The 288,358-nt window shown below is 38.2% G+C and overlaps 5 protein-coding genes and 1 long non-coding RNA gene across 12 annotated transcripts; 4 read left to right on the top strand and 2 right to left on the bottom strand.

The window, feature by feature from the left end:
- Positions 1-17,222: 17,222 nt before the first annotated feature.
- On the top strand, positions 17,223-20,232 carry LOC124168238. Its single transcript, XR_006866879.1, has 2 exons — positions 17,223-17,471; positions 18,308-20,232. It is a non-coding gene; the product is annotated as an uncharacterized LOC124168238 (long non-coding RNA).
- A 30,717-nt stretch (positions 20,233-50,949) lies between these two features.
- On the top strand, positions 50,950-192,565 carry LOC124167593. Of its 3 annotated transcripts, XM_046545572.1 has the most exons (11): positions 50,950-51,660; positions 150,392-150,511; positions 161,216-161,359; positions 166,881-167,165; positions 171,941-172,083; positions 174,020-174,321; positions 177,274-177,583; positions 179,309-179,474; positions 180,850-181,050; positions 191,557-191,704; positions 191,825-192,565. In XM_046545572.1, exons 1-10 carry the CDS (start codon positions 51,477-51,479, stop codon positions 191,682-191,684), a joined length of 1,983 nt encoding a protein of 660 aa, XP_046401528.1. In that variant the 5' UTR covers positions 50,950-51,476; the 3' UTR covers positions 191,685-191,704; positions 191,825-192,565. The 3 variants fall into 3 exon arrangements, with proteins under 3 accessions (XP_046401528.1, XP_046401529.1, XP_046401527.1); XM_046545573.1 differs by having other exon boundaries at positions 177,277-177,583; positions 191,557-192,565; XM_046545571.1 differs by having other exon boundaries at positions 191,557-192,565.
- Positions 192,566-227,153: 34,588 nt separating this feature from the next.
- Positions 227,154-243,283, bottom strand: LOC124167854 (microfibrillar-associated protein 1-like). Its single transcript, XM_046545900.1, has 7 exons — positions 242,422-243,283; positions 235,165-235,356; positions 234,774-235,037; positions 233,380-233,533; positions 232,070-232,276; positions 228,827-228,942; positions 227,154-227,319 (listed from the first exon to the last, which is right to left on the bottom strand). The coding sequence occupies exons 1-6, from the start codon at positions 243,001-243,003 to the stop codon at positions 228,854-228,856; spliced, it is 1,488 nt and encodes a 495-aa protein (XP_046401856.1). The 5' UTR covers positions 243,004-243,283; the 3' UTR covers positions 227,154-227,319; positions 228,827-228,853.
- LOC124167855 (cilia- and flagella-associated protein 36) lies at positions 238,653-255,542 on the top strand. Of its 4 annotated transcripts, none has more exons than XM_046545903.1 (8): positions 238,653-238,905; positions 248,426-248,490; positions 248,637-248,744; positions 248,818-249,014; positions 251,305-251,462; positions 251,581-251,714; positions 254,713-254,969; positions 255,311-255,542. In XM_046545903.1, exons 1-8 carry the CDS (start codon positions 238,890-238,892, stop codon positions 255,378-255,380), a joined length of 1,005 nt encoding a protein of 334 aa, XP_046401859.1. In that variant the 5' UTR covers positions 238,653-238,889; the 3' UTR covers positions 255,381-255,542. The 4 variants fall into 4 exon arrangements, 3 of the variants coding, with proteins under 3 accessions (XP_046401859.1, XP_046401857.1, XP_046401858.1); XM_046545901.1 differs by lacking the exon at positions 238,653-238,905 and adding an exon at positions 243,380-243,937; XR_006866776.1 differs by lacking the exon at positions 238,653-238,905 and adding an exon at positions 243,381-243,937 and having other exon boundaries at positions 254,713-255,073; positions 255,311-255,398.
- Positions 255,543-257,055: 1,513 nt separating this feature from the next.
- LOC124168423 (serine/threonine-protein phosphatase 4 regulatory subunit 3) lies at positions 257,056-279,453 on the bottom strand. Of its 2 annotated transcripts, none has more exons than XM_046546642.1 (17): positions 279,354-279,453; positions 278,144-278,340; positions 278,002-278,057; positions 277,799-277,897; positions 277,384-277,527; positions 275,498-275,702; positions 275,322-275,415; positions 275,060-275,240; positions 274,810-274,959; positions 273,963-274,124; positions 273,661-273,853; positions 272,247-272,447; positions 271,983-272,152; positions 271,755-271,903; positions 269,025-269,209; positions 267,692-267,846; positions 257,056-259,836 (listed from the first exon to the last, which is right to left on the bottom strand). In XM_046546642.1, the coding sequence occupies exons 2-17, from the start codon at positions 278,283-278,285 to the stop codon at positions 259,726-259,728; spliced, it is 2,397 nt and encodes a 798-aa protein (XP_046402598.1). In that variant the 5' UTR covers positions 278,286-278,340; positions 279,354-279,453; the 3' UTR covers positions 257,056-259,725. The 2 variants fall into 2 exon arrangements, with proteins under 2 accessions (XP_046402598.1, XP_046402599.1); XM_046546643.1 differs by having other exon boundaries at positions 269,025-269,194.
- Positions 279,454-281,707: 2,254 nt separating this feature from the next.
- Positions 281,708-283,996, top strand: LOC124168424 (ataxin-7-like protein 3). Its single transcript, XM_046546644.1, has 2 exons — positions 281,708-281,915; positions 282,166-283,996. Exons 1-2 carry the CDS (start codon positions 281,892-281,894, stop codon positions 283,438-283,440), a joined length of 1,299 nt encoding a protein of 432 aa, XP_046402600.1. The 5' UTR covers positions 281,708-281,891; the 3' UTR covers positions 283,441-283,996.
- The last annotated feature ends 4,362 nt before the right edge of the window (positions 283,997-288,358 follow it).

The following is a 288,358-nucleotide window of genomic DNA, read 5'->3' as shown; positions in this document are numbered from 1 at the left end:
GGTAATCTATTGATGAAGAACTATCTCTCCCGTCTCACCCTCGACGCGGGGCATTATGTAGATTAAGTGGAGATTATTACCGCTTACGTCTTTCAACATACATAGGATTGGTTTGATGTAGCTCTACACTACCTGTGACCCTCTCTTTTTTCACTTCGGCAATTTCCCTATTTTACAATCTTCACCACTCGTGCCATAATTCAAATCCGAAGTCTTCCCTTGCCGTTCTCCCCAAACACTTTTCCTTCGACGAATTTCCCAATCAGACTAGCATGACCAATGATTCGGCCGATCAAGCAGTGCCACCTCCTTCTCAATGATCACTGTAGGCATTCAATAATGTGCACACCACTCCTGATCAGACAATATTTCTTTGATTCATCTCCCTGCGCAATTGCTGTGACACAGGAAATCCAATCAAACGCATTAGTCTTGCGTGCATGACAATTCAGAGTTCATCATTTCCTTACTCTGCTGCAAATATTATTCTTATCTAATTTAATTTTTTATTTTTTCTCCATATGTGTGTAATATTTCTCACTGTGATCGCCCTTACATCCGCACATCTTCCACATATTTCGCAGTCCACGCTAATAAAATGGAAATTGATAGTACACAAAATGAAACACTAAATAGTTGCACTGGCCGTGCGAAATACAATTCGGAATATCTATGAGCATTGCCTGAAACAAAAATTTAAAAACTCGAGGAAAATCCGCAACAAAATTTGTAGTAAGACTGCATCTCCTCATATCATTTAATATGAGCAATTCCAAATAAACTTCTGGATGAAAATCAAACGATAAGTAGGACTTCTTAGCACCTAGAGCCCTCACTATTAAGATATAATTCAAGTGATGTAGGGTAGGAATTCGCTTGGAAAATTCTTAGCAAAAGGTAGCAGCATGCAATGTAAACCAAAACAGAGGCAAGAACCTTACCTTACCTTCCAAGCCTTGATTCTAAAATCAATTAAAATTAACATGAATCTGGTTTCCAATACTTCCCGTAAGAGACTAGAGAAAATGCAAGAAGTATCCATAGGCCTAGATTTGCTCGGGGGAAATGACACCGACCGTCCCCCTAGAATAAAGTCATAGTGGAGACAGCAGCGAGATGGAATATTAAGCAGGCAATCGCACGGACTAGATTAGTTGATCGTCGTCATATTTGTGGGAGTGACGCACGGCCTTTCCAATAACTGCTGTCTGGGACACCATTCCCTTGCCCCGATTGAAGTTGGCGTGGGAAGCGATCCTGGCGTCCTTATCGCACCGTGGTCCAGCGTCGTGTCGGGCGAATGACAACTGAGGCCGCTTGGCCCATTGAGGGTCCGACATGTGTGGTGATTCAGGAACGGAGGAGAGGTCATGGCAAAAAAAAGAGGAAGACTTGGATCCGCTTCCCACCAAACAGCAGACACTTATAACGTAGTACGCTTCCAAATGCGACACTTTCATTCCACACTCATATTACCTTCAGGAATCTTGTGACCTGAAAAATAATATACAGTAGATTCCGGTTAATTGGGACACATCGGGACTTGTGCACTTTGCCCTATTTAAGCGGCTGCCCCAATTAGGCGAACTATCTTGTATATGGGCATAAAGAAACGCTGAAATAATAGAAAGAAGGCTAAGGAATGTTGATAATGCAACATAATTTTATTAAACTATTAATTTGATTAATAAATCAGCGAGTTTAGTTAATTTGTAATCATTTTTAAGAATTATAACCATTTAGCCAAATATATTTTTCACAGCCTCGGGCGACGCTGAATGCTTACGGATAACATAACATGAAGAGCTTTCAAAATAGGGCAAGAATGGGAACATTTTGTGAAAAATAAGAGTAGATCAAAGGAGGAAAATATAAAAAAAATTGTATTCTGAAAACAAAAAGAATTTAATTTCGTCGCGAGCATGTCGCCGACTCATGGCCCGATAAAGCGGCATGCTGTCCCAATTAAGCGGAGAATACTCTGAGATATTCTTCTATTAGGTTCTGTACTTTAAGATCTGCCCCAATCAAGCGGTAGACCCATTAAACGGAATCTACTGTAATTTGTTTTTAAACCAGTCGTTTTAAACCAGAAATTTAAATACGCATGGAAATTTGCCAGAAATGTTTAATTTATTCGCATGCTCGAATTCCACGAAAATAAGTCAGAGACAACTCTTTTAATTCGCTGCTATTCAAAGGGTAGAGAATATTAAATCCATTTCAACAAAGGGGAGCCTCTAACATGCCGAAAAACCTTGCTGCAGACTATTAGAAAAAGGTTTGCCTAGGCTTTGAGCCATTTCCATTTTTGGCATATTTTAAAGAAGGGGTAAATATGATCAGTCATTTTGAAGGTATAGCCATAGAAGGGAGGCCATAGCGACGAAGAACAAGTGCAATATGTTTCCCGCCTACTGGAAGGAATATAATGAATCTCGACTTAAACAGTGAACCCCATAATTAACTTGAATATTGACGCAAAATTATTCTGAAATATTTAAGAATCCAAAATCTGATCCACTCTCACTCCCTCACTGCCATTGATTCAACGCAAAGGTTGGTAGAGCCACGGCTAAAGATCACTCCGAACTAAGCCACTATTGTGTGAATTCCACAAATTCAGTATAGATGGGCAACTTCCTTCCTCTCTCCCGCCACGAAATCAGAGAGTTTAAAGTTATGCTATTTGGTAGGGATGGTCGGATCGGATACCCCGGATCCATATATCCGCGGTTATTGCTCTTCATCGGATACATCGGATCCAAAGTCGCGGAAGACATCGGGTCTGGATCCGATATTTTAAATAATAGCTTCAGTGAAAGCGATAAGGGTGGAAAGAGTTCCGATTCTATCTTCGAATGCGCCGTCGCATGCGATTCTTGTCCTAATCACGAACCGTTTTGTTTGAAAGCTCTCGCAGAGGATACGTTGGAGAATTTCAGCTGCGGAAAATAAAAAAGGTAAAATACGAATGGAACATAGTGTGACTCTTTCCAAGAGATTGAACAATCATCGGGGGGATCCCAGCGTCAGGAATTTGAAAATGCATTTACATCCGAAAATATCCGATCCGAAAGATACGGCTCCGAAAATTAAGGATCTGATCCGAATCCGGATCCGAAAAAAAATACTGGATCCGTCCATCCCTAGTATTTGGAGGAGGCGACCGACATCTGAGATAATTTGCGCCATGAGTGAAGGGTAGGTAAGGAAGGGTGGAGAGAAACCCGGCGTCGGCATTAGCCTACTCTTAACGAAAGGCACCAAGGGGACCACGGCTTAACGTCCCATCCGACGAACGGAGTGTTGCGCTTGAAATGTCCTCCACACAACATTCAAACAGGGATCGGGCAGTCTCTGAAAAATCTCTGCCACCCCTGGGATTTGAACCCGAGACCACGGGGTGGGAACCCAACACTATAGCTACCACACCAACCCGATTCCAGTCACTTCGAGACATTGTGCATTTTTCATCGTTGTTGTTGAGGAAAACATTTCTCCAAACTCACATTTCATTGTCATTGAAAAAATCAACGTGTATCGCAAATGATAAGTTAAAACTAATATTGTCTTTCAACGTGAGTGTTTGATCAATTTGTATGATGTACAAAGTTTCCCCCTTGTCTTTGTGTTATAGTCTGTGGCCCCAAAATGACCAAGATAACTGAGCTAGCACACGATAGACGCCTTAAAAATATTCTAGTATAACTAAAATAAAAATAATAATAGAATAAATTTCACTCGTTTAACTTGGGGTAGAGATCGTAAGGTAACAGCAATATCCAATACCCAATCCAATCCAGCTACCCAATCATCTAATGCGATGGAAATGAATAAGGCACAAACAATGGGAAACCGGGCTATGAAAAAAAGTTATTAAGGTTTACTTGCTGGTGGAATATGTTTTTGATAACTGAAAACGGGTTGCCGGCGAAAATGCCACTATTAAATTGGTAACGCGTGGAACATTTCTCCCTTTAACTATACCGGGCATTGAATAAGTGGGTACATCAGGCCTACTTCACTCGTTGGCATGAAATCGTATCCCTGTATTAAATCGTACTCAATCCAAACATGTCTGATAATCGCCTCTGCAGAGAAAAAAAAACACATACGCTCTCTCCTGCTATTCGCAAGTCACGATTTGGCCAAATCCTCTCTGCGCATCTGCAAAGCGATTCCTCCGAACCATCCAGTCATCGCTCAAGCATTCACAAGCGACAAGCCTTCGGACAGAAATACACAAACAAACCAAGTTCGCCGAACCCCTGAGCTGCGAGGGAAAAAAATTCCGCGACTCTTGCCCGGAAAAGCAAAGCGAGGATCGGAATGGGAGGGGGGGTAAAGGGGGTATTTGCGTCCATAACTCACCCTTTTCATCGCTTCCCCGTTTCCATTGGCAACCGTCCCTCCGATACACACGACGCCAACCCTATCTCTCTCAACCAATCTTACCGATCCAACTAGCGCCTCTTAAACGATTCCCGAAATCTTATAAAGTTCACTGCTGCCTCAAAACCTCATTAACCAACTAGCTGCAAGTAATATTTTCCATAGCAAAAAGAGATTAAGCACCAACGGAATTTGGTGGTGCTTGCGAAAAGTGCCCATGTAACCTCAAGAATTGTTGACACTTTATGAAAAAATACAATGAGAATTTACTTTTTTAGACACCAATATAATGTTATTTTTATTTCACAATAAATGAATTGTTTTTTGTTATAATATTCAAATAAATTGGAGGAAGGATAGAAAAAATGTATTCACCTATGATTATCGATACTTAATACGTATTAGAGTGACTAGAGTGACCTTAATGAATGGGAACTCTACCTAAAAAAAGGAATAAAAATTAAAATATGAAAAGGAGACATGAGATTAGCCCAACATAGCAATTTTTAAAAATATCTCTCTCCCTTTTTTCCACCAACAGCTCGCAGAAAAATTATCATCGATTTTCGCAACAGTAAATACATATCAATACTTGTTGTTCTCTACGCGTATATCACTCGTAGTATTTCCTGCAACTGCAGATTCCAAGAAGCAAAAATGCATGAAATTCGTCATGATACTCGGCAGCATGTGTTTGTGTATTTGTTTGTTATAGTACTAAGAATTCATAAAAGTTCATGCGTATCGGAGGTCGAATGACGATATGAATGATTCTAAGCGATTCTTCATCGCCTGATAATGCGACTATCTCCTCCAATAGCTGCGAAAGCTATCTCCTCCAATAGCTGCCAAAGCTAGCTTGCCAGAGAGTAATACGCAAATGCTCCCGAAAACCTGCGATACATATTATAAAGGAATTGAATAATCAAAAGACAACATACTAATAAGGAAACTAGAGGTGGAGAAAGTTTCGCTTTTCTGATAAAAATTAAGCAAGGGTCGTTTGAAGTAACGAAGGTAAAAAACGGAAAAACTTTCAAGCAACCAGGAATTTATAAAAATTAGTGTACATGAATGCATGGTTATATGGTTGGAATGAGGAACTCTGAAAAAATAATATGGAATGAAGAACAATGCCGTGCAAGAAGTCACTTACTTCACGTGGTGGTCGATATACAAAAACCTTCTCCTGTAAAAAAAAACAACTTTGGATTCTTCCGCATTGATTTGCGACTGTTCAACTGAATTTAGTTGTTAACACGCAAACACAAAAAGTTTACCAGACGCTTATGAAGTATTTTCTTTTATTTCGTTAGGTGAGTTACTTGATTGCCTGAACTTGGTTGACAGGAATACTTCGTCTTCACGCCTGGTCCATACATCAACTTCAGTGGGTTATTATGCATGTATTTACAATCCTGCAGCTAAATTTATTTCTTCGAACACAACCAGAAGACGTTTTTGCAGGATCCAATGATTGTTTCCTCTGCAACCAATTTCTTGCCATGTGATTCAAGCCAACGAAAAACTAGGATTATATAAAGACGTACCCTTCGATTAATCCGACGTTAAACTTCCCTACAGCGGGTTTTATAAACATTTTAAACCCTCATACCTAGCTGGAATGCTATATCCTGACGTAAAACTAGAAAAAATACTTGCTTTTACGTCGGTAGCACTTTACAAACAGATTTTTATGCGCGTTTTGGCGATCTTATTTATGCGTTGGATTCCTGACTGAAATTTTAGTTTGTTTCCACAAGTAAAATCACTCATGAAAATTAAAACCGTGTATCCAAAAACAGCAGAAATATGTTCAGATAAATTTGAGATAAAACCACTTTTTTACACACCCTCAAAGGTACCATTGCCGTCACTTAAATATCACTAAAAGCAAGGAAGTAAGAATGTAAAATTCAATAAATGAAAAAATCGAAGCAACTCGAATTCTACCCACAAATATAAAGGTTACAAATTAAATCCGTTTATTACAAATTTCTACCAAAGGACTTGTGCCGTTGTCAAAATCATGGCACATATGCACTCCTACACACTTTCATTAAAATTCTTGATTTTTATAGACTTTGAAAAATAAAGAGACGGGTATTTTTCCGACCATCGATACGGCGATTGCTTCTCGAGCGATTCACAGCGAAATGTTGGCTGCCTTACACCTAAATCACTCAGTAATTTAAGGTTTCAAGGGAAAATATTCTTTCGTATTTCAGCAAAGCAAGTACAACTTAAAGAACAGTGTATGTTAGTTCACTCTAAAAAATGTTGGTTAATTATAAAATAATGCAAAATATATCCCAAGATACATTTTGGCTAAATAGTTAATTCGCATCGATAAAAATAAATTCAAAATAGTCTCCATAATATGACATTGCTATGGACTTCCGCACGTTCATAAACAAGTACGTGAACCTAACTTACCAATGATTCTCAAGGTAGTGATCTACTCGCTGCCATTTTGAAATTCAAGAAGCATCAACGAAGTTCGGAAAAATTCCATGAGTTGGCGGTATTTTATAAAACATGTTTCTCCGAGTTATATGGCCCGAAGTTTAAAGCAATACGCTGAGATCTCTTATGCTGGCCAGTTTCAAAGGTGTACCGCAAGAGATACATTAGCCAATAAAGGTTTAGCCCTTCATTGGGTAAGTTGATGACGTCTAGCACTCCTTCCAAGCTCTTCTCGGCTCTCCTTGTAACAGTTTCCCGTGGTTCTCTGTTGTCTTCACTCTAGTGAGAGATTCCTTTCTCCAGTGAGCGGTACTCCGTGAAGGAGTAAATTACCCGCAACTCGAAAAGTCGTCATGAGCTCATGAAAACTGAGTGTCAACTTTTCCGCTCTGTCATATTCAAATCATGAGAGAATCAGGAGGGTACTTTTGGTCGTCACTAATATTTCCAGCCGAACCGCGGAATTCTTTCAATAGGGTGGTTTCCTATTTTTTTTTATTGCCTAAATCGAAAGATTATTACTCCTAGAGTACGTATTTCACCCTTTAGATTTTTAAATGGCGATATCAATTTTTCGCGATTGAATGAAAATTGAAAATTTTCAAGCGCGCGAAAACGCGACGGCTAAGTGTGAATGCTGGGAAAAGCCCGTTTGACGTCATTCTGGTTCCCGCTGCCGCCAAGTGAGGTGACCTTGGGGCGAGGCTTGAGCGCTGATACGACGCAGGCTGCTAGTAGGTAGCTGAGTACCCTGCTAGCTGGTAGCGCTTGGCTTAAATATGGATTATTACTGCCTTATCAAACGAAGGAAACTTTCCGACCTTAGACAATTTTAATAAGTGATTATTAAGAGATGTTTCCCTGAGCTCTGTGCCCCATGCATGCATTGGTAATCTCAGGCGATGTAAAACTTCTATCCTCTCGTGTAGAAACTAGGTCCCTGTGACGTCACGCGGAGTGAAATCCCATGAGCGCCAATCTGGCCTTTTTCAAATGAGGGTAAAATTGCCCACTGCCATTCGTCTAAACCGGTATTTCTAAAACCAAATAATTTGTGTATTATGAATACACTAATGGTGGGTAACGAATCGCAATCAATGCCTTTCGATATCTTTGATGAAGGAAACTACCCTATTACCCGCAACTCGAAAAGACGTCATGAGCTCATGAAAACTGAGCGTCAACTTTTCTGCTCTGTCATTTTGAAATCATGAGAGAATCAGTAGGGTACTTTTGGTCGTTACTAATATTTCCAGCCAAACCGCGGAATTCTTTCAATTGATTGCGAGACGGATCTGAGTAATGGATCCCGTAATCGATCATTTCTTTTCCGGGGGGTCCAGACACCCCCCCCCCCCCCCGAAATATAAAAACAAAATCATTTTCCTTCATAAAAGAAAATAAAATCATGAATTAACAAAATATTTATTTTACAAATGAAGTTTTTTCGATTTTGAAAAGTGTTAAAATTAGTTTAAAACCCTCTACGTAAGTACCCTGTTTTTCAAAAATGCCCCCCCCCCCGGGTTTGGACCCTCCCCGAACGAAATTCCTGGCTACGCCACTGAATCTACCTAGGCGTCTAAATATTTTGTATTGCAGCTAATTCTAATCGCATATGAAGCACATATCGGAGTCTCAGCCACCCCATTTATTTGTTGGGAAGCCATGAGAAAACAAATTTTCTGTTTGTATTTCAAAAGTATTTTTTTCGCGAGGCAATTAAGTCCATCGCGTACCTCTTGCTAAAGGCCCACGTGATCTCAAAGGGTTTTCCCCCCGGCGGCAGAGCCACGATAAACTTGGCATGCCATTTGGTTGACGCGTTTCTTTTGTTTGGTTGCTGGTGCTCTCCACCTAAATATCTTCTCCCTACGCGCACCACCGAAGACTTCTTACCCCCCACAACATAACAACCTCCCAAAAATATTGATTCTCCGGCTTCAGAATCCAAAACTGCTATAACATCGCAATTTAAGTTACTGACAGCTTACTTATTTCAATCTTCCAAAATTGATATCCTCCACCACTACTATACTCCTACTAAGCAGGATATCGACAACAGTAAAAATGCAAAGTTTAAGCCTGATTTCAGGTTTGTTAGGCTTAACTTGTAGATATTACCAGATTATATATGTTTCCAAGGATTTATAACCAAACAATGGGATGTTCAACAACAGGTTATGAACATCAATAATTGTTCAAGCTAGTTACATAGGAGTATATCAGTAGAAAAAAATAAAATAATTGAAGAGATAAAAATTATTGTAATGAAGAAAATATAGTACATCTTAAAATTCAAATATTGACTAAACAGACCATGTATATAATATACGTAAATATGTTATTTTTACCGTTCACCTCGCTTTTTCCCGTATTCTATAAAATACTTGAACTACAAATTATTTAGATCTTCAAGTGCACGGAAAATAAAATAACTCATAGATATTGAGGAAATAAAATTTTATAGAAGTGGCGCCACTGACTTTGTTCGAAAACCTTTTTGACTCATATTCCATTAAAAGAATTGCATTGCGTATCCTATCCATTTACTTTGAATGGAGTATCCAAAGAGCCGCTGGGGAGATGGAGAAAATTGTCACTGTTTCAGCGGTACAGGAGTTCACAAAATCGGCTTCAAAGAAAAACATTGGACTGTATTGTGCAAAATTCGAAAAATATAAACAGTAACGTAAAAATATTTCTCGGATTTCCACCCTAGCCCCCTAAATTGCATTTAAGCGAGGGTCAGGGGTTCACCTAGAGGTCTCAAAAATTTTCAGGCCTTATTTTTGATCGGTCCAACAACTTTTTTTTCCATTGGGCCAGATGGATTTGAAAAAAAATCGATTTTTTCGAGGCACAGGAGTGTCAACAACAATATGCTCTCACTGGTTACGACCAACAAGAGACGTAAAAAAACAAAACAAATACGAAAAGTTTGATACACCTAATAGCAGGTAAGGGAGTATGGGAACACAAACATCTTGGCACCAACATTAACGAAATAATATTTTTTAAACGCATTTATGAGTTGCAAGGACAACTATTAATGCCCATAGTAAGCAGAAAATAACAATAATGAGAATAATATTTGGACGAGCCGGCGTTTTAAGTGGTAGCAATAAGCAGCTTCTGTTGCGTTCACAGCCTATTATCTTTTGCCGTTAGCTCCATTGCTTCGTCTGCCTCAACTCAGAAAAACTGCCTCCCGGAATCGTTGGTTCGCCGCCCCTCGTGGCTTTAGTCTGGCGCCTCATCCAACTGGCATTCGTCCAAGGGAATAAAAAGAGAGCGAGACATTATGGGTGTCACAAACGCACATACCTAGACAGCCGATTGGTCCTCGAGCCATCATTTTCACTTGATCACACGGTTGAGGCGCAGTTTCTTCTTTCACACTATATTGTTGGGATAATCCTCTACGTGAAGAGGCCAACCTCACATATTTCGTTGGAAAGAGACTCTAAAACCGCGAGAGGGCTTGATAATCGGGCACTTTTTAGTGTTAAATAAATAGAGAAGGTTTTCAACTGTTCAAATACGATCCACCAGGAAAGTTTAAAATCTCATAAAATGTGATTCGTGAACATATGGAATTATTTCTTCCTTTTTAACACATGATATTACAACGTTTTTCTCAGTCACCGTCTACTGGTCTCAAAATTAAATTGTTTTAACTCGCAAGTTGTATTGAAATTATATCTTTTTCATTAAAGTACATATATGTTGTTTTTACACTGTTTTACTCCGTGGATGTGAATTTTAAAAAGTCAATGCAAACCATTACTATTCGATCTTGACTTTTTTAAATGTAGTGTACAGAAATTAACGATTACTTAAGGAGAACACATTTTAGTACGCAATTTTTTTGTTATATCAATATAAACGTAAAGATTGCAAGTGAAATTCATTCAAAATAAATAAGGCAACTCAGTTTCGACCCTTCCTGAGAATAGACGGAATAGTATGTTACCTCTGAAAACCCAGGATATGCTTAGGTAACGAAATTAAAACAATTCTCTGATATAAAATCGATAATTGGATATTGGATAACGGTTAAAGTCGCATCGCCCCCCTTGAGGCACGTCCCTTCTTCGAGTGTTAGCCGGAAGGCGTGGCAGAAATGGGACAATAACAGTCTACAGCGACGGAGACTACTTCGAAATTTCCACACAAATGGGCTTGTTCCACAGAAAGCTCTTTTCGAGAGCAATGTATTCAGAACTACAGCGTCTCACTTAGGTTCCCTCCCGTTAGCTTGGAGCTAACAACCATTAGGGACGTACAATCAAAGCATCAATTCTAAAACTGATTCATAAAAATCTCACCATCCTGACTTCATGCTTGAATATGGAAGACGAGAATTATTACAAATAGTTTTTTTTTGTTAATAAATGAGCACACTCAAGGGAATTAATAGGTTTTGTATATAAAATGTTTGAACTATTGGAGTTTTTATTTCAAACCGCAAATGGTGAGAAATTAATTACCATGCTAGCACTGCTGTCATCATTTTACAGTTGCTGGAAAGGAGGAATTATAATCCCACGTACGTAAATACTTGTAACTTTGAAATTAGTGAACAGAAAAATATTAGACTCCTCTAATAAGCGCAGTCATAAATGATTTGAAATTTGAAAATTATTACTTGGTGGCATGGGTGTCACCCACACACATAGATGTTTAGGAAAGTCAATTATTTCCACATAAATGAAAGGAAAATCAGATACAATACGTAAGCATATTATTAGAGCCCTCTACTTTCAGGGTAACAAAAAGCACAATGTAAATTCGTCAAGCAACTTAAATTGTCACCCTACATAACAATTATGACAAATATTAGTATGTGAATCGCGGCATAAAATGCATAATACGTAAAAATTATCCCTCCAAAAGCTACCCCAGTGTGATCATAATTTGTTTATGATAAAATAATACCTCAAATTAAAAAATAGGGGAAAGTAGAGGAAAACACTTGGAATGTTGGAAAATTGAAAAAGTTCCAGCCTCAACTGACATTTAAAGAAGCTGCGAAAATTAAAATAGTAGGAGATGTAACCTAAAAGTCAGGGGAAGAGAGCTGGAAAAAAATCAGACGTTGGCTGCACGCAGCAGCTGAAGAAGTTCTTTGCAAAAGAAACAAAAGTCGTTATGAAAGTACCATGGATCACGCAGAAAGTCTCAGATCTCATTGATGAAAGAAGAAAGAACAAAAATGCGAAAACAGAGGAGGGGCAGAATAGAAACAAGAGAATAAAAAACGAGATATGTCGTAAGGCGAGGAAGGCTAGAGAAGCGTGGATGAAAAATATCTGTGAGGACGTTCAGAAAAATCTTTAAGATATTCCAGCTGAGCTGATTACGAATGCAGGAGAAAATACTTTGAACCAGCTCTACAAAATCTTTAGCGACATTTATTCAACAGGTGAGACACCAAATGAATTCTTGAGGAACATTATAATACCAATTCTCACGAGCAAAACAGCGGAGAAGTGTGAACATTTTAAAACCATAAGTCTGACAACAACTGAGTGGATGAGAATCATCGATAGAAGAATGGAAAGAAGATCAGAAGAGTATCTGGATGAGGACCAGTTCGGATTCAAATAAAAGCAAAGGCACAATAGAAGTATCATGGTCCATTAAGCTGCTCATAGAGAAGAGAATAGAAAATAAGCAGCCCACATTGGCTGCGCTTATGGACTAGGAGAACGCATTTGGCAACGTATATTAGAACACAACGCTTGGAATCGTTGAAGAAATTGGAGATCTTTAAAATGAGAGGAGATTAGTCCTCAGTTTATGCAAAAACTACGTAGCATATATAAAATCAGGATAAAGCTGTAAATACGCTAGAATCAGAAAAGTTGTGAGTCTAGGCTACATCACCCGTTATTTTCAACGTTTACATCAAGGAAGTCATAACTGAAATCAAAGAAAAGGCTTTGAGAAAAAAAATCCATGAAGAAAAAATTAGAATGCTACGATTTGTCGATGGTATATCTGTCGTAGCAGAGACAGAAAAGAATTGAAAAGGATCCTGGTTAATATGAGTAGGGTAACGGATAGATATCAGCTGAAAAATAAACGCAAAGAAAAATAAGATATTAGAATGCAGTAGAAGAGAAAAATTAAAGGCTGACATTAAAATAGGGAGACATAACGATTGATCAGGTGAATGAATCTTGTTACTTCGGATGCAAAGTAACTAGAGAAGAAATTAGCAAGAAAAAATTATCAGCAGAATAGCTCAGGCGAAGAGAGCATTCCACCAAAAGAAATATCTACTTGCTGCGGGAAATTTTAACGTATAAGTATGGAAACAATAGGGTAGTTTCCTTCATCAAAGAAACGAAAGGCATTGATTGCGATTCCTTACCCACCATTAGTGTATTCATAATATAAAAATTATTTGGTTTTCGAAATACCGGTTTAGACGAATGGCAATGGTTAATTTTTATCCTCATTTGAAAAAGGCCACATTGGCGCCCATGCGATACCACTCCACGTGACGCCACTAGGACCTAGTTTCTATACGAATAGATAGGAGTTTTACATCGTCTGAGATTACTAATGCATGCATGAGGCACAGAGCTCAGGGAAACATCTCTTAATAATCACCTATTAAAGCTGCCTAAGGTCGGAAAGTTTCCTTCGTTTGATAGGGTATTCATAATCCTAATTTAAGCCAAGCGCTACCTGCTGGCTGGTTACTCTGCTACCTGCTAGCATCCTGCGTCGTATCAGCGCTCAAAGCCTCGCCTCAAGGGCACCTCACTTGCGGCAGTGGGAACCAGAACGACGTCACACGGAGTTTTCCCATCATTCATACTTAGCCGTCGCGTTTTCGCGCGCTTGAAATTTTTCACTTTTCATTTAATCGGGAAAAATAGATATCGTCATTTAAAATTCAAAAAGCGTGAAATACGTACTCCAGGAGTAATAATCTTTCAATTTAGGCAATAAAAAAATAATAGGAAACCACCCTTTTAGCAAGAAAAAATTATCAACAGAATAGCTAAGGCGAGGAGAGCATTCCACCAGAAGAAATATGTACTTGCTGCGGGAAAATTAAACGCATAAGTATGGAAACAATTTATCAGAACATACATTTTAAGTATGCTTCTCTGCCTAAGGAAGTGAGGCATGGAAAATGAAAAATGAAGTGAGGAACTCAAAATATGATGTGACCGAAGAATGATGAGAATCAGATGAAACGACCGAGTCATGAGGAAGTCTTAAGAAGAGTAGGAGAGAAGAAACGCCGCATGAAAACCTTGACAAAAATTAGCTATTGCAGTTTCAAATCGGTAGAAATGTTAGAGAAATTCATGGGCGGTATGAGAATTTACAATTTTTTTCATTCAAATTGTTATCGCATGTTTTAATTCATTGCTAGCACTATACATCTATGTTGGTGTTTTGTAGCATTTTAAGTATTATGATGAGTAACGCATATTTGCTTGACATTTTGAAAGTTACTACATCTTCTGGCCAGTACTGCAAATAAAGCCTGAACATAGTTTTACTAAACCTTAAGAGCATGGCATTAGGCGCGCTAAGCAGGGAAACACAATGGTGGGACGGCATTTAGAAAGAAATTAAGGCGTCGCAAAAGAAAGTAGGCAATAAAACGTAACCGTCTGGGCACAAAAAGCTGTCATGAGTGCGAAGAAAAACAACCAATAAGAAAAGGTAACAAACGGCACCACAGGAGTCGTATCTATATGGAGGGTGAGTCTATGGAACATTATTTACACAGAAAAGAACCAAAGATATAAAAATAACACTGGCCATTCTCTATATCTAGTCCCTTGATCCACTTTCCTCCATCATTCTCAGCCGGTGGTGTTTCTGCCAACTCTACCTCGGAGCGAAGGAGAAGCTAACTATTCACCTCTTCTCCTCCAAAACATCAACCATTGAGAGATCACGTGAAGTGATGTTGGCTTCTCAAGATCCGTAAGGAGCTCATGAGAGTATCGTTATGTACGAGTTTCAAGAAAATGATAGTGAAGATCTGGAGTATAGTGTTTTACAGTGTGGAAACGTGGACAGTTACGAAGGAGGACGAGAGAAGACGCTTCGTTCGAGATGTCGGTGTGGTGAAGAATGGAGAAGGTGAAGTGAACAGAGAGGAGGAGGAACGAAAAAGTGCTGGACATGGTGGGTGAGGGACGCAGCTTCTTGATGAGATGCGGAGGATACAGAATGAATGTTTGGAACGAGTGATGAGCGGGGAGGGGATGTTGAAAATAGTGTTATATGGTAGAATGAGCATAGGAGTAGAAACAAAAGAATAAGATTTCAATAAAGAATGGAAGCAAGTAGGCCTTTATTTTATTTTTATTTTATTTTATTCTCAAATCACCGGATACAGCTCTTATTGGCCATTTTACACCGGGGTGTTCAACAAATGTAACAAGTAAACGTACACAAACAACCATGCCCTGGGCCGGGGAAACCTACCCATGCGGGACTCGAACCCGCGACCTCTGGTTTGGCAGGCGAGAACGTTACCCCGCTGCCACCGAGGCCTTATTGTGAACTTAAAATGAAAGTCCATGGCTGGGAGGTGAGCCTGCCTCAATACTTCTTAAATACTCCATGGAAAAATATCTTATTCGGTAGAATAGTTAAATGATACCTATTGAAAAAAGTCATACGGAAATTCCGGGCACCACTGGATAGCTTTCCATCAAGACATTGGGTGCTTTCCATTCATTGACTCACGTCGACACAAGTCGACTTGCGTCGCGGTTTCCGTGTTCCATTCTGTGTGTGTCTCCGACTGTTGTGACACAAGTCAACAAACGGTAACGCACAGGAATAGGAGAGTTATAAACAGTTACCGCGAGTCGACACAAGTCGACGCGTGAGTCGCATGAATGGAAAGCACCCATTGTTGTCGCCACGAGCGGCTCATTGAACGATTCAGATCAAAATGCTTTAGCTCTCCGAGTATGGTCATTTCCACTCGGAAATACAGAATAACCCCCAGGTGAGTTAGAGAATATCGCCGTACGCATTACGTGCATATACTCACCTTTTGAGGTTGTTTCAATTCGCAGTGGTGGCCCGGAATTCTTGCTTCAATTCCAGGGAAATTTTTAATGTGTCAATTACTGAGAAAACCACCTTACTTGAACCAAGAAAACTAACTTTAAACATGTTGATACATCAGAGAGGCCAAAATAATCGCACTCTTTTTTCTATTTGAAGAATTTATATAATTAATTTTTTTCTTCATATCTTGACCTCGTTTAATTCATGGTAAAATAGTTACCGGAGTGTATGTATGTGATGCAAAAAAGTTTTAGCCAACGTTTCAGTTAATTTTAAACTATCATCAGGGCTTAGCTTTGCACATATTTATTGATATCAATATTATTTATTGTACTATACTCCGAGAACTATTTTACCAAGAATTTATTTATTTCTATCCATCATTATCTCTAGGATTGAAATTAAGCGTATATTCTGGTTTGTAAAAGCTAATATCCCTGCGTTGAGATGCTTCAAACATGAATTTCACTTTTACGCAGTCACAGACGATTCCAAGATTTAAGGAAGGCATTAACCCAAATCCCGACAATATGAGTCTACTCCTGGAACTCGCATAACCATAGGAGCCCCTTTCATTCCTCAAGAAAATCGAAGAACACACCTATTACCATTTAACGAAGGCTGACGCCGTCAAAAGTCGTGCTTTCTGTGTGGAAATCAACTTACTTTAGACAAGGGACCAATTTTCTAGCCTTCAGAAGGTTATTTAGGCACGTTAAAGGATTATATGAACATTTTCAGGAATAATCCGAAGGAACTAAAAAGCTGATAACAAAAATAATACACGGATGACAAAGACGATAACTTAATGGTCTGCAAAATCTATAATTATTATCGAAACCCTAATACCCGCGGTTCGATTCCTGGTCCGACGAAGTTTTTAATTCGCATAAATTAATGAGAATTTGATCGTTACTCACAAAGCGATTTTTGAAAAATAAAATAAATATTGTAAATATTCACACCTAACTGTAATTAAATAACCAGTTTTTTGCAAAACTGTAGACATTTAGGGTAAAATTCAGGAAGCAGCTACCGGGAGGTCGGGTCACTTGGTGAATATTAACTGAGTAGAATAAACGTACAAAGCATCGTGACTAACATTTAAGGATACTGGGGGCCGTATTTTTAAACAATACTCTTATCGCCGGAGTGGGATGAGAAAGAGTTTTATCTCCACCTACTATTCGCAGTCAAGAACGTTCCTACAGCAACACCAAACTCTTCCTCTTCGAAGTAGTGGGTGTTGAGTTGATCGCTGAAATTCTCATATCTACGTCATGCTTTGTGTGACGTTTGCTGCCCACAGTTCATTGCGGCAAGAACGCATCAACAAAAAGAAGATCGCTTTTATTAATAAAACTGGAGGACAACAAGATGGACAGGCTTACAAGGGAAGAGACGAAGTTGTTGATTGGCGTCATAACTAGCGTCTGGAGGTGTTGGAAAGCAAGAAGACGGATGCATTATGGAAGGCGAAGAAGGCGAGAGCCTAGTTGAATGTGCAGGACGAATTTAATTCGAACGAATTTGTTCGGAAGGTAAGTATGTTTGTTTGGAAGTATGATGGTGATAAATGCATTGTCTGATAGTTGAAAAGATTTTTGTTTCAATGAACAATTAATTATGAAAAATGGTTGCTGACTGATCGCTAACTATTTATCAAAGTCATAATTTTAAAACTATCTATAAATTCGGAGACATTTTCATGAAGAGCCATTCTGCGATTGCGACTATCCATGCTCGGCATTTCGCGAGACAACTTGCTCATTTTCAACAAAAATCTAACATAACTCGTGTAAGTCTGTTGGTAACATCGACGTAGCTCATCTAGGTTCGTAGCTAGTTCATTGGTTTTGGGGTTTAAAAACCGGTGAAAAGCTATAACTTTTTTTTAGATTCTTTGCTGAAATCCTCATAAAGTGCACTTTGGTGGTAGATTGCAAAAAACCTTCGTGATTATGTCGCGGCCAGAGATTTTTCACGAAACGTATTTCCCTTCATTTCCAATACAAGATTAGACGTGATTCGCGCCATGCGATACAAGTAAATCTTATTTTCCTGCGCCGAAATCAAAAGCTTCACAACAATAATTCCAAGTTAATGGAATGTTAATGGAATTATTATTGTGAAGCTTTTGGTTTCGGCTTGTAGCGGCGGGGTAGGGGTAACAATTAAAACGACTCCGCAATGGTGGCGGAGTTGCTGTAATTGTTATTTAGTGGCAAAGTAAATAAATTCGTGAATATACGTAGTGTACGTGTAGCATTATCAATTGTGGCTGTAGTGATGGATATTTATTTTTGGTTTGGTTACAAGTCCAGTGATATATTTTGTCGTAAATCTCAATGTAACGGATAATTTTTCTATCTCACAGCGTACCGCCAAGCAATTGAGGAAGAGTTGCGATAATATCAAGATGAGGAAACGGGAAGAGCTGGCGAATGAAAGGCAGGAGATGATGAAGAGTGGTGGCGGACCAATGACACCCACCAGTAAGGAAGATTTGCCACCAGAGATGGAAATAGCCTCGCCGTCCGTCTCCTACTCTCCGGCGAATGCTGGGGACTCTGATGCGTTGGCGGTCCCTAGCGTTTCCCCGGTGGGTAGGGATGGGACCTTGGATTGTTTGCTTCCTCTCAACATTTCTGAGATATCAGGCAAGTTGATTAAAAAAACGGGTATGTTCCTATCATTATTAAAGGGAATTCCTTAGTGTTGCACTGAGATTATTATCAAGTAAAATATTATCATGTTGCATCTGTCAGTCAAAAAATATAAAATGTGTACAGTACCATGATTGTGCTTAAAGGAATACAACTTCGTTAAAGAGAAATTGACCTGCATCATACTAGCCTTTGTGTATTGTGTGGTTATTTTTCTGTGACCTTTATAAAATGTCATTGCATATCCAATATAATCATCATGGTTGAAGTTAAGTTGAGTTACTTGATGCTATTTCCAGGAATTATGTCACATGATTTTCATTAATCAACGTTATACTTTCTTATTTTTCCTCTGAGTTAAATGACCACCATCGAGAGGAAGCATACACTCCGAGGATGCAATCTGCAGGGACTTCTTGCAGTACAGAAAGGGCATAATTAATCAGGGAAGCGGCCATTGAGAAGGAGATGGAGGCTAGGCTGGGACTCATGGCATCTTACAATGAAAAGTAGGATGCCATCCAGCGGATCCGGAAGAGGGAAGCGGAGATTGCTTGTGCTATTAAGGAGCAGGAACTTGCCAATGCCAAGGCTGCTGGAAACATCATCCATATGGAGGAGGAATTTAAGAAGTGTATCCAAGGCATACAGCTTCAAACAGAGGAGGCGAAGTTGAAGCGTGTGGTATTTGTTATGATATATTTTGCTTGGTGTTGCTTGTGCTTTCATTTTAAAATTCTCCATTATCTTGATGTTTTTAAAGTCATTAGCAAATGATTATCTGACAAAGGTTATTCAGGGAAAATATATTCATTGCAATTACCTAATTTTAGGGATAATGAAAACAAAATAAATGTAGTTAGAAGTTTGATGCACGTTTCAGTTTGAGCCTCTGCAGAATAGGCAAATTAGTGATGGGAATTCAAACTTAAAATACTGGTACTAGCCTTAGGCTCAGTTTATGGAGGCTTTCAATTTTGAAACCCAGTGTGATAAAATTGAATCCATTCAATGCTCTCTGAAATGAATTATTACAAATGAAGATATTAAAAGCATGTGAATGATCATTGTGTTTGCATATGGATATTAAGGTATAATGCATGCTTTGAGAGACCTAATTATGCCTGTATTATTGCATGGAGTTTATATGTATCATATGCTTATATGCCACTTCTTTGCAAGCTTTCAGATACTCCTCTATGAATTCCTCCTCTTCCTTGACATTGGTCAGCTCCTGCTCCTGCTTCTCTCTCCTGGGCTGCTGGATACCTCGATGTCATGAAAGATGCCATAACTCTGCTGCCTGCTTCTATGCCTTAACCTGAACCATTTCCTGTGGTGATGGTGCCCTCTCTGTAACTGGAATGAGAACTTCTGCACCTGCATGGCTTTTCCCCGCCTTCATTACTCCTGCCTTTCATAAGCCATATCCCATCTCTTCCTCATCTAATTCTGCACATCCAACTAGCAATTTTGCCTTTTTTGCATTAGATTTTGCATCGTCTTCATGCTATCGGAAATGTGTTTTGTGATTTTAATTTCAGTGCCAGCCAACAACTTTGTTCTTCCTTAGTAAATTTCTCTTGTTTTTGTAAATGTGTTTAATTTTCATTTAATAAAGCTAAATTCAATTGAACCTGTATAATGTTATTTAGCTGCATTTCCCAATCCCTATATATGTATATCTTTCTTTCAATCTTTTCAGGTAAAATGATGACATAGGTAAAGGCAAGATGTAATGTAGTATGCATTCTTTTCATACAGTGAGTGGTCAACATCAAACGTGCAGTATGAGGTTCAAAATGAAGCAATTTTTTGGATAATTTTAACATGTTGGTGAAGGTAACACGAACTAATGGTTGGAAAAACTTTCGTTTAGCAAATTAAGTGAGTAATATTTATGTTAACGTGTAAGTTATTACTGCCTCCAGGTCAATCATTGCTGCTTTATCAATTTTATAGTTGCTTTCATGTAAAATTGTAAAAGACGTTTATTCATACCACCCATGAGTGAAAATAATTTAGTACTAATCAAGTAGTATGCTTGAACAATTCCACTAATTAGTCATTTCACTGCTTACTCAAGGCATTACTGCCTTTAAAGGATCAAAGTTTTTAAAAATTCCATTTTATATTTTAAGTAGTATCAGTCACATATATCAATCGTCACTGAATATGAAGGTTGATATAGTATGCCTGCGGACTTGATTCTCCTATGTACTAGTGTTCCATTGCTGACATAGAATTCCTTATTTACATTCTTGATTACTTGCTCCATGTTGTAAGATATTAATAGCCAATTCAGAATATGAATAACAGGGGTAGGCCTTCCATTACCTTACTCTGTAATTCCTTCCTTCTATCAGCCCTTCCATCAGACAGTCATGTTTCATTATCTGGCTGATTACCACTCCATTTTTTAATTAAAAGTGATTCTGCTAAGGTTAGTTCAAATATTTATAATTTTAAAATAGAACTGTTTAATTTTATTTATTTCTTGACATTACATTGCTAAAATCCAATTTTTTGGCATAATTATTATTATCACCCATGCATTATTAATGATTATTTATGCATACCATTGTATGTATGTCCCTACAAATATGAAATGGGTACTTTGAAAGGGCCTAACATAATGAGATAGGGTATTAAATTAGGAGAATGAAGTACCCGTGACAAGAGATAACTCTACCTATCTTCATGTCGTTAACTGTATTTATACATTGTAAGGGACATGCAAAGGAAGTGGGAGTCTTGGGCAGGAAAGGAAAATGAAGGAACTACCTATATGGATTTTCATTGGAATAATATAATTTTATTCAAGACTAAACAAGACCCATTACAATGGAACAGTACAGTATGGAGATGTGTTTCGGAAGAGCTTTATGTATCAGTTAGAAAAATACACTAAAGGGATAAGCAGAATCCCATTTATTAAGAAGTAGAATTACTCAGCAACCACGGTTTGCCTCAGCTTGATATTTTCAAACCATAATATGCCTTGAGATGAAGCTGCCAATTTCAACATAAGATACGTTGTGATAAACTTGGTAAATAAACATTTACATACCTTTACGTTTAATGAAAACCATATGATCTATTCCGGTTTCCGTACAATTAGCCTAACTCTCCCCCCGAACTCACAGTAGGAACATAGGTGCAGTCGATACCACCCAATACGTATACTCTAGGAAATCAACCTTTGTCATAAAAAGATGTCTTACATCTAGCAGTATTTTCCTCTGAAATTGGCAACTTATGTTTACATTTGTAACGAGGTATCAATGCCACCAGGTCATTACTGATGCTCTGTAACGGTTACCAAATATTTTGAACTCAATACCTTATAACACTTCCCCTCCAAATGGAAAATTTTCATTCATACAATTTCCAAACTAAGGAGAAATCATACCTTAATTATTCTCAACACCGTCCCCTGAGCAACTCCGGGTAGATCGCCACAAACGAGATTTAATACTGTGTTACATAATCAAAGCGATAATATAAATCTTGCGTAAAAATACCACATACCTGGAATGACCCGGAGGCATAAAACCTAAAGGCAATTAGCAGTTTTAACATATACGGAATCGTCAGAACACGATTGCTTAAATGTTCACTCCATTCAGAGGGTAAAATAACGTCTGTTACGGTTCATATTGTGAAGCGATACCTCTGGAGAAATTCCTTTCTGAATAGTAGTACTCAATGATATTCTACCTATCCCTTAAGTGTATTCGTCCAACATAAATATACGACTCTTTCAACACATACCTTGAAAATTCAGCATCCATTTCATAACAACGGTTGTTTACTTACAGACAACGCTTTTTTCGTTCTTTTTATACGTTTCCTCATAACAGGCATATATTATGAAACAAATAAATATCATCACGTTAAAAAAGCGTAATTTTTATGGAATTTTGATCGCATACTGCAAAATGTGTCCGGAAAAAAATGACAAAATCCGGAGGTTAACAACGCATTCCGCCATATTAGGCCTTGAAACAGTTCCTACAATTTAGAAGGGTGGTCTGATCCATGCTCAAAATAGTAGGGAGAAATTCGGTAAGCTTGTAGATGGAGTTGATTCTACTAAGAAGGAGGTACGTTTAAAAAACGCTTGGAGGTTGATTTCCCCCTAGTAACGCGTCACACAGGAAGAGTCGTTCCTCTAGGAACGTCTTAAAATACGGCCCTGGGAGTCCAGCTAGTCAAAATAAAGGAAGATCTGATTCGTGATAATTTTCTTTCATCGATAAGTGCATGTGATTGCGCAAGCCTACAAGCGGTGATAAACATACCTCAGAATTCATTACTTTATCAGGTTCACCTTCAAACACTTTCTTAACCATTAAAATTATCACTGCATTTTGAACTATTTGAAGTTGTCTCTTGTCAAATATAAATGGTTCCACTGAATCACGGAGAGAATCTACTAATCGTAACGTCGATGATAAGACATGGTCCAGTAGAAATTATAGTGAATATAATTACACAGGTTTAAACGCATGAGTAGACAAAAGCCTGCATGCTAAAATTCTTAATGCCACATGAAACAATATATTTAATCTAAATACCATAAAAATTGCATAGTTTTTATTTTATATAAGCATTTTCGAAATGCTGATATTTTGCTGACCTTGATGTTGTAATTTATCATTTTTCCTTAAACGTTTCAGTAATATTTACCCTTCATTAAACTTAATTAATGGTATGAAAGGTGTCATTCAGAATTTTAAAATGAGAATTAAATGTAAACATAATATTTGATGTGTTTTATTATTTTAAACAATAACATTTTCCGTATTACTGTATCATTTAGACCGTTAATGAAGTACTTCTCATAAATCGTTCCTAAAAAGTTTACGAAATGTATGCCGATTAGGGATAGCTTACATAACAAGGTGATTAATTTTAGGAAAAAATTAACCTCCATTGAAACTGTTCGTCAATGTGAGAAGTTCGAAGTTATAACCCAAAATATTCTGATTTCAAGTTTGATAGATATGTGGCAAGGAGTAGGCCTAATCGGCGTGGTCCCCCCCCCCCTCTAAAACAGATTTTGCTGATAGATAGCTTGTCGAATTTGCTGGGCAGGGCGGCACGCAAAGTTTTCACACAAGACCAAGTAGAAATTGTTGTCAACTAAATGACTGAGAGGTTTTTAGCGTATGATAATACCTATCATGAAGACGCCGGGTCGTAGGCAGGCTTGTCTGGCGAAGGTTACTTCAAAGAGTGCATACAAGATGCAATTTTAAGCCAACAAGAAAATGATGCAACATCAAGAATAAATGTCATGCATTTCCTCCTTCAGCGTTTACCCATGCAATACGGATTAAATTGATTAATTCAGCAAAAGAGACGACAACAGTTTTCATTAGGATTATGGTCTTAATTCTTTTACCATGGAGACAGTGCTTCATCAAACAAAGTCACAAGACTCTCGTAAAAAGTTAAGCAATCATGTTTGCGTAAACTGCCGCGGCTGAATTCGTTTCAGAAAAAAATAATATAGGCCGAGGAGATAACAGCTCTTAATACGGCTTAATTAAAAGATATGAGAGATATTGTACGTTGACGACGTAAGTGATATAAGTAGACAGGAAGCCAAAGGTTTTAATGTCTTCGAGAAAAGGAATGAAAAACATGCATTTGTCGAGTTAAATTCTACGCCCATAACACGATCGTAAAAACGTAACTTGCTTTAAGCTCTTCGCAAGCTACCATCCAACGTCCCCGTGCCTTCACCACTAGATTTTTGGATGAGAAAAAACACTCACCTCATATTTCGCCACAATCGTAAACGTGGGAATATTACTCAATGAACTCGGCAATGATGACATTATTAGATTATGTCCGTGGAGTTCAGTCGACAGGTTTCTTAGGAAAGGAAAGATTTTGAGATAAAAATATTTCATCACCCCGTAGAAATTCTCAAAGCTCTTTTACTTGAGACTACAGCCTGAAAACTTTCTTCAGTGTTCTTAAACTTCACCATAACGATTATTATGATCTAGGAATGATGAACTCGAATATAAAATACACCAAAGGATGATTGTGATACTTGATTGCTTTGTGGGCTCTAGAACGGCGAAATTTAACCACCAGGATGAATAAACCAGGAGTGTTATGGCCGATATTAGATTATCAATATATTAAACACACAGTTAAAAACTACAAAATCTGTTACAAAGAATACAAACTAAATTTTGCTAGGCGAAAAAATAATTGCCATTGGAGATTCTAACAGGAATTTTTCACAGAAGTTTGAGGAGTTAGCATGGGAAAGGATATATCCACCTCGAGAACGAGATATAACAATAGACAAGAATTTCACTTGACATACCATCAGGGTATTGACGATGCAGCGTTCCAGGTTAAACATCACATCAGGTCGAGTTGCTGGGCCCTTGAATCATCAGATCCATCCATCTGAGGGATTCTTCGCACTCATATCGAGGTTAGATATATAACACTGAAAACGAAAATATGTAAGCAATTTAAGATTTATAATTATTAAGCAATAATATATATGAATAATGAGGAAATTCCTTTTTTAAAAAGTGTCGTAAATTTGTGGCTGACCATTACTTGGCACTTCCTTCGCGAAGTGTGGACCTTAACATTATTATAAATTTGAAAAAGCATTTGAAATTACCATAATAAGTATACGCATATTATGATATGATCCTGAACTTCGATAATAGTTAAGTTGGAAAACTCGCCCGGACCCAATAAGAGAGTGCATTAACTTTAAAATTTTATAAGCTAAGCATCATAGTCAGATTCTTGGAAGAGAGGATTCAACATCTACCGGCACCTTTCCCTTACTACCAATAATGGAAATTTCACGGAAAAATCCGAAAAGTACCATTTAAATTACGGCAATAACGACTTTTTACAACTAGTCATGATAACGGTTGGCTATCGAAGGGTATCTTTTGTCAACAATCACTTCATTTCTTAATCAGTGACATGAAAACATTAGCTTATCTCATTCACATTGATTTTGCGATTACTTCAATTCATAGAGGAGTTTCCATAAAGTGTGAAGAAGGACCCTAACTTTTGGATTCAAGATCATAATACAGTAGATTCCCGTTAATTGGGACATATCGGGACTTGTGCACTTTGCCCCAATTAAGAGGCTGCCCCAATTAGGCGAACTATCCTGTATATGGGCATAAAAAAACGTTGAAATGATAGAAAGAAGACTAAAGAATGTTTATAATGCAACATAAGTTTATTAAACTATTAATTTGATTGATAAGTCAGCGATTTTAGATCATTTATTATCATTTTTAAGAATTATAACAATTTAGTTAAAAATATTTCTTACCGCCTCGGGCGACGCTGAATGAATGACTTTTACTAAGTCCTATTAAAGAAAAGTCCTATCCTCTTGCAGACTATATAACAACAAAAGCTTTCAAAATAGGGCAACAATGGGAACATTTGTGAAAATGAAGAGTAGATCAAAGGAGGAAAATATAAAAAAATGGTATTGTGAAAAAAAAGCAAAAAAAATTAATTTCGTCGCGAGTACAGAGTCTATGTCGCCGACTCATGGCCCAATAAAGAGGCATGCTGTCCCAATAAAGCGGAAAATACTCTGGGATATTCCTCTATTGGGTTCTGTTCTTCAAGATCTGCCGCAATGAAGCGGCTGCTCCAAGTAACCGGTGGACCGATTAGACGGAATGTACTGTAGTAAGAGCACCCTTCTGATAATAACTGTAGCCTTTAGGGTCTTAACGACCGGTTACCCGCCATACCTGTACGAGAAAATCGTAAGAAAGACTGAAGTACATAATATACCTACCCGAAATCATACCATTGACCTCCACATTCCAAAACATCACACGCCTCATATGAACAAATCGTTCATAATAACGGCCTCACGAATATGGAACTCTCTCCCAGCCCAAATAAGAAGCACATATGGGTTTCTGAAAAATGCCCCCTTAACAACAAGTTGAATTTCTTCTGTTTATACTCATGTTTAGCCTAATTATTATTATTATTGTTATTGTTATTTTTATTGACACGAATGTGATTGAACGGTTAACTAAATTTAGAGTTGTGCTAAATCAGGGTTATCCTAATGTTATGGTTTCTTAAAAAAAAATTTTGTTTGACATGATTTTCATAACGAATTATCACCTTAAATTCTTGTAATTAGTCTGTTAAATCTAAGTGCGATTATTTATTTATTTTTTGAAATACTGTTTTGCTGAATTTTTTTCATGCTCTTGGCGATCTGCACTGGTTGAATTTGTCTGTAATTCTATTTATTTACTTATTTTCTTCTATTTATCTACCAATGCTGAAAATGTAGAAAGCTGTACATTTATTTTCTCATGTGCCCTAGTGCCCACGATAATAAACGAAATTACCATTATTATTATAATGGAACAGTTTTGAAAACCGTTTAATATGCGTTTAAAAAGGGACGTTATATAAATCAAGGTTCTGCGAAGGCCGGACTGGGCCCTCCTTCATGTGTAGTCTCCTAGGTCGCCGCAATGCCATCGGGAAACGGAAGAGATGGAGCACATCCGGCGATATGGACATTATCTGCGTGGTCACAACAGGCGCAGCGGCTGTGCGTGACCTATTCGCGGATTTCTCTTATTCACGCGCACGAATCCTGCACGGAAACGAACGGAAAGAAGCAAGGTGCTTAAAACGGGAGCTACGGCAAAAAGCGGCGTACCTCGTTGAAGCGGTGAATTCTTTTACCATACCAGTTCCAACATCATTCGAACTCAAAACCCTAATTAAGACCATGAAAAAATAATTTTCACTTTAATTCTTTACCGGCGAATTATTTGCGTGAAGTCTTCTCGGGATTTCCATCGGTTTAATTCTTTGTGTATCACCAACATTTCAGCGGAAGACTCGTCCATCGCTAGCAGAGCGATTGAATAAGCAATATGACGCATGGGACAATAGAGTAGTTTCCTTCCTCAAAGAAAGCGAAAGGCATTGATTACGATTCGTTACCCACCATTAGTGTATTCAAAACATACAAATTATTTGGTTTTAGAAATCCCGGTTTAGACGAATGGCAAAGGTCAATTTTATCCTCATTTGAAATAGGCCAGATTGGCGCCCATGCGATGCCACTCTACGTGACATCACAGGGACCTAGTTTCTATACGAGTAGATAGGAGTTTTACATCGTCTGAGATTACCAATGCATGCATGGGGCACAGAGCTCAGGGAAACATGGCTTAATAATCACCTATTAAAACTAGCTAAGGTCAAAAAGTTTTGTTCGTTTGATAAGGTATTAATAATCCTTATGTAAGCCAAGCGCTACCAGCTAGCAGGGTACTCTGCTACCTGCTAGAGTCCTGCGTCGTATCATCGCTCAAAGCCTCGCCCCAAAGTCACCTCGCTTGCGGCAGCGGGAACCAGAACGACGTCACGCGGAGTTTTCCCAGCATTCATACATAGCCGTCACGATTCCGCGCGCTTGAAAATTTTCACATTTCATTTAATCGCGAGAAATAGATATCGTAATTTAAAAATCTAAAAGCGTGAAATAAGTACTCCAGGAGTAATAATCTTTCGATTCAGGCAATAAAAAAATAATAGGAAACCACCCTATTAGTAAACCGAGAGATCAACTATTGAAGGTAAAAGAGCTCGTAGGACAAATGACCACTGGTGTCCACCAGAATTCATGCAAATAGGACCAAACCTACGTATAAGAGGCTGGTAGAACGATAATAATAATAATAATAAAGTCTTTATTCGGGCGATTTTGAGACTAAAAAGTCCCCTCTCCCACCTAACCCCTCGATAGCGTCAATGTAAACATATTAAGAAAATGGTAGATAAACGTTTACAATACACAATATTTACGATATTCACTATTGTGAAGTGTCGAAAAAGATAAACAAGTATGTGTGAAAATTTTGTGTAAAAAAGATTTCTGTTAGTGGGAAAAACCACGAGGATAAGGGTGTAACATCCTTCAGCGAAAAAACCCACTGCAGGAAAACGCCTACACAAGAATGGGGGCGTGAAAAACCTGCAAAAATCTACTGAGTGAAAGCTAATGTCATGTTACATGTAAAATCAACATTGTTAATGAGGTACAATGATACATATCACTTTGTCGTAGGCGCTGCTCAGTGTCGTGTATATAAAACAGCTAGTTATGAAGAGAAAAGTGCTTTGTGTAGCCTCCTCATAAAAGATGCCAATGATGATGAGTTCCTAGTTGAAAGGTTAAGATTTTTCCATTCACTACATGCAGTAACGGTAAATGATTTGTTGTAAATGATAGTTCGGTGATGAGATATAACAAGATTGTAAGCGATGGAATCCAGGCTAAAGGAGTATCGGAGGCATTTTACACTTGGACAGCCCATTTAATCGAGACACGGTGTATAACCTAAGCAATGCGAGAAATCCAATTTGAAAGGAATTAAACAAAGATGGAATTCCTCCTTTTTATCCAAATTATCTCCATTTTTCAGGTCAATTAACAGTAGCCAGAGTGTTGTGACTACTTATAATAGGGTAGTTTCCTTCATCAAAGAAAACGAAATGCATTGATTGCGATTCGTTACCCACCATTAGTGTACTCATAATATTAAAATTATTTGCTTTTAGAAATCCCAGTTTAGACGAATGGCAAGGGTAAACTTTATCCTCATTTGAAAAAGGCCAGATTGGCGCCCATGCGATGCCACTCCACGTGACGTCACAGGGACCTAGTTTCTATACGAGTATATAGGAGTTTTACATCGTCTGAGATTACCAATGTATGCATGAGGCACTGAGCTCAGGGAAACATGCCTTAATAATCACCTATTAAAACTGGCTAAGGTCGGAAAGTTTTCTTCGTTTGATAAGGTATTACTAAACCTTATTTAAGCCAAGCGCTTCCAGCTAGCAGGATACTCTGCTACCTACTAGCATCCTGCGTCGTATCAGCGCTCAAGCCTCGCCCCAAGGTCACCCCACACGCCGACAGCTGGAACCAGAAATACGTCACACGGCCTTTTCCCATCATTCCTACTTGGCCGTCGCGTTTTCGCGGGCTTGAAATTTTTCACTTTTCGTTTAATCGCGAAAAATATATATTGTCATTCGAAAATCCAAAAGCGTGAATTGCGTACTCCAGGAGTAATAATCTTTCGATTTAGGCAATAAGAAAATAATAGGAAACCACCCTATTACATTTCAACGTTTTTTGTCCATTCGAACTTATAGACTCCTTGATGACGAGTCATCCGTTGAATCATCGGTGATATACAACCAATTAAACCGTTGGAAAACTTAAGACTTCACGCAAGACAATGAAAGTTTTCGAAACTCTCCCTATGAACGAATAAATTAATTGCCCCAATCTATAACTCCATAACCATTAAAAATTCCTCAAATATAACAAGTATTTGTATCTCTTAACAAATGCATCTTTTAAACACCAAGTACTAATGGCATATTTTTTATTTGCTGGAAAGTAGGTCGAAAATAAAATTTAATTTAAGTATTTAGTTCCTTGACAGCGTTTCGAAAAGTTTGCTTCCCCTAGCCTTTATTGTTGCTTTTCCCAGTTTCTGCAGCATTAACCGCTTATCCATTAACATTGTTAACAGATCAGTCACTTTGCAACTAGCAATGCAATGTTGAATAGTGACAGAAAAAAATTGACTACAGCTAAATATGGCAAATATGAGGCGTTTTTTTCTCAGAAATCATCACGAGATAAACGGTTATAAATATTGCCCCAGTCAAAAATATCTTAAATTAGTACTCCACGCCAAAAATAGCAATAATTTACGAATGCATTTCCCATAAAAAAGTTTTTTTTATCTACTACGCACACGTACCAACAGCGTTCATTTTTTTGGGTTTTATGGGTGATATGACGAAGCGAGAATGAACACGCCAATCATAGAAGAAGAGAGAGATTCTATTTCTTCAGGCAATGGAATTAGACTTTTTGCTCGAAAAATCTTCATTGCTCGTAGGCAGAGAACATATGCATCGCAAAATCCACCTACGCAATTATAGGCATCTAGCCTATTGTGGGAGTATATGGTTTAGTTATCACTAGAAATAAATCTTTAAGCCAATTAGCAACCCACATTTAACTTAATCGTATTCCAAGCAATAAAATTCCGCCCCAATACCCTAAGCCGGCGCTGAGAACAACTTTCACGAGAATTAGACACACATTCTCACACATTCCACTTCAACCATTTATGCACTTAGAAGATTCTCCTCGCATTTGTGAGCACGTTTCATGACTTATAAACCCAGATCCTATGACGAATATCAAGACCGGAGAGACACTTTATCACGGATATGAAATCAGTTATGAGCCACTGGTAGTCTGGGATAGAGTAAAATATTCCTGCCCAGGCGATAACATTAATCATCGCAGTAATGAACAAAAAAATTAATCAAAATTGGAACTCACTGGTTCCGTAGGATACTGAATGAGATTTCTGTCAGCGTTAAGAGGACGCAACACTCCGCAAAATCAGTAATGTTTGCTGTATGGGCAAAAAATCACTTTATTATAAGGAAAGTTATTTTATTGTTGAAATAAAAATTTCGCTTAAGATTTTAGGGACTGGTTCGTTTCCCGGGGTCATACATCTGTTTAATCCTAAATGTTTCTTGCAAAATAATCCTCATGAAGTAGAAATCACTGACTGGAATAATAGTTTTAAAGTAATTTGCTGAATGAAATATATAGGGATGATAGAAACTTATCTACAAACACAAATTGTCCCAATTAGATGATGTTCAATGTAACGTGTACATGCATCTATCTTTTCCATCTATCTTCTATCTTTCTATAAATAAAAAAAGATGTCAGGTGTTGTCTGTCCGCTATGCATTCCCATACGGCTGCAACTAGTATTATTACGTAGGTGAATGCTCCTAAAGCTGCAAAGTGCTACCTCTGGTTGTGTCCGACGCGTGCTTTGCGACGTTTTCTCATTGCCGTTTGATACGTCTCACCATTAGTCGGTAACTACTTGGAGTACTGCTTCGACTCGAATTAGTTATCAGCGTCGCCGTAACCCCTAAATAAGTATAAAAGCGAGACATTTCATGGTTGTGCTCAAGGTATCAAGATAGAGGCGACGAAATTCGAAGTCGTTTGATGGGCCTGGGTAGCTTATCTGCTTATATGCTTTTATCTTGTTGGATACTAATTGGCATTACAGTTTGATCCTATGCCACTGCTGTTTCTCTATGAGGTATTTTTAAATTCTTAGTCTTGACGTTTCATTTTAGGTAGTCATACCTAAGCTTCTCTGGTTGGACATCCTGCCGGAATACGCTCTTTCATCCTGACGCGCCCAAAAGGAAAACCTTACTCAAAGGATCTAAACTTAACTATTAATCCCCTGGGTGCAAACCTTTTTGCTGGGGTATGCTTTCACACGACGCATGCGTATGCAATACAGCGAGCGTGTGGGATCCGGTGCAGAAAGACTTAATCCGCGAACTGAATAAAATACAAAGGAAGGCTGCGCATTTCGTCAAAAACTGCTACGGACGTACAGACAGTGTTACCCAGATGTTAAGCGAATTAGGCTGAGAGCCGCTGGAGACTCGGAGGCTGCGCGCTAGGCTTAGATTGCTTGAACAATTGAGAATGGATATCTTTAAGAGCGACACAGAGAACATAATATTAAAGCCACACTATATTTCCAGGTCCGATTGAAGCGATAAATTAAGAGAGATGTTTTGCCGAACGGATAGATATGGGAATTCGTTTTTCCCCCGAGCCATAAAGTACTTTAATATATGCTAGGCGTAATATTTTTTGAGCATTTGCTATTTATATGTAACGGCTGGTGTCCTAACACCCCCTGCCACACGTCTTTTAGGCGGCTCGCGGGGTATTATATAGATGTAGACGTTTTGTGATCTGCACACGTACAGACGACACACACAATGATCAATGTTGTGGAGCGCAGTGGCGCAGTGAGGGGGGGGGGGGTTTGGGGGGATAACCCCCCCCCCCCCCTGAGTTCAGAAAATTTTTAAGTTTAATCAATTTCATCTAATTGGATTAATATTAGTTATAGAAAAGTGTAAATCTTAATAAAATATCCCTCAGGAGACCGTAAAAATCACCATTTTCAACCATTTATCTGAAAATTTTTCGAGGGGAGGGCCTCCAGACCTCCCGCTTACCCTGGCGGGTATCCCACACCCTCAGACACCCCGTTATGCTCCTAAAACCCCCCTTAGCCTTAATTCCTAGCTGCGCCCCTAGTGGAGCGTCATATAAGCTGATCCCATGTGTGGTGTATGGGGATAGTTTTTTTTCCAATTGCTTGCCGTTACATTAGTATACCGTCATCATACCTGGTTTGCTCTTCGATCTAAAAATTCTGCCATTTAACCATGAATCCCAGGTTTCCCTCTCCTCTGGGTTCTATCCTTCCTGAGCAACGCTAGGTGGCCGGCTAGTATACAAAAAAACCTTCCAATATAAAACCATCGCGGGCATTCTTTATGAATTGCTACCAAATATAACTACCTAAAAGGAAACATCATGACTACGAATTTAAAAAACCACATAGAGAAACAGCAGTGACATAGGACCAAACTGTAATGCCAATTAGTATCCAACAAGATATGTATAAGCATATAAGCAGATAAGCTGCCCAGGCCCATCAAACGACTTCGAATTTTGTCACCTCTACCTTGATATCTTGAGCACAACCATGAAATGTCTCGATTTTATACTTATTTAGGGGTTACGACGACACTAAAAACTAATTCGAGTTTGAGCAGTACGCCAAGTAGTCACCGACTTCACAAGGAGAGCTGCGAGTTTGAATATCTTGTTATGAAGTAATCATAGCATACCAATTTCATTCACCATATCCTCTGTCAATATATTCTTTCTCAGCGCTGACTTTACTCCACTTATGATTAATGAATTCATTGCTAAGACTTTCTAACAGGAAACTGATCTAATCGTTCAACACTTTACACCTAAAAATTTATGTAGATACTTCAATAAATTTCCATAGAGTGAAATACGATTTAGGACTAGAGCAAATGTTTACATCTGTTTCACACATAGCCATTACATACAGAGAGGTAGTATTTACATAACCTATAATTATATTATAGAACATCTAGAGGGCTTTGTCTCCATATATATTTTAAGCAGAACTAGCAAAAATTATGTAAGTACCATGATAACAACGATGTTATCAACAGCGGTTTCAACATGCTTGAAATATCGGTCCATGCTACAGTTCACCCCACTTGATAATATTATAGCATTCTACCGATTAAGGTACGTTTCCATGGATCATTTAAGAAGTATTCTGACAGTATTCCTTCCCTTCATGAACTTAATCTTCAATTCAGGATAAGGCCTTCATTCTACGTAAAAAAAATCCTATTCTCTTCCTTCCTCTTCCACGTTTACCCAATAATTATTCCCCTTAACATCGTTTTTTAACATCCCATCCCCGCTAAGTATTCACTCCATCCATAGCTTCTGTCTCCTCCGTACCTCATCTAAGAGCTGCCTCTCCTCACCCACCATGTCGAGCACTTCTTCGTTCCTCTCCGCCCACCACATCTTATCCATTCTTCGCCACACCCACATCTCGAACGCCTCCAGTCTTCTCTCGTCATCCATCCTAAGTGTAGTTCACCAGAATATGCCCTAAAATACATCTCGGTACTACACCTTACGGTGTATTTAAGTGCAACCTGCATTAACATTTGAGATTGTGTCAGACGAAACAATGACCATAAATGGCCAATTTTAATTTCCAAGGAACAGAACTAAAATTTAGGAGTACCTTGTTTCACTGAACATAGCGCGAGGAAAAAATGAATTACAAAGAAACGATGAAGCAAGGATTATAAGGCATGTGGTTAACATTTTGGACCCTCGATCCTTTTTCTATTTTATCGTGGACGACACTAATCTGACAATAGGTTAACAGTGGGCTGACACATTATGATTCTCTATACTAAGTCTCGATTTTCTAATTCCTACACAATAGAATTTACAACTACAGAAGTAATGCAATAAGATCACCCAATAGTTGTGCGAAAACTAGCAGTCTGGAGCACTCATTATATTAAAAAACATAATATTAAAAAAGTGTTTTCGTGGAACGAAATTAAAGCGCTAAAACAATAAAGCAGGGGCAAAGATTTTCTTTCGTTTTTTACCGATTCTCATCGTAGGTTTCCACTATTTCCCACTTAATAATCGTCATCAAATATGAAAAATCAATATTTTGATATTTTCTGCCTCTATTTTTCCTGTGGATGTTAAATAAGCCCTAAAAGATTTTGTGATGGCATATGGACACAAATCAGGGCAATTGAATCACGGGTACATATAATGATTAGATTCCATTTTATTTGATTATGCTCCACGCAATTCCATTATTTAATTAATGACCTTAAACAAATAATGTCATTTTCCTGGCGAACAAATAATCACGTTTCCCATGAAAAATATTTCAATTCCATTAAATTAGGCTTAAAACAGGAAAAAGCACTTTTCTCGCTTATAGAGCAGATGAATGTTTTTAAAAGTTTTCCAAAATTGGGCATGCATGTTTTTGAAGTTGCATTTTTTTAAGCATCATCATCTGATGCAATTTAAATTTCCATTACTAATTCATGAGGTATAAAATTTTAAGTTCTCTCGAAAATATAGTTCACAAAAATCCTCCTCAGATACCAAAGCAAATCCTGAAAAAAAAAACACGACCGAAAACGGCCTTCGGCACATAAGCTCATTTGCATCCCTTCCAAGGCGTATAAGATAAGCAAACGATCCTTAATTCTAAAGCAAATATGAGGACAGACAAATGCGTACCTACTACTTGTTTACAGCGTCGGCTCGTGAGATGAAAAGATGACCTCCGTGAAACGGAAATGAATATTACGTCAAATGCAATGTACAATAGTATAGTAAAGAACGATTACCATGAATATGAACAAAACATCAATGGCACAGGTATCACCACGTCCACCGTCGGTAGCTTCACTTATATTCACTGAGCTGTGAGCTATGAGCTATTAGATATAAGTATGCATACTTTCTCAAAATCATACGCCACATGAGACAGAAGATCCACTTTCAAAACGATACATTATAAACATTAATATCTTCAACAATATGATCATATTCAAACATATCAGTAATGTGAAACATTTTGAATTATTCTGCTGTGTCAACTATTTCATATGTTGCTGCGAATTTGAAAGGGGAATGACTTTAACTAATTGAAAATTCAAATGCAAACATAACATCATTGTACTGCATTACAGCTATGTGACTCAATAACTGCTACATATTTAAATAAAATTAAATATAAAAACAACACCAGTTTGACGTCGGCAGTATCGATTTCAAAATGAGCTTTGCATTCATCAAATCACATAACGTCACATGAAGCTAACAAGGCTGAATAATGCTTCAATTTTTAGGAAATACATTTTTTACGCTCATTCAAAAAGGAAAAATTGGTACTAATGAGTATCCTAGTGTACTGATGCAGCATTTGGTTCCTTTTTTATGATGCTTTAATACGTGTAATGCCGAAGGAAAAAGGTTTCATTTACAAACTAGAATAATGATAGTTATATTTCCCAAATATTATACAAATATCGTTTCCTGAGAGGCTCAAGTCTTCCAGAATCTTGCCTTTGCATTTGATTTTGTTTGTATATTAAATTCTTCCACATGCTGGGCGCAAATTGTACCTAGTTATGGTCTTACGAGTGCGAAGTAGCACCTCTAATTCGCGTTTTCGTTCGAGAACCCGCGCACACTGATGATTCTGTTGTAGGCGTAACTATTCGCATAAAATTTCAACGTCAGAATCCGTTTATTCGGTTTGAGGAAATATACTTCCGTTAGAAAATGCACCACTTCCTTCGCCATTCTAACGAAATTTTTGCATCCTTCTGCTCTTCTAATCGCCTCATTGACGGCTCATCGTTTGGCCTTTCAATGCTCACGCTATTAAAGTTACTGTTGTCACCTCGACAGAGTTCCTTGATTAGTACTTGAACTAGCAACAAAATTTTGAAGCATTATCCAGGCTAATTTTTTTCTGAGGCATTTTAAAAGAATGTTATTTTATATGAAAAAGCAACTAGATAGAAAAAATTGATTGTTTAGGGCGTAACTTGGTGAAAGGGATTCATTCAGTCAAAGGGATTCAAGGTGTTAATATCTTGACACCTGATGATGACGTCTAACGTTGAAACCATGGTCGTAAATTTGTGAATAAATATTAATGTGAAAGCACAAAGTTCTTCTTTTTAATTTTAACTAGATAGAAGTTTCTACGAATTCAAGACGAAGAGGAGCTTCCTCTGGAGCATATGAATTCCCTTTCTTGGAAATATAAACGCTGAGCTCGCTAGCGATGTTTATCATGGATCTCATAACCTTGATGAGAAATTCCGCTCCTTAATTTTCTTGCCGCCAGACTAATTGTGCCCGGTCCAATAAAAAATTGTCTCGCTCAAGGATCTCTGGGAGCTCCTTTTCACACGGCCCTGGAGATGCTAGCGATCGCATTCCACCCAGAGACCAGGAATTACTGCAGAGCCCGGATCCTGCTTCAGAGGAGAATTGGGAACGAAATGGAATTATGTCTAAAACAACCGCAGGCTCTGAGGCGAAGGTTGATAATAGACCCCGCTGGATTACGAGACGCTACGCAATAGACCACTTTGAGATATGCGCGTCGGGACCTATATTCAACACCCGTTAATTCCTTACGAAGCAAAGGTGGGTCTACAAAGATATAATTTGAGTCTTACGAAAAAGCATCAGGCAGTTAATTAATCATGTCTTTATTTCATTAATTTACACAATCCGTAGCATGCAATAAGCATCTTCTACAATAGAATGAAATTATAGGCACTCCAAAAGAGCTCTCTTTGGTGATATTGCCATCCGACACATATGTGAGCAAAGACAAACAAAAACATTTAAGCATTAAGGCAACTTTATGCGCAGAAAAGTGTTCATTTTCACAAAATATCCAAATCAGTGGGCAATAACAACAAAATAGAAATCATTAAAACTTTTCCTCGGGGCAGTAATCTCCCAAGGGTATTTGAAGCAATGACTGACCTAATCTTTTCCGGCCTTCGGACTTCCACCCTCGAGTTTGGGACAGGATTTCCTGGATCAACAAGAGGCTGTGGGAACTCTGTGTGAGCATTGGATCAGAGTTCGTGGATCTTCGGCCGGTGCTTAGATCGTGCCGGGCTCCCCTCAATTCGTCTGGGGTGCATTATTCCAAAGAGGCGTCGGAACGGGTGGCTCGTAGGATTTTTTAGCACTGTAGGTATTTTTTAGACTAGATGGTAGGTCATCTTGCGGGATTATCAATGATTTAATTAAACGTAGCCACCGAGGAAATCCGCAATGCGAAAGATACGAGGAAGTAAGCTTAAGAGCGGTAACGCCGAACAATAGCGTATTTATTCCCAAAACGCGTGCTCCAGAGAAAGAAAACATGTCAAATATTATTTGTACTGCCAATAATATTCACCCGCTGAGTACACCAAAGCTTGGAAAAGAACCAACCGAAACTCTTACTACAAAATATGACATTAGCCTTGTTGTAGTTAATTGCCGTAGCGTAAAAAACAAGCGCCGAAATCGAGCATATTTTTCAGGACGCAGACGTGGTCATGGGGACAGAGAGCTGGCTTACGGAAGACATAAGCGACAGCGAAGTTTTTCCTCCAGAATATAAAATTTACAGATGCGATCGACGCAATAGAACAGGTGGCGGAGTTTTTATAGCAGTTAAATCACATTTGCACAGCGCCGCCCACGAAATAATTGACAACGAAATAGAAAGCGTATCGTGTACAATTAAACAACGAAACAAAAGGAGTATTCATGTTTGCTCTTTTTATAGACCGCCGAACTCAGAAGTCGATATTATGTACCTTCTAGAAAATCAAATACCTGCATTTACTCAGAGAGACAGTAATAGTGTAATAGTAATCGGGGGAGATTTTAATCCTCCATCCATAAACAGGGATACTTACACTATAAAAACGAATTCAAGGAATAGAGAAATCAGCGAGGTATTACTCAACATACTTGCAAATCACTCTCTCGCCCAAGTAGTTGATGAACCTACGAGAGGAAATAAGACATTAGACCTTTTAGCAGTAAGCCATCCTAAGTTGATAAAACAACTCGATATTAATGACGGTATAAGCGATCACAGAGTAATCTTTGCAACGTTTAAAATTGATGTAGTGTCAGCCGTAAAACCAAAACGCAATATTTACTTATTTGATAAATGCAACTTCACAAAATTTGGCGAGATGCTTAATGACTACTACAAAAAATTTGGTAGCTACATCAAAGGACCAAAGCACAGATGTGACATGGAAACACTTCCTAGAAATTCTGCGCCAAGGAATCAACGAACATATTCCGCAAAAACTGAAATGTGATAATAAAGAACCTCGCTGGTACAATAACGATGTCAGAAGGGAACTTAGGAAACAGAGAAAACTATACAACTTGTACAGAAAATCCATTAAGTCACGTAATAAATCGAAGGAACTTGAAGCTAAAGAAAGTTACGCTGCACAACGCTCAATGACCAAGAAATCAATGCGAACTGCAATGCGAAAGTTTAAGAAAAAAGTACTCGGTGAATTACTCGAAGAAAATCCGAAATCCTTTTGGTCGTACGCGAGAGAGCTTCAGGGAAAACATTCAACCGTAGATTCGTTATTTGATAAAGTTGGTAAACTTGTCACCGAAAATATTTACAAAGCTAACACTTTAAATTCCCACTTCAAAAGTGTATACACTACTGACGATACTCAGTTCAATTTAGACATCCCATATACTGAGGAATCGATGGAAGAAATATCTATACAAAGTGATGGGATAACTAAACAACTACAATCGATTAAGAATAGTAAATCTCCGGGTCCGGAGGGAATACCCGCGCGTGTCCTCAAGGAGTTAGCTCCACAGATCGCACCTTACTTAGAGATCATATTCAAGAAGTCACTCTCCGAAGGGAAGTTACCGCCAGACTGGAAAATTGCAAGCGTTACACCCATATTCAAAAAGGGAAACAGACATGACCCAGGCAACTACCGTCTGATTTCATTAACATCGATTATAGGCAAGATACTTGAGCATATCGTCGTTAGCAATATCATGCCTTTCTTGGACAGACGTAACTTCCTCCATTACTGTCAGCACGGATTCCAAAAAGGTAGAGCATGCGAAACACAGCTCGCGCTCTTTCTTCACGACGTTATAAAATCTGGTGAATTGAAAAGACAAGTTGACGCACTATTTCTAGATTTTAAGAAAGCTTTCGACACTGTACCTCACAACAAACTTTTATACAAATTACAGTCATGCGGATTAAACGAGACAGTTTTAAACTGGATACGCGACTTTCTCAGAGATCGTAAACAAAAAGTTGTTCTTAACGGAATTAGCTCCGATGGTGAAAAAGTTACATCAGGTGTTCCACAAGGAAGCGTAATCGGCCCCCTGTTGTTCATTACATACATTAACGATCTCTGCTCCCGCATTAGCAGTAAAATACGTTTATTTGCTGACGACGCTGTCATCTATCGCGAAATTAGTGATCACTCTGACTATGAAATTCTATCATCTGACTTAAACAACGTTCATTTGCGGAGCCAAGAGTGGGGACTCGAACTTAATCTGAGCAAATACATGGCGGTACATTTCTTGCGGAATTCGTCCAACTCCAACCATGTTTATGCAGTGGATGGTATTAACATAAAGGCAACAGACGAAGTGAAGTACCTGGGAGTTACGATAACCTCGAACCTCACGTGGGGAACACGTATAAAGAATATTTGCGGCATAGCCCTGAAGAAATTAGGATTCGTCAAGCGTATTGTGGGAAGATTTTCGGATGAGAAAGTAAAAGAAAGGTGCTATTTCGCTCTCGTCCAACCGCACCTTGAATATGCAGCGAGCATATGGGATCCGGTGCAGAAAGACTTAATCCGCGAACTGAATAAAATTCAAAGGAAGTCTGCGCGTTTCGTCAAAAACTGCTACGGGCGTACAGACAGTGTTACCCAGATATTAAGCGAATTAGGCTGGGAGCCGTTGGAGACTCGGAGGCTGCGCGCTAGGCTTAGATTGCTTGAACAATTGAGAATGGATATCTTTCAGAGCGACACAGAGAGCATAATATTAGAGCCACACAATATTTCCTGGTCCGATAGAAGCGATAAATTAAGAGAGATATTTGCCGAACGGATAGATATGCGAATTCTTTTTTCCCTCGAACCATAAAGGACTTTAATAAACGCTAGTCCCAACCTCGTTAGAGCACTTCATTTTTTTTATAGCTGTAAACGGCTGGTGTCCTAACACCCCCTGCCATACGCCTTTTAGGCGGCTTGCGGCGTATTAAGTAGATGTAGTTTATAGACTCTTGCTATAGACAAGTACTATTGGCATACACCGAAAAAAATGAGACTTTGAAAGAGAGCCACGATACAAAATTTTAATCAAGGTATCAAACTACGATGTTTGCGGTGAATCTCCATCATTCAAGTATGAGAAAAATAACATTGATTGAGCGATCAGGTATAGAAATGACAATTTCGTGTTCAAGTGCCTGCACGAATACAAAAGCAGACCCGATGCTACTCAACCGATCGGTTTCAGATGAGATATCTCATGCCCATTGACTTTGACCGATATTCCCTATTGTTCCCTTCACCGAGTACACTGGATCCATTGTGGATGTGTAATTACGTAAATGAAAGGTGTTACAGAAAGGTTTCTCGGGTTTTCCACCGGTTGATGTCGTCCATGTCTCCCGACGTTTCGATCTGCGACTTGCTGATCATCCTCAGGGGATCTTCCGAATGCCGTTCTTCAAAAATTTTTCAGTATATATACACTCCATCCGAGTTCAGGTGTAACCTGATTGGTTCACGCTTGTTGAGGTTTTCCCGCCATTTTTGTCGTATATAATAGACTTCATTATTGGTCTCCAAGCATTGCTGATTTGGAAACCAGTGTCCCTGTTGAAGTTGTTGCGGTTGACGCGGATCTGAATGGCTTCCTTGACAAGGCGGTCCCAGTAGCCATGTGCTCGGCATAGCAGTTTCGTCTCCTTCCATTGTATGGCATGATCTTCATTGATGCTATGCTCCGCCACTGCAGACTTTTCCGGTTGGGCCAGCCGTAAGTACCTCTGATGTTCCTTCGTTCTGGTTTCAATAGTCCGACTGGTCTCTCCAATATATTTCTTTCCGCACTCGCATGGAATTTCGTAGACTCCTGGTGTCTTCAGTCCGAGGGGATCCTTTACTCTCACCAGTTGATCCCTGAGCTTTGGAGGTGGTAAATGAATTGTCTTAATATTGTATCTGCCTAGAATGCGTTGTATCTTTCCGGATATTGTGGAGACATAGGGAAGAAAGGCTTTCGCGGTCGGCTCTTCTTGCGGCTCTCTTATGCCGCCAATGGGCTTGTTAAAGGTCCTTTTTAGGGCCTCAGAAATCTGATGTTTGCTATAGCCATTTTTCCGAAACGTAATCTTCAGGTGCTTTATCTCATTCTGGATGCTCTCGTTATCGGGAATCTTCTTCGCTCTGTGCAATAGAGTAGACAGCACAGCTTGCTTCTGTGACGGGTGGTGATGACTCTGATTGTTAAGATATAGGTCGGTGTGAGTCGCTTTCCTGTATATGCTGTGTCCCAGGCTTCCATCTTTCTTTTTCTGGATTAGAATGTCGAGGAACGGGAGTTGGCCATTTGTCTCTTTTTCCATGGTGAATTTGATGCTCGGATGCCTTCGACCTATTTCTCATTCGATGGACAATTCTACGAGCAGACAGAGGGTGTAGCCATGGGTTCGCCGCTATCCCCAGCAATTTTCCAAGGAGTGTTTCACGTCCAGGCTATATTTAATGCCATGAATTGACATTTTTATGTGCTTGTCAATGAATACGATACATCTTTTTGGATGAGAAAAGGTTATGGAATCATAAAATTTATTGATCGAAGTAATTAGTCACTTGATGACGTTTAAGATGAAGGATGATCGGTTTTACAGGCAGTTTTTACGACAAATGCGATATATTTTTGATTGCTTACCTATTTTCAATGTAAATCCCTTGCGGTGAAGATTTTTCAGGTTTCTTACCTTCTTAGACCCTCCTCAGTTGTGAAGGACCTAATCTGGTTTGAAACCCGAAAATATTCACTACCATTGTTCGTCGAGAAAGTTCTTGAAATTACATAATGTTAATCTCTCTTCATTATTTATTTATGTAATTTACCTTTACAATATATATTTATGAACATTACAAAAAAATATGCTGTTGCCCTTCGTATACCTCTCATGTAGGTGAAAATACAATGATTTAATAATAAAAATAAAAATTGTTTATTTCTTAAGATATTGCAGATACAACTTAACTGAGAGGAAAAATTACACATTTAAAATAAGGATTATAGACATCCGTTGAGACAACTGTCTTGATTTCGGTTGCCGACTTGCTTTTCCAATGGAACAGGCTTACCTGCGATTGTAAATGCATTGGTTGGTAATTAAAATCTCTTGCATCCTTGAAAATAGCATTTTCCAATTGTAAAATCGAAAGAAAGTGTGAGAAGTATTTAAGAAGAATAACTTCAATCGACATAAATTGTCTAATTGTAAGACAAAATCCTATCTATCTATTTTACGATCTTGACTAAAAATGCGTAGCGCTCATTCTAGCAAATTGATAATGGCAAGAATTTTAAATTTTAATCAGTAAGCTGCCGATTTTGCTGATATCCGGAAGCGTCCGAGCTATGCCGTCACATCGATCACCAACGCATATATACCTTGTACTTTCTCTTCGTGTTGCGTGATTGTGGTACTATAAGTCTCCTGATCATTTCTCTGAGAGCTACTTTTGTTACACTAGTGGCCTATGTGCTTGAGTTTTCGTCATGATTTATTTTAAACCTGCATACTACCCCGTAGGCCACCTCAATGGGATTGTGTTGGTGGTTGTCAGGACACGACCCGTTGACAATTTAAAATGTAATACTGTAACGAAGTTCCTCCTAACATTTATAAAGGTCTTTCATTGTTTGTGGGCAAAAACCAATACCAATGCTTCTTCGTTCGGCATGATAGCCCTCTTTAAGTTATGGTTTCCGTCGGAGCTGGAAATATATCGGGGCTCTAATATGGAGTTTACCGTGTCGATTGGAAAGTTATGTCTTCTTAATAGGGTAGTTTCTTCCATCAAAGAAAACGAAATGCTTTGATTGCGATTTCTTACCCACCATTGGTGTTTTCATAATATACAAATTAGTTGGTTTTAGAAATCACAGTTTAGACGATTGGCAATGGTCAATTTTAACCTCATTTGAAAAAGGCCAGATTGGCGCCAATGCGATTCCACTCCACGTGACGACACAGAGACATAGTTTCTATACGAGTAGATAGGAGTTTTACATCGTCTGAAATTACCATGCATGCATGAGTCACAGAGCTCAGGGAAACATGTCTTAATAATCACCTATTAAAACTGGCTAAGGTCGGAAAGTTTTCTTCGTTTGATAAGGTATAAATAATCCTTATTTAAGCCAAGCGCTACCAGCTACCAGGGTACTCTGCTACCTGCTAGAATCCCACGTCGTATCAACGCTCAAAGCCTCGCCCCAAGGTCACCTCACTTGCGGCAGCGGGAACCAGAACGACTTCACACGGAGTTTTCCCATCATTCATACTTAGCCGTCGCGTTTTCGTGCGCTTGAAAATTTTCACTTTTTATTTAATCGCGAAAAATAGAATTCGTCATTTAAAAATCTAAAAGCGTGAAATGCGTACTCCAGGAGTAATAATCTTTCGAATGAGGCAACAAAGAAATAATAGGAAACCACCCTATTATCGAAATTTGAACCAAAAGGTCGATTACTCGAAAAAAATCGAAGGTTCTTTAAAAATAATTTCTACCAAAACATGTTTAGCCTCCAACCAAAAACCACTAAAAAGTAAAATTACACACTTGACGAATAGAAAAAATCTACTTAGAATACATGCTTTAATTGTTATTATTAAAAATTTACAAAACCATTCGGCTTCAATAATTTTTAAAATCATGGCTCTACCTTTCACTATAACAACTCGTTTGTTGATTTTAATTAAAATCGATTTTTACATCACCACTTGTAAGCTATAAGACGACAAAGACACTTACATTATAAAGGGATAAGTACACGAAAAAATGAAATTCAAGGGTAACACATCTAAAGATTAATTGCTCATTCCCGACGAGTCTTATTTTTTGCGACGTTTCACTTATTTAATGCTCGCGTTATCAATAATAATTTTTCCATACATAGTGCACCATTGTTAACATTAACTTCAATCACTAGAAAAAGTAGATTTGAGAAAATACCTGTATATGATTTTCAAAATATAGATACTAGATAATGTATTTAAGGGACTACTTTAATTATCTTAAAAAATTCCAGATGATAACATAAGCTTTCTCGTAAAAAGACCGACCAATGAGACCAATGAGTAAAACTCTACCTCACAAAATATTTCTAATGCCTTTATTACAAGTCACCGACACAGTTACTTAGTCGGAATATCGCCCAAAAATCATTACCTCATATGTAGTAACAATTTTTCTATGTTGAAATATACATGATCTTTGTTTTTTTTTAAATAAAGTCTTGAGAACGCTTTTTATTGGCTCGATCGGAAATCAGCTAAAACAATTCATATATTTAGAGTAATTCCATTGAAATTGCAGCAAACAGGTTAAAACAAATTTTCATTTTGATGAGAAACTGATATTGTGAGGAAAAATGACTTCCATCAGAATTTAAAACTGCATTTACAATTACATTGGATTCATTGGTACTGAATAAAAACGATAACGTATGTACAGAAAAGTTTACATTGGGGTTATTCCCACATTATTAATTACTGTCATCCAACCCCATTCTCCTATCTTCCTCGTGATTTATGTTTTTTTTATAATTAAGGGTTACATGAAGAAATTTTAGATACCTTTTTTAGATCGTCGATTTTATATAGTCAATGCGTACCCGTAGAACGCCAAACCCAGAAGAATCTGATCCCACCAACCCCCCATCCTGTTCTCTAAATCCAAAAAGCTATCAGACTTGGACTAGGACATCATTTGCAGGGCACTTTGAAATACACGCTTCCAATTTTAAAAAATGCCGAGTGTTTTGAGGGCTGAAAGAGGGAAATGCAAGGTACAAAACGTTGCTTCAGCGTTTCCACAGATCGGCTGTTGATTGCCAAGCATCGTATAACTAACAGTACGGATTACTCTAGCTCCAAAATTCTTGTTATTTTCTTCTGGCATTAGCAGATAGGCTAACACCTTGAAATGTTGAGTGTGTAAACGATAAACCTTAGAACATATTTGTACTACGTTGTCAGTGTTTGTACTCCTATCTCAAACATAAATTTTTCCCACAGTAAGTCTAATGAAGGAAACTTTTTACATAAGATGTACACATAAATGGTAACAAAAGTCTACTTTACTTAATCCGGAAAACTTGGAAATGATAGCGTTATTTTTAAACGGGTAATGCGACGGAAAATTGATCGAACTTATTTGTAAGCACCCTCTCATTTGATGTAATGTCTGTTTTTTTCCAGTGAACAATGGCAGTGAGGATTTCTCGTGTCTCACACTGGCAATAAGTAAGGTCCTCCATATCTCTTCCCGACGTTTCGACGTGCAACTCGCCCATCATCCCCATGGATTCAGGAATCCAAGATTGGGTTCCGCAACTCCTGAATAGGGTAGTTTCCTTCATCAAAGAAAACGAAAGGTATTGATTGCGATTCGCTACCCATCATTAGTGTATTCATAAGATACAAATTGTTTGGTTTTAGAAATCCCAGGTTAGACGACTGTTAATGGTCAATTTTAACCTCATTTGAAAAAGCCCAGATTGGCGACCATGCGATTCCACTCCACGTGACGTCACAGAGACCTAGTTTCTATACGAGTAGATAGGAGTTTTATATCGTCTGAGATTACCAATGCATGCATGAGGTACAGAACTCAGGGAAACATGTCTTAATAATCACCTATTAACACTGCCCAAGGTCGGAATCTTTTCTTCGTTTGATAGGGTATTAATAATCCTTATTTAAGCCAAGTGCTACCTGCTAGCAGGGTACTCTGCTACCTGCTAGCAGCCTGCATGGCAGCGGCGTATAAATCCTCGCCCCAAGGTCAACTCACACGGCGACAGCGGGAACCAGAATGACGTCACATGGGGTTTTCCCAGCATTCATACGCAGCCGTCGCGTTTTCGCGCGCTTGAAATTTTTCACTTTTCAAATAATCGCAAAAAATAGATATCGTCATTAAAAAATCTCAAAGCGTGAATTACGTACTCCAGGATTAATAATCTTTCGATTTAAGCAATAAAAAATAATAGGAAACCACCCCATTCCGAAGGAGACATGGAAGACCTTACCCGGTGTGAAACCCAAGAAATCTTCACTGCCATCCTCTCATTTATTCAATACATTTCACAAGTTATGAATCTTCTCATTACTCCACATCGGGTTTCATTAGGTGTCCTCCGCTAATAATTCTTGAATAATATTTTGAAGTAAATTTCCACTGCAATCAATAATAATGCGTGCTTTTTTTAGGTATTTGAGGTGGGGTATGAGGAGATGGTGAGGGGTGATCAGCCCGCCGCTGTCGTGTTCGAGGGAAAGTGGAGACGAGGAGAATGGAAACAAGATCACGAGGAGGCGATGAAGAAAGAGAAAGTGTCCGAAACATTCGGGAGTGGAGATTAGAGCCGCCATTTGGACCAGTGGAGAGACTGCAGTGTGTTCACAAGATGCATTCGAATCGTCCATTCTGATGGACGAGCTGAGCCTTGGCGAAATTGCTGTGAGCGGCAGATTCCACGAATCAAGGTGCAAGTGTGATTGATTCAAGACCGCAAAATTCCCCCCTTCTCTAATTTATTCCGGACAGGCTGTACCGCGCAGTGAACTTCCATACATCATAATAACTGTTTCAGTACAGCTGGTGTAAAACATATGTCCTGGACCGTTATTCCTGAATCCCTGCACAGCGCTGAAACTCATAACTAATAATTACCGCCATTCAAGTTATTTACCCGGGTCGTGAGTAACAATTCGGCTACAAACCTAACCATAAATGCTCTACTAACCAGTAATTTTATAATTGTGGTGGACTCGAATTTCGATTTGAGAAGGTATCACTCTCCAAAAGATATTCATTACATTATCGTAAAAATTTTATGTTTTATGTTTTCATTCACATCACTCACTCATCATTTCCTTCATTTTTCTCCAGTTCTCCCCCTTCACACAAATATTGAACGGAAAATAGGAACAGAATTTATATTCCTCCCCTGACGACCTAAACAAGTGCCATTCTCTTTTTATATTTACAAGCTTTTCCGCCCTCATCATTGTCCTCACATTCCATGTCCCTACATTCATTGCTGTCTTCTTCTTGGACTTTTTCTTCTCTCTTGAATGCTGCTGCTGATGTTGAGGATTATAAGCCTCTGCAAGAATGTCTCATGATCCGAACCTCGAGGACCTAGCCGACCTCGCTGCCATATACGACACGCGCTCTTAAGGGACGGGTCCCACAAGTCTATCCGAGGCTCATTCGATAAGCTCCATATTTTCAAGGAAGAAATAGTTGATAGGGTTTCCAACATCCATTCCAACTGTGGTTTTTGCGTGACACATTCTAGCGACTAGCTCCTACTCTTTGACCTATCTGGTATGGGTGGCCCTACCGGGAGTAATTGAGGATTAATCCCGCCAGTGCAGCTCTAAGTGTCATAGGAACGTCAAGCCTTTCTACCGCGACAAGGTTGTAGCCATGGGGATAGGAATTTCAATGAAAAGCTAAAAATTCCCTCTACCAACTCTACTTTAGAAAGTGATGTCACTACGATAAAAAATTTGGCGTGATGGTATGAAGATAAAAAAATTATTAAAAAGCAGCACATCAACAAGCTTAACTTAACGAGACATATATTCACATGCGCAGTATGAAGTGTACATTATAGGACAATGAATACCGATTTGGCAAAACGGAAGTTGTATGTCAACATAAAAACCACACTCCAAATGAAAAGCAGCCACATTCACATTCCAATTCCTTAGCAACAGGCCTTTTTTCTTTTGTCGTAAATTGAGGTCGAAGAACTATTGAATTTGAATTTGAAGATTGAATTATAATGGAGAAACGCTCGGTTAAACTTGCTGGTCTCAGTCTTAAATAAACAAACTCTTTGATCTTTCTGCCATAGAGCCCTGAATCACTTCACTAGTGACTGATGCCGCATATGAATTCGATCTTTTCCTAACAATATTTACGTAAATAAGGTGCAAAATATTTGTTTTGAACCACCTAATGGCAGTGGGTGGAATTCTAGCAATGGGATAAATGGTTCGCTCGCCAATTTTTTTTACCGATTCCGATAAAAAAGAGGTCGTTTCTTTTCCGTTCTTCGTTCCATCAACTACTTCTTGAGCTATTCCAAAAACCGACGGCCCTTTCCTAAATCAGTTGCTGACGTCACGCGTTCCGTCCGAGTAGGTCAACGCCTCTTCCATGCTCCACGGCCTCGTGAGGTCCGATTTGTTTACAGTCTAGTGAGCGGCTCAGCGACTGGTGGTTCTCCCTGAACGACTCAATGAACAGGAACTTTGATTGTGACGTCACCAACTCATTAAATGTGGGCGGAAACCTCCCGTATTTTTTTATTCAAAAGATATGAATGACTTAACCAATATACTGTTTTCGTCGCATCTAATAAATCCACTAAATCCATTTTAGGAATTGTTAAATCGTGCCTTAATGGAAGATCCCTATTGTGCAAAATAGATCCACCTTCCGCGAACCGCATCATAACAGAGGCACATAAACAGACGCTACTCTCAACAAGGGCCAACACTGACTACTCACTTCTTTGCTCCCCCCGTTTCTCTCTCGTAAACAAACACAAAAAGGCGCGCGCTGACTTGAATCTCTTGTGCACGAGGAGGGAAGGGGGGGCTCTCCTCTTGAAGGCTGTGCAGACGGGAGGGGAAGTGTGGCGCCCAGGGGGCGGGGGAGTGAGGGGAAGGGAGGGGAGGAGGGCTGATAGCGAGAGAGGGGAGGGAGAAGAACCAACTGGGAAGGATAGGAAGAAGCGAGTTCTTCACAGAGCGGGAGATACTTACCGAGACACTAGGTTGGCGGGAAGGCTATGGACTGCACGCGACACTCCGGTCGCTCTCCGCCCGAGAAAAATCACGTGGACTAGTCGCACAGAACGTCGCGTGTACAGACAAGTGAGATCCCAAGGTGCAACCGTCGGAGGGGGGGATTTTGGGTTGTTTCGTTCTCATTTTATTAATTGGCAATTAGACAGTCCAGAAAAAGGTGCTGATCGACTACGTAACTCGTTAGTCAATACTTCCTCGTTATCCCAATCTTGACACACAGAGTGAGGAAGGAAAAGACAACTTGATGATTGCATAAAAAGTGAAAAAGGAGAAAATAATCGTATCGTTTTGGTGTGAATGATAGGTTGTTATCGACACTTTTGAGTTCTGCGCCCGGAATCTCCAGTGATTTCTCTTCCTGCTCATGGAGTGAGGCCTAAGTGATAACTGTCAACTCGAGATATATTTTTTTCGAAGTTTGTTTTTGTTTGATTTTTTTTCTACTGCTACATAGCTGTTTTTTTTGTCTTCGAATGTGTGCCTTGCGCAGTGCTTGAATTTCTCCGTGTCTGTGCCCGAGTGGAGAGGAAAGCCACGTGCTCCCAGCGCGCGGCTAGCGATTTGCCGCGCTCCCGGGTGCCGTAGGGAGCAAGTGCCGCTCTCCTAGACGCCGTCGGGCGGACGGAAATAAACCACAGAGTGTGAGCATCCGCCGGACGGCCGTGTGCCCGACTACCCACGCAGAACGAGACCGAGGAAACCCATCCCGGAAGGGGTAGGAGGACACGCCTACTTCGCAGCAGAAAGAGGAGGAAAGAAACAGCAACCACTACCCCAGCGAGCACGTGTTGCTGCTCCCGCGAGCGCATAGCGATCGTCAACTTGTTGCGTGCGACGGATTCATTATTTTTTCATCTAAACGCCTTCTTTTTCTTAAAGTGGTCCCTGTCCTGTTGCGATAAAGTGGGAATTACGTTGGAACCCCCAATCAAGATAACCCAGTTGTGAGAGAAAAAAGTAGATTTTTTAAAAGAAATATATCTCTCGTAGTTTTTGTTTTTGAGAGGCGGCAAGTTTGAATGTTCTTTCGCAAGCCACACATTATAAAAAAGTGATTCCTCCCCTTTGATACGAGAGCGGTACTATCAACATGTCCATCCTAGGTGGCTAAAAAGTGAGGGGAAAATAAACATTTTTTTAGGAATAACATTCCAGGTTTTTTTTTGAGTGACGGATCAAAAGCGGCAAGTTTGAAAACATCGCCGCTAGGCCAGCGTTTTTAACGAGTGTTTCATCGCTTTACCTAAATGAGCGGCCCTTGCATCTTCACTCACAATAACTAAGCTTTGAGAAAAATATTTTTCTCAAAATTGTTCGTCATTTTTTTGTGACCGACAGAAAAAAGGCGGAAAGTTCCGTCGAAGAAACGCCAAATTAAAGTGATTTCTCCCCTACACCACAAGAGCGGCACTGTCTGCATCTCCACAGACGATAACCGAGCTATCGCGTGAAACTTTTTTTTGTTTATAAATTTCGCTCCTCAAATTTTTCGTGACGTGTTATTAAAGGCGGCAAGTTTGAAAGCGTGGTCGCGATGGTGACGGAGAAGGAGCGCAAGAAGGCTTCGGAAGCAGCCAAAGGGAGCGGCGCGGAAGAGGGAAAGGAGCTGATATCACATGCCTCGCACGGACCCCCGCCTCCAGCCACCGAAGTTCCGCCCCCGGACGGAGGGTGGGGCTGGGTGGTGGTCTTCGGATCATTCATGATACACATCATCGGTGAGTGGTCAAAAAAAAATTACGCCATCTCTTTCTCTCGCTGTCTTCCCTATAATTATGCTCAGTTGTTAAGTTAAAAAATGGGGTTTCTAGAGCAACTGAGCGGTATCTTTTGTTTTTTTTCTTTCTTCAACCAATCACCTTTCTTCGGAGAGTTGATTGTTTTCATACAATAAAAATACTAATAGCAGTCCACAAAATAACGCCGGAGACCGTGTCTTATATTATAAGTTAACTATTTGTAGGAGCAAACTGAGAGATTTAGTGGTGAAACATATAAACACTCATTACTTGGCTTGAATGCGAGACGCTGCTAAGTACTCTAGATGCCAAGGTATTTTCAGGGATGCCGACTTACAAAAATATTGGGGCCCAAACCGGATATCTTGCCCCGGGAAATTTTATAAGTAGTGGGTTTTACGTTTTTTAAGCATTTTAAAAGAGCCATATGATAAACATTAGAACCCTGATAACTCTAATCTCGATCTGGACACTCCGGGGAAAATTGACAAGCCTGACACATTTTTTCCTCACACCCATAACGAATTTTTGAGGGGGCTCGGGCCCCCTCAGACCCCATGGAGTCGGCGCCACTGGGTATTTGAGAAGTACTATCTGAGATACAAATGCTGCCTTCTCTTGAAGGAATCTTTCACCGAGATAATCGGTCTCCCAAGAGGCTATAGGCTCCAATCGTGCCTCAAAGGGTTATTCACTAGGGTATGGTAGGTGATTTCATAACAGGTTAAACTACGGAAAAAAAACTGCGTAATAAGTTTTTATTCTGCCAAGTGAAATTGTTCATGATACATTGGCTGCTACAGAAAACGGTAAATAAACTGAGTCAACAATTTCTGGCGTAGTAATTTGCTTGCAACAACGAAATAAACTGTTTTGACTGTTTACTTTCGCTTTCTATAAAAGTCAATGGAGCATGGAAAATAACCATCTAAATTCCTCCGAGGTATTTCACTAAACGCATTCCGCACAATAAGCCGCATTGGAGCAATTTATCACCACCTAGCTGAAGAACGTTTTCTACCCTTATAAGTCATCTCCTTATCAATTTCTTTTTATGTTAATAGTTAACGTAGTACATTAAATAATAGGATTCTTTACAGCGGTCTTTCAAGAATATTATCAATCTTCCGATGCAAGAATTAAAGAATAATGTCCTCTAACATGCTTTATAGGGCAATAACTACACACAAACTAAAAGATAACGACTACAAATATGAAAGTACTGCAAGAAAAGAGTGACCCTGTTCACAGTCAAGCGGAATTTATGGACACCATGGGTGAAGTTTGCCATAAGTAAATATTCGGATGTGTCGGGATTCGAACCCGGATCTCTCTATTGCCGGTCAAGCCATCGGGTTATCCGGGTTCGAATTCTTTAGCTAAATATTATTTCATTGCGTACTTCATCCTACATAAGACAACAAAAATGACCAAAACCTATCATTCTTTTCTATCAGGAGCTACTTTTTGAGCCCTTTAATTTTCTCCTTATTTTCCCTTTAAGAAGACGCACCACTCCAACCAAAACAGTCATTTTTCATTTTGTACAACATGTTTGAGACTTAATTAATCGTCTAGAATTTCCAAGATATGTTTAATAGTAGATTATCAAAATTTTTATGTACTTCAATTTACATATTTAACCTATCGTCAATGAAATATATTCATAATGGAGGTATAGCTAAATGTTGGAAGAGTTCTCCTATTTTGCTACCCTGAATTTTTACATTTAATAGCGTAAAGTGTAAAGCAAAAAAATTATCAAGAAGAATTAACAATCATGGCTGCGACGCACGATTACTTTAAAACTTGAGTTACAATCTAAAAAATTTCTAGATATACAAAGTACATATCAGAAAAAATTTGCTCGTATCTCAAATTAATCAATTTTACCTTAGTACCTTCTCATATATTATTGAGGGACAGGAAAATGCTGTCAACGATGAACTTTACGTGCGCTGAGCATTTCAAATTGATAACTCTATTTCTAATAGCGGAATTAGTTGCGAAAAAAGGCAAAATACGACCCGGTCGAGAGGGAATAATATGCCCTCATACGCAGTGATCCAAACACCCACGTGACCGAATTCTCTAGGTGTGGCCTTCGGGAACGGAATCGAGAGAGCGAAATCTCGTGCAAACAGAATATTGTCTTTTTTGGCGACCCGCCGTGAGCTGTTTACGTGACACTCTTGGCAGAGGAGAAACCTAACCGGAGAATCTTCTTTTCACTACAACCAACAGCAGAAAAAAATAAATAACGAAAACACAATAACAGGACTTCATCCTCCACGACGACACAGCGTTTGACATTCAAATTCGGCGCGCTCAGAACCGCCTGCAGAATAAATATGAGATATTTTCGTGAATGGATTGCGCAACACAAGATCTCGTTCCGCTGGCTGTCCTTGAATTTTTCTCCTTTTAGAAATGGATGGCCTAGCGCGCGACTGTGGAATTATATCGTGGGTGAAAGGGAACGGCCAATGGCGCCCGCGACCCAGAACCGGTCTACCGATAAAATTAGACCGACATTTTTGATTTTAAAAAAAATTGCATTCCATACCAGCCAACTGCGGCAGTCGGTCAAACTTGCTCAGTGAATGGTTTAATTAAGCTTGCGACCAAATAAACAAAGGCAGCACAAACAGGTGGAGACCACTTGGAACAATACTGCTTCCGCATTAAGCTCCACCCAGCATCTAAACATGATCACAATATTATTTTTTATACGCGCTCGTCAAGCGACCCATTCAATAATGCTCCTAAGTGATGGAAAAAATTATAGTTCAAACCAATGTTTACTGAATAATCTCATCTATTTTTGATCCAATTGAATAACCCAGTCAATCTTTGATCCAACATAAATCATGATTTGGAAGAAGGATTTTTAATAATAGACGAAAAATTAAATAAGAAAAAACGAAGAATGTGAAAAAGAAGAAGTAAGAGGACACCGATAGTAATAAACGAGTAACGAATTGCGAATTTTTGGACATAGCACGATGTTCAAGAACTGATTTTGTATAGTTATTCTAGTCTTGCTTCAATCAAATCTGAAGTAATTGTATTTCCATCACTTTAGGTTACTTCGTAAAAACTTAATCAAAGATGTGAAAAGTTTAAGAAAACAGTTAGCGAGTCGATTGCTCTCAAATAAACGATTAAATATGATTCCCTTTCATATTTTCAACATTATGAATACTGACTTTAATTCAAATCATCCAAACGACATCATTTTACCCGCATGTTCTATGTATTGAAAATTTTCTTCGCCTATTTTTATAGGATCATTTGCTTCGCTGCCTTTTCTGGCGGAGGGCAGTGGGTTTTTATCATTTAGGTAATCGATAGTAATCTGCAAACCTCTATCATCACTATCTTTCATATACTTGGTAAATTGTAATTGCATTTCTATTCTTGATATCTGTTTACCATTTCCGTGAAATCTCAGTGGAATCTTTCGCCTCGCTTGTCCTCATCTTAGATATCCGTACATGATGGCAGTAATGAAAACTTAGCATGTCGGTTTTAGCTTCTTTATATCCAGAATAAGTATCCTATATATAGTATCGAATATACTAATATTTGAATTTTATGGAATACTGCCAACGGTATTGCCACCATATGAACCAATTACCCACATATCTGATTTCCGTTCAGTCGTAACTTAAGCTACCGTTTTCGCATGTTATTGCCTCTTGATTTTGACTTAATTTCAAAATATGCCCTTAATAGTTACAGAAGTGACTATATTCTCATTTATTTCACGATGCCTGCACTTTAAAAATAATTGCATCATACAAATTTTTCTCAACGAAAGGTGAGAAGATAAATGAGAGAAAGTGAAAGTTACTTATAAATAACAATCAGTATTGCGTTAAAGGTCAAATGTGATCTTACTTGAATCAAGTAACTGATATCAATCATATTATGATTTCCAAAAATTTACTTCAGCGTGAAGTCGTTAAAAGCGTAGTTTTGTAGACAATCAAACACTCACCCATACTGCTCATAATTGGTGCTGCCAAGAACGAGAGTGTAAAACTAATTCATTCATTTGAAAATTACTCGAAGATAATGATTAATTGATTGGTAGATACAGTTTATTCGAGAGTAATCAACTTTCTCATCTCCAGGAGGATTATACCCGCATCACTTAGAGGTAACCTTCGACCAGGTTTTAGTAACACAGCTGACCTTCCCGGAAAAAAGCAAAGCCAGAGAATATTAAGTTTTAATTGACAAAGATACACCCAAATTAAAAAAATAAACCGTTATTTCATAGCTACTTCATACCATTTTTAACGCAATGACCGATGATTCGTTCACTTGGATTCGAAATTTGGCGCAGTGTTTCGACGCAGATTTTTTCGCTCTCAGAAAAATGTCTGTAATCAAGATAGTTCTTAACAGCATCCATGTTCCTATCACTACTTATGACATGTCTCTTTTGACGCCTTCATTTCCATTAAAATATCATTCCAGTACATGAAAAAGACGTTAGTATAATAGTCAAGTATTTTCAGAATGAGTAGATTCATAAAATACTGACATAAAAGTAAATAACTCGAATTAAAATGTTGCGTGAATCAAGTAAAATTGCCGAAAGAAAGCTTTGTTCGCCTGTGTCCAATCTGATAGCAAGGAAGCATAATGTTGGTTATTCACAGCGGAAAATATAAAGTTTCGGTAAATTAAATTTGAAGATAATTTTTTTTAATTAATGAGGCATCTATTTTTTTCAATCTCGTGGTCATCTCCAAAATTCTCGAACTTGTTGGCTCGTAAAAGACACCAAGAGACACCTAGTATATCTTACCGCTGTCTGCGTCCGATAAGCTACATCCGCAGACTCCGATAAAGCTTCTGAGACCTTTATGATTTCGAAGCTGAAGTTTCTTTTTTTTCGCCTGCCCCAATATTCGGTAGGTATGCTGCAAGTCCTCCGAAAATTCCGATGGAAGTGAATTGGGAAGCGGGCGTTGAACCCCCCTCCCAACATTGCCAGCCTCGAGAAAAGCAGCCTCGATAGATCCAATCATATTTCTGGGCGTCACCACATTGGCCCTTATCACCCGTGCACTAAATCTCACTCGGGACAGACGTGGGCCGACCAAAGATTTCTCAGACCACCTGATACAACAGGGTTGAAGCAGTGAGCCCCCACCATCGGCCAATCCGAAATGTTTTTCAGCTTTCAAACATTTTCTTTGCGCGTTTATCATTATTCCCTTGCGTTCTTATGGAGGTTGTTCCACAAGAAATACGTAGAAATCATTTCAATTAAAAATTTCAAAATATGCTCTCCTAACTGCAGCTTATCGACCGACAGACACGAACAAAAAAAGGCTTGCAGAGCCATATTTTCTGAAAATTACATTTGAAAATACACTACCAATTAAGCTTTTATGGTGACAATTCTCTGTACTCCTATTTGAGTCTGGGGCTTAATTCAGTCTCCTCAACTCATTACAGTTATCATCTTGAAATTGTGATGTTATCAAAACTCTATACATAAATGTGTATATGTATGTGTGTGTTCATTACTGTCTAAGTTAAAACTTATATCTTTGTGTTATTAGTATGGAATATTTTACATTTTTTGTATAAATATCTACTACTTGTTAGCCTAGCAATAATCCCCATAATGCCTTATTTTTGTCAAAATGCCTTTTATTAAGATGTAGAACATTTCCTGTATTTTCCATTTTTTGCTCTCATAGGTTTTACCTAGAGTATAATAAAAATATTCTATTCTATTCTAACATATGAATCTCAGTGCTATATGAAAGTAAAGTTCTGGCTATTTTCGCTCAAAGGACAAAATACCTCGGGCTCATATCTACACTCTTTCATAGAAAGGTAATAATTTCTACTGTAACCCTTTCTAACCAAGAGCTTATTCTTATATATCAATTTTCAAGATTTTTCATTTCGAAAACTTGAAAATTCACTCAGTTATAATATCGTGGCAGCTAAATATTTCGTCATTAAAATTTACACGACAAAATAATGGGTATTTTAGATATCTCCTAAACAGAGCTGAAAGTTTACCATTTTTGATGCTGCTTAGAAGCAACATTGGGTTATAAAGAGTTAAAGCCTTTCGAAAAAATGTAATTCATAAAACAAGTCTTGAAAACGACCATTATTTGAAAATCGAAATGTTGGGAACTCCAGCTGATAGAATATACTGATAGCGTCATCATTCGAAATGGCTTTTTTCTTTCGTTACTAGCGCTCAAAGCAGGATCTGGCTCACGCGCGATCACGATGTCGAATGCCATTCAACGCCCTCCCCTCTCCCGACCGAATCGCACTGAATGAAAGTGTTCCGCGAAATTTACGAGTGTCGAGAGAGTGAAAGTGAAGTTTGTAAACGTCGCCCCTTCTGGAGGCGCCCACGATGCTCGTGCTTCACCCACGAGATTTAAGAACAACGCGCACGTTACGAGGACGTCTCGACTCGGGACAAACCCGAGGAGGAGTTAAGGCCGTTTCAAACATAAATTCAACGAAAAATGAAATGAAATTTGCGAAAAAATATTACATGGGCTCCAGAGCGCCAATATAAAAGTATACTGGAAGCCATATGTCAGTCTGTAATGAAGAAATAGCAAACTGCCGCGAGCGAGATATTGAAGTTCTAAGCAATAAAATATGATTTTATGCTTTCCCGGCGAATAATGTGGGTAAACATTTCTCGGGATTCCCACCGGGTTAATGTTTTTATAACAGCCAACGTTTCAAGTACCGTCTCGGCACTCATCATCAGGGCTGAATATTGATTTATTTAATGTTTGGTTGCTAAGTCTCATTGTTGTAATAAATTTAGTTCAATAAAAACATATATTAAAATAATAATAATAAAATACGATGCCAATTCTTTTATCGCACCTATATTAAACAGTCTAATTTCCTTATGTGGCCTATTTATATAAATGAAGTCCTTTAACTGTAATTTCGGAATAATTTGGTCAACTGCATCAAGATTGGCTATCTCTGTGACTGTCGGTGGCGTTAGTTTTTGATTTTTGCATTCGCGCATTTTTTTCCAAGCAATAGTTCCTTTTTTTCTTGTTTTGTCCGGAGCTAGAAAATTCAGTGAAAGAGACTATTATATTATTCAGAATTTAGCCGACGTAATAAATCTGCATATGAAAATCAGTGAGCCTTATGAAGCCATATGGAACGTTGGCAAAACTTGATCCAAGGAATATGTGGACGAGGATAGTCTTTTTCTAAACGATACCCCGCGGTAGAGTTCATGTCATCTCATTTCTCGGCGTCCATGTTTTCTTTTATACCGTTATATCTTCTACAGTACATGTACAAATTCAATATATCACAAAATAAAACTGCATAAACAAACGAAGGCGACATTGCGCGACCAAGACGGACCACGCTATATCCCAATCGACCAAATCTTCCCAATTCATTCATTAAATTTGCCAACATTTCGCGCTATTTTTTTCTTCAACCACCGCCATTGGTCCGGTGATAAAGTAACCTCACGCTAACCGCTTCCTAAAGTTCATTTGTCGCTACATATTTTTTCATAAATAGTGTGGTTCACAATCATTTTTTTATTGCCTAAATCGAAAGATTATTACTCCTGAAGTACGTATTTCACGCTTTCAGATTTTTAAATAACGATATCTATTTTTCATAATTAAATGAAAAGTGAAACTTTTCAAGCGCGCGAAAACGCGACGGATAGTATGAATGCTGGGAAATCTCCGTGTGACGTCGTTCTGGTTCCCGCTGCCGCAAGTGAGGTGACCTTGGGGCGAGGCTTTGAGCGTTGATAGGACGCAGGATGCTAGCAGGTAGCAGAGTACCCTGCTAGCTGGTAGCGCTTGGCTTAAATAAGGATTATTAATACCCTATCAAACGAAGGAAACTTCCCGACCTTAGGCAGCTTTGATTATTAAGAGATGTTTCCCTGAGCTCTGTGCCTCATGCATGTATTGGTAATCTCAGACGATGTAAAACTCCTATCTACTCATATAGAAACTAGGTCCCTGTGACGTCACGTGGAGTGGCATCGCATGGGCGCCAATCTGGCCTTTTTCAAATGAGGATAAAAGTGACTATTGCCATTCGTCTAAACCGGTATTTCTAAAATCAAATGATTTGTACATTATGAATACACTAATGGTGGGTAAGGAATCGCAATCAATGCCTTTCATTTTCTTTGATGAAGGAAACTACCCTATTGACCTTTACTGGGGACTTTAAACACAGACCGATTTTTCGCAATCGCCCAAGGTCTCGTCGGTGCGGGCGTCAGCCGGCCGGCCGTCGCACACGACACAGTTTTGCGAGGCTCCTTCGTCGATGTTTTAGCGAGCAAGGAAAAGAGATCTGTAAAGGGACTGAGGAGGAGGGAAGAGGAATATATAGTGGGGGAGGAGAACAGTGGGTAAAGCTATGTTCACGCAGGGCGATAATCGCTGGATACCTACCCCTTTCATTTCCCTTATAACATTACTGTTTAATACGTGGATTTGTACGTGACTGCCCGTCCGTGTTGCCTATCCAATCACCCATTTGGATATAAATCAAGTTCTCAGACTTCACTTTGGGGAATCACATATCTAACGTACGGAAAAAAATCACTAAATGAGTAATGTTCCGAAAAAAAAACTTTTATTCTTCCGACCCACGGTTTCGACTAGAATATAGTTATTTTCAATCAAGTGATGATTATTATTATCAGCGTTTATAATGACTATATTCCCGACGAAATCCTGGGTCGGAACAATAAAAGCTTTTGTGGAGCATTACTCAGTGATTTTTCCGCACATTGTCCATTTGGATGCTAGCAAATTTTTCCAGCTAGATACGTAGGTCTTCACGTTTTCCCGGGGAATGTTGGCATTAATTCTTCTCGGGATTTCATCCGGGTAAGCTCAACGATCTCCATCGCTGCCAAAGTTTCGATGGAAAAGGAATCCACGTCGTTGGCGACGATGGAGATCGAAGTGATAACCCGGATGAAATCCCGAGACGAATTTTTCAGCTATAATTATGTGTTGCGCTATTGCTCCGTCCTATCTTAAGAATTATTACAGCGATAGCTTTGACGCATTTGATGACTTAAACGCCTATTTGAGAACTTCACTTGTTCCAACTAAATCCTAATTATTTAGTCACTAATTGGCTGCAAACCCTCATTATCCTACCAACACGCAGTTCAAGTTGTGTTCAACCACCGGTTGAAAGTTTCCTGGTAGACAGTGCAAGATTCATTATTTTCTACTGCCATTAGAGCTTGTATTTAAAGACGAAATAATTAATAAGGAAATTTTCAGGAAACTATTAGAGAGCACATGATTTACTTAAGAGAGCAAAAAAAAGAGGTTACGGCCCGAGGAAGATTAGGGACAGAAATTGAAAAAATTAGGCATTTCAGGGAAGAAAATTATAATTTCTTCTTCTTACAATAAAAAATTGAATTAAGCAGTATTGATCCAAGAATCAGTCCATTATAGGGAACTTGATAGACAACTCCGAATACATATATATGTCGCGATGAAATGAATTCGCTTATTTATGAATATATGCATTTTAAGTATCTATTCATTACAATTAGTTCCTCGCCCGATTCAACACCGTACACTGCGAGGTATTCTATAAATGTGAGTTACGCTGACAAGGAAGTGAATTCTATCTGGCGGTTGATGAATGACGACCTTAATGTTGGAAGTGTGAAGGAAACAGGAGAATATCAATTTTATGCGAAAGGTTAAATAAAGCGTAACCCGCCACACTTTCATAACTGAACATTCTTGGCATCTGCAGCAATGAACTCCTACAATTATCAAAGCCGACGTCGAAATTATTAAAAACACTGTACGGTTAATTATTGTTACGGTAAAATTTGGGTTAGAACATTTTACTAAACTTCATTCAGCTATGTGTATGTGTCATGAGTGAAATAGTAAAAAGAATATTCATCATTCACGAGAATTGATTTAAAATAAAATATATTATTTCATAGAATAAAAAGGCGTATATACCGTGCGGTTGAGATATGGTTGAATTCACGCTCCCCATAGTGGTGAAAAAGGGAGAGAGGCGTTAGCGAACAGAGCGCCTGCGGCGAAATGCGGAAGCAAAACAGACGATCCATTGTTGGCCGTATTATTTTCCCGCCCTTCATGATCGCCTGATTGACAAAGACCGCGGCCGCGTGGGTGTAGTTGTGGCTATACCGGTACACATATCGATCACAGTATCGAATGCTACGACTCGTTGGTCTGGCGGGAAAGTTCATCGGTAAAGTAGCGGTGGCGCCTGGGAGCGGGTCAGTGGTCGGGCCGCAGACGACGACACAGACGGAGTCTTTCTATTTATGCGTGTGGGACCGGTATCCTGCCGCTCGTAGTATAAATATCGCCGCCGTAGGTGTGACCGGGTTTCATGTCTCAATTCTCCCAGCCACCAATTCCACCTTATGACCAATAGGGTGGTTTCCTATTATTTTTTTATTGCCTAAATAGAAAGATTATTACTTCTGGAGCACGCATTTCCCGCTTTTAGATTTTTAAATGACGATATACATTTTTCGTGATTCAATGAAATGTGAAAATTTTCAAGCGCGCGAAAACGCGACGGCTAAGTATGAATGCTGAGAAAAGCCCGTATGACGTCATTCTGGTTCCCTCAGTCAACGTGTGAGGTGACCTTGGGGCGAGTATTTATGCGCCACTGCGATGCAGGCTGTAAGCAGGTAGCGCTTGGCTTAAATATGGATTATTACTACCTTATCAAACGAAGGAAACTTGTCGATCTTTGGCAGTTTTAACAAGTGATTATTACGACATGTTTCCTTGATCTCTGTGCCTCATGCATGCATTGGTTATCTTAGACGATGTAAAACTCCTATCTACTCGTATAGAAACTAGGTCACTGTGACGTCACGTGGAGTGGTTTCGCTGGGTCGCCGACCTGGCCTTTTTCAAATGATATTAAAATTGACCATTGCCATTCGTCTAAACTGGGTTTTCTAAAACCAAATAATTTGTATATTATGAAAACATAAATGGTGGGTAACGAATCGCAATCTTTCGTTTTCTTTGATGAAGGAAACTACCCTATTGTCACGCACGCTAAAAGACAAGTGGTTGGTAAAAAAAACAAAATCGATGGTCATTTACAATATCTGGCCATTTTTCACTTCATCCCCTAAAGTTACCCGCGATAACGGAGTCTAATACCAGGACATGGTATTTGGATGAGGCGATCGAGTGTTGAGGTCATTTGCGCCAGAGGGAAGAATGGAGGGAAACCCGGCGTCATCATGAACCTGCTCTTAATTAAAGTCGCCTAAGGGACCACGGCTTCACGTCCCATATGACGGACGAATTGCTGAACTTCAAAAGCCCTTAAAGCAGGGACAGTCTCTGAAATATCTACGCCACAACCGGAATTTGAACCCGGACCCGGAAGGTAGGAAGCCATAACTATAGCCACCACACCAACCCGATCCCCCGAAATACGGGTATTCTGCAATAAAAGAGCAATGGGAATACATAGAAGAGGCAGCCGATTGCTGAACAGAATTTCGTGATAAGGGTTGGTTAGTGCGAGAAAGCTCAGCTCAGTAACTGGAATGACAAATCTCAGGCATGCGAAGCAGTAGGGGAGTTTACTTCATCAAAGAAAACGAAAGGCATTGATTGCGATTCGTTACCCACCATGAGTGTGTTCATAATATATAAATTATTTGGTTTTAGAAATACCGGTTTAGACGAATGGCAATGGTCAATGTTATCCTCTTTTCAAAAAGACCAGATTGGCGCCCATGTGATTCCACTCCACGTGACGTCACAGGGACCTAGTTTCTATACGAGTAGATAGGAGTTTTCAATCGTCTGAGATTACCAATGCATGCATGAGGCACAGAGCTCAGGGAAACATGTCTTAATAATCACCTATTAAAACTGCCTAAGGCCAAAAAGTTTTCTTCGTTTGATAAGGTATTAATAACCCTTATTTAAGCCAAGCGCTACCAACTAGCAGGATACTCTGCTACCTTCTAGCATCCTGCGTCATATCAGCGCTCATAGCCTCGCCCCAAGGTCACCTCACTTGAGGCAGCGGGAACCAGAATGACGTCACACGGGGTTTTCCCAGCATTCATACTTAGGCGTCGCGTTTTCGCGCGCTTGAACATTTTCACTTTTCATTTAATCGCGAAAAATTGATATCGTCATGTAAAAATCTCAAAGCGTGAAAAACGTACTCCAGGAGTAATAATCTTATGATTTAGGCAATAAAAAATAATAAGAAACCACCCTATTCCATCACCTCGCTTGTTTTTTAAAAATGTCAGCAACTCGGGCAGCACAGATCTCTCTATTGATTCCTGTTTTCCATGCAATATTTGAACACGCAAGGATCAGCAATGAAAAGTTATGAATTCGGTACATACTCAGTATTTGACAATATCATCTCGAATATAAATTTCGCTATGCATCCACATGATGCTAATAATGCTAAAGATAAAGTACTTTAGATCGCGCCACAGTCAGCGTCGCAAGTGGTGTCTTTAAGAAACCCATTTAAATGAGCAAAAAGTAACAGTAAATTTAGTGATAGGCAGTAGAATCCTCCACTGCAATATTCGTCTCAAAGAGAATAAATAATTTATGTTTCACGGCTCACAGTAACTCAAGAATCCATTCACACATCAACTGTTTTTTTTAATAGTAATTGCCTTTATTTGCATATACAAACTTGGTCCTTTTAAGGCATATGGCTTGTCAGAAGGTTCCAGCTGTTCAATACAACATGTGTCATATTGAGAGCATAGCATTTATATTACAAGTTTCAACTTCAACTTTAGGGGCTTTTAAACAAACCTATGATAATTTAATATATTTTGTACATTCCAGATTAAAATAAAGAAATTACAAGTTTACAATATCACTTATTATCCAATCTTTCACTTTTCTTTTAATGTCGGCCAAAGATTTGAGATTACATAAAGCCTTTGGCATACAATTAAAGGTATGAGGTACAACATACTTCAGCAAAATTTCACCGTATTGTTATTATGTTATTATAAAGATAAGTTTTCAACAAAGGACTGTTGCGTTTGTCCATAGAATGTGTATCATTACATTTAATTTTGTGCTCATTTTTGAAATATTTCTCTACAATAATGAGCCAATTCAGCATTTTATTCACAGTTAATATATTATATTTAATACACAGTGATCAGCAATCTTCGTATGCAAAGAAGTATACTATTATTAAAAAGAAATGGATGACATCAACCAGTAAATGAAAAAGGATCTATGGCTTATAACGCGAGTAATAGGGAAGTGCACTAATTTTTTTTTATTGCTGAATTTGAAAGTTTAGCCTAAAAAAGAAACATTAGTATAGTCACTTTTATTTTCTGCATCTGGGGTATGCACTTTAAAACGTTTTGAAAGTCGGAAAATTTCATGTTGCGCTGAAACACAGTGCCTCCATCTTGATTGAGATGTGACGTCACAAGGCAGTAGTCACCAGTGGAGTATCGCTGTATTCCGTCGCCTTCTTTAGCGCGGCGAGAGTTTCCGGGAATCGGTGGAGTTTGCTTCCTAAAAATGTCGTCTAGTACCGAAAACATGAATTCAAAATAGAATTATAAATGATTTTTTGTTCCAAATTTCATCTCGACGTCGAAACAAAAGCCTGGAGAAGATATTCATTCCCGTGCCTTAAGCACAAGCTATACGGAATAAATGGTTCAAGGCTGCTCCTGACTCTTACCTATCGATGATATTCTGTTTTGAAGATCATTTTAAGGTATTGTAAGATCAAATTGATATTTATATTATAATAATTTAATTAATAGGTACCTCAGTCACATCAGAAAGTGTGTTGAGTCAAAATATAGCATCTTCCCCGTTGACCTACGTAATTTATTAACTGAAAGTAGTTTGGTTAAAGAATTATGGCGCGACTGTTTTTTTACACGACCGAGCAAAATGCGTACTTTGCCCATGATATGTGCATATATGATAACAAACGATTTTTGTTAAAGTTAATCTTTATTTGTTGAAATTAGTACATTTATAGGTGATACAGATATAAAGGTACACGGCAGGTCGCGCGGCGTAATTTGTACTCCACTGGTGACGGGTTCATCTTGCTGATCTAAAAAATTAGCTACAATACCTCGAACTTTGAAAACTCGCATTATAGGCAGTCAAAGTACATTGTAAGAATACACGAGACCATTATAGCCCAGAATGTACGTACAATGTCGAAATCCTTGGTTTTCAAAGATTGACGTATTTTATACGCCAGCGAGCCCGGTCCAGGGTTATCAACTTTTGTTTCATCCTATTTGTTAGTTGAAATTATATTTCAGAATGGTTCTTTTAGCACTGCTACTGAGGTAAACTGGTAGGTACTGAGTACAAGGTACTGAGGTATGTACTGAGTAAGTAAACTCCCTTTGGAGTATTGTGAATTACAAGTGTTCGAGATATATGGCATTTTATATTCGCTTTGTGTTCTTATTAATTATGCCTGTACGCATATTGTTGCTTGCCGCGAGCCTTTAATGGTATGTGCTCTTGCAAGAGTGGTTTTCATTTTTAATGTGGAAGTTGGTCAGTATAAGCAAAGAAAAAAGTAACATTTTAGCGCACACTAACCCTTGTAGTCATCGTATCTCGGCGTTTGTAATGACACTGCTAAAATACCTAAACACCATAATGACGATTAAAAAATTGTCTCATGTCAATGATTGCTGCAATTATAATTAATGATAAACTTGACGCCGTATGATCACAATGAAGGCAACAAAAAACTACGCCACATCGTAGACTTGAACCTCGGTCCTTCGGGTAACATCTTTCCTATGACTCGTGCACTCTACCACTAGTTTCAAATCATTTTATTTCCAGTTTTTTTTTTCCAAGGTAGTTCTCAGGTACATATTGTTCCTTACAATGTTTCAGTAATTCCCCCTTTTGGCAGTGAATTGAAATGAGTAACCTTTAATAAATATTATTGTAAACAATCAAAAAATAAATAAAAATAAAGTAGAATTGAAGTGATAAACAGTAAGGGGGAATTTTGTGACATTTCTTTCTATAAATATATATATTTTCCCTTGTTTTTCCTTTTCTTCTAAGCGGCCGTCTCTTCCAGCTTTCTGATTACCCAGGGCTGCAGGGTCGGTGGGGCTCCAGTGAAGTCCATTTTGCGGGCATATGCGATAAGACCGGGTCCCACCGCACCACCTGAGAGTCTCAGTTCAACAAATTTCGAAACACCATCCGACCCATTGGGAAAATGAGGATATTTTAAATTTATATACATAACTTGTAAAAAGTAACGCATGAAAATTAATTAATTACAGCTTACTAACGCCCTAATTGAAAAAGATGCAGCAAGGTACGCGGTCTCCCCTTGTTAGCCTTAACGTCTCGCATTTCCATGGAGCGTTGAACCTGTCCTCCTTATTCAAAAATTCAGTAACCATAAATACATCAAAGTTTGGTATACCATTTATAAATCGTTGGAATTTTCCTTCTCCCAACCAAGATTATCTTTTCTTGAACCCATCCTGGACAGCGAACCATTGCAACAACCAGCTAGCTCGGAAATAAGGCTAACATCCCATGATTCTAGTAGCGAAGGGCGAACGTTCCGGCCGGCGTGAATACATACGCAACGAATAAGTCTTGCAGCAAATGTCTGAAATAGGTTTATTAGTTTGACTCGGTTCTTACAAAAAAAGTTTTGGCATGATAAACGGCATTGTGCCAAAATATACCCAGCGAAAAATAAATGCCATCATGCATTTATTAAATATTCAATGTGCTATTCGTACTACTCTTTCCAAACTTGAAGTTGACACGTAAATGAATATTAATATATTACGCAATGATGAAGTCGTTTACTCAAAAGAGAAGCAGCCACATATATAATCTGAAGATATTTTATGACAGCAAAAAACGGATACCCTCAAATTCTGTAATTTTTCTATGCAATAATAGTGGTAGAACTAAACGGTGTAGAAGCTGCCTTCTGCTACTGCCTTGTGACGTCACGGCCAATATTCAACATGGACACCCGTTTTCGCGGCCTTTGAATTTTTCCATATTTCAGACGGTCATCTCGAATCAAGTATTCACTATTAGGATTTAAACTGTGGTTTTACGACATTATGTTATTCTGAACTCTAATTTAAAAAATGTGTTTGGTGCATTTGAAACACTAGTGCACTTCCCTATTTTAGAACGCGCACCAATTCCGTCGTAGTACCGGTATTTTTCGTGACCTCAGATCCTCGGACCCAAGGTTGATCACAAGCGCCACGTAACGTTTACAGCCGCTGCGCAGTGGACCATTTTGATGTGCGTCGGGACCTATATTCAACGTCCTTCCTCTGACCGCTGAAATCGTTGGAAAAGGAGGAATGCGTTGTTACTTGTACATTATGCTCTTAAATACTTTTCCTCCCGTACCGCCTGCTGTTATGTGCCAAGTAGAGCTGCCAGGTACGTGAAAGGTCGTTACGATAGTTTTGTCAGTGTAACTGACCTCTTAGACATACTCGGATGGGAATCTGTGTCGGACCGTAGATTGAAAAGTAGACTAAACCTTTTAGATAAATTCAAGAGCAGTGTCTTTTCTAACGAAGTCAACCATATCTTACGGACGCCAACATACAACAGAAGATCAGATCATATAAATAAAATAAGAGAGATAGACTGTAGAACAGACAGATTCAGAATGTCTTTTTTTTCCACGATCAATAAGAGATTATAACGGCACCGATAGAACTAATAAATAGATTAGATGACTTTTAGCGTAGCCTACTAACATATTTAAAACTTATTGCATGTTTATTAACTTTATTATTATTTCTAACAGCATATAGTAGTATAATTTTTTAGTATGCGTGACGTTTTTTGGACCGTGTGGTGTGCATGTGGGAGTCCAACTGCATGCTGCATGCTGGTGATTGATCACCCCCTGCCAAACACCCTAGAGGTGGCTCGCAGGGTATTATGTAGATGTAGATATGTATTCGCAAAATAAGACATTGCAATATCTCCACTAAATTTATTTACGCATGACTCGTTTCGTTGTTACAAGAACATTTTCAAGTTCATCCAATGTGCAGCCAAGTTCTTCTTCCTCAAATATGTCCTACTGCGAGGACCACTGCTTTAAAGAAGGACTAGCCAGCACATGGCGCTTTTGAAGATGTTGTGATAACAAGGAAACATACTATTATGTACTTTGAGCCGAATGGATAGGGAGAAGTACTCATTTCCATGATAGAGTTACCACCGTATCGAAAGCCTGAATCACACGATCATTTCCTTCCGTTGCGAAAAGTGATCACTAGAGCGATCGCTTTTCGCGACCGGAAAATTGATCGCTCGAGTGATCATTTTTCTGAATCACATGGTCCTTCCCGCCGTCGCCTTTCGCATCATTTCCGATATCACAGTTAGTTGTCATGGAACCCGCATCACGAAAATATATAGCGTATTTAAGTTTACCTATGTCGTTCCCACGATTGTCAAACGCTGCGCTGCAATCGCTCCATATGGGAATGCGTTCTGATTGGCTGATATGGGGTTTTAGTGACGGTTTCAGCGACGAAAAAAGCGACCGGACGAGTGATGAAAAATAGTGATGGGAAGCTTCATCATTAGAGTGATCGCGAAAAACAATTGCCGGCGACGATCATTTTCGAGTGATCACTGTAGTAATCGCGATAGTGATCACTCGAAAATGACAGATAAAATGATCGTGTGATTCAGGGTTAATGTAAGAGAATGCATCACTGATGGTCGACTGGGTGCGTTTTGTCTTTCATACTGACGCATTCTCGGAAGGAAGAAATGAAATAGCGCGCAAGGCCTTCTTGGCATTGGATCAACATTGAAATGGCTGAAAACATAGATCACGTGAAGGAATTGAAGGGGATGATAAGCTGACTACTGCGTTTGCGTTCGTGTTGCTGATTTTGATGGTGAATTTTATTCTAACTAAATTAAATAGACACCGATGAAGAAGGCGAACGATAAGAAATATTTAAAAATCCACTTATAAGTATTTACTTTGCCACCTGTTTCCATTTCCCATTTGGTTACTTTACAGTCATTGTGTACTATCTTGTATATATTTCCTCTGAAGCAATATTTTGTCTTTTTTTCGTGGTGCAATACCCGCTGAAAACTTTAGCTACCATTTTGAAATTTTCAGGCTGTGCAGAGTAGATCCTCACCATCATTTGCAGTCTTCCATTAAAGAAAGGGATTCTCGTACTTCCTCGGAGATAAGATTTTCATGTAAAATATACAAAATAATAAGTACAAAGCAACCTAAAAATTTCAAGGCTTTAGCGTGGATTTCAAATGAGAAATTCGCCACGAACATAAAGGACAAAATGCAGAAGGTCGACCATTTTTTTTATTACTAAGTAGAAGATATCTCGCAACTTTAAACCACGCTGAAGCATCATGTTTACTTGATGAATTATTCATGATTCATCCATTCTATTCCCATTCCCCATCAACTCTCAGACTGACTCAAAAGAACATGACTACACCACACAGTGGACGATGGTGACATGCCCGTTAAACTGTTTTAAAACTTCACTTCTGGTTTATCATCATATTTCCATCAAGTTAAATCCTATTATGCCTGCTTGTTTAAATTTTTCCTTCGTTATCGAATTAAAATTCCACCCCTGAATAAAAAGCACAAGGGGACTAGAGAAAACCACCCGTAAAATCATAATTGAAACTCACACTTACGGCCCTTTTTAATCCGATGTCAAAAAGGCCCTCATCACTAGGGTCTACACCTACATAATAACCTCCGAGCAACCAGTAGGGTGTTTGGCAGGGATGACAAATAACCAGTAAGCAGCTTGAAAGACATCCCACTATGCAAACCACACGTTCATAAAAATATAACACATAATTTTTAAAAAATGCGTCAACAATCATGCAAAGGGAAAACTTGCCAACTTTTGGTATTTCCTTTAGCAAATCCATACGATTTTAGAATCATGTATAAATAAAAACGAGTCATCCTAGCGAGTGACGCCGTTTTTTATATTAATCGAGACACCATTGCTATCCTTTATAGCACGAGGTACAATGACATTTTCAATCTCTCTGTTTTTCAGTTTATTACCTTTGTTGTCTACTCGTGATCACGTCCACCACCGTGCGATGGTTAAAGAAGGATATGCTTCTCGTCGTCTGAGAAAAAATCTCCTAATTTACTAAGTCAATTCAGTCTATACTTCGCTCAACGCTCATGTAAAGATTCCCATACTATGGGAAAGGGATTAGCACTGAGCGATCTATTAATACCCAATGTTTGCGCTGGAGTGCTTACGTTATCAATAATTATCACTGAAAAGTTAGGAAATAGATAGAAGACATCATATTGAATGAAAATTTAGCTATGTTTATCCACATAAAATATTTATTAGATCACTTCTAAAACTTAAACGCAATGCGTCATCCACCAGGTTTGGAACGCAGTGCGTTGAAACCATGGTAGTGATCTAATAAATATTTTACGTGGTAAAATATAGTTTAATTTTCATTCAATATTAATACATTCCATTAAGTGCCACCTCAAACCATTAACTTCAGAAGACATCATCTCGAACATAAATTTCGGTTGAAAGACCTCTTCGTGCTTAATTTCCCCCTGAAATACAGATCGCTGTGCGAAAGCCGACTTCCATCAATCAAGAGGATGGTGTCCTATTATTTTTTCATTGCCTAAATCGAAAGATTATTACTCCTGGAGTACGCATTTCACGCTCTTAGATTTGCGAATGACGATATCTATTTTTTTGCTATTAAACGAATAGTGAAAATTTTCAAGCGCGCGAAAACGCGACGGCTAAGTAGGAATGATGGGAAAACCCCGTGTGACGACATTCTGGTTCCCGCTGCCGCCCTGTGAGGTGACCTTGGGGCGAGGCTTGAGCGCTGATACGACGCAGGCTGCTAGCAGGTAGCTGAGTACCCTGCTAGCTGGCAGCGCTTAGCTAAAATAAGGATTATTAATACCTTATGAAACGAAGAAAACTTTCCGACCTTAGCCAGTTTTAATAGGTGATTATTAACACATGTTTCCCTGAGCTCTGTGCCTCATGCATGCATTGGTAATCTCAGACGACCTAAAACTCCTATATACTCATATAGTATCTGGGTCCCTGTGACGGCACGTGGAGTGGAATCGCATTGGCGCCAATCTGGCCTTTTTCAAATGAGGTTAAATTTGACCATTGCCATTCGTCTAAACTGGGATTTCTAAAACCAGGTACTTTATGTATTATGAATACACTTATGGTGGGTAAGGAATCGTAATCAATGCATTTCGTTTTCTTTGATGAAGGGAACTACCCTATTCAATTGCGCGGGTGTGACAGCACATTCACCAGCCGACTGAAGAACCATCTATACCTTAATTCGTCGGAATGTATTGTAAAAAATCGTAAAGGGATGCTTAATAGCGGAGATGAACTGCATGATATGTTCGGCGCTTCCCAGCGGCGCCAGAACAGGTCGTGACGTGTATTTGGGCTCGGTGCCAATCAGGAGAAAGCCCGGAATCTCAAGGACATCTTCGATTAAGGCATTCGGATTCCAATGAGATCCTTTGCTTCACCTGCACCTCCTTTGTCAACTTTACAAACACCTCATCCGAGGCTATCGCGTGCCCCAATAACGTGCTATGTCATAGTAGCACTCGAACAAATTCCGCGCATGGTTTCTCCTGATTCCAGGTAATTTTACTTACTGAAATTCCAGTTTGATAAAAAAAAGCAACCGACAGGTTTTCATTCGTGGAATTTTTCTAATCATGTTGGTAAAAATAAAAATACTTGTGTAGTAATGAACAACTCTTTTAATACCCTAGTGACACAGTCTGTTGGCCCAATGTTTTTTTGGTATGCATCGTTGGGAAAGCATTGGGGACGTTTTGGGCCAACACACTGTGTTACTAGGGTACGGTAGTTTCCTTCATCAAAGAAAACGGAATGCATTGATTGCGATTCGCTACCCACCATTAGTGTATTCATAATATACAAATAATTTGGTTTTAGAAATACCGGTTTAGACGAACGGCAATGGTCAATTTAAACCTCATTTGAAAAAGGCCAGATTGGCGCCCACTCCACGTGACGTCACAGGGACCTAGTTTCTATAGGAGTAGATAGGAGTTTTACATCGTCTGAGATTACCAATGCATGCATGAGGCACAGAGCTCAGGGAAACATTCTTAATAATCACCTATTAAAACTGGCTAAGGTCAGAATATTTTCTTCGTTTGATAAGGTATTAATAATCCTTATTAAAGCCAAGCGCTACCAGCTAGCAGGGTACTCTGCTATCTGCAAGCAGCCTGCGTCGTATCAGCGCTCAAGCCTCGCCTCAAGGTCACCTCACTTGCGGCAGCGGGAACCAGAATGACATCACACGGGGTTTTCCCAGCATTCATACTTAGCCGTCGCGTTTTCGCTTGCTTGAAATTTTTCACTTTTTATTTAATCGCGAAAAATAGACATCGTCATTTAAAAATCTAAGAGCGTGAAATGCGTACTCCAGGAGAAATAATCTTTCGATTAAGACAATAAAAAAATTATAGAAAACCACCCTATTCCGCGCGTGTTTCTCCTGATTCCAGCTAATTTTACTTACTGAAATTCCAGTTTGATAAAAAAAACAACCGACAGGTTTTCATTCTGAAATTTTTCTAATATTGTTAATAAAAGAAAAATATTTGTGCAGTAATGAACTACTTTTTATATTATGCACTCAAACGCCCAGGTTTCGACGGGTGACCATCATTTTAAATCTTGACTCGTCGCATTTTAAATCGCTATGCAGTATGGCCTATTAGGAGATAAGTCTTTTTCTCTTACTGTCATTAAGATTGACACATTGCTGAAGGTTTTCCCAATAAGTTGAATGAAACTTTAGCGGGTAAAAATTACCTTCGTGCCAAGGCTTCGTCAGCTCACTCTTGGGTATTGATTGGTTGAATAAAACTGGTTGAACTCGCCCTAGGTCGGAGGAGAAGGTACCTCCTAACTTGTTAATATTCGAAACTTGACTAAAAGACAGCACCAACGCGAAGGCCGACATTTATCGTGGGGAATTATCCCATATGCCCCAAAGAAAATTAAAATAATTGGATAGCTGTTGGATCAAACTAATCCTTCAATTTGTTAATTCAATGCTGGAGGTTAACTACGATGACGCGACGAAAAATGAACGGATCCCATGGACGTGGGCCCTGTAAGTCAGCCGTTACTCGCGATCTGTGGGTAGGTGACTTATTGAACTTCCAAACAATGCGCGTATTTGGCTAATAATAGTAAATAATTTTATTACTCCACACAAACTACATGACAATAGCAAAATTGAGTAATTTTAAGTAGCCGCGACGGATAACTTGTTTGAAGCTACCATCCAAAATAATAATACATTATGCTTTACATATAGTGTAGCTCATTTTGTGTTACCTTGATAATCTATACTAACAAAGCTTAGGTGCGTACATGAAAAAAACAACTGAAGTAGTTTTTATACTTCGTTTACATCAATATTTTATAACAATATTTCTTCTACACTCTCTTTAGTGAGAAGCCAAGAATGTGCATTTTGAAAAAAAAAATTAAAGACTTTGAAATAAAGCATTACTGGGGTAACAAATTAAAAACCTTTGAAAATACGTACAAAAAAAACATCTTTCAAACAAAGTCAAATTTGGTTGTGGTAAGGGCACACTTATTTTACGCAGGGTAAAGGGAGAAGGCAGGGACTGAAATATTTTAGAGTTGCCACTTGTAGCATAAAAACATCGTAGGACCTTATAAATATATATAGATGCCTCAACGGAAGGAAACGAATATGAAGAAAAAGTGGGAAGGATCTTTCAAATCTGTCCTTTTTCAAAATAATACGTACAGTTTTTTTGTAAAAAAAAACGGCAGGTTTCAAGGAGTTTAAAAATATGCGCCACCCCAACAAAAAATATGACTTCTCCCGATTTTGAGCCCAAATACGGAAATACCGAATAGTGAATACCGCCCCTGAGCTAGGTGCGAACAACATTTGTCATGGCCTCCATAAGCTGAGGTTGACAGCACAGTCAGCTGTCGGCATGTAATCTGCTTTCACCCAGTATGAGTCCCGGAAGGCTTTCTTCAAATTCAAGGTATTTCCTACTTCTGTTTGAAGCATTCACACAGATTTTCCAAATTAGTTTTTGGTTGATGTTACGGATTACTTTCATTCAGCATTATCCAATTAATATAAACGTATTGCTGAAAGTAAACCTTTTCTCTTACCTTTATTACTTTATATAAGTTCTTTAGCAAGATGTATCGTAATTTTACGAAATTAACTTCAAGAAATGTTGAATATTTATTATATCACATCAAAGTTGAAAATGGGTGCAACATCGAAAGGAATATATTTAAAATTCTTTCATAAAAACAAAATAAATAATTATCAAATACCATAATGCGTCTATGTATATAAATAAAGAAAAACTAATCCGTGCAAATAAAAGTTTGGATTCACTGTGGTAGACTTAAATAATTACTGCTTACTATGCCTTTATCTCGTCTGAAACTTTTAGGTCCTTCATTATCTATTTTTTTGAGTAGATAGAGGCAAATCCAGCAAAATTCATTGAAGCGTAGCAAATACAAACATGATTATTTTGAACATCCAATTTTTGGAATTTAATTCATTAACTGTGCATTTGCAAAACACGATACTTGATTTATTTTTCTTTTGATATCTGGTGTTACTGCTGTTTACGTATTTTCGAAAATTTTATTCATATCTTTTGGATTAAAACGTTATCTCACGATGGAAGCAGATCACTACAGATTTTAAGCATTCATTTGCCAAACAGAATGAGATGAAGTTTAAAGTGTTCATTCTGCGACCATTCTAACGTAGGGGGGCATGAGTCTTGCTGCGATAAGAGAGTACATTGTTCTGCTTCGCATTTCACAACTGTGAAAGTCGCTGGCGTTATCACACAGGAACTTAGTCAACGAAGCAGATAATGACCGCGATTGTACTTTAACTAAGAGTGAGCATTTGTGACGAGAAGGTCAGTGTTTTGTGATGCAATACAATGGGAATGTGGAAAAAGAATCAACTAATTGCGAACGACAAACTATATTCCAATACAATACGAAAGTTTAGTTAAACCAGTATCAAGTAATATCAATTTCAAATTATATTCCCAATATATTTGCACATTTTGCATATTTTTATTTTCATCGATATGATATAAATACCAACTACGATCACGAGGACAAATTTTATGGTGACAGATGCTATAGGATTTAACTTGGTGGAAACGAAATATTCATATTTGTGTCCGTGATGACAAAACAACGTCGTAGTTTTCAGACAATAAACTGACATGGCACATTAATCCGGCATGTGGTCATTTTCTCTTGAGTCAAGCTGAGAGATAGTAGGAAAAGGGAATAGAATGGATGAATCATGAATAATTCATCAAGTGAACATGATGCCTCAGTGTGGTCGTGGAGTTACAATATTTCATCACTGCCGCTGGACTTGATGTATTTTGTCATCCAGTATCGCAGCGAATTTCTCAATTTGAACTTAAGATATTGTTTTGAGATTTTTAGGTTTAATACTCGTAAATTAGATATTTGTTAAAAACATTCTCCTTCACAATTATAAAAACGTTTATATTTGCCGCATTGCTTGATGTATTTGGTCATTTCTTTATCGTAGCGAATTTCTCAAATTGAAATCAAAATATTGTTTTGAGATTTTTAGGTTATATACTAGTAGATTAGATATCTGTTAAAAACATTCTCTCTCTCAAATTTAAAAATTTTTATATTTACCAAAATATAATTTGGTAGGCATAAATATATGCTTCCCACTACAAAAGATATGTCTTCGTATTTATCAGGTCTTTCAAGTTATACTTCGTTCAAGGTCCGCTGTAGCTAAAAAAAAAAAAACATTACGCAAGATGAATTCAATGGGCAATGATGCATTTCTAAATACTCTAGTTCGCTTATAATGAGGTCACCGGTATCATCGACAATTGTAGAGTTGTATCCTTGGTTTTTCAAAGCTCTTATTTGATACCAATCGTTAAAAGATATCTAATCTTGAACTTAAGTGCAAAATTCAGATTTCAATTAGATAGGGAATCTGAAACTTTCATATCAAGCTTCAAGGTAATCAATACAAAAATAAATTTTCAAACTTTATCTTGCACGAAAATTACATGTGATACCACAAATTGATCACATGACTAAATAACAGTAAGGAAAATTAATCTACGAGTATTTTTATTTCACGATTCTAATTCCACATTCATTCACTTCATGAGATTCAATTTACCGCTCCAAAAATGTTACTATTACTCCTTGGCTTAAAAATAGCTTTACTTTAAAGGTAAATTATGTGAAAAGCACAAAGTTGTCCTAAAACCAATCAATCAAGAAAAATCAATTCAATAAAAATCCATTTCAAATCTAATTGTTGACCTCGTCCTTTATTGCTTTTGTTTTCAACAGTACACAGTACAACTGGCAAGGTTAGCGGCTGATCCAAAACTTCATGGGGACACACAACTTAATGTTAGACAGAGAGCGTATAGGATCTCGAATACAAAGCTGAATCGTAATTTCAAAGAGCAACCTAAAGAGCAGAATGGAGAGGAAATTATTACTTGCCACCTAGCCGTAATATATCACAAATTGATTTCTTCCTCTATACGTAGAAGCTCTATAACCTTTCTTAGGTATTAATTAATCCCAATGAAACTTATTGTTTTTCGTTGCAGGATAAATATGTAGTCAATGCCAATTCTGAAAACCTTGAATTCTACGGACGCGACTGAAATTTAGGGCTCCTAAGGGGCGTACGACTATATGCGCAAAAATGGTAAAACGATGAATTTAGAGCATTTGTTTGTAATTCTTCCGAAGCTCCATAGGATAATACAGGGTGTCCCCAAAAATGTAGCACAGTGGACCATTAACATAAATACAGTGTTATGAGAAACGACTGACTCACTAGCGCTTAGTGCGGGTACGCGGGTATTGGAACTACTCTACTTGCTGACGTTTGTCAGTGAACAAATGAAAACATAGTAAAATGCACAGCAGTCATTCAGTCAACCATTGTCCGTTGGATTGCCGAATAAAAAATATAGGGTGCCCTTTAAAAAAGACATGCCACTGTTCATATACTTGTAAATAACACAGTTACAAGGAAGGAAATCATGCTGATTAATGAAATATGATTTAATGCTTTCCCGGCGAATATGTGGGTAAATTTTTCTCGGGATTCCCACCGGGTTAATGTTTTAATATCGGCCAACGTTTCAAGTACCGTCTCGGCACTCATCTTCACGGTACTTGAAACGTTTGCCGATATTAAAACATTAACCCGGTGGGAATCCCGAGAAAAGTTTACCCACATGCTGATTAATGTCCCCCTGACGCCTAATGAACATTTGCTTGACACATTTTTGAATTTACAACTGGACAAAAAGTTGTTTCGGGTGGTCAAGATAAATGGGACACCCTGTATATTACTTTACTCATTTCTTTCCTGTTACTCATTTCCTGTAATATATTACTTTACTCATTTCTTTCCTGTTACTCATTTCCTGTAATATATTACTTTACTCATTTCTTTATACTACAACAAAGAATCCTTTAATATTGTTTAAACGTAAACGTTCAGCTTCTGCGGTCGAAAGAGTGAAGAAAAACACGCGAAAAACTATAAAAACGGCGAAAATGTCGTCTTCTTCGCCTCGTCACGGTCAAATACTTGATTTGGTGCTCTTAATTGCTATTTTTTAATGAGAAAATTACATCTTCGCATTAGAAATAGCTTTTTAAAATTAAATTTTACCCATACTTTGAATTTTAAATGGCCGAAAGGTAGATTGCAATTTCCGAGGAGTAGATGAAAATCGAAGTCACGTATGCTTTATGGAAAAATATTCCCTAACTTTTCCTATAAGGAAATTTTGATATTGTTCCTCTTACTTGAAGTAAACCGCAATGACGAAAATCGTCATTTTCGCAGTGTTCATTGCCGTGAGGTGCTTAAAGCTCAGCAACTTTTTCCCGCCGATAGTTAGACCTCCCTGTAATAGAGTTTCAGGGGCAGAGGTGAATTCGATTGTTTAAGGCGTAACTTTGTGAAAATGCATTGTAAACAAGTGAAAGGTTTGGTACATTTTTCACACAATCTATTTAAGACGACCGGTTTCGTCGCAGAGGCGACATCTTCAGGTACGGAAATCGTTATTTTTATATTTTCTTCTCAAGATTATCGCAGCTTCTTTTATCAATTTTGGTGGTGGTTCTCGGGTGTTGTTGTGTAGGTAACATTTTCACTCAACGTTTCACTACTCCTTCTGGGAGCGTTATCAAGAGAATGGAAATTCATAAACTTTGCCTGTGTTATCCCATTCCCTTGATAACGCTCCCAGTAGGAGGAGTGAAACGTTGAGTGAAAATGTTACCTACACAGCAATACTCGAGAACCACCACCAATATCTTTATTTTCATAGTTATTTTGTTGTTCATTTGGTTGCTATTACGCGTTGGTAGGGGAGGGTTGCGTTGGGGTTGGAAAATATTGGATTCCCTACCAACGCGTAATAGCAACCAAATAAACAACAAAATAACTATAAAAATAACGATTTCTGTACCTGAAGATGTCGCCTCTGCGACGAAACCGGTCGTCTTAAATAAATTGTGTGAATAAGTACCATAACTTTTAATTGTTTGAGAGAGGTGAATTTTGACACACCCGCTAAAGCATTATGGGAAAGAACTTCTCGCTGATCTAATTCGCGCTCCCCTAGGCGACACCTGTTGCAGGATTGAAAGCAAAGTCGGAAGTCATGGAGGGTGTAAAAGGGAGCTCTTTAAAACGCCTATATTTATACAGTCCGAGATACTTCAATACCGCATTAAAATACCAACATAGGCGCTGCGAACGTTCTGCCTCGACCTTTTAATGGAAGGAGAATATTCGTAAATTTGAATATCGAATCAATAATGATCGAAGTTCCAACAATATGTATTTCAAATTCGGCCGGTTTGAGACAGGTATCTTAAAATGAATGTAGTAACATGAAAAAAATAAAATAGAAGCAAAAAACAACTCTTACCTTGCAAAATGAATGCTTCTTTTTTCAGTTTTATGAACTTTTGGTTTTTAATTTGAGTGTACAAGTAAAAAAATTAATCGTTTTTTTACTCTCTTGAAAAGTTGCTTTTTTTGAGATACGTATTGTTAGAACTTAGCCATCGATATGTTACTTTTATGTTGTGATATTGTTGTTTCTCAGTTTACATATATCTAGACGTTTTACTAGTACTATTTACAGAAAATATATCGAAAACTAATCCCAATAACCGCCAGAGCAAAATAACATCTTTAGAAATTTCATTTATGATCACACTGCGATGTTTGAACGCTCCTCCTGCGTAATTCAATTATAGGGTTAAAGCAATCAGTATTCAATTACCTATATACCTCTGTGAGAGCAAATAGCAAGCCCTGCGTTACTAAACTTTGCCTGTGTCAATCACATTCCATAATAAATACCTTGACGGATATAAGGACTGTCTATTTTAGTTATTGCGTCAATCATCGTTAGACTGGTACATTTCGTGACACTATGTATATCACTTCATTATACGAAGGTAGCTATATTTTAACAGTGTAATAAATCTGCTGCGTGAATGACAGTGAATTGCAATGAGAAAGAAATCCATCCTTGATGGACCGCGAGGGCCTAACATTTAATACCATGAGCCTCGGTAAATTTCCATGAGAAGTCAGGAACCTGGATAGCGTACTGATCTGCGCAGTAGCTCGGAAAGCCAAATGTCCTTGGTTCGATTCCCAATCCAGGGGAATTTTTTTCTCTTGGCAATTCATGTGCAAGACTTGTTTGTACTCATCATATTCAGAGAATCGTTAAGAGCTTTTTCACAAAACATTGGAGAACATGCACCTCATGCGAGAATCAGAGAGCGGAAAAACACCGATAAAATGTGAGTAAAACCATGAATTTAACCAAAACGAAGTATCTATTTTTGATGGAAGGGTATAGCATAGTACTAGATTTTCAAAGCGCAACTTCTGCGCAAGAAGGTAGCTCTGGTTCCAAGACAGTCGGCTATATCGGAACCGCACACTAATAGCGGAACTGTTGCCATCTGAAAAACAATTATGACTGATTGAATCTTAATTTATTTTAATAAAAGTGGCCAAGTGGTAGATGTTTAGAATAACAGACAGCTGATGAAATCAACGGCCATAGTACTGACTGGGCCAAGGCAAACCTTAATTCAGCTTCTATAATGCTTTGACGGATATGAGGACGGTCTGATTCATTCATTGCGTCAATCATCGTTAGACTCGCACACTTGATGACGTTATTTATCATTGAAACATTTCAATCGAACTGCTTCGGGTTGCGTTCTCTTATCGACATATAAAAAATAGCTTTCTTGCATATTTTCATCTATTTTTGCTTCCCACTGCTGAATGAGATTTCTTGCATTCACCTCCCACGTGACTGAATAGAATAATTTGGTCACATTTCTCAGTGGCTAACAACAAATGTTCAGAAAATGACTATTAATTCAATTCGACTTTTTTCCGAGAGCATATCCTGAACACTAGTTACTCAGTAAATTTCGTTGCTTGTTTATTTCTTACCCACCATTTAATGTTGCCAGGATGAGGATTCATTGCATTTCTTCCTTTCGTTCATATTTTTTACCTCCAATGTCATTGATGTCCCTTCTTCGTGGCTAACTTGCGTGGTACTTTATTTTGCGTTTCTACGAATTGGCGAAAATAGCTGTGTTGGCGCTAAAGACAGCGTCCGTAGTTCGGAATAGTCAGCTTTGAAGACAGGTCCGCGAAAACACTGAGAGTCACAGAAGTAACCCCGGAAGAAATTGCTCTTCGCATATGTCTCGGAGCGACTCAACGAAGCAACTCTCAGACGGCGAGCTTCTATGGAGAGGGGTTAAACAAGCTGGTACGAAAAATGCTTAGAAATGAACGAAGAACATGTAAGTAAAGTAGGTTCGTAGCCAACTAAAAGTGCCAATAAAATGTGTTTCTCATTGAGTACATATTTTTCCTGTGACCAAACGGCCCGTGCTTTATGAATACGCCTCGTTACTGCAACTTCAGTGTCGTAAAAATATTCCAAGCCATGTTAGGCGAAAGTCAATTAAACAACTGCCTGGAACCAACGACTTATTTTAAAAGGCATCAACCTACCAATAATATAATGATAATATATGGCTTACTACAAGGATACAATGATAATTGTTTAAATAAATAATACATTTGATAGTTACATTTTCAAATAATAGTTTAACATAAGCGTAAAAAATAGCCATTTGTAATATATAATCAAAATAACAGTCGCAAAATTTAAAATTTTACAGTATAACCTAATTTCCGAGCTATATCATATTGTCATTTTATAAAATGGATGACTTAATTATAGATTTCCTTTATTAGCATGTACAAACTTGGTCCTTCTCAGCCATATGGCTTGACAGGATATCAAATGCAGAGTCTTCTGATTCAACGAATATATTTCTGTGTGATTTTATTAAAGCCGGATTCTGAATTTGGAAAGGTAGACTCTTTAATAGCCTTTTTTCCATACGGCAGATCCTCCATCCTCCAGATAACATCCTCCGGTATACGCCTGTTAAGGCGGCTTGCGGAGTATTATGGGTTTACAGATGTTGAAATATAACCAGTGGACCAAGATTGATGCGTGCTTTTAATAATTTTAGGACGGAGAAACTGAAAATTACGAGTCATTTCACTTCTTTAATAACAAAACCAACAGAAAAAATTATATGCAAAAACGCTCCTTCCAAAATCAGTATAAAATGCACTAAAAACTAAAAATAATAAGCTTTTCATCTGTCGGACACATACTTTATTCTCCTAGCGATAAAAATCATATTTTTTTAATTCTGAGTGCATTTACTGTTTTAGAAAAGAGACTGTTTTTTTATCTCATTTAATTTTAATTTTTTACTTTCAATTAGTTAATCATGCAATCGATTAAATTAAATATGCTAATGAATTTATCTGAATATTCATTTATAACTAACATCATCTATTGAGAAAATGTCTAACTATTTTTCCATATGGAAATTTAGTTAATTAATTTGAAGATAATGGAACAATATTTTAAACTATTATTGAGTATTAACATTAATTTCTCTGATTATTGAATATGGTTGTGTAATCAGAATCAAGCAAGTGTACAACATTTCAAACCGATCAAAGAATGAGACGTGGGTTAAAATTAATTACATTATTATTATTATTATTACTCCACACACAAATTACATGACAATAGCAAAATTGAGTAATTTTAGGTAGCCGCGAAGGATAACCTGTTTGAGGCTACCATCCAAAATAGCAATACATTATGCTTTTCATATACCTAGTGTATCATTTTGTGTTACCTTGATAATTTATACTAACAAAGCTTAAGTGCGCACATGAAAAAAACAGCTAACGTAGTTTTTATAATTCATTTACATCAATATTTTATAACAATATTTGTTCCACAATTTCTTTAGTGAGAAGCCAAGAACGTGCATTTTGCAAAAACTTTTTCTAAGACTTTGAAATAAAGCATAACTGGGGTAAAAAATTAAAAACCTTTGGTCCTACGTACAAAAAATATCTTTCAAACAAAGTCAAATTTGGTTGTGGTAAGGGCACACTTATTTTTATTCCATCGATAAAGCAGACAAACAGGCCAAGAATATCAAGAAAATGCGCGTAAGAAATATTTCCCTAAATGAGTGAATTCCGGGTCGTAGAGACGCATTATCTAACAGCGGATATAAAGGAAAGCGGTAAAGGAGGAAGCCACGGCTTGAGAAAGTGCAGCGTGAGAGCGCGTGCCTTAATGCGATCTGCGGCGGCGTGGCCTTCCACCCTCACGACAATTTTAGACGACGGCGTGGGAAGACCCGACATCACCTCGAAGTGCGAAGAGAGGGAACGCCACGACCGCTGCACTTACACCAAACAGCCCATTCCACGGAACTTGGTGAGCATCAATGAAGGGAAATTAAAGAGTTTATTCCATTTTTTATTGAGACCAGTGTCGACAGTGTCGATACCAGTGTCGATGTCGTGTTGTGTTGAGACCAATATCGATTATGTCGATATAATTCGAAAAAGAGATGGGGATTTACATCCGCTGTAAAGAAAAATGGCTTATAAGGTATGAGGAAGTAGAGTTTCTGTTAATAAAAGTGACATAAAAACGTTTTCAATAAAAGGTATATTGTATGTATGTAATTATGCGTTTATGTAAGGAAGTTTGTTACCCTTGTGTACATTTTTGAAATATCACAAGTGAATGCAATCGGCAAGATAAAAAATCACTGAATGCAAAGAAATAAATTTTCTTTTCATGTATGTTTGCACCAGACCTGTACAAAAAGTGTAGCCCCAAAAATATTAATAATAATATATTAGCCCCATTACAGTAGAACCTCGGATAACGGCCACAATCCGTTCCAGAATGCTGGTCGTTATCCGAAATGTTCGCTATCCGAAACAATTTTCCCCATAAGAAATAAAGGAAATACGAATAATTGGTTCCCAGCTCCTATTGACTCCCTGTTATATGAAAGTTACAGGCTTTATAGGTATGCTTTTTTTTAATGAGAATAGTTATAGTACATTACAAATGGATTTGAATATAAATATTAAAGAAATCATTTAAACATAAGGTAATGTCTCTGGAATCCACCAGCACGCTACGCGTCCGCGATGAGTGTGTGTAACTGGAAGACGATGCATTTATATATATTCGTAGCCGGCGACATTGTATTACTTTGCATCCATTTGGGATCGTACAGCACCGAACACAAATATGGCCGCTACACATCTGTTCGCTAACCGAGATTTTGTTCGCTATTCGAGGCAAATTTATGGTCGTCATCCTAATTGTTCGTTATCAGAGGCGTTTGCTAACCGAGGTTCTACTGTAATTAGTTATTCGAACGCAAACTCTATTTCACTTAATTTCGGCATTAATAGCACAGGCATTGGAAGAGATGACAGCCCTTGAGACCGAGTCAATACCAGCACTTTTAGTGCCTAAAAATGATGAATTATAACTTTCGACGAATGATTGTGAATTAAGTTACGTATTAAACAGGATACTGGGAACACCCGTCGTGGAATGTAACTGTGATTACCAAGGCACTTACAGTGGGCTGTGTCATAATGCTGGCACTTAATAATTCAAATGTCTGGCATATCTCCAAGTGTAAACGTTTTGAGTATTCTGCCACCACAGCGAAAAGGAAGGTGTAAATATATACTTGCTAGATCTGCAGTCTGGGTTACCTCCTGTTCATTATGTTTGCCCCCCAAACAGCACTTCACCTTATGAGGAAAACTCTTGCCTAAACATAACTAATAAAACCGCTCCTCTCAGAGTAAATTATTTATAGCTGCATGCTAGAGGACTATCCAATATCCTCATTTACTGTAACATTTTTTAAATGCTATCTTGCAACATTTTTCTATTAATTTATATGGTTTTTCCTTGCGCAGAGCGAGCAAACTCATAATGACGAATAGAGCCGTAACTAACCAAGTCACCATTTCAAAGTTTAACTGTAGCCATACCATAAAATTTGTTGGCCTTTCCATGTCGGTATGATAGGTATCCATTTCACATTTAGTGAATTCCTCCCTGGATAATATCTTAAGATGAAACATCTCTTGCTATTCACCGGTATCATATACTCATTCAAAATTCATGCTTAAAATATTCAGAATATATTGAGCACACATTTCTTAACGTTTCCCTTTACCAATAATATAAATAAATTACATCTGAGAATATTACTGAGAAAACGTTTTCCAATTTGAGATACATGCAAATGATGTCCAGGGTTTACCTTAATTTCAAAATGAAAGCATTTGTTCTATGCAATTAATGTGTCACCATAAAAGACTGGTCAACAAAATTTCATTATCCAGATCCGCGATGTCGTGTAGCATGACCTCCACAATCGAATACGTCTTCCGCAGAATGACGTGTTTTCAGCGTGGTCGGTCATGGCGCTCTGAGTGTTATCAGCGAATACACGGGAATGGCGTGTTCGCATCTGGCTTCCCATTCGAAAATGACGGATGTGATTCACTCACAATTGGAACACAGCATAACCTCAGTCATACATACGGAGCTGTGGAACCAAAGAAAAAAACGTCGTGCCGGTTAGAGCTCTCGTTTATTTAATTTCCCTTTAAAACGCGGCAAGCATATTGTATCCGCCCCAGAAAGATTTAATACGCGAACTACATGACATCAAAAGGAAACGGCACGTTCGTAACTGGTTGCTTCGAGCGAACTGAGAGTTCTACTCAGCTTTTACACGAATTCGTCAGGGATCAATTTCACACTCTGAGGGTTATATCAAGGCTCAGATTGATTGAGTAATTAAGAATAGAAACTTATAAAAGATGAGGAGTAGCACGGAGAACATAGTCTTAGAAAACGATTTAAGTTTTTCCTGATGAATACTTCTGACAAATATTTCTCGGGTTTGCATCCAGGTTAAAGCTTTTATGTAAGCCGACGTTTCGGAAGACGACTTGTCTTCCATCCTCAAGGCTGTGTTACTCTATCGAAGTTCAATTTCACACTGAACTGGAACAACCAATCCAATAGTCTTAGAACTCTCCCAACACCACATTTCAGGTCGATCAGACGCGAGCAACCTGCAGATGTCTTTGGCCGTACGGAGAGGCATAATAATCCATTATTCCCCCAACCAATAAAGGACTTTCTAACTTATGTTAAGCTATTCTCAGGCAACTCATAACGCGGGCAATAATTTTATGAATTCTCTCACCTAGATTAATGGCTACAGTGTCGGAGCGAGGGGGGGGGATAAACTTCCCACTGAGCTCGTCAGATAAACTTTTAAGTTTAATCCATTTTACTTAATTGGATTGATATTACTAATAGAAAAGTGTAAGTATTAATAAAATATCCCTCAGAAAGCCGTAAAACTCACCATTTATCTTAAAATTCCTCAATTTATTAATCTCGCGCCGACCGCTCATCCTATTCCATACCCCCACACACCCCGGTATTAGTTAACCGAAACCCCCAGCCTTAATTCTTAGCTGCGCCCCGGAATAGCTATGTCCTAACGCATACCTATTGAGCCAACTCGAATGGTATAAATCAAACTAAGAAACGAAGGCGGAGAACACCTATGTTTTATGCGTTGCGTAGGATCCTTTATTGCTGAATATCACAGAGAATGCGAATTATTATTATAGTATTCTACCTATTAAGGTAGGTTTCCATGGAGTACTCAAGAAGTGGTCTGGGAGCCTCCCTTTCCTTCCAGCACTGCCTTCTTTAATTCACTGTAAGGCCTAATCCCTTTAAATCTATCTAAAAATCCTATTCTTTTCCTTCCACTCCCTCGTTTCCCTAACATTCTACCCTCTAACCCCATTTTCAACATCCCCTCACCGCTAAGCACTAACTCCATCCATACCTTCTGTCTCCTGCGTATCTCATCTAAAAGCTGCCTCTCCTCGCCAACCATATCCAGCACTTCGTCGTTCCTTTTCCTCTCCGTCCATTTCACCCTCTCCATTCTTCTCCATACCCACATCTCGAATGCCTCCAATCTTCTCTCGTCTTCTTTCCTCAGTGTCCACGTTTCCGCACCGTAGAGAGCTACACTCCAGATCAAACTCTTCACTAACCTATGAGAATGCGAATACCAGCAGTTAAAAAATGAGTAAATACATTAAATCGATTCGATATTTTTTCATGGGCAAGATCAACAATTCATTGCCACCAGGATGATCCTTCCAAAATATAATTAATTTCTTGATTCGGAACAACTTCCACCTGCTCAACATCACCTCATGCTTCCCTTTCTCCAGAACCTGCAATCCCGTTGCATACGCACGTGTTGCGATTACTTCCACAGAAATCGCTTGGAAGGAATATTCAAAGTGGCCGTTTACTTCCTTTTAGACTGGTAGATCGCAATACATAAAGCCGGTCTGCCTTGCTGACGGCTAAGATCATGTCCTCCGGGAACAATTTGCTGTCGCAGGTGATTTAAAGGTTAACGCTTCGGCATTGAGAAGGACGACATATGAATCGAACGAGCCGCCGTGAACCGCTGACCGATAAATCCCCGTTCCCATTCAGAGATGGTCCAACTGCAGTGATAGCAGCAAGCGCGCCACGTCACGTGGTCTTCAAGATTACCATAGGTTAACGCCGCAAGGTCAACTCCACAGACATGCGATGCAATCAATAACGGCGCGACAAGTATTCAATGGGATAAGATACTTTTTCGGGAAGATCAATGAATTCCGAGAAGGCAAAGATACAAGTGAAACAAAATGATGCTTCGCGCTTTGAATAGGTAATATGTTAAGTTTTTTTATGTACGAAAAACAGTATGGGTTCCGTCATCATACACGCCGTAGCAGGCAGCCAATTTTGCCGAATTTAGTGTTCTTCCGTGGTCAATATTGCAGTGTGAAAAACGAGAAATGAAAAATTACGAAGATCTTTTTAAATATCGATGTTTCTTCTTCGTAAAGAAGCATTCAAATGTTATGTGCATAGAATAACAGAGACCTCAGACGAATCTGCCCAGACGTCTGCAGCGTAGTTTTTGGTCTATCTATCCGGGAGCCTTAATAGATTATCATTTACAAGACTACCTTATTAAAATAACTCCAACTTTATGACAATAAATTAAAAAACGCATTTTGATTTTTAAGTTAAGTCACCAGTATTTTTAAAAAAATATATTTTAACCAGCGATGGCAAATCTCTGATAAATTATTAAACCTCATGTGGGTAACTTTGGCCTCTGGATCGCCCTTTAGAGTTGCGATGAATGAAAGTCAATGACATGAAAATTTACCACCGTAGTAACGGCTAAAACATCAATAAATTAAAGTTTAAAACATCCGTCACTAATCTTTAAGAAACAACTGATAATAAATATAAGATATCATAGACCAAATAAGACTTCAACTATTAACACTCAGAGTAATTTAAAATTTTCAGATTTTTTGGCGTTACCGACACGGAAAAATTCCAAAGGTAAATTATTTACTGAGGATACCAAGTAAAATAATACAGTATACTGAAAAAAAATACTGAATAAGAATGCTTATTTGTTTCCGCAACTGGATAATCACTTAAAAAAGACGGCAATGTCATGCTTTTTTTCCTAAATAAATCAAAATAATCGTAAGTTAAGGATTCCAGACTCAAATGGGCATAAGGATATCAAATACGATTTCGTGGCAATGTTTTTTTTCATCGCCATCGGCTCAAATAACTTCTACAGCTGTCATCAATACGTGTGGTCCATTTGGGTTCCTATTTCTGAAGAAGCGATTTTCTAGAAGCTCTTCCAGTCCGAGTAACTTAATCTTTCCTATTAATCAATGTTACCCATATCTCTTTAACCCACCAAAGTGTTTTATTTCATTTCCCGTTGTAAGGAAAGGCCGATTCTGGAGAGGGAAAAAACGAGACATAGGAATACAGTTCTATGGTCAATGTGATGACAATGTGATACAATTTTATATTTACACTGTCTTCCAAAATATTTTCTTAGTGGTTTTTGTGCTTGGTATGCAAAATTTGCTGTGTACGTGTAACATGCGTTTTTGGAACGTAAATATAATTATTAAAATGTTTTTATTCTAACATAAAAAGAATACTCAACGACCTATTTCGTCCCTTATTTTGATGCAAAGTAGTTTAAAAACAGTACCGCGCATGATAGTGAAACGACCTGATACACAGACTCAGATGAACTCGAAAGGATAAAAAAGGATTTGTTTTGATTCCATAATAATAATTCCATAATAATATTTTTGTAACTTCTCAGAAAATAAGAAGGGCTAAAATAATAAACGAGAAAAACTAGTGTTTCCATATTCAGTCACACCCGACTCGTACGTGAATTATGCTAGAAAAGGAATTATGCTTTGCGTGAAGAATCTCGCATAAAATTTTTATCGGGTAAATTGCTCGATAAACACGACGCAAATTATTGTTGTATCTCACGAGCGACCTGGTTTTAAAACGAAGGGATTACTGCTCATAAAGACGGAAGCTCTTGGGGTGGCTTTAAACTTACCGATGAAATAGACCGCGCTGCAGCGAGTAAACACGTTGCTTCTTCCCGGACTCGAGTAGGTAAGTGCAAACTATGAAACGGGCTTTCTTCGTAAGTCAAGGAATAATCGACTGCTTTGAGGTGCTTTTCGTCAGTTTAGGTATTCATTTTCAAGAGCAAGGACAAACAGATGACGCAAGGCAAGGATATAGCACCAATGCACGAAAGAGACGGGAAGAATAATGAAGTACGACAGTGAATATAAAGACAGACGAGCAATCAGCGAGCCTTTAACAGTTAGCCCAAAATGTCCGTGGAGTGCTGAGCGAGTGAGGGGATTACATTACGTAAATGAAGTCTGAAGGCAGAATTATGTCGCCATTTAAGGCAATTTTAATCAGTTTTCAGAAACATCCGTGTAGCTGCGTGCTCTCAATATTTGCAAAAGAGCATTTGAACTTTCGAGGAATGGAGACAGGACATGAGTGTGACTATGGAGTGGAACGACCTACCTGAAGTCATTTTTAAGATCTTCCCTGCAAATGCGAAAATATTTAGTAAGGAGTGCTAATCACTTATTGATTAATTACAGTGTTTTAAAAGGGAGAGTGTGAAATTGGGTCAATGTTCATTTATTAGTTGTATTATGTTAGAATTAATGTATTTAATGGATTGTTTTAAATTGTTTTATTGGGATAATGTTAAATTCTTAGTTGTATGAGATTAGAATTAGTGTAGTATTTTTACCATGGGTGTCTATTCTGTTTCTAAACTTTGTATTAGATAGATAGGAACTTAGTATGTACACATTTGTTTTCATGTACATCTAATGCTGCCACCAGGCAATAGTCTACTTGCAGCAATGTATAATAATAATAAATAATACCAATCATTATCTCTGCCACAGGAGTAGTGCCTCATTCACTCCATCAAGGTCTTCAAACAATTAGACTGCCGAAAAACTTGTTTATTACAATACAAAAAGCAGCAATTTTAAATACTTGCCGGATTGTCAGAAAAATTTTCAACACAGAGTAAAAAGACGAGAGAACTTGGTGATGCCCGTACCTCGCCTAAAACGAGCAAAAATGCTGTGAAAATATATTTAAAATGATAATAATAATATTAGTATTATATTAGGGCGATTAGCGACCAACATTTCTGGAGTTACCCAAGCAAGCCAACAACTAGAGCTACCACGCGGAATTAATCAGAACCAGTTTGCGGCACATCGCATCGTTGAGAATACTGCCCTCGCAAGTCAACAAAAGGGACAGGAGCCGTTAAAGGACAATGAGGAAAACTTATCAAAATAATCTCATTTCCGCTTGGTCAGTCCTATATTTAGTGATAAATAACTTTTTTTAATTCATCCAAACTATCAACAAAAAATTTTCAGTGAACAAATTATCATTTGATCGCCTTTAAAATCTGACTGTATTTCAAACTTGAGAGCATAAATAAATCAGACACATAAATTGCCTTTTCTAATTTATGAAAGAAGAAAATATTGACAAATGTCTGCGTTCCTGTAATTACATGTGGATGAAATATGGATCCACAGTCGATTCTTCTCTTTAATAATTGAACGCATCAAACATCTAGGCCGTTCCTTGCCTTTTCAGTCGCATACTATTTCTTGTTTAAAACAACATTTCATTTTGAAATTTCCAAACTAGAGGAGACCACTATCAACTACTGGATGTATCTCAAATTTTAAAATATCACTTCGGTATTTTATCCTATCCAAAATTTTCAAATTAGAGAAACAGGTAAATGCGGATAGAGGTATTTTTTTATCGACTTGAAAAATTAAGGATGGCATCGGAAGTTTTAAGCATGGAGGAATTACTTAGAAGACGAAACACGAGCGAAAATGATGCTCAAACGAAAGAAGAAAAGAACTTTTGAGTGGCTTTTCCTCCGCTATGGAATTCATTTGAGGCCACACAAGTGACGCAAGGTGGGGAGATGGTAAAAATGCGCCAGACAGACTGCAGCATACGCAAGAATCGATCATTTGGCTGGCCCATCCTAATAGGGTGGTTTCCTATTATTTTTTTATTGCCTAAATCGAAAGATTATTACTCCTGGAGTACGTATTTCACGTTTTTAGATTTTTAAATGACGATATCTATTTTTCGCGATCAAATGAAAAGTGAAAAATTTCAAGCGCGCGAAAACGCGACGCGTAAGTAGGAATGAAGGGAAAAAGTCCGTGCGACGCATTTCTGGTTCCCCCTCCCGCTTGGTAGGTGACCTTGATCGAGGTTCTGACCGCTGATAGGACGCAGGATGCTAACGGGTAGCTGAGTACCTTCCTGTCTGGTAGCGCATGACTTAAAAAAGGTTTATTAATACCTTATCAAGCGAAGAAAACTTTCCGACCTTAGCCAGTTTTAATAGGTGATTATTAAGACATGTTTCCCTGAGCTCTGTGCCTCATGCATGCATTGGTAGCCTCTGACGATGCATAACTCCTATCCCTCTCGTGTAGAAACTAGGTCCCTGTGACGTCACGTGGAGTGGAATCGCATGGGCGCCAATCTGGCCTTTTTCAAATGAGGATAGAATTTGACCCTTGCCATTCGTCTAAACCGGTATTTCAAAAACCAAATAATTTGTGTATTATGAAAACACTAATGGTGGGTAACGAATCGCAATCAATGCCTTTTGTTTTCTTTGATGAAGGAAACTACCCTATTGTATTAACTTTCAATAGCTTTACAAAACAATGGGCGTCGGGTTAAGTGAAATTTTCCGAGAATAGAAACGGAATTACTTAAGAACAATGGTATGCACGCTATATGTTTCCTTAATGCGAAACAGTTATAATGTATAACTAATAACTTCAGGCTTAACTTTGTGAAACCTCTCCATATTGGAAGTAAGGAAATAAAACTTTGTAAGGTTCACTGTTATTTAATTATGAGCACGACCCGGGTTTCGTAACTTGGTTACGAAAGGTCAGTCACCTTGACGATGTAACCAAGTTACGAAACCCGGGTCGTGCCCATAATTAAATAACAGTGAACCTTACAAAGTTTTATTTCCTTACTTCCAATTATAATGTATTTTATAGTATAAAATATAGTAAATTTGCACAAATTAAGTAAATTAATTTATCTTATGAAATGTAACATTTACTTTAATACAAGTTTTAATTAAATTGATGGTTAAAATTTATTAAATTGTAACGTAAGTAAATACGTATGTACGACTCATCAAAGAGTCTATTGAAATTAGACTGGCCAAGAATACCGTCAACAGAGATTCCGGATATGCACTGAGCAGTACTTGGAAACCTGTGCTCAAAACTATCCAAAAGGCTAGGAAAAATCATCGCCTGCCAATCAGAGCGTGCCGCTGACGACAGCAAATCAGCTGTCACCTGACCACCAGAGTGACTGTATACAAGCAAGTTAAATTTAGTTCCTGACCCGGTATCAATTAAAAAATCAATAAGATAAGTTGGAAAATCAAAAAGAAAATTTATAAAAATTTAGTAATCCACAAAAAATTAGAAAATCGAAAAATGAAAAGGGCTTCAATCAAAACACCAAAAAAATTTTTAAAATGCCATTTTGGCAATCAAAATACAAAAATATTGTTGCGTCAGTAACCTTTTTTCCACTGTTTTGTTTTTAATTTTTTTCTTAGTTTTAATCGTTCAATTTTACGAACAGTCAATTAGATTTTAAGCTTCCTTTTCTCATAAACATAACACTACTCAAGCAACGCAAACAACCGTCATTTCATTTTAATTATTTTTTATTACATTGGTATTGGTTGCCATTGGCTACCGGGACAATTTTTTTAATGCGCCTTCGGCGCCCCAGAAAGTCTGCTCGGTTCCTGACCCGGTGGCGATCCCGATAACTATTCACTAAGTCTATTCGCCGGGAAAGCACGAAATCTTTCTTCAAATACGTAATATTTATGGAAAATATCTCAACTTGGGGCCCACGGAAGGGCCTTCTATTTTCAAGAGCGAGTTCACTTAAGTACCGTGAGGCAAAGGCAAAAGGCGCATGGCGGTGTGGGCAAAATATATGTAGGTACAATATGAAAAGAAGGAGAGATAGAGAGAGGGGGACACACGGAGGCCAGACGTCGCTGCCTGGGATGTCTTCGTGACTAGAATATGGAATTGGCGACGAGGCGCGTGGGGTAGGTTCTGATTCCCTTTTTCGGAGGAATTCTCTTTCTTGAATTGGGCCTACGGCACAAGGCCGCGAACATCGATTCCCAGACATGAACTTGTGCGTCGCGTTGAAGAATGCTTTATGGAAGTCTCGGAGGGAAATTAAAGTTTTTTCCCGCCAATTGAATGGGAATCAGCCATGACCCTCGAAGCGACAAAAGGACACGGTAGCTTAAATATCCCTGCGTATACATACATACACACATAGTCGTGTGACAAACTCACCTTTTTTAACGGTGTGGGGCGAAGTTTTGTGGAATATAAAGATGTAAAACGCAAAGCATGTAGTTTTTCCCCAATTTTCCCGTAAGAAAAAGTCGATAACTACCATGAGCTGTATTTTTCACGTGTCTAACGAGCTCTTTGTGAATCAATAGGGTGGTTTCCTATTATTTTTTCATTGCCTACATCGAAAGATGTTTACTACTCCTGGAGTACGCATTTCAAACTTTTAGATTTTTAAATGACGATATCTATTTTTCGCGATTGAATGAAAAGTGAAAATTTCGCGCGCGATAACGCGACGGCTAAGTATGAATGCTGGGAAAAGCCCGTTTGACGTCATTCTGGTTCCCGCTTTCGCCGTGTGAGGTGGCCGAGGATAAGTGCGCCGCTGCGATGCAGGCTGCTAACAGGTAGCAGAGTACCCTGCTAGCAGGTAGCACTTGGCTTAAATAAGGATTATTAATACCTTTTCAAACGAAGGAAACTTTCCGACCTTAGGCAGTTTTAATAGGTGATTATTAAGAGATGTTTCCCTGAGCTCTGTGCCTCATGCATGCATTGGTAATCTCAGGCGATGTAAAACTCCTATCTACTCGTATAGAAACTAGGTCCCTGTGACGTATGTCCTCTCTATTGTTGACTCGTAGGTACAACTTCATCTTCGAGAGTACACGAGGCATCTTGACACCGCCCTTATTACCCGAAGATAACACTTGAATTCATCGAAATTAGTGGTACGAGTCGACATTAAAGTGAACGGGGAAAACACAAAATGATTGTCGAGCGAAATAAATGTAAGGGCTGTCTTGCATCAGGGGACAAATTCATTCATCATAATCAAGCTTATTTCAATAAAAAATAACTAGCCATCCTTATTTCAGTATTTTTGTTCTTATTTGGTCATACCAATTACAATTCAACCGATTCTGTACCTTATATTGCCATAAATAAACTCCTGTGGCGAATACATTACATCCTATTCAGCGAATTGGATTTCATCCGTACGTACAAACAGAATGAAGAACCATTGCTTCACTGGAAGCGCATTGCTTCCTGAACTTATATCTAGCGATTTTATCGTTGGATTATTCTTTTTCATAGGATATTCCTCTAAAATCGCTGGCACAGTAATGGCTTTGCCTGGTTTCGCTATTTAGTTTGGCCCTTTTCGCATCTATAGCGTTAAGGTGTTTTTCCCCGTCCCATCTCTTCCAGCCCTATCCCTACCCTTCAAGCGTCGTCGGGCTCCTATCGCGGCGGCGCCTCTTTCCTTGTTCCTTCCTCTCCTCCCCCTCCCCGGGTGATCGGGCGAATCAGCACGATTGCTGGGTCCCTGCGCCGCTGCGTTGTATCCTCGAAGGGCTCCCCTGAGCCCACATTTCTTGCTTCCTGAACTCTCTTTGAACCCAATCCTGGGCATTATTTTTAGTCGCACTCTTTAGAGTTTTTGGATTTCGGGGAAATACGGACATACTTTTGGCTATGAAACCCGGATATAGCAGGGCATCAGGAAAACAGGATAGACATTTTCCATTTCTACCGCCGTCTGAGTACTGATGTTGTGCCGGTAACTTCGATTTCTCGCAAGATAATTTCAATACTAAGGTAATGCAAGGGTAAGTATTTGACAATAGTTCTACAGCTGTAAATAGGTCATCAAGAGAATAAATATTCAACCAAATAAATTATTGTGCCTCGTACATAATCAGATCGTCTAAAAGTGTGTTACAATTCCATTAGAATTGGTCAATAGAGATACTTTCACTTCTTTGGCAAAAAAATGACGCTTAATGGAGAAATTTTTATTAATACCGGAACAAGAATAAACTATTTCTCTAAATTAGATTTATGTACGTTACAAGCCAGAAAAGTACGCCGCTTTAATGTATTGTGTTAAAAAAATAGCTTGATTACATGGCATATTTATGCTCAGTCAAGTAATAGATAATAGCAAATCTTTCCGGGGAATGTTTCATTGCCTGAATACAAAAAATTCTCCGAAGTTAAACAGCGCACTTTCCGTTCAAAGATTCTTTTTGAGAAATAATCAGTCTTTTTGTCCGTGATATTTCAATAAAACCGTCGAGGACGGATATAGATTCAAGGATGGCCGTCACCAAAACATTCGAATGTTTGGGTCGCTATAGCTGCGGAACGGCGTCAGCGGGTCGCGAGAATTGCGTTTGGGTCGAGAGGAGAGCGCAAAAAGAAAATAAAACGACTAGTCAAATGGTGCGCAATTATTTTTGCCGTCCAGTGTAATCAGAGAAAACTCAATATACCCAACAATGCCAAAGATTTCTCAACGCGGTTTCCCATCGTCGGGGTTTATAACTACAGAAATCAGAAAATACCGAAAAATACCTATGCTTGATCAACGTGGCTTCCTGCGGTAAATGCCAAGCCACCTATGGTTCCCTCGAAGCTCTACTTTCGAATTCGGCCGATAGTTGGCGTCTCCCTTGTCTGGATTCTCGAAATTTCTCGAAATTCTCTAAAAAAAACTTGGTTGGTGGTAGTATCGTGGGGCCAAGAAATAGCCAGGTACACTCGACCTTAGCAACGCTCGAGAGCAACCCTTTTCTGACCCTTTCCTCGAGCTCCCAGAGATAAACCGGGTCTTCGGAGACGGACGTCACAGCAGCCTTGCCGATATGACCTGCCGTGGTACATTTTTTACATTAATAATGCCTATTCTTAGAGGTTAAAAAATACACCTATCGTATTCATTGCCGTTGAGCGATTAAATGCGTCTTTTGATCGAGGTTCTACGATGAGAAATAAGTATTTTACGAAAAGTGACCAAATTTACGTCGATTGCCTCCACTGAATTGGCAACGCCGAAATTTTGTGAGTGGAGGGAGGAACGCGCAAACCTCCTTTTTCTCCCCCCACTCCAATTTTTAGCTTGTCCACGTGTTTCAGGAATTCTGGTGACGAGGTTTCTACAAAGGTATTTGGCAGGGTGTGAGTTTTCACCTGCACTACAACATATAATCTTGTACATCACTATTCTTTACAGGAGCGTAGATCGAAGTATAGGCTTAACTTACTTAGGAAATTCGAAGGAGATATTTTCTCAGACGACGTGAATCATATCTTTTCTAACGAAGTTAACCATATTTTACGGACGCCAACATACTACGGAAGATCAGATCAAAAAAAAATAAGAGAGATAGATTGTAGAACAGACAGGTTCAGAATGTCTTTTTTTCCACGATCAATAAGAGATTATAACGGCAGCGATAGAACTCATAAATAGATCTCATGACTTGTAATGTAGCCCATTAACCTATGTAAAACTTAATGCATGTTTCTTAATTTTATTATTATTTCTAACAGTATATGGTAGTATAATTTGTTAGTATACGTGACGCATTTTGGACCGTGTGGCATGCATGTGGGAGTCCTCTCGTATGCTGCATGCTGGTGATTGATCAACCCCTGCCAAACACCCTAGAGGTGGCTCGCAGGGTATTATGTAGATGTAGATATCCTTCGTTTACCATCGTACTATGGAATCGCGCAAATCTTACGTTTATTTCCCCTAATTTTCCCAAGATAAGCCTTTGAAGGTGACGTGGATGGAAGGGATGAGTGATACGAGAAAGCTGAGTGGCACCGTATAAAATATATTCTGATATCATCTCCTCTCTTTAACTTCCGCCCTCGTCAATTTTTTTTAAGCATTTACAAACTTTTTCTTTATAAAGGCAGAAGCGTTTGAACTCTTCTTCCGTCAAATAAAACACCACCTCTAGAGGCTACCGGAAGTTTATAGTAGCAATGTAAACAAAGGATTCGATCTAGCTGTATAAACATGAGAGAAAAATCCTTATATCTTTTCTCGAAAAGTCACTGACGTTAAATACCCTATTTCCGGTCGGAACTAAGTGGCATACGCTGAATTAATTTCAAATACATAACTTAAGAGGTGATATATGTGATAGTTAGTAATTAATCATTACTCCAGTTTAAATGTGAACTTGTGTTGCCGTTTCTTGTTCCACATTTAAAGGGTTATTTCCCTATTAAGATTCCATCTGGCTGTATAAACATGAGAGAAAAATCCGTATATATTTTCTCGAAAAGTCACTGACGTTAAATACACTATTTCCGGTCGGAACTAAGTGGCATACGCTGAATTAATTTCAAATACATAATTTAAGAGGTGATATATGTGATAGTTAGTAATTAATCATTACTCCAGTTTAAATGTGAACTTGTGTTGCCGTTTCTTGTTCCACATTTAAAGGGTTATTTCCCTATTAAGATTCCATCTGGCTGTATAAACATGAGAGAAAAATCCGTATATATTTTCTCGAAAAGTCACTGACGTTAAATACACTATTTCCGGTCGCAACTAAGTGACATACGCTGAATTAATTTTAAATGCATAATTTAAGTGGTGATATATGTGATAGTTAGTAATTGATCATTACTCCAGTTTAAATGTGAACTTGTGTTGCTGTTTCTTGTTCCACATTAAAAGAGTTATTTCCCTAATAAGAGGTGGCTGACGGTTTAACAAGCGATGAAAGAAATCAGAGCCAATAGTTTGAACAAAAATGTTTACTCATTAATAATTCTAAGGATGGCTTCCCAGTGAAATGCCACTACCAACCTATATCATTAGCATCATTGTTTTTAGTCAATAATTATTCCACCTGGACGACGCGCCGATATAGTAATTAAAAATGAACACTCTATCCATATTTTCATCTTAACAACCACCGAAGACTGTTCATAAGTTACTGTTGAGGAGCTCGTTGAGTGATAAATGAGATATTAGTAAATAGAGAAGGTTCTGTAAAATAATATGCGCATAAACACGTGGCTTAATACGCCGTCAATGGTACTGGCTTCAGAAATAGGTGCCATTAGGATTATATTTAAGGAAATAGAAATAACTCCAACACCGAATACGCATGTAATTTGGATGGACCTCACTCACTATATAAATTAGAGCACCACCATCACAGCGCACTTAAAAACTTCACTCAAACGAGGAATTCAACATTGAAGGAACTAATGAAAAGTGTGTTCTGCGCTCATTCAGAGAGGATTCTTGCAACTAAAAATACTTTAGAGCAAGGATTCATTTTCCAAAGGATTCGTTATCATCAGCCATCATTGCAAAGTTCTCTTGGCAGTAACTGGGCTGTGTTGCAATCTGGCGAGACTTGGCGGACAATAAATAAATAAAGATGTTTGACAAACAGCAGCGTAGTAGGCATGGCAACACGCCGGTTGTAGACTCTGAGCGGAATACTCAACAGACCTTTGAAATCAAATGTGGGTCGTTGGGAGATAAAACATTAGCGGACTAATCCGTCGCGGAGGGCCTTTTAACTGACATACTGTACCGGAGACCGCTGAAGTGTTTGCCGAGTGCGAAGTCAGAGCGACATAGCTCTCTATGTGACGCTTGTTTCTTCGGCAAAATCATGCTTGCCCTGTGCAAATGGCAAACATTCCGAGATCCCCTGCATCTATATACGCGCGTGTGATTCTAACGAAAACTCCACATGAAAAACTACGTCAAATTCGTACATGAACACCATCAGCCATTTCAAGCAAAAGCAAGAACTTTTTTTTTAAGTTCAATTTCTCTTCGGATTAATCGTATTCGAGCAAGATTAATAAATTAAAGTATACTTGTATATAGTTATTATACAATTTAAGTATACTTGTATACGTATTATATTTAAATTTTCTAGGGACTCTCCACGGCGATAACTTTTAACTGGTCACCCGCAATGTACAAATCGTGCGAAGAATCCACAGAGAAAAAATTATCTGCCTTCACTGGGATTAGAACCCGGACACCCTGTAGAAAATGACGGAAACGAAGCCATGGAACATGAGTTTTGAAACAAGAAAAATTCGTCAATGGAATGGATTAAAAAAAGCTAATTTATTTAAAGAAATCGTGGCGGAATATTGAGATACGATTGCAACACATAATGGATCTCAATCAATTTCAATAATAACTAACTAATAAGTTAACATTTATTGTTTACTCACGTAAAAATTTCTAGAATTGAAAAAAAATCCGAGTTAGCAAAAGTTTCGAACGAGTCAAGCGTCACATAAGAGACGTTATTGCGGGATTGTAATGTCTTATGTAGAAGCGATTCGTGTCTGATGCATGCCCAAATAATATTTGACTATCGGATGAATATACCAACATAATAAATAGAAAAATGTGAGATCTCAGGAATTAAAAAATCAAATTTCTAGAAAAACAGTGTCACAGGTAAAAATTTATTGCTGCCATTGGAAATTTCATTACTTTATCCTTCATCCACTCCATGGTTCAACCCGACGCGACGGTTAATTTCGTTAGGTGATTGTAGAGATCACCCCGAGCCATGCCAAAGACGTATGAATTCCATGCATTCAGTTTAAGGCAGTTCCTTTACCTCAGCCACCTCGCATTTAGAGGATTTTACCATCTAATTTGGAATTATCCAACAAAATATCGTAATTGAAATTAATTGAAGGAGAGTAAGAAAAAATGTCTTCAACCATCTGATGTACCCCAATTTTCCCATAAGAAAATGTCGATAACTACCATGAGCTGCATTTCTCACGTGTGTAATGAACCCTTTGTGAACGAATAGGGTGGTTTCCTATTATTTTTTCATTGCCTACATCGAAAGATGATTACTACTCCTGGAGTACGCATTTCACACTTTTAGATTTTTAAATGACGTTATCTATTTTTCGTGATTAAACGAAAAGTGAAAAAATTCAAGCGCGCGAAAACGCGACGGCTAAGTATGAATGCTGGGAAAAGTCCGTTTGACGTCATTCTGGTTCCCGCTTCCACAAAGTGAGATGACCTTGGGGCGAGGGCATGTGCGCCGCTGCGATGCAGGCTGCTAGCAGGTAGCGCTTGGCTTAAATAAGGATTATTAATACCCAAACAAACTAAGGAAACTTTCCGACCATAGGTAGTTTTAATAGGTGATTATTAAGACATGCTTCCCTGAGCTCTGTGAATCATGCATGCATTGATAATATCGGACAATGTAAAACTCTTATTTACTTGTATAGAAACTCGGTCCCTGTGACGTCACGTGAAGTGGCATCGCATGGGCGCCAATCTGGCCTTTTTCAAATGCGGTTAAAATTGACCATTGCCATTCGTCTAAACTGGGATTTCTAAAGCCAATTAATTTTTATATTATGAATACACTAATGGTGGGTAAGGAATCGCAATCAATGCCTTTCGTTTTCTTCGATGAAGGAAACTACCCTATTGATGTGAATTGTGTATTGCAGTCAAGGGTGATGTTCATAGCGTAATAAATACAAGGTTATCGTAAAATACTGGTACGATGTCAGTCATTCATATAAACATTTTAGGAATAGGGTGGAAGAGCTTTTTCAGAAGCTACCCGATCCCTGCTCGAGTGCCTTAAGGAGGGACGTCAATCCGTGGTCCCTTTGGAGCTTTTCGTTATGAGTAGGCTAATGTCTACGCTGGGTTTCTCTCCTATCGAGCGACTAATTTGAACTTTATTAATTATTAAAAAAAACTATTTTAGACGGCAAATTCGAAAAATAAAAAGCATAAATTGTGATTATGTTTTCATTTAAACCATGTTCAAATCTACACCATCCTTTTGTGATAACCCTGTGTATATTCTATAGCATTCATAACTGATAAATTCAGGCTTTACTTTATGAAACCTCTCCATATTGGAAATAAAGAAATAAAACTTTGCATGGTTCATTATTTTTTTAATATGGGCACGACCCGGGTTTCGTAACGTGGTTCATAACCTGAAGATGTAACCACGTTACGAAACCCGGGTCGTGCCCATATTAAAAAAAATATTGAACCTCACAAAGTTTTATTTCTTTATTTCCACTACTGCATTTACATGATATATAGGCCGTTTTCCAATCCTCGTGGTATGCACTCATTCCCTCGTTCCCTTTCTCCCTTGCACCCTGCTCCCTTACTAATGCTCTACTGGCGCCATAAAGTGTGAACGGAAATAATGCGAACTATTGACAGTAGCGAAATGTGAAGCGCAGGGTAGTGTTAGGACATCTGGTGGTTGATTTAAGATCCAATTTCACCCTGCTTCTCGGTTTGTTTACGTTTGTAATTTAGACTGCTTAGTATTTCGACTTTTCTGGCACCGATTGGACGCTCTCTCTGCACATAATAAACACAAAATTACTTACAACTCCAGTTCAAGATTTCTGAGTTTTCCGTTGCCGCCATTTTCACGTCCACTTCCTACGAGGACACGTAAACGAGGGAGCATCCGCGTTCCCTTGTTCACTTACCCTTCGTTCCCTTGCGCCCTCGCCGATTGGATCCACCCCTGCTGTCGTCACATCCGTAAGTTGACGATTGAAAAGTGCACGAAGGGTGAATATTTGCGAATTGGAAAACGGCCATACTAATTTCCTGAAACGGTGAACGATGCGATGGATAGTGGGTAGAAAGAAAATATCGAGTAAATGAGTCTTAAAGCATGGACCCAGTGTCATTGACCTTTTGCTGCCCTTCTGAACCATCTCAGTGGACTTCAGCGACGCCCAGATCAGTGTTTGTGGGGAGAAGCACTGCCGACATCACTGGCTACCGCCATCTGCCCTGCCTTATCCAACATCAACCGTCCACAGTTAGCAGAGAATGCGGTACACCCTTTATCATCGACCGTCTTATCTAGTGCCTGTGTATCGCTCCCAGAATATATTTACCCGCCTATTCGGGTTCAAGCTGTGGCATCAGTGCAGCGCTTAAGTAATTCATTATCTCCGTGCTCCCAATAATACACTACGTCCTCCAAAATAGAAAATCAGACAGCAAACAATCGAAGAGCTGAATCAATAAGAAGGATATTTTGGTGCATACCTAAACTTATTGCGTACATATGGACTTCCACCCTCAAAGAGGAACATAAGTTCACAGTATAACGCTTGTATCATTCAATATAAAAGATAACAACCTAGTAATGTCATACGTATAGTACTGTCCCAATTTCTATCTTACTATCTCAGACATATGATAAACGTTGCGTTACAGACGAGCAAAAGTTGACTGCTAAATTTGCATCATATTTTCAGTGATAATTAAAATTACATATACACAATCTTTGCCTTAATTGGGCACCTAAAACTACAGTACATCATTACTAGCCGTATTACTATCACCATTATTTTAGTACTACCTAATTGTGCCAACTTTCGGGTTAATTTCAACTTAAGCATCAGAGAAAGGTTTAAATTGGGATGTTATTAAAATTAAACATTGCTGTATACACGGAAATACGCTCATTAATGAAAAAAAACATCATTCATTAAATAAGCAGATGAACTCAATCATTACAAACGATATTCTTAGTTCATACTCAAAACTTATTGGGCAGATTAAGACCTTCTTCCTTGAGTTGGAAAATTAGTGCAGAAGATAATGGCCTGGCCAGGAAAAAGTTTGGGAAACAGTGATTTAAACGATTCAAACACACAGTCCCACATATACAGAAAAGTATTTAATCGTCAGAAAACTAGAGAAGAATCAGGAACACAGACGCAGAAGAAAATATTCCCGGGCAGGTACACTTACATTCGAGAGTAATTCGAGGATCAATGGAATTTCAAATACCTAAGCTTTCATAGACCCTTTGTTAAAGCTCTGGAATGCTAGAAATTTAATCTTATCCGATTCAGGTTTAAAAGTATAACGTTTTTCCCCATTTCGATTATCTTTCCTTAGAAAAAAAGGTATTTTATCATCGGGTAAAGGCTGAAACTTGCGTCATAACAAACCGTAAACACATTGTTACGGCAATGAAATGGTTGGAAATGGACGTGAGTGACTGAGAGGTGCCCCAGAAGGGGATGGACCGCGTTTGGGGTGCCCGGGCAGGGGGTTGTATTGCTGGGGGTGCCTCGGAAGCGGAAGGGAGAGCAGACAGTGGTATGAAAGGGACAACTGCGCAGGCAGCAGTCAGTCAGTCAGCAGCGACTGTCGGTTTAAGGTGCCTATTCCACACCATACGAACAATTCCAAAACCACTGTAACGACGACATTAAAAACCTAAAATACAGTCCATTTTAAATCTACAACGTTTCATTTATGTTGACATGCCGAAGGTGCAACACACATATCGAGATTCTCTTTCGAATATGCAAAGGTATCACATTATAAACTGGCAAGAAATTATTTCTGGTGCGAGTGAGAACCACAGAACATTAATTTTTCCTACTTCATTAAGGCAGAGTTAAAAATAAATTATCATTACATCGAAAAAAAGTAATATTTTTATTTTGTCTTATTTACCTACGTCGCCCAAAAAACACCGTATTTAAGGCTGAGGTATCTGACGAACAATTCAGGACGATAACATTTTGGGGCACGTTAGTGAAAAAAAGCTTTACTCACAACGGTCTTGAGGAATTTGCACGTTAAGTCATTCATGAAATCTGGCTTCTCCCCTTTATACATCTTTCCATTCAGAGAGTTGGTCCATGCATCAAAATTGACCACTGTCGTCACATTTTTTACATTAGCAGCTACTGTCCCACCCTTACATAGAACTGAGCTATTTTTTGGGATTACCCCATCGCAATACGATTTATTAGTTAACTGGAACTTGTAGTCCAGGGTAAGCCCTTCATAACTCCTCATCTTGCATAAAAGTTTTCATATTGGGTTCATATTAGCCTAAGCGACGCAACTTCTGATTACCAGATTGAAACTTTTCCAACATCGGTTGAGCTTTTTACTCACACCATTTTTTTATTTTGTCCTGGTACAATAAACTTCCAATTCACAAGCAAGTGTCTTTTTTCTTGTTTTGAATGTAAATCTGACGTCTAAAAGGTTTTAAATTTCGCACTTCAGGGTATAATGGTGGCAAATATATACGTGTAATGCAAAATTAAATTTTTTTACATACTGGCTAATATAATCCTCAAAACTTCATGCAATAATACTTTAATATAATCAGGGACTGCCACATAAATAACAGCAAAAGATTTTGATAAAAATATTTCAATGAAAATTCTCCCATTTACAAGTTGCCTTTTTGAGAATTGAAATTGTTCCTCATCATTTCCGCTTTACATTACGTTTGCCTTATTAATGCCAGTTACGTAATTCTACCAATTACATGCCTGATTTAAAAGCTATTCGCCTCCTAAGAGGCATTTTTATATGCTTCATTTCACTCTTCCAAAGAGAACCTTTTTTAAAAAACAACTGAAGTAGTAGGAAAAAAAACATTTTTTTTTGCTGTTTCAGTTGAAAAGAAGAAAATAAATCCATGAAGAGCTCCCTTGGATATTTTAAGCTCTCGAAGCAAGACGGTAGTTCGTCCCTTCAATTCCGACCTAATAAGCTCCCTTCTTTGATTTGGCACTGACTCCTTCAATTTATACAACCGAGTGAACCCTTTTTATTCCCAATAGTTAATTATCTATTGGCACATCTCTTCAACCTCGTACCCATAAGATCTATAAAGCTTTTCTCCAAAATCCATCTCTTTCAACTAGCATTCTTTATCTAAATGTGCTTGATAAAATGCTCAAAAAAATTGAAAACATTTTTCAGTTATTTTCTTAATGATAAATATTGTGATATCCTGAATAATCTTTCAATATGCATTATAAAATAACAGTTCATGGTAGAACAAAGTAAAAGCAAAGTACTGTTCCGCAAATAATTTAATGCTGTCTACTAGTTTCAACGTCTTAGCGTCATTATCATGACAAATAGTCATATTTGTTTTGATGATGACGCTTAGTCGTTGAAACTAATAGTATGAAACTTCGTTTTTGCTTTTTTATACCATGAATATTACTTCATTCCTTCAAGTTACGCCGAAATCAGTCGATTAGATAAATAGTAGTTATCACAAAATTGGGTGAAATATATTTTCCTGATATTTTACGGATGTTTCCCTGACAAAAATTCTCATTAACCCTGAAATAATCATCTGTCCAATCTTTTCCCGTAAGGAGATTGACATTCAGATATCAGCAAGTAGTTAAACAGCAAATTAAAGCGAATGAATCGCAAGAGTGTCACTTTAGCTCATAAAATTATCCATTGGTGAATCATTGAATGAGAGTTTAAGGAACAGAAACCTATCTTTCCGTATAGTTAGTATGCTCTACAACAGCTTTAAGATTTCACCTGACATAACCCTTAAGGTTCAAATTATCTGGCATTTCCCCGTTTTCGCCAATTCTCTATGTAGTTCAATAGTATATGAAGGAAGGGAGAACATCGTGGCAGCAAATAATCATCTCTAAGTTATTATCTTGGTAGTATTAGGAGTTTAATAAAACCTCCTTCAAAGTTCTATACTTGCTAACGTTTTCTTTTTCCAATTATTGTACTTGAAATCTCAATGCAAACCTATTTCGTTGAGCGCTCATGTCTATATTAATTCCGAGAGAAGCCACTAATGTGCCATGTAAACCTTTCCTCTATCAAATTCCATGACATACATAACACATATATACACCAGTGAGCACGTTGGATTACTAGATTTCCATGATAACGAGAGCGTTGCACTTCAGACTCCCTCGTATAAATCTTTCCCTTCCGCTATCTTTCCAAGTAAGCCTCATTTCCGAATCTACCGCAACTGTTGCTCATGCCTCGTTATATTCGTATCACTCAACGTCTCCTATCCAGCTCCTATCTATGTTTACGACAGCTCACAGCACGTGTGAGATCTTTTCATGGCTACTAACAAAGCGTGCATAATTCTGCTTAGATTTTGTACTCACACGAATCCAGCCAAACAAAAATATGCCTATGGATTAAATACAGATGAATCTCTGTCCAGTAATGGAGGCTTCATGGAAAATGATGGCTAATGATAGCTTATTTCTTCCTTGGGGAATGAAACAAATGATGATATCGGTTAATAACTTTGACCACTAATTGTTTCCTTATAGCCCTCTTCGCCAGCTAAGGAATAAAAAAGACGGCCATCTTAAGAGATTTGGGTGTAAACAACTTCATTTGATAAATACTTAAACCGTGTTTTCCATAAGGGAAGATTTCTGGTAAACGAAATATATGTCCAAACTAACTTTAGAGTATAATCACTGAGAGATTGATCAAGTGGCTAAGAAGAAGAAAAAATTTAATTATTTTAATTTAGGGGCGCTTCTGTCTCCCTGACCACTGAAGGTGATTCGCTTTTCAATAAGCATGATAATCAATGTTTAAACCAATTTTTCACTTGGCCCTTTGAACAATTCCGTGCAATCATCACTGGTCAACAATCCTAGGATTGATTTGACGCAGCTCTCCACTCAGTTCTCCTATCAGCTAATCTTTTCACACATACGTATTTCTTCTCTTTCACATCCTTCTTTACTTTTCCCATGTATTTTGTTCGAGGTCTTCCTTTTCCATTCTTACCTTCCACTTGTCCTTCGACGATTATCTTCATCAGGCCATCATGTCTCAATATGTGGCCTATAAGGTTGTTCCGTCTTCTTATTAAGGTTTTCACGAGCTTCTCCTCTCTACTATTCTTCTTAGGACTTCCTCATTACTAACTCGGTTGATCCATTTGATCTTCATCATTCTTCTGCAGCACCACATTTCGAAGGCCTCTATCCTTGCTTTCTCCGCTTCGGTCATTGTTCATGCCTCACTTCCGTATAGGAGCATACTCCAACTGTAGGTTCTTATAAATTGTTTCTTTACTTCCATATTTAAGTTTCCCGCTGTAAGCAGGTCTCTCTTTTGGTGGAATGATCTCTTCGCCTGGGCTATTCTGCTGACAATTTCATATCGAACTTATTTAACAACAGCTCTATTACTTGATCGACTTACCCTTCAGCAATAACACACGAGGTCAGGGGACAATGTCCAACACTCCTACCTGCCTCAAAGTAAAATTTGGGAGTACCGCTTAGGAATGAAATAATCCAACCATGTTAAGAGGAAAATAACGCGATAAGTATTACAAATCATTTTTTCTCCTTGTGTATACATTTGGACCTTGAAAAAATATGTTTAGAAGAGTTTTGCTCTCTTTTCCTTATGATGGAGACTAACCCTATTCAAAAACGTATTTATTTACGTATTTTACATCGAATCTACTCTCATTTAAAGTTTAGAGCAAATTTTCTCGTAGAAAAATGAAATTTACCCTTCCCCGGCTTATATCATACAGATTTTCCACGATTTTCCCCTCTCCTGGACGATTCGGGGAGCTGTAGAGCCCCTGCTTAAGGAGTAACACGCAACAAGTCAAACACATGGCATGCAATCCGGTTCATTGCCTTTCAGTTAGTTTCGAAATCAACAACGCAACAGTTCTATAGCACACTCATCGAGTCAAAGTTGCACGGTTTATGGCTTTCCAACCGACGACTTTCCCTGGGCAGCTAGTTGGAGAAGTGCTCTCAGCTGTAATGAACTCCGTAACTTCAATGCTAATCGAATATGCGAAGAGTTTAGTCCTCTAATCATAATATTTCAAGAAAAATGGCCTTAGGAAGATAGGTGTATTGACCTGGGTTAAGGGCTAGGCAGAACTTTAATGAAAGTATTTTACATAATGTATTTGAAATACATTTGTAATTTGTATTTGTTATTTCACATACACGACCTGAATGTATCTTGTATTCTGAATTTTAAATACTGATTTTTGGTATTTACCCTTTGGAAAATAAAAATACTGTCGAAGTACCTCTGTAACACTATGCTTCAGAGATTACTTCGTTCGATTAAATAAAGAGAGATATTCTACCGAACTAATAGGTATGGGAATTCTTTTTTTCCCCCGATAGCAATAAATGACTAATATATGGCAGGTGAAACCTCTTTAGAGTAGGTATTTCCTCTTTATTTTTTAACGGCTGGTGTCCTGGAATCCCCTGCCACACACCTGCTGGGGTGGCTTGCAGGGTAGCATGTAGATGTAGAAAAGGAAAAACAAAATCTTCGAAAAAAAACATGATTGATGTCGTTCCAATAATCAACGCTTGCGCAACATCAATATCCTAGTGAGGACGAGCACATGAGGCGATGACTACCCTAGTTTCTTCCCCACCATGCGTGTAGTGTCGCCCCAGCAAAACAAAGCTGTGTGTGTGTGTACATGTACCATTTGCCAATGTGAGATGGGTCAATAGAATTCTCATCTGCGCCAGCGTCTGAATCATGCAGACACGCTGAACCATTCACTTGGCGTCAGAAGATGGGACGAGGAGTAAGGAAGGGGTGGGGGTAAGGTAAATAAAAGAAAAGCCAAATGAGTCGTGAGAAACGGGTCACCGCGGAATCCCTTCATCCATGCTTGCATATAATACGTACATATAAAGAGGGATAGAAAAACACTTTAAGAGCGCGCAGCACTGCCAATAGGTCGTATTTTCCTTCTCTTTCATGACTTATTACATTAACTTGAGAGCACTCACTCAGTGATTCAGCTGGAAGATTGGTTTGATTGGGTTAGGGTACAGCTCACCCCGAACTAAGCTACAGGCGTATTAAGTCCACACATTCTGGGGAGGGGGGGCAGTTCCTTTTCCTGGGCCACTTCGCACTTGGAGGGTTTCAATTTGGGGTGTCCGAAGGCTTCGACCAAGATTTGAACCCAGGATCCCTCTATTAGCAGCCCAGCTCACTAGGCTACCGCGCTTTTCTAACTTTCAGATGTGATCTTCAAATTTTCCGGCGAGTAAAGAGGACCGTTTTCAAGATTGGTCTCTATCTCAAAATTTAAAATTTCACTTCTGTGATAATGCTCAAGTGAAATATTAAATTTAATATACCTACAGGCAAATTTTGACGATGGTCCATCCTCAGGGTAGCCACTCGCTTTTAGAGATGCAATTCTCTGACCTTTGCAGAATTTCCAGAAAACAGTCACAATATTACTGATTGTGAGTTAGTAATTTGATACTGAGGATTTAAATACACCACGAGATAAACAAATGTAATTAGAGACATGTAATATTACGCATAAAAATTATGGCATAAATTAAGAGTTTCATAATTTTTACTAATTTTCATATTCGAAACTATACAAAATAGTGAACGCCCACCATAATAATTAATTTTTATGTCAAGTAATAACTATTAAATCAAAATTGACAAAAGCGGCCAGTCGAGAAAGGGTGATGAGTCATTTTAAGGGTTATTGAAGAAGCTTACAACATTTGCGTGGAAATTGGAAAATACAGCTTTCGTAACTATATCTATACGACAGCTGTTGAAAAAATTGGTCTTTCATTGGCCCATTCATAAGGTACATTCTCCTCAAGCATGCGTTCGCCCTGAATATTTGTCGGGCAAATATTTCGCGAAATACCTCCAAATAAATTTTACCCTCTACTCTTTGTTTCGATTGATCGTTTACATTTATCGTTCATGTATGTAAATGGCCAGTGTAAATTGGTAGAAATACAGTATGTGAGTAATTACTTGACTAAATAATACGTGCGAAATGGTGAAAGTGACCAGGTACCTTTATTGAATCGCGCAATCGCGACAGAGTGCCTTCAAATCCATTGAGTTGGTGTCTAATAATTGATGACTTAGAGTAAGCCAACTATATGCACGAACTCTATTTCAGTTTTTTTCCCTAAGGCATTTTAACTCAAGCAGAAACCAACACAATCTCTACGCTTGGAGTAAGACCATAAGCTTCACGAGGTCTATAAAAACAATTCTATTACAATAGAATTTCCAGAAGATAGGTTATAGAAAGATCAATTATTTTATTGGTAAGAGACAAAGTACAACTATCCAAGAACTTATGGAACTCTTAACAGAGGGAAATTTAAAATTTCCTTTCTTTCTCCCGAGAAACTGCCTAAATAAATACCTCCGTAAACAGCCTGAATCAAGTATTTGTTCTGGACTACGGAACAGCGCCGGGACATTTTCAAATCCATTGGAATCAATTGAAGCGCTTGCAACTGTTGACTATGACTTATCCGCCGTGTAATTCGGTCGGTGGTTCAGATTCTCAAGATGAATCTCCTCGAGCGACTAAACAGCAAACGAGGGAGAGCTCTTCTTAGCAACGCCACACTCACTCCTCGTAAAGCGCGTGTCGCAACAAAGGCGTGAAAAGCTTGTTAGGTTGCCAAGGAGACAAGGTTGATCGTCAAGAGCGCGTGGGGGTTGACGTATCTGCACGATGAAGAGAGTGGCGTCGACTCACCTGCACGCAGAGCTAAGCGCAATGCAGTTCACAGCTCTGTGAGGGAGTTCAAAGTGAGGAAGAGAGGTGCCAAGGAATGCAGCCGAAGGGAAGAAAAGGACAAGCTTGCGAGTGCAGAAAACAAGTAATGAGCCATTCCCACCAAGAAAAGGGAAACACGTGTTATTTCAAGGGTGGTCGCGACAAATTACACCGCATCCTTCTATCTGATTCTGTCCATGAAATCAATTATTCGCTCGCCAAATTTAACAAGAGAACATCATTGTGAATAAAATGGGTTTACATAATAAGGTGAACATAATTTTCAATTTAAAATAATGATTTGCAACTTGAGTAGAGTGAAAGTAAACGAAATCAAATCTGAATCCTTTCTAACTGCTCCCGGTTGTACCCATTCCGTAGAACGATTGAAGTTTTTCGAAGAAAAAGGTGAATAAATACAGATTGGCTTCACTTCTCATATCAGAGTCGATTACACATCAATTAATTCCTTGAAGAATAAGTAAATTTGGCACATATCTGTACTCTGTTTTGATACTGATGTCTAATGCCTATAAACTGAGTAAGCAACGAGCAAACAAAAGAGTGTCTAATTCAAGTACGATGGTAATATCTACTATGATAGTTCTAACCGTTTAAGCACAATTATAAAATCTTTGATTCGGAAGCTGAATATGTGGTAAATCGTCGATGAATTCTAAATAGCTTCACTTATTACCTGGTTATACGTTCGCTGCCGCATTGAATTTATTTTAAACTGATATTTCCTTCTCTATGTGCTCCCTGGAGATAATTCTCCCTATTTCCTCAGTGCAAAGGAAAATAGTTACAGGAAATCTTGGTAAAACACCTTATGGCTATGCGAAAAATTTAGTAAATCAAAAAATAAATAACCTGAGAGGATCTTCAAAAAACAAGCTGCCAACTGACGACTGTAAAATCTTGATGGCCTGAACAATCAATAACTAAATAAAAAAAGGATATTTCAAACCTTTCACTGAAAAAGAGCTGTGGCAAGTTTTGTGAAATTTGAGCATATCGCGCCTGATGCTCCTTATAATTCTCTTCTTCGTTGCTATGTAATCCACATAACCTCAACTTCACTGATTAATGAATTACTGCAACATAAGGAAGTGAATTCATATTGTAACCTGGTATTCTCACAACTACGGAAATGATTTGGCTAGCGTCGTCCCAGAACTAACGGTACATATATCTTGCCGAGTCGCTGCGTTACCCTGCTCTAGGCCTCATGTGATCTAGGAAACAGCACCTAGCACCACGAGGAGTGCAACCTATTCACTTCCATCGCATACGCGGTGATTGACTGCGTGAAAAAGTTTTTGTCTTCCAACTAGAGGCTATCCTATCCACTCCGGCAGAATTAATACGACGAGAGCGCGTGTAGCAGTTAATTGAGCTTTCATATCTCGAGCGGAGAGCGTGAAGATTCAAGTAATTCAGTCCTATGATACCGCTCTGGGAGTCACGAGGGAGAAATCATCGCGCCTGCAATCAAATTGCGATTCATCGTACGAGATGAGAAACAGTTGACGTACGTCGAGAGAAAAATCTCCACTCACGGAAGTTCCACCAAGAAACATCGTTAAATGAAAATACATATATAAGAAAATTTCAAAATATCTTCCTCTTAATTCACTTTTAACAAATTTGTTCAAAATAATGTGCATCCCATGCTAAAAAAAACAGGAAATTGCATTAAAAACTTAGAAATGTTATGCAGGCTACTGTTCACTGTCTAGTCGTGGCAAAAACTGGTTATATCCTGAATATAAATGCAGTTTTAAAAAATACGCTAGGGAACAACAAAATGTATGCAATAGGCAATCACATGAAAAGTGAAACTAAGGGGGGCTTATTTTTTATAGTCTATTACAGCAATGACTGTTTGTATCGAAGAAATATAACTACCACTAGATTATTGGTTAATTCTGTTTCGGTAAAAAAACACATGCATTTCAAACGCAAAAAATATTGAAAAGAACGCATAGTTGCGGTATTTTACTCTGAAAAGTTATGAATTAACTACAACAAATTCAAAGAGGTAACTGGTATAATTAATTCCCATTTAATCATAAAATTCATGTCGAATATGCAGTTAAAGTGACAACTGAGTTACTTTCCACTCAAAATGCGCAAATGACCTGAAATAGAAATTTACATTAAAAGACTGATCAGCATGATTCGAAACCTAACATTACTAAATGCTAACAGCATAAGGTGATACCTGTACAAGTAATATTTTGTTCAAATATTGACGCAAAGAAAGACGAGTGAAGATTTCTTGTGAACAGCATTCTTAGAGTCAAGACCACCTTAAATTCTTCACATATCCAAGTCACGTTACCTCCATCGCATGCCACCAATTTCTCTTTTCCAACATCCCTCTCCTACCCTTGGATTCTGCACATTTTTGCACACAAATGCCGCATTCGGGTCAACCTGCACAATAGCACATCAATTCTACATCAAGCAATTCCATCTCGAGAACTGCTGCAATCCAACAGGAAGTAAAGGTTCATTCGGAGAGGATAAAGCTCTCCGCATTCCACAACTCCATCTATGAGTTGCATTGGGAAAACGAGGAAAGACTGTGCACCACAACACGATCCACGGCGCAGTCTCTGTCGACTGCATTGTTCCGCGAAATGAGAGTTTGAAATCACACAGAGGCCGAGGGCAGGTGTACTAATCAAATGATGCGAGAGATTTTCGTATATTGCCTAGCGGTACACTGGAGTCCTGCAAACTCGGACACTGATAACCCGGAAGTCCACATAGCACTGAAACCCTGGCACAACGGTAAATTCAAATCGCCCTTCAAACGTTAGGTACCGAATAAGGCTTAATTTCAGTTTTTTAGAACAGATTTAAGTTCTTCGTTCGGTGTTTTTAACAGTTGAAATTTAAGTTGTACTTTTTCATTTTTATTCAATAAATAAATTATTAATACAGCTATAAAACATAAAATATTAAAGTATATTTTTTTAATAAAACGTTTTAAAACAAACACATTTATTAAAAAGAAGAAAATAACGGCTTACGGCTAAGAAAATAACGGCTTGAATTAATGAAAATTTCAAACATAGAAAAGTTAAAATTAGTTTTAATCGAATATTTCAGATATTAAAAACGAAAAACATGGTGCGCATGTAATAATATAGTCGCTTTCGCTTAGTTAGAAATAAGTCTGATATACATTGACCATCAAATATTTATTTCATAATCTATAATGATTGCCTCCAATGGATTTTAGTGACCATTTTTAGAACACCGTATTTGTTACTGAACATTACTCGAGACACTGTTCCAATCTTAGTAAAACTGCAAGAATATTGCATCGTCATCCAGTTCTGAGCTAGCTTGAAAATGTCAGCATCCTTGCTAATCGGGAACTGCTCGAAGTTTGAGTCGCAAGATTTTGCCCAGGAGGACAAACAAGAAAGCGAGTATGTCGATAAAACGTGGTATAAATTCATCCTTTTTCTTATTTTTACTCATATCCCGAAAACCCGTACAGATCATAAATCCGGACCCACTTCACTCCACATTTTCCCATGTTTGTGAGGCTCTACTTTAAACATACTCGCTTTTCCTCGCTCCGCGACCACCCCACGGAAAGGACCCACGCTACGGCCCTGTCTGGACATTCTGCCAGTTCTTACAATTTTATCTGCCGGTTTTTCCGTAAAGCCTGAATCACACGATCATTGTTTCGTCGCGAAAGTGATCACTATCGCGATAACTTTTCCCGTCGTGAAAAGCGATCGCTCAAGTGATCATTTTTCTGAATCAGTCAGTCCCGCCATCGCTTTTCGCATCATTTCCGACATCACAGCTCGTTGTCATAGGACCCGCATCACGAAAATATATAGCGTGTTTGTTTATCTATGTCGTTCCCACAATTTTCAAACGCTGCGCTGCAATCACACCATACGGTCATGCGTTCTGATTGGTTGATATGGGGCTTTAGGGACGGTTTTAGCGACGGAAAAAGTGACCGGACGTGTGATGAAAAATAGCGATGGGAATCCTCATCGCGATCGCGAAAAACAATTCCCGGCGACGATCATTTTGCGAGTGATCACTCTAGCATTCGCGATAGTGATCACTTTCGCGACGAAAAAAATGATCGTGTGATTCAAGCTTAAGGATTGCTTTTTTTATTGACATCCAACCTACCTCAATTGAACCCTAGGAATACCAAACAGTTCTCGGCGTACAGGCTTTCTGACTCTCACAGGATGTGGACTGATGGCTGCCACAATGACTTTGCTGCCATTAACAAGCTTCTCTGCGATATAAAAATTCGTCGTTATTCCATGGGCTTTTTGACCCCCCAAATGCTCCCAAAGAGTGGAGGCATACAGACAGTTGAAGACACTGTGATGGACTGAAAATTTAGTGTTTTGACAATTTTCTCATGGGGTTTCAGACGATTATAGATAGGATCGATTCAATTACTTTTTGTCCCATCTCGTCTCGTTCACCCCAAACATTTGTATGAATCAGTCAGTCAGTGGTCGGAATAGGGTTTCATATTACATTTATATGGCGAAATTCATAATTTTGCGGCAGCAAACCACTGCATCATAGCCATTGCAGAACTTTTGAAGCGCAGAACACCGAATCCATTCTAAACTTAACTGAATTATCATTTGAGGGCTTTTAATTTGGCCGTACATATGGAAATTCTCAGGAAAATCGTATTAAAAATACTCGACGGCAGTTGGCCCATTGATATTTATTTCACTAAATATCATAAAAATTACAAAAAAGCTCTTTGAAAATCTCAACCGAGTCATGAATGATTTTAGGCTTAAATGCTGGATGACATAGTTATCTCCCAAGGCAATTGCTTCACCTTCGAAAACCACCACCTTCTTCACCGAATGAATATTTGTCAAACAAGAATATTGTAAGGTATTAAGTTGCTAGATTAAATTAGAAAAAATAGTGAGCGAATAAATCAATACGAGCATCTTCCAACAAAACAGGTTGATTTTCTAGTGTGTTACACCACATATTCCCTTTGAGGTGTGCCGTGTAGTAATGTTCCGACTTCACTCCTAATTTTAAGGAATGACACTCGACGCACTGTTAGTAACACAGTCGTAACTATCAGAGGTCGCGGGAGAAAATGCCGAGAAATACTAAAAATAATCATTTCCTACATTTTTTTCCTCATTAAAATTGCTGCATCCATCGAATTTCAATGAGACAAAAACACGTTCATTCTTTGTAGCGAAAGATTTTGGAACACATAAAATTTGATATTGGTGTCAAAATGTTCGATGGTGAGGGTAATTCACTTATTCATTTCACATTACAATTTTAATACAAAAATTATTGCGGAGATCTAGTTGGAGGATAAAATTACGGTGGGTACTTAGATACGAAAAAATAATAAATGCTTTTATAAAAAAATAACCATTTTTCCAAAAATTTGCGATTCATAGACTTTCACAATCCCTGTCCTCGTGTCCCAAAGTTTAAAGTGAATATATTCCGTCATATTTGATGTTATTGGTAAAACAAAATGCCCATACTATTCTGCAGTCCGCGGAAAGATGAGGAAAGTGAACGAATGCAAGGCGCTCTTTTCATGATTTCCAGGCAATTTGCGAATTCAAAACCAGTTCAGCCTGAAGCGATGCTTAATATGCGCTCTTAGAGACTTCGCCCGACCAAGTGGGTAGCTGAAATAATGGACAGGGCGTGGTAATTGGTCGGAGTCTTGAAACGAGCTGACTTGCCTCATTATGCGGACGCAAATGTGATAATTCCTCCACCCGGTTCTCAGAGCGAAGAAAATTAGTCGCTAACACGAAAATTGTCCAAGAATACTCAGAAAAATCAACATATTCTCCTCCGAGATAATTTTTGACTAGTTTGAGTACACAGGGAATGATTATTTAAATCATTTCCAATATTATTTCAAAACATTCTTGCTCCACGGATTTACTACGTGATGCTTGAAAATTAATAATCGTAGCATGTATAATTATAAATTAAAGTACAGGCCACGGAATAAAAATAAGGCAAATAAAAATAGCTCTTGGAAAGTTTCGCTTTACGATTTATAACACATTCGACGATTGTTTTATACTTAAGTTGCATAGTCTCAAAGTGATATTTTACTCTTCCACAATGGAAATATATCACCTTGCTAAAGATGAAGTCATCAATTGTCAAATAAGGCAAGTTAAAAGTATAGTTAAATCCAAAGAACATTTTTTTCTTTATTATCTCATGGAGAAAAACTTTGGCAAAGTTACCCATTTGGAATGCTATTAACAGAAAAAGGGAAATATTAAAGATTATGGGAGCAAGAGCGAGCCGATAAGGATAGTGCTGACCAGAAAATTCCCATCTACGTTGGAAGTGATTGTTTCTGCATAATTTCTAACATAAGGCTTTATCAATGCGAGTTAAATTACAAGGCATTTTCATACCTATGGGTTCATCCATGGATGGTGTACATCCATATTTTAAAATAATAAAACTTGCATTGAAGACATTGGGTTTTAATTGGATCATGACTCAATGAACATCCATTAAGATATTGGTTTATCTTCAAAGCCTTTCTTTCTGCTTAAAGCTAAACATCGATTTAAGAATTCACTTATTTCAGTCAATGGCCCACCTTACATCCTCTCAATAGAATCAAATTATTTACTTAGGGTTTCGTATTTTTTCTATCGGTAACCTCTAGAAGGCAATCTACTATCGAAGGGACGCTAATAATTTCAAAAAGCAAGAATATCTTCGAATACCATTGTACTTGGCACCTATTCAATTATCAGCAAAATCTATAGTTTTATTAATGTTCTTAAGTCATCATTTATTTTCATTTAAATCTTCATAAAACCCTTCTTCGTAATTTCTAAATCATAAGTATGTAACTGCCAATCCCCATGTGCATTAATACCTTACCGCCTTGTGAAAGGTTTATACTAATACTACCGTCTTATGCCAACTCATTTATTAAACACAATGTATGGTTTATTTAAGGTCCTTCAGTGATCACTGTATTATTTACATCTATATGGAGAACTTATTCGTAGTACGGCTTCTAAAATACATATGTAGCTATCCACTCCCAATTGTGTAAAACTACAGTCTACTGCCACCTCATTTATCAACACATCGCATGATATGATAAAAACTTCTTCGGTGATCACTCTCGCACCAAATACTTCATGAAAATCATTTTCAATCACGACTTTGGAAATCATATTTAGGTACCTATTACCATTCGGATAAATATTGTTTTTAAATACTTTCAGAATTTACTAAGCTAATCGATTCCCAAGAGTACCTACCAAAAATCATCTTCTCAATTACTTGCAATATCCGTGCGATTCGTTCGGAAATATTTCCTAGCATAGAAGGAATGTAAGTTATGGAGTGAAAAACACGTTCATTAGCATTTCAAACGTCCTCACAAGAGCTGGTCCAGGCATCTGTCTCTGTTGATGACGTTCGCGTCGTCGCCTTATCTATTAGAAGATAGGGCGATGTTGTCTTAGAAATAGACTCGAGTCAATGATAGGCGAAGTGACAAACTCTGAACTAACGAGACTGAGCCGCGAAGGCTACGTGCCTCCTCGCATCCTGGCGCCGGACACCAAGGGCGGCGGCGGGCAGAATGCGTAAATAGAAACAATGTTGCCGGCCGAGATTAGAAACATCGATAAGATTGGTCAAAGGCTCAATCGCATGGTTAAAAATAAATGTTAAAAAATACCAATAGACGATTGATCACTACCTCTATCGCTGCACCTACAAGCCATGCATTTGCGTCCTATTTATAAATGAAATTAATTTTTTATAAAATACTTTCACAAATAAACATGACTTATCTATTTTGATCACCGAACGCTACATACGAGCCTAAGGAACATCGTATAATGACATTAAGTGACCCAAAATCGGGTATGTGAGTTAATATTTGTAAGCATATTTTAAGTCATTTATTCTAAGAAATGTCCCTATTGCTTGCTGTATTTCTTCATTGCTGATTTCCAGTCATTTATATCAAAACGGTATTCTCTAATTATAAACACGTTTCTCATTTATGAGCACACTTGAGAATGACCAGTGAAAGCATCGCAGTAAAAAATCGAGATTTATAGTAAGTTGTATGTTTCGTAAATGCATAAGCACTGAGATGGCGAAAAAACAATAGAGAGGATATTGTTAAAAGTACCTAAACACAGAAATGTAAAAATAAATACATTGTAATAAAGAGAAGTATACAATAAGGATCCTGAGTAGCTAGAAATGCTTCGGATAAAATGGTGCAGGCACATTTCTGACAGTAGAGTCATGCGCAACCACTTCTAATGCGATTTCGACATGGATGCATAACAAGATAGGCTAAGCATGAATGTCTAATCTCTATGACGGGACTTGCTGCTTACTTCCAAGGGCAAAGAAATAAATATGCTTAAAGTACGTGCGAAATCATAGAACATACCTTATGCAATATCCTTATTTGCGTGTACCGTGGTATTAATCGACACTTCATTCCAACTCCCAAATTCATTGACGATGCATCATTTCACGCCAGATCTGAAAAAAAGAATGAATAAATTAAAAAATGCACAACATATCACCCTATAAAATGATACGGCTGTAAAAATTTTACGAGAAGTCACTCCAGTCATATATGTTGCACCAAAATTACGATTTCGAAAAAAAATGTGTCCATAGGCATTTTTCCACCCCAAAAAATTCGAAGAAAGACAATTTAAAAAAAAACGAATGCCAAACAAGAAGATGAGACATTGGTTTCTAGTGAGATAGTGATTGCCATTTTCATCTTGCTTCAAATGTAAAGGAAAAACAACTTTTTTGGTGAAGTATTACAGAGAAAATGCGCACATAATTCGTCACGCTAAAAAAAACAGTGAAGTGAAGACGGCCATCTTAATAATAGTACCTAAACTAGGGATATTCTCGTACAATAATGTAATGGGTTGCATGTGAATCATTTCCTTCTCTATCAAACTCTTACTTCAAGACACCTTTTCAGTCTTGACAAGATAAATCGATTAAAAAACTTTAAAAAAAAACATTATTTTGTAAGCACCTCATTAGAGACTGTAATGCTGCATTTTGCATCAAACTATGCTTTTTTTGCATCACGTAGTCTCGTATGAGCCATCTAAAAGAAGCTACGGCCGCGACTATCCCATTCAGGACAAATACTTTTTGCTTATGATATGATTTTTTTTCCATCAAAGACGGCAAATATAAAGGGAAAGAAAACGAAGTAGGGAAAACGACGAAATTCATTCTTCAATCCTTAGTTTTTATAATACTTTATAAACTATCTGACCCGACTCTTTTAAATTTTAATTATAACACGACCCATATTTCAATATTTAATATCATCTTCACCAATGCTACTGATAGTACCTAAGGATTGAAGCATGTATCGTGTGATAATTAAAATTCAAAAAATTGAAATCTGCAAGTTTTGCTTATTTCCAAAATTACCCCCTTGTTATCCAACTCTTGGAATTAACATATTTCTGCCCAGAAAACTTTCTGCTAGTGATTTTGAAGATATTTGGAAACAAGCCATGGAATGTTATGGAAGAAGATGGAGAATTTGACTTTTCAAAAGTTACAATTAAAATTTCCCACCCTATCTTTCTCCTCTTTTCGTTATTGCCCCTTTTTCTTCTTTTCCACTTTTCCTTTTCTTATTTCACTTCCATAAATTTTATTTCAATCAATCGTTTATTACCCTTTAATGTAAACAAATTATTGATCACATGGAAACGAGCCATGAAGAATATTATGACTTTTTTTAAAAAATCACCAATTAAATTTCCTAGCTTATCCCTCTCATCTTTTCGTTTAAGCATCTTCCGCTTCTTTTCCACTTCTGCTTCTTTTTTGCATAAACAAATGCGTTTTTATGATTTTCTTCCATTCTCTTTCCTTTTAATGATTGCAGCGCTGCCATCGGGTTTGGGGGCCATTTTTTGAACTAATTCCCATACTCAATTTTTAAAAAATAGACAGGTAAAATATAGGAAATTTTGCGTTTTCACAATTTTTCTAGGGTTGCAGACAATTTTAGAGGGGGTCGTCATAAGACTTTTTGTCGTATCTCGTCTCGTTCACCCCAAACATACTTATGAACGAGTGACTTAGTCAGTGAGTCGTCGGAAGTGGGCTTTATAGTATATAGGTGAAGGAAAGTAAAAATAACCTATATCATCTCATTGCCGGTTTGATTTTATGATACTTTCGAGTAATTTACAGATAGCAGGCGTCCATTTTGAATTTCCGTTTCGCGACCGGCTCTTTCCATCGTTGAGCATATTGCGACCGGCTTCAAAAATAAACTAATGATTGGATTAAGTTATTACAAGCTTTAAGACAATATTTGTGACAGTTCGACATTAAAAAGGAGAGCGGGTTTTCTTCAACAGCTCATAATCTAAAAAAAATAGGATGTAGTGATATGGCTATATAGAGGGAACAAATTGAATACAGCCAGAAATATTACAATGTAAAAATGACCTGTTATATATAGTTTCTCGAACCACTCTCTTTAACAGATGATAAAAAAATTCTTGAGTGCACTCTTAAAGCACGACGAGAATACACTTGGAGCAGTTCTCCGAGTCAGCTGGTTGAAAAAAAAAATGAGTTGTGAAACTAGTATGCGGGTCACTGAATCTTTAAGCAGCTGTTTTCCAGCTCGCTGCTCAGCTGATTTCGACACATTACGATCGGTGTGACAACCACCATATCGCCGGGTGAAGGCTTCGGTCTCACGCGCGAGCAATTCACAGCGCATCGGTCAACGTGACCGTGATGATGCGCGAACCACTAAGATAATAGCATTTATATTCCGCGCGATCGTTCACGAACAGAAGTTGAGAGTTAAAATAAATTCCTCTACAATATCTCTGGCTATTAAAATTTACGACGGCTACCCTGATAACTTATGCATTCATAAATATAGCAGTCTGGCTGTGTAAAAACCGTAATGGGGCAGGTCAAAATTGTCAATTTTTAAGTTTAAGTCCCTCTATAATGACGATATTAACCCTTTCTGACCCAGAACTACTTTTGGGAGAATTCAAATTTCAAGGTTTTTCACAATGAAAACTTTAAAATTTTGCAATCAATCGTAATTATCGTGGAGGCTGAATATTTCGTCATTACAATTTACATCACAAAATAATGCATAGTTTAGATATTACCTAAACAGAACATATAATGTATACATATTTGGTGTTGCTTAGAAGCAGCATTGGGTTATAATAGGTTAATGTGCCTGGTTCAATCTCGAATGAATGCAAATGTGTTTAAGTAAATGGAAATTACTGAATCTAATAATCGTGGTTTTCTGGTAAAAAAATAATGTCATATGTATATTATATGAGATATGAAAAAAAGCAGTTGGTAGCGCTAGATCCAGTGTATGTTCATAAAAATGTAAAATTATGCACATTTATGAATTCATACATTACTTTCTTGGCTTAAAACAGATCATGAAAAAAAGACTTACATAAATATTTAAATGTAGGTGATAGGTTTTTAAGTCTCATAAGTAAAGTATGGAATGATTAATCAATACTCAAATAGTTAATTCTAAAACTCCAATAAATAAACAAAAAACATTTTAAAAATACTGATATAAATAAATGACTAACACGAGGACACTGAAATAGTGATATCTTAAATGGTCTACACTTCTAATGAATGCCTTGCTTAGTGATACTTTTCCATTAATGATGATGCAACCTTACCGACAGCAAAAATGTGATAAAGAGTACCTAGTTAAATATTGACTGTAAAGCAATGTAAGAAAGAGGCATAACAAAAATTAATTCAAGCAGCAATAAAACCACACAGTGTAAGAAGAAATTGAAGAATAGCAGTTTAAGTGCCAAATTTAATCCTCTCTAATGGTCTCGAAAATAAGTGAAGAGAGTCGACACTAATGCCTACTTAATTGCTTACTCGTCACTGAAATTATAATAAATCTTCGGTGACGATCCCACTTACTATTCGAAGAAGTGTTCTCTTTAACTTAACGAGGCAAGTGAAATTTATAGCTAAACTTTCGGAAGAACAAAGAGAGTATTATTACAATGATAGTCATGAATACTGATGTAGGTAATTCTGAACGAAAGATAAAGAAAAGAGGATGAGGAAAAATTCAACACTTGAATTCTACTGCAAAGACGATATTTTTCATGGTACGATTGAATTCCTTGGCTTTCCATATTTTCCAGAAGAGTGCCCACCAACTGCTATTTGCTATAGATCATCATTTCGCACCTGAATGCAAGATCAACTTTTCTTATGGTATTTACCATTCCAGTTTATACTTGATCTCACACAGGCACAAAAAGCATTCATTCTCCGATTGATGAAAATCTTATCTTACGAAGCGCTTATCTTCCCTTCATAATTCCCCGATATCCTCATCCATACTGTTATCTCCATTTCTTTTTGCAGCCAAAATTAAAACAATTGGATCTCTTTAAATTATCTCCGAAACTGAAAGAAACATCTTCACGGGAGAGTGAGCCGGGAGGTCACTGAAGACTTATCCAGCAATCAGCGACGGATAAAGACTGAAGTTGACACTTATGCTCCGTTAGTGTCGACGCCATTACGAGACCGACGCACACTTATCTTTGATTGCGTTCCAGTTCACTACTTTTTAATGCATTGACTGGATGACGGGTCAAAATGGATGCTGCTTTTGCGTCAATGCCTGCACCCATTTTCTACTCGTTTTATGCATCTATTTTCTTCCTCATCCTGCGTGAGGCGCTGAGAAAATTAATAAAACTGAAACTGATTGACTTTCTAGCCCTTTGATGATAATGCTTATTTCATAAAATTTTATTTAAATACTTGAAATGAAGCTGCAAAAGCAAATTAAGATATTAAATGAGTTTTAATAAAATATATATAAATATTAATATGATCGGCCGAAATGTAAAATTAATCCAATTTTTTGGACTCCTTTCGCCACAACTGTCCCATTCAAGCGAAAATAATGCGGAAAATCAATTTTTCTTGGATTTTATTTATTCAAAGTTAAAGTAATTTGCATTTTTGAAGAGAGTTAACTAGGCTCTGAGCTCCTTTGTTTATGCATGGCGGTATCTTCCATCATCAACAACACATATTTGTTAACATACCGTATGGGGTACGGTAATATTGGACTCATTTTCATTTCAGCAAGTGATTATGACATGAATGCATTCATCGCATTTTTAACGGTATCGAAAAACGACATTATTGCATTAAAATCATTGAAGTAAAAGATGTAAACAAAAACACAATAAAATGGAATATTAAAACTTTTTTGTGATTTTAACTAAAAAGTCAGACATCGATCGGTAACTGGTTAATGTGATCTCTTCTTCGCTCGATATCTTATCCGATGAGACTAATAGCTACTTAAAATCTCCGGCTGTTACAGAGAATGTTTCTCTCTCATACCGTGAAAAGAAATCGAACTGGAACTTTATAAGTGACGTCAAAGTTACTCTTTCCTCATTTTAAGGCCGATAGTTTTCTCGTGATGTGCAAACGTTTTCCTTTTGTAGCTCCACTATCCTCACGGCTGAAGGCTTACAGGGTTTTATTTTCTATCCATCATGAACGTAAAGATTTGTTTCAGCCAAATATAGGTCTTAAATTTCGTTTCTGGCCGTCTTTCAACCAGATGCATTAAGGAGAATCGCCCTTCTATTTTTAATTTCCTGATAGTCGAACATTACATTCATTACATAAATAATCTGTCATTATAGCACACGACTCATCCCTCGTCCATTTCTACCTAAGTACCCCCTAAAGAAAAATAAAACCCAAGGAGATGCATGAAGAGTGGAGTCATCTTCAGGCATTACTCACTCAGCATAATGAAATAATTATTATGGGTCGTGTTAGATACGAGAAAAAATGCTGGCAAAAAGCATCTGCTTTCTTATTTTCACTTGACTGCAGATGCCTTAGGCATATGCAATTTACGAGACGACTTTGTATGAGCATTACTGCCCTACATATCATGGAATGTAAGACGATTAGTTCTGAAAAGCATAGTGGCGAATGGATAGAATGTAAGTTGCGAAATCGCAAATGCGTTTCTGTGACTGAACTTAGACTTGCATCATATTTTTCCAGAAAAGCTGCTCCGTATCGATTCGTATTGCACATGATGCAAGCAACGCCAACCTTAAGTTTCTACCGACAAACTGTTATTGATAAGCATCTAATGATACTTCCAACACTCGAAAAATTAAAAGACCAGATTTTCCTATTGGGCTTATCCGCGAGAAACTGCGCGTGGTTTTTATCGGTCAAGTTCACACGTACTTTCTTGGAGCATTATCGTTACACAGGATTGAAACTCACCAGCCATGACGAATGCAATGATGTATAACAAGTTATGGTAATGATATGAAAAGCTGCCAGCATTTTATGGGCTGCATGTAATTTAACGTAACACGATTAAAATCCTTTTAAATAGTAGGCACTAGAACAAATTGTTTTTACATTTTTTCCAAATTGCACCAGTTTAACACTCAATCAACTATTTTAGAATTGCATTTAAGGGATATTTTATTATAAATCTTATTATAATAGAAAATTCACGACTGCTAATAACCTAATTACTGTCTTTAATCTTTGGTTGCATATCGTAACTAATTTCGAATGATTCAAGTGCTCTATTTTCTGTGCACTTTTTTGTACAATTTCTAACGCGGAAATTTTTCGCAATCTCGCATGCCGGCTTCTACGTGTAAACACTTTCAGTGGCCGAGATTAAATATTAAACGGTATCATAAAACCAATGCGGCGACAAAAAACGAACCTCAATTGTAACTCGAAAATGCTGAGCTTTTAACATTGCCAACAATAGGGTACCTTATTCGATTAACGATTCTCGTCTGATACGCACCTTACTTCACACTGCCCTGGGGAAAATTAATATTTTTTGCCTTTAAAGATAACGAGATATAAAAATCACGATACACAGCCGACTCCTGCACGTGGAAACCTTGGATATCAGGTTGCTAGGAAATAAGGTCAACATATCAACGGCTAAGTCAATGACTTACAGGAATAATGCAGAAAATGTGGTAAAAAAGCTGAATTACGTCAGCGATCTTATCCACGCCCTTATTCGTGATATGATGGAAAAGATAAAAGGTACAAAGTTTATTTCTTATGCAGGTAGTAATAGTAAGAAATACACTAAAAAAATGAGGGCTTCGGTAAAAAAAATTAATTTTCGTAAAAAATATTCAAAATACCATGATTGCCACTTCTAATAAGTAATGTTGCAAATTAACATCGGGTGACTAATATTTAGATTTTATTAACATTTAAGAACGACTTCGAAAAATAAATATAATAAAATTAGGCATTATTACAAATTAAAATAAAACCTTTTCAAGATGTTCCCTTCACTTCGCCGAATAAAATTCAAATCACTAAAAGAACTTCAGTGGAAATAGTTAAAATATTTTCTAAGCCTTTAAGGGGTGGACATAAATTGCACTTCGCATCTCAGAAAACATTATGCATCTATTCAAGTGAAAAGTGTGTCATGCAACTATCCAATTTTCCTTCAGCTTTCCTGCTGTATCCAGTCCGGACTAATCAATAACAAGGATAAATTTTGAATAGATATTAGCCTTTTGTATTCTGCATTAGATACTAGCAAATTAACCGGCATCAAAACATAATGCTATACCTTTAAATAGACACAAATTTGGCCCTTCGATGGCAAACGCCATCACTGCTTTCCAGTTAAATCAGAGAATTCTCCATTTCATCAAAACAGTATAAAAACGTTAGGGCAAAGAGCACCCCTCACGTCAAATTGTAGAAGATCATAGAGTAGAAAAATATAATACTTAATGGCTTGAAAGCAGTTATCTTGCGAAAAACTGAGAAATTTATAGTTAAAAGCACTCATATGTTACATGCTTAACACCACTTCATCCACTAAATGGGCATGCAGGCTTCCGCAAGATGGGAATCCCAGACTACACAAGATATCCATTGACTAACGAAGAATTCCGCATTCAGATAACTACTGAAATGAACTTCTAAGTAATGAAGCAATCCATCTCCTCCACGTAGCGATAAGGAATATTTCGAGACAAGAATATTTTCCACTCGGACCTATCATTGGAATGACTTTGGTTCAGACTGAGATGATAAATGAAGAAACCAATTAAGTCGCACGATGCCATTTTCTCTTGCTTTTATTTTCGTTAATACATTAAATTTTTTGTACGAAAAATCCACAAAGAAAAAATCATTCGCCTTGACCGGGATTCGAACCCAGATCCCTCGATTTCCGGCCGATTGCTTTAGCTAGTTAAGCTACCGAGGCGTCATTCTTCTCTGTGGAAATTTGTGGACTCTACCGGACAAGGTGGTATGGACTGCTGAGCATATTATGCGACGAGCAGTCCAAATCGTGCGCACGGCGCCACAGCCGGAGAGTAAAGTCCGAACTTTGAACACATATAGGTGTTCTCTCTTTGACGAATTTAAGTATACCGGGACTAGCCACGGTGATAACTTTTACGGGAGTCACCCGCAATGCACAATTGTGCGAAAAACTGTGGATTTTCTCTGTGCGAAAAACTGTGGACTTTTCTCTGTGGATGTTTCGCACAATTGTGCATTGCGGGTGACTCCCGTAAAAGTTATCACCGTGGCTAGTCCCGGTATACTTAAATTTTTTGTATTTAAGACGATATTTTCCGGTCTCGATGCCCGCGGGTTACAGACCTATCACATTTCAAACTGGAGGTCGCAGGTTCGAGCATTTCTTTAATTTCTCGAGATAATATAAAAATATTATAAATGAGTTAATATTAACTTTCTGTCTTACTGACACCCTTGGAATTCTATCGGTCAATAGTCAAATTCATTTATCTCAAAAACTAGAGCTGTTACGAAAAAGAATGCCATATTTGGATTCAGGATGTCAATTGCACATGGAGTAAACAAAAAACCAGTGTTGACCAGTTCATTAAGTATCGGTATATACTATAGTTAATACGGTCGCTGTAAATAAATAATAAGTCTTCCTCAGTGAAATTTCCGCCTGTCAAAGTTTTTAATATTTTCAACAGTGCCACGTGTATAGACAAGGGCGAGTCCAGGATTTTTTCTGGGGGGGGGCACAAGGGTCTGAAAGAAAAAACGGTCCTCTCATATTTGGAATTAATAACAACACACAGCAATTACTGTACGAAATATATTCTTCATATTCATACTCCGTAGTACAAAATAAAACGACAGTAGGTAATGAAAGCGGAACCGTAAAAAAAACTTTCGCCTATTTTTTAAGCGTTTGACTTGCCACCGTACCCCCGTATAGATATATTTTCAAGTAATATTAAAGATAAAACTAAATTAAGTATTTGCGTATAGGCACTTAGTTATGGCGTCACGTATAAAATGATTTTGAAGTGAATTTTCCGAAAATGTTGCGGAGCCTTAGTGTAAAGCAAGTCGCTTACAACTGAGACGGATGAATGCCTTTTAAAGCTCAATTGGAAAGGATATTTAAAGCGGAAAACTAAATAGCGTGACCAAGAGCGCGATAGTTAAAGGGAGGAAATCGATTAGGAGGCGATACAAATCACATTTGATTTTTGGGAAGCGGAGTCTCCATGTTGTTTTATTACTCGACCCCAGTGTCCTGATCAAATTAATGAATCAGTGTGATAAGGCCTTTTGAGCCAATTTTCCCGTTATTTCCCGTGAAATATAGCGTGTTTGGAAGCACCTTCCCATTGCTTTTCCGTCGCCCTTCGCAGTTACTTCGATAAAGGCCATTTCTCTTAATTTTTCAACCACAGAAAAAGAACTGCGACAAGCGTGTATTGCGAAATTAATCAAATTTATGCCCACTGAGCAAATATTCATTTTGAAAAAAAATCTCCTTGACTTCCTTTTTTATTTTATTTCATTTATTAGTAGTTGATTAAAATTGATTAAAAAGGAGCTTTTTTTACAATTTTGACATTTAAATATTTCAGAATAAGTTTCAGAATCACTTTATTGCAGAAAAGAAGATCAAAATGAAAGGATAAAATTATAATATATTTCATTAAATAAATATTTTTAAAATAAATTCTTTTACGCATAATAACAAGGTTGCCATGGACACCATAAATTGCCCTGTAAATTGTGAGTTTTCTGGGGCATGTAAACCATGGATTTGACTTCTTTATTCCTCTAGTCGCTAACCTTCCAGTCAAATCCTATATTAATCATTTTATTATTAAAAAGATTTTTGATTATCAGTTCTTCACTTTTCATACTTTTATAGCTTTAATCAGCACTTTCGGAAGTGCATCCTTGAAACCCAAAAACGTATCAAAATTACCTTATTGCAGAGGAGAAGATCAAGATGAAAGGATAAAATTATAATAAATATGTTTAAATAAATACTTTTCGTACATTCTTTTACACACTATTAAACGGTTGCAATGGCCATTCAGAAAGACTTTCAAAGCATCAATTTTCAACTGCCGTAAAGGGAACCCTTTCCCATATGAGTAAAAATAGGCAGAACATGAGATACTCATCCAGCTATCTCATGTCATGAAATTTCTTTTGTTGAAAAGTTGAAAAGATGACTGTTATTTTAAGTTAACAGTTAATAATTCAAAAATCACATAATATATTTTAAAAGCGAAAATAAAAACTCGGGTAATTCACCTCAGTAAATAATACACGAACAACATGTATCTCGAGAAAGCGTTTTTCATTTATGTCATTGAAATCTAGTCCCATCAAATTTTACGTGCGTATCTTGGCAGCATTGGATACTATTCATCGATTATGACTATAGCGTCAATTTTTTTTCTTTTCCTTTCGGTCGCAAGTTCAGCCCTTAATCAGAATCACTAAGTAATAATACGGAAATGACAAATTTTCAGGGCATCGGTTATCCAGAAAAACGACCAAAAATCGTTCTCACTAAAGACAAATACTAGCCACACGAGTAGAAGCGGCTAATACATAAGTAGATTGTAGATATAACTCAATCCGAAGCTTTGATAGGTGAGGGCAGAGCTCACCTGGGATTTCAACCCCCTAGGCTACCAAGTTCGTATTTACAGATACTTGAATGTAACCACAAACCAGAGATGAGTGAAAACTAAAAAACGATCACAATGGCCTCCTTTTTTTACATGTGATAACCAATAGGGGGAATTATTTTTACCATACCTAAATTTCATAACGTCATCTGGTTTCATACTTAACGTCATATTGATAGTTAAGTTACGTTTAAATGCATACTCTCACAGTAAAAACCCAACTTAAAATTAGGTACACGTATAAGGAGTGCTTATGGGGGCTAAACTAGTCTTACCAGACTATATGGCTGCTAACAGGAATCGAAGTTCTCCGTAGCTCCGAATTCTTCCATATAGGAGTCAAACCGGAGGAAAAAACTCCTGCCACTTGACTGGAATGAACTGGAAATGATCTGAGAAGGCTGGCAGCTCACATTTATGGCCGCGTTATTAATACACACATAATTAATCCATCAATGAAATCTACTTTAACTAAGGCTAATTGTAAGCATTTACTTCCGACATAAAAAGTTTCAAGGGTAGGGGAACTACGTTTGGGGATAATCTATCGTGGCATTAATGTCCTCAGACAATACGTCTGGCACATTTTTCATCTAAGTATACCTGTGGAGAAAACAAAAATTAGCACATAACTAGCAGCTAACTCGCGGGTTGACTACCCCTGGGACGGACATTTCCACCTAGGCACGCTAAACGCATAATTAAAACTCCTAGGAAACCTAAATAAACTAAGCTTAGTTGTAATATCCTAATTTTAAGTCTTTTTTTCCCAATATCAAAATATTTTGGGGATTGGAGTTCGTTTGGGGATCACTTATCGCGGACTCAATGTCCTTAGGCAATACGCCTGGGACATTTTTCATTTAAGTGCACCTGTGGAGAAAACAAGAATCAAGAAGCATATGTCCAGCAACTAACTGAGCCGCGGGGTTGACTGACCACTACGGATCAAGGTATCAGTTCCGCAGTGACCAGCCGTGACCCTTAGGACCGGCCCTACCACCTAAGCACGCATAACGAACCCCCGCGTGCACACGCCCCAGAATTTACTCCCTACTACCTGAAAGAAAATACCTAACTTACAACCTACACTATCCAAAGGGTCAACACGGAGAAACTTTGTTATCCGATTAAAGGGATGAGGTCATAATGCCTCGTCAAAAAGAGAATAGAAAATATCCGAAGTTCGGGCGCTTGAAATCACGCAACGGAAGAGCGTGCGGGTGAAATGAAAATTTGTGAAATGCCTCCGTGGTTGACGCCTTCGGAGTTCGTAGCCTCCCTACCGAAATTGCTGCGGTTACGTCTCGTGCAGTCTCCTGGCGTAGGACGCATTCCAACGGTGGTCGATTCCCTACCTGCAAGAAAAAGTTACGCATTGTTTATCAATCCTCAAGTTAGTCACATAAAGCCTGCATCGCAGAGTAGCGGGCAAGGAGGAAGGTTATGTGTGAATAGGGGTGTGGTTATTTTTTTATTTCAATCGACTTTTCATAACTCTTTCATGTAAGTATTAAGTAGTGGAATCGACATGGCTAAAAAAAAACACGAGGTCACACAGGCGTATAGCCATTAAAATGCTTTTTTGAATTTTTCAGGATATCAAATCCACGCAGTAAAATTTAAAATCCAGCTGAAAGTAAAGAAAAATGCATGCCCTTGGTTTTTGAATCATTTACTTATGGTCTTATTTTTTCCGTTTCTTCCATAAATATTTTCGTCAGGCTTGTCAGATCTTCCAAACTAAAGTACCTATTCAATGATCAAGCCGGAATCCCTGGATTCTCCAATAATTCCAGACTACTAGCACACTTTTCCGACTCGAAAATATCTACCTTTTTGTTTTACTTCTCACCGATTAAAATTTTGTTATGGTATATTAAATATTAACCCAAAATATAATTAAGAAAATAAAGATTTAAATTAATTTAAACGGCTATGAAGCGCTAAGGAAATGACATTATTGTAAAAATATCTCAAATATTCGACGAATTTCATTAAAATTACATCACCAAGAAGAATCGCCAGTTTCATTCCGCAAAAGGCATGATATTTAACTATCTCTATCTCTACTTATGTTATTTCAATGCTTGTGCGAAAAAATTGAGGAACGAAAATGGCAATTTTTTTGCGGCCGCGCTTTCGAACATCTATGACACAACTAGGCATACGAAGGTGACGCAGGATATCATAAACTTACTTTTACAGCTGACATAGGATGTTTGCACGTGTACTATCATGCAATCTTTCCAAAACAAATCAGGCCTTCAATCGGGAATCATAGAAATACTCATTATTTTTTTGTAAATTTACGCCTATCCTATCGATAAGAATAGTGCTACTAGATGAGCATTACGCAATTGAAGAAATTGAAGCGATTCCATAACTAACTAGGTGAGTTTCCGTGATTATCAAATGGCATTGACACGCGCAGTTCGCATAAGCTGGTATCTTCATTTCAAAGTGTCATCAGCGCTGATTTTAATCTTAACTATGAAAATGCTTCAAACTCCTCTTCACTGAGCGTAGAGCCATTTATGAGCCACCAAACTTCGGTGTCTGTTAAATCTATAACCAAGCATTTTAACGGATGTCGAGAAGCATACACAAAAATAGAGTGGTTTCCTATTATTTTTTATCGCCTAAATCAAAAGATTATTACTCCTGGAGCACGTATTTCACGCTTTTAGATTTTTAAATGAAGATATCTATTTTTCGCGATTAAATGAAAAGTGAAAATTTTCAAGCGCGCGAAAACGCGACGGCTAAGTATGAATGCTGGGAAAACGCCGTGTGGCGTCATTCCGGTTCCCGATGTCGCCGTGTGAGGTGACCTTGAGGCGAGGCTTTGAGCGCTGATACGATGCAGGCTGCCAGCAGGTAGCAGAGTACCCTGCTAGCAGGTAGCGCTTGGCTCAAATAAGGATAATTAATACCTATCAAACGAAGAAAACTTTCCGACCTTAGCCAGTTTTAATATGTGATTATTAAGATATGTTTCCCTGAGGTCTGTGCCTCATGCATGCATTGGTAATCTCAGACGATGTAAAACTCCTATCTACTAGTATAGAAACTAGGTTCCTGTGACGTCACGTGGAGTGGCATCGCATGGGCGCCAATCTGGCCTTTTTCAAATGCGGTTAAAATTGACGATTGCCATTCGTCTAAACTGGGATTTCTAAAACCAAATAATTTGTACATTATGAATACACTAATGGTGGGTAACGAATCGCAATCAATTCCTTTCGTTTTCTCTGATGAAATAAACTACCCTATTACATTTGTATGTACACTACCCTATTATCTTTGTATGAGAAGGTATACTAATTCATAAGCCTTGATGTCACTGTCCATTCATTGATACCACAATTCAATTTGAAAAGCATGAACACGGAAATTTATTGTGCAGCTATTTCCATACGAATGGCTACCCTGCATGATAAATCGCAGGCTAAGAAAAAACTGCGACAGTCAGTAATAACCCACCTTAAGAATCGGCGCTCCTGATTAGGCGAAGCAGTATATTCTCCCGAAGGCAATGCCAAACAGACGAACATTTCTTGCACTGGACACTTCACTCACTTCCACAAGCACAAAACACTAGCACTAACCACTTCACAGCTCTTTCACATGAACAACAGCAACCACACAATATGAATCACTCGCGGCCGGCAGCACAATAAATCACCACAAGCAACGAAAACTAAAAAATCCTGTACTTCATTCGGAAGCGTGACACATTTAGGGCCATTTTTATAATCATCGCCAAGTTATTAGCAAGCCCCAAGCAGGAGCCTCAGATCGAAAATGAATGTAACATTTGTACTTTTGATGAAGCATCTCTACCGCTAAACTGGGCATAGTCTTTTTTCGAGGCCTATATTACCTCGGAAGCACAATTACCAGCAACGGTCGAAGCAGAAAGGAAACAGTCAGTAGAATAGCACAGGCGAAGTTGGCTCTCTACGAAAGAGAAGAACCTACTCACTGCCGAAAATACGAGAACGCTTCGCTACGCTGAAATTTCGCGGCTTTTTCTTTTCAACTTCAGTTCCCAGCTTTATTAGCTGTCTACTGTGGGTTTCGTTTTCTTTTGGTGGTTTCAAAAGATCAATTCTCTTCTAGTGATGGCGTATCTGCGGCGTGCTTAAGTGGGGGAGGGGATTAGGGCAGTTTTGGGGACTTTGTGCTTTTCTGTCCCGGAGGGAGTGTAATCCCAGAGGGATTGCAATAGTTCGTTCTCTGTTGCTTGGAAGGATTTTTGGAATCGTGGTAGGTAAGATTTTAGGATGGTGAGGAGAGGGGTTATCTTTAAATCTTTTCTGATGTTTTTGTTGGAGACGAACCAGGGCGCCCCGACGATTCTTCTTATGATGGTGTTCTCAGTGGATTGAAGTCTCTTGAGGTGGGTCGCTGCAGCATGGAGCCAGGCTGGGGAAGCATATGATAGGAGTGGCTTGATGCAACTGTTGTATAGGAGAAGTTTTGTCTTGAGGCCCAACGGTGAGGTGGATTTGAGGAGAGGTCTCAGGGCTGCGTGGATTCCTTTTGCTTTGTTGATGGAGGTTCTGATGTGGTCGTTACAAGTTAATCTTCTGTCCATGTGGACGCCGAGGAATTTTGTTGTTTGTTCCTTTGGGATCATTTTGTTGCCATAGTAAAGACGGTGGTCTTCGCCTGCCTTTGGGCGTCGGGAGAACACAACGTGAGAACATTTGGAAGCGTTCACCCTGAGCTTCCAGTCGGTGGCCCAGTCTTCATACAGATCGAGGTGTTCTTGTGCGAGGTCAGCCGTCCGTTCCGGGTCGGAGCCCTGGGCGAGGATAGTGGAGTCATCAGCATAGAGGTAGAGTTGGGTATTCGGTAGGGATGGGGAGTCGTTCACATAAAGGTTGAAGAGTACTGGGGATAGGATGGTGCCTTGCGGGACGCCAGAGGAAATCGGGTAATGGGAAGAGATTTCAGAGTTCAGGGTAACGAAGAAGGAGCGGTCGGAGATGAAGGATTGAATTATTTTCAGGAGATAGGAAGGAATGTCCAGCGATGCAAGTTTATGGAGGAGGCCCAGGGTCCAGACACGGTCGAAGGCTGCCTCGAGATCTAGGAAGACTGCATGGGATATCAGGCGCTGGTTGAATCCGGTAGTGATGGCTTCAGTAAGGCGGACTATTTGATGGACAGTCGATGTTTTCCGGCGGAATCCAGTTTGCTCCGGACGAATAATGCTTTCGGTGAGGAGAACTTGGCAGAGTCTGTAGTGGATGATTTTCTCGTAGAGCTTCGACATGGTGTTGAGGAGGCTAATTGGCCGGTACGAGGAGGAAAGGGTGGGAGGTTTTCCGGATTTGGGGATCATGATGATCTTCGCCATTTTCCACGATGTGGGAAAATAGGAAATAGACAGGAGGAAATTGAAGAGACGGTGCAGGAGTAGGATTGTTGGGTGAGGTAGGTTTTTTAGGAGCCTGTTGGGAATGTTGTCGGGACCCGGGGCTGACTTAGGTTTGAGGGTTCGGATGATGGCTTCTATTTCTTTTGCAGTGATACGTTCCGGTTCGGAGATCGGACAGTAGTACAGACTCAGCCAAGTTTCTTCGCAGGATTTTTCGTGAGGGGATTGCAATTCGTTGGTAAAACGCTTTTCAAGCATGGAGGCGAAGATTTGCCGAAAATACGAGAAAAGAAGATGGGTCCTCTTTTGGGGCCGTTAATCCTGCGGCGACGGCCACGAATACGGCCCTAAAAGGCCCTGAGGAGAGGAAATCCAACATCAAGAATCTCTGCAAAATTCGTCAGTTTTTGTGCGGAAATTGTTTTTGCTATTTATGGAAACAAAACACTATTCAAACTGAATTGAACAATAGAAGAGCGAAATTATAATTCCTACTCTTGATGATGAGCAGCAAGAAAGATGATGTGATGATTACAGCAGACGATTCATGTCTGCGGCAGATGAATTTGAATCGCAGGTTAATCTAGAAAGAGAAGAAAAAAAAGGCACAGATCATTTAGGAGTAAGTATTCAAAGGATACAAATACCTAAGACTCTACAAAGAAAGCCATCTATCAATATATTTATCCATTTTTTTACCTATGTTTTTATCTCTCAACTCATTTATTCACCAATTAATCTTAATAGATTATTATTTCCTTTGAAATCTAATTTGGTATCAATGCTTTATTTATTTTAACACGAGCAATATCAAGCTGAAATTCGCTTAATTTTCATGAAGGATGCTTTCATAATTTTCCGGACTGTTTCATGGTATGTATGCGGCATAATAACAGAGGCCAACAAAAAATTTTGTTTGAAAATTTTATTCATTTTAATAGCTGATCTTTATAGATTTTGATGTGCCGAATCCAAACCTGGCCTTAGGTTTGTTGTATCACCCATAGTTTCCAAGCAATATGTATTTAATATTTACTCTAATACCCCTACATGGTATAGGGAAATTAATGAAACACTGTGTAACATCATAAAAGTGTTTGTATTTAGTGTTCACTACACCGTGATAAAGTTGTTTGTATTTACTACAGCGTGATAATACAGGGTTCACTTGTCAACTGGAATTGGTCTACCTTTTCTTTCGCTTTTTTTCCTTGAAGCTTCTTGTGTAGCTTTTTCTGCGATGAATCGCTTGCTGAACTTCTCGGTGAAGTACAAACAGTAATCCCCTTTATCTTCGTTCATTATACCTACTTTTTCAATTTTATTATAACTATAAAAACGCTGTTTAATTCTAAAAATATTGCTATATTTCATAAATTTAACTGTAAAATGTGAATAAATGGTGGGTGATACAAATTTAAAACCATCACATTTGGATTCAGCAGCTTAAAAAACATAAGAGTAAGGTATTTTCAGTAAAAAAGTTCTTTCATTGTTGGCCTGTGTAATTTATGAATAAGAAATACCACTATGTAGGTTCGCGAACAAGATTCGAGGAAAAAAAATTGGTAACCGACATATTTGAGGCCAATTTGGGGTAATAAGACACCATTATATCAGCTCTTTTCATAAATGATTGAGAGTTTATGGGATAATATAAAAGTCGCACTATATTAAAATATTAAGTAGTTATTTGGAGTTGGCGACTGACAGCTAAGCTCATTTGCACCATGAGGGAAGGATATGAAAGTAAGGGTGGAGAGAAACCCGGCGTCGGTATTAGCCTGCTCTTAACGAAAGTCGCCAAGGGGACCACGGCTTAACGTCCCTTCTGACGGACGAAGTGTTGCGCTTGAAATGTCCTCCACACAACATTCAAGCAGGGATCGGGCAGTCTCCGAAAAGTCTCTGCCACCGCTGGGATTAGAATCCGGACCATCTGGGTAGGAACTCTAGCCATCATACCACCCCGATCCCCTTAGAATTGGGAAATTAAGAATAGGGTGGTTTCCTATTATTTTTATTGCCTACATCGAAAGATTATTACTCACGGAGTACGTATTTAACGCTTTTAGGATTTTAAATGACGATATCTATTTTTCGCGATTAAACGAACAGTGAAAATTTTCAAGCGCGCGAAAACGCGTAGGCTAAGTATGAATGCTGGGAAAAGCCCGTGTGACGTCGTTCTGGTTCCCGCTGTCGCCCTGTGAGGTGACCTTGAGGCGAGGATGTATGCGCCGCTGCGATGCAGGCTGCTAACAGTTAGCAGAGTACCCTGCTAGCAGGTAGCGCTTGGCTCTAATGAGGATTATTAATACCTTATCAAACGAAGGAAACTTTCCGACCTTAGCCAGTTTTAATAGGTGATTATTGAGACATGTTTCCCTGAGATCTGTGCCTCATGCATGCATTGGTAATCTCATACGATGTAAAACTCCTATCTACTCGTATAGAGACTAGGTCCCTGTGACGTCACGTGGAGTGGCATCGCATGGGCGCCAATCTGGTCTTTTTCAAATGAGGATAAAATTGACCATTGCCATTCGTCTAAACCGGTATTTCTAAAACCAAATAATTTTTATATTATGAATACGCTAATGGTGGGTAACGAATCACAATCAATGCCTTTCGTTTCCTTTGATGAAGGAAACTACCCTATTAACCAGAGAAATAAACTTTAATAGCAGAAGCGAGAGTTATCACGAGGAGAGTAAAATGAGATTACTAATGACTTTGGGCGGATCCTCTCGGCGGAAAGAGAAATTTCTCAGTGTTCTCGTGCATCCGGTTTTAAGGCATTTTGATAAAATTTTAGTTTACCTCGTCAAAAACCTTACTATGGATTGAAACTTATTATCACATTTTAATGCTTAAAATGCTATTTAAGGTCTGGTTTCACTATATATTAATTTTGTGTCAGTTCACATGCTATTTGCGGGAACGGTGATTGAACGGAACTAGCAGCATAAATATATTGTACAAATTAGAAAAAATTATATTTTCTTTCCATGTATTTAACCACAATTTGGAAAAGTTGAATTTCCGCAGTGATAGATTTCCAAATTGACTCATGGTGGCATAAGAGCTTAGCATGTAATAAATTACATTCGCATACAATAGTGCATTTTACTTTATGTTCTACAACATTCGTTTTAATGATTGGATATAGATTTGACAGTCAGTGACGTTTGGTAACTGATAAATGGCTCTGTTATCAGTAAATAAGAGTTTGATGGATTTTCATTGTGAAGATTAAAATCAACGCTGATGACACTTTGAAATGAAGATACCGGCTTACGTGAACTGCGCGTGGTAATCCCATTTGGAAATCACGGAAATTCACGGAGTAAGTTATAGAATCGCTTCAATTTCCTCAATTTCGTAAAACCCAGCTAGTAGTATTCCTCTTATCTACCAGGTAGGTGAGACGGCAAATAAAGAAGTTATGTAAAAAAATATAAATAAAAAATTAGAGTTATCTTATCGGAGATGGCTTGAATTTTCTGTTCCGGCCAAAAACACCCTTGCCCTCTGAATAAGGCGTGATTTTACCATGGGTGCCAAGTAGAATCGGTTGCGAAGAGAAATATTTCCTCGATTTCCCCATGCATTGTAACCCTCATTAACTTCAATAAGAGATGAAATTAAAACTACTGTTTACATGACAAGAATGGATCTTAGATTAAATTCAACTTTTAGGACTCGTTTTTAGCCAACATAAAAGGAACGGAGGCCAAAGAAGAAAAGGGCATGAAGACAAGGCTGTCTAATCAAAAAATAATAATAACCTTTTGCAAAATTACCTTTTCTCTCATTTTATTGAGGAATTTAAAAAACAAAGTTGTATGCATCATTGGAAACAACACAAAAAAAGAAACTGAAGCGGTCTATTTTATCAAAAAATGAGCTAATTGTAGCAAAATAATTCTGAACGATATATTCATACATATTCAAACACGTAGATAACCATTTATTTGTGATATATTTAATGTTCTTTTCAATTTGCCTTTTTTTTTAAACAAAACACACTATCAATTCTCCCCTTTTAAACACACGTAATGAATAACCATCACGACAATTTTTTTGACTCTATAAAATATTACCGATAACTTAAGTCTTTACTTTGTGAAACCTGTCCATATTGGAAGTAATATAACAAAACTTTTTAAGGTTCACTATTATTTTAATATGGGTACGACCCGGGTTTCGTAACGTGGTTTTATCTTCAGGTGAAGAATTAACAACGTTACTAAACCCGGGTCTTGCCCATATTAAAATAATAGTGAACCTTAAAAAGTTTTGATTTTACTTCCACTATAAAATTTAATGAATAGAGATTACTCATCAAATAATCGCAGGGTTTAAGTAGGTAACAGTCCTTAAATTTCGATTAAATATTAATACGATCTTTAATCATAAATATTTCCCAAGTATTAATTACACTAACATTGACGTGGTGTCATAATCCAAGAGTTTTATCACCAAGCATAAGTATTTTTTAAGACTGAAGTAAGCTCAATTAAGTACCTGCCAAGCTCGAAGCTCGAAGTTTTTGTTGATGAAATTTTGCGTGTCAAGTCGAATTTCTGGCGAATCAAAACTTTCACTCACCATCAAGGAGATCAAGAAACAGAAACTTAAAAATTGGAATATGCAAATTTTAGGAATTAAAATTAAATATACCAAGAATAGTACGAAAACAAATAATCCTGCTGAATAATACTTTGGAGAGAGAATTTTACTAACCTTAACAACGAATGACAAATAAAAAATATATTGCGCTCTCTATACAGTTACCAGTAAAACGGGCCTTCCCTAATTCTAGATATTGTTTGAATATATCTTCTACTATAATGTCTAGAATTCTAGACATCTAATAGTGAGATTCCTTCGACAAAAAAGATTGTCACTGAAAAAATTAATGTTTCAATAAAGGTTGGATTACGTTAAAATTTGCAGGAATATGAAACTAATGATATAATTTTCTGGCGTTAAAAAGTGATGGCAAGTATTTGCCCTAAAAAATCAGCATGTTAGCATAAAATACTTCTATGTGCTCGTATTATCAATCAGTGGTGAAATAAATTTCACTTTAGAAAAAGAATTTTCACGATTTTAGAAATACGTTCTATCCGCGGTCACAACGAACAAAGACTAGTCATCAGATATCCAGGACTAAACAAGGCTAGACATCCAGGTTAAACAATAATTGTTATTCGGACTTAGAGAAGCGATATTTGCCAAAAAAAAACTTCACAATTAAAATATACGTAAGCAAATACAGCGTAACTATATGCTATTCAAATTGGTCAACTTCATAACATAACTTTTCTATCGCTGTCAACAATAACACGCATTATACATTCGTGATGGAGTCATTTAGAAAGGCAATTCATTTCACTGGAGCGTGATAATTCAGAAAAATTGCATGAAAATCTAAGAAAACCGCTTCATGCGAGAGTTGCTTTTTTAACAAAACTAACTCCTTCGACGAAAAGAGTAATAATACAGAAGGAATTCGTTGACGCAATAATCTACTCTCCCAATTCGAAAGAATGACAGTGAACTGACATAAGAGGGTTTATTTCCCCACTGTCTCCATGACCCGGCCCACTTTTTACTACCACTCAGAAAGAGGCTTGTATCATGCGGGCAAGGAAACTGTTGCGTGCTCAACACCATTTTAGAGGAATGAAGCGGTCACTAAACTCTCAATTTGAACACTTGTGTTCCATATAAATAGTGAGTCATTCAAAATTAGACAAAATAACTGTCCATCAGACTCAATCAAATGGTTACTTAACTCTTAGAAACAACTTAAACAAATAAGTGGCTAAGGATCACAAACATATACTGAGGACACAAAAATTATCATTCTTTAAAAACAGAGGATAATATTCGAGGTATAGCATGAATGATGAGTACTAATACAGACAATAAGTCCCCAATAGATATTTACAAGGAGGAAACGAAATATGTATTGATAAAATTCAATCGCAAACTAAATAAATATTAAGTATCTTTAGGTGTCATGAGCAAAATTATTTCAACCAATAATGTGTTCGCTTAGATTTCATTTTCAGTGGAAAAATAATTTAAACGGCAAAAAAATTAATCATCATGAAATTAATAAAATATTTTATCCAAAGGGTGTTACGCCCACTTAATTACAAATAAATAAGCATTGGCATTCATTTGTGAAAATTTGATCATATATTTAACCCGAAATTTTACGACTGCGATGATCACAACGCCATTTGAATTATCGCACCATCATTGAAACGTAATTAACCTTTAACCCTTAAGTAGGCGCACCTCACTTTGTGACGTAAGTGGGCGCGTGGGGTCGTTTAATACCCCATGCGGAATTGTTTATAACTTCGCCAAATTTGTTTAATTTTACACTGCTATATTTTACGATAGATGCTGAATGTTGGATAATTCGACTTAAGTACCTTTAATTATTTCCTATTTGTTGAGCTAATTAATATGATCTCTTTTCTTCTATTTGCTTATTTCACTATGTGCGGGTACATAACTCATGTATTTTATCATTTACAAACGTTTTAAACGGTACATAACATTTTAATGCAACATATTTTTCTCTAAAGACATTATTTTAATAATTTTTGCTGAAAGAAATAGTTTATATTGTTATTATATAGCAAATGTTTATGTCGAATTATGTTCACTTTTTTATCTCTTAATATCATACTTTAACATCTAGGGAGTAGTTCATTATCGACTAAAGATGTATTCAAATCAAAATATCAATTGTTCAGAATTATGTTATATGTAAACAATTTTTTTCTTATTTATTTAATTATTAGAACATATTTTTTCAAATCGCAATTTGAAGGGATTTATATATATATATATACTGCACATAAAACTTTATACTCTGTACTAATACGGAGGGTTACAGCAATAATTTCAAAAACAATGAAAATTTTTAAGCAAGTCATTTATTATTTTCATTTAAATGATCAAAACAATGAGGGCATACAGTTTTCATATGTTTTAAACACATAGTTTTTGAACAGCGGCTGCAAAATTGGTTTGTTTTTTTGTCCATATTTCTAGGGCAAATGGTGCACCTAGCTCTTATTTTCACATCAAACTCACTGTGCCCCGAAGATGTTGACCCTGAAAGTTTCAAAACTTTCTCACGAAGAGATCTAGGTACAGAATTGCATGCTGCTCTTTTCCTAATCTGTGCATGAACGAGTTCTCGACCAACCTCTCTCAGAAATAACCGCCGAACCAACTTACGTTCGGCATTATTGGACATATAAATTACTTGCGCGTTGATGCCGGCGATATTTAGAATCCTAAAAAACATAACTAATGGCCAACGTTTGCAACGTCTCGCAGTGCTGTACGTCGCACACATTTCGTCTACAGTGTCCACTAGGGCGGATCGCAAAAATCGATTTTTTTCAAATCCATCTGGCCCAATGAAAAAAAGTTGTGGGACCGATCAAAAATAAGGCCTGAAAAATTTGAGACCTGTACGTGAACCCCTGACCCTCGCTCAAATGCAATTTAGGGGGGGAAGGTCAAAATTCGAAAAATATAATATTTTATGATCATTCCCTATAGATTTTGCCGAGTTACTGCCCTTTTAGGGCAAAAATTTCGTACATTTTGACGTATCTGCCACCGTTTAGCCACAAAATGCCTACTTTGAGTCCGCATCCGCGAAGAAAATATTCCAACGCCCACGCAGCGTCGCGGATACAAGAGCCGCAGGCCGATCCCCTCCCCTCCCCGATCGCTTCTACCCCTCCCACGCCTCCAATACAGCAAAATTCATCCCGCGCATGTTGTTAGGAGGTCGTTTATCTTTGATAATATAAATCAGAAGATGGTAGAAGGTAAAAAACGATGCGTAGTGAGATGACTTGTCCCGTATTTGGCGCCTCGTCGGCGTTAAACAAATCGATGTTACCAACTTTCAGAGAAGTGATGAAATATTTTTAGATTCGCGCACGCAGGAAAGGAGACTACGGTCTATGAAGACGCCTCTCGAGTGGCTTTGAAGGTTTGGGAACTTAGGTTATGCACTTCTATTCCGGTATTGTCCGACAGCTGTGACTAAATGGATGAATAAGGGTGAAGGCCGCCGGCGTACCCTCCCCGCCCCCCTCTCGAACGTCCCAGATGCACCAAAATTCACACCAAGTGCGTCTTTCTTCGTTAGTCTTACTAATATTTGATGTATCAGCATCGTCCAGTGAGGAACAATCACGAAAGAATTACTCAATTACCTGCCTTCCAGTCTGTATTTCTTATGTAAGTGTCATTCCTCGTCTATTGCTGCTGTCAACAAAGTTTTGGTAAATTTATTCGCGAATCTCTCGTCCGTATGTATAATAAAAGGAATATTGAAATTCAAATTTGAACTTTCATCAATAGAGTTTTTAATTCCACAGCGCTAAGCTCAGATATAGCCGAAGGAACCGGAGTCTCTCTCTAATATATCATCAGCGGGTAGTCCTTTACGACGATATTAAAATCCAGCAATTAAAAAAATCTCGGATTGGTCGCCAAACGCATCCTTGAAGAAACGCAAATTGGGTCCCTAGATTACCCTCCCAACGTTTATGTCGCAAATCCAAGTCAACATAGTGCAATTAGCAAATAGACCACTGTAAGGGATGAAATACGACTTGATGCTTTCCCGGTGAATGATGTGGGTAAACTCTTTTCGGATTCAACAAAATTTATCCGTTAGGATGAGCCCCCAGTCGGAGCTTGAAATGTTGGCCATTATGGAAAAATTAACCCGGTGGGAATCCCGAGAAGAGTCTACCCACACTGCAAGGGGTGTTGGAATTATGCTTATAGCAAAGGTATGATGTCTCCTTTTTGGGCGGTATTCGCTTGGTACCATCATAATCAAATCCTTTTTGATTCTGTGTATCTAATTTTCACTCGGAAAGGAATCGATAATCGCAGATTTTATAACTTTTGCTAATCCTCCGACGGGGGAGGCAAACCTCCAAAAGTGGGACCCTGTTTCTTCAACTAACACCACACATTCCCCTCTAAACTTGTATTGATAAGTCCTCTTCCCTTTTTTCATCAGACAAGAGTATAGTCTTTCATTCCAATAAAATAAGGCCCTTTGATGACACCTCTCTTTTCTTATTCACAGTAATTAGAATCTTTTTCTGTCTACGTAAGTAATTCTGGTACACTAGCTTTGATATATCTTACGAAGTTATGACTTTTGCGTCAGCTTAAGTTGCGGGAAAGGTCATTGCTGTTTCTTGGTTCTTGCGTATACCTCTATCACAGTTGGCAGACGCATTTTCCCCGAAGAAGTTCCAATTTGAGTTTATATTCCTTAATGTTTATTTCATGCGGAAAGTAGAGATACAAATCGGCTAATTTCTCGCCAGTTTAATTTTCTTCGGATGAATTGATGAAGAAAATATTTGATACTATTTTCCCGTAAGAGTTTTGACGATGATGACTCAAAGCTCTCCTACGATTCCCTTTTTTCCTCAGTTGTCGAGTTTCTTTAGGGTTCAATCCAGCAGCCACCATCTTTCTTTTCGTCAGATTATTTCTCAAAATATTTCTTCATTGGGGGAACCTTAAGCTCCTCCATGCACTTAAAAAAATGCACGCAAAAATATCGCATCATTTAAAATGTTCCTTTAAAATTTTTTGAGTCTTATACTTCAATACGTTAAACCCTACGTTTGGCCTATTACGATTTTCCGTAAGTTTTAGTACTTCCTGTGGTACCGCTAAATCCATTTAGTTACATTCATAATGGAAGAGAAGCGCGTCACCATAGTTCGTACACCTTCATAGCCACTCGAGAGGCGTCTTCATAGACCGTAGTCTCCTTTCCTGCGTGCGCAGATCTAAAAATATTTCATCACTTCTCTGAAAGTTGGTAACATCGATTTGTTTAACGCCGACGAGGCGCCAAATACGGGACAAGTCATCTCACTACGCATCGTTTTTTACCTTCTACCATCTTCTGATTTATATTATCAAAGATAAACGACCTCCTAACAACATGCGCGGGATGAATTTTGCTGTATTGGAGGCGTGGGAGGGGTAGAAGCGATCGGGGAGGGGAGGGGATCGGCCTGCGGCTCTTGTATCCGCGACGCTGCGTGGGCGTTGGAATATTTTCTTCGCGGATGCGGACTCAAAGTAGGCATTTTGTGGCTAAACGGTGGCAGATACGTCAAAATGTACGAAATTTTTGCCCTAAAAGGGCAGTAACTCGGCAAAATCTATAGGGAATGATCATAAAATATTATATTTTTCGAATTTTGACCTTCCCCCCCTAAATTGCATTTGAGCGAGGGTCAGGGGTTCACGTACAGGTCTCAAATTTTTCAGGCCTTATTTTTGATCGGTCCCACAACTTTTTTTCATTGGGCCAGATGGATTTGAAAAAAATCGATTTTTGCGATCCGCCCTAGTGTCCACTCCTGACTTGGTATAATTATAGTTAGTAATGATTTCAGGCTTACGCATTTCTCCTGATCTGTCGTCAATTGAAGCATCATGATGCATAGAAGAAATCATTATAACGTTCCGGTTTTTCTTCGGAATGTAAGATAAGAGTGTCAAGTGTTTCTGAAAGGCAAAAATGCTAGTTCCTACAGCTCTTTGCTTAGCGTTAGATAATTCTGGCGGAATTTCAACCTTGTTTTTCCTCATGGTACCTAAGTATGTTATCCTTTTCTCTAACAAGTCTTGTACCAAGGGAATACTGCTGAACCAATTATCAGCTGTAATATTTCGTCCAGTGCCTGCCATTGTTTTCGCTAAACGCTTCACAACATCGCATGGCCGATTTGACAGGCGGAAAGGTCCTTCTGGTTGTGTTCCAAGATAAACTTCCATAGTCTTTGTGTACATCGATCTGGCATCCGTCAAAGTAAAAACTTTAATCCCATATTTTGCCGGCTTGCTTGGGATGAACTGACGAAAGGGACATTTACCTCGAAATGGAACCAATTGCTCATCAATTGTAGTTAGCTCTCCTAAATTGTAATATTTTTCACAGTTAGAGGTAAAAGTTTCAAAAACATTACGGAAAGCAGTGAATTTGTCATGCTCACGTCTTTGTGGTCTGTCTTTTACGTCATCAAAGCGGACGCAACGCAATAGGAACAAAAATCTTTTCATACTCATTGTACATAGTATAAAATATTTCGATTCCAAACCCGTCTCTATCCCATAAATCACGGATATTTTGATGTCCAGAACGAATGGAACCTGACAAAATAAGAAGACCTATGAAAGCCTTCATCTCCTCTTCATCAATCAATTTTGCATCTCGATCTCTACTGAATAGCAAAGCAATCTGGGAGATGTAAATATTTGTGCATATGGTCACTATACTTACAGTAGCATCATCTAAAAATAGTCTGTAGCATTCGATAGGGGTTTTTGCATTTTTTGCCTGCAGTAATGGTTCCGACGAACTAGACACAATGTTCACTTGTGGGGTTCTAACTCTGCGTGAAGGTGGAAGCTTTTTCCAACGCGTTACCTTATCTTTTCCAACAAAATCTAATGAGGATGACCTATTGGGAGAGTCGTTGGCACTACACACCTCATCATCAGATGCACCACTTTCTTCTGTCCCCGTATCATGTTCCGACTCACTAAGATGATCCTCTTTCTCCGAAGCAGTAGAATCTCTTTCATCCTCGGAGGGGATATCCCGAAGAAGGTCAAGGATGCGGTTTCTTTCTCCTTCCTCTTGCTCATTCATCTTGTCCGCGAAGGGCAAACTCAAATATTTTTAGGATATATGTCGAATTCGATGCCGGCATGAAACTGATAACAAATAAACAGCACAAATAAGAAATGAGTCTAATCAAGAGTAAAAAAGAGTCGTTTCAGGCGTGATGTGGTGAAATAAAATAATTAAATAATACTGGTAATTTGCCACAAATAAATCTTTCCTGATGATGAAGTATCACTTCGAAATCGGTCGTAGTAAAGATTTCTTTGTGGAAATTACCAATATTATTTAATCTAATCAAGAGTATCATAAATGAACAAGCGCTTCATATACATACCCTGGATAGAAGAAGAAAAATCAGCGGGTTCCCGAGTTACTCCGAGGAAGCTTCAACTACAGTCACAGTTTTCTTGTTCACTCAAGAAGTGTTTCCCCTGCAAAGCACCGTTCTCTTCACGGTAAGAGAGGAAGTAGTTATGGGTACGAGCATAAACTACCTTACTAAATCAGAGGAGGAGGGGGTCATCTAAAAGCCTACGGTTGGTTATGAGGGAATGATGGGGTGAGGGGATTCTTTCAAAGTAAAGCACCTATTTTCTACAATGTGTCGGTTTGATTTTATCCCTCCTCGCTTTTGAATCTTCCATGAATAAATTGTAATACACGAGAAAGAGCGCGCGGTGTTCCTCTGACTCCGCAAGATTCTACTTGATCTGGATATAACTTAACCATTCCATCTTCAATGTTGCAGGCCTTCGTAGCGTCACATTGCTTACATTTTAATTAAATTTGAACCCACTATTAGGTTAAGTAATGATCTCATGACCAGCACTTAAGTTAGAAATGAGAGGAGGGTAGCGTACAAGGAAGACGAACGCACCACCTGGCCTCCCTGGTACACTACATTTGTAACGTTGGTAGGCGCTTGGGGTCTAAAAAGACCCGAATGCTTAAAAATATTATTTTGCGTGAAATTGATCCATTAAAAAATAGAGGTTTTTTATTTATCAGCTGTATGTAGGTATCCTAGGAAGGTACTGAAAAGGTCAACTTCGAAAGCAATTTTTGTTATAAAATATTGCGTTTGCTACACCCATGGGGTCTTTAAAGACCCCACGCGCCTACTTAAGGGTTAAAAGCGACTCGATGCTTCCATTGCTCAATGACCGCGTAAATTTGAAAGAATGAATATCTATTCTAGCACGAAAGATAAGACAGCAAGACAAATGAAATTACATAATTGAATCATGAGATATTCTTGAGAACAATCCGTTATCAAAAAGCTCAAATCGTGAAATATATGTACATCTCTCGAAATAATGGAATCCATAAATTCGAACGACACATGTTTATAATAAAGCGCGACATTAAAATAAATAAGTTTGAGTCAAAATATTAGGTGCACTGCTTTCAGGTGCATTCTTTCAAATTTACGCGGACATTGAGCAATGGAGGCATCGAGTCGCTTTTAAAGGTGAGTTTCGTATCATTGATGGTGCGATAATTCAAATGGCGTTGTGATCATCGCAGTCGTAAAATTGATCCGAAAATCAATCTAAATCACTTAGAAAGCTGATATTAATTTGAGATTTCAATGTGATGTTTGGGTTAATTGACCGTGATTGTCTTGTCTGCTTAACTGATTTATTTTTATTCTCTTCATGATTTTATTGGTATCTTTCAACGCCCTTCAATTTTTTAAGGCTCAATAGGGTGGTTTCCTATTATTTTTTATTGCCTAAATCGAAATAATATTACTCCTGTAGTACGCAATTCACGCTCTTAGATTTTTGAATGACGATACCTATTTTTCGCGATTAAACTAAAAGTAAAAATTTTCAAGCGCGCGAAAACGCGACGGCTAAGTATGAATGCCGTGAAAAGTCCGTGTGACCTCATTCTGGTTCCCGCTTCCGCCCTGTGGGGTGACCTTGGGGCGAGGATTTGAGAGCTGATACGATGCAGGCTGCTAGCAGGTAGCAGAGTGCACTGCTAGCAGGTAGCGCTTGGCTTAAATAAGGATTATTGATACCTTATCAAACGAAGGAAACTTTCCGGCCACACGCAGTTTCAATCGGTGATTATTAAGACATGTTTCCCTAAGCTCTGTGCCTCATGCATGCGTTGGCAATCTCAGACGATGTAAAACTCCTATCTAGAAACTAGGTCCCTGTGACGTCAAGGGGAGTGGATTCGCATGGGCGCCAATCTGGCCTTTTTCAAATGAGGTTAAAATTGAGCATTGCCATACGTCTAAACTGGGATTTCTAAAACCAAATAATTTGAATATTATGAATAAACTAATGGTGGGTAAGTAATCGTAATCATTGCATTACGTTTTCTTTGATGAAGGAAACTACCCTATGATCATGCATCCAGAAATTTATGATTCGATCAACAATGAAAGCAGGCAATCCATGGTCACAATAAAAATGTGTTTACACAATTTCCTTTCTCGATTTAGAACATTATCTAACATGCGTAATCAAAATGTTATCTAATACACAATTTCTCTTTTTTTTCACTTGCAGCCGATGGTGTCACATATTCCTTCGGTATCTTCATCCTCGAGTTCCTACATTACTTCAGGGAGGGCAATGGGAAGACATCATTGATCGCTTCAATTCTCGTCGGAGTCACCCTTTGCTCAGGTAAGAAACGAGCGTACTGTACTTCTGGTATCACACTCTATATGATTTGTTGTATATGTAGTGTAAATATCTCGAGGTAACTCGGAGATCCTTTTTTTAAAATCCTACATGAACACAAAATTTCGATGAAAACAGGGTCCGCCATTTTGTATCGTATCGACCATAAATAATACAACTGGGTCGTGAAAGTTATCAATAATTAGCGATAATAAACCAAATAATTTAATTGTAAATTTTGTTTCTATAGATTTACTACAGATGGTGTGGCGTTAATTTTAACATGCTGATTTTCGAAAAAAATTCAATGATGGCAATTTATGCGCAATTTGTTCAAATTTGAGGCCAATTAATTTGTTTAAAAAATTTACCGATTAAAAACAGTTTGCGTCAAAAAATGCACTATTGTATTGAAAACAACTGTGCAAAGTTTCAAATTCCGCACTAAAAAATATCGTTCTTGAGGTTTTGTCCAGCTTTTTTCGATTTCAGCCCACTGTGAGGCGGGGAGATTTTTAATGCGGTGAACAGAAGTTAGGAATAATATCGTTCCTATACAGTCGAAACTGGTAATAACACAGAGTATCCGGCAAAAATTTGTGGAAATTAACAATATCCATGGGATGATATTAGAAGACAGCAGTAAACTTCCACTCAATTTTTTATGTCGACCCGGTTTTATTTACTTATTACATTTTTTTTGTTTACTAAACCAATGACACAATGGGGTCGGTGAATGTTAAAATTGCGTGGAAATTTACAATCAAATTTACAATTTAACATCAATTCGTTGGCAAGCATAAATTAGAACACACGATGTTTTACATTAAAATTTGTTTCTTATCCACTAGGTAAAAATGAATGTTCTTCCACCGGCTGCTGCTTCTTAAAATTTGGTCAGTTCGGAAAAGAGAATGATTCGGTTATCCTTTGCGGTACCATTTTTTCCACCTCTTGTACATGGAGAAAAATGTGGCTGCAGTTAAATATTTTCCGTAGCAGTGGCCCAGCGAGGGGGGTTTTTTGATACTCTTGAGTTCTTTGCGATAGGAATCGGCAATCCGTGGTTAGCTTGCGACAAACTCAACGATAGCTTGTACTTCTAAAACATTTATTTAATTTAATGAAAATGATAAATTCCTTTCAGTTAAATATTAATGTATGCATAATTATTACAATTAATCATGATTATTATTATTTGCCTCCTCCCCAGGGCTGAGTGAAACTTTTAAGTTTAATCCATTTTACTTAATTTGATTAATATACTTAATAGGAGAGTGTAAGGATTAATAAAATATCCCTCAGAAAGCCATAAAGCTCACCATTTTGAACTATTTATCTAAAATATTTCCTGGAGGAGAGTCCCCGCACCACCCGCTAATCCTGGTTGGTATACCACACACCCCAGGTGAAATTGCGCCTAAACCCCCCCTAGCCTTAATTCCTAGCTGCGCCTCTGGTTGTAGCAGTATTTTAGATTCGGTAATTGAAAATCGCAAAGGAACTTATCCTTTCAAGGCGGTGTACTCCAGATGAATATACATAACGGCAATTATTGCGATCAACAATAAGCTTTGATAGCTCAGTTAACAAACGAATTTGCTAGAGTCACAGATTCAAGAGTACGGATAACGTTTGCACCGTTTATAATTGAGATTTTTCTGGGATAAAATATTATTTGCTGTGTTTAGTGATTGATTTGTCCTCCCGGAAAATTCTGAACCAGCAAATGGGTATTTGTAAGAATTAAAAAAATATTTTTTCCGCGTGATGTACCTATTTATTTCACCTGTCTTCTTTGGTAATGTAAAACAAAAATTACACAGGCCAACAAAAAAATTTTGTTTGAAAACTTTTTTATTTTAATAGCTGATCTTTATAGATTTTTATGTGCCGGATCCAAACGTGACCTTAGTTTTTTTGTATCACCCATAGTTTCCAAGCAATATGTGTGTAATATTTAGTCTAATACCCCTATAAGGTATACAGGGAAATCAATGAAACACTGTGTTACATCATGAAATTGTTTGTATTTAATGTTCATTACATCGTGATAAAATTGTTTGTACTTACTACAGCGTGATAATACAGGGTTCCCTTGTCAACTGGAATTGGTCTACCATTTCTTTCGCTTTTTTTTCTTGAAGCTTCTTATGTAGCTTTTTCTGCGATGAATCGCTTGCTGAACTTCTCGGTGAAGTACCAACAGTAATCCCCCATTATCTTCGTTCATTATACCTACTTTTTCAATTTTATTATAACTATAAAAACGCTGTTAAATTCTAAAAATATTGCATGATTTCATAAAGTTAACTGTAAAATGTGAATAAATTGTGGGTGATACAACTTTAAAACCATCATATTTTGATTCAGCAAATTTAAAAACATAATAATAAGGTATTTTCGGTTTTTCATTGTTGGCCTGTTATTAATGTTGTTATACTCCAAGGAGAGGTAGTGATAAGATGTTCGCTTCCCATTGTCTGATGCACCCGACTTAAACGACTCAGTCCTCGAGATTATCCGATCGGCTCCAATAACTGTGAGTGCCAACCTTGAGGTTTATCGGGCGCGATTCCAAGAGAATTCGTCGTAATAGAGGTACGAACGATGGCCTTCGACTCGGCACTAATTGCCCAGAAAGCTCGAGTCGAACACGTCCGCGGTCTAATTTTAGCACGAGACTTCAACTTCCCGCTTCCGTCTTTTTCTCCCCCTTGGCTGAATTTCATGCCATCTCTCGGAGGAGCCCAAAAATAATTCCAATGTTTTGCGGCTTTATTTTGGTTCGCACGTATTCAAAACAGTTTTCACCCATTTGGCACGCGGGCTGGGATGGCGCGATACCTAAAGCGACCCTCGGCCAGGACTTCGGCGAACGTGCCAAAGATATTCGGTGTCTAATGTCACTCCCTTGTTTATATTACGGACTTAAAAAAAATAACATAAAAAACCGCGGATAACACAGCTCGGCACAAAAACAAGACGTATAACCAGAAGTAATTGAGCAAAGATAATCTTTAATAAACAATCTTATATATTATTTCTACTATATAGATACCTTTTTCTCAACTTATACGCAACCAAACTCTACAAATGAGGTACCAAAATGCACAGAATTTATCAGAGAACCTGCGACGGCATATCTTACTTCCTAAATATTGCTATTGTTCCTAAAATAGGTTTTTAAATAATTAAAAAAAAACAAAAAACAAAACAAAAAACGGTAAATACTCCTGACGTTAACGGCGCACAAACTGATACATTTGTTCATTTGCAACAATATCTCGCATTCTTTAAATAACTTTTATCAAAATGCGGCTGATTCCACATTCTAGTCTCCTGTTGATACGTAAGTATGAGTCATCATGAGCGATTAACAGAGGATTGTGTAAATACTTCCAATGTTGTGTTTAAAGAGGTCCTCTGCCCTCAATTTGTACATGAACATTCCAATTAAATTTGTACATAAGACCCTGGCTTTTTTCTACATATTAAAATTAGAAACGCTCCTATCCCTCTGTGGACCTGCATTGAAAAGAGCGGGACAAGCCCGCTGGGAGCGGGCGCAGCACGCTCGTACCATCATAAGTCAACAAATTGAGGATTGGTTTGACCATTAAGTATATTATATACGGTTTGACGCAGCTCTACAATCTGCTCTACTGTCGCTTAGCCTTCTCACATTCACGCATTTCTCGCAGCCTTCCATTGTCTTTCTTACCGATACCTGTTCCTCGACGATTGTCTTCACATGTGAATAATTTTGTATCCGCGGGATATATTTCTTATTATATCAATTCTGTAAAGGCGAAATAATTATGCATGCCTGAATACTTCACTAAAAGGAATTTATCATTTTCATTAAATTAAATGAATGTTTTAGAAGTGCAAGCTGTCGTTGAGTTTGTCGCAAGCTAACCGCGGACTGCCGATTCCTATCGCAAAGAAATAACCTGCAAAACCAAATACATCCCCCTCTGATTCACTAAATGAAAAATATTAGAACACGCGGCAGAAAGTGCCACTTAACACAGATATAAGAGCACTATCAGACGTCGCAGAAGCTTTTCTTAACACACAAATCTAATCACAATCTGATTTTTTACGAACGTCCTTGATGCAACATTGCTCGGAGAATATCTCGATCATCGGCTAAAGAATAACGTAGCCATCAGCGATCCGAAATCGTACTGCAACTATGCGCCATATATTCAGTATTTTACTGTCAAATGAGACGAAATATATGTATTTGTACAAGATATTTTATTGACTTGAATCGAATGTGGTGAATTGAATTTCATCCCAACAATTATAACGAGATTTGAAAGTCATTTCTTTTGTAAGCTAAACAGAAAAAGCTATCATCCAGAAATTCTAAAAAAAGGAGTTCTTTTGATATCACGTTGGCCTTTGAAATTTCCTTCATACTCACTTTATTAATATATACTTCTAATTGTAAGAACTAACCCTAAATTTTATCACTCATCAAAACTTCCTTATCACTCCATTCACCATTAATTTCAATTGTACTTCCCCAAATTTCTTGTCTTAATTCTTTCCACTTTAATTTCATGAAATTTCTTGAAAAATGCAGCTACCGATAATTAAGACCCATCCACTAGATGTGACACTCTTTTTGGCAATAGCCATCACTCACGCAACTACACCTACTTTTCTCCATTACAGCAAATAATGCGTGACGGCAATTTATGTCTCAAAGTGGACCTATGTTTTGATTCTTTACCATCTATAATGAGGTACCTGAAAGGAATACCAGATAAGATGTTACCTAATACATAATTAACTATTACATTATGTATATTTTTGTCACTTTTATGATATTTTATGGCATTTTACGAAGAATTTTATGCTTTGTAATTGGGCCTTGGCCCGTTAATTAATAAAATATGAAATATGTAAGTCCGCAAAAGAATAGTAGGAGTGAATACATCATTTTATGCTCAGCTAGCAGCAGAATAACACGAAGCTTTTCACGGGACAAGTTTACCGATATGATTAGATGCACAAGCGAACATCCTTCTGTCGTAAACGAATTTTTTTTTTTTTGAGTTGGTGTATCATTGGTGGTGACGGACACTTTCAGTAAAAAATATTGAGCGAATGACGATATAAGTTCATATCATAACAAATTTCAAATAGTTGCACCATAGTTTGTCAACCGTAGTTTTGGATGTTTACCTTAGTAAACAAAAACCTTGTACAGCCTCACCCATGAGGTCAATGAACGAGTCAAAAGAGCAACTTTAAACCCTATAAGCGTGGTGAAAACGATGAATCTCTTAGTAGCATGTTTACTTTTCTCCACGGTCTCAAAGAACGCATTCCCTAGGGCGAAGGCTAGCAAAACTTGAGGGAAAACGATGAGCCGTAAGTCTATTTCCTAGAGGCTCTGTATAATTTCGTAAGTCTCCATGAAGCACTTTCAGCCAGTTTTGCTTGTGAGAGGTGGGGGTGGGGGGGGAGAGGAATTTTTAATAGGATACCGAAGTCAACCAACCTTTCTTTCATGCTAATAAGGTCTCCCCTAAGACCTCCTTTTCCGCCTCATAAAAGGAACGCCTCAGATGTGATACCCCTGGGAAATTGCTGCCCCTCGCCCCATTTTTCAGCCCGATACTATTAACATAACATTTGCGTTCGCTTTTAGCGAGCCACTTGGATAATGCGCGGAGGTAGGGGGAAGGTCCATGGCCTCCCAGATATACGTGCCGTACTTTAATTTACTCTCGGCGCAAGCATTAAAGGTGCTCCAGTTTGGATAAGAATAACTAAATCACGAAATGGGACAGAGAATAACTACATCTACATATTACCCGCAAGCCGCCTCAATAGGCATTTGGCAGGGGGTGTTAGGACACCAGCCGTTTACATACAGGGTGTACCATTTATCTTGACCACCCGAAATAACTTTTTGTCCAGATGCAAATTCAAAAAAGTGCCATGTACTGTACTGTACAGTACTGTAGTATAGGAGAGTCCACGTGACTTTTGTTTTATGTTTCGACTTGGTTGTCATTTTTTTACTGCTAACTCCAGTAAGTGGACGCGGTTGTGGTCCCGGGCTCAAAGTGACTTTTGTGTTATGTTTTGACTTGGTTGTTATTTGCTCGCAGCTAACTCCAGTAAGTGGACGAGTTTCTTATGTTTTCCTAACGTTGTGTTTATGTTAATGGTCCACTTTGCTATATTTTTGAATAAGTCTTTAAGAGAGGGAATGAATAAAAATTATAGGGTGCCATTTAAAAATGACATAGAGCTGTTCATATCTTTGTAAATAAGAAAGCTACAAGGAAGGCAATCATGCTGATTAATGTCCCCCTGACGGCTAATGAACATTTACTTGACAAATTTTTTAATTTGTATCTGGACAAAACGTTATTTCGGGTGGTCAAGATAAATGGGACACCCTGTATAAAAAGCAAATGCTCAAAAAATATTACGCCTAGCATTTATTAGAGTCCTTCATTGTTCGGGGGAAAAACGAATGTCCATATCTAACCGTTCGGAAAAATATCTCTCTTAATTTATCGCTTCTGTCGGACGTGGAAATATAGTGGGGCTCTAATATTATGTTCTCCGTGTCGCTCTTGAAGATATCCATTTTCAATTGTTCAAGCAATCTACGCCTAGCGCGCAGCCTCCGAGTCTCAAGCGGCTCCCAGCCAAATGCGTTTAACGTAAAGCTTTCTGTGCACCCCCGTATCAGTTTTTGATGCCGCTTTCATTGTTAAAAATTCATTAGTGTCGAGGTACCTAAAGTATAATGCTGCAATTGAGCAACTTGATTTAATCTCTGAACTTCCAATTGAGAGAACACAGTACTTTAGCAGTTAACGCTTCTTATATAATTAGGGGAATGAGGGGCAAGAGTATGCATATAAAAAACAATTTTAAAAATTATGCATTCAGCTTAAAACAATAATTTTTATTTTTACACAATTTGTTCTCAGATACATGTACTATAACTCCCTTTTGCTCGTTAGAGGGCTCTGCACCACTAGACCCACCGAAAAAGGCCTGTTATAGTCACAATGGAAGGCCTTAAACATTTTGTCTGCCATTTATTGCTTAAGGATCTTTTTCTTTTCAATTGGCTAGATTAGATTTAAGCAATATTTCCACTTTCAAGAAAAATGAGCGCATGGTACGTATGTTACAACATGAAACAAATGTAGAAGAGAAACTGAGGGACTAAAGAAATAAAATAAATTTCTACGAGTCTGACAGTTTCTAAATTATTCAATTCAAATTCAAAAATTTAGATAGATGTCCCACTGTAACACTCAATTCATTTTTAATACCTTAATATCATAACTTAACGACTTACGAAATACTATGACTACAGTTGACAACAGTTTAAGTGATATAGCACACATAAAGCGAGTAAACACTGCAAAAAGTATAGTTAGAAAAAAACAGTGTCTGATCGAACTCATCGCATTATGGATTCAAATGGAGCATTCAAAATTTCTGTCACTTTTACCAAACAAATTTGATAAATGTAGTTCGATAAATATTATCAACATGGCACCCATTGATAAAACAACTAAGATCAAACGCATAATATACCCGACGTAGCGTGAGACGATGAAAGATTTTCCACCCAGAAAGCCATTGTTCTGACTGAAAATCATGAAATTAGGACTTCAATGTAGCTCTCCTCAAAATAAATACAATAAAATAGGAGAAGAAATGTGCCTGCATAGGGTATTGAACACGAGCCCCCACGCGTAATAACATACTCTATCGACCAGGCTAATCGGTTGCCATGATAAAAATTAAAATCACGTTTATTAATTATTTTTCATATTACTCAACCAAATTCTTGAAATATGATTAAGGTGTGACTGCAGTTTCCCTTCGTAAGCTTAAAAGGAATGATATACACAATAGTATTGCGTAGTATTCGAAATAACAATATCTAATGCGAATACGGAAAGTGGTGAACCTTAAGCATTAATTTGGCTTCGTACGACAAATTTTATAAAAAGATAATTTAGCATGATCGCGAATGATACAGCTTCAGGAATACCTCTTTTTAAAGTTTTAATGAGTCGGGATACACAAAAATCTCCTTACAGCTTTAGTATCCAATATAATGCGCTATTAAATCATCTGGTGAGTAGCAGATGACCACTTTTGATGAACTCGAAGATGTTTACAGCTAAATAACTTAATCACTCAATCACTCAATCAAACGTTATTTTCGTAAGACATAATGTAATTTAATAAGAAATACCTATAATTGCACTTATCCTCCATATTCTATTATTTCCTGCCTTTGATGCACCAGCTCACGGATAACATTGCACATGAAAACGGATATTAACCGAAAAAGAACGTAAAAAAAATAAAACGTCATCGCAATCAAAAAAATGAAAACAAAATCATTTTTACCTACCAATTTTATAAGGAAGGTTTGTTTAGAAATCTTTTTGCTGCAATCGTGCATCGGCAACAAGACAGGAACCACAGTCAACAGCACGAATGGTATTTTAAAAATGGCGTTATGTACTCTTGTTAACTATGGAAGTAATAACAACTACACTTTCGATTTTGATAACACCGAAATATTATATACAGAATGTAATTTATCAAAAAAAAATAAGTAATTCCCTACCATATATTTATTCTCCTCTTTTCGTTTGAATAAGCTTTGATGGAAACAAATTTTTGCTCATATGAAAAGAAGTCATTAGGAAATCAACTTTTCAAAAATTACTTTGTAAATCCTACCTTATGTTTATCATCTTTATTTCCTTCCATCATATTAACCATGTAACTATCCCGTGTTTTTACAACCTATCCACCAATTAATTTTTTATAATAACGAGTAAAATTTTATTGCAATCTATTAAAAAAATAAGGTAACTACTCCATAGAACAAAATTAAAGTAAAATTTAATATTTTTCGTCAATTTTTTCCCTCGATTTTGTGTACGAATAGCTGAATTACAAATTGGGTTCGGATAACTAAGCAATGACTTCATTATTTTCCTCGCTCAGTTCTGCGTTGTTTTAGACATAGCTATCAATTAGATTTTTCACAATTTCGATAAAGACGATTTTGAAACGTACTTTTATAATTTGTCCTCCTTCGGTGTATGGCGCTCCAATGCTCCCTTACCTCTAGTCATCGTCCAGCCCCCTCCAACTCCCGGCCGCTAGGTGGCTACAAAAGCTTCCGTGCGGGGAAAAGGCCGAGAGATGGTGCTAGTGGGGGTCCGCGCGTCCAGCATTCCTAAATTACATAGAACCAAATACGATTCTTGATCGCTGGAACAACTTATGAAAAAACACTTAAACTAAATTCAGCACTGAGAAGCGAATGTATAGCCTTGAGATTTTATTGACAGCATTTTAGCAATCCCATGTACACAAAACTTTGCCGTAGAAGTAATAGAATATGCGTTGCCGTCGTTTGCATGCGGTCGTATTTTATTAACTCTACTACATTAAAAAGAAGTTACTTGCGTCCTGATCATCATAAATTTATCGCTAAACGGCAGACTGCCTGACATATTATTATCAAGGTACCGGTCCCTAAAAAAATTGATCGAGTCGGCGTTTTCTCCTCCTAGGAACTCCAGCGCAATTATTCGGAATGGGGAAATAAGTTTTAGCTGCAGAAATCTCCTTTATACTCTCATTAGGCCACCTTAAACAGGCAATCCTTAGCAAGTAACTACGAGAATACGGTAATCTCCAATTCAGAAATTACTAGATCCGCAATGAAAAAAATCATCGTCACATCTCCCTTTTTCTCGCCAATGGTGTTCAGGCAGGCATAATTGCACCACCTACCGGGCGTTACGGAGGCCCTGCGTAATTCAAACACTGCCCGCGTGGCACCACCACCAATCGCCTGCAGCGAAATGGCGGGCGTTACGATTTTGTGATGGCATCTTCCGCGAGAATCGTCAAGGCGCAAAACGAAGACGCGGTTGCCAACAGAAGTCATAACGCGGAAGATCCTAAGCGTGAACAAAAGTCACTTATAAGGCAAGAAGTCTCCCCAAGAAGTGTTTCATCCTTACCCATTGTTACCAAGCTTCGATAACACCTTCGTCGAATATTCGGCATTATTAAATTCACACTTGGAGCGGAACAGCGGCGGACATGAGAGCATATCGTAAATATCCTTCTCCACCTATATTTCATCCTGAAGAATCGGTGTCATCCTGAAGCAAAAACTAACGATAACGTCATGAAATGCTCTAAGCATATCAATTAGACTTTTGACATGATGTACGAAGTAAGTCCAGAAAATAAAGAAATTAGTGTATAAATTTTAGAAATCTATGAGCTAAAGATACTTTGCATATTACTCCATAAATCTTTACTTAAGTTATTGGGATAATTATCTTAAGTTCCTGGAATTTAGGCCAAAAAGAAGAATAGTTGAAGAAAAAAGAAAATTTAAATTAAATAATTAAAAAAAGATTTTTTTTTAAAGAGTTCCTAGAATTTAAGATCATTATCTAATACATGTCAAGACAAGAAGAAAAAAATCTAATTATTACTGAGATGGTTTTTTTAGATTTATGTGTCTACTTGTGCGGCATTCATGACTTTCCCTGATTACACAAGTTTTCTGAGTGGCCACCCTATAGATTGCACTGACAACGAGTTATGCATACTATGCTTCATTCAAACCTATTCTTCCCTTGTGTTCCATTCCAGGTCCAATATCCAGTGTGTTTGTGAATCGCTACGGGTGTCGGCCGGTGACCATAGCGGGGGCCATCCTGGCCAGCGTGTGCATGATACTCAGCATGTTCGCAGAGGACGTGCTCACGTTATGCTTCACCATTGGCGTGGGAACAGGTGAGTGAAGACATTCGCACGCCCTCCAATTAATTGGGTATCCAACAACTAAATTTTTATGCCTTCATACCAGGTGCACTTCTTCAATTTCACTCTATTTAAAAGTGAAATGGCTTATTTTTCCTGTCTAATGGTGGGGGTGGTTTCCTATTATTTTTTATTGCCTAAATCGAAAGATTATTACTCCTGGAGCACGTATTTCACGCTTTTAGATTTTTAAATGAAGATATCTATTTTTCGCGATTAAATGAAAAGTGAAAATTTTCAAGCGCGCGAAAACGCGACGGCTAAGTATGAATGCTGGGAAAACGCCGTGTGGCGTCATTCCGGTTCCCGATGTCGCCGTGTGAGGTGACCTTGGGGCGAGGCTCTGAGCGCTGATACGATGCAGGCTGCCAGCAGGTAGCAGAGTACCCTGCTAGCAGGTAGCGCTTGGCTCAAATAAGGATAATTAATACCCTATCAAACGAAGAAAACTTTCCGACCTTAGCCATTTTTAATAGGTGATTATTAAGACATGTTTCCCTGAGCTCTGTGCCTCATGCATGCATTGGTAATCTCAGACGATGTAAAACTCCTATCTACTAGTATAGAAACTAGGTCCCTGTGACGTCACGTGGAGTGGCATCGCATGGGCGCCAATCTGGCCTTTTTCAAATGCGGTTAAAATTGGTCAATGCCATTCGTCTTAACTGGGATTTCTAAAACCAAATTATGCTTACATTATGAATACACTAATGGTGGGCAACGCATCGCAATCAATGCCTGTCGTTTTCTTTGATGAAAAAAACTACCCTATTATAAAGAGCTAATTTTAATCGACCCAGAAATGTGAAACATAGTGAATTCTCTTGAACATTGGGAAATCCTCTCTACGGGCTACTTCACATTAGTTCTATGGTGCTACAAAGAGTGACGAACGCGTGCACACGAAAAATCATGGAATGGAAGTGTGTAACCGAAATCACTGGAGTGAATTTCGACTACAAATACTTTCTGATCGCGTTGATGTTGAAGTCGGTGGATTATGCAATAATACTATTTTCATCAATGAACAATTTTTTCAGTTGATGTTGAAGACGATGTATTGAAATATAGATACCGTATTTTTCATTTGAAAAACTTTTAGTTTCCTTTATGATAGTATGAAAATAATTATACGCACGGCACAGCTAAGAGAATGAAAATACGAAGTAGCTACTTTTGACGCGAGCCATATTGCCGCCATTTTGAGCTGTTTCACATGATTTGGATTAAACATTAAATTTCCAATAAAATCGGGATTAATAATAGTAATGAACAGCATAAAACCTTTGTTTTCCGACCTCATTTTTAGAATAGAAGAGTTTTATTTAATACGCTATAGCTATGAATCAGGGATGTAAATTTACACTACGACTTCGGTAAAATAAAATATCCTGAGGTACTTTCAAAAGCTAAGTTTCAAAATCAGTAATTCCAACACTTAAGGTGTAAAGAGAGTATTACTTACACGAATTTTCACCATTATGATCCATCCCTTTTGACCATATTGGTCTCATTTTCGTTTACGTCATCCGCCCGCTACTGATATCAATATTCAATGGATTTTTCTCCCGTTCCAAACGATCGCACGCCCTACTCTTAACGAAAAATTGACATCTATTGCATTCTTAAAACCAAGGATATTACGATACATTAGAGGATTCTGTAGTCAGCCACTGGATGCACTGACAACCTAAACGCATTCAAATGAGTTCACAAAACTCGCGTCGGTGACGATAGTGCGATCCCAATCGCAGGGGCAAATGAGCTAGTCTAATAAGGGATATCGACCGAAATGAATAGTCGCGTAGGTATAATCCAAGCTCACAACTTTTCAATTTTACTTACGCCGCGAGCAAATACTATACTTCAAATTAAAGTATTCAAGGTGTGGCCGGCCGAGTGCGAAATAGCACCTCTTTTTTTATTTTGTCGACCAAAAATCTTCCCGAGACACGCTTCACCAATCCTTCCATCTTCATGGCTCCGCCACAAATTAATCACACTATCGTGTAGGTGTAGATATGTTTATCTCACAAGAACTAGACTTAAGTTGCAATAAAATTACTTGTTTTCAACTAACTGGCTACCAAAGTTGATTCTTTGCTCAAACATCCTCAAAAACAAGTTAGTATGTAGTTTATTCGTTACATTTGCGTGCGTTTCAAAATCGTGTTCATCGAAAACTTACTAATAGAAATTGTAGGTACTTACTTAGAAATAGTGAGCGTATATGTTAATAAATGTGGGTTTACACTATTTAACATTTTTTATCAAACAAGTTACATATAACATGTTTATCGAAAAAGTTAGAAATCCGTGGAACACGTTACTTGTAACATTGTGTTGTTTAAGGGCCCCCGCGCACTGGCAACTTTTACAAAGCAACTATTTAGTTGCTTTGTGGATGTTCAAATGAAACACACGAAATTGACTGTGGCCCCGCGCACGGGCAACTTTTTAGTTGCCGCAACTGCCGTGTGTTCCATATGGACTTCCTCAAAGCAACTAAATAGTTGCTTTGTAAAAGTTGCCAGTGCGCGGGGGCCCTAACACGAATTTTTGTTTTAAAACACAATTTGTAATTCATAAAACATGCTATGTGTAACTTGCTCTATATAAAATGTTACAGTGTAAACGTACCTTAGGAAATATGGTATATTCAAGGTGTGGCCGTATCTACATATCACACAGTGACTTGGTGGATTTGCAACTTTCTTCCACCACCACGCCATAAGCCACCCGCCGTGTTAAATTGCAAACGTAAATTGGAAATTTTCTTTGCCTTTTCTGTGCACAACTGTGCGGTTGAACCCGTGACGGTTCCCGATGTTGATGTGCCACGTATAGTCAGATCGATTCTGTGAAATTACGAAGTCATAGCTTTTCGTTTACTGTACTTGAACTAATGTGAGAAAAAAGAGGATCACTCAGCGCTCAACCCCGAGCTGCGGACATTTTTGAATATTGAATGAAAAGCGGCCGAAGGGTCATCAAGCTTCAACGGGATGGGCTGGAGCCTTCTGCATGCAGTCACCATGCGTGAAACATTTACGGCGCCAATTTCCTCCATTCACTATTTTTCCGTGCGTCAAATCTTCCCAATTACGCTGCCCCAATCCCTTAATTCGATACATATCGAGGTCGACGATCGCAAAACTGAGTGAATCGCTTCCCGCTCTCGCGCGAATAATAATTAAGTCATCTTCCCTAAGAGACGACGACTTCTAATTAGATGCATTAGCGACGCGGCCGTAGCTCGTAAAATATTTATTCACTCATGGGCGTAATGGAAAGCGCGCTCAAAAGCGTGCAATGCGTGGAGAGGAAATGAGCGGTAATGATGTAATGCTGGCGGGGTATGTATCGCGATTATTGAACTGCTTTTTTCGGAGTTGCAGATTGGCTGAAATACACTCGATAGCAATTTAACGAACACTCAGCGGATTACATTTCAATACCATTAGCTGTCGCACTCTCACGTTGCCATAATTAATAACTTTATTGACATCAAGGTAAATTTAAACACTTCCATTTTGCAACTAAACTATGTTCTAAAATGTAATATTTGATTGTAAATGGAATAAATTATATATTATTATTATTATTATTATTATTATTAAACCTCTTTCCATTGGGAAGAATTGGCTCTCTACGATTTCCCGATAAATTAGCAGTCGCGGAAAAGAAAGAAAGGAATTTTTAAGAAGATATAATAGCGAGTGTCGAAATTAAAATTACAATAAACCAACAGAAAAGTAACACGAATGAATTAAACTTGCATAGAAAGAAACATCAGAAGAAAGGAGGCAAAAACAGCTAAGATAAAAACTTTGAAAACAAGAAAAATAGAAAGATTCTAGTTACCTGAGCATTGATTTCATCGTGAAAAACAACGCATCTATTTTTATTTTCCTTCTGCTAAAACATACAAAATTAGCTTAATTTCCTCTTTTTACCAACTGATTCCGTTGCAGAGGCCAAATCCGTGGTCTAATCTACAATCTTCTCCCTAAATAGCTTCCTAATCATAAAGCCGGGATCGCGCTTTCACTTTTTTCCATCCCTTTTGAGTGATAGCTCCATCGATAGGTTTTCAAGGAACAAAAGAGCGATCGCTCCACCCATCATATTCTGAATCACACGGCCACACCCACAGCCTCCCTTTCAATCCCAAATGCCCCCACTTGCCATATTTACAACTGTCATTCATGTTGAATTAAAAATCCCTGTAAATATCACATATGAGTAGGTTGGAAGCTAAGGGGTACAAGTGATTTTTTTCTCAACAGAGTTAGGTAAAGTTAACTGTTAGAATAAATACACAAAAACCTGGTTGCCAAGGGAAACTAGTGAGCCTCTGTTCTGTGCTGACATCCGGCGGAAAATCAAATGCACTACAATACATCTAATTGACCTCGTTTGTTTTCTACACCAAATTTCTGTGCCTAATTCTGCATAGAAAAGAGAAATCACTTGTACCCCTTGGCTTCCAACTCACTCATATATGATTTTAATAATGACCAGTGTCGTCGCTGTGCGACATCTTCCGGTGCAAATACGGAAGAATATGACCTTGTATACATTGAGTCTGTACGGGTAGCCAAGGTGGGGAAGACAGGAAAGGGGGCATGATGGTCCTCAAGTCATACAAAGTTAACAAATGGGAAGCACACAAAGCATTTTCGATTCGACATTAAGCAGTATCACCAAATCACGCCTCAATTTATCAATTTAACTGTCATACAATCGCTGTTGGCGGCCGTGCGGCCCGATTGGCTGAAAGACGCTACCAGCGATGGTTTCAGAGACGGAAAAAGTACCGATTGATGGAGAAAGGGATGTGATTTCCATTCCTGTAGCCATTGCGAAAAATGATTGCGTGAGATGGTAATTTTTCCGCCACCATTGGAGCGATCGCTGTTGCTGTCGCTCGGAAGAGGCGGAAAAAAAACAATCGTTTGATCCAGGCCAGTAGCGCAGCGAAGGGGGGTTTGAGGGATAACCCCCCCCCAAAGCTCAGAGAAATTTTTAAGTTTTATCCATTTTACTTAACTGGATTGATATTACTGATAGAATAGTGTAATGATAAAGAAGATATCCCCCAGAAAGCCGTAAAACTCACCATTATGAACCATTTATCTAAAAATTCCGCAATTTATTAATCTGGCACATACCCGCGCTTATCCTGGTGGGTATTCCAAACCCCCCCCCCACAACCCGTTATTAGTTGCACCTAAACCTCCCCCACCCCAGCCTTAATTCCTAGCAGCGCCCCTGGTCCAGGCTTAAGTCCCAATAACATCTTTTTTCTCGAATAAAGTCTCGTCAGACCAAAAACTTTCAAAGAGTATATGTAGCCAAAACAAAATTCGTTGTATTCAACGAAATTCTGGAAGGTTTGCAGTTAAAACCTCGGGCGTTACCTCTTCGCAAACGGCCAGAAGACGTTTTTCTCCCGCGCTCTTATTTATTTCTTGCTCTTCCACATGTAAAGGTTTCGGCTTCGGGCTGATGTACCTGCCGGCCATCGTGTCGGTGACGTGCTACTTCGAGAGGCTGAGGTCCTTGGCGACGGGCATCGCCGTGTGCGGATCCGGCCTCGGCACATTCATCTTCGCCCCGATGACCAGCTGGCTCATCGAGACGTTCGGGTGGCGAGGCGCCATGCTGCTCATCTCATCGGCCACCATGCACTGCGTCATCTTCGGCGCCCTCTTCCGACCGCTCGAAGCGCCCAAGAAAAAGAAAACACGGGACGCGGAGAACGCCATCGAAGGAGGTAGGTACCTATCAAAGCACCCACCACTGCACTCCATTCGACCTCGATTATCCGCTTCATGGCATTTATGTGGCCCAGGTATACGAGGCCAGCGGCATAGCCAGGAATTTCGTTCGGAGGGGTCCAAAACCAGGGGGGAGGGATTTTTTAAAAAACTAGTTACTAAGTAGAGGGTTTTAAACTAATTTTAACGCTTTTCATAATCGAAAAAACTTAATATGTTAAAGAAATATTTTGTAAATTCATGATATTTCAATATTTTGTTTTATTTTATGAAGAAAAATAATTGTTTTTTTATACTTGGGGGGAGGTCCGGACCCACTCGCTGGCTACACTACTGTATGAGGCCCAAGCCTGTAGTGGCTCGGGTGTTGGCTTCCCACCCCGTGGGCTCGCGTTCAAATCCCGCAGTTGGCAGAGAATTTACAGAGACTGTCCGATCCCCGCTTGAATGATGAGTGGAGGACATTGCAAGAGCAACACACCGTCCGTCGGATGGGTCGTTAAGCCGTGGTCCCCTTGGCGTATTTCATTAAGAGCAAGCTAATGCCGACGCCAGGTTTCTCTCCACCCTTCTTTCCCCACCCTACCCTCCTGACACAAATGACCTCAGCTGTCGATCACCACCTCCGAATACCATACCATACCCAAGCCTGAAGCGTCAATCGCTCGAGCGCGACCCTTTCCCGGACCCATGTTCGACCTCCGAGACATAATGCGGGTCATGGAGAGACAGCTGTCACCGCGTGAGGTTCCTCTAGAAGATATGACCAGCCGTAGTACATTTTGTACTTCACTAATTCGCAAACTTAGAGGTAAATAAAGACAAAAAGCAACAGAATCAGGCGAAATGTTGTGGAATGACATCCTGTAAGTATTGAAAGAAAATAGAGATGGCACTTTTCCACAGGTTTATTTAAAGTACGACCCGTTTCAACCATTAGGTCATTCTAGTGTACTTGATAATGACCTAACGGTTGAAACGCGTCGTACTTTAAATAAACCTGTGGAAAAGCGCCATCTCTATTTTCTTTTAATGGTAAATAAAGCCACTAATCGTACTCCTGACAGAGATCAGGATCCAAGGGGGGTCACCTGAGGGTTACAACGCACCGGGGCCGGGACCCAGTAACTTAACTGATATGCCTCGTTCACATCACGATTGTCCGAGCTATCGTCCTAACGATAGTTGGCCGAACTAGCCGTGTGAATGCATGTCCTGACAATAGTTAACGTAGTTCCGAACGTTGCCACTTTATGATGGTTAGGCACTGGGAGACCGGAAACGGAAGCGGCAAGAGAAATACGAAAAGCTCGTGAAGCTTTATTTTTTTCATGGATTTTTCCAAGGAAGGAAGAATATGGGCGGAAGAAAAATTATTCGCTAAATACACGTTGAACACAATAAAATCTTGTCCCTGCATAACTCAACGGCTTTGCTAACCGTCAATCTCCCGTTCACTTAAGATGTCATCACTAGAGGGCAGCACAGGCTTTAACAATCGTCGTGTAAATGCACGATAGTTCCGACAAGAAGAATGAGGGTTCAAGGCGAACCCTTTAAGGGTACAACGCACCGGGGCCCCGGACCAAGCCCGAGGCTTATACGCCAGGACACCCGGGGAGGGGGCGGAGAGGAAGGAAAAAAGACGGCGCGCCGTCGCGATCGGAGCCCGCCGGCGCCTCCAGGGAAGGGAAAGGGCTGGAAGGAGATGGGAGTAGGGATAAAACACCCCAGTGCTATGGAAGCAAAGGGGAGCCCTACCTAGCGAAACCAAGCGAAGCTATTTCTTTACCACCATCCCGGGGAGATTTTTCTATGAGGAAGAAAAATCCCAATATAGGGACAGTGGGAAGATAGTTCCGACAATCGGTGGAACAAGCGTAATGTGAATGAGGCAGCCCGCGCTCCTGGGGAGGGGAGTGGAAGGGAAGGAGAAAGGAAAGAGGCGCCGCCGCCGCGATAGGAGCCCGACGACGCCTCTGGGATAGGGATAGGGCAGGGAGGGAGGGACGGGGTAAACACCTCACCGCTATAGAAGCGACCAGGGCCCACTATTAGCGAAACCTGGCGACAGCCATTAATGTGCCAACGATTTCGACGGATTTTCCTACAAAAAGAAAAACCCAGCGATCAAATCGTTGGAACCTTGTACTCCTGACAATCGAGCGATTAAGTACATCTTTTGAGCGAGGTTCCACCAGGGGCGCCGACTTATAAAAAATATTGGGGGGGCCCATATCGGAGGTCTTGCCCCGGGAAGAGGTTAAATTCAAAGTGTGTCGCAGCGCCGAAACACTACCATGATTCACACCACTTGATTCAGTTAACCTGCTTAACCTTATAATTATTTGTTTCAACACTCATTGTTAAATTTATTTAAAAGGTAACTATCATCAAACATGGGAAATAAAAATTACCAATATATTTTTGTGATTTCAAAAAGCATAATATAACTTAATTATTTTCTTGAATTATTGAGGGGGCTCCGCCCCCCCAAACGAATCTTTGAGGGGGCTCGGGCCCCCTCAGGCCCCATTGAGTCGGCGCCACTGGGTTCCACGATGAGCAATAACTTTTTCAGGAAAAAGTGATCTGATTTTAGGCGACTGCCACCGGAATATAGGCAATGACAAGGGGAGGGGGATCGCAAGAGGCACCTTCCCACCCCCCCTCCACTTTTAAGCTTGTCTACATGTATGAGGAATTTTGGCGGCGAGGTTCCGGAAAGGCACTGGTAGGGTGTGAGTTTTCACCTATCTACGCTATTTCATCTATTCCTCCACCGAGCCGGGACTCCAAATTAGTTAAAGCAAAACTTAAACAACGGAGAACTCTTACGCTGTGACGGCTGTCTGTATAGAGGACCCATATTATGTAGATTATCTCTCGAGGTTGATTAGGAGTCCGTGACAGAGTTGCACTGTAGTGAAAATTATAATATCCCTGCATCGGGCCGAGGGACAAAGGGGGGCCATTAAATCTGAAAGCCATCATGTGGTTTGAGCGATGTAACACAAAAATTAAATGGCGAGGGATGATTGGGATAAAATAAACCAGCGTTAGTATCATTCATCACTAGAATTATGACTCGGCCTCAATGGAGAAAATTGGACAATATTAAACCTGAAATAGAGGAGCAAAGACAGGCTTGCATTGGACTGGTTAAATGAACTGCTCTGTGGTGAAACTGGTCACATTAACAAATCAGTTACCATGTGGCATTGCAGCAGTAGCATATATAGATAGATCCTCACTTCAAGAAGGGAGGAGAGTGGGGGGGGGGGTAGGCTGGGTCCCTAGGTCACCTCCCTTACTCTCATCATCAGCAACTCAAGACATTGGTTAGGCCTCAATGCAGAGCATAGCCTCTATCATGGAAGGTGATCACACTCATTACAAATAGGGTGGTTTCCTATTATTTTTTTATTGCCTATATCGGAAGATTATTACTCCTGGAGTACGTATTTCACGCTTTTAGATTTTTAAATGACGATATCTATTTTTCACGATTAAATGAAAAGTGAAAATTTTCAAGCGTGCGAAAACGCGACGGGTAAGGAAATCTCTCCGTTTGGCGTATTTCTGGTTCCCCCTCCCTCCTTGTGAGGTGACCTTGATCGAGGCTCTGAACGCTGATAGGACGCAGGATGCTAGCGGGTAGCTGAGTACCTTGCTGGATGGTAGCGCTTGGCTTAAAAAAGGTTAATTAATACCTTATCAAACGAAGAAAACTTTCCAACCTTAGCCAGTTTTAATGTGTGATTATTATGAGATGTTTCCGTGAGCTCTGTGCCTTATGCATGCATTGGTAACCTCAGACGATGTATAACTCCTATCCTCTCGTGTAGAAACTAGGTCCCTGTGACGTCACGTGGAGTGGCATCGCATGGGCGCCAATCTGGCCCTTTTCCAATGAGGATAAAAATGGACCATTGCCATTCGTCTAAACCAGTATTTCTAAAATGAAATAATTTGTATATTATGAATACAGTAATGGTGGGTAACAAATCGCAATCAATGCCTTTCGGTTTCTTTGATGAAGGAAACTACCCTATTATATTCCTCAAACTTTATTAGACTTGATTTCTTCCCATCGGATATGCCTCTCTATACATATACATATATATCACATACACTCATACTAATTTTACTGAGCAATAACTTAAGATAGGGCCTGGGAATAGGAGTTTTGTCAGGGGGGGGCAAAGGTGAGTTTTCCGCCCCCCCACTAAAATATAATACATCCATTAGCAATTTTTTTCAGATTTGGTAGTTGAAATAACACCCTGTGTTTGCTATTCAGAAGTTTTATTAATATTATTGTTTGATAGTTTATAAATATATTATAATTGTTAAATCATTTAAATTGAAACTCCCCACTCTAATTCCAGGCCTGCTTCAGATGATGGATTGATAATAATAGGGTAGACATAGATCATTGTGAATTCGGTGCTTGCATTTCAAATAAGAACATCAATATTTTTCAGTTTATGCATACAATAATATATGTACGTGATAAATTACCTATCACTGAATGCAACAGTAATACTGTCATGCACAATTATTTAAAACAATGACAGACTTAAACACATATTTTTTCCACATTTTCAAGGGCCATTGCCTCATGTGTTCCTCCGCATGCCCTTGTATTGCGGAGTTACTTCTTCCATACTTTATAGCAAGGAGCTCCACTAAATTATATAAGTAATCCTACCCTAGGAAATTAAACGATGAAATTACTATTTCTCTACAAAATCTTCATACATTACAGGAGTCAAGATGTCAGAGCTGATGCCATTGGATCAAGATGGGAAAGCTATAACGAATGATTCAGATGTGGAGGGTGTAGTCAGGTGTAACACATTCGCAGCAGACAGTACAAAATGCAATGGCAATGATGGAGATGTAATGATGGTGAGTACATAATCATAAATGATGCATTTAAAATCTTCCTTCATAGATGAAGATCAAAAAAACCTCAAGTTCTCCGCAACGTAACATCCTGAATATTCTGTCAGCAAGAGCAAATAATGATACCTCAATTCTTTGTAAGTGGAAAAATACACATGTACATTCCTTTGTTAAATATTTCATAGTTAAATGTGTAGTTAAACAACTCACACTTCAGTTCCAAGCAATGCCTGGCTGATAAAATTCATTGAATTGATATTCAAAAAAATTAAATAAAAAAAACAATGAATATATTTGCTTCAAAACAATCTACGTATTAGGTATTCATGCTATTTATGAAAGCTAAAATCTAGCGTTAACAATCAAGCTGGCCATGATTTCTAGTTTCTATGACAAATGTTCTCTCTTCCCTCAGAGAAAACATTTCCACTTTATGGAATTCCATTCATGAACATGCGAGGGCTAAATCTGGGTTATTTTGCTTCCCTATGGGATTTAATTCCCTCACAATTTCGAGCAGCCTCAGAGAGAGAAGGAATTGTCAAATAAATTTAACAGATATGTCTGACATAAGTATACTGAGCACTGTGAAGAAGAAGTTATTTCATGGTCTTCAGTGAAACTGAGGTTTTAGTCCCATTGGCCCATGAGGTAGAGATGCTGAAGACGTAAGTGAACATGGTGGGAAACGCCGACCCAAAGGAAAAACACACAAAGAGCAGAGGAAGCAAGGGAGGAGAGAGGGGAAATTTTCATTCTGGCCAGTGGCTTAGCCAGGAATTTTGTTCGGAGGGGGTTCAAAACCAGGGGGGAAAATTTTTGAAAAACCGGGCACTAAGTAATGGGTTTTAAACTAATTTTAACACTTTTCATAATCGAAAAAACTTTATTTGTCAAATAAACATTTTGTAAATTCTTAATTCCCTCTGGACTCCCCCCCTGACTACGCCACTGATTTTGGCTATACTCATTCTCCAGATAATGCCACCTTTATAGGTGAGGAAAGGTGCTGCAGCACCCAAAAACCTTCATGGATATATATGGAGCACTGTGTACAACTGAAGTCAATCTATACGAGAATATAGGGACCACCACAGCTCCACTTCATCCCCGACTCTCTTCTTACTAATTACAAGACAATCAGTTTGATCACCATTCACTTTTATTGCCAACTTTAATAGAGTTTGAACAAGAAAGAGACCCATATATATTTCAATGTTTCGCTCCATCGCAAACTTCTCACGGTATTTGCTGCGGAAAATGGACAGCCATGAACCTTTCAAAAATGAGTTGATGATGTCATGTGCTTATGCTGAGCAGTTCTCTTATCAGACACTTTGGCCTTGCACGTCAGCATTTAGAGCTCAGGGAAACATGTCTTAATAATCACCTATTAAAATTACCTAAGTTCGGAAAGTTTCCTTCGTTTGATAGGGTTGAATAAGGATTGAATAATCCTTATTTAAGCCAAGTGCTAGCTGATAGCAGAGTACTCGGCTACCTGCTAGCAGCCTACATCGTATCAGCGCTCAAAGCCTCGCCCCAAGGTCACCTCACTTTGCGACAGCAGGAATCAGATTGGCGTCGCACGGGATTTTCCCAGCCGTCGCGTTTTCGTGCGCTTGAAAATTTTCACTTTTCATTTAATCGCAAAATATAGATATCATCATTTAAAAATCTAAAAGTGTGAAATACGTACTCCAGGAGTAATAATCTTTCGATTTAGGCAATAAAAAAATAATGGGAAACCACTCTATTGTAGTTTTGAATCCAAGTAAATGACCCCATTTTTGGATTGCATCAGATGAGTGAGAAAAGTCTCACAGATGTTTAAAAAGGAGTGAAAGTGTACAACGTGAGTTAGTAGAAGTCATTCAAAAGATAGTTTTTACACACATGCAATACGTCTAACATTATCCCTCCTCCTCCTCCTCCGTAGGATTCAGGCAATGAGCGAATGAACGGCACTCGTGCTCAGAGGCCCATGAGCTTCAGTGGCAACATCCCTGGTCAGAACGCACACCCACACCGAGCTGCAGTGGCCCGTCGCATACAGAATAGCGTGTCGCACGAAGTGGCGAGGATGGCACTGAGCCAACCTGCGCTGTACAAGGAAGGCGTGGGGAGCACAGGGGGGGCCAAGGAGGGAAGCACCACTATTGCTGCAACGAGCAAAGGGGTGCTCATGTCCAGGGAGGACATATTCTACACCGGGAGCCTCGTCAACATCGCACAAAACAGGTAACTTGAGTCCTTCGACCGTTTCGAACTTACTCACTATATGCCTTAGCAGTTGAGCGACCAGAGTACTAAGAGTTGTGTCTCAGTAACTACTTGATCAGCTGTAATGAAATTAAGAATTTTACATTTCTGGTAAGTCTTTCAATAATAAAAATAATGTATAGAATTGCAACAATTTTAGGTGTTACTGTCGTCATTACAGTTGCATTATTACATGAAAAAGTCCGACCTTAACCTACATAGTCTATCATATCAACACATACACGGAGAAATTCTTGAAAATGTAGGGAAGCCTCTTTTTTCTGAGTTTTAAAACTGTACCTTGCTTTCTTCTAAACAGGACAAAAAATTGTCATCTCAAGGATTTCCAACAGATAAAATTTAAAATGGGTAGAAATAAATCTCCAGTTTGTTTCATCAAAACAGATTGCCCAGATTTTTAGGATCCTAGATTATAGGAGCCCACTAGATTTTTTGGGTTGGGTTTGGGGTATTTACGACCCCCGACAGGATTGTGCAAGGGTTGCACAGTACCTGAGGATCTCACAAAAGACATGCCAGGTGGTTTATAGTACAGTACATCACTCTTACACTTAATGCTGTCCAAAGATACTAAGAATTCTGAATTGGTAGAGGTCCGTGAAATTCGCCAGACGCGACACCGCGAAATAACGCGAAATCGGCAAATAAAAACGAAATGTCGCGTTTTTTGCGTTTTTGGTGAATTTGCAAAAAAATCACATCTAGTCATCACATGAGTCATAATCTATTAAAGCCTAAGCCGTCATTGTTCAACGCTGCCGGCATTCATTTGCTCTATCTTATAACGATTCCAAGTTCAATTGACTTGTTTAGTTTCGCGCATAACGCATCCGCGTAATATCGCGCACTGTAGTGATCTCTCCGCCAGAATTTGCCGTTAAATGTTTTTACAGCCTCTCTCTTCGATTCCCATGTATCAATCCTGAAATATTTAGAATGAGGCGCTTTCTCACCTGAAGAATTAGATATTATGCATTAAAGAGTGCAGAAAGAAATTTAACGTGGCCGCGGAAGAGCGGAAATACAAGCTCACGCGCCCGGCTCAATGCCGAGCAGTACTGCGTCTAATGCGTTATTGGATAACTTGTTGCAGGAAAACCTTGAGTGTGGGTCAAATGTAACAATTCTATTGACTTAAACACGACCGCTCGCTGGGAACGGGCCGCCGTTCACGGCATGGCCCACAGCGTGGCAGAGAGTCATCTCGTCTGAAAGTGACCTGAATTTCACTGCGTCGTGACGTGAACGGTGGCCGGCGAAAAGTCGTTTCGACAAATAGCGGTCTCAATGTAGCACTGCCTGTATTTCACGCCGTAGACGGCGCACCGCCGCGCTGGAATGAAATGAGGGCCGAGGTGAACACGGCGGCCATCAACGGCGCCGTACCGTCAACTGCGCGATTCGATTCGTTTAAAGACATCCATAGACACGTATGGTTATTTGAAAGAAACGAAGCGGTAGCAGTTGGGGGAAGGGAAGGAAGGAACAGAAAGGACAGGAGGAGAGGGGGTTCTCCTTATTAGCGGACGGACCGTCGGATATTCGGCTCTCCACTCATTGCTAGCTTCAATAAAAAAAAAAAATTCGACACTGGCCAAATCTAATAATTAATTTTTCAAGTGAGAAAGCGTCTCATTCTCGATGCTTCAGGATTAATAAATGGAAAATAATTTTTCAAGTTTCTTTGAATCCGATTATTTTTAGTTATGTGTGCTTCTTTCACTGCTTTTCCTGACCGATTGGCAACAGCTGTAATAAAAACTAAGCGATTTTGTTGTATCTAGCTGCTGTCCTATCTTCTCTTAACACCTAGGTAAGGTGTATCATGTATCAAAAGGGAATCCATGACATGAAACATTTCGGCCAATTTGTAAGTTATATAGTACTATGGTTATACCGTAGCTACCCAGCACTCAGTTTGAAAACACTATCGTGAGTTGTTGTGTTTTGCACTTGGACTGTTTTCTTTATCGTGGTTCCAGCTTTAAATATCGAACGAAGGAAAGGAATTTTAAAATGCCAAAAGCTAGTGATACAGCTCATACCAGGGCAAGTGAATTCAGCTCAGAAGGATTTCATGTGGAAGACAGAGTATTACTGAGCAAAGTTTGTGATAAAAGATTTGAATTTGAAAGATGTGACATGTTGTTAAAGCACATCAGTAGCGATACACATAAACGTGTGAAAGATAGGGGACCCGCAAAACGACAGCTATCATTTGAATATACAGTCACTCAGTCAAAGAAAGCGAAGGAGGAGCTTGTTGTTGCTACTACTGAAGCATTTTTAAAGGCTTTATTTAGTGTAGAGAAACTTGACAATCCAAAAATTCTGGAATGGCTCTTGAAGTATACACACATGAGGTAGTGAGGATTTGCCGTTTGCCGATCGTATTCGCCAAGACTACTTACTTTAATCATTCATATACCTTGAACCAATATAACTTGAACCATTTCCTTCATTTAATTTTATTAGAAATTTTTTACAATCGAAATTGTATTAAATGTTTTGTAAAATGCTTAATGAAAGTATAAGTATTCATGAAACGTGTACCATAAAATAATAAAATGGCTATAAACGTGGAAAAATTGAAGCATTATGATAACACCGCCAAGATTTTCTATAACACCGAAATCTCATGGTTCTAAAATGAATTTTAGCAAAAAAAATAAAACCACTTTCACGGACCTCTATGAATAGGTTCCAAAATGAAGTAGCACTTCTTGATGGACCTTTCATCAAACATATCAAATCATTCCCTTCTATTTTTTTCCGAAAAGGTACAACCACTCACATTCATCTAACATCTTATCACCAATGTGAGCCAAAGTTTTGAAAGGTATTTCATATTTTTGTCGTGTTCAAGTACCATTTATCAAGTTCCAAGTATGGTCCATTTCATTGGCACAGCAGGTCTACTCAGAGGGTCCACAGGGTGAGTGAATCTTGTGCTGGTACCATTCCATATGATGAAGAGAGCATGGACTACCTCAAGCAGAGGAAGCAAGGAGCAGGGAAGAATGCAGTTGCCCAGACTATTGCCGAGGTTGATGACGACGGTGGAGCCATCTGCTGTGGCCTCGTCTCCTCCCCACAATCCAAGGAAGTCATCGAGTCCATGATGGACTTCTCCCTCCTAAAGGATCCCATCTTCCTCCTCTTTGCCTTCTCTAACTTCTGCACCAGCATAGGATTCAACGTTCCATATGTATATATCGTGGTGAGTACCTTTGAAGCCTGAACTTTCATGGGTGCATGAGGGGCAATTTGGACAACTCTCTTACAATTCCAACCTAAGTGAATTTTCAAATATCTTACCAAAGGGCAATGCTCAATAAGTCGATATGAGAAAAAAAGAAAAAAAAATATGTCAAGCTATTTTTAACGATGCATCATTGTAAGGAACACGTCTGTCTTGTGCTTATCCTGCCAATCAAATAACAAATTTGGTACAAAGGTTGAGGAAGTCCGCACTTGGGTTTATTGGCAGGTTTATTGCCCTCAGGAGGTGAGTATGAAAGATCCAACAGAAGGCAATGGGTACAGTACACATCTGGGGGTCAGTAACTTTTCTTAGGTGACAGTAGGATGCCAAAAAGGCATAGAGGAAAGGAATAAATTGAAAGCACTGCATGCAGTGGGTAGTCTTCCTTGGTATGCGCTACGGTTAATTTTATTTCCTCCATGAATTTCATTAAACCATAAAGAATGACAAGTTTCCATCTCGTGTCTTTCCTGCACCCATTCTTATTTAAGTTGAGTGCTTAAAATATGCAGGATGTATTACATGTATCTGTAATATTTCTAACCCTGCCGTGTGAACGGCGGTGAAATATACAAGAATTGTCATGAGAAAAAATTCCCCTGGACCGGGAATCAAACCACGGACCTTTGGTTTTCCGGGCCAATGCACAGACCACTACGCTATCCAGGTTCTTTAATTCCCATAGCAATTATACCGAGGCTCATGGTACTAGGTGTTAGGCCCTCGGGGTCCATCAAGGATGGCAACGCGAGGGAGAAAGAACTTCCAAGAAGCCACAACCGGTTGAGAGCCTCAAACCTGTGCTAAAGCCGTGCAAAGCGGTATTTGTAATATTTCTAACCCTGCCGCATGAACGGCGGTGAAATATACAAGAACTGCCATGAGAAAGATTGCAGTTTGAGGCAGTTTCTCATTCAATTCTTACAAATAAAAGTTGTCCCAGTCATTGCAATGTAAACCATACCAGACCAAAGAAGGAGCCCAGTTAAATGAAAGGAGGTGTGAGGTTGCAACCAATTCTTATAGAAATTAAGTCCCTGGAGAGTATAGATTTTATCTCAATATTTCAAAAGCCAAAGGAAAAATTTTACCACTTCAAAAGAAATTCATATAACAGCACTATATTGAAAAAGTAATATGTATAAAAGTAAAGTTTTATGATGAAATTTATGATTACAAAAATATAGGTTTATCTCACAGCAATTAGCATTGGCTGAGCTTAAGCTTGGTTGCGTAGCTCATGGAAAGAAGTAAATGCATATTTTTGTTAAACTTGTTCTTATTATGAAAATATCTCTACAAAACACTTTTAATATAACCCAAAAATTTATGACGCTGAACTCTATTACTTGATGCTTTTGCAAAAAAGTCCAGAAAAAACTACATTACACTGACTGAAAATAGAAAAGGCTCACTGAAGAATTTTTACCTCCTCAGAATCTCTTGAAGACATAACCCCACCTCCCAACAACAATATTCAGAACAACTTGACTAATTCTGACCTAGAGCACTTCATGACTCAATCCTTTAATCACAGCATTAACCACGCATCAATTTTGAAATGTATAAAAGAGGATATATGATTGTTTAGCAACTTACTTAACTAAGAATATAAGGGTGAATGAAGCACTAAATTATCAGATAAAAAGTTGTATAACATTTTCACATGCTTTTCTTCAGGCAACAGCTGAGAAGATGGGCATTCCTTCTGAAGAGTCTTCTACACTTTTGGCAGTTATTGGTGTCGCGAATACTGTTGGAAGAATTATACTGGGTTATGTTTCTGACAAACCTTGGATTAATCGGCTCTGGGTTTACAACATTTGCCTCACAATATGTGGCGTTGGTAAGGACCCATCAAACGAAAATCTTAGTCCGTCGGACTTCTTTAAGGTTAAACAGCTGTCCTCCCTACTGATGACTGTGCTAAGTCAACCAAGAAACTGAAATTTGGAAATTTTACTCCATTATCAATCAGCACTTGATTATTAATTTCTCACATTAACTCAAATCTCACCTTAATTTATTGGATTTCAGGCATAGTGAGTTCAAAGTATTTCCCAGTGCTTAGTTCCAAACTGAAGCATTTTCTTATGCTAAAGAAGTAATAGAAATCAGCACCACACATAATCTTTAAGATGTACAAACTCATTAAAATTTGTATACAATAATTAATTAAGAGACAGAAGGTAATTATGGCCTAAATATGATCAAAATGTAATTATTTCATGGTGTTGTCATTCTATGCTTTTAGCTTTGTCAGGTTCTCCATTATCAAGGGTAATCTCCGTTGCAGTAATTCTATAAAAGCCTAATTAAGCTGAGAGTATAACTTTGCAAAAATCTTGAAAATGATGAATATGTTAATCAATTTACTTTTGATTATGATAGAGATAGAAAAATAAAGAGATTTGTATTTTCTATTTTTTAAATGGTAGTCAACAACTAGAACTATTGGTGACAAAAAGTGGATGTCCTTAAGCCTTTCGTAGATAAGTCGACCACATCAATAACTCATGTCAAGTGGAATGCTGCTTCTCTGCTACTCCTCAGCCTTCTCAGTGTGGGCAGCCTCATGCGGTTCATTGTTGTTTACACTCTTGTGAGAGGTACCTTAATGAGAGGTTCTCTCTGAATGCTTTAAGAGGGTTGATGTGGTGGCTTTAACTGCACAACCCTTTGGCCCTGGTTCAAATCCTGGAGTAGGCAGAGAATTATTTTCAGAAGTTGCTCTACGGAGAGTACCTCAAGTGAAGCTCTCTGCCTGTTGGATGAGATATAAACCTTGACAAATATTTTTAATGCAGATTTCACGTTCCTCTACATCCTTTCTTCCTTACTTCACGCAGGGAAAATAACCTCAGCTGCCACTCACCTCCTCCATGTACCATACCATATGAGTCATTGAACCAGAACTCTAATGCCATTGCCAACTCAAGGAAAGAGGGCAGCAAAATTTGAGTTTTATGATTCTAAACTTACAAGAAAATGTCTGAATTAGAGAGCTTTCACTTTAACCAGAACTTATCTTCCCTTCCATTCACTGAATTCCTGGAATTAACTATGACTCAAGTTCAGCTTTAGAATACATGTGTGGGGCATACCTTTGTTATTGAACAGGATAAAAGTAATAGAATATGAGAACCAAAAATAGTTCATTTGTGGTACAACTCCAATCCAAAATGAGGTCACATCTTATGCAAATGTACTCTTTCTTGCAGCAACATTCTTCAGTGCATTCTGCTATGACTTCATTACATTGGCCCTCTACTCATGTGTGTTTGGATTTACAATCGGAGCTTACGTGGGGCTGACGTCTGTCATCTTGGTTGACTTGTTGGGTCTAGCAAAGCTAACCAACGCTTTTGGTCTTCTCCTCCTCTTCCAAGGAATAGCATCATTCCTGGGACCACCAATTGCAGGCAAGTGAAACTGGCATGGGTGGCGATGGGGGTTTATGATACATACTGCATCATTATAGCTTTGAGGGATGAAGTATTTAATAAATGAAAGAAAACATGCATTAGCTAATAACATGGAGAATCAGAGGTATAAAACTACTAGAACAGAAGATGTGTTAATTAACCCTTTCGCAATTTACGCTGGAAATAAACACCAGTATGTTTATTGACCAGGGAGACAAATGCGGAAATATCTATCAGTAATTTTCCTATGCAAACGAATGAATGCCGTACATATAACCGGCACCTTGCTCTACCCCTTTTATGATGGTCGCAGCAACTTTCAGTGTTAGTTTCGGGACCCAAAGCAGCAGGAGTAGGCTGCAGTCATACGATTGCATATTAAGGCATTTTGAAAACTAAATATTTGTTCTTTCCTCAAAAAATATAAACTAAGAATTGAATTCTTTGTCTTTTGAGCAGTGTTTAGAATTTTTACATTCCATTCTACCATATATTGTATCTCGATTTAGGTATAAACATCATCATGGAAAGTATTGATGCATTAAATCCGTTAACATTGATGGTAGAGCTTCATTTAAAGTTTGACCGCAAGCAACAATAATTCATGTAGCTAATACATACTTATAAACAAATCATAAGTTGTCCGCAAACCAGTGCCACTGGTAGGGTTTTAAACCTAGAAAGGAGGGAGCCTAACTACCCTCGGAGTGCAAGATGATGCAGAGTCCCTGCTGAGAGGGGTCTAAAAAGGCTTGGCATGTGTGATTATATACCTGTGGGACCCTTCTAAACAGATGTCCAGCAAAAGTGCTCCGTACAGAGGGGATGGAAGAGCCTGTTGGGGCTCAGTGCAGCAGTCATGCTGAGGAGAGAGCTCCACTGTCTTGCAAGGGTAAAAGCAGGATAGTTCAAAGAAAGAGTCAATACAAGACTAACACATATATATGTACAATATATTCCGGTTAATTGGGACATATCGGGACTTTTGCGCTTTGCCCCAACTAAGCGGCTGCCCCAATTAGGCGAACTCTCTTGTATATGGGCATAAAAAAACTTTGAAATGGTAGAAAGAAGACTAAAGAATATTTATAATGCAACAAAAGTTTATTAAACTATTAATTTAATTGATAAATCAGCAAGTTCAGTTAATTTATTATCATTTTTAAGAATTATAACATTTTTTTAACAAAATTTTTCACAGCCTCGGACGACGCTGAATGAATGTCTTTTACTAAGTTCTATTAAAGAAAAGTCCTACCCTCTTGAGGATAGTATAACAACAAGAACTTTCAAAATAGGGCAAGAATAGAAACATTTGTGCAAAATAAGACTAAATCAAAGGAGGAAAATATAAAAAAATAGTATTCTGGAAACAAAAAATTTTAATTTCGTCGCAAGTATAGAGCCAGTGTCACCAACTCATGGCCCAATAAAGCGGCATGCTGTCCCAATTAAGCAGAGAATACTCTGGGATATTCCTCTATTGGGTTCTGTTCTTTAAGATCTGCCCCAATTAAGCAGCTGCCCCAAGTAACCGGTGGACCCATTAAACGTAATCTACTATGTATATCAGCAGCACATTATTTTTTTAATATCTAGTGATATAAGAGTTTAATTTCCATACAGAGGATTAATTTGGAGCAAAATGCTATTTCCCAAGTCAACTATTGAATGAATTATTTTCACATCAAAATCATAAGATTGAACAATTATGCAAAACTAATGAACTAACAAGATGCATGCCATGAACTAATTGACACGGGGGCTTACATACGGAGAGATTAAGTAAATGCATTCATGAAGTATTTGATGCATACATAAATTTGCTCAAAGCATACATACCTGCAATAATCGGACAGAGAAATCCCGTAATTGGAGAAATACAATGTTCATTTGTGGAGCCATGAGTAGGGTCTAGAAATAAATCTTATCAAGTGTATGGCAGTAAATTTGCTGTTCACACCAAGAGTGAAATTCATCATGAAAAATTTATTATACCAGAATTCGAACCTGGATCTCCCAATAGGGTTGTTTTCTATTATTTTTTTATTGCCTAAATTAAAAGATTATTACTCCTGGAGTATGCATTTCATGCTTTTAGATTTTTAAATGACGATATCTATTTCTCACGATTAAATGAAAAGTGAAAATTTTCAAGCACGCGAAAACACGACAGCTAAGTATGAATGCTGGGAAAAGCCTGTGTGACGTCATTCTGGTTCTCGCTTCCGCTGTGTGAGGTGACCTTGGGACGAGAATATTGTGCGCCGCTGCGATGCTGGCTGCTAGTAGGTAGCAGAGTACCCTGCTAGCAGGTAGCACTTGGCTTAAATAAGGATTATTAATACCTTATCAAACGAAGGAAACTTTCCGACCTTAGGCAGTTTTAATAGGTGATTATTGAGAGATGTATTCCTGAGCTCTGTGCCTCATACATGCATTGGTAATCTCAGGCGAAGTAAAACTCCTATTTACTCGTATAGAAACTAGGTCCCTGAGACGTCACGTAAAGTGGCATCACATGGGTGTCAATCAGGCCTTTTTCAAATACAGTTAAAATTGACCATTGCCATTCGTCTAAACTGGGAATTATAAAACCAAATAATTTGTGTATTATGAATACACTAATGGTGGGCAACGAATCGCAATCAATGCCTTTCGTTTTCTTTGATGAAGGAAACTACTATTGTCTATTGACTATCAAATATGTATGCTACAAGTTATAACAAAAGCATATCTTCCTTCAATGCAAATTTCAGAATAAGTTTTCCAAACAAGCTATTAGCAACTCAAGTCCACATTTTGCAAAATGCATAATGTCTCTAATAAACCAGCAACCAATAACAACCTCACTTCTGAAACCATTTCAGTCAACTGGAATTCTTTCACAACTTTCCCTAAACAATTGCCAGAGTAGATCTAGCTTTACAGCCTTGATGAAAATCTTGAACCAATAACAGACTTGGATCACATTTTCAAGAGGATTTAAAATTATAGCCCTCTTGTAAACATAAACCCTCAGCTGCAGTGGCAATATTGCAAGTCTTCCATCCTTAGTGAAAAAATTTACTGAGGAGGATAGATCCTTTTTTTCTGCCAGCAGGGGCAGAATAGTGTCGTGTCCTCCAGTGGCGCAGCGAGGGGTGGTTTTGGGGGTTAAAAACCCCCCAGAGCTCAGAGAAATTTTTAAGTTTAATCCTTTTACTTATTTGGATCAGTATTACTTATATATTACTATAGAATAGTGATAGGATTTATCAAATATCCCTCAGAAAGCCATAAAACTCGCCATTTTGAACCATTACTCTTCAAATTTTGCTAGAGGAGGGCCCCCACAACTTCTGCTTACCCTGGTAGGTATGCAATACCCCCACACCCTTGAGTAATAGTAGCGCCTAAAACCCCCTAGCCTCAATTCCTAGCTGCGCCCCTGGTGTCCTCTGGTGGACAGCTCAACCAGGGGCGACTCAGACTAGGGATCTTGACTCATGCTGAGGGATTCCGGACTGTGAAGGTGGTCCTCTCGGAGAGACATTATCGGTGAGAAATGAAAGGTACGGAGTTTGCCGCAAGGAGTGCATTTGATTCTGTTGATTCTTGCTCGAGCGTGATCTCCTCCCTCGGCTTCTCCAGGTCAATCATTGAGCGGATGGACGGACCTTCAGGTGCCTGCTATGCTCACTACAACTCTTGACAAAAATGACTTCAAGTGAATGATGCGTGCAGTTTTTAATGCATCGCGGCATCATCTGACCACCCTCCCCCCTCCGTACGTCCTAGAACTTTCCACTGGTGTGCAACTCTTTTCTGAAATGTGCAAATGCATCGGCAATCAAAAATGCAGCTCTCAGCAAAATCAGCATAGTATGAGCATCGTGGCTTTCCTTTCGTAAAAGCGCACACTATCTCTGTACTTTGATAGACTGACTATATACTATGACAAAAACCAGTCTATCAAAAATGCATTCCCCACCATCAGCACCGTGCAGGCATAAAGGAAAGTTCCAGAGACTCACGCAAAAAAGGTGAATAAGACGGATGAAGAGGATGCATAGACCGGAAATGGAATCGACCAAAAGAAAAATGAAGTCGGGCTGTAACAATAGTTAAAGACAAAAAAAAGTTGGCTGCAACATTTGAGTTTTTTTTATTCTAAACTCACAAAAAAAATTTCTGAATCGGAAAGCTTTATTTTAACTAGAACTTATCTTTCCCACCCATCAGATGAATTCCTGGAATGAATTTATGAACTATGGCTTTAGAATATATAGGGCATATCTTTGGTATAGAACCCTTTAAATCTCATCTGAATCCTTTTCTAAAGGGACTACCCGCTAACATATAGAGTAGAGGCATATCAGATAATTTGGTGGATTATTTCATCGGCCAAAATTTAAAAAAACAAATTTTATGTAAGTTAAATCATAATATTCTGTTTAACTTGATTCTAAATACCAAGGGAATAGGTATATATTTACCCATATTAAGCATCATTTGGGGAGCAATAGGGATTATGGAATCCATAAAAAAAAACCTTCAACAGGGAATATGGAAACCAGGTAAACATCCAACTCATACAAAGGAGTGCTCAATCCACCTTGGGAGGAAAAGCCATGGAGGATGGGCCAATTAGAATAGAGTAGTTTCCTTCATCAAAGAAAACGAAATGCATTGATTGCGATTCCTTAACCACCATTAGTAGAGCCTGTAACACCTAACACACCAGAGATGTCAGCTCCGGAGCTCCGATCCCTGTTCGCAGTGATCAATGAGAAGCTGGATACTCTGATTGCAGACCAAACTGCACTCTCTCATAAAGTAAGTGAAAACAGTGACATGCTAAGTGGTCTTACAGTGAAGCTACATGCCATCGAGAAAGAATTATCAAATGTCACTGGTTTAGTAAACGAACTTCAAGAAAAAGTGTTTGACCTTGAGGTTAAGTTGAACAGAAACGAACAAGAGAGACTCAAAAATTCGGTAGAGATAAGAGGGGTGCCGCTGACCACTGACGAAGACCTCCAAAGTATTGTCCTAAAAATAAGTACTGCCCTTAATGTGAATATGTCAGCTGAGGATATAGATGGCGTGTTTCGGCCAAGGCCAAGACAAGCTAGCTCAATTAACTCTCGTCCACCTCCAATCATTGTTCGGTTTCTCAGACTGAATAAAAGGGACGAACTGATAACCAAACGTCGGGTTCGGAAAGAACTTAATGTTGATGATATTGGCCTAGCGTCTAATCTTCCTCTTCCCCAACAAACAATCTATATCGACGAGGCCCTCACCCCATTCAATAGAAAACTCTTCGCCATAGCTAGAGACCTCAAAAAGAAGGGAAAAGTGAAATTTGTGTGGGTGAGAAATGGAAATATCCTGGTTAGACAGTCGGAGGGAGCTCCCGTAGTAGTCATATCCACACAAAAAGACCTTGATCGTTTTTTATAGAGAACAGATTATTCCCTCTCACGGATCCTCCTGCAAGTGAAATCCACATGATCAGTCGTGAGCACAGGAGACTTGTGTTTGATCGCAATTCCCCTGTTATATTACCTAAAAATTCACACCCTCAGGTAGCAAAAACAACTTCCTCAGGTTTATTAAAATTGTCGCACGTTAACGCGCAGTCACTGCTCGCTCATTTTGAAGAATTTAAACTGTACTATCATACTAATGTTGTTCATGTAATCGGAGTGAGTGAGACGTGGCTAAAACCTTCGGTTACATCAAATGTGGTTTCACTTCCTGACTTTACGTTATACAGGAATGATAGAGAAACGAAACGTGGGGGAGGAGTTGGACTGTATATACATTCATCATTGAAATCAAAACGGGTTGGTCGCTCTACCAACTCCTGTGAGGTTATGCTAGAATATATCCTTGTTGAAATAATCAACAACCACAGTAAAATGCTGATTGGAGTGGTTTATAATCCACCAAAGTCCAATAACTTGTCTGACTTTGAAATTATGTTGGCCAGCAAGATCCCTATGTATGACAATGTGGTAATAATGGGAGACTTTAACATCGACATGTCGACCAGAAATGTACGCAGTGACATCCTTTTGAATATTATCGAGAGCAGCAATCTTAGTATTATCCCCCTGACGCCCACCTGTCACACAAAAACAACAAGTACCACCCTGGATCTAATTCTTGTCGACGATCTCAAAAAAGTGTCGTCCTACGGACAATCACCTGACGCACCTCTCTCTTGTCACGATCAGGTATACATTAACTATAATATGAAAACCCCTATATTTGAGCCAAAATTAGTCACCTTCAGAGACTATAAATCATTTAATCAGGAAAATTTTTTTGAAGAACTGTCTAACATTAACTGGTGTATTATTGAGGAACTTAGAAACAATCGACGAAAAAGTTGAGGCGCTTAACTCACTACTTCTAACTGCTTTCAATGCATATGTTCCTCTGAGGACAGTTCGTGTCACCCACCCTCCTACACCATGGTTTACTCTCGACATAAAGGCTAAAATAAAGAAAAGGAATGAATTAAGGACTTTATACAGACGTTCCAAGAGTCCAACTATTTTTGCTGAATATAAAGAAATTCGAAATAGAGTCAAGGACATGGTTCGTAAAGCCAAAAGGGACTACTGTGAAAACGCCATAAGAAAACGTGCAGATTCAAGAACAATGTGGAAAACTGTTCGCAATCTCGGTGTGATATCATCAAAAAATAGAGCTCCTATAAATATAAACTTAGACATCCTCAACAATTATTACTCATCGGGAGACATTCGTCACGAAAACGTTACTTATGTTACTCCACCCATAGAGAATAACGCCCCGAATGGCCCTAAGAGAAACCAGTTCTATTTCTCTCACGTATCTATCTCCTCAGTTATGAAAGCATGTACAGCTATCACAACTAATGCTACAGGCTACGATGAACTAAATATTGTAATAATAAAGAATGCCCTCCCGGCTATTCTTCCTGCTCTTTTAAACATCTTTGATTCATCCCTCCAAACCGCACAATATCCCTGCATTTGGAAGCATTCTCTAATTCATCCAATCCCGAAGTGCTCTGAACCCTCTAATCCATCAGATTATAGACCAATAGGTATCCTATGTACTTTTGCCAAGATATGTGAGCGTGTGGTCTACGAACAACTGAATAAATATATTATTGAAAATGATATACTAATTAATTACCAATCTGGCTTTCGAACTGGATTCAGCACTCTAACTGCCTTGTTAAATATCACTGAGGATATCAGAGGAGCAATGGACAGGCGCGAGGTCACAATACTGGTACTATTTGACCTATCTAAAGCCTTCGACATGGTAAACCACGAAATACTACTCTGTAAGCTTATTAAGTACAATCTCTCTTCGAGTACTGTAAAATGGTTTCGGTCTTACCTAAGCAACCGTACTCAATCAGTCATCGGAACAAACAACACCAGATCCAACTGGACGTATAACCGCAGAGGGGTAATCCAAGGTTCAGTCTTAAGCCCCCTGCTATTTTCCTTGTTTATAAATGACCTTCCTGAGGTTCTAATGCATTGTAAATACCATCTCTACGCGGATGACTTCCAGATTTATTGTCATACGGCAGTATCAGATCTATCTTCCACCATAACATTAATCAATAATGATATCCAAAGAATAGCTTCCTGGATGAGGAAAAACCAACTGCAACTCAATGAAAAAAAAACTAAAGCTATTATATTTGGTCCTAGACATCTTATTACTCAAATTGATGAATCCGCTCTTGGAAAAATTCAATTAGAAAATCGTGTAATACCGTACGAAGAAACGGTTAAAAACCTTGGTATAATATTTGATAAGGAACTCAAGTGGAAAAAACAAGTCCATGTCACAAAACAGAAATGTCTGAGCATACTACATCAATTGTATAGAACCAAGAACATAGTTCCGCCCAAAATTCGAACCACCTTGGTTCAGTCACTAATTTTTCCTCACCTTGACTACTGCTCCTCTCTGTTTACTAATCTCTGCGAAGAAAGTAACAACAAATTGCAAATAACAATGAACTCTTCAATGCGCTACATTTATGACCTAAAAAAATGGGATAGGATATCTGATACTTACGTTCGATTACGTTGGCTGAAACTAAAACAGCGTCGTTTATACCATGTGATCCTGCTTGCCTATAAAATTTTATCCACTCGTAATCCCGTTTACCTAGCTGCTAGATTTACCTGGAAAAAAGATCTACATGCAGTATCCACTAGGAATCACTCCGTAGATCTTCACATCCCTCAACATAGCACACTTCACGTAACTAAATCCTTCACAATAATCGCCTCTAGAGTATGGAACTCCCTACCATCCAAAATTAGAAATACTAAATCCATACATGCCTTCAAAACCCAGGTGTACGATATCTTAATAAATAACCCTAAAATGCTGTCTGTCTAAAACTGATTGAAGTAAAATTAGAACGGTGTGAAATCGAATGGCTCTAACATATGGTTGCAGAAAATTGAGTGTAAAATTATGTTAAATTTGAGTGTCATACTAAGTTGTTATTTACTTTTTTTGTTTTTTTTTAAATACTGTTTGTCTGACACTATTGTTATATTAAATTATCGCCTTGATTTCTTGCGATGGTTGGTCAGTTACTCCGCAGTATGATGTTTTCCCTTGTGTTGCTGTTGTTTTGCCGTATTGTCTGTGTGCTGTCGGCGGTTTACAACGATTAAATGTTTTGTATTTCTTATCATTTTTTGTTTTTCCTTATGAATATGATGTCACCAAGGAGGGGAAACTAAAGTATCTCCATTTTGGAAACTGTTTCTCCTTTCGTTGGTATTGTTTTTGCCTAATTGTTTGTAAGTTGGCGGCTGTCCGCAACAAGTGTATCTTATGTTTTTCTTTTTATTTTTATTTTTTTTTTTTTATTTTCTTTTGGGAATGTAATATCATGCTTAACATGTGAAAGTTGTGCAATGGTTTTCTCATGGGCCACAGGCCCACGAAATAAACGAATTTATTATTATTATTATTATTATTATTATTATTATTAGTGTATTCATAATATACAAATTATTTGGTTTTAGAAATACCGGTTTAGACGAATGGCAATGGTCAATTTTATCCTCATTTGAAAAAGGCCCAGATTGGTGCCCATGCGATTCCAATCCACGTGACGTCACAGGGACCTAGATTCTATACGAGTAGATAGGAGTTTCACATTGTCTGAGATTACTAATGCATGCATGTGGCACAGAGCTCAGGGAAACATCTGTTAATAATCACACATTAAAATTACCTAAGATCGGAAAGTTTCCTTCGTTTGACAGGGGAATAATAATCCTTATTCAAGCCAAGCACTACCTGCTAGCAGCCTGCATCGTATCAGTGCTCAAGCCTCGCTCCAAAGTCACCTCACACGCCGACCGCTGGAACCAGAAATACATCACACGGACTTTTCCCATCATTCCTACTTAGCCATCGCGTTTTCGTGTGCTTGAAATTTTTCACTCTTCATTTAATAGCAAAAAATAGATATCGCCATTTAAAAATCTAAAAGTGTGGATATGTACTCCAGGAGTAATAATCTTTCGATTTAGGCAATAAAAAAATAACAGGAAACCACCCTATGGCACTGCTAACAACCAAAGACTAGATAGGCTAAGAAGAGAGGGCTGCCAATCTTGCCATTCATTAAAGAAAGAATTTGAACATATTTCCCTCAGTCAATATGTTTCCCAAATATGTTTCCTGCAGGTGAGTGGTAAATGAAGGTGCTGATTAAGGCATTGTGCAACAATGGAAAACCCCATTTAAAAGTTTACAGTGGAAACCTCTGAAATTTCCAAAAGGAATTTCTTTGGTAGTATCATGGACACTGGTTGAAATCAACTGTTGTAAAACCTCCACAAATCCTGTAGAAAATCTCTTAAAACTATTTAAAAATCCTAACCAACTCTTTTAAAAAAGGCACAAAATAAAAGCTCCGCCAATGTCACAGAAAACTCTACAGAGGTATTCAATACCTTACTTCAAGTCCTCTACGAATCAACTGTTGCAAAAACTCCACATAAAAATCTCTTCATAGTATCAGAGAAATCATAAGTGTAGAGTTTGGTTGCCCTGAACATTTAATCGGGACCCTTGGAGACAGGCCTCAGGCTCTGGAAATCTCTTCAAATTCACAAAACATCTTGATCTCTATAAAGAAACTTCTTGCAATCTACTCATTTTCATTAGATGGACATGTAGCCAGGGGTGGACCCCTCAATTTTTTTCCACTGTGGCAACTGCACACAATGCATTCCTAGAGGAGACATCCAGCCCTGGGGCACATGTCCTTTGACCAAGAACTCTAAAATCTTGTTATAGCCCATATGCAAAAAATTTGTATGCTATTGACTTCCCTGTAAATATATAAACTGAGTTCTCTGAAGCAAATTTCAGGCTATATGCCTGTCATCAACGAAATAAATCTAAGCATCAATCCCAATAATATACATCAGCTTAACCGTCCTCTTTCTCTCCCAACAGGATGGCTGTACGATGGTCTTGGTTCCTATGCCCCAGGATTTTACGTAGCTGGTGTCACCATAGCAATCAGTGGTCTGGTGCTGTTTTTCATTCCTGCTCTTCAGCGCTGTGTTAAGGCAAGATCGTAACCATGAGGAGACTCGTAAAAGTGAGCTGCTTGCATTTAAAGAACATTGCATTTTTTTAATGAAAAAGAGTGGCAAAGGAAAACTTTTGTGAAGACTGCTCTCACAGTGCTGAATATTGTTACTTAACTGCCATTTTTCAGGCAGGCTCATGTGCCTCTTTGCATTTTCCCCAAGATTATTTTGTGAATACTCCCTGAAGCAAGAACTGGCTCTAAGAGAATGAAAAGGAATCAAATACAGCTCCAAGAAATTACTGTCACTTGTACTGACTAGAATGGAGCATGAAATTTGATAAGCCTTCGGCAAAAACTTGTACATAATGCACAAAGGATATCCAAGTATCTATGGTAAACTCTTCATATCAGGTTTGAATGTGTGCCCATATTTTTAAGTTAAAAATGAAGAAAATATGTTTATGATTGTTGTTATTGTTAATGAGCTAATTGTGGCAGCTTTACTGACATTCAAATAATTGTTGTGGGATTCAGGGTCTCTTGATGATGAGAGAAGAATTTTTACCTTCTCCATCATCAGGAAATCAAGTCTGATTATAATTAACCAGGGTATAAACAAATTAAAAGACTGAAATGCTTTTCGCAAACTTTTAAATAGTGCTATACACTTCCTAGAAGTGAGCCCTAGTTTATGTTTTTACTCTATTCTTGATACACGAAATCTACACAATGATAATTGATTATAATGTGCCGAAAAGAATGTCATATAACAAAAGGGACTGAATGATACATGTTAAAGATTTTTGTTAACTTACATATGTGATCCTTCACTTCTGGCCTAAAACAATTGTTTACTGTAAAATTTGTTGTAATCTTCTTACATTTTTAAAGGCCGAAAGGCATTATTAAATAATGTTTATAAAATAATTGGTGTGTTCTCAATTATATCCCAAAATTTTTACCCAGTGGCATGTCATGGTTTTAGCCCTTCAGTATTACCCATAGTTGAAAATAATATTTCCCCATTATCATAATTGCTGTGTCCCTGATTTTGATAGGGGCTTTGCTAGCACGCACTGGTGTATTAACATGCATGGCATTTAAAGCAATACATCCCAAATTACGTGGATACTCTGTGAGGAATACATAACGGAAGGAATCATCGCGAGGGCTTTGATTGTGGACCGAATGCGAGGTAATAGCGACTGCCTATGTCAACATCAATTTCACGTTAAATTTGTTTGCGTACAAGAGCATCTCCATCATCAGCAAGTCGTAGTCCATCTGCCAGTCATTACGGCACAAGGATAGGTGTATCTTTAAAATGTGAAAATTCATCTCCCATTTATCCCCAAATACAGGATTGTTCACGCTTTATCTTTGCATCCAGATAGGTTTCACTACGGTATCCTCGTGTTTAGGGATAAGGCTAAATCTGTGCTGGCTGGGTATATTAGCTCACAATGCAGGGCTCTCACCAATTCCCCAGCCAATTAGAAAGCAATATCACTGGTAAGATAGAAGATAATTTCGGAAGAGAAAAACGGCATAACTATTAAAAATATAACGCTTCTTCACATAATTGGACACTCACAAGTTAACCTCAATTACCTAGCATTACCTATGAGTTTATAAGTGTGCTTACCTTACATTTCAACTTAAACAGAGCGATGGCAGTAATCTGTATCTCTCCTCATGCACATTACTAACAAGGCAAATGATTTCTACGTGTCGCATATAAACGTCTGAGCTTGAGTCTGATAAGAGCTTGAAACTTTTGCAGTGATTCCAAACCTTGATTTTCAAGATAAAAGGCATGAAAGCTGTACGTTTCATAAACTTAAAATCACACCTTCGCTTTAATATTGCAAGAGTCAAGCCCCACAGTCCAATTTCAACTGTCGCTCTGCATGGCGTTCAAACATATACAGTACACTCCCGATTATCCGGGCTAATGATGGTAAGAGACGGCACGAATAATCGGAAAGCACGGATAAACCAAACTTTAACTTGAATGTCCTGTAATGTTCATAATTTACGTAAAACAAATAATATATTTTTATTAACGCTGTTCTTCTGTTGTTTTAGAGTGCTTACCAGACTCATTGAGAGCTATCTTCGACAGTCCGAGATCTCCGCGACATCAAGATTTTACTCGTATTATTACGGCTCCATATAATAACTGGTTTCGAAAACCACGCATCCGCAGCTGCATGATCACGGATACAGAAAAGTGTTTTTTTACGAATGCTTCAAAACCAGTGCGCGACGTCGGAAACAACACTTTCTGGCACCACGCCACGTAGTCGCGTCTCACTCAAATTGCCCAGGTTGCAACTGCTGCGCGACGTGTATCCGTGATCACAGAGCGCGGCCGCGCACTGCGAGGCTTGGAAAACAGGAACACGGTGCTCCCGTGAATGCAGTCAGCGCGCGATCGCTTCTGTTTAACGAACGGGATTCTAACGGAAATACTAAGTCTGGTTTATACTATCATAAATGCAGTAATTCCGACGATTTTGCATCCGATTTTATTTTTTTTATAAAGATGGCGGAAAAAATTGAGCAAGAGTGAAAATCATGCACGGATAATCCGCAACCCGGATAAACCGCAGCCGGATAATCGGAAGTCTGCTGTAATAATACACATATATTTTAGGAATGAGTTATATAGGACAGGTTATAAAGGATGTGAAAGAGGTAACATAAATACGTCGCTACAAAAAGTCTAGCGAATAGGAAAGGGGAATGGATAGCCTTAGCCACAAATATAGCCAACACCATCACTCATTATAAAATTACCTCTTAAACCAACACTTTCAATGACCGATGAAAACGTTTATACATTTCTATAAAGATCAGTTCCAACAATCTATTTTATGCTCCAAACCAGTGGCGTAGCGAGGGGGGGGAGTTTTGGGGGATAAACCCCCTCCCCAGAGTTCGGAGAAATTTTCAAGTTTAATCCATTTTACCTAATTGGATTGATATTACTAATTGAATAGTGTAAGGATTATTAATGTATCTCTCAGAAAGCCATAAAACTCACCATTTTGGACTATTTATCTTAAAATTCCGCAATTTATTAATCTCGCACCTACCGCTTATCCTAGTGGGTATACCATACCCCCACACACCCCGGTATTAGTTGCACCGAGACCCCCCCCTCCCCCCCTTCCAAGCTTAATTCCTAACTGCGCCCCTGCTCCAAACAACCTGCCACCCACCAACTAGGAAACAAAATTAGTAAGTACGTTATATCACTGGTAAGTTACAACCTAATTCTAGTGGAGAAGAAAAGACATAGGTATATACCTATTCAAAATATAATGATTCTTGACAACAGTGGATCACCAAGATCCGACGAAAATTGGCGATACGATAAAACTACACCGTTACCGGTAATTGTGTTTGGCCACCGCAAGATGAAAGCAAACACCTTCCACGCCACAACAACCTTTCGATATTAATGATGAAATCCTCACAGAAGTCGGATGCCGACAATGAATCCAAGGAAACACAGTCACACAGATTAAGGTAAGGTAATAACCAGGAACTGACAACGCTAAATGTAAAAGAGAACGACACTTTTCTACAGAGAAGAACCATTTTTGAGCTGACCACAAGCTGATACACGAAACACAATCACTAAAGTTGGCAGACGGCAGTATTTCGAAGTATCATTCCTTAATTTCCCAAGTTGACCTCAATGAAATAGCATGGATGGGTTGATAGGAGTGCTTACCTTATATTTCGACTAAAACAGGGAGATGACAGCTATCTGTATCACATTCCTGCGCGCATTACTAACAAGGTAAATGATTTCTTCGTGTCGCGTATTAACGTCTCAGCTTGAGTCTGATAAGAGCTTCAAACTTTTGTCGTGACTCCAAATCTTGCCCTCAAGGTAAAAGTAATGAAAGTTTCGTAACCTTAAAATTACACCTTCGCTTCAAATTTCAGCAGACATGTCCACAACGTCCCCACAGTCCAATTTCAACTGATATCAACTATCACTCTTGTTTGCTAGTGGCTTCGACCTATCGTCTATATCGAACTGTAGAACAGATTAATTTCGACGATTCTCCCCTCGCAACGGTTAATAGTCGGATGATTACTTCTCCAATTCACAAATTAAGCATGATGGCAACACATATGTCTTTGCTTTATATTTACTTTAATAGACATTTCAAGTTTTAGAGAATGGAGAAAGCATGGGAGTCAACCATGAGGTATACCGGGTATACCCGACAGCAGCACCAAAACGGAAAAACAAACAACTACGTGCAAGTACACAGGGCCAATTGTGGGATCCAGTGGCGAAGCGAGGGGGGGGAGGGTTTGGGGGTTAAAACCCCCCCAGAGCTCAGAGAATTATTTAAGTTTAATCCATTTTACTTAATTGGATTGATATTACTAGTAGAATAATGTAAGGATGAATAAAATATCCCTCAGAAAACCGTAAAACTCACCATATTGAACCATTTATCCTAAAATTCCGCAGTTTAATAATCTCGCACCTACCGCTTATCCTGGTGGGTATTCCACACCCCCAGACACCCCAGTATTAGTTTTGCCTAAAACCCCCCCTAGCCTTAATTCCTAGCTGCGCCCCTGGTGGGGTCTACCACAATGGTTTACTCTTTCCGTCGATTTATTATAAATATTATAATAAGCAACAAAACAAATCTGAAGTCCATAGTTGATTCCACCTAAGAGGTTGACTCTTATGTCCGCTGTGTCTTATCTGACCTCATGTTTCTGCATAGAATCTTTAGCGGTTCTCAACGGACAAACGAAATTCTCCCTCTTTTCCGTTTTCATATTCCTCATCGCCCCTTACGAAATAACTCTCTGCTTCACATTCCGCGATTCCGTCTCTCCATCTCTCAACGCTCTGTTCTACCGAATCCCCTCCTTGTTTAACTCCATGGCTTCAAAAATCCCTTCCCTGGACCTGTTTTCCTCTGACACTAGTTACAAAGCCACCTTAAAACGCCATCTGAATAATTCACCATTGTCTAATCAATAGTGCCCCTTCTTATGTTTAATAATTTTGTTTTCTGTTAGTTTTTATTTTTTTATGCTATTTTTTGTTATCTTTTAGGTATTATTTATTTAATGAACAGCCAATGTAAAAGCCTTTGTGCCGTTTTTGGTGATGAAATAAATAAATAAATTAGTTTTGAGTTTTTTAACGAGAGTTTAACGAAGTTCATAGCTCATAGTCGAGTCTGCCTGAAAGGTTGGCTGTTTCTGTGCATTTTTTTATGCCCCGTTCACACCACGTTCTTTTTACGCCGGTTAGCCCCGACCATGGTTACAAAACGAGGTGTGAACGCAAGTAACCGTTAACCGTGGTTGGGATTCTAACCACCGTTTTCCGACCATGGTTGGCGGTAGTTTCTCTGATTACGAGTTAGATTAGATATTGGCAGGTAAGAGAGAAGGGTCACTTCCGCACCGTTTTTCAAAGATTGCCATTTGCCAGGTCCATGATGCACAGTGGCGCAGCTAAAAATTAAGGCTAGGGGGTGTTTTAGGCGCAACTAATACTTAGGGGTGTGGTGGTAATGCATACCCGCCAGGGTAAGCAGGAGTTGCGGGGGCCCTCCTTCATAAAATTTTTAAGAATAATGGTTCAAAATGGCCTGTTTTACGGCTTTCTGAGGGATATTTGGTAAATCCTAACACTATTCTATAAGTAATACTGATCCAATTAAGTAGAAAGGATTAAACTAAAAAAATTCTCTGAGCTCTGGGGGGGGGGGGGGGGGGTTTATCCCTCAAAACCCCCCCTCGCTGCGCCCCTGCAGTGGCGGATCCAGGTTAGAGAAAAGGACGAGGGCTAAGTAAGGGGGCTTAGACTCCTGAAAATAATCCAATCCTTCATCTCAGACCGCTCCTTCTTTGTTACCTTAAATTCTGTAATCTCTTCCCATTATCCAATCTCCTCTGGCGTTCCACAAGGCGCCATCCTGTCCCCAGTACTGTTCAACCTGTACGTGAATGACTCCCCATCTCTTCCGAATACCCAACTTTTCCTCTATGCCGATGACACTACCATCCTTGCCCAGGGCTCCGACCCGGATCGGACGGCTGACCTCGCGCAGCACCACCTTGATCAATATGAAGATTAGGCGACCGACTGGAAGCTTAGTGTGAATGCTTCAAAGTGTGCTCACGTCGCACAGTGGTTCCTAGACCCTCTTTTCATGGACAAAAGTGGAATTTTTCGTTTATAAATTTAAGTAGTGACCCTAATACTAATTCGTAGCAATTATATCAAAGCACTATTTACTGATAGATTTATTTTTAAATATTTGTTTATAACAATGCTATGACAGCTGAAAGTGCGATAAATTGAAATGGACGAAATTTTAAATTTTGTGAGACTTATAACAGGATGACTTCTTGATGATTTTACATGGACAATCATCTAAGAAATGGATGTCTTTGTGTCAGAAGAAGCCTAATCCGTTTCTAGGAGTGATTTTTGTAATCTTTCTGTAATAATTGTTACCCTATGTGCGTCATTTAATTTCATTGTCATTAAAAATGAAAAATATTTTTTAAATTAGAGCTATAAAAAATCCTGTGCAGAACATGTTGCTCTGATTATATGGAAAATCCTTCTCATTACTTCCTTTTGCAAATGGTAAAAAGTTAGCTGCGCCTACCTGCGCCCCTTGGTGTTCAGGGATAAAATATAACGGCTGTTCTCCAAACTGGGCTAAATAGCTAACTCTCATTCCAATTACCATTCTAATTTACGGGGAGGAAAATGATGGTGGACTTATAAAATTGTACATAATACCTAAAAAATTAAACGAAGAAGAGAATGACACTTTTAAGTCACTACCATTGTTGTTTAAAACTGTTTATTAGCGACCAGACTATTTATGACAACGCCCCTCGTCCAAGTTCAACTGATTAAGGTGCATTGTAGGGGAAGTTAAAACAACAATCGCACCTCTCCACAAGTTCGGACAACAATACTACGTGTTCAAACAAGACAATCATTATTCGGTACCATATACTTTGAAAAAAAGAGTCATCACATTTCGCGTAGACTAGTGTGCCGCGCGCACCCTTAGTCTTTCATTATAACAGATTGGAAAACTAAAAGTACACTAGCAAATGCCACAGAGTAGTAACTCTGTATTGTTCTAAGATTACATCGACAAGCTGATCTACCTAAGGCCTTTGTAAGTCCTCGAAGAACTGTGATAAGAATGAGCTTGAAACGCAGGGAGCTATTTCTGGAGTTGTACGAGAACTAGTCAAGCAGTAATGAAAAGAAGAAAAAGCAAGTATTTGATTACATCAACCGGTAAGTAAGAAGACGCCGCCGAAATTTTGGAAGAAGCCCTTCGCACCCCAACAAGAGCTTCCAAAATGAAGACTGCATGGACATCGCAAAAAAAGAGAGGAAAGTAGAAACATTCACTCCAGATGAAGCACTTTCCTTGTGTGTTAGGACGAAACTTAGCGAAGTCCAGTACCAACTGCTTCGAGAAGCACTCAATGCTAAAAGTTTAAATGTCCTCCCCAGTTATAAACAATGCTTCAAGCAAAAACTAAATGTTATCCTTCACCAGATCATATTACAATCACCGAAAAAGGATCAGCTATTAAATTACAGGGACTCATGGATCACACAGCGAATCGTTTGTTGACTGTACAAGTGTACAAGAGTCAGTTTTAACGAAATTATCACCCAACCAAATGTCCAACGTGACTTTGATTTCAAAGTGGGGATGTGACGGTGCCTCTGGATTTTCTTCGTACAAACAAAAAGTTCCGTTCCAAGAATTTGACGAGAGTGTGATGTTCAGTTCTTCAGTAGTGCCGCTGCAGTTATTCACAAAATCTGAGTCAAAAGAGAAACTGATAATCTGGCAAAATCCCCGGCCGTCATCAACAAGGTTTTGTAGACCCCTGCAATTTTGTTTTGCCAGGGAATCTAATGTACTTGTAACAGAACACATAAAGCACGTGTAAGAACAAATTGATAACCTAGAGCCGACAACATTTGTGCCACTTTATCTCAGCCTTGAAGTACCTGTGCGTGTGTCACATCAACTGTGTTTGACAATGCTCGATGGTAAAATATGTAACATTCTGACCAATACAGCTTCCAGCCAAAGTTGTAACATTTGTAGTGCAAGACCGTCTCAAATGAACAACCTGTCATCAATTAGACAAAGGAAAATAAATCAAGAAGCATTGAAATACGGTTTGATCCCATTGCATTGCTGGATAAGGACATTTGAGTGCATCTTACACGTAGCTTACAAGATATACGCAAAAAAGTGGCGTGTAACATCAGAAAAAGAAAAGGAAAATGTCGCTCTAAAGAATCTTCAAATTCAAAAAGCGTTTAGGGAAAGGATGGGATTGGTTGTAGACCAACCAAAACAAGGCAGCGGTACATCGAATGATGGGAACTGTGCCCGTCGTTTTTTTGAAAATCCCAAACTAGCGTCCAGCATTACTGGAATTGATGCGGATCTGGCTTTTCGTCTGTCCGTCATTTTGAGGGCTCTCTCAAGTCCCTATGAAGTAAATGTAAAATCATTAGGAGAGTATTCTTTAGAAGTGGCCAATATGTTTTGTTCCTTGTACAAATGGTATAACATGCCTGCGTCCCTTCACAAAATTCTCATTCACGGATCGGACATTATTAAAGCCGCACCCCTCCCGATCGGACAATTTTCTGAAGAACCAATAGAGGCTCGATACAAGGACTGTAGACGATACAGAGAATTGAATACACGCAAAATATCTCGAAAAGCATGCAACGAAGATTTACTGCATATGCTTCTATTATCATCCGATCCTTTAATATCCAGCTTACACGAAACGCCTGGAAGGAAAACTGGGAGCATACCTAAGGAGGTATTAATGCTACTACAGCCTAGTGCAGTTAACTCGGAGGTATTTGAAATGCAAAATGAATTAAATAATGATGATGACGAAGGAATAATTTAGATAACACTTGTTATATCAAAAATTTAAAAAATTGTTTTTATATAGTTTTACCTACTTGTAAATTCATACTTTTAGCAACTACCTAAAGATTTTACTGCATTCAAAATGAAATATTTTCCCGGTGTAACTTGTGAAATTAATTTATGATAATGATACAAAGCGAGCTGTGATCATTATGTCTTTATTAAAAATAGAGCATTTCAAATATAAAAATGATAAAATGCAATGGTTATTTTTTTCAAAAATATTAATGCCAAAAAACCCGATTCACAAATTTAACAGAAAATGATCGAAGGAAGCTTGCAAATGTATAAAACTTTTCTATTATTTATTCAAAATCAAAACATGCATAATTAAAAAAAATGCTAAAAAATTGTCTTCTGAAGGATCCGAAACTGATAAAATTGGATTCCTCAGCATAGAAAACCCTCTGAAAACAATCAAATATGAAATGTCATTCATTTCTAGACTTTTGTCCCACAATGCATCGTCTGGGAACCACTGTGCGTCGTCTTCTCCCGACGTCCGAAGGCAGGAGACGGTCACCGACTGTACTATGGCAACCAAACAATCCCAAAAGAACAAACCACTAAATTCCTTGGCGTCCACATGGACAGACGGTTAACCTGGAACGACCACATTAAATATTCAATCAACAAGGCAAAAGGAATACACGTAGCTCTGAGACCTCTTCTAAAATCTACCTCGCCGCTGGGCCTCAAAACAAAACTTCTTTTATACAATAGTTGCATCAAGCCACTCCTGACTTACGCATCCCCGGCCTCGCTCCACGGTGCAGCGACACACCTCAAACGAATCCAATCTACTGAAAATGTCATCATATGAAGAATTGTTGGGGCACCCTGGTTTGTTTCCAACAGAAACATCAGAAAACACCTGAAGATAACTCCTCTTCGTACCATCCTCAAATCATACCTTCCCCGATTCGAAAAATCATTCGCAGCAACCCAAAATGAACCTTTGCCAACCCTCTGGGACTAAGTATACCCCTTCTGGAAATGAAAAGCACAAAGTCCCCAAAACTGCCCTTACCCCCTCCTATGTCCCCTCCCCCACTCAAGCAAGCCGCAGATACGCCATGACCTAAAAGAGAATTAATCGCCTGAAACTATAAAATGCGATGAAACACTCAGTAGACAGCTAAAACAGCTGGGAACTGGAGACAATGGGAAAGCCGTGAAAAATCAGCGTGGCGTGGGGGCTTAGACCACAAAAATACCGTAGTTTATGTGGTCCAAGTAAAATTCCAGCAGTAGCGATCGGTTCCGAGCTAAATAATCATTCCATCTAGTGTAAATTGGATACTGCCACTGGACTTTAACATACCAAAGGCGTGCGCCTAAAATAGGCTCTAATTTGCATTTTAATTCGTAAAAGTAGGTAAATATACCGGAAACTAAATAAATTTGTACAAAGTGGCAACCCCCAAAAATTTCGAATTTTTTAGTGTGTTTCGACGCAATAGCCCTACTCCGCCTAGATTCACCACTGTCCATGCATATAATCCTCAACACCTACGTACCTAGAGTTCATTTCAAATATCTTTGCGATCGAGCTTCAGTTTTTTTTGGGATTAGGGCGGAGGGCACGTAATTTCCTGAAAACCAATCAAAGTGCGATAGGCGGAGATCCAATCGCCTCCGGGACAAATAGTCGCTTTCAGCCATACGTGGTGTACGCTCCGTAAGTTAGCTGTGTTGCCTAGTTGGCAGTAGTGAATACAGAAAAAAACTCAAGGGGGGCGCGAAGGATATCTTGAGTTACCATTAATTTTATCGTAACAAAAAATAATCAAGTAACACGCAAAGCTTAAGAAAGTTTTGATTGAAGTGGTTACGGACGAATACAAGACAATGCCATCTTACGAAATAAAAATTTACCATTTTGGTTCTGCAATGTTTGGCAGTACGGGCGGGCCAGCAAGGGGGGGCGCGCGCCCCCTCCGTCCTCCATCTGTATCCGCCACTGCAAGTAGGAAGAGGGGAACAGTCTTTTGTTTCGATGCAGTGATTAAGACTTTTAAGAAAACATGGTAACACCCGCATCCCTAGTGTCATAGGTCACATTCCAGCCTGCCATGACAACGCTCAAAACATTCCGAGTTTGTTTGACAGAGCCAGTCACAAAGAAGCATATAATGCGCTACTGTTACGCTCCTTCATTTCAAATATATTTGGAACGGAGGCAGAACCAAGTTTCCAAAGGATCATATCGTTCTGAACACTACAGTTTAGTGCAGTGAATACTTATGCTTATAATTACATGACTGACAATAGGGTGGTTTCCTATAGTATTTTTATTGCCTAAATCGAAACATTATTACTCCTGGACTACGTATTTCACGCTCATAGATTTTTAAATGACGATATCTATTTTTCGCGATTAAAGGCAAAGTGAAAATTTTCAAGCGCGCGAAAACGCGACGGCTAAGTATGAATGATGGGAAAAGCCCGTGTGACGTCATTCTGGTTCCCGCTGCCGCCGAGTGAGATGACCTTGGGGGGAAGCTTTGAGCGCTGATATAATGCAGGATGCTAGTAGGTAGCGCTTGGCTTAAATAAGGATTATTAATACCTTATCAAACGAACGAAACTTTCCGACCGTAGACAATTTTAATAAGTGATTATTAAGAGATGTTTCCCAGCGCTCTGTCCTCATGCATGCATTGGTAATCTCCGACGATGCAAAACTCCTGTCTATTCGTATAGAAACTAGGTCCCTGTGACGTCACGCGGAGTGGCATCGCATGGGCGCCAATCTGGCCTTTTTCAAATGCGGTAAAAATTGACCATTGCCAATCGTCTGAACTGGGATTTCTATAACCAAATAATTTGTATATTATGAATACACTAATGGTGGGCAACGAATCGCAATCAATGCCTTTCGTTTTCTTTGATGAAGGAAACTACCCTATCACTGCTGGAACATGCATGCAGGATAGGATTAGACATTGACTGGCCTAATATTGAGAGAAAAATTCATTGTAATACATATATTTAAATGTAATTAATATGCAGTTCCTGACCCGGTGGCGATCCCGAGAACTCTTCACTAAACATATATTTAAAAATGGAGTGTCGACGAAATGGCATCATATTAGTGGTCTAATGGTCTCCTCAGCAGTGGCCGATACATATGGGGGGCGAAAAGCCCCCCCCCCCCCCCCCCTTGAGTTAATTCTGATCCCGCTACTGCCATTCAGCAGATGTTTTGCGGGTTATCGCACGGGAAAACATTTAAGGGGGGAAGGGAAGGGTGAGTGTTGAAGTCCCCATTGTCCTCCCCCATCTTTATGCATTATGTATCAACAAAAGTGAAATTATAATTCTATTTAAATAACGATACGAGTGAACGAATTTCAACTACGTAACCTTGCTGAAAGTATTCATTTTTTAAGGTTTATCCTGGTAAACTTTTTTCAATAACTGAAGCCATTTCATTATACTGGATTCGTATCAGTGCTTTAATTTTAGCAAAAAATATTTTTTTTAATTTTTATGGCATCATTCACAAAGAACTTACAATATTTTATCCTATTAATATTTTCTTAGCAACCTAGTAAGAGATATACAAGTTGCTTTATTGTCAAAAATTTTCACTCATAAAAAATGAAACTGAAAAGAAATTATATGCACACCCTTTAATATCATTTAAAATCACCCCAAGGCACGACATGCAAAAAACAACAATACAAAGGAAAAATACAAAATCACAATGGAGCACGATACACCAAAAAATAACACTAATATAGAACAAAGTAATTAGACTCTTTCTTATAGTCAGAGTGTAGAGACTGCTTATGCGCCACAAATACGCAATATTTTTACTAAAAAAATAGCAATTTTACAATGATATGGAATAGAATATACATTACAGCAGCATATTATGCATTCAATTTTGTGGTTACACATATTCACATACAGACCGCAAATGTACCAACTGTTTTAGCCAGAGATAAGTCATATTCGCATGACATCAAAACGCCTTCGCAATTAGCATGCTGGTGCAAATGAATGACTGATCCCTGGTACAGCCCCTCCCCACGATGAGGGAACATTTTGGATTTGAGGGTGGCATGCACTACACTACCACCTACTCTACAAGCGAAATTAATAAGAGCAAAAAACTACATACAACATTATTAGCAATTAAAACCAATCAAAACTACTATTACTACAAATACCAGTCACTCATTCGTAAATCACATTCCATCCATTCATTCATAAATCACTTTCCATTCACCCATTCCTAAAATCACATTCATCCACTCACACAGCCCTGCCTACCTAAATACTTGAGTGTATACGCCTGAATCGATCTAACGCCGTTATACGGACTCGTGGCCACGATATACGAGGACCTGCCTAATCTGAGTTATTTCTAATCGACGGCAAGACGCAATATAAAATCCCTACTCTCCTGCTCCAAATCTAAACTACGGCTGGAAAAATACATGCATAATTATTAATATATAAACATACCCTGTACAATAATGTCGACAAAGAAAGCACAAAATAAAAAACAACTTTCTTCGGCCTCGACGTCTTCTATCTTTTAATCTTCTGATTTCCATTCTCCTTAGCCGTTGCTTTTTCTTCTTTTCTTCAGTCTTCTGAGCTACGATCTCCCTTCAGGTGTCCACACCATGGGCGCTTTTCCTCTCCATGGGCTTGCCATAGCAAGCGCTGTGTTGTCGTCCACAAGCTACACCTATAATAAAATAAATAAATTATACAATCCAACGCAGGGGCTACCGAAAGAGTTACTTGTCGTAAAAGGATATATCACTTCAAGGAAGGCGTTAATAATATATTGATCATTTTTATGCCTAGAGGTTACATAATTTTAAAAATGCAATAGTGGATCCTCGAGGATTCAAAATCGTTTAACTCGGAATAAATCGAAAATACTTCATTGTATCTTTATTTTTTAAGATAGGGAAATTTTAATCGGGCACTCATTAAAATTTTGAAAGAAAATGTTACTTTTTTCACTTAACATCTCTTTATTACTTACACGAGGACTACACTTATGTTATTGAAAATGTCTAGCAAATATGTAATCTTCTTCTTATTTTAAAGAAAAAATTATACGAATTATAAAACAATATTGAATCAAGAATAACCAATGTGGTGACCAAGTCGAGTCCATAATATTAGAAGTGAATGAAAACTGTGTCCTCAGGTTCAATTGAAATAACAAAGTAAATTCTCAAGATCACGCAAAGAGTCAAGGTATCATTTCAAAAATAAAAAAATAAAAAATAAAAAAATACAGATATATCTACGTCAATTTCACGGAATAAATATAGAAACGTTGAAAACACGAACAGAAATCCGTAATAGGGTACTTTCCTTCGTCAAAGAAAACGAAAGGCATTGATTACAATTCAATGCCCACCATTAGTGTAGCAACTGAAGTACTACGACAGGTCATATCGGCAAGGGTAACCTCATGCTGTGACGACCGTCCCTCGAAGACACGGCTTATCCCTGGGAGCCCGAGAAAAGGGTCAGAAAAGGGTTGCTCTCGAGCGTTGCTTCGGTCCACTATACCTGGCTATTTTTTGGCCCCAGAAAATTACCACTAACCATAAATAAAATGAAATCAAAACTAGATGCTTGAACGTGGCGGAAGAGATATGGAGTTCTCATGGCTAAAATCATTCAACCACATTTTTGATTAAAAATTAAGACGGTTCTTTTCACTCTGCGATGACCATGCGCCATTATTTGGAAGACAGTGAATTGATTGCTTTGGCCATGTAATAAACTTTATCGGTGCCTGCTTTGTCTCATTTTTAAGCGTTCTTTTATTTGCAATTGCAGGGGTCACCTGATCCTGTTGAGTGTGTTGACTATTTAGGCCTAAAGGAAACCGCATCCCAAAGGGATAGATAGAATTGCACGCGCTCGTGTCCGGAGGAAGACGGTAAGATTTCATTTATACCTCATTCAATTGCCTTAATTTCCTCCTGTTATTTCATTATTTCCATAAAAAAGTAATTGGTCGACGAATTTCTTGAGTTCTGAACCATTTTTTAGTGAATCATATATATTAATTTCGCATTACTATCGTATTCAGGAATCTCTACGGTAAATGAATGAACGAATACGAATGTGATCATACCGTTCCTCATATGCAGCAAATCGTGTGGAGCCACCATAAGCTGGCTCGGTTAGGTGCCACCATTCCATCTTCTCTCCAATGTCTTCTTTGTCCTTATCATAATGTCCAGCGATGGCTCGTGCCGAGGGAGAGAGCGGGTTAGTGCATGCACAAATAAATAACCCTTCCGAGGATTCGCATACGCTCCAAAGCAACACTTAGGGACGAGACGTTGGCATCAATAGGAAATCATGAATTTCCTACCTAGCCACATTCCTGCATGATGCAATGGAATACGTAATGCAAAACCACGGCACAAAAAACTACAACTAACGCACGGACAAAACGCCTAGCCTTACGCAAATATATATTCATTAGCCATAAGGGCCCAAAACTAAGCTGCAAATATCGCCCCCGTCTTCTTACGGTGCTCCTGGACGGACAGCGTGTTCCTTCTCCTGTATGTGTAGTCTTCACTCTTCCTTCCTTGATTTCCAGCGATAGCTTGAATCTGTGAAGAGGTAAGATTAGTGGCATACACAAACAAATAAATAAATAACACATCCGCGCAAGCCCTAGCGCCAATCAATCGAGACTAATGACACAACGGAATAATATCTCGCAGCACACGCCGATGTAAACAATCACACGCAGGAAAATATCACACGATAGAGAAAAAGCACACGCAATCGCACTCTTCCGTTCTTCGAGGTCAATTTGATGTCTTCAATCTTCATGGATGAAAGGGAAGGGTGTACAGACATGTTACCATTAAGTACAAAAAAAGCCCAGATCAGGCGACGGGTATCAATGTCCATTCACTCCTCATACACACTCATATCTTCATTTTTCACTCTTCAGGGCCCCAGCGATGTCTTCAATCTTCGGGGCCCAAATAAAGTCTTCATTCCACATGCTTCATTCTTCACTCCTGCAATAAATTATGTTAGTACAAATCCCACCCAAATACCTGAAAAAATATGCAATAATAAAAATACATAAACATAACCCAAAATGAATTTCCTGCCTAAGAATGCATTCTGTGTTACCGAAGACAGGTCTCATTCGTCGTTAATACATTTGAGTGGACTTTCTGGTACCATTATTTCAGCGCTGTTAATATACCTTTTTAACCTTGCTCCTTTGAGCCAATGACTTCGTGTTACCTAGAGCTCGTACTGTATAATACCGGCAGTGGCGCCAACTCCATGGGGCCTGAGGGGGCCCGAGCTCCCTCAAAAATTCGTTATGGGTGTGAATAAAAAAATGTTTCAGGCTTGTCGATTTTCCCCGGAGTGTACAGACATCGAAATTCGAGTTATCAGGGTTCTAATGTTGATCATATGACTCTTCTATAACATGCTTAAAAAACTTAAAACTCACTGCTTATAAAATTTCCCGGTGCAAGATCCCAGGTTTGGGCCCCCCCAATATTTTTCGTAAGTCGGCATCCCTGAATACCGGAGTGAATCCACTTTCTACAAGGAGCCTCTCACAACTCCAGTAGTGGGATTCGAATAGCCCCTAATTTCAGTGGCGCAGCGGGGGGGTTTTGGGGGATAAAACTCCCCCCAGAGCTCAGACAATTTTTAAGTTTAATCTATTTTATTTATTTGGATTAATGCTACTTATGGAATAGGTAAGGATTAATAAAAAAATCCTCAGAAGGCCGTAAAACCCACCATTTTTAACCATTTATCTTAATTTCTTTTCTGGCGGAGGGTCCTGGCACCTCCCGCTCACCCTGGCAGGTATGCCACACCCCCAGGCACCCCAGTATTAGTTGCGCCCGGAACTCCCCCTTGCCTTAATTCCTAGCTGCGCCCCTGCCTCATTTACCATTTCACATTCAACCTGATATACCTTCATGAATTGCTAAGCATCTGATGAAAACTGCACTTTACTCAGCCTTGAATGCAAACTGATGAATGCTGTCGGAACTCTAGGAATTAATTTTTTCTTCAATGTTTACTGAAGAAAATTCTGAAACTGAAAAAAATAAATATGAATTATAACACAAGTCAAATATTGCAGAATAGTAAGAGGAAATTAGCACTGAAGGGCCCGCGAGGCCATCGCCTTCAATCTGCATCGCTTCTTAGGATGAGTCTTCCTGCTTCTCCTCTCATCCATGGATGTCTTGACCCTAAAAATGAAGAGAGTTAGAAATACAATAAAAAATGTGGATTAAGATTCGTAAATATGTGTTATTCCACCTTCCATTCAACAAGCGTTTGCCTTTTCAGGTAGTAGATTTTGATGAAAATTTGGGCATACGTCTCCAAATAAACACCCCGAGACCGTTTTCAGAAATGAATTTGTTTTATGCACATTTTAATTACTTAATAATTTTACGATTTCGTGTTAAAAGTTTTTTTAGGGATTTACATAATTACGGGTCAAATTTTTTTGGCAGATATTCGCATTAATGATAATGAATTACACAAATATGTTTTTGTCAACAAAGGATAATTAAGAAGGTAGCCATTCAAAAATATCTCAAGCTATTCACTACAACTATTCATATTGGTTATATTTTTTAGAGAACTTTACAAAGTTTTAACGAATTAGGTAGGTATATTACAATCTCTCGTAAATAAATTAAATTATTATCATTTACTGGGAATTCTATTATTATACCTGTATATTATCATTTGATTAGGTTTTATCAGTGGAATATCATATAATGAATATAAAGCCATGAAGTTAATCAGAAATAAATTATTTTATTATCATAATAATATGCCAAAGCGTTTTCATAATAAGAAACACTAAGGAAAAAAGAATAATAAGTAGATGCAAAGATTATCGGTGAATAAAAACTGTGGATTTCGTCATAAAAATCTGTCAATTTCGGTTTAAAATTTCGTCATAAAATTGCAATTTAGTCATAAAAAATATAGTTTCCTCATAAAAAATTCACTCATCACAAATATTCTTTTTATCCCAAAAACAATAATTTCACCAATAAAAATGCTTACTAGCACATTCAATATGTTTTTAATGGTAGAAACCTCGATAAACAAGGGTCAATGCAAATACTAAAGGAATAAGTTAAGTGTATATTATTGATCACAGAAAAGGATATTACCCTAACTACAATCGTAACAGGGTTATTGCACATATTTTGGCCGACGAAAACCTTGAAAATCTCAACAGATGAGGAGATGTGACCAATAAATTGATGGAAGAGAGTTGGTAAACCATTTTTACTCTCAAGCTTAAAGGGACGTAGTCTCCCTTAGAATCATTACAAACCAATTGTCAACTTACGAAGTTCTTGGTAATAGAAACGCCGCACAGTGGGCTAGAATCGAAAAAAAGCTGGCCAAAACCTCAAAAACGATTTTTTTGAGCTAGGAAGTTGAAACTTCGCATAGATATTCTCAACTAAACTGTGCATAACTTTCCAGATTATTTCTTTCCTTTGTTTTCGCGTTAACAATATATGTGAGGTCAAAGTTGAACAAATTTAGCGAAAAACGACCACCATCGATTTTTTCTGAAAATTGCCAATGTTATCCACGTGCGGTTTCACGAATAGTTTTATCGACAAAACTGTTATACCATCTTAATTGAAATTTCTTTTTCTTCCATTGAAGGGTTTTTTAAGATTTTGTTTCATCAATAACCATAGATTTATAAGAAAATGACGGATCCTGTTTTCAGCCCATTTTTTTTACATAAACGTAGATAAAAAGTAGATATTATCATCGACTTCCACTAATTAACTTATATTATGTCGTTCTTTGAAGCTTCTATATTGTAAATCTAAAGTAAAACCTTGCACCAATTTGCAACCCCGAATGTTACATCGTTTTTTCGAGCGTGCCGTCGACTCGGGTTCTGGCCGCCCGCGCCGCGGCGGTTCGCCGGCGGCGGAGAGTAGGTACGGCGACGCGACAAGCGTGTTGATGCAATATGGCCAAATTAATTTTCATATCTGGATGATAGTTATCAGAGTAATGGAAAATAGTCACTGGGAAATAAAATTAATAAACATTGATGAGAATTACACTTATGATAGAATCGCGGGGCACTGCAAGAGGTATACTGAAAGACTTCTTTCTTTGAGTGCATTTGAATGATGAAAGTTGAGAGCTGTCACTAGGATCGCCGATTCAACAGCTTTTCGATGCTTCGCTTAAAACAATTCTGCAACACGGATTTAAAGCTATATTCACACAAGCGGGGTTTAACGGAAATGAAATTTGAAAGACAAAACCCAGAGAAATCCACAACACACGCTAATGAATGTTTAACACATTTCCAGTGAGCAATGTGTAAGATACAGAAAATGAACACACGAGAATGCTTTTTGGACACTAATGGAGGAAATTATCCTTCGAAAAAATTATCCACGATCATCAAGTCGGTAACGATAACATTACGAAATATCAAAATACGAATAAAATGAAAATGACGCGATAAGCTTGTAAAACGAAACGTGGTCACTGGTTCTCAGCAATTCGTTGAACACGATTTTCCGCGAAATAAATATTCTCTACGGATTATTAAGTCACTCGCAATAGCGTTTATTGTCACATTACAACTCCGACCGAATTCACACACCATCAACACAGAAGGAAATTTTAAAATCTGAAAGTTGTTAACTTTTGTGAATAGGCACTCACCTCTTTCCTCGGTGAAAGTTGCCGCCAGACTGACAGCGACGCAACCAGACGCAACCGAGGACGTTGGGACTCTACGGGTGTCACATGACTTATGGCCGCCACAAGAAATGGTTCCGATACATTTTTAATACAGCACGAAGCAATAAACAGCATACAATTATTAGTTTATAATATATTAAAATCTAATTATTATTATTTTATACGCCGTTAATTAATACCATACTCCGATTAGATAGGAAAAGAAATTTTATTTAAGTACGGAAGGACAACTTTAACTTTTAAAGTATACCGTAAACGGAAAACAGTATCCTTACGCGAGGCTCACGAGACAATTATTTCATCCATTTTCGTGCGTAGGATTTCCAGAAAAATCATCTCATAGTGGGAGGGGGAAAAACGGCTTTTAAAGTCATTCAAAACCGCTTCCGCATTATTACCAATGTTTCACACGACTATTGCATTATTTCACTGCCTCAAATAACTATCTGCTCCGCGGAGTAAAATGGAGCAGTGCCCTTAGCTATTTGACGTCAAGCCAGCCTCCATCACTGCCCTACTCCACCTCCCAACAAGTCGCTGCATTTCTTTCTAAAATGGCGTGGAATTGCGCGAATGCATGAACGAAATTAGAACAGGGGCAGGGCCGCAGCTAGGAATTGAGGCTGGGGGGTTTAGGTGCAACTAATACCGGGGTGAGGGGTATGGAATACCCACCAGGATAAACGGTAGGTGCCAGATTTATGAATTGCGGAATTTTAAGATAAACGGTTCAAAATGATGAGTTTTACGACTTTCTGAGGGTTATTTTATTAATTCTTACACTATTGTATTAGTAATATCTATCCAATTAAGTAAAATTATTAAAAAAAGGATTAAACTTAAAAGTTTCTCTGAGCCCTGGGGGGGGGGGGTTTAACCCCCAAACCCCCCTCGTTGCGTCACTGTACAGGGACTATTTTGCCGTCTCGCATCCACGCATTCTCGCATGTGTTCTAGCAATTCACCGCTTTACACGAAAAAATTTTGATTGCGCCTTCGCACGTACGTCAGATTGCGCAATTCCGTGTACCGTGTAAAACGGCCTTCAGCGAGGCGAACCTTGGAGTCATTTCAAACAACTTATTTCTTCACATTAGTCAGCTGAAAAACAAACCAACTGCCACCGACAGGATCACCTTCTACCTCAGCTGTTATGAATTTGGTGCCAGAAGTAAGAAGATAATGGGAAGAAGGCAACGACGAAGACATCAAATAACTCATGCGATTATGACATGCACGTGAGTACTAAAATGTAATACAAGTAGAGTAACAATTCATTAGATGAATGTACTAGGAAAAGGCTATGAAAGCTATGTTTTGGTAATATTCGTGATTTTTCACCTTTTCTATCGGCGGGGTAGGAAAGACCGAAAAAAGGTTAAAAAAATATTTGAGATGTTATTCTTTATTAAAATGTAAGTGGGGTCGACGGACGCAGAAATTAATAGCTGGCTGCTCTCGTTAGCGCGGTTGAAAACTTCAAAATAAGTTACATTAATGAGGTGAATGAAATGCAATATATCTATAAATGATTTAAGTTGTTGCACCATTTATTGTTGAGCTGTTCGTTGAGATTCAATCGAATTGCTGTTTTTGTACTGCAAATTACTTTCCATCCATTAGCGGTTCAATTGATCAGTACTTCCATATCGTGCAATTACGCACATAAGGGTACCGCTTACGTCATCCGAATGTGCGATCATGTGTTTTCGTATTGATTCGTCAATGAAATGATGGCAATAGTTTGAGGCCATAATCGTATCAGCGGTGGGGAACAGGGGCGCAGCTAGGAATTAAGGCTGGGGGAAGGGCTTAGGTGCAGCTAATATCGGGGTGTGTGGGGGTATGGAATACCCACCAGGATAAGCGGTAGGTGCGAGATTGATAAATTGCGGAATTTTAAGATAAATTGTTCAAAATTGTGAGTTTTACGCCTTTCTGAGGGATATTTAATAATCCTTACACTATTCTATTAGTAATATCAATTCAATTAAATAAAATGGATTAAACTTAAAAATTTCTCTGAGCTCTAGGGTTTATCACCCAAAACTCCCCCTTCGCTGCGCCGGTGGGGAAGTCAGATGGGCCTCAGACCAATGCTCATATTCGATTCCCCTAGTAATGATCCCCTCCTCCCTTTTCTTGCCCAAATTTTGCCATGGCAGGGGCGGTTTTAGATCGTTGTTTTGGAGGTAAATTAATTTCCGTCACGCCTTGGTGTTGTGCAATACTTCCAGGGATGCCGACTTATAAAAAATATTGGGGGGGCCCAAACCGGGGATCTTGCCCCGGGCAATTTTATAAGTAGTGAGTTTGAAGTTTTATAAGCATTTTAGAAGACTCATATGATCAACATAAGAACCCTGATAACTCGAATCTCGATATCTGGACACTCCGGGGAAAATCGACAAGCCTGACACATTCTTTCCTCACACCCATAACGAATATGGTAGTTTCCTTCATCAAAGAAAACGAAAGGCATTGATTCCGAATCGTTACCCATCATTAGTGTATTCATAATATACAATTTATTTGGTCCTAGAAATCCCAGTTTAGGCGAATGGCAGTGGTCAATTTTGACCGCATTTGAAAAAGGCCAGATTGGCGCCCATGCGATGCCACCCCACGTGACGTCACAGGGACCTAGTTTCTATACGAGTAGATAGGAGTTATACATTGTCTGAGATTACCAATGCATGCTTGAGGCACAGAGCGCAGGGAAACGTCTCTTAATAATCACATATTAAAACTGGCTATGGTCGGAAAGTTTCCTTCGTTTGATAAGGTATTAATAATCCATAATCAAGTCAAGCGCTACCTGCTAGCAGGGTACTCTGCTACCTGCTAGCAGCCTACATCAGCAGCCTGCGCCTAGCGGCGCACATGTCCTCGCCCCAAGATCACCTCACTTTGCGGCAGCGGGAACCAGAATGACTTCACACGGGCTTTTCCCGGCATTCATACTTTGCCGTCGCGTTTTCGCGCAATTGAAAATTTTCACTTTTCATTTAATCGCGAAAAATAGGTATCGTCATTATAAAATCTAAAAATGTGAAATGCGTACTCCAGGAGTAATAATCTTACGATTTAGGCAATAAAAAATAAAAGGAAACCACCCTATTTTTGAGGCGGCTCGGCCCCCCTCAGGCCCCATGGAGTCGGCGCCACTGAATACTCCTTACCGATATTACGTCTGATGCCTGATATGCTTAAACGAGTGGCTATGTGGCTTCATTGATTATTTTTTAAACATTGTATGTTAAGCTGTTCAAACAAACACTTTCATTGTTAAGCCTAAAAGATAATTTTTTCCAAAAATACAATGGTAGTCGGGGGCGAATCCAGGATTTCTTTCTGGGGGGGCACAAGCAAGGCCGTATCCAGTATTTTGTTCTGGGGGGCACAAGGATACCTTGTGGTGATCGGAAGATACTCTGCGTGGCGGGAAAGGAGGCGTGCCGCTACTTTTCCCGCCCTAGGGTGCGTGGGTCCAAGGAGCATTTCTGAGAATTCGGACCACGCACTAGGGAACTCTACCCTTTCCCCCTCCCTCCTAGGAAGTAGATATATATAGGACAGACAATCTGTTCCGGGGTGGACAGTTTTCTAGGTAGTACAGCGAGTGCGGTGTGTTACAGTCCGGCCGCCGAGAGTTGTCCGATGACAGGCAGAAAGGTCTAGTTCAGGGTGTGGGGCGAGGTTGCCAGCTCAGAGAGGGAAACGCCCACCTCACATGTAAACAAAAGGGTTCCAGGAAGAAAGCAGCCAGAAGGGATGACGAGCGTTGAGGACCCAAAGGGAAAATTCTTTATTCTAGTGATTCGAAGGAAGGTCTTGTCTTGGTAGTTCAGGCAAATGTCAGTTCTTCATATGCATTTGACAACGTTGTATGACTAGGCGAGGGTGTGAGGTGCATATGGGGTACAGTGATTGGCTGCAAACCATGCTGGCGCAGGGATCTCTGGGCCCTCCTTTTGCGCTGTCATCGGACAACTCTCGTCGGCCGGACTGTAGTGTTGGGTGGGGACGAGTTCGTCGTTCCAGTACTTCTGCGATTCTCCTCCGGGGACTCTTCGGGACCTTGACGCGGGAGCCGCGGTAGATCTCGAACGACGACTCGTGTGGGACTCGAACCGGGTACGACCAGGACCCAGACCATCAGCGTCGCCTCTCCCTCCTCGCCGCCACGTAAGTTTTATACCCCAGACTTCCACCTGCGTGCGAGCCAGCCTCAAATCCCCCCCTTGCAAGTGTAAGGACGGAATATCAAGGACAAGCTGAGTTTAGTAACTCCCGAAGTGCATTTGATTCGCTACCCCTTCGGAACCTTATCCAGGTAGAAGTCCTCCTAGTAGATAGCAGTTGTCGTCCCGTCGCAACAACCTCGTAATACAAAATGAACACAATGATAACGGGACTTTATTAAAATTTTCCATATTTTTAAAGTCTGGGGGGGGGGGGGGTGGGGCACGAGCCCCCGTATCCCCTCCTCTCTAGATCCGCCTATGATGGTAGTCCTACACCCACTACGCTAGGGCTACGGCCCTGACTTTCATAATGATAAAGGTGGTAAAGTAACTCTCTCATATGCTGCCAAACACCCATACTATACATCTTACGTGTTCTTGTAAGTGTCAAATTTCTCGGGCGTCCATGCTAGTTCTCATGAAATTCCTAATATCTCTTGAAATTCTTTGTCTCCCCAGATGAATATTTTCTGTCATTCAAGTGAATATTTTCGTGTGTCAGCAATTTCACTCAGTTGGGCATAACCCTGAATTTACAATTCCTAAGAAACATTTTTATCTTTACCGGGCAGTCACTGCAATGGCCTTTTCTCGGGATTCCATCCGGGTAAGGCTCTCAATTTCTGTCGACGTTTAGATGGACGTCAAATCCGATCGGAAGACCGAAAAAATTCATAGCATATTCATTGATATTGCGGGGCGAAAATTATAACTTAAGGGAAGAATTAACTGCTGGGAATAGAGGTACCTACCCAAGGAACACTTCCAATTGAAGTAAATGTAACTTACTCCAACCCTTTATTTTCTACTGTTCAGGTGATAGAATTAGTTACCACTCATTTACCACGCGTTGATGTCACCGGCTAGGCCCCATTTCCTATTGCCTCTTTTAGGGGTCAGAGAGGGCCTGTACACTCAACTGGACCAATACCTCTCTGCTAAAGTTAAGCCTCTGTTTACCAACACATACCATTTTACCAGCAGCGGATCCAGTAAGGGGCTGGGGGGGCTAAATCCCCTTGAGTATCTAATTTGCGCTAGATAAAAAGGTAATTATACTATTGCTGGGGTGTTACCCCCTGGGACTCCTAACTAGACCCCCTTGTCCCTATCATGATTCTGGAACTGCATTTGACCTCTTAACCTTTAAGCTCCCACCTCTGACCTCTTGTCCTTGCTTCGGCATGCACAAAGCAACCAAGGTATGCATGTTGACGGCAGCCGCCTTAAGAGAGGAACTTTAGGGCCCGAACTAGACTCTTATCTTCGCATAATCTTTTGAGCCTCCTTTGCCTTCCCTCTTATCTTCATATATACTAGTTATTCTTATCTACCTTTTAAAAAGCAGCTAAGGTCTCCTACAGCTCCTTCCACACCTCTTAGAACGCAGTGACATTACCTTGCCAGATTCTCATTACTTGCCAAAAGTTGATCACTTCGATCAATTATGCGGTAAAACATAAGCTCATGTGAAACCCGTCCCACATTGGCCTTCTGTCCCCTCCATCGGCTCAGACATTTTATGGTTGTTTTTAAAAGGAATCTTAGACCATATACCGAGTAGACACACCATTCCCCATCCCTATAGGGGTATATCCATGGCTCGCCGTGTGGCCACGGTTGGGAAGCGCATCGTCGTAGTGCATGGCTACGAATGGGGATTCACTGTATCACTGCGGTACTTTGACCATTTTCTTCGCGATTTTTCAATTAAAAGTACTAATATTTATTGCATTATGTACGAGAAATATTCTCTCAACCATGGTTGGATTGGTGAACTTACAATTAATGAACAGTGGCATTTTTCGGCATTGGCAGAGACGAAAACATATTGTGGCAGTAAAATGAAGAGAAAGCCCTTTGTACACTTCCGCAGATTTTTTTCTTATCTCGTTAGCGATCTAGCATCATTTGGAATCCGAATTCGGAAAAGCATGAAATCTTACACAAAAATTTGAAACGGGGGAATTTTATAGAGGTAAAGGGTCATGGTGTAAAGAATTTGCCTGTCGTCCACGAAGTAACGCGGCAACGCCTTCGCATATAGTATTTTTTAACGGTCACTTACGCGATGCAAATTGAACTGCGCGCTAGTGCTATTAAAAAAGAGATGTCAACAAATCAGCATTTAGATGATTTACGCAAGTAATTTAGTTATTTCATAAATGCATTTTTTTATTTAGCAGACAGCTCTCGTGTTATTTATATTTTGTGATGGTGGAAAAAGGTCTAGCGCCTGCCTTACAAGTGACACCTACGATTTACGTGCGCTACGGAAAATTCTGGGAATAAATAAAACCTATTAACATATTTATAATTAGAAATAAAGAGAGGATTGGATTAAAATAATTTTAAAATAAATTTCCTTTATAGCAATCAATTATATTTAATTTATTGAATAACTTATAGAATATTTTCATGTAATGTTGAACATTTGTACTTACAGTTTTTTCAATTAAATTTCTTTAAATGAGTTACGACACAGTTTAATTTTTTAGATTTTTGTCATAATGCGTAACAAAAGAGGATGCAAATTCAAAGATCATCTTAGAAGTGAATCTCATTTTCTTTTTAAAAAATTCAGAAGCAAAAACTTTTTGTCAAATGTGTGAAATGTAACGGATAATTTTCTATTTTGCACGGCAGTAGGAATGATATTTCGAAACACTTGGAGATGAAGCACCCAAGAGCAAAAAAGATATTTAAATACTGCTGCATCTTCCTCCAAAATACAGATATTTTTAGTAAAAACTACTCATGGAGACGAAGAAAAGAAAATAGTATTAGCAGAAGGATGTCTTTCTATGCTATTTTTCATAATCATCCTTCAGATGTAAGGCCTGTACATCAAAATGGTTTTGCATCGCACATGATACATAACATCGTTCAAACAGCTGCTGATTTGTTGGCCGCAGATGTGGAAAATATTGTCATTAAAATATTTTTTATTTCTACATTACACTGTGCGTGTCCAAATGCTGAAAGAATTTTGTGAAACTACGGAAGTCGAATATCAGAAAATACTTGGTAATTGTAAAACGCGCTAGTTACGTCTTTTGCCAGCGGGCAGATGGAATTTTTAAATTATACCACAATATGAATTAGAACTTGAATTGAAACTACAATTTTAGAAGAAAGTTTTGAAAAAGAATCCTCAAATTTAGCTAGATTTTATACACAATCAATCACCTTTTTTTCAAAATGCTATTGAAGTTATTGAGGGTGATAAAATTTTGGTAATCTAAGTAGTGAATGAAGTTAAAAATATCTGAATCAAAAGCTGTCAGAGAGTAATTTTCTTCCATTAACCATCGTTAAGAGCATAAGTGAGCTCGAAGTGGGTGCAATAAATCGTGCAGATATCATGAATCACGTTAAAAATTTCTATAGTAACTGCAAAGATTATTTAGAAGAGTGGACGCTATATTAAAATTATATTGAACATTTTCATTGGATTACATTAAAACATGAACTAAATTGGAATAATGTTCTAAAATCATTCGATCAATGTACATAAAATTTTCCATATACGTAATAATATTTCCAAAAATGATCTTTTTAATGAGGTATCATTATTAAAAAAATATATTGGTCAGAAGAGGGTAAAATCTTGGGCTCCAGCACAAATCTTGATAGAGTACAAATGGTTATAAATATTTCATCATTTGTAACAAAGTATATACCATACAATAGTGCACTAAATTTAAGGAATATTCTTTGCCCTTACCACAAGCTAATGCTGGGACTGATCGCATTTTTTTCTACTGTAAATGAAGTGTGTGCATCAGAAAAATCACCATATATCAAGTGTTGAGACTATGAAAGCAATTCAATGTGTGAAATATAACTAAACATATTCGTGTGAAAAATTTCATGACCTTTTCTGCAAAAGAAGTGTAAAAAAATTACTCAAATATAAGAAATATGCTAAAGAAAAAAATTATACTAAACTTAATTTTTAATGCATGATATTTGTAAATATTAATTGTGTGTACATTAAAAAAAATATATTAAAATACTATTTTAGCGTTGTAAACATTCTTTTGATTGAAACCATTTCTGCGGTTGGATGGTTGACTAGCACAATTAAAACTCCATGTTCTCATTTCAGTTTATTATCCTATTAATTTTGTCGTTTTATAATATTTCTCCTTAATCATCAAATTTTTATCACATTGCATGATGCAATAAAAATAAAAGCTGGATCCATCCATTTTTTTTATGTTTCACCTTATGGTTTCAGACATAGCCAATATCTTTTTAAACGGTGTTTTTCACTTTGGGCGGCGAATCAAAAGTATGTTTAGAAAAATAAATGAACAAATGCAGCGTGAAACTAAGAGGGCATGGGAGGCCTGTCGGAAAATACTGCGAGGAAATGGAAAAATTTCTGAAGGGAGGGGGGGTAAACGCATTGCATATTTTCTCTATGACCTTCGACCCCCAATATGACTTTCGGAGGTCAAAATAAATTGTTACACGGATCTATGAACTGCCTAACCGACTTTGGCACCCTTTAAAACCTATGGTTTGACACGTTGGTTGTCATGATGCCCTGACGTTTAACTCTATGACCTTTGACCCCCATTGAGACCTCAGCCAATCAAGTCAAAAATCAACAATACAGATCTATGCACTGATAAACCGACTTTGGCACCCTTCAAAACCTATGGTTCGACACCTTGGTTGTCACGATGGCCGGACGTTTACCTCTATGACCTTTGACCTCCGTATTAACCTTGGAGGTCAATTAGTAAATAATACGGGTATTTGGACAATACCAATGACTTGGGCACCCTATAAAACCCATGGATCGACAACTTTGTTGGTGTGCTATTCTTTTTGCCACCTTAATGACCTTGACGGTGACCTTACTGGGTCAAAGGTTGAATTTTCGTAAATAAAAGTTTTACTTTCGGGTTTCTCGGGTGTGAAAACCTAAGAATTGTCATCTTGGTCAATGAAATTCAGACTTTTTTCTACGTCGACTTTTTTAACATTTAAACCCCTTTAGGCAAATTCAAATTTTTTGTTTTGACCCACATTGTGAGGTCAAAAGGTTAAAATTTGTAAAATTTTGATTACACTCAAAAAAACTTAGGACCTTTCCCCATAAGTGTGCGAATTTTCATGAATATTGCTCGATGCAAAGATACTAAAATTACAGGCCAAAAATGACACACGACCCTTGGGACAGTCTGCATATTCATTTTATAGGAATGTCACCGTTAGGTTAATCTACTAGTAAATAAGTAATATTTCTAAAATAATTTTGCCTTTTTGTGGACCCCTCCCTTCACCCTTTGTGAGATATCGTGGGATTTTGCACCTTCTTTCTAATCTCACGTAGGATTTTTCAAAATGCGTATTTTCAGTGTAATTACGTTGATCGAGGCTTCATTGTGTTGGATTTATAAAAAACAATGTTTAATTATTTTTGTTGAAGATTACCGAGATCGCAATAAACTGGTTTTTGCGGAAAAAATTATGTGATACTTGCCAGGACCCCATCTTATTACCTAGAAGGGGGAAGCCATGGTCTAGGGGGGGAAGCAATGATCTAGGAGGGGAGCAAGCCAAGTTGTGACATTTTAGCATGGAAAAGATGAATGAAACCAACATTTTAAGAAAATAATAACAGCTCTTTATTAGTTTATGAGATTATTTCCTTCAAAAAATAGTTTTATTTGAGTTACTTATCTTATACTAATACATATCATTTTTCGTTGGCTTGAAGAAAATTTGTTCAATACTTTCGTTTCAATTCAGTACTGATTTTGCTAAAAGACTTTTGCTATTTTTGCTTCTAGGGAGGGCAGCTGCCCCTCGCTGGGTACGCCCATGTTTACATATGACATTCTTAATCAATGTATTTAATATGATCGATTCTCGCTTTATCTTGATTTATTTAGCTTTTTGTGCACAGTCAAGGGTATAAGATGCCATAGTTCATCATAAATATATATTTTTTAAGTATATAATCATTTTGCGTACCCAATATCTTCACTTTTCAGGGACTTTGCAGCGGATGAGCATTAAAATATCTCAAGCGCATATACGGTATATCGTCTGCATTCCTAACCGTGATGTCACGCTCCCTCATCCCCCTCACTTCCCCGCCCTGCGATGCTGGCCACATTGTTCCGCCCGAACAGAAGGTCTACTTGGTATATGGTCTAAGAGAGGAATCATACCTCCAGCTCAACCAGTCTTTTTTTTCGCATACATAGAACTAGATTAAAACTCATGCTACCATATTGAGATTTTTAGGGTTTATAAAGTGGAATGTAAACAGCACTTTCCTGTATCTCAGAATTTATCACTTTCCTTTAAATTTATCTCTTTGACATTTTTTTATCATTTGAGACTCTAGAAAATATTTCACAGAGTTTATTCTGCTTACACTGAAAATTTCAAGATAACAGAAAAATTTACACAAGAAAATGACATTCATTAAAAATGACGGATGAGAGGTAGGTTTGATTTTTAAGTGTGGCGTCTGCCTTCGTCTTAGACGCCTTTCTTATTTCCTTGTATAAGAATAGAATAACTTCCATTGTTCCCTGTTTAATAAAAATGGCCTTCCATATTTCATTTCTCTGAGTATTGCTTTGTGATAGGATTAACCAGTGGTGCAGCAAGGGGGGGGGGGGGGGTTTGGGGGATAAAACCCCCCCCCAGGGCTCATAGAAATTTTTAAGTTAAATCTATTTTACTTAATTGGATTAATATTTCTTATAGAATAGAGTGAGGATTAATAAAATATACCTCATAAGGTAAATCACCATTTTGGACCGTTTATCTTAATTTTTTTCCGACGGAAGGCCTCCGCACCTCCTGCTTACCCTGGCAGGTATGCAATACCACAAGCCCCCAGTATTAGTTGCGCCTGAAACCCCCCCTAGCCTTAATTCCTGGCTGCACCTCTAGGAATAACATTATTTTGTACTTAAAATTAACTTCCCTAGTAAAAGCGAAAATGTATTACATTCCACATCATCTCAAAATGATGGTTGATTCCCTGGCCTCATAATTGCAGGAGCTGATTTGCAATGCGTAAATTTGAGAGCTTACTTCCTTAGTAAACATAAATTTGAGACTTAACTACTTCCTTATGAATTCAGTGATTGATTGCTGGGGGACTGGGGAGAGTGGAGTTACACCTATTTACCTCTAAGTTAACAGCTACATCCCACACCATCTGTCATAATGTTCCCCACGTAATTTCTGAAAAAATTTAGATGATGGCAATACATTTATATAAAACAGAGTCCAAAATTATGATAGTGACACCTTTTACAACTTGAGAACGGCTGCATCGATTTTAATAATATTAGGTTCTTTGGATTTGTCTCAACCCCAGATAATAGAATAAACATTTTAAAAATAGGAAAAGTTCACAAAAAAATTAATCTTGATCTTCTTGAATTAATCTTGTACGAAGTTGTCAAGTCAGTCAAAACTAGATGATTCATTTTGTTTTTATCATTTTATTTATGACTGAGCTTCACAACAAAATGAAAAACATTATCATAGTTAAAAACTATTAAAAAAAATATCCAAATAGGTAACATTAAAATAATTAATGTGCTTTGAGTTAAGCCCAGCTCGAGTTAAGTTTGGCAGCTCTTTGGCCGTTGATGGTAATCTTCTTCAGTGACTACAGGTGAACTGTACGATGCTGAAGCCGACAGGCTCTTCAGGAAGTAAAATCTAATTGACTGTGGTAACTTCTCCACTTGAGCTAACAGGCAGAAAATTGACTGAGCTGGATACCACTTTACATTAGAGATAATAATACCATGTATACCACCCACTATGTACATGTGGTGGAACGATAATGGGAATTACTGGAGCGATGGGTTTAAAGGCCGTTTTACACGGTACACGGAATTGTGCAATCTGACGTACATGTGAAGGCGCAATCAAAATTGCGTAGTGTAAAGTGGTGAATTGCTAGAACACAGGCGAGAATGCGTGGATGCGAGACGGCAAAATAGCCCGTTCTAATTTCGTTCATGCATTCGCGCAATTCCACGCCATTTTAGAAATTAATGCAGCTCTAACCTGCACAATTCCATGCCCTGTGTAAAATGGCCTCATGGCTATATTAAGTCGTGGGGAGTAAATTCAGTGAGGGATAGATTTGGTATTAAATAAGAGGCTAAGTAAGAGAGTGGTAGATATAGTCAAACTCGAGTAGTATTTGTGTGTGGTAAATTGCACGCTATTATTTTGATGAAATTGACACCAAGGATCAGCAAAGAGAGCTCAATGAAGGTATAAAATAAAAGAACGAAGATGAGATACATGGGTTGAGTTGGAAGCTGGAGTAAAGTGGGGGGAATGATGATTAAAACAGTGAGGTTTGCAGATGACTAGGCACTGATCAGCAAGTTAGCGAGAGGGCTGCTGGTTCTAGGGGATGTGTTAGAAGAGCCTTGCGAGGAGTATAGCATGAGAATTAATCACAAAATGACCAAGTTTATGCAATTTTGTGAAGGCATATCAAGCAAGGAATACAAGGCCCACGAAATAAGTAGACATGGAAAGAACTTGACTTTTTCTAACCCAGAGCTGATTCTGGAAGAAATCAAATATCCAGTTTTTTTTTTTAATTTGAAAACTTGAATATATTACACTCAATGATATTATCGTGACAGCTACATATTTTGTCATTAAAACTTACACAGCAAAATAATAGATAGTTAATAATAGATAGTAATAATAATAGAGATATAATATCTCCTAAATAGCACTGAAGTTTAAACATTTTGGATGTTGCTCAAAAGCAACATTGGGTTTTAAAGGGTTAAAAAGGTAGAAAAATACAACTACTTGAGGACCATACTAAAGGAAAATGTGTACAGCAGTCAGAGCATAAGGATGAGATTGGCGATAGCCCAGGAGGTAATCATTAACCGGAAAGGGCTTATGAAAGGATCATTATGTTAGAGTGTAAAGAAAAGGCTAGTGAAGACTCTGATCTGGAGTACACATCATCATGGTGCAGAAAAATGGAAACTTAGGAAGGAAGACAAGAAAAGACGGGAGGCCTTCTAGATGTGGGTACGCAGAGGAATTGAGAGGTGAAATGGATGGAGAGGAGGATGATCGACCAAGTGGGTGATGAGAGAGACTTGGATGAGATATGGAGGAGACATGGGTGAAGCATGTTTATAGCACGGAGGGGATGGTAGAGAATAAGATTATAAAGGATGATGAAAGGAGGTGAGCCATATTTTGAATAGGGTAGTTTCCTTCATCAAAGAAAAAGAAAGGCATTGATTGCGATTCGTTACCCACCATTAGTGTATTCATAACATGCAAATTATTTGGTTTTAGAAATACCGGTTTAGACGAATGGCAATGGTCAATTTTATCCTCATTTGAAAAAGGCCAGATTGGTGCCCATGCGATGCCACTCCACGTGACGTCACAGGGACCTAGATTCTATACAAGTAGATAGGAGTTTTACATCGTCGCCGGCCTTGGTGGCGGCGGGATAGTCCTCGCCTGCCAAACCGAAGGTCGCGGGTTCGAGTCCCGCCTGGGTAAGTTACCCTTCCCCAGGGCATGGATGTTTGTGATTATTAAATGTTATCAACCCCGATGTAAAGGTCGAATAGTGCTGTTTTCGGTGGTGTGTGAAATTAATAAATATATCATCTGAAGTTACCAATGCATGCATGAGGCACGGAAACATGTCTTAATGATCACCTATTAAAACTGGCTAAGGTCAGAAAGTTTCCTTCGTTTGATAAGGTATTAATAATCCTTATTTAACCCAAGCGCTACCAGCTAGCAGGGTACTCTGCTACCTGCTAGCATCCTGCGTCGTATCAGCACTCAAAGCCTCGCCCCAAGGTCACCTCACTTGCGGCAGCAGGAACCAGAACGACGTCACACGTAGTTTTCCCGGCACTCATACTTAGCCGTCACGTTTTCGCGCTCTTGAAAATTTTCACTCTTCATTTTATCGGTAAAAATAGATATCGTCATTTAAAATCTAAAAGCGTGAAATACGTACTCCAAGAGTAATAATCTTTCGATTTAGGCAAAAAAAATAATAGGAAACCACCCTATTCAAGAACAAAGTCCAGGTTGGGAAAGAAGACAGATGAACAGATCAGGTAAACTGCTCCATTCCAATCTAATCTATACCATTATAATACATACTTCAACCCTTTTGAGACGCTGGAGTTCCCACCTTAGCACGACTGCTGCACAGAGCCCAGAGAGATTCTTCCCTCCTCTCCGTACAGAGCAGTTTTGCAATTTTTCGTTAAGAAGGGTGTCGTGGATTATCACACACTCTCAGCATCAACCTTTTTCGATCCTTCCAAGCGGAGACTTTGCATCATCTCGGACTCCGAGGGTAGGTGGGCTCCTTCCTTTCGGGGTTTATAACCCTAGCAGCAGCATCAGTTCCCAGTCAATCATGCATCAATTCTATGAATTAGCCATACTGATAATTGTTGCTTGAACGTAAATTGCAGACTGAATTGAATTCCTTGTTTTATTCTGAGAATTGTCAAATTTTGAACGAATCTCTACCGTCAATATTAACACTTTTAATGCAGCAACAATTTCAAATTTGATATTTATACTGAAATCGAGATATAAGTTAATATTTATCATAGAATTTCACTTAAAAATTCTAAACACTGCTCAAAAGACAATTCAATTCTTAGTTTATATTTTTTGAGAAAAGAACAAATATTTATATCCCAAAATGACTTAATAAACACTTGTATGACTGTGGTTCCTTACCGCTAAGAGGGGTAATATAACACGAGGGGTTCAGGTACCTCCTCCCAGATTTTTAGGGTAAAGCCTACACCCCACAGTGTTGTCCTGAAAAAAAGACATCGCAAAGCCGTGACCATCATAAAAGGGGGAGAGCTAGGACACTTATATATTCGGCATTTGTTCGCCTACGCTGGAAAATCTCCGACGAAAATTTGCGGCTTTCATCTCCCAAGTCAAGAAACATCCAGAGGAATATTTTCGTCTTTAGTAGGGAAAAGGTTAATGAGGATTATTCCTGAACAAATACCTGCTCTCCTAGTAACAAAATTTGGGGTGTTTCACTCTTTACATTTCTTCTCGATAGGTGTTCAAACAATCCAACATTTATTTGGAGGGTGCTGAATACTAAAATCTTTTCTATAGCACCATGGCGTAAACATACAGAGTTGAATATATGAAGTCTCATTTCTAACCTCTGATCAGCCCACATTGATAAGCTGGTAACTGTCGGCTCACACTGAGAATTGCTCTTTTAACAGTTAACGATGAGGAAGAGTCATACACAAGTTCAAGGTTATGGTGGAAGATAAACTTATTCCTTACCAATATAGCAGAATACATATTTAATAATTCCACAATGGAAATTTAAGGGCAGGAGAAAGTATCTGTAATGATGTACCAAATACACAGATTTTCAAGGAATAATGATTTTCAACTATGTATTCATACAAAAACTGATACCCCACTTTATTCACATCAAAAAATCATACATGATCAATATTCTCCAAACAACATAAATTATTTACCTCGTATAGAAAATATATCGGTCCAATGGCAGTGACATCAATTTATTTTCTGAGATATGTGGTGTACAGAGTACAGATTCCTGCAACAAATACAGAATAAAATTAGCAGCAGATTAAGATAAAAGAGAACTTTCAAGTTAAACATGAGATATGATTTTGTGGGCACGACTTTAATGGTGACAAGTGTCACTGTCTGCCAGATTAGGCAGGCTCAGGAAGAAGACAAAACTAACATGATACTTCTACTGTGCATGTCCTCATTCCAATGCTATATTCCTTTCTTCAATTCAGTACAAGGCTCTTCAGGATGGCCAGTTTAAAAAATATATGTTTCTAGGGATTACAATACGGTAGATTTGCAAAACAATTCAATACCAGTTGGTTTGATATTGGGAAATAGGATGAAATCAATAATAGTCCATATGTTAAAAAAATTAATTCATAAATTAAAGCTTTATCCAGGTTGCCATAAATATTTACCTTGTAAGGATTATTGGTTAAGCAAAATGAGAAATATAATAAAATACCATTAATTTTAGTGGATGCCAATTCAGTTAGATGTATTCCAAATTTAAATGTTGCTAGTATACTGCCTGATAACACCGATGCACTGATGCATCTACCTTTATTAAGGCACCTTTAACATATAAAGTGAAAATGCATATGAAATTGCGTTTGCTGGAAGGAGCTTAAGAATACTTATGTGAATTTCAGATGCCGCATTCTTTCTTCCCTAACCTATCCTGAAGTGCAAATGACCTGTACGGTTGGCTGCCTCAACTACAACATCCCCCAAAAAATATTCTGCCCACAGACAGTCAGGGTACGCACTACACTCCCAATTATCCTAATGGGCTAATGATGGGGAGAGAAGACGGCACGGATAATCGGAAAACATGGATAATCCAAAATTTCACTTAAATGTCTTGCAATGTTCATAATTTACCTAAAACAAACAATATATTATTATTTATACAATTATTCTGTTATTTAATAGTGCTTCCCGGGCTCAATGAGAGCTTTCTTTGCCAGTTCACGATCTTTTTGGGGGTGATCACATGGTTGTACTATTATTATTAATGCTCCATGTAAGGCCTGATTTCAAAAACCACACATCCGTGGCTGCGTGAACACGAATACAGAAAAGTGGTTTGCACGAATGCTTCAAAACCACTGCTCGACGTTGGAAAATACACCATCAGGCACCTAACCATGGTGTCGCGTTTCGAACAAGTTGCGCGGGTTGCAACTGCCGCGGGATGTGTATCCATGATCACAGAGCACGGTCACAAACTGCGAAGCTAGGAAAACAGAAACATGGCACAGCGTTGAATGCAGCTAGCGCATGATCACTTCCGTTTTACGAAGGGGATTCTAGCGGAAGTAATTAGCCCGGTTTATCCTAGCATTAATGCAGTAATTCTCACGATTTTGCATCCAATTTTATTTTTTTAATACGTATAGATCGCGGAAAAAATTGAGCGAGAGTGAAAACCATGAACAGATAATCTGCAACCCGGATAAACCGTAGCCGGATAATTGGGGGTCTGCTGTACTTCATTTTAGTATACCCTGAGGAAAACTTACCATGAATGACCAAGTAGTGCAGATGCCCTATGTTTTCAGGAAGCTCATTGGTTTAAAACCCTTTTGAAATTTGCCAGCAGCTGTTAACTTCTGATGGTAAGCCACCAAATTTTTTGCTGAAAGACAACTTCAAAAAATAAGAAAAACAATGCATGAGTGTTACTAAAAATAGATAAACTAAATTCCTTCAACAAAGAAAATGAAAAGCATTGATTGAGATTCGTTACCCACCATTAGTGTATTCATAATATACAAATTATTTGGTTTTAGAAATTCCGGTTTAGACGAATGGCAATGGTCAATTTTATCCTCATTTGAAAAAGGCCAGATTGCCGCCCATACAATGCTATTCCACGTGATGTCACAGGGCCCTAGTTTCTATACGAGTATATAGAAGTTTTACATCGTCTGAGATTACCAATGCATGCATGAGGCACATAGCTTAGGGAAACATCTCTTAATAATTACCTATTAAAATTGCCTAAGGTGAGAAAGTTTTCTTCGTTTGATAGCATAATAATAATCCTTATTTAAACCAAGCGCTACCTGCAAGCTGGTTAATCTGCTACCTGCGTTGTAGTGGCACTCAAAGCCTAGCCCCAAGGTCATCTCACACAGCAGAAGCGGGAACCAGAAATACATCACACGGGCTTTTCCCAGCAGTCATACTTAGCCATCGCGTTTTCATTCGCTTGAAAATTTTCACTTTTCATTTAATCGCGAAAAATAGATATCGTCATTTAAAAATCTAAAAACGTGAAATGCATACTCCAGGAGTAATAATCTTTCGATTTAGGCAATAAAAAAATATTAGGAAACCACCCGATTCTCTTGATAAGCAAATACTCTCTGGCAGAAAAACAAATTTCATTAAAGGCAAGACTTGACATCAAAAGGACTATCTCTACATCCAAAAGTAAAATAACTACATAACTTATTTCATAATGACATTATTATAGAATGAAAATGTAGGGTGTAGAAATATATCACTCAATGATTACAGAAACTGCTGCCCATACTGGCAGCATGTTTTTCTTGCACCGGTATCCACCACTGCAGAATGATAAAAAGATTCTAGAGATACCAGAAGATAGGAAGAGGGAAAAATGAAAAAAGAGGAACTTTAAGCCATGGGAAGATGGGGAATGTAGAAGAAAACTTGCAGCTGCATTGACAGCCAAGTTGAAATAACCAAGGATAGAATTAGAGTATTATCCTTTTTCACCCGAACCCCACACGATCGTTCGCGTTTGTTTAAAAATTTCCCCTGGTCAATTCAGATTACTTTTGTGCATCAAACTGGACTGCAATGATAGTGTCAAGTTCCAGTCTACGCTTATCCCTTTTTTGTTTCGTTCAGAAATATAGGATATTTCCTATTTCGATATGGCAGCAGAATCCAGGGGCACATCTAGGAAATAAGGCTGGGGGGTTCTGGTGCAACTGATTTGCCGGCCTCGGTGGCGGCGGGGTAACGTTCTCGCCTGCCAAACAAGAGGTCGCGGGTTCCAGTCCCGCCTGGGTAGGTTTCCCCGGTCTACAGCATGGTCGTTTGTGTACGTTTACATTTGTTGAACACCCCAGTGTAAAATGGCCAATAAGAGCTGTATCCGGTGGTTTGAGAATAAAATAAAAATAAAATAAAATAAATAAATACCAGGGTGTGTGGGGTATGGAATACCCACTAGGATAAGCGGTAGGTGCGAGATTAATAAATTGCAAAATTTTAAGATAAATGGTGCAAAATGGTGAGTTTTACAGCTTTCTGAGGGATATTTTATTAATACTTACAGTATTTTACTAGTAATATCAATCAAATTAAGTAAAATGGATGAAACTTAAAAATTTCTCTGGGCTCTGAGGTGGGTTTTATCCCACAAAACGTCTCCCTCGCTGCACCACTGGCAGGATCACATAAACATCGGTATTTCGAGGAGCAGAAAAAATGTTCAGGGTGGAAAGGGTTATCTGAGTTGCCATTATGCAACAGAGTATTAGCCAAGAATTATGAAGGCAGACTGAAAATAAGTCATGGGTCATTCCACGTCAAATCACCCAGAAATTTTCAAAATGACACCCACCGACTCGGATTTTGATGAAATTTTTGTCACTAGCTACTATCACCTATCTAATGACCCATGTAAAATATTTCTTCTCTCACTCTCATAGTTTGCAAGATATGAGGAGTCAAAGTTTGAGATGTTTGCTCAGAAGTGGCGCTAGTGGGAGTCAAATTCCAGAGTGCAGGGCACAGGGTAAAAATTCATAACTCAGAAACCACATAACATATTTGAATGAAATTTTGACCCCTTGTCTATCCAAGTACATAGCTTCCATAGTAATGTCTTTTATTCCCCTTGCATTGTTATGTTGGCCAAAATGATGTCAACAGTTGTTAATTAACCGATTTTTTTAGCTCAAAAACATTACTTCATATTTTCAGAATTATCACCAAAAGGCAGAGCAGTTAACTCATCCAATTTTTTTTTTAATTGAAGGTTAATATGTGCTCCAATATACTGTGAAATAAAAATGGTGGTGTTTTGACTGCCACTATGAGTATTTCAGGTTTTACTTTTTTTTCTGCCCCTGTGAGAGGGATTTTGGACACGTACTGTAAGATAATAAGTATAATTGTACCCATACCTTCAAGGAGATATATTGGAACTATTGGTCAGTAAATCTAAGACCAAACATGTAGTCTAGTGAATGTGGCAGTATATTGGAGCACATATTAACCTTCAATTAAAAAAAAATTGGATGAGTTAACTGCTCTGCCTTTTGGTGATAATTCTGAAAATATGAAGTAATGTTTTTGAGCTAAAAAAATCGGTTAATTAACAACTGTTGACATCATTTTGGCCAACATAACAATGCAAGGGGAATAAAAGACATTACTATGGAAGCTATGTACTTGGATAGACAAGGGGTCAAAATTTCATTCAAATATGTTATGTGGTTTCTGAGTTATGAATTTTTACCCTGTGCCCTGCACTCTGGAATTTGACTCCCACTAGCGCCACTTCTGAGCAAACATCTCAAACTTTGACTCCTCATATCTTGCAAACTATGAGAGTGAGAGAAGAAATATTTTACATGGGTCATTAGATAGGTGATAGTAGCTAGTGACAAAAATTTCAATAAAATCCGAGTCGGTGGGTGCCATGCCTGGGTGAACTGACATGGAATGACCCTCATAGAACATTACATAGTTGGAATCTATGGCCTGTGGGATATACTCACATGGTTCTCTTTTTATCCTTGACCCAAAAAGGGCGTTTCGTTTGAATTCTGCAGCAGACTGTGAGGAAGGTTTGGGCAAGCGAGAAACTACATCAAGGGGTACCACTCCAAACTGTGTAGAGCCAGCAACATCAGTAAGGGGGATGTAGTCATCAAACTTCAGGATCTTATTCTTCTTTTCTTCAACACTCTGTTCCACGTTCTCAGCTGATGAAATAAGTTAAAATATTACATAACATAGTGATGCCAACTACACAATAACTTTTGGACAGCAAAAACTTACAAACACACCAGAAAAAAATCTTATTGGTAAAGTACAAATTTATAAAAAGTAAGATATGCATGGAGGAAAGTAAATCCAGTGAACCTATTAATTGCCAATACAATGAAAAAGCAAATATAACCCTGCAATACAGATATCAAATAGATTTAATGACGTAAAAGTTTTTTAAAAAATTCAGTAGCTACAAAGACTTTTCTCTATTACACACTATGTTGTGCTACCTATGAAATTCTAACTACTGATCTCTAAATCAATTAGGTGCCCTGATTCACAAACCTCTACAAAGGGACATCAATTTATGAACTTCTATCCCAATTCCAACAATACATTTGGAATATAAACAATAAAATAACATTTGAATTGCCAAACTTCAATTCAATTGATTTAAGAAATACACATCTGGTCTCCAGGAATGATTTCTCTTTATTTTAAGAAGTCTAATATTTTGCCAACAGTCCACAGCGTGGGAGAGAGATGCTGATCACGGCAATTGAAAATACATCAGCAGCATCCTCAACCTGAGTAAGGACATTTGCTTCCACCTTCCTTCACAAAACACTAAAACACAGGTTGGGTTCCCACCCCCATTCAAAAATACCTCCCGAGGTCAAAGCTCATAATTTTTGCGAGTGTGACATCTCCACTTCAATAAATCTTAACTTGTTGATGGTCAATGCTTGGAATTTTCAATTTCTGGCCAACAAAATTCATCATACCTTATGGCTCTTGAGTTTCACTGCCTTGAAATACCAAGCCAACAGTGGAATAAATGTTTCATTTTATTAACCAGGATTGTACATTTTACTTAAACTGGTGGTATACTACAAATATTTTTAAGTAGATGCCAATTTGTAATAAACAATTCATGCATGAATTTGAATGGTTGAGTCAATTCACACACTGCTGACGAAAAGGGATTTGCACTAATCACTTTCTAATACAAGAAGATGTCAAGAGAAAATTTATAAGTAGGTGGGTATATTTTTCAAGTCCAAACATAATAACTAGCGTATACAACTTAGCTTACCTTTATCTTCTTTTTTCCTCTTTTTATTACTAGACATTGGTTTTTTCACAGTAGGTATATCTGGCTTATCAGGCAAACTACTGGCTATATCCTCTGGAAGTTTTTCAGGAACTCTGACTTCAAGGTACTTTAATTTCTGTTTACGCCTTTCTTCCTAGTAATATGATTGAAAATAAATAAATGTAATATTTTTATCACTGCTGGAGAAATGCAGAGGCCAAATGGTTCTGTTAAGAAAATAAGCGAGAAAGCATCATAAGCATTGATATTTAAAGCAGCTGTAAAACTTTATCAAAGCCACTCAGGAAGTAAGAAACCATACTGCCACAAAGCATGATGCGCCGGAATTATGCACTGAAGATGGAGGAAGAATAAGGTTGCACTATTCCACACCAATAGGGACAGGTCTATTCAGAGAAAATACCAGAGCTATCTTCACCTTGAACGAAGACTGTCGGAATAATAGAATAGAATAGAGATAGATGTCAATTTGGCAATGATGTCGACGGAAATGTGTGCTTTGAAAGCACTTGAATTTACAAGGGAGACGAACATAAGCCATAGAATTTTTATAAAAACATTTTCTTCAATTCAACTCAATAAAATAAGGGTGTGCCTCTTATACGCATTATTACAGTACACATTTGCCTGGTCATTTCAAATCAGTGATTCAAAAGGACACTCAAATTTATCATGAGGCATTGCTTCAAACTCACTACTTCCTACAGAAGTAATTTATACAACAACAGCACAAACAAAATTGAAAATTCAAACCATAAAGTTGCACAGGAAATTTAAGCTTGATCGACAAAAATATAAGTTACAGAATAACCTCGATAAAAAGTGTCTCAAGGGGATTAGGAAAACAGTCTTGTTATCGAGGTGCTCTTTTTGTAGAGAGCCAACGTTATTTTGGCTCTTAGTCATATTATCAAGGTTAACGGAATCACCACATCCCTTCATAACATATTCTATTGCATAGAGTCATGTATAGTGTTCCATTAAAGAGGTCGACTTCACAAAATGACTTGTTATAGAGGTTTCTGAGTAATGTTGTGAATTGGAAAACATCTGTCTCATTGAAGCTGTTTGTATACTTAATAATAGTATTATGCGTTATAGTAATCTCATGGGGAATTGAAAATTGCACTAGTAATTGAGGTTATCATGTTATTGAGGGCCCTGTGAGTGAAGTTCTACTGTAAAACCAATTAAAATCATTCCATTCATTTCTAATCCTTAGGTAGTTATAAATTTGAATCCAAACGGAAAACAGAAAATATTTCAAAGAGAGAACGATAATAACAATAATTGTCATAGTTAGCTTTGGCGTTCTCTCAATTACATTAACTGGTGGTCAAAAAGCACACTCATAAAATAACACGGAAGGTTACCTTTTCAGCTTTCTGGCTCCTGATCATCTCAATCTTTTTCCTCACACGTTCTTTCCTTCTCTCCTTCTCTTTTCTCACAGCCTCGGCAATCATAGACAATTCTGAGCTGATTTGGAACTTGGATGAACTAAACGACACGGCTTCTGGCACGTCATCATCACTTCCAGAATCTTCCTCACGTTCCCATCCCATTTGTTCATCTCCAGCCAAGTTATTCGTTCCAGTTTTGCATTTCTCTTCTATTTCTTCTTCAATGTCATTCACCTACAGCATTTAGAAAAAATTGGCATCAAACACACTGATATAGGCTTTAATCAATAGGAATATACTACAATCAGAAATTGAAAGGGGAGCACAATAAACTGTCATTCACTAATTTAAAATTTCTCACATATTCTTCCTCCTTCACTTCTTCTTTCCCAACTGCCTCAGCAATCATAGATGGCTCCGTACTAATATATGACTTTGAATTGAATGATGCACAAGGTGGCACATCATCATCACTCTCAGAATCTTCCTCACTTATCGGTTCATCTTCAGCTGGATCAGCTTCAGTTTCTCCTTCTTCTTTCAAGCCTTCTCCCTATAAGTCACCACAAAAACGTGCATTAAGGCAGGCATATTTGTCAGACCAAAAAATACAGTTAAATAACCGCTTTCTATTCCAGCTAAAACTAACTTTCAATGAGTACTTATTTATCACTTAAAAATGTAATGGAACTTTCAACCATAGACAAAAATGAACAATAATGTTTTCGTTGTCATTAGTTACCCTCCAATGCAAGCTAAACTCATTATTTAAACTTTAAAACTTCAATCCCAAAAAGAAATCAATTGTAAATTTCAATCTAATAATTGATAACTATCCCACAGAAGAAGAAGAAAATTTTACTAATTTTTTAGGACTTTATAATGATTCTAATCTACAATGTCAGGGAGTCCTTACATTAATAAAAAAATCTGGAACATAGGCCATGGCAGGAAAAATATGGTGAATCAGCCACTGAGAGATATTTCTTTCATTTGTGAAAAAAATCAACAATGAGCACCATGTCATAGAAATTCCCCTGAAGTCATTGGATATTTTTAGAGAATAAAATAAAATAACCTCGTTTTATTCCACACTTAATTTTAAATAGCACAACGCGGGTTTCAGCATCTAGTGCTGTCATCAGGATATCACCACCTGATTATATTTATTATAGTTATTTTATTTCATTCTATAATGAACCAATTCCACAAAATAATGCCTGAGACAGTGTCTGATATTTTTAGATTTTTTTCACATTATTTCAGACTTTGAAAAAAGCTTTTAAATCTCAAAAGAATATTTTTCTTAGTGGCAGCTAAGGCACAACCAAAATATGGTGAGAATGTGCACTTAAAACTCGAGCATCAGCAAAAAGTTAATCTCAGCTTACTTAAAGAGAAAGAATATTGTTGAAAAAATTAAAGAAGGACCGATGTACCATCAAATTTTACACAAAATATTGAGTCATCAAGGAAGGCCACACACAGTTGCTACGTATATTGATCAACAAACCATTGCTTCGTTAAAACTTTATCGGGTGCTCGTCATTATGAATAAAAACTAGAGATGGGTCGAATAGCAGATTTCTCGAATTCGAATATCGAATTCGAATATTAAATCATTGCTCGAATATTCGAATACCTCGAATTTCGAATACCTCGAATACTAAATGATGAATGCTGGAATGTTTGACTCGGTTGCCTATGCAGCAGGCAACACAAGATTTTGGGGAGTAATTTTGATTTCCTTTAAATGATTCGAACAGGAATTTAGCTGATTAATGAATGTTTTAATTTTATGGAAACAATTGGGCATATAATTAATTCAACTAACATCGCTTTACCCCCACTCATGCTGCCAAGTGCTAGCTGACAATCTGAGGCATTTTGCAAAATACAAGCTCTTTTCCACCGGATTTTCTTCAATTATTTTCAGTCCATCTTTGGGAGTTCTCACGAGATAAGAAAATGAATTGGAATTGCTATCAGGGAGAAACCAAATATTCTGAGAAAATATCCCTTTGTCTGGGACTGTAACAATAAAGATTTATAGCACCACTCATGAATTGTAACTTGATGTATGTTTTCGGAAAAAAATACCGCATCAACTTCCGAGAAGCTCTGCTGCTCACATCGAGTTTCCCCAGAATGCTAAGTCTCCGTCGTATTTTGACATTTATTTCTTTGCGTAAAATGCTTAAATAAACTCAGAAATACGTCGTGTTTGGTCTTATTCTTTTTGAAATTACGCGCACATTACTAATATTTCAATTCAATAAAGGTGTGACATCAATTGACGAAAGTCATTCTTAGACACCTTTTGTGCTAATAGATGACTCATGCAGCGGTTGACCTCCACAGAAATGGGGAACTTCGAAGCTGGCAGGAAAAAAAAGGTCAGTGGGGGAGAAAAGGGAGGGCCCGAAACACGTTTCTATTGTTCTCGTGTAACTTGGTATTTTTTCGAAGCTAAGGTCTTCGTAATATGATCCCTGCACGAGCTGTGACCTTTTTTTTATTTCGAGGAAGAGGAAAGCCTCAGAGGGGGGCTAGTGCTGAATGGAGAGGGATAGTGGATCTTGGGAAATGCGCTAATGTAAGTATCCCACGGTACTCACACAGCAGTTGACCTCCAGAAATGGGGAACTTCGAAGCAGGTAGCCAGAAAAAGGTCAGTGGGTGAGAAGAGGGGGGAGGGCGTGAAACACGTTTTTATTGTTCTCGTAACTCGATATTTTTTTCGAAGCAGGGGTCTTCGTAATGCGATCCCTGCGCGAGCTGGGACCTTTTGTTTGATTTCGGAGAAGAGGAAAGCGTCAGAGTGGGTGAGGCGAGTGCTAAATGGAGGGGGATAGCGGATCGTGGGAAATGCCCTAAGGTTGCTATCCCACGGCACTGAGGTTCTCCTGGTGGGGGGAATCGGGGATTTTCGGATTTTTTCACCCAACCATTTTCGGTTCCCCTCGTCGAACTCTTTTCACCGCTAAAATCCACGTATTTGATGTAATTCGTCAACTTGCGTAAAACGGCGCTGCGAGCACTAAATGACTACAGTTCTCTACATTTTTCCGAGTCAACTACCAACGACGTGCGTGCGACAGTGTATGACGCAAAATTCAAAGTATTCGAGGTATTCGAGGCGGTACTTTTCGCATAACTATTCGAAACCTCGAATATCGAATACTTTCTAGTATTCGAGGTATTCGAGTATTCGCGGATACTATTCGCACATCTCTAATAAAAACTTTTGGGTTATGTCACTGCGTCAACTCTTGGGTGGCCCCAACGTTTCCCAACCGATGCTGGTCGCCTTCTCAAGGGATTCTGTTAGACTCCCTTCAAGAATCCCTTGAGAAAACGACCATCATAGGTCGGGAAACGTTGGGGCCACCCAAGAATTGACGCGGCAACATAGCCCAAAAGTTTTTATTCATAAAAAACCATTGCTAACAATTATGCTGTAGAATACTTACGCTTCTATGCCTTAATTACCAAAATTATTTCAGCCAACCAACTCGGTAGGCATTATACCAGTGAATTTAGGATAGAGACGTTTTCATGAAGGAATATAGAACATACACAAGTATGTATGTACTAATAGTAGCAGGGTTTACCATTCTGATTTATATGCTATAAAATTTCTTTAAAGGCACCTAAATCTATCCAGATGGAGCAGTAAAATGCAAATTTTCTGCATACATTTACAAAGAAAATCACAATGCAATACAAAAAAGAAATTAAATGCTTAGACCTACAAGTCAAAAGGGCACAGTAAGATTTTGTGGCTTTTTTGAGCCCATGACTGGTTAATTTTATTTCTGTAAAGATAGTAAAGAGAGTTGACCTACCCAGAAATATTTCTTCTATGCCATCTTTAACGTCAACTTAAAATGATAGATTCTTATTTATAGTGTTGTGAAGCTTTTTGCCAGCAGGACATGCTACATTTGCTCAGTTTCCATTCACAATTTCGTTTTAAGCATGATCACCATTTTTCTTTCTTTCTAGAAACTGATCTTCCTTTCCTGAGTCTTCCCTTGCCAATGTTGTTCGACTATCAACATAAATATGATTTAATGTGTTTAAATGAATATTTCCATAGGTAATACTTAATCACTCATTCAATTATTGAACCTGGCTTCACCATGCATATTCAATGGGACACCCTTCAATCTGCAGCTATATGCTCTACCCACCAGGATACCACACAACCCTAATATTTAATAGCCAAACTTATTTCATATCAAGCACTTATATACAAGCTATTTTTTCAGTACATACATATTTTTGCCTCTATCTTTATCATTTGCATTGAAACTATAATTTGCTGTAATGGGCCATTCCATGAAAATAGGTAACTTTTGGAAATAAAAATATTTTTTTATATTTAACTTATTGTGTCATGATTGTCTTCTCATAAGGTTATATTATGAGTATTTACTAGGAATTTTAGTCAAATATGTTTAAATATGTAGGTAACCTAGGTTCAAAGTCGTCTCTTCATCAGCTGTTCAAAAATTGCCATTTTAATAGGTTGTGTTGCCATATCAATGCTTGACTAAATGCTATTTTTATGTGTCTTGGTAATTATAATATCAAAATATAGTACAGTATAAGAGTTTCTATCACAAAATTATATTAATTTTGCGATAGTATAATGGTAAAATACAGTGTTTAAAAGTAGATTGTTTCTTTGTCCCGTACGTAACATAAAATATATAAATTTATTTTTTCACTAAGTTTCTTGACAAACAGCTACTCAAAATACAATTTTCTAAACTGGTTTTGTGTCAAACTAAATGATTATGATGTTGTGAAAAAATAAAATTTAAACATACCCTAATGTTCAATTTCTTTCTGTCCCGTACGTAACGTTACGTACGGGACACTTCACAACATAATATGCAATATACATAAAAATGAATTCACTATGTCATATCATTACTAAATTTTGATAATATTTAATTCTAAAACAAAATGAAGCGTTATTTACATTTAGGCCAGAAAAGTCTAGGCCTACAGTAATTTAAATTTAAAATTGTGCTCTGGGCATTCAGGGTTGGGGAGTTTGGCATCGGTTAATAGAAGGGCCAGGTATTAAGTTCATGTCATGAAATGACAAAGTGGCAGAGGAGTAGGTGCTGTGGTTGAAAGTATGCATTGTAGTAAACAGAAGAACAAGTAAAATTTTAGGTGCATAGAGGGCGGGTAGAAAAGGTTAGAAAAAGTAAGGTGAATGAAATGGTAAATCATGACTGTTTAATTCCTGCGTTTCATTTGATTTTGTCACCTCAATAATCTCCAGTTCTTCATGACAAAAAGTGGGGACTTAATTTCTTTTGTCTCAGTGTGTGGTAGATCTCAGATGTGAAATCACTGGGATAGTTGTTCTCGATTAGATGTTTGGTGATACTAGAATTTACAGTCGCCTTTAGCCAACACGTAATACATGTTTCAGTGCGTGAGTGATTATAGCATATGTTATTTTTGTGACTGATTACTAGGAGGGAATCAAGGTCAGAAAATAAACAATGTGGACTACATGAAGTATTTTTATTTAAGTAAGTTTACATAAGCACCACTGAGTAATGCCTGAAACTTTGAAGATAAGAAATTTAATGCTTTTTCAGAATTTAAATGGTGGTGGAAAAACCTTAGGCAACTGCTGTTGCTAGAGTAAAGAAAATGCAAAGTAAACTAAATGCAAGTGATCATGATGGGTTCTTAAAAAGAAGTAAGAGGATAAATTAATTAAGAAAAAAGCAGAGAGAAAATATTACCGACAAAGAAAAAGTATGAAAGGGAAAAAATGACAGTGAATAGCAGGCAAACTTAAGCTAAAAAATCAAGCTCACATCAGTTCTCCTGAATGCAATTTTAGAGAACTGACTGAATGGAGAAGTGAGGATGAAAATGATGCTCTATTCAATCTGCCAAGGATTTTGCATCAGAATCTTCAGTAGTTTGTTCAAAGACAAGTTTTATTGTATTGTTGTTCAATATTTGTTTGTTCAAGGCATATTATGCTGGAGAAGATTATATAAATGATACCATCATCAAAGTAAAGCATTGAGACAATGTTCAAGCAGCACCAGATATCCTTAGCTTTCACGTGATATGCAATACAAATGAAAGTTTTTCAGGAGAGAAACATTTTAAAGATATCAACTTGAATTTAGACCTGTTTGTTGAAGTGAAGACAGAATTCAGAGGTCAGTGGGTTCTAGTGCAATATAATGGCAATTTATTTTGAGGCAAAATCACAGAAATTGTCTCACAGAAGCAACTGTAAGTTACAGTCATGGTACCTAGTGGCGCAGCGAGGGGGGGGAGGTTTTTGGGGCATAATCACCCCCCAAATCTAAATTAGTTAATTGGATTAATATTACATATAGAAAAGTGTAAGGATTAATAAAATATCCCTCAGAAAGCTGTAAAACTCCCCATTTTGAACCATTTATCTTAAAAAATTTCTGGGGGAGGGTCCCCGTACCTCCTGCTTGCCCTGGCAGGTATTCCATACCCCCCAGATCCCCACTATTAGTCGCCCCTAAAACCTCCTCTGGCCTTAATTCCTAGCTGTACCCCTGATGGTACCCACCAGTCCCCAGAACATTATAAATGGCCAACGCTGCCCGATTGTATTGTATACAATAGAGAGACAGAGGTGATTAAAGCTATTTCTCCTCCTATAGTGTTGAACAAAAAAAGACGATGGAAAATTTAACCGTAAAGATCTTAAATTATGAACTCTGGTATCTTTCTCCTTGTTTTTTTTTTAATAATACCATGGTAACAAGATTAAAGTAGCTGTATAATTTTTTTATACCTTAATTGTATTATAATTAAGCTAAGCAAATACAAGTTAATTGATCAAGAAAATAATGCTTATAAACATATGATCTTCTTATATTGTAATTGGCTTAACAACCTTTTCTGATAAATGTGTTTTTGACCATGTTAACTCTGCCTGCTTTCAATAACTTTTAGCCTGAAGTGTACAATGTCCCGTAAGTAACACCCTTGTCCCGTACGTAACAAAAGGTGAAAAAATTGTAACTTAGTTGAAAAAAATTTGTTAATAATGTTAAGTATATGTACTTGAAGCATACTTTTTAAGCTATATGAAAAAAAATACCACAGCATTATGAAAATTCTAATTGAGCTGAAATATCATTTTTCATAACATGAGCCAAACAAGTGGTTGACTCAGCTTGTCCCGTACGTAACAGGCACTTATTTTTTCTTGCAACAGTTACAACAAAGTGCTAAAGCCAAAACTGTAGCTTGAAAAATAGCTTAGGTCTACACCTAACAATTTATAGCTGTTTCAATGAAACACAAAAAATATTAGGAGCAGAAATAATATTTTAAAGCTGTAAAAATTAGTACAAATGTCCCGTACGTAACGGTGGAATGGCCCTAATGAAATACAGCCTTCATTTTTTAAAACATATAGTCAATATCTTACATTTCCTAAGCTCTTTTGAAGAATTGCAATGGTCAACTCAAAAATCTTTTAAAATGCTTGATGTGATCTTCTCAAACAAAGATGATACAGTGAAGGATTGTAATAAGTCCTCATACGAGGAACATACGATATACAATCAGTACTTACTCTAGGACCCATATTGACACTTTCCATGTCACTTGTGTCTTCCTCAGATTCCGAAGGAATGGATGGTTTTACTTCCACGATTTCGTCCGAAACCGTTTGACTTTTCTGGACTGGCGCATTGTCAGAGACTGCCCTGGTATCTTCATTATCACTTGGCGATGCATCAAAATCCTTAGTTTCGGTGCGCTCTTCTTCTATACTTTCCTCGTATTCCTCCTTATCTTCTTCTTTCACTTCCTCGATTTTAAATAAAGACAACCGCTTGTTGCGAATGGGAGTTCTCTTTTCTGAATTAACATCATTTTTCAATATGCTGGGAACCGCAGTAACTTCTACACTGTTCGATGGAGACGTTGAACTTTCTCGATCCTCTCGATTTTTTCTACCAACTTTACGATTAGATTTTGGCGTCCTAGTTCGAACCTGATAGTCCTCTTCTGTGTCCGAGGTGATCACCCTTGACCTAAGTTTCCTTACGATTGAGGGACTATCGGTATTGCTGCTGACAACATGCTCTGGTAAAGAAGTTAGCGCCTCTTTTACAGGCTCATCCTTACCAGACAACGACCTTCTCGTCTTCATGTTCACGATTTTTAGTCACAACTCTTAAAATCTCGAATATGGATTCTATAATTACAGAGTAGATTTCTAACGATTCATGCAATCATTCCACTTCGAAAAAACAAGAGATTACATGGTAAACATACAGATTATAAACACCCTGAATTTTAACCCAATGAGAAAACGCATCACACAACCGTTCTTCAATCACAATAAAAGTTTAAGAGCTTAGAAACACATTGAACTAAAAATCCAGACAAGGGTAACGGCAACCACATGTTCCATGGCTTCCACGGTACCCATGCCTCAGCCCCCTCCCCACCCTCCCTCTTCCCCCCTTGTTCCTCTCTGAAAATTTGACAAACGAATTCATAAATTCATAATGCGCATTGATTGCCATCCGCTGAAGTCAATTTGCAAAACTATTTCGCGGAACTGTATGTTAGTTGATCCATTATAACTTATGTTTATATAGTTATTGTGACGGGAGTTTTCCAGTGTGAAGAGTATTCAGCTCAGAGGCGGCATTGTTGTTAAATATATGCCAATTATAACTCAATTACGCTGCGCATGCTGCTAAGAAAATTCTTAACTCCTTATTGAATCATATTCTTTTAAAATGTAGGCTTTCCAAAGTTTAGTGGTTTAGTCGCTTGTTTCATACGCCTTCATTTTAGAAATTACTAGATTTGAATAAGCTACCCCACTTCTGCTTCACGAGTTAAAAAGGGCCACAAACAATACAGGAAAAACTTAACCCACCGTTGCCATGGTAACGCAATGTTTTGATGAGCTTTTGAAACGTAGAAGACCGCATGAGGTGAGAAGGGGGAAGGTTTTGGTTGAACCATGAGTTCCGAGGATAAATCGTGGGTCTTTGACTCTCTGGTTGGATTTTTAAAAGGACCATTATGGAATGGCCCGATTAATTCCTTCGTTGAGCAGAAATCTATATGTAAGTTACACTAGATCATGATGTAAAATGCATGATCATCTTGTTAAGGTTGTGTTCTCGGTTCAATTCAGTATGTGCCGTCTGAGCGATGATTTGCAATTCTGACGTCTTTCTTACTAGGTTGTCAAGTGCGTAAAGCAACCCAGTTGTAACTTTTGAGGTGAAAAAGATATGTTTGCGATTTTATACACCTTACAGTCGGGTACAATCGAACTTTTTATCAGGGTTGTTCGCCCGACTTGATTACTGCTGGGGGTCCGAAATACTGCCTGTTGTAGATGCATTTCGGCCTGTCAGTCCTTAAAGGAGTTTCACTTAGTGCACTTACTTCTCAAAGTGGACTAAGGTATTTGAGAAGTTAGTGTAAGTTAGGAAAAACTTTGGAAAGCATATGATTGATGCTTTCAAAAGTTTTTCCTGCAAAGTTCTGCTTCCTATAAACATAGAAATTCTTCTGGAAGGTCAGAAGCCATGAGCTTAGAGGTATTTCAGTCACACATCATCTCCTCATGCTAGGCTGCAAGCAAGTGAATGCCATTTTTTCGGTACTACTCTAGTTTCCGCTCTAAAAGCTTTCATCGTACGGTGTGCATAGTTGTTTACTTGAGTGGTTCTCTTCATATCTTCAGAATTTTCAATTGATCATCAAATTTGCCTCTTTTACCTCCAAGAAGTTCACTGCAACATTAGGTATACCGCAATGCTCCCTATCTGCCATCACTCAACTAAGGCAGTAGATACGAAACCCTAGGGCGGGCAGTTGCTCTCCTGGGCCGAGGTCTGCAAGCGTTAGCTTATCACCTCTGCACCGCAGAAGGGGGAGGACAGGAAGGAGGCGCCGCCGCGATAGGAGCCCTACGATGCCTCCTGGGATGGGATAGGGAAGAGGAATCTCGCACCGTCACAAAGGCGAGCAGATCCTACTACTAGCAAAACCTGGAAAAACCATTGCTGTGCCAGCAATTTTATCTTTTATTTTATCCTATGAGGAAGAATAATCCAACGATCAAATCGCTAAATGTAGGGCAAAGAGTTTGAGGGTTCTGGGCGAACCCTTCGAGGGTCCAACGCACCGGGGCCGGGAACCAAGCCAGTGGCTTATACACCCGATCACCCGGGGAGGGGCTGGAGAGGAAGGGAAAAGGATAGAGGGGCCGCCGCGATGGGAGCCCGACGACACCTCTGGGAAAGGATAGGAGCGGAAGGGATGGGACGAGGGAAAAACACCCCAACGCTATAGAAGCGAAAGGGGCCCTACTAATTAGCGAAACCAAGCGTGAGCTACTAATATTCTACCAATCCTAGTGGATTTTCCTATGAGGAAGAAAAATCCATCGATCGAATCGGTAGATGCTCGACTAGGGCAGTCAACCTTGGGCAAGATTGACAAACTTTTTAGCCATTGAGTGCCACAGTTAATGAAATGAGAATATGCTCGCTGGATGTAAATGCCAACTCAACCCATTGCCCATATAGCTCCTTCCCCACTCTTTTGTGCCAAAATAATTGCTCCTCTTGCCACTTTGGGTAGGAATGCATTCTATAGGTTTGCCAACCCCAGGCTAGGGCCTGTGCCATTAAACATATTCATCAATCATCTCTCTGATATCATTCCTACTAAATATCATGTGCTTGCTGATGACCTCATGTTGTATTTGACGGCTGCCTCCAACAATGACTTTGACACTTCTGTAGTATATTGACTGTTGATTGACAAAGCACCAATTATCACATGTCTTTAAGCCTGCAGTTGTGTTACCTTTCGTAGGATATTATCTCTACCATACTACAACAACAAATCAGGAGCATGGAGTCATGAGATGATGTAGGAATTGAAGGACCTTAACATAATGTGCCCTGCTCACCTGAGCTCTTAGTAGCACATTACTTTCACATGTAATAAAGCTAAAAGAACACTGGAATGATAATTAGGTACTCAAGATTAGTGCAAACTATTATTAGCACACTACTACTATAAGTCTCCATTAGCCTTGTAGAATTTGTAGTACTGCCTTTAAGGTTTTACTTAGAGTATTATACTATTTTTTAGCATTGGTACATGATGAGACTTTTTGATGGACTTGGGGGGAAGCCTGGCCTCCCCAACCTAAATGGTAATTTGCCCAAAAAAACCTAAAAAAAAAAACCCGTAGAAATGCCAAAAAATTTTAGTCTTTGATAGTACTTAAAAATTTTTTTTCAGAGTTAGCAATGAAAAACACTGTTATTTCCACAATTTATTTTTAAATTACTATCGATTTCACTATTATGATATTATCGAGTACATAAATACCAAAAAAAATATGGTAGGGACAGGTTCATATATGCTATGGTGATTATTAGAGGAGGAGGTTAGGTTAAGCCGGGAGGGGAAAGGTCTGGGGGGAAACAAAGTTTGCCATTCAAGTTGTGGGGGTGGGATGTACAAGCTTAAAGTTTCAGTTTAAAACTGTTTTCAGAGGCAAATTCAAACAAATTTACCAAGGTGAACCCTGGAGACCCCTCCATTTCACTGGGGGGTATTCGAGAACCCATAATTCCCCAGCAGGATTGCTGGCCCCTTCAATTTAAAACTCTAAACTTTGCCCATGCATGGGCGTAATAGAAGAGCCTAAGGCCATTTTCCAATTCACCTGGTATGCACTCATTCCCTTGTTCCCTTTCTCCCTTGCACCCTGCTCCCTTACTAATGCGCTACTGGCGCCATAAAGTGTGAACGGAAATAATGCGAACTATTGGCAGTAACAAAATGTGAAGCACAGGGTAGGGTTAGGACATCTGGTGGTGATTTAAGAATCAATAACATCTTTATACTTTTGCAGGTGAGTGGCAAGAATTCACAATGCCGATATAATATTACGTAAAAGAGCTCACATAATAAACACAACATTACTTACAACTCCTGTTTAATATTTCTTAGTTTTCCATCGCCGCCATTTTCACGTCCACTTCCCACGAGGGCACCGTAACGAGGGAGCATCCACGTTCCCTTGTTCACTTACCCTTCGTTCCCTTGCGCCCTCGCCGATTGGATCCACCCTTGCTGTCGTCACATCCGTAAGTTGACGATGAAAAAGTGTACGAAGGGTGAATAATTGCAAATTGGAAAATAGCCTAAGCCCCCCCAGAAGTCTTGTGGTCCACACCAAAAAAATTGACAAATGAAAGTTTAGGTGGCCACAATTCTGGAAACATCCTTTGGTATTTTATAAAAATATCATCAGAAATTAGGCTTAATTTAAGTTATGAGAAGGTTGGATAAAGAATATTTTTTTGGGGAAGAAACAACCCTTCTTGAAGTAGTGCTCACACTCCAGAGAGTGGGTGATCTTACGATGGTCTCATGCACTTCCTCAGTCAAATTCCCTGGCTTTACCCATGATGTTTGGTCTCCCTACTAATAATTACTTCAAGAAAAACAAGTTGGTGTCATGTGCGTATCCAGCGATGGGCAGGAGGGGGCAGCTGACCCCCACAGAAGCAAAAATTGCTTTAAGTCTTTAAGGAAAATAATATTTTTTCAAGCAAATAACTTTAGAAACTAATAAAGAGCTGTTACAGTTTCCTTAAAATGTTGATTTCATTCACCTTTTCCATGCTTAAATCTCACCTACAACTTGAACAACCATGGCTTGCCCCTCCCCCTAGTTTCGATCCTGGGTACGCCCTTGGTTGGTGTGTTGGGTTCACACCCTGTGGGCCCACGTTCAAATCCCAATGGTGACAGAGATTTTTCATAGACTACATTGAGTTATTGAGTTTATTTTTATTTTTCCCAATCCTTGCTTGAGTGAATTGTGCGAGGGGCATTTCAAGTGCAGCATTCCATCCGTCAAATGAGGTATTGAGCCGTGGTTTCCATGGTGCCTTTCATTTAGTGCAGGCTAATGTCGATGGCGAGTGTCTCTCCACTCTTCCTTCCCTACCCTTCCATCATGATGCAAATTACCAAAGCAGTTGTTAATTGCCTCCTCTAAATATTATATCTTTAATAAGACCTCGGTCCACGTAATCTCAATTCACACCACCATAGCTGGTTATTGCCTTGTTTAATGGCAGATATTCAGTGGAACATATTGGCCAACCTCTTGGGTTTTCAGCCATTGATAATAAGAAGCAGAATCTTTGACCTTGTGTTCCTTCAAAGACTGGTGTACAGAGAGACGAGCTGCCCTTTACTTTTAGAGAAGATTCAATTTCATGTTCCTGCTACTGCAAGATTGAGGGAGGTCTCACCACTCTACAAGTACAGCGTAATAGTCCATATGAAGGCATTTGGGAATGCTCAGCCACCAAAGCTTGACATCATCAATGCCAGTGCTACTCAGTTCGATGGGCATAGCAGCTCACTCCTTTCTACTCAGAAAACAATTTTGACTTCGAAATTATTATTGATATAAAATTTTGTCCTTCAATGAAGAATAACAATACAGATAATAACAATGATTCAATACAGTTCAAGGAATGAATGCTTTTTCTATCTTTCAGTTTTTGAAGCAGAGGAAAGTACTACTGAGGAACATGCAAAGATACACAATGAATATAAAAATTTGGTAAGAATAACACTAGTTTTGGTTAAAATTTCTCTCTTAAATTGTATTTTTCTCAGAATCTTTGATACAAAAATACGAGATTTTCATAATTGTGGCATAAGCATGTAGGCACTAAGAATCTCTCATTGATCTTGATTTTTTTAAAGGTTGACTATATGCTGGGAACGTACATGGAAGAAATGGGAATCACTCCAGCTGAATTTGAAAATGCATGCAGTGAGCCAACTGGAGAGATAGAAGCCAAACTTCATCAAGTGGGTACCTACAATTACCTAACTCCATTGTTTGAATATATCAAAACCCTGTTCTTATTCCCATATCTTTCAGACTTTGTTCGAGCAGATTTGGGCGGCAAATGACATGAGCATATTTAAGCAGATGATGGCAGAAAAAAATTTAGATCTCCAGCTTCAGGCTCTAGAAATGATCCACAATCGTTTTGGCGTTACACCACAATCTTATGTCCTTAATTTTTCACCCAAGAAAGAGAGACCTGAGAGGGTGTTGGAGAAACAAGTTTTAGGGTAAGTTACTTGCCAACAGAGGCGGTCGGGGGTGATTGGGGGCCCTCCTTACCGAGGGATTCGTGGGTGGAAATTTTCAGGAAATTACATCCCTGGAAATTGATTTGGCCACTATTCTGGCTCTGGGCTAGATAAAAGTTAATAATAAAAGCAATTTTTTTAAGAGAAATCACAATGAAAAGTGAGAAATTCACAGCTTATACAGTTTAATAATTCATTTTGTTCTATTATCTATTCAGTGAATTTGTTTCTTGAAACAGCTCTGAAATCTAAAAATCCTTTAAAACAACCTTTTCGAATAACCCTTTCAAAAGAGCATCAGGTTTTTTTTTATCTTCTTACACCTTTATTTTATTAGTTTTTCATAAAATCTTTTTCCACTTTGTTGTTAATAAAGCAACTTATGAAAACGTATTATTTTATAATGGCAAAATAAGAAACTGGTTCAAGTAATCTGAGTCTTTTTTCTATTACACCTTTCTTATACGAGTAACATCTATAACCTCTCTAGTTGAATTTACATCATAGAGTTGGAATCAGCTATAAAATTGCTCTAGTAATTGCTGATTGTAACTAAATGGTAGGATACCTACTTTTAACTCTTTCCTGCCAGCACCAACAATAGGTAAATGTTTTCCATTCTAGGAGTAGCATAAGAATATTTGAAACCTCTCTGTGCTGAGCTCTTTTTTGTGGTGGAGTTTACCCAGTGGTGGCTCGTGAGTCAAATGCTGGGAGGGGCACACTCCACTGGGGGGTTAACATTTTTTAATACTTTGGGTATTTTAGTGAGTTTTTCAGGCAATCTAGAGACCACTAATACACAAAACAATCACTAACACTAAAACACTAACAATCACTTACTCGATTAACTCAACTACAACTAGGCCTATTCTCATCAAAACAATTTACACATAATAAGTCAACTGGTCACCAAAACAAGGTATTCTTCAACACTGCAACACCAAGATTATACGGCCACCGGGTGGCGCGGCGATGTCAACTCACTAGATATGTCGTTCTGCGCATGCTCGGGCGGCGTCCCAAGACTTCCATAAGACACAAGCTTTTGTTAGACGCGTCATAGCACCAGCAGCCCCCACCACTACCACTCTAAATATAACTGCATGGTGATGGATTGGGACGTTCCGGTCAGCGCCCCGGGGCTACAAATCCGAACTTCTCACGCTATTTTTGTGTGTTTTTTCTACATTCTCGATGCATGCGATTGAAAAAACAGCTTGGTTAATAGATGTATAAATACAATTGAGTTGGTATTTAATTTTTTTTCCTTTTTCCAATCTTTGCGAGGAGGGAGTCCGAGAGTCCTTACAGGCAAGCCGCCACTGGAGTTACCCTTGTACCCTCATCCCTCCAATTGGGGATCCAACTCAATGGGGTGCCCGTCCCATACACCAGCCACTGGACTAGATCCTCTAACCGTATCCTAGCAGGAGTCCAAAGGCAAATTATTGAGTTACCAGTGTTTTTTAAACCAAATATTGCATTTGATTGTCAATAATTTACTCTTCTAAAAAAATTACTAATAGCTTTTTCAAGCATTGCGGAATTTAAAGCGAATTTCTAGCATTAATAACAAGAAAGTTAGTGAACACAAGGTGCTAAGACCATAAGTCCAGAAATCCATTATTTTTAATGCTAAAATTTATTTAATTATTGCTTACGCACAGAGCCCAAGGAAGTAAGAGATCTTCCCATTGGGGACCTTTTGTCCTTCGCTAAGGACATTGGCCTCTTTGGGTGATCCATTAACGGTGGTTGGCACAATGGACCTAAAGGTCTAAGTGCCCTGGGAGCTGATCCCTCGCCGCATAAACTAATCTAATCTAAATCTAATCTAATTGCTTACTCACAGAAAAAAATGAATTTATTTCAAAGTAAAAAAAAATGTAGCATGCAACCAAGTATATTATTGCAAAAACCATTGAAAATATGTCCATTTTGTAAAGTATTACCACAGTGAGGATGATCATAAATGAGTGGGAGGATTGGGCTTAATTGCCGAGGAGTAGCCCGAAGGTCTTCCTAAGATGGGTCTCTGACTGGGCCTGAATGCATCCTACAATTGCTAACTCAGCGGTTACTTCCCCTCATTCGCGTCGGCTAGAGCCGGCATCCACCGTTTCCATTGAATAATCCACGACAGCTATACCCGATGTAAGGTCTTCTGCGTATGAAAATGCCCGTCAGCTCCACCCAACGTTCGGCACGAAAGGGTTAATGGACTTGTCTCACCCTAATATGTACATAAGTAATTTTCTTGTTCTAGGCTAACACTTGAGCATGATACTGATCCTAGTGAGAACTCAACAAGATTGAGATCAAAAAATGAAAATGGCAGTGCAGCCATGAATGTTGCACCAAGGGAAAGTGGCATTGCAAGGACATCTGGAGAGGGGAAATCCAGAAAGGTTCCACATATTCCAAGTGAGAGACTTACTGTGACAACTTGATTTAAATTCAGAGCATTTCCCATCTTCAACCATGCTTTGATCAGATATTGAAGCTCTCTCAAAAAACATTATGACCGCTCATGCACTTGAAGGTTACTGCACCACTGGACTTAGCATTCCTATCGGGATATTTTACAAATATGTCTCTATGCTAATTATAGCCACTGCTTCCAAATCAAAATCCAAGGGATCTGAGGATGCAGGTGATCCATCTGAATCAAGATTGGTGAGTATCTTTGTGTAAGCCAAACTAGTTATGTAAGTACCTATTTTAAAAGGGTAATTGCTGCAGTGATAAGTGTTAAAGCTATACTCTTGCACAATTTAGTAGATAGTCACACAAAATGCTGGCAGCCCGGAAGTTGTGGACAAGATAGGTTCCTCAGAATTCCCTTGAGTTGCAGTGTGCTCTTTTAAAAAGTTTAGTTTATTTCCAAGGGTGATAGAGCATGAAAAGAAAGTGTCACATATTTTTCTATTTTTCAATCACTTGCCCACTTTTTGAGTTACTTACAACAAAAAATCAATGGCCTTAATGCTTTGACAGAGAAGTTGATGACATCACTAACTCATGCCGAGCAGGTCTTCTCATTAGCTGCTAGCATTAGCCTCGTGTGGCTCATTATTTTTTTTCACTCTTGTGAAGCATAATTCCCTATGATGACATATTACTAACTCATGAAAATTGGACAGCAACTCTCACATTTTCTTATTTTGAAATTATCAGATAATGGCTGAAAGGTGGATTTTTTCTCACAGTAAATCCCAAATTCTTTCAAATTCTTTTAATGAAAAATAATTTTAAAATTGGGTCTTAGTGAACAACATGGGCGGAGTGTAGAGGAAGTAGTATAGGGAGACCAACATTCCTGCCAAGGGTTTAGAGGCTATGGAATACCTCCCAGTGAAACGGGAGGGTCCTTGCACTCTGCCCAGGAAAATTTGTTTAAATTATAGCCTCTGAAAACAGCATTTTAATGACTATCTAAGACTAAAATTTTTTGGTATTTCTTCAGGTTTCATACTACTTTCGGAAAAATTACCTTTCGTGTAGAGGGATCCCCCTAATCCCCTCAAAACTCCACCCATGCGAACAACCCTATTGTAAATATGTAACTTGAATTGTAACAAAAAACACAGAGTCATAAAGCTCCACCTGATCTAGCTCGCTCAACTTGCTCTTTCATGTGATGCAGACTTTTTTGGAAAAGAAAAAAAAAAGAACGTTAACTAATATGGAACAAGTGAAGAGAGATGTGAAAGAGAAGAAATACGTAGGTGTGAAAAGATTAGCTGAAAGGAGAACAGAGTGGAGAGCTGCGTCAAACCAATCCTAGGATTGTTGACCAATGATGATGATGATGATGAACGAATGATGAATTTTTTATGCAAACTGCCTTTATGTCCTAAAAGTCTATTTTTTTACTGTTAATTAAAAACCAATTATTTTTCAATCACGTATAATTATTTCAACTGGATTCGATGAGATTTGGCGGAATAACTTGATTAATTGCAATTAATAAAAATTTCTGTCATGCCTATTCATTTTGATTGTGAGAGTTAGCTGCGTTGTATTTTGATGGATAGCAATGCACAGGCATGCTGGAAAAAGTTTTTCCCTTGTGGCAAATACACGTGATACATCTGTTGAGGAGACAACTAGTACAGGGCCATCTATTCTCTGACCCTCCCAATTTTTGCTGTACCAGTGATTACATTTCATAATGTCTGACAATAAGCCATGATGTATTTAACTTTCAGTGTTATGCAAACGATATGAATTGCTTCTTTAATGGAACGCATGGTTTTTAGATGCATGTGAATTCACAACGCAACCCACATACCATCTAAGCCCCCTCCCCCTTCTAAACCAAATTTCTGGCTGTGTGATAGGCATATCATGATAATTATTAATGTGACCTGATTATTTGGCTCATGCAATGCTGTATGTAGTAAACAACTGTCACCATTAAAATGGGTAGAAAGAGCACAAAATTTATTTAATTCAATTTTTTATGATTATTTTGGCATGATGCTATGGAGGGGGCCAAATCCATTAGTATTCTCTTCAATTTAGGGTCTTCCAAAACTCAAGGAGTGTCTCTTTTTTGTTACTTCCTCATACTGTCAGGCTTTAAATCCACTGCTTTGTTGAAGCTGAATCAATGGAATGCAGACGCCACATCTTTCAATTGTACAATGAAGTGGAATAGACTAAGAGCACATTTAACCTGAGGGATGCAAAAAGGTGTATGGTTACATTACTGACATAACAAAGGATGTGCTTTATTATCACTGAAATACCACATTTTGCATAGCTGAAAAACCCATCCAATTTTCAGTATTGGACACAGAAAGCACCTAAGCTAAAGTGACCATATGTCCCAGTTTACCCGGGACAGTCCCGTTTTCAGAACGCTTGTCCCGGTGTCCCCGCAATGTTCCCCGGGACAGGCAAATGTCCTGTTTTTTTGACTTGCGTCTGTGTGAAATACTGAAACTTTTATTTTGCGTCCTTTTAGAAATTTGTTGCCCTGACAAAAAAAAACAAATAATAAATAATTATGCCACTAATGGTGCTATAGTGAGCTATCTTACTGTCTCTATCCTTATACTGAATTGAAAGAATATGGAGGGGGGAAAAACTGGTATTCGACATTTATGACGTTAGTGTCTTTTTTGTAATTTCTACATGTAGTTAACCGTAAACAACACAATAAAGTGAATGTTTGAAAATCTCCCATGGTTAAATCACCTGACCATTTTAAAGGGCAATGTTTAAAATGTAAATACCCTACCCCAAAAATTTCGTGCGCCAAAAACCTTAGGTAAGCTATGTGTCCCGCTTTGTCCCTTTCAAGATATGGTCACTTTACCTAAGCCTCTAGTCAATGATAGATAGGAGAAACTTATTCAACGTACAAAAAAATCCTTATGGTAATAGTAATGGCTAAAGCCAACTTAAGTGTCCCAGTGAGTAGCAAGGCTTAACCAATATACACTCGGCTATGTTAAATTTCTTTACACTGGTCAAACAAAGAATGCCTGTATTTATCTGCCAAAGGTAAGCTGTCACCAAGTCTGGTAGTATTTATAAAGTAGTGGGTGGTTTTTACATTTGCAGTTTGGAATTAGCTCCAGTCTCACTGGGAGCTGTGACGAATATTATAGCCACTCAAAAATATTTCACTTGGAGCAAATAACCACATCTTCTTTTCATTTAGGCTGAGGAAAGACTGCAGAAGCGGAAAGAGTATCTTCAGGCACAGAGGGACAAACTGATGGAAATGAGGAAACGGGAGAAAGAGAAGACAGCAAAAGGCACTAGGGCCAGTGGTTCAGAGGAGATTCCCCACAGCACAACAGAAATTACTGATTCAGATGTGACAGGGAATAGTGATATCAATCCTAAAACCTTACAAATTCGTAAAGCCCTGGCAAAGAGGCTGAAAGAGGAGGTCATTAAAAAACCACTCGATGAGTAAGCTCTATTAAAAAAATGAGTTAAATGCTTTCTTCTTGTGTGTTGAGTGGTGAGGTGCATTATGGTGCTTCAAACCTATGGCCTACTGTGATTTGACTCAAGTAAATACACTATACAGATTTTTGATGTTTTTACCTCATCTTTTTTCGAATATTAAAAAAGCTTACAAGCACACTCCATGTATGCGGGTGGCTTTGTAAATGCTGACATTTTTATTGCATTTAAATTTCTAGATTGTTATAAATTTTTGTTGAAATATAACATTTTGCCAGAAAATTATCTGAAAATGATGTTCTCCATAGCCTTTAAGTTTTCTCACTTGAAGTTTTATTTTGCAGTATTACGTACGCACTGATTGAAATCATGTTGGCTCTTCTCCTTTCACCGAGTGCAAATTGTGAATTTTGATGTGAACTGAAGTTGTTTTGATGAGAAAAAAAGTTAAGGAATAATGCCTCATAATATATAATAGGCTCATCCCACATAATAGGTTCATCTGAAGCAACAAGTGATTTTGCTAACCTTTTGATCTTCATGACATTCAATAAACTACTCTCTATACTATCAAAATGCTTACATTATTTCTACTCATATTCCTGAAAATGAGTGTTGCAATAATAATTTACACTCCTTAATGTACTGTTGTTGATCCGTTTGGTGCCACTTAGACAAATTGCGGCGACTTTTTTAAGGCTAAGGTTATCAGGTATCTGTTTTATGTCCAATACACCATAGAGCTAGAGCCGTGATTGATGGTAAAACACAAACTCTTTAAGGTTACAAATTACTATTGAAAAAAATTTCACTCGTAGTAGCATAGGTGCATCATCTCAAAGAAGTTAAGAGTTAATAGCAGTTATGTATGCCATTACGAAATAGTGCATGCAAATTATTTATCTGGATATATTTTCTTCAAGGTGATAATTTACATTAAGCAGGTTTTTGGCCTCTTTCAACCATGCATTGATGTTGCATAGCTAGTAACCTTATTGACATAACCAATTCTAGTATGGATCAGTAACAGCGATCACGCTTGGCTACAAAGAGCTGAAGTAAGAAACATCCTCTAGGCGGAATAATGAGATCAACAGGTGCCTGCCTTAGTACTATTGTTTCTTGCAAATTGCAATTATGAAAGTGATTTTTCTACCCCAATACCTAATAGACCAAACTAAGATAATAGACATATTCCCAGTTCATTGTGTTGATTTTTATCTGGCTTTTCTTAATCAGACCCTTGACTAGGCATTCATTAGTATGTGATAAAAACATAGCTCCAGAAATGTTGATTAATTTTTAATGCAAAGGAATTTTTCAATGTAAAGGGCCATTTAGGGCCAAAAATTAATTGTCATATTTAAGTATTTATGACTGACAGAAAACTAATAACAAAAAATCTTCTTCCTTCGAGGCTGTATCTGGGACCAATGCTTCGAGTTTTATTAAAGATATAGAAACTGTAATTAAACCAATCAACTATCTTATGTATGCTGGCATTAATTTACTTCATGTGCAAATGCTTTTGTACTGCCAGGATGTTCGACAAAGATTTCCGAATGGTATGGAAGAAATGCTATGCATTGAAGTGTTAGTCATTGTAACGTTTTAAGGTTTTATAAATCCAAGTTTCCTGTGCTAATTGATTATTCTGTCAGACCAAAATCTTTTAAGAATGAACCAGAAATTTGGCTTGGGTGTATTCTTTGATTCTGAGATCCACACCCTCTCAGCAGGTAGGAAACAAATGGGAATCACTTTCTAACACTCACAATTAAATATATGAAGTGTTCGTATCTTTTATTACGGGCTCCAACTGCCTAGTCAATATCCCATTACCTATTCCTCATATGTACATACACAAATAATACGTATCATCCTATTTTTCAGATAATGAGAGATTATCAGAGTCTTTTAAAATCTATTGATACTTTTCATCTTATCACACGAGACATAAAAACATTGTGTTCTTCAAAATACCTTTTTTCCTATAATCTAATCATCAAGCTAGTGGAATAGTTTGTGAAAGGTCATTGCCCATTTAATGTTACTGAAGGAGGATTTTTCAAAAGTTTACCACAAGAACCGCTGTACATAAATTTTTTTATTCAGGAATATAACTTGATTACAATGTACAATCAAAAAGTCCCTTTTTGATGATTCTACAAAACATGAATTTCACTATTTTATTCGCTAAATGTTATCAGAAAGAAGAAGATGATGATGTTGGTAATGAAGAGGGTAACAAAATAACCAATTCAGCTGGCATCAAGAACAGCACAGAAGGCCACTGAGTTACCAATTACCCTCAATCTGTAGTAACAGATAGCTAAAGAAGAGACAGGCTGCTGCAGAAGAGTGTTTACTTGCATCCTCACACCACTATGCGTCATACACTCAAAAGGGAGCTCCCAGGGCTATGCAAATGCACTACAACAAAAATGCTTGGCTGATTTCAATGTACCCATACCCAATGAAGGAACTTTCCCACGTAAAAACTCCCAAAAAATGGTGACTTGTGATTTTACATGCTGTGAGCACTGAAAAGCATAAATTCAGATTGAGATACATATGGGAAATTTAAAAAAAAAAAAGTCGGCTTTAACGTGTAGAAATGCTCACATAACACACCATTGGGAATAATATGTTAAACACAAGTCCCATGTAAGCAAGGTTGCTAAGTAAAAATAGCAAAGGAATAAATGTAAAATAATTACCAAAACCTTTAATCTGAAATATTAGTTTGGGAAGGCTGCCCAAAGAAAATATATTTTGTGCAACTTTATGAGCAAGTGAAGGTAATGTTTTTGGATGTGGTGAACTCCTTTCAAGTGACATAATAAGTAGGTATGTTAACAGTAAATCCCACATGATAAATAAAATAAAATAATATGTAATGATATACTTCATTCAATGAATGTCACTTTTTCAAAGTTCACACCTTGTACTTATTGAGATGAATAACAATATTCAATAGGGCTCATGAAACTTCATGAATGAGCCAATTAAAATGAAGATTCCAACAAGTAAACTGCACATCTTGGGTAATTAACAATACTGAACTCAAAGACAGATTTGACCATGGTATATCGCCTAATGGGACAGAATACACAACATTAATGTAGGAACAAGTCATTTTATCCAATAGGATATAATTTTTCCCTTTTTCACTATGGTATGATTTTTTTTAACAAAATGACCGAACAGCAAAAATGGCTACAGCTTCTACAGTAGAAACCCACTCCCTATATTGAAACTATTAGAACCTAAATGGCTCTACTGAGATAGATTTCACAAGCCTAACATCTATCACAGCCCTGGTAAAGAGGTACAACAAATGTCCCTTGCTGCCACATTTGAGTCAATATAACGTTACCAGAGCCTCATGGCCTATGTTACACTCACCACCGAAACGAACCAGGTGAAAACCATAAACACTTTCTCACTCCTAATAATGGAGAAGACAGCTGTCACAGACAGTCAACTTCTTTTATGCACAATCACACAATGAAAAATCCACACTACAAAAGGCCTTCTATATGCATATATTTCTTCCCAGACATACATCCCTTTTTTTTAAGATCCCAACCCTTGAAGATTATGAAATGTCAGCATGCTAACTTAAAGAATGTTTTCTGAATTCATTTATATTTGTGTAGAACACTGAAAATTTTACATGAAAATCCCATGCACTTAAAAGTTCCAAGGCAACCAGTGTGGTAATGTTCACGTACAAAGTAGTTCAGCATGTGAATATAAACCATCACCCCAGGGGCAGCTATAAGCACTTCTTTTGAGAGCAAAACCAGGACCCTGGAGCAATGCAAAAAAAACTCTACATACCTGCCCTCTGGACTGAAATATATTGATCTATTTCACTGGCAGCCAAATCAAGGAATAAGGAGTTAGGGTAAGGAGTGACATTGTAAGGAATATGTGAATGGCTTACATGTAGGGTATGGTTGGTTTTTTTTCAGCACTTGATCTTGTACATTGTACAGCCTCTGTTGACACACAGGTGTCATAAAATTCACATTTCTCAGAAAGGACCACTTTGAAGGTTCCACATACCCCCAACACAATTAAGAAATGTTCCTTGCTGCATTGTGTCATTGAGTGATATGTGAAATCCACACACTTTTGAGGCAGTTGTATGCCAGGGTATACAGAAATAAAATTTTCATCTAAATCAATTTTTGTAATGTTAAAAACAGAAAAATTGTCCATTGCACCTGTGTGGATCTGTGCTCTCACTGGAAATGGAACAAATTTTGATACTCCCAGGCCTGGCATTTCCAGTCCCCAGTGCTATGGTGAGAGAGGTGGGCAGATACATAGGCAATGGTTGCCCATCAACTATTGCCTTGTAGACACAAATAAAACACCCTTGCACAACTGCAAGATGCATATGAATGATGCACTTCAGTCCCTCATGCTTTCTTTTCACACAAAAGCACAAACGGCGCCTACACAAGACTCAAAAACCTTTCAGTTGTATCATGGTGGGGAGAGGAAATTTTTTTCGTGTACCCTAGAGATTAGGGTATTGAGATGCAACATCTAGCCGTCAAAACATTCACACATCCACACTTGGTCAGTTCAGAAAAAAACAGGCACACATAAGATATTTGGTCGCACCACAAGCACATGTATTTCGGCCTGCTACGATCCCAAATTTTTCCCCCCATGGAGCCTCATGGCTTTCGACCGTACTTGATGACAGAGAAAGGAAGATATCCCAGATATCTCCATTTCACTACGTGAGTCTGGCACGCTTGGGTGAAGGAGTTAAAACCTCTCCGTCTTCTTCCTCCTCATCCTCTTCTTCCTCTTCCTCGTCAGAGTCTCCCTCATAGTCCACAAGAGCCTTTTCAGAGAGACAAATAAATTGCTTAAAATAGAAGTAAAAACGATCACATGCACACAGAATATCATAATTACCAACTCCACTTAAAGGAGGAGCCTTAAAAAAGAAATTTCACACATTTAACAAATGGAAAATGATAATCTGAAATACCTATATCACATGTGATTATAAACCAGACACTTGTTTTTTAAGTAGGCCCAACAGCTTTCCCAAGTCTAAATCAAGATAAAATTGTAAGCTCATTTTAGCCCTAATATCACTTTTGATACCAGAAGGTGCATACACAAAGGAATATCAACTTAGTTCCCTAATTGAATTAAACATGATTGAATTTTATAAATATTACACCTATTCTCTGAATTTTCTGGGTATTCTCAAGTATCACAAAGGCAGTTATTTCATTAAAAAAAATAATAATTAGTAAATTGAATTCAATACACAGGCAAACTTCACTGTAATAAAAATTTTGACTATCCAGATTTCCCTATTTAATTCATACAACACCTTATAATACTGTACAAAGTTTCATACAGCAACATCAATCATGGAATTTGGTGGTACATACATTAGATTTTAGTATTTTTTTCCATACAACCCAATTCTAATCCTCAGATCCTTAGAATCCTCAGAAATTTTTCTGAGGATTCTAAGGATCATCAAAATTCAGTAAATGAATAGAGGCAAAAGATATTAAATGAAAGAAAATTCATGCATAAACTGTCACTCACTCACGCAAACAAAATTAATGAAAGTTGCGGCCTGACAGAAAAGTTAAAGACAACAGTAGCTATCCAATTAAGCAAGTTATTCAGAAAATTAACAATTAGGCAAATTGCCATCAAAAAATGGGCAAGACCAGCAATCAAACTTGGTACAGTGAAACCTCGATATAACGACACCCCACGGTGCACTAATAAACACTCGCTATAGCGAGTTATCGCTTTACCGGAGGTGGAGCAAATAATAGCCAATATACCTGTTGCGAACAGATATACAGGAACAGGAGTGGTGCGGCGACAGATAAACATCTATCCGATAAACGTAAGCATAAATCCAGACGAAAGGCGATGTTTTTTTGCATCACTAAATTTCCTTACTCAAATAACGACTAACTATTCAAACAATTTATAAGCACCGCACTGAATAAAAATCATGCAAAGCATTGTTTCGTCATCATTATATTTATCGAACGACAGTTTACCACATAAATTTGAGACTGAGCACTCCATTAACTTCATTTCTAACAGATCGCTAGCAATTACAGAGGTTAAGGAATCTTCATGAAAGTCTTCCGGCGGTGAAACCCTCGCTGTGGCGAGAGCCAACACCGAAAGGGTCTCGTAAAAACGAATTTTTTAACACGCTTATTATAGGGTCAATTGACGGTGCATCGGCTATCTCTTGTAATAGCGGGGGTGTCGCTATAGCCCGTACTCGCTCTAACAAGGTTCCACTGTATTTTACTAGAACAATTGAAGTCTGATGTTTCAAACATGAGCATCTGTTTCCTTAACCTAAACGAAAGTCAATCAATAGGAAATGAGAATTTCTTCTTAGCCAAGCATAAAGAGGTCCCAACATCAGGTGATTAAAAGCAAACTTAGCCCCTCAAAATAAAATAAATGAAGCTAAAAATAATGGTGGCCCACTAATGGAGAACTTGCACATGTTTTGGAAAAAAAATGAGATAGAGGATGATGAATCTTGCACAAGGCAAAAAAACCCGAGGGCTAGGTAACGCTTTGTTCCCAAGAGAAAAATTCTCAAAAGTTATCGAAATTCCAACGGTGCAAAAAATGGCGTTCGAAAGAGGCCGTGGTTTATCTTGTGTGTCTGACGTCACAACTGCTGTTCTGAGGACTCCGAGGCAGTACCGTAGCTGGGGCTAGCGTTCCAGCCGCTTCCTCGGGGACTCTGGGCAGCACCAAGGGGGGAAAGGCAGATTTGTGGGGAGGGCAGGGGAGCCTTTAATGGTAATTAAATGCAACTTAAATGGCAATTGGGGCCTAAGTCTGTAACCTGAAAGCTCCTTTCTCCAGAGAAACGGTTTTCTACCGTAGATTCCTCCCAACAGAAGGCTGTAACTTGGCGGAGAAAAGATCAGTTCCTGGCCGCTACCGGGGAAAACTCTGATTCTCAGTATCAGATAGGAACGGCAGATAGGTATGAAAAATATTGTATTTGAAGCCAGTGATTGAGTGAAGATCCAACAATATATAAAGAATCAAATGACATTCGAGCCGGAAAGGAAACGATTCTCACTCGTAATAAGGGCTATTCAATGAATAGTATTAATCCATCATTATATAGTAAAATATCAAATAAAAGAAATTGATCAGGGTTCCCACTCGATCTAAATTATAAAATTAACGTTTTTTTTCCAGGTTTTCACCGTCTAAATGTCTCAAATTCATGGTTTGTAGATAAACCAATTTAGGCAGAAATATTGATCACTTAACAATCATTGGCCGCACGTTAAGTACAAATTTAACAAATGCGACAGACACCGTGAATCCAAACGCAGCAATGAAAGTGCTATCTCTCCTGACGTCACCTATCGTTTGCAAAATTCAGCTCCGGCAAAAGGTTGTGAGTGGGAAAATAGAGGGACCAGGGTGCCAGGGAAGTGAAGAAGTGCCTGAATTTACGTTAGTGTTAATGAACACTTTGGTTACCAGTCTTCCGGCTTTGGCACAGGCTAAAGGTCTATGTGTCATCATGACACACAGACCAATAATTGTGCTTCAAATATACGTGTCCATTTAAATCCGTGGCCATGTCTGCACGTGACTGACCTTGAAATATGATCGCAATATCCATTTTTCTTTTAATCTGTCAATTGCAGTTCTTCGATCGTAAAATCAAGATTGAGACTTGGGGAATTGAGGAGTTGAGGAATCCAAATTATTAGAAATGTCTTCAAAACAACAGTCAATTCTTTTTTAAATACCTATACGTATTATTTATCAAGGCTTTAGGACGAAATTCACGGCTTTTTCCAGGTTTTTTCACGGCGGACAAAATTCACGGTTTTAAGGTTTTCAAGGTTGAGTGAGAACCCTGCTGATGCAGCAACATGCATTGAAATTTTTACTTGGAAATGGATAAATTGATGTAAATCCATGGCAGATATATTTGTTGATTATTACACACAAGAAATTATATTATACCATTGAGAAAGGAGAGATTAACCCTTTGAGTGCGGATGGCATAGCATTGATGCCCAGCATAGGTCCTGCCAACGGGCGGGTGGCATCACATTGATGCCATGGCGGCCTATGTCCTTCAATCGCTCCCTACGCTCCTCCGCTCTGTTCTTTCTACTCTCAAGATGGTTTCCCGCACGCACATTGGATTAGGCTACCTTGATATGCCTTCCGTTTTTGAAAAAAAGTTTATATTTTTTTAGTACATTTTTTTACATTTATGGAGTACTTTTTAATTTGTAAGATTTTTCGCCATTACAAAAAAATTAAAATGTGATATTTTCTTTACTCTTCTGAATATTTGTACTAAATGTTGCCATATTTGAAGGTTATTATCCCCGTTTTAGTCGTATTAAAATTTTTGTAAACAATATTTAGTCATAATCTTCCTTTCATCTCACCGACGAAAAATATTTTCGTATATCAAAATACGGTCACAATACACAAGCTAAACACAGTTGAATAATATGTTTCTCTTTTTATTATTTTTTAAACTTAATATTTACATAATGCCGTTTTAACTCATAACATTCTTCCATAACATATTTGCAACTCATTTTCTGAACGATCCTATCAATAGGGGTTTGATTATATTGGTTTCGGAAAAAGAAATTCGACTTTTTCTCATTTATTTCGTTTGAGTTTGTTAAAGTTACTAGGCTCGAATAATTACGTCCACCACTTCGTTATTCACGGGAAATATTGAAGGTTCTAGGAAAACTTTTATATTTATTTCATTTTGAATGAGAAATTAGAATTGGGGAAATCTTTGGGGAAAAAATGATCAAATTTCGGGGCTCAAAAAAAAAAAAAAGAGTCGTTTTATGTCACCGCGGAATAGACTACAAGTCACTCTGTGTCTCCTATTATCTCAATTGTTAGAAGTATTTTTGCCATTCTTATGAGAAATGCATGCAAATGCAAAGTATTCTGTTATGTGCATGTGGTGGAGAAGGTGAGCTATTCCTGCTCAGTTTTTTCGACTCTCGCCATTAGTACAGTCTCTACTTCGGACATCTTTCGATTGCGTGCATTTTCACTCCCCTACAGAGATTTTATTTTTTTATAATATTACCGTATAGCCTTTTTCTTTTGGAAATTTCAGTATTTTACATATATTTAGCCACTTACGTGGAATATGGGAGAAACCTTTATTTTTAATTTTATTCCTATTCTCAAACCCCAAGGACCGTTTATGTATCAGCCTTTGGTGATCTAGGCTTAGAATATCTCCTCGCAATAAAACTACCTCTGGCACAATTTACTCAAGTTTATGCATGGAACACTGCATTGAGTCTTCTCCGCGAAGGGTTTTTTTTTTAACTTTGAAGCAATTTACATATTTTACTTCAACCAAATAGAGCTATTATAATTAGAAAAGACCGAGCATAGGGATATTACTCGTGGGGAATGGGGGATATTTTTAATCTGGTATACCTAATGTATGATTGCATTAAGTATTACAAGATGGCCATCCATTCCAGATTATTGGAAAATGAAGGAAAATAACTTCGATGTTTCTTGTCTTCACACCACATTTTCCCGAGACCGATTTCAACTAATTTTTCGTTGCATGCATTTTGGCAAGGACCCTGGAGTAGATGATCCGATACCAAGAGACCCCTTGCATAAAATTCGACCCCTTTTGAATTTATTCACTCAAAGAATGAAATAAATTTACTATCCGGGTAAAGAACTCTGCTTCATGAGTCCATGTTGCTTTGGCGCCACAAACACGGCATAACATTATACAGTAGACTCTTGTTATTACGAAGTTCACGGGACCGAAAAATCGGAGGTTCGTAATAACGAAGTTCGTAAGAACGTTTCTTTTAGGAATCGTCGAAAGGAATAGTGTATTATAAACGCGATTAAATTACGCGGAAATAAATATAAACAGGAAAATGCGTTTCAGTTTTTCAACAGAAGACTGCGCCATGACGCAATCGAGGGTTGATATCTTCCCGAATACATGAACTCCGATATTCAAACTCGATGCGTCCCAAGACCATGTTCCTAGGTTGATAAAATTACAGTCCGGCCACCGAGAGTTGTCCAATTACAGACCAAATGGTCTAGGTCCGGGGAGGGGGCAAGGCTGCCAGGTAAGAAAGGGAAACGCTTACAAAGTGTTCCGTGAAGAAAAGATCCGGAAGGGACGACGAGCGTCAAGGACCTAGAGGAATAATCACTTGTTCTGTGATTCGAAGAATGGGCTTATTTTGGTGGATCAGGCTTATTTCGGTGTTCGTTTATGCATTTGACAACGTTGTATGACTAGGCGAGGGTGTGAGGTGCGTTTGGGGGACAGCGGTTGGCTTTAAACCGTGCTGGCGCAGGATTATCCGCCCATCCTATTGTGCCGTAATCGGACAACCCTCGCCAGCCGGACTGTATGTAATTTATCGCAGAGTAAGGTTATCCTGCGGGATGCAACACTGCATCACACGTATGCGCTTACTCACGCTTGTGGCGAACTGATCTAGCGGGGCCTGCGATGCATTCGGAGCCGAAAAAATAGCTCCCCGCGGTGACGAAGAACGGGCGAAACGTTGAACAGTTCCTAAATTCACACCATTTTCATTGATACCTTATTCAGATCATGATCACAGTGAGAGTTTCCCAGCGCCACACCGCGTAGTATCGGCCAAATCGAAAGGCGCCAAATTTGAAATTTGAAAATTTTGAATGCTCCTATCTCTGAAAATTCGTAAATCGAATGTGCATAGGAAGAGGTCTGACTGTACATCCTATTTACGAACGGTTATGAGTAGGGCACCCTGACTACACAGGAATGAAGCTAGTTATATGATGTTGCGTGTAAACTGAATAAAGAACCATAATTGACGCTCTTAGGCACAGTAAACGAGAATAACTTAAACGTGGCGCAATTATTGAAACTTAAGTTTAGTGAATATCCACCTAAATACCGTGGCTTGTGCGTGCAACTTCGTAATAAAGTTCATATTGTAACTGCCGGGACCGGGACATAGGTTCGTAATTTCGTAAAAACGAAAATTTCGTAATAACGTTTCTTTTACTATAGCTTGGATAGGCCCTTTCGACGGGACCAACGGTTTGCTTCGTAATAACGAGAACTTCGTAACAACGTTGTTCGTATTAACGAGAGTCTACTGTATATGCTTTCAGGGCCTAATGGCGTCGTGCAAGATGCTATAATTTACAGTGGGGCGAAGGATCCTGATGTTTGAGGCAGGGGACATGCAAATAAAGTCGTGCGAAAATTAATCGATAGATTTCATCTCTGTGGACACAGTTTATACAGTCGCGAAGCCACGATTTTGAAATGAGGGGTTTTTGCAGGAGATTTTAGGGCCCTTCCGGAGGGTGCGGGGGCCATCTTACCCGTTTTTGGCGCCTCATTGGGGGTTGTAACCCATTACCCCCCCTTATGTGGCAACACTGCTGAGTTTACGCATGGAAAATTATAATAATCTCTTGAAATATCTATTGAGTTACTCAAAAAAGACACACCTCTGAAACTCTAAGGACAAACAGAAAAATAATACTCCTCACGTTCTAAGAACGACTAAAAAGTGGCTCTGATGATATATGATGTGCAGAAGCTCCAGGGCTGTGTTTGAAGCCTTTTTTCAAAGAATTCCACAATTATTAGTTAGTTTTTATAGCATTAACGCAAAATAAAATGTCAAAAAGATAAAATAACTTTCATATGTTTGCATGCAAATCTAAGTTACTGGTAAATTTAAAAATTTATAAATGTGAAAAAAAAACTTCAAAAACTTTTATTTGCCCAAAATATGATGCATGGAAAGTGGATGATAACTGAGAATATATTTATCTTCTTTTATAATTCAATTCCGCCATCATTTCAGAAATTATTTTAAGCTTCTTAGTTGCTACGCAAAGATTAGTTGCCCGTCGTCACCTAATGTTTGTGTAACGGGTTGCATAAATATCCGGAGCATTGTTTCACATGGGTGCGGATGGCATCACTGTGATGCCATTAACAAATTGTTTAACAAATAGTGAAATGAATATAAAAATCTTTTTTGTATTGAAATTGTTTACATATTTTCGAAAAATAAAGTGAATGCAGTGAAAAAAAATTCTCCGCCAATGTGAAACAACTCTGAGAAAATTTTACGCAATGAAAGGGTTAATGCGTTATACCGAAGCATTTATACGTTTGAGATGCAGTTATTCTAGTACAAATGGCCGTGTATACATTGATGATATATATTGTATATTATTTGCACTTCGGATATTTACTTTCATTGGCGTATGCGTGATGAGTATGGAAAAATATAATTAGCAACGTCAGTATTATATACATTTACACTCGAAAAGCAATAAATACAGCTCAATGTCCGACAGAATAGAAAAATTATAAAAATTTTACAATGTACAAGAGAATCGTAAAGAAAATAACGTTAAGTTATATGTGTGAATAGATTAATTCCGTTACAAATACCTGCTTAGAAGAAATTAGTAACATATGTTTGCAGCTCTTAAAATGTTATAGTTGAGGAATCCAAATTATTAGAAATGTCTTCAAAACAACAGTCAATTCTTTTTTAAATACCTATACGTATTATTTATCAAGAAAGAAAAACATGACTCACATAAAAATTAGTGTTCTGGAAAAAAGTGGGACATTTTCTCACCTTTTTATACAAAGTTAGTTTAACATCTCCTCCAGGACTGGGTGGTGAATTTGCAGCGGAATTGCTTGTGAGATTGTTGTTCAGCATACCAGATTTGTTGGTGTTGTTGAGCATCTTGGGAGAGTTGTTGTCTGCTTTTTTATCAATGATTTTACCTATAAAACAAGGAGACAACAATCATCTAAGAGAGAAATCAAGAGTCGACTTCATCACCACTCTTTCATTGTGTCAGATACCGGAATTTTATCCGATATGCTGCCAGTTGGGATGATTTCCTAATCAAGCTCCATAGATGTCCTCAATGCAGTGACGAGCAAAGAGCGATCCATTTATTATTTATTTGCAATACAGAATTTCTACTAGCAAGGACAGCATTAAACATTTATGAATTTGATATATTACATCATTACGAATTATTTCACTTAACATCCATGAAGCTAACCAATCATTATTTCATTGCTTATCAAAGAATGAGAAAAAAATCAAGAAATTCATTACAAATACCAAAATTTGATAAGTAACGGCTCTTGATTAACTGATTGCTTAATTTTTTGTCCTTTTAGCTGGGTATATCAAAGATCATTGTTGTCATCGAGTCTCCTGGTGATGTTCCCAGATGAAGGAATGAAATATTAAGCTATCAATCATTCAACTCAGCATTTATTCCAAAAATTTTCAATAAAAGTGCATTTAGCAAGCTGTCCAATGACATGAAAATAGAAATCTATAAGAGCATACTAAATTATGACAACTAGTTGACAGGGTGTGAGTAGTGGTTGATGCCTTAGAAAATCATGCATCAATGTCTGAGACCGAGTCTGACTAGGTTAATCCCAAACACTCATTATTCTACTGCACTGAGCTTCCCCCTATGGTTGTTCAATCCCCTGGGAAGATTCACGCCATGTGCCTGTCGTATTTTGCCTTCAAATTTTCCATGGCTAAAATTCTGTTGCGTAACCCTGCATGCACATGCAAAGAGTGGATTGGAATTCTTTCCACTCCCTTTAATGGGATGCTGGTTTCACTGAAGAATTAATTTAAAATTTTGGATCCAGATTAGATTTCTTCAGCAAATTTGGATCCGATTAATCCGGTGAAGGGCAATATCAGTAAATATTTGGATCTGAGGTATCTGATCAGACCATCCTTAATATATGTAAATACTACGTTAATTGGAAAGAACAAAAGAGAGAGACACATGTATCAAAAGATAGGAATGAGGAAAGAAAAAAACTATCAAGGCTACACCATCAGGAAAATAACCTAAATCTGAGGATAGAAATGATGTAATATAAGTTCAAGCATTTTCAATAACATATTTTTGCATTACCTATAGTATCCAGGTCAGACTCCATCTGCTTTTTTCCTAAGATATCATTGCTAGCTGGCATGGCTTCTCCATCATCAAAGTCATCGTCTTCATTAAACCACATTTCCTCTTCCTCCTCCAACTGCCGTTGATCTCTACGATATCGGCTGTTCCGTAGAATGGAAGGGACACTGGAACATATCGAACTACTTACATTAATTTCCTCAAAAAGCTTACCTGTGACACATGAATGTTGGACTAAACAACAAGTACATGCCGGAGCAGTAACCTCAATCATCTGATACAAGGTACTACGATAAAAAGATGACGAGAGTGAAAGTTTCAGTTTCAGCTGGTAACCACCATTCTACATAAAAATCATTTAATGCTTTGAGGGGAGTCTCGCTCTTTTGATGCTTTACATGAGCGAATTTATATTGCTTTGTGCTTGTTACACATATGATGAGCTTCAGTTGTAAGGTGTGTGTCAGGCATTTGAATTGGTTAGAACTTGAATTTTTTACTTCGAGAGATGGTTGAAACACTAGGATCTCTGAACTTATGAGGAGCAATTTTATCATCACTGAAACGTCACAGATGCACTGGACTAACTTATGAGGGTTATACATGAGATTTGGAGCCCCAATTTTCAAGTACCGGATGAAGAACCTCTAATTTCTCTTGGATGCCTGAACGTAGACAAATATAACACTGTTCAATTTAATTGCCAGGGGAAAAAATTCCCTGGAACTGGGAATCAATCCACAAGCCTTTGACTTCCAAGGCTGCTTGATTACCATGGCAAAGAGCCTCGGCAAATTTACATGGGAATCGAGGAACCTATGGAGCATAGCAAAGTATAAGTGATGCACCAGTCCACACTGATAACTCCAAATACGCTGCCACGTCACCCTCTGCCACTGATGACAACATATTCGCCACCCACGTTGACTGTTATAGCAGTTGAAGGCTACATATAAAGCCAGCTAAAACCCCCAGGTCATGGCAATTAAACGATTTATTGATTTTACAAATAATATTCTTACACAACTTTGATGATAGCGCTTCCTGTCAGCAGATTTCTGAACATACTAGCCTTGACAGCTCTAATGGTATTCGTAGCACTGACTGCTCAACTTGAATTATCAAGTACTCGCACATCCTTAAATGCTTTACTACACAGAGTTTAGCTAATAGTTATCCAATGTCTAACTATGGGCCATTTAAACCTGCTGAGAAATTAGGTGAGCCAGTTTTGATCAGTACGCTTTGTATGCAATTTTCCCCAGTGCCATTTGGTAGCTACACTCAAATTGCCAATAGAGGTGGAATAAGCATACGGATTAAGGAAACGCTTGCTGCCGTTACCACAATGTTGAATCCCAATGGCTTATTTGCATTCTAGAAATAAGATACTCTTATCTGAATGTTGTTGAAAGCCAAAATGTTCGTTCACTAGACTTTTTTAACAGCTCATTTGGCTGTCATTTCACTGGGGCAACAGAAGACATCAAGTCAGCAAAATTCAAGAAAACCTTCCATTAAATAGATATCACGTAGCTCAGAATTCAACATTAACCATCAACCTTGGAAAGCACATTGAATTGACGATTTTTTTCTATAGTATGTGATACCTTTTTGTGACTTAAAATTATATTTTTCATTCATGGAAAGCTGTTCCAATCATTACAGACTCTGAAACCTAAAATCAAATGGCAGGTGCTCAGTGTTTTTCTGCATTTAATGTTTAACATTTTCCCCACAGAAAAACCTTATATCAGGATTCAACTGAATTTGGCAATGCAGAATGAAAAATGCTAACCAATGAGATGCAATTACAGTATTAATCTTCCTACAAGAGTAAGTGAAATGGTTACAATAAAAATCAGTAGATGTGTTTCCAAAGGCTAATTCACCAATCATTTTCCTTTGTCTAATAGTAAGACATACATCTCCCTTGACCTTTCTCTTATGACATCGGATCATCTCCAGGGCTAGCGTGGCGGCGCCAAGACCCACTTGGAAAAGTCGAGTTATGTCTGCATGGCTTCAGCAGCGCATGTAGAAGTTTCTGACTTGGCGAAAAGTGCAATAAGCGTAACTGTAAGTCCTATTGTCAACAGATACAACAGAGAATTTTCGTTACAAGAGGTAGGGAACATTGAAGACAAATGCAGTTATTCAGCAAACAATTATTCTTCCTGCAAACACATCTTGGAAAAATTGCCAGATTATGGGATTGTGGATTGACAGTGCTCAACAGTACTGAAGTAAAAAGATAAAAAGTTAATCACTTAAATCAAAAGAATATACAAGTTTCCCAAGCTTTGCTCTGCAGAGATAGCACTGATTTTGGGTGTAAAGCAGACATCCATTTAAATAGGTCTTGAAAATGGGAAGCAGGTTGTTTTCCAAAATGACAGTACAAACTTAACCACTCCACCGCAGGAAGCTCAGAGAAACATTTACTAACAGTTTAAGTAGCTAACATGACTGTGACATTTTCAAATAAAGCCCTTAAAAAATTTGAAGTGATGCACAGCAATCAAAATACTAGTCGTAAATAATTCTGCTGTTAGAAGAGCAACAACATATCACTTCTGCAGGATTCAAAATTTTGAAGAGGCAACTATATAACTGCTGCACACTCATTAATGCTGTATTTTATACTATTTTCCTTGTTTGAATTAAGAATGCAAAATTGTAAGCAACTGATAGCTAGAAAGGTATTTAAAACAACAAAGCATTTACCTCTCAAGGGATCTATCTCTGTCCTTGAGCTTGTCTTGATGCTGGTCATACTTGAGCCTGAGGGCTTTGAAGGTTTGAACATAATCCACTCCATCTAGCACCTTTCCAAAATTCTCCACAACATGAGTACATAATGATTTAATATCCTCCTGTGAATAATAACAGAGTTTGTGAAATGAAAGACTACAAACCTCACTGTACACAAAGGCAATTGACTAAAAAACTCACCAATTTAATGAATTCAAACATCTCCAATATGGCAGAATCAAGTAGATTGTATCTTCCATTATTCCTAACAAATGCATCTATCACTGGAGCAAATAAATTACCTCTGATTATGTATCTATTGTAAAATTCATCCTTTAAGGCAATAATTTTTCTCATAAACCTTAATGCACCTGGAAAGAAAAATGGCATCACAAAATGAGGACATGATCGGAATATGCGTAGCAGTGTGATCCATTTCCAATTGTTCCATAAAAATGAACTTACATAGAACAAGATGAGTGTGTTTGGACTTCATTAGAACCAGAACCCGCCTAAGAAGATCCTTATTCAGAATACAATTTTTAACATGGTATGTATGATGCTCAACACAGAAAGACAAAAGCTCTAAAATGAGCCCTAGTAACTGCACTGTCTGGTAGTCTTCCTTAGATGGTTCGTCTTCTGCAGTGTTGGCAAGAAGAGGAGCTGAGAAGAAAAAAATTATTATTATTAAAATTCAACAAGAACTATTGCTCCTTGCTCACTCCAATTTCTACTATGTACAGAGAGTAAATTATACTAACAATCATTATCATAAAATCTAAATCTCAACATTGTCACAGACAATGCATTGCATATTGCATGAAGAAAACTGATTCCCAAAAGATATTTAAGAAAACCAAATACATGCAAGTTCACATTTTCAAGGCAAGATGATGTATCTTTATGGCAGTAACATAGGTGGCATGCATCAAAATCTTTCCCGAACTAGGGAAACAAAACATTACCATTCTTTAAAGACTCAAGCCCGCGAAGGATAGAAACAACATTGATAACTTTTCCTTTATATTTGGAATAAAAATATGTATTTTACACAATTGCAGAAAACTAAGCCTTTTATCATCAGAATAAAAAAAAAACGATGCCTAGCTTGTGAGTATGATTATGTCACATGAAATGCAGAACAGCTTGCATTTCAATTCCATATTCTTGCAATGCCACATTAACCTTCAATTATGATGATGTCCAAGAGAGAAATGCCCATCATTCAACCAAATGTTTACTTTAACAAACTTTATTTATTTTCTACCAAGAATAACTGATGAATGGATATCAAAATATAATGCAATATTGCTAGCCTTTACACCCATGACATTAAGCCAAGTTTTTTTCAAAAGTACTAGCAAAAACCAACGCTTGAGGGACAATCTAAAATGGAGTCTTACAGTGGAAATAGCAAAAACTATTACGTATCAAGTTACTATCTTAAACACAGACATGCATTACAACTCATTATGAGAAATGGAGAAAACACAAGACTTCAAGAAGCTTAAAGAATAACCATAATCTTAAACGAAAACTTAAAGCCCTCTGTGGTGAAAATAGTTCTTTTTTTAATTTTTTATTTATTTAAACCCTAAACCAATTACCCTCGAAAACAGCACAATATGCCCTATACATCGGGAGTTAGAACAATCAACAACAGACGATCACACACACCCATGTCCTGGAAGGGACAACCTATCCAGGCGGGACTCGAACCCGCGACCTTCGGCATGGCAGGTGAGGACTTATCCCCACCACCACCGAGGCCGACAAAATAATAAAAATACTGGAAGAAAACATTACTATAGCGAGGATATCTGCTGTCATAGCTGATGACAGAGGAAAATTCAAGTGCTAAAAATACTATACTCACCAATGAGTACATGTATACTATGTTTGTAGAAGTAGTTCAGGAAGTCTGTTTTTTCAGTTTTATTTGCTGAAGCCAACATATTTTCAGGATCTAATAATATCCTCAAAATGCCCATCAGCTGCACCGCTCCACCCAACTCCGGATCATTATCACAGATCATTTGTTCGATGACAATATTCATTAGCATTTGGTCCTGTGGATAGATAAGAGGAACAGATTATTGAAGATGCATCCACAACTTGTTATTTCACAAAATACAACAGGCAAGGCAAGCATTCTCAAGTTAAATGAGAAAATCATACTTCATCAGTGTTGTTGGCTTGCTGGAGTGTATAGTCCCGAACTACGGACGGTGAATATTCCACAATGTGTGTGAGAATATCTATAGATGCTGTTTTCGTTGGTGGGTCATCCATAGCTAGAGTTATCTCCAAAGCAGGAAGAATGCCCAGCGAGGACAGAGTCTGTAAAAATAGATTGTTTGGATGATATAAAACAATGAGCATTTAAAATTAAAGCAATACTAGAAGATGGCAGATCCCTTCTGCATTAACAATATTCTTCAATAGATTTCTACTAATGTAAGCCACAGAATTGAATCCCAGAAGCCCAGAACTGATAATATAACATATTTCCCTGAGTATAGTTCCTACCTCCAAACTCTCAGTGAGAAAAGTAAAGGGGTGAGGGGATAGGGACATCAATTGTTAGTATGCGGCAAGTGACTTATTTTTTCAAATTGAATCCCCTGCAAGCGAGAGGAGGGAAGTACTACAAAAAAATAGCATAAAAAGAGGTTACTGGCACTAACTTGAGGTTCATTTCACAACTACCAATGATACTACAATTCTAAATTGTCATTACTTACTAAACCAGAAATGAAGTTGCAAGTTGTCATACTGATTGCGTTGAAGACTATGACACTCCAAACGTATGTTAAAACAAATTGCAAATAAATATCATCTATTTCACACTGGCTGAAAGTTTGCGAATGCGTGCAAGCACACTATTTACCATTCAAAGGAAATAAATTATACACTTATTACAACAACATTATATATTATAAAAAAAAAAAATTCAATTAATGGATTGGAATAACAACTAAAAACATCTTTAACATTTAATTAGCTTATAATTATTTATTTTTACCTTGTAGAATGTTTCTTTTCCATTTGGCTGAAGATTCTGAGAAAAATTACAAAATTCTTTAAGAAATAAAACCAGGTCCCTGCGTTTTTCATCAAGAGTTGACTCATCAGTTAGCTGGGCAAAAAGTTCATTCAAAAATTTTCCATCCTCCTACAGAGAAAGCAACATCATCATGTAAGCATAAAATTTATTCAGTAACAGTTAAAATTCATAAAAATACATCCACAGTTGCATATATATTTTAACTTACCTGTATCAAATTCACTATTTCAACTTTGTTAAAGAAAATAAAACTTGAAAGAGTAGAAAGCATATTTTCCTCAAAAACAGAGGGTGTTGGTAGAACTACATCCTGAATATATTGTACACGATAGGTTTGGTGAATTTTAGTCAATAGCTCTGTGTTTGTAATGGGTATTACTTCCCTAAACCTGAAGGGAGAAAAAAAAACATTGAAAAAAACTGCCAAATCTTACTTCACATATTTTAAATTTTAATTCTTAAGTGATTACCTAGCCATTTGTTTCAGGTACTGTCTATGTTGTTTAGGTGATGGAGACGATGGATCATATTCGAGGCATCCAACAACATCAAATATGGTGTCATCTAAAAACATTGCATCACATTATTGGCATGTCAACCAGAATCAATATTATCCAGCATGGAAGGACCAAATTCGAACACTTACCTGAAAACATTACATCAAACAGGGCATTTTTATTTAAAAGAAAAATGTTCTTAAAAATTTCGTACAAATGATGGAGCCCCTCCGTATTTTCCAAATCTTCACAGATGTGAAATAAATTTAGCAGCTTCTTAATATAAGTTTCACTCTCAATAGCAATGGCCAGCTTTTCTTTCCGAATTGGTGAGGTCAAACAACTTGATATAAGCTAAAAGAAAATAACAAAAGATATATAGTTACATTGGAAAACTATTGCATGGAGGTTTAAGGCTTAAAAAAGGATATTTCATTAGAATAGTATAAACATATATAGGTTTAAATATAATAGGGTTAATTGATATAACCAAGTATTATGACATGAGATTCTGAATTTTACATCACTTCACTATGACATCATCATAAAAATTATTATTATATGTACAAACTTCCTTTCACAAGTAATACAGTACTAAAAATACTATACTGATCATAAATCAAAACACTAAATCATAACATAAAAATTAAATTGTATTTTCCTATCAATTTCCATCAGAATTTAAAATACCTGTTTGATTTGGAAGTACATTATTCTTGTTAGATTATGCAGATAAAACACATGTTTTCTTTAAAAAATAATTCAATAACGCATTAATTCATGCTATACAAGAATCACTGATATTAACTCAGTAACATTATATACTTAAAAGAATAAATAAGCATCTATTTCAGGTTGGCAATATACTAAAAATAGGTCTGTTTTCAAAGGATTATATTCACATTAAATATCTTTACCCCGAAAACAAATACATAATTGGTGATTGATAAATGTAACAGCATTCCGTTCAAACCAAAGTAACAATGATTTCAATCAACAACCATTGTGAAAGCTTGATATCACAGTTACCATAATTTTAAATGTCTAACGAAGTACATTATGACTAAACAAAAGAATTTTAAACGCATTGAAAACTCGAACCTAAGGATTCAGGTGAACACAAGGGATTCGCAGGTTCTTAAGATATGAAATTAACACAAGTATTTAATGGCTGTACATGACAAAAAAGATTGAATGATATGAATCTACATAACCAGAAAAGGAATGTGCAAATGATTAACTACCAAATACCACAAAACCAGTAGTTTAAAAAAAAAAAGAAAAAAAAACTTGAAGAAACTGCTATAGTCAATTAAGGCCTGGTTACATGGTACATTAAAGCCCTGTTTACACGATACATTAGCACGTACGAGTTAATGTATGTTTGCATGAATGATTTTTGTGGACCGGAACATGTACGAATACATGAACTAAATTAGAACAGGTTCTATTTTCTGTGCATGCATTCGCACAAGTTGGTGGTAACACGGTGCATTTTGGCATTCATTCTTGCATTCATACATTTAGACATTAACCCATTACTGTTAATGTATCGTATAAACAGGCCTCAACACATACTAGTTAATGTACGTTTGCGTGAATGATTTTGGTGGACCGGAACAAAGCATGTACGAATGCATGAACCAAATTAGAACAGGTTCTATTTTCTGTGCATTTATTCACACAAGTTGGGTGGTTACACAGTGCATTTTGGCGTTCATTCTAGCGTTCATACATTTAGACATTAACCCGTATGTGTTAATGTATCGTGTGACCAGGCCTTTGTAAAGTCAAAATTGAACTACTGATTGAATAATAACACTAAAGTTAATGTGAAATAAACAATCAATATGCTAGTTTTTTTAGAGTAAATCGTGGCACAAAATTATATAAGTCATCTCAAATATTCAAATTTTAAGGTAGATTAAATGAAAACCAGATAGTTCACTGCTCATTATTAGCATATTGATTACATCATAAATGTGAATCAAGGACTTCATTAAATAGCCATTTAACTTTAGAACTAATAACAAACCTCATCAATTTCTTCTAATCTACTGAGTTCACATGGTGGTAGTTCAACTGGGAGGGCAGCATCTGACATATCATCATAGCGCTCATCCTCAGACTCTTCAACGATGTCTTGGGTGATGTCAACAGATGGATCCTTCCCTTGAACCTAAGGTAGGTTAAGGAAAACAACAGAGTTAATTTCCGCTCATTAATCAAAGTGAAAAAACTTAGCCTCAAGATTAACAAAATAAGAGGGAAATCCATTTTTTAGCAAAAAAATATTGCATTTAGTGATAATTTCATACTAACGTAAGTCAAAGTTTCTAAATGGATTCGGAAAAATCCACAAATTAATCGAGACATGATTACCTCTAACATCAAACCTACAGCATTTAGGTTGTGGGAAAGTCCACTCCATTTTGCACACAAGAACTTACCTGACATATTTTCTCCCATATTTCATCGCAACCAGCTTTTTCTTGGAAACTTAGTGCCAAGTCAAAGTTGTCACCTTCGGACCACACGATTAACGTGTCCTAATAGCAAAGATAAATACAAATGGATTAGTATCATAATTACTGTTCCATACTTTACACAAATATAAATTTAAGAGGGTTAATTTGAGGGGCTTAAAGCTAACCTGTTGCTTTTGATACGCTGTGTCGGGTTGAATCTTAGACTCCAATAGCAGGGAGCCTGCAACATTACAATACACAGTCAGTAAATGGAAAAATTTGAGACAAAAATTGCAATACAAATTGATGTAATTTTGTTGTTCTCACCATCAGACTCGGCCCTCACGAGTAGTGAAACTCCTTTAAGGCGATCAACATATGAGGAAGAAACATGCCCAGTTCCTCGGTCATCCCATTGTCTGTCTGCGTTGAGTGCATATAGCTTGACACGTCTTCTTGTGTCCGTCATGGCCAATAAAAAATTTAGAAGGATTGCATACCCTTACATCCCTGGATAATGTGACCTGTCGGCGAGACATAAGTATAAGCCACTTCTTCCCTTGTAAGGCGGTAAACAAACAAATGCACACAAGGGATTGATACTAACTACCGACGTTTAAATAAATAATGACATGAATTTAGTAATGAGCAAAGATAGTATTAAATGGAAATAACTAGCTCCTGATTTGTTCTTTAATACATCCAGATTTGATCACACAATTCTGGAATTAACTAACAGCATGCGTTTTTCATGATGACACGATGGTGTTTCTGTTGAAATCAAAAGACAAAGAAGAAGGGAAGTAACCGACTTATTTCATAACATATAATAATTTTCGTGAGAAATAATAATAATCATAGATTCTTCACGCAGACTTGATTTCGGGTCACTCATTATGTGTAAATAACAGGATAGTGGAAAATTGGAAATTAACTAATTTTTTAGCCTTGCACACTACTCAAATTTTATTTAACTTGAATTGTATCGGCTATATTGCAGATGAAGGAACGCCAGAAGACCGTTTACATGCAATATTTAAAATGTCAACAAAGAATGCCATTCAAGCATAATAACGAGCACCGAAATATACTTATTCTAATGCCTATTTCAAACAACGTTACGCATGTACGCAAGTGCTCAAAATTATCCTACTAAATGTATTTAAGCAAAAACACACCACACCTAGGCTCTTACGACAACGGAATCATGCTCTGTATTGATGCCCCTCCGTAGGTATGAATCACGATTCACAACGATTAAACACAGAACATCGACAAAAAGCATACTCTCGCTGCTACAATACAAATCCTATCTACTAAAGAAACCTTTCTCTAGTTATCGGCAGTGAATTTAAGGCCACAGTCATAGTTATCACACAAAATTTATGCCAATGCCCGTACGTTTTACCGTCGACATACATACGGCAGCCGCCTCAGATGGAAATCATCTTCTTTCAAGCTAATTTTTGCATGTACCAGTGGAAAATGAAATTCAATTTATATACAGCGCAAGTAACACACTTAAACAAATAATTACCTATTATCTATAGATTGACGTACTCTCTCACTGAGACACAACATTACACGCCATATTGAATTCACAACAACGCGCTACGGGGTTTACAATGTGGAGTGCAAAGACCCCCGCGAAATATGAAATCATGTGGCGAAGGATTATTGCTTTTCATTCAGGCGTTTTATAGCAAAGTAATTAGTAGAAAATAATTTTTTGAAGTATCAAAAAAAGCGCTTCACATACTTTGAATATGATAATTACATATGTAATACAAATACATCAAATTCCAACACCACGGGTTTTGTAAAAATAAAAACGATCAATAAACAATTGAAAGAACTTCAGCGTTGTTGACAAGTATGTTTTGATTTGTAGTATTCATGCGTATTTCTAAGATAACTTGAGCATTGAAGCGTACTGAAATATGCACGGAATGGAACCCACAATATGATTGACGCCAAGGAAAATATGGAAGAGCATCTAAATTGTAGTTGGATGAAATTGACCGAACATTCAAATCATATAGGTAAGAGTGTGGTTATTATCGCATAACCTTGATAGATAATGATAAGATAAAAGTCCATTTATCCATCATATCTCTTATTAGCTTAGTATTGTCGATAGTAAGAGAAATCTACCTTGTTTAATCAATATTTTAATACGGCTATGATTCATCGGAGGTATGCATAAATTTGAACATTCAGGGAATATTATATGAAAACCAATATTGCCCCATTGGATTACAATTTAATTCCCAGGAAATAGAGAATAGATTTTTCAAAAGTTTGAAAGTGACTATAAGAAAAAGAAATGCAATCATTCACTGGCAATTAAGTTCATAAGTTTAAGCGCATCGTAGCAAACTCATCACAATGGAAACAAAGATTGACGATCACAATGGCGGCTTTTTTATCCTTTAAGAAATTTCAAAATTTATTTTTGGGATTACTCAATCGGCTAACCTCGTTTTGTTTGTTACTGACTCGGTGAGGCATGCTCCTAAACCTAGTTCATGTTCAAACAACTGTTGTTGTCCACCTGTTTTCTAGTTTCATCGAAACATTTGATTATCAAAAAGACATAGTTGAGCAGCCCAAAACGAAATAACCAACATTATTTCAGTGAAAATTACTTATGAGCATGCGATTTACGGTTTTTCGCGGGTTGGCCGCTAATAAGAGGGTTTAAACAGAATAATAACAATAATTTCGCCTTTACTTATCAACCGAATTCAGGATTATGCAGTACTTCTTTTTTCAGTTAATTTTATGGACAGTATACAGCCATGGCCTGGGAAATGAGATGAAATCCATCCGCCTCGGAATTCGAACCCGCGACCCCTGGATTAGCCATCAAGTACCCAAAATTACCCCACCACCACCAAGGCCGTCCGGTAAAGTAAAAATCCTAGTGAAACAGATGAGAGGGGAAATACTTCAATGAAGGCGATTAGACCGCTTTATCTATAATTTGAGAACTCATAGGAGAATGTACTCTCAGAAAATTTCGGATGAAATAATTATGCAACAATTTATTAGAAAAACTTGAGTGTCTCCGCTAAAATAGAAGTCTGGGTTAAGCCGACATGGTGTAAACGTTATGTTGCCAGAAAATAATTCCTGAAAACTCTGCAAGTGAAAAAACATTGAAAATATTACTCGAATTTGCTTATTGACCCATCAAGTATATGTAATGGACAAGTAAATGCTCCTTGAAAGTGTACAAGTTTGCCATTTAGAATATACAATTTATAAGTATGAATACATTCATTTATTTTTTCAATTGTGCAGTCATACTTCCATTGCATAAATTTATTAATTTGAAAAAATATTAAAACAATATTTCTTTGCATGAAGAAGTAGGGTTCCCTCTACTCCACTCATCAACAAACGGTTCCTCATCCAACTATACACCGCCAGCATATCTCCGCATTGATTAGAGATCACATATATTGCGCTCGATATACGATATAATCGGCTAAAATTTCGGTAGAAAATTTTTCAGCAATAACAGAGAAAATATTTTCCCATTTCGAATAGATTGTAGTTTTTACATTTTCAATAGGAAAATATATACCCGTGCATGGCACCGCCTTAATTCACAAGATATGATACAATATTGCCGGAACACAAAGCATGGTATTGGTTTATATTCGAGAAATAAACTATGATGACTGCTATTGGGATATGAACTAGACTGCTGCAGAAGTTGAGATGCAAAATCAAGAAATCCTCAACGCAATGAATCGAATTGGCGCGTAAATACGGCATCAATGGATTGGTTACGCACCGTTGTGCCCCGGATTACTACGTTAGCAGAAAAACATTTTTCATTTACCCACTACGTGTCGCTAGTGGTCTTCCTTCACTCCGATTTGTGACAAATAAAGGAGTTGCTTTCAAGCGCAGTAATTCATCAGCTGGTTTGCGGCTTATAGCTCCTGACGTGATGCAAAGCCTATTTTTTTTGTATATTGTGCGGTGAAGTGTAATTGTGATACTAAATGCATAAGCAAAGACCTTATTTTTTCGGTTTATTTGAATTCCACTTCGCATACTTATGAAATTGCCAATTACTGCTCAGGTTAGTATTGACTTTCTTCTCGTTAAGTAATGATCATGACCGCGTCCAATGTTTTTCTGTATTTTCTCCCTCTTCTCGGATCGTTTTCGTATCATTAATTAAATTTGTCGCGACTTGCCTTGTTATCTCTCATTTGGTAACAATATCGGGATAGAAAAACTGCGAGACGTATAGAAATTAGGTCGCTCCGTTATCCCTGTTACATATCGTCCCGTATGTGTTTCTGATACTTACTATATTTGTTTTTAAGGTATCAGAGATGATGGCTGACGAAAAAGGTATGGAAGTTTTAATCCAGTTGAAACGCTTGGTCAGCACTCCTGAGAGTTTGGAGAAAGCGGCGGAATCTGCGCTCGAGGAATTAGTGGATGATGTGATATTAGGTGCATGTTTTGATGTGCATAGAGCAGCGAAACTGGGACTTACTGCCCTGGAGGATGGCCTAGTTGAAGACGAAAACAAATACCAAATTGTGGAAGGTCCTGATGTTGACGTGTTCGGACAGTTGCCAGTGAAGAAACAACATGAGTGTGTGTGTCCCAGTTGTCACCGTAATTTAGCAGCATCTCGATTTGCTCCTCATTTAGAGAAGTGCATGGGAATGGGAAGGAATAGCTCACGGATAGCCAGCCGTAGAATAGCCAACAACAGCAAGGAAAACGCATCTTACGGTGGTGGTGGAACAGTGAGTGATGATGATGATGATGCCGATTGGACCGCTGGAGGCTCAGATCGCCGGAGGAAACGTCGAGATCGTCATTGCGGCGGTAGTAGTGGAGGAGGTGGTAGAAGGACTAAAACCCAAAAGGTGCGCAATGGTGAAGTACCGCCACCAACGACGAGCAGTACTTCCACGACCAGCTCTACCCCTGCAGCAACTACCTCTTCGTCAAAAGACGGCGGCGGAGCAGGTGCATGTACTGTGCCGTCTACGTCGGTGGGTGCTACTCCTTCATCCGAAGCTGCTCTTCCTTCCAAGGGTCTTTTCGAGTCAATGTCAGATGAAGACAAGAGGACTCTTTTGACACAAATATGTGGTGTTATATCTGAACACACGGGTAAGTTGTGTTTAAGGTCAATGAGGTGCCCCTTACACACCGACGAGCAAAGGAGAGCAGTAAGGGCGAATCTTCTAGGGCAGCAGTCGTTCTCTGGGCAGGTAAATAAAAATTCTCAGGAGGTTGAAGTGAGTGATTGTATTAGCATGGTAGTAAATCGTGGATCGGGTGCGGTTGTGGGTTTGATAGGCCTTAATCAAGCAGCATTAACTCAGAGGCCTGGGCCTCAGGTCGATGTTGAGATGCTGGATGGAGAGGTTTCGATTACTAGGGAACCCCCTGTCAAGGGAAGTTGGGAAATTGAGCATTCTAATACGTCTTCCCCGGCGGACTCAGCTTCTACAAGCTCCTCTTCTTCCAATAAGAAGCGAGAAAAGTCTTCTAAGACAAAGAAAAAGAACTCTTCCAAGGGAGTGAAGGTCTCAGCGAATGTTCTTCTAAGTAATCATCAAGTTGGGGGTGACTGATCAGTGATTATCTAGTATACAATTCCTTGTAATCCTTAATGTGTACTTTATGCTAAAAAGTATACATCTCACTATCTATAGATGAATGTGTGGGTGTCACATGTTCCTCATTAATTAGGCAGTATTGAAAATTTTTGTCCTTCTTCGTAATGCGTGTTCGAATTGGCATGACGCACTGAAGGATGTTTACGTCAATTCTTCAAGCCAAGGTGTGTGATGAGAGGGTATTGGCCTGGAGATTATTGTTGTGAGATATGGACTGACTCGTTTTTATCGAGGCAAATGAAATGCAGTATACGTTGTAGGTTTTGATGAGTGGATTTGACAACATTCCAAATGTCATCACATTTTTGCTACTGTATTACTGTGTACTGCTATGTAATTTTTAAAAAAGTCTCTGTGATTTATGGTGCAATTTAATGTTGAATTGTACTCCTGAATGTGGCTTTAATTCGTTTATTGTCCCGAAAAATGTACTTTGATTTTGCATCCTTTTTAAGAATGCGAAAGCGCTCAGAAGTTTTGTTGCTCATATAGAATAAATATGATTAACATATTTCAGCATGATCATTAAATTAAGTGGTCCCTTCTAGTTTTAGCCATAGTTTGAAGCTTTCGTTGGTAAAATTTTGACGAATATTATGAGGGAGAGCGAAGAGGTGCATCAAGGTTGACTGACCTTTAATTTTGCTTTTTATCGCATAGGCATAGGAGGAATAGGTTTAGGGGGCAGTTGAAATTTGGCATAAATCAATTTTGACTCTCTTGCAGAGTATTGAGTGTACCGGTTTCATTCCATTTGTCAAAATTTTCTGATGAAAAATCATATTTTCAGATTTGAGGGTACTCTATCGGGCAAAGAGGGAACTACATTCACTGGCCGAAGTTTCCGGGAATTGAACGATGTGGACGCGTACGACATCTAGCGAGTAGCGTTGTTAGTACAAGGTCAACGTTACATTTAATCAATAATAATCGGTTTCGAGGCTTAATTCTTAATTACTTGAAAGTCTCCCAGTCATCTTGTTCTGGAACCTGAAGAAAAATACCCACCTCCTCGAAATTATCCGATTATGGCAACATTAATTTACTGATTATAGATTAATTACGAGCATCGCATCTTTATAAAAAATGTTCGTTTTTATCGTATGAACGAGCATACCAATTCCATAAAAAATTTTCGTGGTGTCAGCCTCAATTCAGCCTTATAATACGAATTATTTGCCATATCTTTGCATGTCCTTCCCTCCCCCCTTTCCCACCCTTACGGAAAATTGACTTCTTCAGACGGCTTACTTAATACAACCCCTCCCTCATCTGGAGGTTTTCCCAAGCCCCAAAATCCATAAAATTTTAAGTTATATTGCATGTATTTTTCGAGGCTATTATGCTCTGAAGGGGGGGCGAATAGAGATCGCAATATTTAATGTTACTAAGCATTCAAAGGACTGACTTAAATAATTTTTAATGAATTTGATGTCCCACTGGATTACTGACGACCCCATCATTTTGCTGTGGTCAAATCAACTGCATGCTGACTATTTCTTCCAGGCGTGATTTCGCGAGCATTTTTTTTTACAACAAATCGTTCCCTCCGACTTAAATCCATCCGAGAGAGATTTCTGTTCGCGGCACCAGTTATTGATACAATCGACTTCGATGAAATGCCGATTGAGAATTAAGTGCATACGGTAACTCTTGGGAGTTGGTCTCCCAGAGTATAAAATACTAAGTTAACTAATTCTGGGATTTTAACAATTGCTTGAAAGGGAATTAATCCTGTTCACTTGAGCGTAGCCTACGCTATTCATCGTATATAACGTATGCTACGACTAGAGTATAATCTGGCATGGTCGTCGCCATGGAGACGGATGCACCTTCATCGATGGCTTCTGTAGATTTTTTTCTACCCGACCCTGCAGGATGGACCAGACGGAGTTAAAATTAACTGACGCAGGCGAGATTTAGTGGAATAACATCCTGATTTAATGTAAAAGATAGATGGCAATTTTTACACGAATTTATTGAATAATGTACGACGCGTTTTGACCGTCAGGTCATTCTCAAGTAAAATGTGAAATCGTTGACATCAGGAACTCTGTTCTATAGGTAGTTCGGTTAAGTGGAAGGGATAGGGTAAGGGTAAGATGTGTCTTTGGGTTGAGCCCTTGGGTAATGTGATGGCTACGATTCGGGAGTATTTCCCAGGGCTAAAGGCCTGGTTACACGTTACATAATCACGTAGAAGTTGTCTGCATGTCTGTTTTGCGTGAATGACTTTCGTGGACCGGAACGGAATATGGACGAATGCATGAACCAAATTAGAACAGGCTCTATTTTCTGTTCATGCGTTTACAGGGGCGCAGCTAGGAATTAAGGCTAAGGGGGTTTCAGGCGCAACTATAATACTGGGGAGGTTGGGGGTACTGCATACCCACCAGGGTAAGCGGGAGGTGCGGGGGCCCTCCGCCAGAAATAAATTTAAGATAAATGGTTCAAAATGTTGATTTTTACGGCCTTCTGAGGGATATTTTGTTAATACTCATACTATTCTATTAGCAATATTAATCCAATTAAGTAAAATAGATTTAACTTAAAAATTCCCTGAGCTCTGGGGGGGGGTTTAATCCCCCAAACCCCCCCCCCCCCGCCCAATCGCTGCGCCACTGTGCGTTCACACAAGTTAGGTGGTTATGCGGTGCATTTTCGACTTCATTCACGCGTTCATATATTTAGACACTGACTTGTATGAATTTATGTATCGTGTAACATGACTTTACACTAACTAGACATATATAAATTTGTGGATAAATTGCCATCTCTCTTTTTCAGTAAATCAGACTGAATCGTTATGCCCCTCATCCAGAGGGTACTAACACCAATCCTGGCGATGCGCCTGGATGACAAAGTTCACGGGATAGAGCAGTTTTGTTGAGCGCTCAAAAGCCAACATATGTCACGAGAACATAATTAAACAAATTTACTGATTCCGCAAGCACATATCGATCGCTCCTAGCCGCAAAGTAGTATTTTTTTAAATCGTTTCAAACTAGTATCTTGAATTACTAGTCCATATAATCATATGTGTAAAAACTGAGTTTTATAATTTTGATCTGAATTAAATTGAAACTTGAAGCTTGTTCGTGGGGGTAGGGTTACACATTAGCGACGAAAAACACCGCGTTACTTCCATGATTTATTTTTAAAAGTATTATTACTATATATGAAATTGTAATGGTGTAATTGCATCAGTAATTTTGTCCAAAAAATCGAACGTCAGAAAACCAGCCCACAAAGCCGTAATTCGGCCTATAATTCAATTTTCGCAAATAAAATTTGCTTTTCATTTCTTGAAAAGGTCTGGGATACTTTTTGTTATAAAATTCCCCTCCGTAAGAACAAAATATATCCGATATCCTTGAATCTACGAGAAGAGTGCTTTCCGATGATATGGACTCAAAATTTATGTTGGACTTTCCGGAAAAAATTTCATTGCGCTGCAAACTGGATCATTTGAATTCATGGAAATCGAGATGCAAAAACGAAAATGAAATTATTGGTCACGATTCGGATGTTTGATTTCCAGATACACTTTTGTGGGCTGGTATTCTGACTTACGATTTTATTGACTAGAAATTCGAGTTTAGCCTGAATGGAATGATTTCTTGAATGATACTTCCCGGCGGGGAGCGGCGGATATGTAAAATAAATCGAACTTCACATCCTTCGCACAGTGATCAAAAAGGTGAGTTACTTGACCCAAACCCGAATTGCCATTAGTGCTAGTGTTCAACCTTTTTTATCAATTCGATTTTTGGCTTTTCAAAACAGAAAAATTGAGAACTTTCAAAAATAAATACATATTACCTAGTCTTGTACAAATTCGGGAGACTTGATTGGAGGTGTTTTTAGCCTATGTTTCTTAGCAAACATAACACTGAATCACCGATGACCACTGCCTTTCCCAAAAAAAAGAATGATGAAAGCATTTCAGAATTTACTACAGACGTACTGGAGCAATAATTAAATTCTTACCTAGAATCAAGATAAAATCATTCCTATACTGGCAGCAGCCCTTATCAGGCTAAGAATTGGAGTACAGTTTGCTTACAGAGCCACTTTTTTCAAATTAAAAACTCGAAACGTATGTTTCATGAATGGCTCGTTGACTCATCTCTTTATATGAAGGTCCAGGTAACTTCATTTCGTCACTTATATTACGTTCTTGTCGTTCTCGCGAAACTCGTTCCTGGCACTGAAATCCTGGAAACAAATTTTTTTAATCGTCCGCTCAACCAAAGGGTTCCTGGTCAATGGCTCAAACCACGTAAAAGTTTCTTTTTGCCAGAATGACTCTATTTTCTCTCCTGCGTGCTCAGTGCAGATCAAAATGAAGGACTTGAGAAATGAAAAAGCAAGTTTTCACTAAGAAACATGCTTTATCCTCTAGTTTCGATTACTATATTAATTTCAAAGTTACGCTTAGAAATTTCCACATCATCATCATTACCGGTCAACCATTTTGAGTTTGCTGAAGAATATTTCTCGGTCTGGGCACCAGAAGATATGCTATACCGAAGCTTCGGAAATATCATTAATATAATGCGACGGGAAACAACTTTCATTCTAATATTGGTTTGATGGAGGTCTCTAATCAGTTATGACTACAGAAAATATGTTCATACCTACATAATTAACTTTGTAGAATTTTCTACAAAACCAATCTCGAAAAGGAGGCAAAGAAAAAAAATATTTTTTTTAATTCTTAGGCAATTTTCTGTGAATCTGTTAGAGAGAGATACTCTTTTCTTAGAAAGGGTTTCCCGTAGGGCTTTCGTTCCTCATCGTTCATTTCCCATATTTAATGCCAACCTTCTTAGTGAATGGTTCTGTCGCATACCAGGTTATCCCTCTCTTT

Source organism: Ischnura elegans, chromosome 11 (genome assembly GCF_921293095.1).
Source record: "Ischnura elegans chromosome 11, ioIscEleg1.1, whole genome shotgun sequence".
Classification (NCBI taxonomy): Eukaryota; Metazoa; Arthropoda; class Insecta; order Odonata; family Coenagrionidae; genus Ischnura; species Ischnura elegans.
Note: the sequence above shows the minus strand (reverse complement) of the source record. Positions and strands in the feature narration are given on the sequence as shown.

Excerpts from the sequence above, each read along its gene's own strand:
- LOC124167854 (XM_046545900.1), bottom strand. The coding sequence starts at position 243,003 with ATGAAGACGAGAAGGTCGTTGTCTGGTAAGGATGAGCCTGTAAAAGAG. Across the intron at positions 235,038-235,164 it reads AAGTGAAGGAGGAAGAATAT|GTGAATGACATTGAAGAAGA; the intron begins GTGAGAAATTTT and ends TAAATGCTGTAG. Across the intron at positions 232,277-233,379 it reads GAGGAAAAAAGAAGATAAAG|CTGAGAACGTGGAACAGAGT; the intron begins GTAAGCTAAGTT and ends TTATTTCATCAG.
- LOC124167593 (XM_046545572.1), top strand. The coding sequence starts at position 51,477 with ATGGTGACGGAGAAGGAGCGCAAGAAGGCTTCGGAAGCAGCCAAAGGG. Across the intron at positions 167,166-171,940 it reads GGAGAACGCCATCGAAGGAG|GAGTCAAGATGTCAGAGCTG; the intron begins GTAGGTACCTAT and ends CATACATTACAG. Across the intron at positions 181,051-191,556 it reads CCTGGGACCACCAATTGCAG|GATGGCTGTACGATGGTCTT; the intron begins GCAAGTGAAACT and ends CTCTCCCAACAG.
- LOC124168423 (XM_046546642.1), bottom strand. The coding sequence starts at position 278,285 with ATGACGGACACAAGAAGACGTGTCAAGCTATATGCACTCAACGCAGAC. Across the intron at positions 275,703-277,383 it reads GATTAGAAGAAATTGATGAG|CTTATATCAAGTTGTTTGAC; the intron begins GTTTGTTATTAG and ends ATTTTCTTTTAG. Across the intron at positions 273,854-273,962 it reads AAGCCAACAACACTGATGAA|GACCAAATGCTAATGAATAT; the intron begins GTATGATTTTCT and ends ATCTATCCACAG.
- LOC124168424 (XM_046546644.1), top strand. The coding sequence starts at position 281,892 with ATGAAATTGCCAATTACTGCTCAG. Across the intron at positions 281,916-282,165 it reads AATTGCCAATTACTGCTCAG|GTATCAGAGATGATGGCTGA; the intron begins GTTAGTATTGAC and ends TTTGTTTTTAAG.
- LOC124167855 (XM_046545901.1), top strand. The coding sequence starts at position 243,832 with ATGAGTTCCGAGGATAAATCGTGGGTCTTTGACTCTCTGGTTGGATTT. Across the intron at positions 243,938-248,425 it reads CGTTGAGCAGAAATCTATAT|TTTTTGAAGCAGAGGAAAGT; the intron begins GTAAGTTACACT and ends TCTATCTTTCAG. Across the intron at positions 249,015-251,304 it reads TTGGAGAAACAAGTTTTAGG|GCTAACACTTGAGCATGATA; the intron begins GTAAGTTACTTG and ends TTCTTGTTCTAG.